The sequence below is a fragment of the Balaenoptera acutorostrata genome, chromosome 3 (genome assembly GCF_949987535.1).
Source record: "Balaenoptera acutorostrata chromosome 3, mBalAcu1.1, whole genome shotgun sequence".
NCBI lineage: Eukaryota > Metazoa > Chordata > Mammalia > Artiodactyla > Balaenopteridae > Balaenoptera > Balaenoptera acutorostrata.
The window spans coordinates 60,133,883-60,422,240 of NC_080066.1; the positions used below are offsets into that span (position 1 = coordinate 60,133,883).

General features: G+C 41.6%; 6 protein-coding genes and 2 non-coding genes across 15 annotated transcripts; 4 read left to right on the forward strand and 4 right to left on the reverse strand.

Annotated features, from left to right (window-relative positions):
* The first annotated feature begins 5,430 nt into the window (after positions 1–5,430).
* On the forward strand, positions 5,431–61,271 carry IREB2 (iron responsive element binding protein 2). The gene is made up of 22 exons (XM_007173438.3): positions 5,431–5,578; positions 7,126–7,215; positions 30,665–30,830; positions 32,248–32,385; positions 33,587–33,805; positions 36,162–36,231; positions 36,730–36,913; positions 37,747–37,886; positions 40,362–40,533; positions 42,470–42,570; positions 44,612–44,728; positions 45,803–45,962; positions 46,753–46,888; positions 48,076–48,160; positions 48,531–48,687; positions 49,000–49,124; positions 50,777–50,881; positions 50,978–51,120; positions 54,091–54,238; positions 54,324–54,446; positions 57,233–57,418; positions 58,137–61,271. The coding sequence occupies exons 1-22, from the start codon at positions 5,560–5,562 to the stop codon at positions 58,245–58,247; spliced, it is 2,895 nt and encodes a 964-aa protein (XP_007173500.1). The 5' UTR covers positions 5,431–5,559; the 3' UTR covers positions 58,248–61,271.
* A 3,013-nt stretch (positions 61,272–64,284) lies between these two features.
* On the forward strand, positions 64,285–89,121 carry HYKK (hydroxylysine kinase). 3 transcript variants are annotated; one of them, XM_007173436.2, is made up of 5 exons: positions 64,285–64,533; positions 68,638–68,988; positions 69,842–69,981; positions 79,028–79,211; positions 87,136–89,121. In XM_007173436.2, the coding sequence occupies exons 2-5, from the start codon at positions 68,643–68,645 to the stop codon at positions 87,594–87,596; spliced, it is 1,131 nt and encodes a 376-aa protein (XP_007173498.1). In that variant the 5' UTR covers positions 64,285–64,533; positions 68,638–68,642; the 3' UTR covers positions 87,597–89,121. The 3 variants fall into 3 exon arrangements, with proteins under 3 accessions (XP_007173498.1, XP_057400220.1, XP_007173499.1); XM_057544237.1 differs by lacking the exon at positions 87,136–89,121 and adding an exon at positions 84,269–84,468; XM_007173437.3 differs by lacking the exon at positions 87,136–89,121 and adding an exon at positions 82,276–83,913.
* Positions 89,122–93,642: 4,521 nt separating this feature from the next.
* On the forward strand, positions 93,643–100,443 carry PSMA4 (proteasome 20S subunit alpha 4). The gene is made up of 9 exons (XM_007173435.3): positions 93,643–93,784; positions 95,206–95,232; positions 95,458–95,500; positions 95,786–95,948; positions 97,225–97,302; positions 97,628–97,716; positions 98,180–98,310; positions 98,798–98,921; positions 100,032–100,443. The coding sequence occupies exons 2-9, from the start codon at positions 95,230–95,232 to the stop codon at positions 100,184–100,186; spliced, it is 786 nt and encodes a 261-aa protein (XP_007173497.1). The 5' UTR covers positions 93,643–93,784; positions 95,206–95,229; the 3' UTR covers positions 100,187–100,443.
* Positions 100,444–115,873: 15,430 nt separating this feature from the next.
* CHRNA5 (cholinergic receptor nicotinic alpha 5 subunit) lies at positions 115,874–178,220 on the forward strand. 4 transcript variants are annotated; one of them, XM_057543747.1, is made up of 7 exons: positions 115,874–116,186; positions 164,829–164,980; positions 169,718–169,762; positions 171,108–171,217; positions 172,887–173,180; positions 173,517–173,718; positions 176,273–178,219. In XM_057543747.1, exons 1-7 carry the CDS (start codon positions 116,060–116,062, stop codon positions 176,432–176,434), a joined length of 1,092 nt encoding a protein of 363 aa, XP_057399730.1. In that variant the 5' UTR covers positions 115,874–116,059; the 3' UTR covers positions 176,435–178,219. The 4 variants fall into 4 exon arrangements, with proteins under 4 accessions (XP_057399730.1, XP_007173494.2, XP_007173495.1 ...); XM_007173433.3 differs by adding an exon at positions 164,497–164,533 and having other exon boundaries at positions 115,939–116,186; positions 172,887–173,718; XM_007173432.2 differs by having other exon boundaries at positions 172,887–173,718; positions 176,273–178,218.
* On the reverse strand, positions 140,388–140,480 carry LOC114236637 (small nucleolar RNA SNORD116). The gene has a single exon (XR_003622533.1). It is a non-coding gene; the product is annotated as a small nucleolar RNA SNORD116 (small nucleolar RNA).
* Positions 178,221–178,327: 107 nt separating the features above from the next.
* Positions 178,328–198,516, reverse strand: CHRNA3 (cholinergic receptor nicotinic alpha 3 subunit). Of its 3 annotated transcripts, XM_057543745.1 has the most exons (7): positions 198,135–198,516; positions 196,314–196,453; positions 196,156–196,200; positions 194,865–194,974; positions 187,238–188,249; positions 185,409–185,507; positions 183,398–183,683 (listed from the first exon to the last, which is right to left on the reverse strand). In XM_057543745.1, exons 1-6 carry the CDS (start codon positions 198,223–198,225, stop codon positions 185,454–185,456), a joined length of 1,452 nt encoding a protein of 483 aa, XP_057399728.1. In that variant the 5' UTR covers positions 198,226–198,516; the 3' UTR covers positions 183,398–183,683; positions 185,409–185,453. The 3 variants fall into 3 exon arrangements, with proteins under 3 accessions (XP_057399727.1, XP_057399728.1, XP_057399729.1); XM_057543744.1 differs by lacking the exons at positions 183,398–183,683; positions 185,409–185,507 and adding an exon at positions 178,328–180,522; XM_057543746.1 differs by lacking the exon at positions 183,398–183,683 and having other exon boundaries at positions 185,253–185,507.
* A 2,332-nt stretch (positions 198,517–200,848) lies between these two features.
* On the reverse strand, positions 200,849–200,921 carry TRNAW-CCA (transfer RNA tryptophan (anticodon CCA)). The gene has a single exon. It is a non-coding gene; the product is annotated as a tRNA-Trp (tRNA).
* A 950-nt stretch (positions 200,922–201,871) lies between these two features.
* On the reverse strand, positions 201,872–219,988 carry CHRNB4 (cholinergic receptor nicotinic beta 4 subunit). The gene is made up of 6 exons (XM_028164327.2): positions 219,841–219,988; positions 215,392–215,540; positions 208,063–208,107; positions 207,850–207,959; positions 206,100–207,087; positions 201,872–202,720 (listed from the first exon to the last, which is right to left on the reverse strand). Exons 1-6 carry the CDS (start codon positions 219,893–219,895, stop codon positions 202,580–202,582), a joined length of 1,488 nt encoding a protein of 495 aa, XP_028020128.2. The 5' UTR covers positions 219,896–219,988; the 3' UTR covers positions 201,872–202,579.
* Positions 219,989–288,358: the final 68,370 nt, after the last annotated feature.

Sequence of the window (288,358 nt, forward strand, 5' to 3'; positions counted from 1 at the left end):
GAAAACTTCTCTTTGGAGAATACGAATGTGATTGGGAAAAAATGCTTATACAACAACTCACTTGTGGTCGAGAGATGAAGTTCCTAAGGGCAAAGCGAAGGATCCATGGACAGTTACTGTCATTTTTGGATTTTTAGGGAAGGTCCTCCTTCTCTACCGCTCCCCTGTGAAGTTCTCAGTCTCTCTTCTAAATAAAAATGAATTACATATTTTTTTTAATGTTTAAAAGAGAACCAAATTACCAGCCTCTCTTTTTAAGCTGGTTCTGCCAGTTGTACAACCTTGAACAAGTCACTTCATCCATTCAACAAACGTTTATTTAGTACCCACTCTGTGCCAGGTACTGTTTAGATGTTGGAGACTTGGCATTGAATAACATAGATATGGCACCTGCCCTCATGGAGTTTACAGAGCAGTGATATGTGACAGATACTAGGAGTTGCCAACATTACAGGAATTTCCTTTTCTTCCTTGCTAATAAAACTCCAATTTTGCAGAAAGCAATGTGTGAGGGGGAAAGCCATGTGTGCTACAGATTGGGAGAAAATACTTGCAAACCACATATCTGATGAAGGACTAGTATCTAGAATGTATAAGGAACTCTCAAAAGTAATGAAAGGAAGGAAGGAAGGAAGGAAGAAAGAAAGAAAGAAAGAAAGAAAGGAAGGAAGGGAGGAAGAAAGGAAGGAAGAAAGAAAGAAAGGAAGGGAGAAAGAAAGAAAGAAATCACTCCAATTAGAAAATGGGCAAAAACATAACACACATTTTACCAAAGTGGATATAGAGATGGCAAATAACCACACGAAAAGGTGTTCAATCGCATTAGTCATTAGCAAACTGGAAATTAAAACCACAATGAGATATCACTTCATCCTTATCAGAATGGCTAACATAAAAATAGTGACATCACCAAATGCTGGTAAGGATGTGGAAAAACTGGATCAATGGACCACTCATATCTTGCTAGTGGGAATGTAAAATGGCGCAGTCACTTTGGAACAGTTTGGTAGGTTCTTTAAGCACTAAATAGGCAACTACCATACAACTCAACACCTGCACTCTTGGGCATTTATTACAGAGAAGTAAACATTTATGTTTATGCAAAAACTTGTACATGAATGTTCAAAGCAGCTTTATTCATAATAGCCCCAAACTTAACTCAACCCAAATGTTTTTCAGTGGTAGTTGAACAAACCGTGGTACAACCACATCATGGAATACATCCAGCAATAAAAATGAACCACCTAGTGATACAACAACCTGGATAGATCCCCAGGGAATGATGCTGTGTGAAAAAAAAGCCAATCCCAAAACGTTATATACAGTGTGATTCCATTTGTATAACATTCTTGAAATGACAAATTATAGAAATGGAGAACAGATCGGTGGTTACCATGGGTTAGGGGGACGATGGATTATAGCCTAGAAGAAATGTGGATGTGGTTATAAAAGGGCAACATGTGGGATCTTTGGAAATGTTCTGTATCTTCACTGTGGTGGTGATCACACAAATCTACACATGTGATAAAATCACATAGAATTAAATACACACATGTTCCCAACAAAAGAGTGCTTGTAAAACTGCTGAAATCTGTTTAAGAACTGGGGAAGACTGGGTGAAGTGTTGTATGGAATCTCCATTACTCCTTTTTTTTTTTAATTTATTTTTATTTTATTTATTTTTGGCTGCGTTGGGTTTTTGTTGCTGCGCGCGGGCTTTCTCTAGTTGTGGCGAGCGGGGGCTACTCTAGGTTGCTGTGCGCAGGCTTCTCATTGTGGTGGCTTCTCTTGTTGCAGAGCACAGGCTCTAGAGTGCAGGCTCAGTAGTTGTGGCACATGGGCTCAGTAGTTGTGGCGCACGGGCTTAGTTGCTCCGCAGCAGGTGGGATCTTCCAGGACCAGGGCTCAAGCCCGAGTCCCCTGCACTGGCAGGCGGATTCTTAACCACTGCGCCACCAGGGAAGCCCTCCATTACTTCTTATAACTGCGTGTAAATCTACAATTATCACAAAATAAAAAGTGTTTTATATGGGTGACTTAAATCTCAGTAAAGCTGTTAAAAAACACACATACACACACACCAGAAAATGGGAGGGTGTTTTTGATTGTCGCCATGGGAGGGAAGCACTTTTAGAATTTAATGGATGTGAGATTCCCATATTCCATAGGACAGAATTTTACAACAAAGAATCAACCTCCCCCATGGAACATGCTGCCAGATATTCAGGTAGATAACACACACACAAACAGAAGAACAGTAACAACATATATGTTTATACTTATCTGAACCTAGAACTTAATCCCATTTACAAATAAATGTAAAAGTAATCTGTGTATTATTTTAATACACTCTGAATTTTCCAGGAATGCTAATATCGTGTAAAAAGAGGAAAAGTTGTTATTTTGTTTTGCTTGGAACTTTGCCAAGAATTGTTCCTCATTCCAGAAAATCAACAATGACAATGCTTCCAATAATATTTGAGTCACCAATACATTTCATTAGCCTCCATTTAAGCTGGTCATTCATGATATATATACACATATGTAATTTATTATATAAATGCATTTATTATATACATGCATTCATTATATATATGTATATAAATATATATATATATATATATATATATTTTTTTTTGCCACATGGCATGCAGGATCTTAGTTCCCTGACCAGAGATCAAACCCGTGCCCCCTGCAGTGGAAGTGCAGAGTTGTAACCACTGAACCACCAGGGTAGTCCCATGATATATATTTTTGAATGATATATGTATTTAGTCCTTATTTTGAAATGTCAAATATAAAGTGTTGACTATATTTGGTTAAATATTATCTTATGTTCTGTAAAATCATTATAAGTAGATGCAAGCATCTGATTGCATCATGTTGTGTAATGTAGATGTGCCTGTGTACCTCCATATTGTAATACACATTATTTTCTAATAAATTACTTTTAATACTTTTAAAATACTATTAAAATACTTTTAATACTTTCTAATAAGTTTCTAAAAAATTACTTTTATTTCTCCTTTATATTACAGTTAGGGCATTGTATAGATTATTTGTAATATGTGTAATATTACACATTACATTACACATATTTGTAATATATGTAAGTTACATTATCTATGAGTTTCATGCCAGGATGAGTAAAGGAGACATTACAAAATATGTGTCTTGAAAAGAGGGTGTTGAGTTTGATAGAGTGGAAAACTACTAGTCTAATTTCTGGTCAATGAGAGGTCTGTGGAGGATCTTCAGGAAAATATTTTATTCTCCGATAAAAAAAAGAGAGGGGCTCTGCACCACTTTCCCTCCCTCTTTTGGAAGTTCTAGGACAACATAATGCTTCTGTATGATGCAGTCATCTTGCAACCAGGAGGCAACAAGTCTGAGAAACAAAAATTAAAATGCTGAGAAGTGTGGGGCCAAAAAACAAGAAGCATGGAACGAGCCTGGGTATTTGATGGTGTCACTGATCTGTTGCACTAATCCTAGAACTGCCGGCTGTGGATAATTATAGGTCTGCATTGTTTAACCCACTGTTAGTCAGGTATTCTCTTGCACGCAGCTAAAAATATCTAACCAAGATATGGAGAATACAGTAAATGGGCAATTACAATCAAGTATAATAAAGTGCTCTAATTGAAATAGAGGAAGATAGGGAAGCATTTCTTCACATTCCCAACCCAAACTGGGGGTTGGGGGGTTGTCAGTGAATATTTCCTGTAGGAAATACCTGGTCTAAGGCCTGAAGAATGAGTAGGGGGTTAGCAGGACAGGGCACAGGAGAGTGTTCCATATAGAGAGAACAGCAAGTGAAATACTACAGAGTGACAGAGCAATGATTCTGCCAGAAAGGAGGTTTCCTGAAAAAGGTATAAACAATAGGTATGAGATACCAGATCAAATCCTGACTCAGTCACTTGGTAACTGTAAGTTACTTAGCCTCTCTGAGTTCCAGTTTCATCATCATGAAAATGACAGTTATGGTAGTTCTCATGTCCTAGGGTCTTTTTTGAGGAGAAGACTGTCACAATCATCTAGACAGGATATGTTCAAATCTAGACCTGGGTGGTTATAAAGGTGCATAAATAGAGGAAACATACTGGGGTTTGCTTCGACAAGGCTTGTTGAGTCAGTGTTTAAAGGGAGAGGGTACAGGATGAAGGATGATGTGTTGGTTTCTGGCATGGGTAACTGAGTGGTTGATGTACCATTCACTGTTCCAGGCAATACAAAAGGAGTAGCGGATTTTCAGGGGGAAATTACGGGGTTCCGTTTTGCAGATTTTGAGTCTGGGGTGCCTGTGGGATGTGGAGGCATCCAATAGGTACTAGAATATACACCTCTGAGCTTAGGAGATGTGTTTGGGTTGCGGGTACACAGGGAAGCAACAGCATGTAACTAATAACTGAAACCAAAGGAGAAGGTGGGATGTGCCAGGACCAATGGTGAGAGGTGGTGTAAGGCCAGAGCCCTGAGGTATATGTAATACCCAGGACATTTAATGGCTGGGCAGAGGAAGAGGGGCCTGCGGAGGAAACTGAGACGGAGCACCCTTAAGGATAGGAAGAAAAAACAAGAAGTAGCGTCTGAGATCACGAAAGCTGATAGAAGAATATTTCTCAACAAGGGGAGAGATCAAGTAGAGTAAGGGTTGAGAAACGTGAGATTAACAAGTGGAGTTATGGCTGACCTTGACCAGAGGCGTTTCTAGGGGGTGGAAGGCAGATTGGAGAGAGATAAGGAGTGGGAGGGGAAGGACGAACACAAGCAGCTCTTTCTGCAAAGTTGGCTGCCAACGGGAGGTAAGACGGCAGAGAAGAACGTAGGGACTTGAGGAGCGGAGGTGGAGGAGGGATGGAGGCTTAAGCATGATTAACTGCCACTGGGAAGGAGCCAGTAGAAAGGGAGAGACTGAAGCTACAGGAATGTAAGGAAAATTCATTCAACAATTAGTTGAGCGCTTCCTACGTGCCAGATCAGTTCTCCCATCCTCTCCAGAGAATACGCGTGTAGGCTACACATATGACAGGTTTAACCTAAGGCTTTATCTTCAAGGGAAAGAGGGTCTCAAGCTGTTTTTCGTAGGAGTTCCAATTCTGCCCCTCTGCCCCTCCCCCCACCCTACCCCCCACATCACCGGATACCCCGAAGGAGCCCCAACACCGCTGGATCTCACAACCTCAATTGGACACTTGAAGCCACAACTAACGGGTCTCTAAGAGGGCCAAACTAGTGACGCCAACGCCACAGCCTCCCCGACGTTTCGCCCCAGCTCGCGAGAACAGAAGCGATTACGCAAGGAATCGCCTTCTGGCTGGCTCCGCCCCTTTCCTTTCTTTGTTTCCAAGCCCGAGGATCTCGCGAGAGTTGGGCGGCAAATCCCGCGAGCTGAGACCTGGGGCCGGTTCTGCGGCTCTCGCGGTGTTTGCGCGAGACTGCTCCTTTCCTGCTTCCCTTGCCGGTCCGCCTGCTTTCCTCCCCCTCTTCCCCGCCCGACCTCCCCCTCCTTCCCCCGCGGGCCCCCTCCCCGCAGGGATAATATGGTCTCCGGCGATGGACGCCCCAAGTGCAGGTTAGTTTCAGTTCACCGACTGGATCTGGCAGCTGGAGACGCGCGCTGCCCCGGCCCCGAGTTCTTTGCTTCTCTCTCCTGGAGTTGCTCGGCCGGCGCCGGGGCCCTCCGGGCTCAGGTTGTGCTCCCTTGGGGCCTGCCTGCTGGGCCGCACTCTCTGCGCCCAGGCCTCGAGGGCCCGGCCTCGCCGCCCTCGCCCCTCAGCGTGACCCCACCAAGGGCCGTCCGCTCCGCCGCTGGCCTTGACCCGTGCCGGCCTCGGCCCGTTGGCCACTGCTGGCTGCCAGCGGCTTCTCGGTACTCCTCAGTAGCACTAGGGTCGAGGAAAGGCCCACCATCTTCTCCCCGCCCCCCATTTGTAAGAGATGAGGGTGGGGGCTAGTGTCTCCTTGGTGGCGTCTCACGTAGCTAGTTGTTTATTCCGCTGTCCAGCCTCGAGCCCCTCCCTCTCTCTTTGCCTCTAGAAGCAGAGGTGGGGGGTGGTCAAGGCCGAACACTGGTCAGCCAGTTCTCGGACCATTTATTGCAGCGCTGGATCTCCTCCCCCCATCCACCTCCCTCGCTTAACCCTCAATAAAAAAGGGAAAACATTATATAGTCTCAAAAAGTGAACAGTGCTTATCGCTTCTCATTTCGGACCAAGGTCCTAGCAGTGTTGGGGGTCCTGCTCACCTACTGCAGTGAATCTGCACAAAAGATCTGAAGGTTCTTTAACCTCAAGGCTGCCTCCCCGCCACTTCCCCCAAGAACCTTAGGAGCTGGGGCACATTCAAATAAGTCCCCTGGGTCTTTGACTTTGTAGTTAAGCTTCAATTCGTACAAAACCAGAAAGACGTGTCTTTTAGGGAGAATCTGCTAATTTACCCAGATATTTTGTTGTTCACCTTTACCTTTAGTCTTAAGGGCTGTCAAGGTCTTACCTGATAAGTTGTTTGTTTTGGTTTGGTTTTGATTTTATTCCTGTTGTTGAATGCTGTGTAAAAGTCCATCTTTTGGTTATTTTTTTAAAAATCAGTTCTTCTAACATAATTGTGGCATTGTCCTGTCTGTATTTATGCAATTTTCAGGACATGTCTTCACAAAACATGCCTATTCATCCTTTAAATCATTCTTATTGTCCCTTTCTAGGTATTCTTTATTATCACATTTTCAGGAGTTAATTATTTTACTTTCTAGGTATTCTTGTCCCTTTCTAGGTATTCTTTATTATCACATTTTCAGGAGTTAATTATTTTACCAGTTTTTATTTGACAAGGGTCATGGCTTAGAGTGTTACTATCCAATACAGTGGACACCAGCCACATGTGACTATTTAAATTTAAATTAATTAAATAAAATTAAAAACTCTGTTCCTCAGTCGCTGTAACCACATTTCAAGTGCTCAATGGCCACGGCTACCTATAGAAAATATAGGTAATATAGCGCAAATATAGAAAATTTGCGCCATTACAGAAAATTCTTTTGGACAAAGCCGGTTTCTAGGTATTTTCACTTTGAATAAGGTAATTTGTAGCAGTGTTTAATGAAAGTATAATTTTTTTTTTCAGGATATGCCTTTGAGTACCTTATTGAAACATTAAATGACAGTTCACATAAGAAGTTCTTCAATGTACCTAGACTTGGAGGCACCAAGTATGGTAATGTTGCTTAAATTTTCTTGGATTTGTTTAGTTTCTAATAATAAAAATGCATTTGTTGAGCTGAGTTGAAGAAATTTTAAATTTATTCCGACCATGTCGTAGCAGGTACACCTACACATACGTCTAACATTTTAAAAGCTTCTTGGGCTAGCTTTTGTTTGAGGAGGATGTAAGCCCATACCATAGCTTCTCATTTTAAAATCTAAGTTAGTTTAGTAATGATTTTTACCCCCAAGAAATTACTAGTACAATTTTAAAAACAACAGAAACCTGCCGGATGATATTCTAGAGCTATTAAATGTATATTTTAATTTTCCAAGTGAACAGTGCCACTATCCTTTGAATAGGAATCATCAGCAGGGCCCGCTGATTTGAGTTGTTGACCAGGGCATGGTTTGCCCTGGCTTGTGCCCTGACACTCTTGGCAGACCTTTGCAGGCGCCTGACCAGGATCAAACCTTTCACTGAGGTTTCAGAAGACTGAACTTGGCGGAACCTCAGAGTATTGGATGGAAGTCTTTACTTTATTGACCACTGAGCAATTTTCTCAACCAGGCTGGTGAGGGGAAGACCTGTTTGGAAGAGTGATTTAGATTATTCTTTTCTGACTTTTCAGTGAAAAGAAAAATTAAATGCCAAATCTGTTGCAGTTTTGGAGGGAGCTTTTCCTTAACCTTGGTTATGTTTTTGTTTTTGTTTTTTCCTTCTTCTTGTGTTACTTAAGAAGATTGCTTTTGTGATTTTTCTGTAGATTTTGGTGGGTTTAAATGTTCTAGACTAGCAGTATTTTCTTGTACATTCTGAGAAGATTTGGATATTTTAGAGTATATTTTGGAGAAGATCCCTATCCTAGAATTAGGTTGCCATTTAAAAATAAACAGTTCACCAAAATCCTTTACCTTGCATGTTTAGTTGCTGTGATTTGTATTGAGAGGTTGGTCTTTTCTTAGTGCCATGTGTCTTTCATTCACATTTATTTTATTTCTTCACTGAAGATGAGTTTGTATTAATTTTGAAAAGGGAACAGCTAAGTTGATTATATACAAGAAAGATCTTTTATTTCCCTTCTCTCAAATATCTAGTGATTCTGGCCTGGAAGTTTCTTAACCCACATTTTATAGTTTAGTAAAGTAAAAGAACGTATATGAGGATGTTTTTTAATTTGAGTATAAGTTCTTTCTATGGATAATTCGTGGAAATGTGCCTACTTGAAGATAGCCTGTATTTCCCAAATGCAGGAAATCAGTGGGAAACTATCAAAACAACTGTAAAATGCATTGAAAGAGTGATTAATAAAGTAAGAGCTATATTATCTCTGGAAAATAAGCTGTCACAGGCATCTGTACATAACTGAGTTCCAGTTATGATATGATTTATGATAAATTAATAAGAGAATGCCTGTAAATACAAATGCCTTTAAAACAGAAATTTGGTTTTTATTTCTGTGGGGTTAAAACATTGTTTTTAATAGAATGGTTTTATGAGAGGTTTATTAAGTAATTACCTAAATAATTTCTTAGTAATTACTTAGTAGGGAATAAAATTTGAAAGAAGAATTGACTTTGAAAGAAAGGAGCAACTTGAGTAGAAAAACAAAAAAATCCTTGCTGCATTTTTGGAGGGACCAGATTGAATGGCCTCCCAGACATGTGCTTAGGAGACATTGCTTTGGTGATCGCCAGGGTTCTGGACCACTGCCCTCTCTGCTTCCCACATTCGGATGCCTACCAGGCTGAGAATCACAGTTGTAGTGAGTAACTTAATGAAGGGCAAGTGTTCTAGCTCTCTTATATGTTGGTGAGGAAAGATAGTTGAGAGCACTCTTCTAAGCTCCCTGCTAACTGTATCAGGAATGCCTGCAGCTGCAAGGAACCGAAAACCTACTGTACAGTGACTCTAACAAATAGGGGTTTATTTTTCTCACCTAACAAGAAGTCTGGATGTGGACATACTGGGACTGTATAGCACCAACATCAGCAAGGACCTAGGCTTCTCACTTTTTTCTGTTTTGCTTTCATTTTTTGGGTTGCAAATAGCTGATGTACCTGCATTAGGTCCATGTTCTAGGCAGCTGGAAGAGCAAAACAGAAAGAAAAGCCCACCCCAGGAGCTTTTGCCTGTATCTCCTTGGCCAAAATGTCATCTCCACTCTCGGCTTTAAAGGCTGAAAGATGGTGTATTTAGCTTTCTGGATTTTGCAGTAGAGAAAGACAAGGGAGAAGTGGTTGAAGTGGTTGGGAGTGGGTAGTGAGTGAACTAGCCTTGACTATCTGCCTCACTAACAGTACCTTCCCTTATTAAGTCTGTCTTTAGATAGAATACAACACAAATTACTTGATTTCTCCTTTTTTATTGCCATTTTATGTTTTTGCTTCCCAAGTTTATACTCAAGGTATTTTTTTTTTTTTTAATTAGTTAATGCCAGCTGTTTCCTTAGTCAGTAGTTCTCAAACTTCAGTGTGCATCAGGATCAGCTGGAGGCTTGCTGGGCCCCATCTCCGGAGTTCTGATCTGGGGTAGAGACTGAAAATTTGGATTTCTAACAAGTTGCCAGGTGATACTGATGCTGCTGGCTTGGGGCCATATTTTGAGAGCCACTTAGTCTTTTTTTTTTGGCTGCGTTGGGTCTTCGTGGCTGCGCAGGGGCTACTCTTTGTTGTGGCGCATGGGCTTCTCATTGCAGTGGCTTCTCTTGCTGCAGAACACGGTCTCTAGGCGCTCGGGCTTCAGTAGTTGTGGCTTGCGGGCTCTAGAACGCAGGCTCAGTAGTTGTGGCGCACGGGCTTAGTTGCTCCGTGACATGTGGGATCTTCCCAGACCAGGGCTCAAACCCATGTCCCCTGCATTGGCAGGTGGATTCTTAACCACTGCGCCACCAAGGAAGTCCTATACTCAAAGTATCTTTATGGAAGTGGGCATATTGTACACGTTGACCACATTTTAAACTTTCATAATTTCACTAGTGGCAAAATGTCTTTTTAATGATCTGGAGCTGCCTGTCTGGCACTCCAGTGCATTGACTACAACCTTAGAGATTTTGAGTGACTCTCTTAAGTAGATCTCTGAATTTGAAAATATACCTGGTTCCAAGGAAGAGAGAAATCACTGTTGCCTGGAATAGTCAGAGACTGCTTGCTGAAGGAAGGAGGACTTGAATTGATGTTAAACAGAGGGATCACAGAGGCCAGTCAGCACTTGGGGAATTAGAATGACCAGCAAGCATAATGGAAAATGAGTAAGGGGGAAGACAGTGAAGAGACTGGCCTGGCTCTAGTGAAACATATTTTAGAGAGTAGCTGTTATTGGGCAAGAGGGCCTTCAGCCTGGTGTAAAGCCTCAGGCCCCTTTCTTTATCTCAGGTTATCTCATTCATCTTTCCTTTTTCCTTCCTAACTGCTTGCTTTTTAACCATGGTACTGCTTAGTCCTGTAGTAGAGCCAAGACTTGGTTTTCCAAATCCTACCTTGTAATCTCTGAAAGAAAATCTGTATTTAATTTTTTAGGAGAGTTTTTATTTTAAGAAATTAGGTTGGGATTGGTAATCAAAGACAAAAACATTATAGGTAGTGTAGAAACAGTTTCATTTTTACGTGCATATACAAATATATGTAAATGTGCTACTTAACAAAAAATACAGTATATATTGTTTTGTAACCTTTTTAAATTTAGTATATCATGAACATCTTTCCATGTCATTGAATACAAGTATCCCTTGCTATCTGAATCTGTTCGGTTTCTGAGTCAGGGATTATGAGTTTGAGTAGAAGGGGATACCTGTACTTTTCTACAGCTTCTACTGTACTGGCTGCACGGTATTACCTATATGAATGCATCATGGTTTAGTTAGCAGATCTTTGAATATTGAGGTTACCAACTTTTCCCTATTTATAAATAAAGCCGCTGTGTGTGTGTAGTAGTTAAATTTGCATGCAACCTTATTATATAGTTACCGGTTGAAAGTATTGTTTCCTCCACCCGCATCACTTTTCTTTTTCACTTTTACTGTATATGTACTGTCTTTTCGAGTCTTTGTCCTTGAATACAAGGAACAGAAACTCACTTAACTCAGCACTCAAGAAAGAAGATGCTGTTACAGTTTCCAAACATCCAAAGGCAAAGGAAGAAAGCACAGTCAGGCCTCATGGGAACTAGAATTTCTAAGCCAGAGGCTGTTCTTTCTGTCACCTGTTTCTTTTTGAAGATCTACTCTCCAGTCTTCTGTCTCCACAGCCCACTTTACTTATTGGTATTGTGTAATACCCAGTATAGCCACTACCAGCCATTCTTTGTGTGTTATGATTAGCTTACCAGCCAGTTAAGACTGTATCTCTAGATGACTTTTTCTCCTATTGTTTTAACCTATAGTTAACCTGTGGTTTGGCTGGGCAAGTCAGGTGTCTGTTGCTGGTCAGTTATCTTGCTGGTAGGAACACAAGTCCATATTTTCTAATCTTGCCTCTTCCATGGACTCTGGAAAGGGCTGTAAGTTCGGTAAGCAATGAAATAGTTTGCTTGTAATGTTTACACACAATACATAACTTTCTAAGGATTACCTTTACCTAATGTGATTCTATTCCATCTACAATCATGCACTCACCAACCCTCCACATTTTGTCCAACGGTCTGTTGGTTTTAACTGTGCTTTTGTAGACAATTTCTATTCTAGATTAGGTCCTTTTGGTAGCAGAGAACAGACACCCACTAGCTCAAGTGAAGAAAGATTTATTGTAATGATACAGAGCTCCCGGGCAAATGAAAGGTGGCTGTATCTCAAGAAAATGGGCAATGAGCCAGAAGTGAGGGACCTCTTTATTTTTTCTTTCAGGGCTTCAGATTCCTGGCCCTCCTCCACTCTTCTGCTCCCTCTACTTCACTGCAGACAAGCTGCCTCTGCCTACTAACTTTTTACATGGCCACAAATGGCAACCTCTGTCTCTAGCTTAGCTCTTAACAACTTTCTGGTTCAGCCTGTGTTCTGATTGCAAATTCCTGAGAGAGGAATCTATATTTTTTCCACCAGGCTGTTGGTCCTTCACCTGCCAAGGGGTTGGCTCTTGCTTCAGCACTGTAGCCAGGGAGGTAATGGGGCACTGAGCACTGTCCATTTCATGGATGGCGGTTTGGACAAGCACCATGAAGTATGCCTGTTATGTCAGCAGATAGTGCTAGATGACATGCTTACCAGGAGCAAATGAGAAGAGTGAGTGTGTCTGTACCTTTATCAATAATAGATATTATTTTTCTGGTTTTCTCTACCTTTGTCAGTGTGTGGAAAAAAAAAATCTTAAAGAAGCAGGAATCTGTTTTCTCTTTCTGCCTTCTTGGACTCTCCATGGCGATATTAAAAAACAAAACAAAACAAAAAAACAAAGGTCAGAGTTCTTTATTGGAAATCAGTTCCATTCCAGCCTGGTACCGGTTAGAGATATAAACAGTACCTTGACTAGTGAGACATGGGTGTGAGTTAATCCTGTTGCAAAGTCTGGGGTTACAGGGCCTTCTAGAACAGTTTCTTAATCTTTTCTCCAGGCTCCTGGCCTTGAACAGGGTTTTTAGGTTTACCCTAAAGCTACTCTACCAGTCTCCTTGCTTTCTTAGCCTGGACTCCAAAGATAGCCTCCTTGAGGCTTTAGGCAGGCCTAGAGTGTATGAGTGTTTCCCCCTTTCCATCAGTCTTCAGTGTATTTCTCTTTCATATTTAGTTTATCTAAAGCCTGTTGTTAATATTGATATTTCCTATGGGTAATTTCTCCATCTACTGTTTAAACCTGGAATTAATCACTTTTGAGAAATAACAAAACCCTTTTACATTATCTGTCTTCACCACATTGCGTTATGTTAGGCAGGGAGGATAGTTTTATGCACATGAGGAAAATGAGGCTAAAAATCTCAGTAATATGCCTAAGGTCACATATCTTCTAAGTGAGGAGATCTGGTCTTAGACTCATATCTTCTGACTTCAGACCAACACTTTTCCCCCCTTAATACCATTCTGTTTCCCAGCTTAATAAGGGCAGTAATAAAGTGCTAGTGTTTATTGATTATTTACTATATCCATTCTATAAGTTCTGTTATTACCCACTTGGCCAGGGTCCCGCTACTAAGTACCATTACCTAATAAATGATAGAGGAGAAACTTGATCAAAAATCTGAGATTCCGAAGTCTATGCTTGTAAAACTGCTACACTGGGGGTTGTATGCTCATGCTTATAAGGACCATAGAGGCACCATAAACAAGTGAAATGGCCCTGGCTGGAATTGTGGCAAGTAGGAGAGCAAATGCCCTATATAAAAGAGTAGGTGCTACTCAGTTCCAGCAGAAATGTGAGGTTGGTGTTGTAAAACTTTCTATTTATCTTAAGCCAGAAATTTGGATATTCATGTAAAAAAATGTCTGGTTTTTCAGTGTTGGCAATTAAACTTTAAAATGTTAAAACTGTATAGAACAAATGAAACACATCTGCAGGCCAACAGTTTGCGACCTCTGCACTGAGAGATAAATTATATTGCCTAATCATAGTAGCAGCCACTTAGCCTTGAGTGGAAAGATCTACTGTCCTGGAAACCTGGATATGCCTTTCATCAGCTGCCTCCCATGTAAAATAGCAGACCTCGGCATCTTTTTTTAAAGCCTGAACCACCTCTTGGATCTTACACTGAGTAATTGATCAAAAGGATATCTGTTGTTAGCAATTCATTTCAGAAGTATGACAACACACATTGTCGTACTTTTCAGTTTAAGTCACAGGCTTGTTCTGGTTCCCCACATGTCTTTTTGATTACCTATCTTTAGAGGATTAGCTTTCCAGATTCATAGGATTCTGGAAATTCCTGGTTACAAGAGGTGGTATTAATCCAGCCCAGTTTTCTATTGATACTTGGTGCATGCATCTCTCAACAATGCTGTTTAATTCATTCAGCTAAGATTGAGTACTCACATGTTTCTGGCGAGTGAAAGATGGCTAAGATAGCATCTTTGTGCTAAAGAAAGAACACAGTTTAGTAATGGAAAATGTAAGTACAGTGCCTTAGTATGTTGTAGCAGTCTCAGTCCAATCAGGACATAGAATAGGGGAACTTTAATGTAAATAATTATTAACTGTGATAAAAGAGTAATTGTAAGATGTAAGGAAATTCTTTATGGTACCTGTAGGGCTGACAGAGAATACCCAAGGAAGGAAAAATTGGAAGGGGGTCAGGTACCATTGGAGAAGGTGTGGTTCAGCTCATTAGATCGCAGAGAAGTTTGCTGGTTTGGTCAGACTGGAGCTGGTCTGGAGTTGCTGGGCAGGCAGTAGGCCGTCATCTTGAGTACATGCAGGGGAGTAGGCAACCAGCAACTGGTACTGAACGTGTATTGAGAGAACAGATGCTGGCAGGGGCAAGAGCCCTTCATGATGCATGGAACACATGGGGGCTTGCAGAAGCAGCAGCAGCTCGTTGTGTGACCCTCCAGGCAGCTTGCAAGGGAAGTCCACGCAGTGGCAGGGTAAAGGGTCTTCTGCGTGGAGTGTCTTGGTCCAGGTTCTGGCACAGGCAGGAGGAGTCTTTCAGAGTGCACAGCTTCATAGGAGCTCTGGTTCCCGTGTTGAAAGGGCTACGGTGATAATAACAAATGTGCATGTCTGTATTTTTTATATATTGTATAATAAAATGTGTCCACATTTGGAAGATCTGCATAACTCAGTGAACCTTTATTTCTCAAAGATCTTCAGTGAACACAGTGAGCAGAGAGTGGTGGGACAAGATAATGAGCAGACAGGCTTATTACTTCATTCATTTTTGAGAAAATGTCTGCCAGATATCCATATTTGAATAATCATAGTTGGTCATTTGTTCTTTCAAGTGAAAATGGTGTTCTTTGGAAAAAGTGGCTAATTTAGCTTGTCATTCAGTCATACAAGTGTTTTTCCCTTGAACAACGATTGTACTGTGGTTTTGAGCAGAAATGCTATATACACTTCATTGTTGTCACACAGAATATTGAGACTTGACCTCAGTGGTTGAGATTTAATAAAATTAACACTTTTTCTGCTTTGTCAAGGACATTTTTTTTTTCCTTTTTTTTTTTTTTAATCAGTCATCAATTTTATACACATCACTGTATACATGTCAATCCCAATCGCCCAATTCAGCACACCACCATCCCCACCCCACTGCAGTTTTCCCCCTTGGTGTCCATACGTTTGTTCTCTACATCTGTGTCTCAACTTCTGCCCTGCAAACCGCTTCATCTGTACCATTTTTCTAGGTTCCACATACATGTGTTTATATACGATATTTGTTTTTCTCTTTCTGACTTACTTCACTCTGTGTGACAGTCTCTAGATCCATCCATGTCAGAACAAATGACTCAATTTCGTTTCTTTTTATGGCTGAGTAATATTCCATTGTATATATGTACCACAACTTCTTTATCCATTCGTCTGTCGATGGGCATTTAGGTTGCTTCCATGACCTGGCTATTGTAAATAGTGCTGCAGTGAACATTGGGGTGCATGTGTCTATTTGAATTACAGTTTTCTCTGCGTATATGCCCAGTAGTGGGATTGCTGGGTCATATGGTAATTCTAGTTTTAGTTTTTTAAGGAACCTCCATATTGTTCTCCATAGTGGCTGTATGAATTTACATTCCCACCAACAGTGCAAGAGGGTTCCCTTTTCTCCACACCCTCTCCAGCATTTGTTGTTTGTAGATTTTCTGATGGTGCCCATTCTAACTGGTGTGAGGTGATACCTCATTGTAGTTTTGATTTGCATTTCTCTAATAATTAGTGATGTTGAGCAGCTTTTCATGTGCTTCTTGGCCATCTGTATGTCTCCTTTGGAGAAATGTCTATTTAGGTCTTCTGCCCATTTTTGGATTAGGGTGTTTGTTTCTTTAATATTGAGCTGAATGAGCTGTTTATATATTTTGGAGATTAATCCTTTGTCCGTTGACGCGTTTGCAAATATTTTCTCCCATTCTGAGGGTTGTCTTTTCGTCTTGTTTATGGTTTCCTTTGCTGTGCAAAAGCTTGGAAGTTTCATTAGGTCCCATTTGTTTATTTTTGGTTTTATTTCCATTACTCTAGGAGGTGGATCAAAAAAGACCTTGCTGTGATTTATGTCAAAGAGTGTTCTTCCTATGTTTTCCTCTAAGAGTTTTATAGTGTCCAGTCTTACATTTAGGTCTCTAATCCATTTTGAGTTTATTTTTGTGTATGGTGTTAGGGAGTATTCTGATTTCATTCTTTTACATGTAGCTGTCCAGTTTTCCCAGCACCACTTATTGAAGAGACTGTTTTTTCTCCATTGTATATCTTTGCCTCCTTTGTCATAGATTAGTTGACCATAGGTGCGTGGGTTAATCTCTGGGCTTTCTATCTTGTTCCATTGATCTATGTTTCTGTTTTTGTGCCAGTACCATATTGTCTTGATTACTGTAGCTTTGTAGTATAGTCTGAAGTCAGGGAGTCTGATTCCTCCAGCTCCATTTTTTTCCCTCAAGACTGCCTTGGCTATTCGGGGTCTTTTGCGTCTCCATACAAATTTTAAGATGATTTGTTTTAGTTCCATAAAAAATGCTATTGGTAATTTGATAGGGATTGCATTGAATCTGAAGATTGCTTTGGGCAGTACGGTCATTTTCACAATATTGATTCTTCCAATCCAAGAACATGGTATATCTCTCCATCTGTTAGTATAATCTTTAATTTCTTTCATCAGTGTCTTATAGTTTTCTGCATACAGGTCTTTTGTCTCCCTAGGTAGGTATATTCCTAGGTATTTTATTCTTTTTGTTGCAGTGGTAAATGGGAGTGTTTCCATAATTTCTCTTTCAGATTTTCCATCATTAGTGTATAGGAATGCAAGAGATTTCTGTGCATTAATTTTGTATCCTGCAACTTTATCAAATTCATTGATTAGCTCTAGTAGTTTTCTGGTGGCATTTTTAGGATTCTCTATATATAGTATCATGTCATCTGCAAACAGTGACAGTTTTACTTCTTCTTTTCCAATTTGTATTCCTTTTATTTCTTTTTCTTCTCTGATTGCCGTGGCTAGGACTTCCAAAACTATGTTGAACAATACTGGTGAGAGTGGACATCCTTGTCTCGTTCCTGATCTTAGAGGAAATGCTTTCAGTTTTTCACTGTTGAGAATGATGTTTGCTGTGGGTTTGTCGTGTATGGCCTTTATTATGTTGAGGTAGGTTCCCTCTGTGCCCACTTTCTGGAGAGTTTTTATCATAGATGGGTGTTGAATTTTGTCAAAAGCTTTTTCTGCATCTATTGAGATGATCATATGGTATTTATTCTTCAATTTGTTTTTTTTTTTTTTAATATTGGCTATATTCCCCATGTGGTACAATATATCCTTATAGCTTTTTTTTTTTTTTTTTATGGCTATGTTGGGTCTTCGTTTCTGTGCGAGGACTTTCTCTAGTTATGGCAAGTGGGGGCCACTCTTCATCGTGGTGCGCAGGCCTCTCATTATCGCGGCCTCTTTTGTTGCGGAGCACAGGCTCCAGACGCGCAGGCTCAGCAATTGTGGCTCACGGGCCTAGTTGCTCTGCGGCATGTGGGATCCTCCCAGGCCAGGTCTCGAACCTGTGTCCCCTGCATTGGCAGGCAGACTCCCAACCACTGCGCCACCAGGGAAGCCCTTCAATTCGTTAATATGGTGTATCACATTGATTGATTTCCGTATATTGAAGAATCCTTGCATCCCTGGGATAAATCCCACTTGATCGTGGTGTATGATCCTTTTAATGTGTTGTTGGATTCTGTTTGCTAGTATTTTGTTGAGGATTTTTGCATCTATATTCATCAGTGATATTGGTCTGTAATTTTCTTTTTTTTGTAGTGTCTTTGGTTTTGGTATCAGGGTGATGGTGGCCTCATAGAATGAGTTTGGGAGTGTTCCTTCCTCTGCAGTTTTTTGGAAGAGTTTGAGAAGGATGGGTGTTAGCTCTTCTCTAAATGTTTGATAGAATTCACCTGTGAAGCCATCTGGTCCTGGACTTTTGTTTGTTGCAAGATTTTTAATCCCAGTTTCAATTTCATTACTTGTGATTGGTCTGTTCATATTTTCTATTTCTTCCTGGTTCAGTCTTGGAAGGTTATACCTTTCTAAGAATTTGTCCATTTCTTCCAGGTTGTCCATTTTATTGGCATAGAGTTCCTTGTAGTAGTCTCTTAGAATGCTTTTTATTTCTGTGATGTCTGTTGTAACTTCTCCTTTTTCATTTCTAATTTTATTGATTTGAGTCCTCTCCCTCTTTTTCTTGATGAGTCTAATGGCTTGATGGCTAATGGCTTATCAATTTTGTTTATCTTCTCAAAGAACCAGCTTTTAGTTTTATTGATCTTTACTATTGTTTTCTTTGTTTCTATTTCATTTATCTCCGCTTTGATCTTTATGATTTCTTTCCTTCTGCTAACTTTGGGTTTTGTTTGTTCTTCTTTCTCTAGTTCCTTTAGGTGTAAGGTTAGATTGTTTACTTGAGATGTTTCTTGTTTCTTTAGGTTGGCTTGTATAGCTATAAACTTCCCTCTTAGAACTTCTTTTGCTGCATCCCATAGGTTTTGGATCGTCGTGTTTTCATTGTCATTTGTCTCTAGGTATTTTTTGATTTCCTCTTTGATTTCTTCAGTGATCTCTTGGTTATGTAGTAACATATTGTTTAGCCTCCATGTGTTTGTGTTTTTTACGTTTTTTTCCCTGTAATTCATTTCTAATCTGATAGCATTGTGGTCAGAAAAGATGCTTGATATGATTTCAATTTTCTTAAATTTACTGAGGCTTGATTTGTGACCCAAGATGTGATCTATCCTGGAGAATGTTCCGTGCGCACTTGAGAAGAAAGTGTAATCTGCTGTTTTTGGATGGAATGTCCTATAAATATCAATTAAATCTGTCTGGTCTATTGTGTCATTTAAAGCTTCTGTTTCCTTATTTATTTTCATTTTGGATGATCTGTCCATTGGTGTAAGTAAAGTGTTAAAATCCCCCACTATTATTGTGTTACTGTCGATCTCCTCTTTTATAGCTGTTAGCAGTTGCCTTATGTATTGAGGTGCTCCTGTGTTGGGTGCATATATATTTATAATTGTTATATCTTCTTGGATTGATCCCTTGATCATTATGTAGTGTCCTTTCTTGTCTCTTGTAACATTCTTTATTTTAAGGTCTATTTTATCTGATATGAGTATAGCTACTCCAGCTTTCTTTTGATTTCCATTTGCATGGAATATCTTTTTCCATCCCCTCACTTTCAGTCTGTATGTGTCCCTAGGTCTGAAGTGGGTCTCTTGTAGACAGCATATATATGGGTGTTGTTTTTGTATCCATTCAGCAAGCCTGTGTCTTTTGTTTGTTGCATTTAATCCATTCACGTTTAAGGTAATTATCGATATGTCTGTTCCTATGACCATTTTCTGGATTGTTTTGGGTTTGTTTCTGTAGGTCCTTTTCTTCTCTTGTGTTTCCCACTTAGAGAAGTTCCTTTAGCATTTGTTGTAGAGCTGGTTTGGTGGTGCTGAATTCTCTTAGCTTTTGCTTGTCTGTAAAGCTTTTGATTTCTCCATCGAATCTGAATGAGATCCTTGCCGGGTAGAGTAATGTTGGTTGTAGGTTCTTCCCTTTCATCACTTTAAGTATATCATGCCACTCCCTTCTGGCGTGTAGAGTTTCTGCTGAGAAATCAGCTGTTAACCTTATGGGAGTTCCCTTGTATATTATTTGTCATTTTTCCCTTGCTGCTTTCAATAATTTTTTTTGTCTTTAATTTTTGTCAATTTGATTACTATGTGTCTCAGCGTGTTTCTCCTTGGGTTTATCCTGTATGGGACTCTCTGTGCTTCCTGGACTTGGGTGGCTATTTCCTTTCCCATGTTAGGGAAGTTTTCGACTATAATCTCTTCAGATATTTTCTCTGGTCCTTTCTCTCTCTCTTCTCCTTCTGGGACCCCTATAATGCGAATGTTGTTGCGTTTAATGTTGTCCCAGAGGTCTCTTAGGCTGTCTTCATTTCTTTTCATTCTTTTTTCTTTAGTCTGTTCCGCAGCAGTGAATTCCACCATTCTGTCTTCCAGGTCACTTATCCGTTCTTCTGCCTCAGTTATTCTGCTATTGATTCCTTCTAGTGCAGTTTTCATTTCAGTTATTATATTGTTCATCTCTGTTTGTTTGTTCTTTAATTCTTCTAGGTCTTTGTTAATCATTTCTTGCATCTTCTCAATCTTTGCCTCCATTCTTATTCTGAGGTCCTGGCTCATCTTCACTATCATTATTCTGAATTCTTATTCTGGAAGGTTGCCTATCTCCACTTCATTTAGTTGTTTTTCTGGGGTTATATCTTTTTCCTTCATCTGGTACATAGCCCTCTGCCTTTTCATCTTGTCTATCTTTGTGTGAATGTGGTTTTTGTTCCACGGGCTGCAGGATTGTAGTTTTTCTTGCTTCTGCTGTCTGCCCTCTGGTGGTTGAGGCTATCTAAGAGGCTTGATGGGAGGCTCTGGTGGTGGGTAGAGCTGACTGTTGCTATGGTGGTCAGAGCTCAGTAAAACTTTAATCCACTTGACTGTTGATGGGTGGGGCTGGGTTCCCTCCCTGTTGGTTGTTTTGCCTGAGGCAACCCAACACTGGAGCCTACCTGGGCCCTTTGGTGGGGCTAATGACAGACTCTGGGAGGGCTCACGCCAAGGAGTACTTCCCAGAACTTCTGCTGCCAGTGTCCTTGTCCCCATGGTGAAACAGAGCCACCCCCCCCCCCCCCGCCTCTGCAGGAGACCTTCCAACACTAGCAGGTAGGTCTGGTTCAGTCTCCCCCCGGGGTCACTGCTCCTTCTCTGGGTCCCAATGCACACACTATTTTGTGTGCACCCTCCGAGAGTGGGGTCTCTGTTTCCCCCAGTCCTGTCAAAGTCCTGCAATCAGTTCCCACTAGGCTTCAAAGTCTGATTCTCTATGAATTCCTCCTCCCGTTGCTGGACCCCCAGGTTGGGAAGCCTGACGTGGGGCTCAGAACCTTCACTCCAGTGCGTGGACTTCTGTGGTGTAAGTGTTCGCCAGTCTGTGAGTCACCCACCCACCAGTTATGGGATTTGATTTTACTCTGATTGCGCCCCTCCTACCGTCTCATTGTGGCTTCTCCTTTGTCTTTGGATGTGGGGTATCTTTTTTGGTGAGTTGCAGCGTCTTCCTGTCGATGATTGTCCAGCAGCTAGTTGTGATTCTGGTGTTCTCGCAAGAGGGAGTGAGAGCACGTCCTTCTACTCCGCCATCTTGGTTCCTCCCCCAAGGACATTCTTAAGTGAAACTGGTATTTTGCCTGAAAATGAACGATACAGTGAGTACAAGTACAATTTGGTGCCACTGCTTTGAGTCCTGCTAAGGCATCAGCAGTTTTATCCACTATTGTATTTGAACCTTCAGCACATATGTCAAAATGGTGGGAAAAGCAAATAATGTCTTAGTTGACCTTGCAGATTCCCTGAAAGAGTTTCAGGGCCCCCCAGGAGTCCATGGACCACACTTTGAAAACCACTGGTATGGGGTATGTATGGAGATAGAAAGATGAACTAAAGAATCTGGGTGAGAGATGACATAGTGGTGGCTTGTACTAGTTTTAGTGGTGGTGGTGATAGAAGTAGACAAACTCAAAAGATATATGAGAGAGGTGTCAAGGATGTTGCCTAGATGCTTTGGCCTAAGCATCTGGGTGGAAGGTGATGCCGTTTACTGAGCTAGGGAGCACAGAGGTGGTAGTGATATGGGACAGGGGCAGAGGGGAAATCAGAGTTCAGTTTAGGTACTAGTGAATTTGGGAACATATCAGTATTCAAGTAGAGATGTTTGTGAGGCAATTAGCTGCATGGTTCTGGAGCTCAGAAGACAGATCTGGACTGTAGAAAAATCTTTTGGAGTTATTGGTGTAGAGATAGTCCATTGAAGCCATAGGATCAGTTAAAACTCCTGAGAGGAGACGATATGGAGTGAGAAAAGAAGTAAGCCTAGATATGAACTCTGAGGAACTCCTACATTTAAAGACCAGGTAAAGGAGTAGAGGTCAGCCAGGAAACCGAAACAGTACTGCCAGAAAGTGTTGAGAACTGTAAAAGTGCCAAAATTTCACTCTCCTTGTAAGTTAAACTGACAGTTTCATAGATGCTGGCAGAAGACACAAAACTCTTGGATCAGAGACAATGGACAGTTTATTACCCATAGCAAAGCAGTGTGCTTGGTACCAACATTTGTTGAAGAGGGCCAGGTAAAACCTGCACACAGAGATTGTGTTACAGAAAAGGAAGTCTGACTTAGGGAACCCAAATCTCTTATAATGGACAGTAAGCATGCCTGCCCTTTGCTCCAGAAAGAGACCCTATTTTTATCTTCCAAGGCTATTCACTATATTAACATCTTTTTCAAGATAGTCTGGAACAAAGGCAGTCATTGCTTCTGCTTGCAAGTAAGGCAGAAATGTGAGATTGGAGACATGGAGAATGGTATTGTGAAAGCCAGTAGAAAGAGTGTTTCAAGAAGGAGGAAATTGTTAGCTCCATTTAGTATTGTTGAGAGAATATTGAAACTCTAGTTAGAGCTGTTTCATTGATATTTTAAGAAATCAGATTGGGCTGGGCTGAAGAGTGAATGGAAGTGTAGAAGTATAAAACGAAATGTGTAGAAAAGTGGACATTGGGAATATAGGTGACTCTTTCAAAAAACTTGGTTGAGAGTTTGAAGAAAATAGTACTTGGAAGCTGTGTGTGTGTGTGTGTGTGTGTGTGTGTGTGTGTGTGTGTACACACGTGTGTGTGTGTGAAACTGGGGCTAGAGACTTCAAATGCTGATGGGAAGAATCCAGTTGAGGGATAGATTACAGAAAAAGGAGAGAGAATTGATGACTCATGGGTCCTAAAATGTATCACTGGGAATTGGATGTGGAGCTCCTATAAAAGTTGGCATTTAGGAGGAGGAGGTCCACAGCTGCCTTCTTAACTGGGAAAAGGATAAATCGAGAGGTATCTAGGCTTGTGTGTAAAGTAGGAGGAAGTGAAGATAGGAACTATTAGTTTTTATTTATCTAGGAGATAGGAAGTGGGGCTAGATCCTGTAGGAGGCAAATAGAGATTTGATTTTAAGGAGAGTAGTTGAAAGTATGAATGAATTATTGTGGAGTGTGGGAAAACAAGCAGATCAGAGAAACAAAGTAGAATTTCTGAGTGAATGGTGAGGACCCAACTGAGGTTGTAATCGTGTATTTATATTGGTACGAGTTTCTCTGGTTGATATTTTAGGGATTTGTTTTTTCCTTCCTCCTCCTTTACACATCACCACCAATAAAACCACAGTGAACTACTTCGCAACCACTAGAATGGGTATTATATAAAAAACAGACAATAACAAATGTTGGGAAGGATATGGAGAAATGAAGTCACTTCATACACTGCTGGTGGGAATGTAAAGTGGTGTGGCCACTTTGGAAAATAGTTTGACAGTTTCTTAAAACATTAAACATAAATTTAACATATGACCCAGCAATTCCATTCTTAGGAATCTACCCAAGAGAAATAGAAACATTCTCTACACCAAGATTGGCAAATGAATCATCTCAGCAGCATTATTCATAATAGCTGAAAATTTGAAACAATCTAGATGTCCTTCACTGGGTGAATGGATAGACAAAATTTGGGATAGCCATACAATGGAATACTCTTAAGCAATAAAAAGAAATTAACTATAGATACATGCTACAACATGGACAGACCTCAAAAGCATGCTCAGTGAAATAAGCCAGCCACAGGAGACCTTATTGGATGATTCCATTTGTATGAAATATCCAGAAAAGACAAAGCTATAGAGACAGAGTAGATCAGTAGTTTCCAGGTGTAGGCAAGGAGAGGACAGGGATTAACAGCAGATGGGCATGAGGAATCTAATTAAGTGATGAAGTATTCTAAAACTGATTTATGGTGCTGACTGTACAACTTGGTAAATTTGCCAAAAAAAAATCATTGAATTGTATCCTTGGAAAGGGTGAATTATGTGTAAAATATGCCTCAATGAAGTTCTTTTTAAAAAGAAAGAACAGTTCTTCATAAGTGGGAAAGTGATGTGGGGTTCACCAACTGAAAGGACAAAACAGGTTGGTGTTTTGGTGTTTTGATGGACAGATAGGATAAAAGAACAAAGGGGAAAAAGTGTACAGTTTGGGGAAACGAGAGATTTGACCACATAGAACCTAAACTGCTTATGTGAGGGGAGGTACAGACAAGCAGGTGCTGATGGATAAGGGAGAAAGTAAGTCCTCATGGTGTTGAAGAACAGGTGTGAGAATGGGGATCAGAGAGGTTTGGAGAAGGAACTTTTACGATGGTATAATTGGAACATGAGATAGTATGTGGTGGGGGGCCATAGGGAGAATAGGGAAGAAGAAAGAGATTAAGGGCCTTGGTGAACTTTGTGCCTGATCCAGAGTGGGGATATGGAATTAATATTGCTAAAAACAAACTAGAGCACATGTGTCCATTTTTCCACACCTGCTAGCTTATTCTCTACTGTTAGGGCTCTGGAGTATCTACCTATAGATTTACTTTAAGGATTAAATGAGATAATGTAGGTAAAACACATTGATATTTTCTCCTTAGTAGATCCTAAGTAAATAACTGTAGACGTTACTGTTTAAAAAGTTGAGGAGGAGAATTGTATTAGTTTTCCCTCACTACGTAATACGTTAAACCAAAAGCTTTGTGGTTAAAGCATTAGTAAACATTTATTATCTCACAGTTTCTGTGGGTCAGGAATTGGAAAATGGCTTAGTTGAATAGTTCTGGCTCAGGATCTCTCATGAGGTTACAACAGGGGTTAGTTGGGGCTGCAGTCATCCGAAGGCCTGACTGGAGCTAGAGGATCTGCTTCTAATGCGGCCCATTCACACATGGCTGGCAAGTCAGTGCTTGCTGTTGGCACAGAGGCCTCAGTTTTGCTCCACATGAGCCTCTCATCAGTGCTGCTTGATTGTCCTTGTAACAGGCTGCCAGCTTCTCCCGGAGTGAGCAGTCTGAGAGAGGAAGGCTAATGCTGGAATACTTTTATAACCTAGCCTTAGAAGTCACACACTGTCATGGACCTAGAAATTATCATACTAAGTGAAGTAAGACAGAGAAAGACAAATACAGTATGTTATCACTTATATGTAGAATCTAAAAGAATGATACAAATGAACTTTTTTACAAAACAAATAGACTCACAGACATAGAAAACAAACTTATGGTTACCATTGGGGAAAGGGCAGGCGAGAGGGATAAATTAGGAGTTTGGGATTAGCAGATATGTACTACTATATATAAAATAGATAAACAACAAGCACCTACTGTATAGCACAGGGAGCTAGATTCAATATCTTGTAATAAACCATAATGAGAAATACATCTATATCTATATCTGAGTCACTTTGCTGTATACCGGAAACTCACACAACAGTGTAAATCAACTATACTTCAATGAAAGAAAGAGAGAGAGAGGAAGAAAGTCCTCCACTGTCATTTCTGCCATACTCTTGGTAATACGAACAACTGATCTACAGTGTAGGTTATGTGAGAGCATGAATGCCAGGAGGTGAAGATTACTGGTATCATCTTGGAGGCTGGCTACCACAGAGAGAAATAAGAAATAAATTGTTTTTGTTTGGGGGAGAGGGTGTTTATTTGCATCTTCCCTTGCTGTAGGCCTCTAGTAGTTATTATGAAATTAGACAAATCTGCAAGTTAGTGCTCCTTAGTGACAAAATGTCCAGTTAACATTTGTGGTTCTTTTTTTCTTAGCACACTCTTATCTGATATTGCTTTTTAATTTAATATTAATTTTCAAATGATAGAGTTAAAAAACAGTAAGACCACCGAAATTATAACCAAAAGAGTAACCCTGCCCCAAATTTCTACTCTGCAGAGAATACTTATTTTTAATTCTTTTGACTATTTGTTTTGGTAATGTCCTCCATATTATTAAATAGCCTTGCTTATACAGCTGTTTCTTGATTTTTCCATTTTAGACTTTACTTTTTACTATGGAAAATGAGAATTTGGCGCTTTTCTTCTCCCCTACATATATCCCATGTACCTCTTCCTAGTATAGTTATAATTTTTGGTTAAATCAATGTTCAGTGCTTATATTATGACTGTAAATATTCTCAGCCAATCCATGTAGTAAATGATGATTGCATCTCGTTTCTCTTGCAACTTTGTATTTTTTTTCTGGAATTAATGACTGTCTTTTTTTGTTTGCTTAGTTTTCTATGTCTTTATCAATACTTCATCTCCAAACTCTCCAAAAGAACTAAACTCCTTCTGGTATAATCAGGTAATCTATCAATTAATTTTTTTCCCTTCTCTTAGCAGCATACCATCTGGACTCCATCTTCTATTGCACTGTGGCTTACACGGTGTTGCCCTAGAAGAGTCTCTGCACTTTCCTGTGTCAGAGACTATTTCCTAGATTTCATGATTTTTTATTTTCCACTTACTTCCTTGTTTTATAGAACATATCCCAGTAGCTTCCTAAGAAAGGGTGCCTGAGAAGTAAATTTTTGAGACGTTGCCTGATTAATTGATAGTTTACCTGTTTACAGATTTCTAGGTTGGAAATTATTTTCTCTTGGAATTTTGTAGGTATTGTTACATTGCCTTCTAGTTTCTTACACTCCTCTTAAGAAATTGCAGGCTATCCTGATTCCTAGTCTTTGTTTCTGATTGCCTTTCCCCTATGTAGACATTTAGTTTCAGCTTTCTCTATTCTGCTCAGTCCATTACCAGTCAACCAAGGACTATTTTCCAAAATTTTGTTAGTTTTGCTTCTGTTTCTTTCTTTGTTCTTGTGAGTTTATAATTTTTTAATTTCTTTACTATTATCTTAGTGGGTTGCAGGAGAGAGTGGAGATAATTACTGGTGTTTATTTTACCATATTTTACTAGAAATCTGACAAAATGCTTTTTATGAAGATATTTAAAACAAAAAATATTCTGAGATTGTTTTCCCAGAATAATTAACCAAAGTTAATTTTGTGTTTGCTTCTGGATACTATTTTACTTCTCATCATTTCCAAATGTTCTGTTAAAAAAAAAATGTCCCCCCTGTCATTCCTCTTGGTTTTGGGGGCTTCATTATGTTTTTCATTGAGGTAAGAATGGAAACTAATATTTGTTAAGTACCTACTGTTTGTCATAATATGTTTGTTTGAGGGTTTTACATGTACTAGATAGATGCTGAGGTAAGATATTCTTCACATATATTAGGTAGCTGGCATTCCCAATTTAAATGAGAAAATGCATCAACTTGAGTTGCTTTCCAAAGGTCATACCTATTGTAAATAGCAAATACTGGCTTTGAATCTAGTATTTCTGATTATGTAGTCCTTTATCCTATTTACTTACAACTTCATTAATCTTCAATTTGTGTGTGTTAAAATTTTCAAGCATAAAAGTAGGGAGAGAATAGTATAATAACCCACCATGTATTTGTCAGCTAGTTATCAACATTTTGTCAATCTTTTGTTTCAAATATTCCACCATTTTTAAAATTTGTAAATGTACTCCAGTATACATCTCTGATGTACGAAAGGACTTCTTATAACTAACAAAATTAACAGTAATTCCTTAATATGATCGAAAACCCAGTCCAAGTTCAGATTTCTCTGGTTGTCTCAAAAATACATTTATTCAGTTGGTTTGTTCACACGGTGTCCAGATAGGATCCACATGTAGCATTTGGTCTTTTTGTCTCTTAAATCTCTTTTAATCTATAATATTCATCCTCTCTCCTTTTTCCATGCCATTTTTATTTTGAAGAAATCAGGTTCTTTGTTCTGTAGAATGTACTACATTCTGAATTTGATTGCTTCTTCATGGTTTTATTTTATTGTTGTACTATCCCCCGTATTTCTTGTTATCTAGAAGTTAGAGCTGGATGTTTGATTAGATTCAAGTTTATTTATGTATGTATTTATTTTTGCAAAGAACATCTCCTAGCTTATATTTCCTATTTCATCAGGAGGCAAATAATATCTATAACGTCCTACTTTTGGTGATGCTGAGTTGGGTATAGTTGTTCTCAGCTTGATCCGTCCATTATAAGTTCCCCATTCATATTATCACCTCAGGATTTTAGCATCCACTTATGATCATTGTACAGATCCATTATTTCATTAGGTGCTGCACATTGGTGATTTTTCTAATTATATCACTGCCCTTCTACATTTATTAGCTGTAATTCTGCTATTACAAGGAACTTTCTCCTCTTTACTGTTTTGTCACTTGAAATCAGGAAAGACAAGATTAATGATTGATTTTCCCCCCTTTATTTGTGAGTTTTCAGAGTAACGAGTTTCTGTAGGAAAAGAGTCATTATGAACTAAGGGCTATTTATATATATGATATATTTTAGTGTATTATAGTCATTATTCATTTTGTTGCTCAGATTGATCCATTAGTGTCCCCATTAGTCTTTGATAACTTCTTTGGTTTCTGACACAGGATGTTCCAGGCTCATTTTGTGCATATCCTTCCCCAAATACGGAATTAACCATTTCTCCCAGGAACTCTGTTTTTTTAAAAATGGGAAATAGTATTTAGAAACAGCAGCCTGAGTTGCTAGTGGTTCAGTACTATTGGATTGTCATCATTTTAGGCATTTTCACTGATCAGAGATAGGAAATATGTACATATTTTTTAGAAAGAGAAAAATCATGAGTTTGTACTGATGAAACCTATTGAAATGTAAGGGTTTTTTTTAAACTTAGCTACTCTGATTTTATACTTGTACGTCATTACTCTTAAATCTTGGTTCCCAACCATGGTAACAAAAGTACTTTTTGCTTTCTTCTCATTGTATATATGACAATTTCGAAACTACAATATCAGTACTGATGACTGAACATAATTTGTTTTCTTTGTGGATCTTTTTGCCCTTAGTATATATCCTGCTAGGGAGATACAACCAAAATACTGTATGGCATATATACTAAGTTTTTTATTTTATCCTTTCATTGTTCTTTATTGAGGGGGGGGAGTATATATTATTATATATTTAATATATAGTATTTTAAATTATATATTTAATATATTTAAAATTATAGTTTTTAATTTTATATTTAATATATAATAGTACATATTCTTATACATATTTTTTTTTACTCCCTTTCTTACTGTAAAGGTATATACTATAAATATTGTTTTGCATTGCTTTCTCTGTTAATGGTACAGTCTGGAGATCACTTCTCTTTTATTTTATTTATTTATTTATTTTTTTGGCTGCTCTGGGTCTACGTTGCTGGGCATGGGCTTTCTCTAGTTGCGGCGAGCGGGGGCTACTCTTGGTTGCAGTGCGCGGGCTTCAGCAGTTGTGGCACATGGGCTTAGTTGCTCTGCGGCATGTGGGATCTTCCTGGACCAGGGTTTTGAACCCATGTCCCCTGTGTTGGCAGGCAGGTTCCTAACCACTGCGCCACCAGGGAAGCCCTGGAGATCACTTCTTATCAGCATGCAGAGATCATCATTCCTTTAAACAGCTGCATAGTAATCTATTATGTGGGTTACCATGACTTAGCTAATTTCATACTGATTCAGTCTTCCATTTAAGTCCTAAGGAAATACTTCTTTGTGGCAAAATCCAGTGTGAGAATTTAATAGGATCAAAAAATTTTAAAATATTGAAATCTATTTCTCTCCTTAAACTGGTAATCAAGAGTTAATGACAATTTTCGTGAAATGAATTTTATTCACCTAAGCACCCTGGTTTATTTTTAAACCTTAACTATTTTTGATGGAAATCCTTTAAATTTATTACAAACTTTTACACAATTTAAACATTTTTTGTCATAATTGGGATGTTTTCATTATTGTATTTAATTCTAATTTTCTGTGCTTTTCAGTTTTCCTGTGTTTTCCCGTGTTTTCCCTGAATGTTAAGTACTTGTCAGTCTCATATGCCCAAGTCAGTACAGCTGTTGTGTGAATTTTTTTTTTAATTAATTAATTAATTTTTCATTCTATTAAAGTTTAGGTGAAGGTTTTATCTCTGCTTTTTCAGGACCTCAGCTTAAATACAGGAAAGTCAAATTTATAGAAAGCCTGGTATTAACAAGAATGGTGTTTCACTCCCTGTTTACTAGACTAAAAAATTTTTTTATATTGAAATATAGTTAATTTACAATATTTTGTTTCAGGTGTACGCAAAGTGATTCAGTTATATATATATTTTTCAGATTATATTCCATATAGGTTATTACAAGATATTGAATATAATTCCCTATGCTATACAGCAAATCCTTGTTGCTTATTGACTAGACTAAAATTTTTTTAATTGAGAAAACAAAGCATCTGTGTCTTTATCATTTTGCTATTGTAATTTTTACAATATGTAGTTATGATTATTCCCTTATTAATAGTAATATTTTCTCTTGAATCAGATGTTCTGCCTTACTCAATACGGGTCCTGTTGGAAGCTGCTGTGCGAAATTGTGATGGCTTTTTAATGAAAAGGGAAGATGTTATGAACATTTTAGACTGGAAAACCAAACAAAGCAATGTTGAAGTGCCCTTTTTCCCTGCCCGTGTTCTTCTTCAAGATTTTACGTGAGTGATAGGTTTATTTTTCATGATGAATTTTCAGAGTGTTCGCTTTTTAAAATTCAGACTCCCTGATGGCTCTCTTGTTTTTTAATTGTGAAGATTAGTTTATAAATTTAAAAAGTTGCTTTTTCTAAACTGAAGCCATTTGTTAAAAATTAGGCACTTTTTTTTTGTACCATTTATTTAAAAACTACTTTTATCTAACTGCCTACTTGTCATCTCCACGTAGCCAATAGGCTTCTCAGTCTTAACATATCCAAAACTTCATTGCTCAGCCCCCCTCATGTATTCCTTTCCAAGTTTTTTCTGTCATATTGAATGACGCTGTAGTCTCCTGTTTGTTTAGAGCAAAAATCTAGGAGTTAACCCTGGTTCCTCTCCTTCGTACATAATCCAGTCTATCAGCAGGTTCTGTCAACTTTACCTTTGAAATATACATATCCTGAATCCAACTCCACCACAGTCATCCTGATTGTAGCCCCATTCTTACTTACCTGGACTGTAACTATAGCACTCTGTTAGCTGGTATCCCTGCTTCCATACTTGGAATGTACAGTCTTGTCTTTTCACAGTAGGTGAAGTGACTTGGTGAAAAGATGTTAATCAAGGTCATATCACTCCCCTATTCTCCAATTGGCTTCCATTACACTTAGAATAAAGTCTTTACCATAGCTTGAAAGATTCTGCCTAATCTGTGTGTCCAGGGATTACTTATTGGAAGAATTAACCTTTAGCTGAGTTTTGAAGGAGGTGTAGGACTTAGCTAGGCAAATAAGAACATCCCCTTCACCCACCCACCTAAATCTGGTTTGTAAGCTACTGCTCTGTGTACCCTGTATATGCTGCTACTGTAGTACTTATAATACTATTCTATAATTGCTACTTTATCTTCCCTACAAATTCCTTGAGAACAGTTACTCTCCCTTATTTGGCCTTATACCATTGGTATCTAGCACACTGAAGGCATTTGGTAAATGCTTCTTATATAGTTGGCTGGAGATATATATGTAGATATAGATACATAGATATAGATCCATCTATATATCCATATATTTAGTGGATAACTTTGGAGACAAGAAGGCACTGGGAGTGAAGGGGCTGGAGCTGGGGAAAAGGGAGGGGTATCTCAAAATTTAAGGCAAGAGAAAGAATTCCATAGGCATTTCCCTTGAAGTTCTCTTATGCCTCTAAAAATCATCTGTTGTATTTTTGGCACATCTACCTTTGAGCCCTCAAATTCTCAGATAATATTTAATATTAATTCTCATTAAACCAGGATACATCTAACTTTGGATAACCTGTACATTATCAAACATGAATGCAAATTTAAAAGGGATACTTTTTAAATTTAAAAATGCATATTGATCATTTGAGCATATATAAAAGAAGAATTAGAAGTTGATCATTCTTTATTTTTTAGTGGAATACCGGCAATGGTGGATTTTGCTGCTATGAGGGAGGCAGTGAAAACTCTTGGAGGTGACCCTAAGAAAGTCCATCCTGCCTGTCCAACAGATCTCACGGTTGATCATTCTTTACAAATTGACTTCAACAAATGGTACTTTAATACACATATTTATAAAGACAGCCACGCACGTTGACTGGCAGCCAGTCCACTGGGAGTGTGTGGTATAGAAGAAAGGGAATAGAGATAATTTGTGCCAGAGTAAAGTTTGCTACAGTTAGTATTGACTAATGTACAAAAAGAAAAACTGGTGAAAACTTTTATGTTTTGTTGAATTTTCTTTTTAACTCAGTCTAAATTTAAAGTGATTTTCATGTTTGTATATTTCTGCTGCCATCTTTTATAGATATGTGTGAGCCTAGAACCTGCTTTTTGGCGTGAATATCTGAATTAAGGCTTCATTTCCTTTTTGTTTTTTAACTTCCAGAGAGAATTTAAAGATGTGAGCCTTTAGTGTCTAAATTGGTGATTGAAAACACTGAGCTTACTACAGCTGTATTTTCCTTTCACTGAAATAAATTTCTTATATTTAAAAGGTCCTTTTGACCAAAGTCAAACTAGAGAAGACATGATTCTGTTTTCATGTACCAGCTTTCTTTTTACATTCCCTGGAGTAATGGAATAAGGCTACAATTTATTAAAACCTGTGAGAGCCTTTGCCCTCTAGATTAAACGATGGCTCTGAACTTCTTTTAAGTTGTTAGATGGGAAGAAAAATCGATTTTGCTACTTGCCAAAAGTTACTATATGAAAATGATATTAGTGGCACTTACAATTTTTTTTTAATCTCCATAAATTTATATAAATCAACTTTTTTTTTTTTTTTGGTAATCTGAGATTTGCTTTTTTTTTTTATTTTTTATTTTTTATTTATGGCTGTGTTGGGTCTTCGTTTCTGTGTGAGGGCTTTCTCTAGTTGTGGCGAGCGGGGGCCACTCTTCATCGCAGTGCGCGGGCCTCTCATTATCGCGGCCTCTCTTGTTGCGGAGCACAGGCTCCAGACGCGCAGGCTCAGTAATTGTGGCTCACGGGCCTAGTTGCTCCGCGGCACGTGGGATCTTCCCAGACCAGGGCTCGAACCCGTGTCCCCTGCACTGGCAGGCAGATTCTCAACCACTGCGCCACCAGGGAAGCCCTGAGATTTGCTTTTGAAACCTGAAATAAATGATATATTAACCTTTGAATAACATTCAGTTGTTACTTCCAGATAGCATTGCTGTTGTGTGCTTTTTGAAGAGCTAAATTTCTGTAACTTTTAAATGGTTTTATTTTGTTTCCTTTTTTGGAACGATAGTGCAATACAGAATGCTCCAAATCCTGGCGGTGGTGACCTACAGAAAGCAGGAAAGCTTTCTCCACTTAGAGTGCAGCCTAAGAAGCTTCCCTGCAGAGGCCAGACTACGTGCCGAGGATCGTGTGATTCTGGAGAACTAGGCCGAAACTCAGGAAGATTTTCTTCGCAGATCGAAAATACACCCATTCTATGTCCTTTTCATTTGCAACCAGTGCCTGAGTATGAGATGTTTTTAAAAATATTTATTAGTACCAGATTATTTTTCAGTTAAGGAAATCACGTTTATTCTCCTTCCCCTCCTGATTCCTATTACATTGCCTTCATATTTCACTGTGCTTCCTATTGTACTGAAAGAAGCAAAGTTAATTAAAATGGTAGTCTCTAAATACCATGATTTATTTCTGTTCTTTCGAAGAAAACTTTTCTTAAGAATTTTCTATAAATATATTTAATTTTTGTAACTAATATAGACAGAAAATTATCTTGAACTGTAAATTTTTTATTTTAGTGAATTTATACCATTCACATGCTCATTATTCATTCAGATTTCTTTTATGAAATCTCTATTTATATTTTTAGCTTTATTTTCCTATTAGGAGATTTCTTGTTCTTTCTTATTGCATTGAGACCTCTATGTTAAGAATATTATCATTATCATATGTTATAAACTTAATAAGCCCTTTTAGATAAGCAATTTCCTATATGGTACCGTGGAAAGTAGTAAACCTGCCTGGAAAAGAATCCCGTTCTTAAGAGTTGGTTAAATTTCCTAATAGGTAATTTTCCAAAATAAAAAAAAGAGTTCTATAATTTGAATTTTTATATGCTATAAAGTTTCCAAAGTCTTAGTCTTACTTTAAGAGAGTTATGTTGTTTATCCCATTGTTTACTAGACTGTCAAGTGTTTTAAAGATGAGTTAAAAATGACTTACACTTTTTCAAATTGAAAAAAATTTAACACATTTAAGATTTAGGCTAGCTAAGAATAATATCAACACATGTTTCATCATAAGTACCAAATAATATATTAGTTCATTTGTCCCTAATTTGGATCTTTTAAATTCTGGGTAGTTCTAAATTTTGTGCTCAGTATAGCTGTAAAGCCTCAGGTTATAAGTGAACTCAGGTGCTCTTGCTTTCTAAGAATTCAATATAATCTGTGGGTCCTTTGCCATCAAATCATGACAGTTTTACATTTATGTAAGTACTCCTTATTCCCTACCTGGCTGTCCTGATTGTTAGGGACATGTTGAATTTTGAGATTAACTTCTCTTCTTATTTAGAAATTAATTTCCTGAAAAGGAAGATTTATTGATTCAAAAAATCACTGATTTTCTTGGGTATCTTTTTATAACTGGTATGAAGTGCTAAGATGGTAAGTTTTTATTTCTAAAAATCCAATCTGGTGTAACATTTCCCCTCAATTTTGACTCTAAATTACAAAGTATTAAGATCAGATATGTTATAGTCCCTGGTTGTATGAAAATAGTAACTCTTTCATGTGCTTTAATGCATCAGTGAAGTATTAATTATAGACTCAAACAAGAAATTGAGGGATAGAGAGTTGAGAGCATACATTTGGCACTTGAAATCACTGCCTGATTTGAAGTCAGGTTATGAGCTAATAAATGTTTGTGTGGTACTTTGTAGCTGTATATACTATGAAAAGGTAAGATAATCGGAGTGGCTCTAGAAAGCTATGTTCCCTGAGGTCCTAAGAAAAATCTCATTAAGATGTGCTATGGCTTCAAATGATCACTCAGCAATGAATTATTAATCTTTGTTTTTTTAAAAAAAGTTGACAAACAACTATAATTATCTGGACCCTGGAGGACATGTATAATTTAAGTTATATTGATATTCTAGTCAACACTTAAATCACCAGCTGGCAAGTGAAATAAACAACTTAAAGCTGTTAGAAATAATTTTTGTTTAAATATCCATTAGATAAAAATAACTTCCTAAAAATGGCACTATGTTTACTGCTTGGCAGTGAATTGTTTTTATCTCTTAGTTTACATAATTCATGTAAAATATATTTATAATCCATATAAAGTAAAATACTACTTTATATAAAATAGAACCTTCCATTTTGGGTGAGATGAATATAAAATTTTTACCAAAAGCTCTTTTTAAACTATAAAGTGACGCTGAGTTGTTTGTCATTGCTACATTGTGATAATCAACAAGCATCTCCTAGTTTAACTGGTACAAGAGTTAAGTGGGTGGAGATGTACATGCTTATTTTTCATTAAGCTACAACCCTTCTTTTTCCTTGCGGTGGAAAATCCAACAAAGGTTACCATGCTACTTTTAATATTTTAGCCAAATCTCACAGTGATACATGTTAAGTACAGTTTGGGACACTGGTGTGGACCATGGCTTAAATAATAAAGTCCTTGCAGTAGCTTTCTAGTGTTACTTAAAGCAGAGCTTCCTTGTTGAAAAGAAAATAACTGATTCTGAGAAGTCTGGTAAACTGCTATTCCCAGAATTTTTTAAATATGTAGACTTAGAAACAAGGCAAGTCTTTTCTGTAATACATATATTTAATGCCAGTTCTTCTTCTTTTTAGACCTGAAACAGTATTAAAAAATCAAGAAGTAGAATTTGGCAGAAATCGAGAGAGGCTTCAATTTTTCAAGGTATAAATGATTTGGGGGAAATTTTTTAATAGGAGTTTATGAAATATTGAAAGGTTTGATTTTTATATCTTTAGAAGTTTTTAAACACTAGCAGTAGAACCCTTTTTTACTTTTTTTCCTTCAAATAAAATCTTAATCAGAAACCCTAGTGTATAACAAAATATTAAAAACAGTGGCTCTAATTCAAGTGAGCTTGGAGGGTCTTCTACTTGGGCCTACCCCTTTTCCCATCCCTGAGAATCCTTGGAATGTAGTTGAAAGCTACTGTTTATCTGGACTATTAGAACATTTTTCTTTGACTAAATTTTGTTTTAATAATTTGCAAAATGAATATATTTAGGTTTAGTATCTGTGTATTTGTTTTTATGTACTGTAAACTTTGACCATGATGAACATTGGTAAAATATTTTTAGTGTCAGTATTTATTTATATGTTGATTATGAGGCAAATTCAGATATATGCTAACAGTTGGATTTCTTAAATTTAAATAAAATATAGTGGAGTTCAAGAGTTTTTAAGAATGTGGCTGTAATCCCTCCTGGAACTGGAATGGCTCATCAAGTAAACTTAGAGTATTTGTCGAGAGTGGTTTTTGAAGAAAAGGACCTCCTCTTTCCGGACAGTGTCGTTGGCACAGATTCTCATATAACCATGGTGAATGGTTTGGGGATTCTGGGGTGGGGTAAGTAAATGACTAAATATATTTCATTCTTTTGGGGAGAGGATGTTAGGAAATTTATAAAAGAACATAAATAGCAGGGTCTTTATAGCCTCTATGAGGCTGTTTTTTCACCTATAACAGCAACAACAAAAGTAAATCTTAATTCAAGTGTTTGTGGACAGTGTGGTATAAGAGAGAATTTATGAAAAGAAATGTGGACCGTGCCCAGCACAGCACTACCATTTGTGGAGTGGTTAGTGATGATGATGATGTCTATGAAGGTGATGTGCTTACTCCCTTATTTAAAGTCCTTCAGTGGCTTCTCCTAGCATTCTTTGTAAATCCAAATTTCTTCATGTTTTTTATAGGGCCCTTCACAACCTGTTGCCTCTTTAGCCATTTACCCAAATACATCTTTTATTTCCCTGAGTGGGCTGTGCTATTACACGTCATGGCTTTGCATCAGCTATTCCCTCTGGCAGAGTGCATGTACTCTTTTACAGAGTGCTATAATTGTTGGCTTTTTGTCTTTATCATTAGACTGAGCTTCTTGAGGGTGACAGGGGCTGAGTTCTATTCATACTGTATCTTGAGCATAGCATAGTACCTAGCATAATAGATACTAAATGTTTTCTGAATTTAAAATAAAGGTAAAAATCAGTTTTTTTCAACCATGTGAGTGGAGTCATTCTTTTGAGAAGACTTGAGTTCCATATCTACAGTAATAGCATGATAACAATTCTGTGCAAGGTACTGTGTAAGACAAGCTCGTGAAACACCTAGAGATTTAGATGTTACAAAGATAAATTATCTTTAAATGCGCTATACTCATATACCTATCTTTATTACATTAGGGGTTGGAGGTATTGAAACAGAAGCAGTTATGCTTGGTCTGCCAGCTTCTCTTACTTTACCAGAGGTGGTTGGATGTGAATTAACTGGCTCATCGAATCCTTTTGTTACATCCATAGATGTTGTTCTTGGCATTACAAAGGTAAGTTAAAATTTTGCTAGCTGTATAACTTACTGGATATGATTTTTTTTGTAAGTAGAAGAGCCCCATAAGAGCAGGGATTTGGGTTCATCACCTCATCCTCAGCACTCTGATGTTATTAGCTATTTCATCATAGTTATCATCATAGTAATAATAGCAAAATTTAACCCTTTATACTAGTAAGTACAAAACAGTTTGTTGTGTCGTTGTTCGCTTGACATGTTAACTCATTTATTCCTCATTACAAGCCTATGAGATTGTTACTATTACCATCCTTATTTTAATTCTGTGAAAACTGAGACACAGTAAGGTTTAATGACTTAACCAGAGGGTCATAGGGCTGAATAGTCAGTGTAGAACAAGGTTTCCCACCCAGGCAGTCGGGTTCTTAAGTCCATGCTCTTAACCATTATGCCTTATTGCCTCAGTGAATGTTTGTTGCCTTCGTGAATTAAAAAAAAAAAAAAATCGTATTTAGGAAATGTCTAATTGCATCTCCTTTAACACTTATTTGAATCATTTGTCCCCTGAAAACTATTACTGTATTAGATAGTACTTTAAAAAATACAGGCTGTAAAAATGTGGTAGTGTCAAATTTTTCTATTGGCTATTTTAACATTTTTTAAAAAAATGTCACTCTGCTGTACACCTGAAACTAACACAACATTGTAAATCCACTATACTTCAATTAAAAATAAAAAGAAATGGTAAAAGTATTATATAGAAATTTTTTCTCTGAATTTTTAAAATATTGGCTGCATACATTTAATATATATACTGTAGGGTTTCCTAAAGACAATAATTTGTAACTCTCCATCCTAAATTTCTAGTTTTCACTAACTTTATTGTAATGATTAAGTCCCATTTCGTTAAATGAATGAACCTGGGAAATGTTCCACAAATAATTCCAATTTGGATCCCAGCGTCTCAGCATCTTCGGTTAGATTACTGGTCTGAAGGCTTTCAGAATACTCCGCAGGGAAAGTAAATGGTATTGCCTCCCTCTCACCATTTAGTATTGATCCCTCTTCCCTAATTAGAAAAAAAATTGACGTCTTGCAGAAATGATTGATTCAGTGTGTGGTACCAAAAGATCAAGAAGTTAAATAGAGAATTGAAGGATTATTCCTAAAGGAAAAGGAATATCCCATTATAATTTTAGAAAAATCAATTCTTTTCCTTCACACATCCTGAAAATTAATGGTGCTTTTTAGATTCCTCCAGCTATATTTTTTCTTAACAATGTTCTACCTATACTTTTGACATTTTGGCTTATTGATGCAAAAATTAAATCTATTATGTAGGTGTACCTTTTTGATTATTTTGTCCCATATTTGAGGTCCTGTTTTATTCATGATCTTTGTAGGATTAATCATATATTGTTTTCCAAAATGTATATTGTGGTACCTCATTAATTTGGGGAAAGCAGCATTTGGCTTGCTGTATCTAATCTGTATTGCTCTTATCCTCAAAAATAAAACAGTGAAAATTAGGAAACATCTTTCTTTTAGGGTTGAGTTTCTGCATCTATAAAACGTTTGGATTAAGTGATCCTTAGGACTTATAAAATGTTAGAGCTTAACATTATTCATAGGTTGAATGTTGTTTCATACTTCATCACTGTGCTGAGCAGTCTCTCTATACCATTCTGACACCATTTTACAATTGAGAGAAGGTGGGTAGCTGTTTTGGTTACTTAAAAATGAGTAATAAGAAAAATGATTTTAGAAGGACTTAAGTTTGAGGCCACATGTTAAATCCTATCAAAATGAAATTTACCTAGGGGGACTTCCCTGGTGGTCCAGTGGTTAAGACTTCGCCCTCCAGTGCAGGGGGTGCGGGTTCGATCCCTGGTCAGGGAGCTAAGATCCCACATGCATCGTGGCCAAAAAAACCAAAAACATAAAACAGAAGTAATATTGTAACAAATTCAATAAAGACTTTAAAAATGGTCCCCATCAAAAACAAAAAATCTTTAAAAAAAAATTTACCTATAATTAATGATGCTGTAAATAGTTGGATCAGTAGTTGGAATTCAAAGAATTTTTATAGCAGTATATAATTTTTTGAATTTAAATACACAGTTTTATCAGTATATTAGTATTTCACTAAATCTAAGATGCCATCATTGGTTAGAAGCAGCGCTGTTTTATGTGCTGCTAAGAAAGAAAGAAGACTGCCAGATAATAGACACACCATAGAGTCTAAGGTATACACTGATTTCAGAGACATTAAAATGGGAATCTTAGCCATTTTGAACTTTCAAGCCCTTTTCTACCCTAATAGTAACATTTGACCACTCTTCTAATGACTGTTTACCTTAAAATACCTGGAAAACCAGAATGAGTTGATGTTTCATAAAAATAACAGAGGACCTCTTTCACTGTCAGTAGTAATGGATTAAAAATTAGATTTTATAGTTTTCAGAAAATCCATGCTAATTTTATGTGTGTTTCTATGTATCTCTTTATATAGCACCTCAGGCAAGTAGGAGTGGCTGGAAAGTTTGTTGAGTTTTTTGGAAGTGGAGTTTCACAGTTATCTATAGTAGATCGAACTACAATAGCAAACATGTGTCCAGAATATGGTGCTATCCTCAGCTTTTTCCCTGTTGACAATGTGACATTAAAACATTTAGAACATACAGGTAAGAAGATATAAGATCACTAGGATAAATGTGTTACATTTCCAATGTGTCTATCTGAAATATCGTATAATAAATTACTACCTTGTACATGTTATTTAATGTTCATGAAATTATCTTATTTTAAAACAGCAGCTTTGAAATAAACTGCATTGGATGTGTTTAAAGAGTGTTGTGTCCTCAAACCCTAGTCCACTGCGACCCATTTACAGCAGTTTAGAGGAGTTATTCAAACTGCTGATCTTTGCCTCACTTTTTCCCAGTAATTAATAATGGATACCTCCACCCTGTTAGTGATCAGAGGTTGCAATTTAATGGAAGTCAGGCTTGCGCACATTCACAGCTGTTCTCTTCTACATCCAGGAAGAGAGGAGCCACGAGACAGAGTTTGGGAACCAGTGCTCTATCTAAAGAATAAGCACATAATTTTGTGAAAAGCAGCATAGGGTTACAGCTTCCAGATTCTTATTGTAGCCTGATTAACTAGGAACTTTGACCACTCTTCTGTTGACTAATATAGAAAATACTTGCAAAACCAGAATGTGTTGGTTTTATAAGGCCCCTATTCTTTAAAAAGCAGGGTCTCTTTATTTGATCCACTTCTTTTTTTAAGAGATCATTACTGAACTACTAATCTCATCATAAGTATATTGGGGAGATATATTCTAGTATTCTTCAGTTTGGGGGCAGATTATGATAAGTCAGATGGCAAAATGGATGACTGGTCCTTTGGAACCTTGGAAGGAATGGTCCTCATAGAATACAGAGTTTTCTCTAAAATGGATTTTGGGTGGTAGAATGTTCAAGAGAGAAATGCCTTATTCCTTACATATTGATACGAGTTAATGTCATAATGATCTGTCACTGTGTAATAAATTGTCCTAAAACTTAGTGGCTTAAAACAGCAATAATTATTTATTGCTGCATAGTTTCAGTGGGTCAGTAAGTCAGACAGGTACAGATGGTCTCTGCTTCATGATGTCTGGAGCCTCAACTGCAAGACTTAAAAGCTAGGGCCAGGAATCCTGAAGGTTTTTTCACTTGAATGTCTGGCAGTGAATGCTGGCCGTCAGCTGGGAACTCAGCTGGGACTGTCAGCCAGAACACCTATTTGTGGTTTCTGAATATATAATCTGGGCTTTCTCACATGGTGGCTTTTCAAGGGTTAGTAACCTGAGAGAGCAGGGGTGTGGGGGGTTGGGGAGAGAGAAGGTACATGCCAGTTAGCCAGCTAGCCGGCTAGAAATTACATTGCTCAGGTTTAAGAGGAATGAACAAAGATTCTACCTCTTGATGGATGAATGTCAATGTCACATTGTAAGAGAACATATAACTTGGGATAGATATTGTTGTGGCAATCATTGGCAAATATAATCTGCCACAGTTACTTACTTCTCATCAAGCTTACAGATAACTACCAAAATATTTAATTGGAAACTTTATTGTTAACATCTAAGTTCTTTTAATTTCTGGAAGATCTTGTTAAATCTCTATCCTTCTGCTCTGTAAAACTATTCTTAACTTTCATTTACTTTATTCTTTCATTGTGACTATTAATGTTGCTTATTGTTTAGGGAAAGTAATGAATTTCATCTTTCATGGTGGCTAGTAATTTATTATGTTGAATTTTGTTATTGGTTTTTCTCTTGCAAACAAAATTTTTGTGAATTTTATATAACTGGCTCAGTATTTCTGATCTTGTCTGTGATTGAGTAACTTTTAAAAGGGGGGGGGGTTCTGGTATATATTTTATAAAGAGTTTTCATGAAGGATAAAATGTTTACTATTGGGAATAATATCAATTTGTAAAGAAATCTTTCCTGAGTGCTTAGTAATAAGTAATATTTGTTTCTTGCTCATCACTGAAATTCGGCATCATTACCCCCAAAGATGTAAAAATTTCTGAAAGGATTTTTATTGTTGTTAATCATCTTTTTAGGTTTTGACAAAGCCAAACTCAAGTCAATGGAAACATACCTTAAAGCTGTGAAATTGTTTCGAAATGACCAGGATAATTCAGGAGAACCTGAGTATTCCCAGGTATATACACAATAACCCTCCTAATAGTAGTTAAGACTGTAAATTCTGGAGCCTGACCACCTGGGTCTGAATCCCAGCTCTAAGACTTACCAGCTATACAACCTGGGCACTTTTTTAACCTTTTTGCCTCAGTTTCCTCATCTCTGAAATATGAAGATAATATCTACTTCATAGGATTCTTAAGAGGTTAAGTACAAATTCATTATGACAGTTTCAAGCACATAGTAAGTCCTCAATAAATGATGCTGTTATTATTTAACAAGTTAATGTTATTTGTGACCCAACTCTGACTTTATTCATTAATTTTACATAGATTTATACTACAGTAAATTTTGTGACATTTTATCAAGTCTCAATTTTTAGTACTTAAAATATAAAATTGACTCAATTTATCAGTCTAATTTTTTTCTATTTTAGGATAAGAATACTATAATCTACTCCCCAAATACCAATTTTGATGATGTCTGCACCTGGTTAATGTCTATACTTTGTAAAAAATCCACCGTTTTGAAGGGGATATACAGTTATTTGATCTTAAATGTTAAAGATACTTTTACAGTCTAAGCAAATATTTCTTATCTCTTGGAAATTTATATTGAAGTAGGTAGAATTCACTTTCAGGAAAGTTGTAATAAAATTCACTTTCTAGAAGTGTGTCAGGGATCTAAATCAACTTGATGTTATCATTGGTATGGTTAACTGTTAAGCTCTTTTTTCTTGGGAAATCCATTTTCTCACCCAGCTTTATTTTTCTTCATAGCTTGTATCCCTGCCTGATACCTATCAATTTGTATAATTATTTGCCTGTCTTTCCCTCACTAGAATGAATACAAGTAGGCTCCACGAGGACAGGAACTTCACCTGCTTTGTTTGGCACTCTGTCCCCAGCTCCTAGAAGAGTGCGTGGCACATAGTGGATGCTCAGTAACACGTTAGGTGAATAAGTGAATACATATAGTATATTGAGTGCCATATAGAACCCATAGGAATTGAATTTGTGTGACGTTCTGGGCAAATCTTTCAACTTCTCTGATTATTTTCTGGTCCCTTTCAGTTCCATTTATCAAATCTAGTGCTCTGTCCACACTTTTTTTAAAAAGGGAAAGAATAAGAACAGTTAAATGGAAACATTTTGGTGGTATAATGAAATGGAATAAATGTGCCTATTAAAAACCTGACCAGATAGATGATAAGAAATAAAACTAAAATTCATCAGGATGTTGATTTCAAGAGAAACTCATACATACTTAGACACAGACTAGGATCACGTGGATCCGTGAAATAAAAGTGTAAGAAAAGCAGGTGTTTCAGTTGTGCTCAACCAGAATAAACAGGGCTGTTAAATAATGATGAAAGCCATAGTGAAGAAAAACTTGTTTGAATTGATTATACACAAATAAAATGTACATAGGGAAATGGTAGAAATACCAGAAGAAATTAATAGAAACCTAGCTGGGAGGTGGAATTTTTATAAAATGTTTTTTTTTTAAACCAAGGGATAAAAGCATGGTCTGCAGGGGCCTGGCTAGCTAAACTAGAACCAGGAGTAGAAAAACCCTTTTCTGCTGCGTCCCCCAAGCACCCTCTATTGACCAGACTTAACATCGTACAAGCTGAGAAAGGAGAAGTGTTTACTAAGCCCACCTCTGTTACCACAGAGCAGGCAAAGAAGGATGACTTTGGAGCTCAGAATCAATAAACTTAGCTGGCACAGGCATCTACTTTATCATCAGGCATGTGTGAAGACAGTGTTATCTTTGTGGGAAAAAACCATTTGGGGGGAAAAAAATTTTATATAGACTGTATGGTTGTTGTGCTAGTTTGCATACTGGTCTGCTAGTCTTTTAGCAAATTTTTATATATTTCATAAATTAAATGGCATTGTTTTAAAATATTTCTTGGGAGTGTATATCACCATTAAAACAAATTGCATTCAAACAAATGTGAGTATATTCATTCTGCATCAGAAAGTAGTACTCAAGTTGGAATCTGTACTTAGGAATTCTAATTACTTCTCTCCCTCTTTTCTCTCATTTCCTAGGTGATCCAGATTAATCTGAATTCAATAGTTCCATCTGTCAGTGGTCCAAAAAGACCTCAGGATAGAGTTGCTTTGACAGATATGAAAAGTGATTTCCAAGCTTGCTTAAATGAAAAGGTAGATTACCTTATTTGTCAATACACCTTGTGCTAAGCAGTGAAGAACTAGCAGGATGACCCATGAACTCAATCAACTGCTGTATTTTTATATGTTATTGGCACACACCAGAAGCCCCCTCCTTTGCCTCTGTCCAAAGTGCAAGTCAGACATTTCATGAGCTTGTTCCCAGATCCACTGTGAGGACCAGAGGTTGATTGGGTATATTTAAATAAAAATTTAAAGTTAAAAATTGAGTTTCTTAGTCATGATAGCCTCATTTCAAGTTGAATAGGTACATGTGGCTATGGCTCTTGTATTGGACAGCATCACTATTGAATATTTACATCATCACAGAAAATTCTGTTGGGCAGCACTGCTCTAGACTTTTGTGATTTCTCAGACTAGGACAAAACCACTACACTGTTGTGATTACTCTCTTAAAGTCTGGTAAATTAACTAAATACCAAGTGACCTCTTTGACTTTCAGGGTTTGTACTTCCCGTCTTGAGAATCATGGCTTCAATCCTGTCACTTTTTCTATTCTGAGAACTAGTAGCTGGCTTTCTTTTCAGAGCCTTTCTTTTTATAATTTCTTTTCTCTTTTTTTTTGAGGAAAATGTCAAACTTGTACAGGAATAATAAAATAGTGTAATGAATTCCTGTGTCCCTCACTTCAACAATTACCAACTCATAACCCATCTTGCTTCATCTGTTCTACATACATATAGACACACAGGATCATTTTGAAGCAAATCTTCAAGGCCATTTTTAACAGAAAAAGTTTGTACCATCTCTTGAGAATTACTGTTAAGTAGGAATGAATAAAGAACAGCAAAGCCAAATAAGATCTGGATCCTGAGTAGTTGGCTGGACTCAGCAGATAAAAGCTTAGGAACACCACCAGACTCCTGTCATGATTATTCAAATTCATGCTTCAGCTGAATTATAACTACTGAATGTCATGGACCTTCAGCATCACTCACAAATAGTCAGAACTTATCAAATGTCAAGGATCTGCCATATTTTCTACCATTCTTTTTTTCTATACATATCCACAATATTTAGTTTATATTTATGTGCAAATTTGTATAGGTTGGATTTAAAGGCTTCCAAATTGCAGCTGAAAAGCAAAATGATATCGTCTCTATTCATTATGAAGGAAGTGAATATAAGCTGTCTCATGGATCTGTGGTCATTGCTGCCGTTATCAGTTGTACCAATAATTGCAATCCATCTGTCATGCTCGCTGCAGGTAGGTTGTGGTTTATAGCCATACATTTTCTGTTATGTTCACATTCTGTTTCTTAGATTATGCATGAGTATTGATGCCTGTGTTTGATATTGAGAACCTGAGTTTTTAATTAGGTTTTAAGGAGCCTAAGTTTGATTTATGTTATTAATTTTGTTTTATTACAAAGAAGGTGAATTTTTAAAATTATAACATGTATCTATGAGTTTTAGGTTGTATCTGTTATTTCTATCTACTTAGAAGTATAGTTAATTAGCAGATCTCTTGATCTACTAGACATTTACCATGGCAGTGTACTAGATTCAGTTGAGACACAAAGGAAGTAAAAGATTATTGATAAGGAATATAAATGAAATCAATTATATGTATGTGGAACAATTCATTAATTGTATAAAATCAAGTATAAATGTTAAATTGCTATTAGTTCATTACGATTATAGCATTTAAAATGGTTCATTTAATGATATGTATTATATGTGTACATGATGTTATTATATATCCTTTTCCATTTGTGTGCATGATGCCATGATATCAGATTGTATCTTAATAATTTATAACGTAAAAGCTAGTATATCTACCACAATTTTTTATTTGTTTTAAATGAAACAAATCAGTAGAATAATGTGAACAAAATAATGACAGTAAATGTGTGAATTTTAGACTTTTACCCTAACCTGTATTGGAGGTGACCTGTAAAATAAACCATAAACCCTTTCTTACTTCCTACTTTAATATGAGGGAAAGAGGGAGAGAAACATTGCCATAATAAATTATTGTTTCTTTACTGTTGCAGGTCTTTTGGCTAAAAAAGCTGTTGAAGCTGGTCTGCATGTTAAACCTTATATAAGAACAAGTTTATCTCCAGGCAGTGGGATGGTTACACATTACCTCAGTTCAAGTGGAGTATTACCATATCTTAGTAAGCTCGGGTAAGTGATGGTTACCACTCTTTATATTGACATTGGTATTCAGCAGTGATTGAAACTACTTGTTAGGACCTTTCATATACAAAAAGAAGATAGAAAAAAACGCTTTACTTCTACTTGTTGCCTTGCCATTACCACAAAATCTTTGAGGCCGTATCACTCAGCAGACATTTACTAGGCATATTCAATGAGCAGCAAGGCATTGTGTTGGCTACAAAGAAGTAGGAGATGTGATCTCTAATTTAAAGATGGAAACACAAGACAAACAAGTAAAACCAAGTAACAGTGACAGACAGGTAAGGGATGGTACCAAGTATTGCATAATTTGCATGAGTCATGTAGATCATCAGTTTTCAGAACAGAGTGAGATCTTATAGGTTGCATTATTAACTGAATAAATTGTCTTAATTGAGGTTTTGTGAGATTATTGTATCCATTAAGCATAGGTTAAGTTGTCCCTGAACTTTGGAGAAAATAACTTATATTTCTTATGTACTCAAAAAAATAATTGATGCTAGCTGTGTTTTCACTGTGTATTTTGGAACATAGTGTCTTACGTTAATCGATTCTTTTGCAAAACTGCCAAGTTTTAGGTTTTTTTCTTTGTTTAGACGAGCAGCTGAAAGTAATTTTGAGGATTATACCTGTAATTTTTAAGTTATATCATCTTGGAGTTTTTGTCAGGAGCTTTTCTTGGGTTTATTAGTTGGTTGAGAATTAAAAGATTACTCCTATCAGAGTACCCAATTACAGTGCCTCTTTGGGGGCCTTTGGTCGGATTGTTGCAGCCAGGTCCTCTTGATATTTGACAGTTTAAACCCCTTTGGAGGAAAGTATAATATCGATTTTTTGAATGGTCATGTTATATATTCCTAGCGAGTAGTATCTGAAGAATTTTCTTGCGTAGTGTGATAAGTTTTATGTCAGATTTAGTTAACCAAATTTAACTAGGGAGTGTCCTCTAAGTATCGGGACTCTTCAGAGGTTTGCATTCAGTACAGATAGCGTGCCTGAGGGTCAGACTTGATTGCTCAAAAGCTGTGAAATGAACATGTTGATGAAGGTTCGTGTGTTGTGAATGTTCTCTTCAGCAATCTTAACTACAGTGATGGAAATGAAAGATAAGACTTGTCCTTTCTTTACAAATGTTGTGATTTTCTGTCCAATCACATTTATTTTTTGAAATGCAGATTTGAAATAGTTGGCTATGGATGTTCAACATGTGTGGGAAATACAGCACCCTTATCAGAAGCAGTTTTAAATGCAGTAAAACAGGTAAACTGTGTGGATCAGTAAGACATCCAAATGGTTTTTCTTAACTGTATTTCACTATTATCAAAAATATATATTAATGTATTTATATTTCTGTAGTCCTTGCATCTCTTGGGAAGAGTAACCTATCAATCATAAAATGATTCTTTGAAGCCATTTTTAGAACCTTGAACTAATTCCTTAATAGTGTAAGGAATTATTGTAGTTTATTTACAGTATTGATAGTTCTGTACCTAATAATTAGAAATAATGCTTTTGGTTATCATGCCCTCAGAAGTGTAATATTTGAGATTTCTTATATGTGATTATCCAAATTTGTACCATCTCTTGAATTGAACATATTCATTTGTGCTTTTTGTTTTTTTTTTTTCAGGGTGATTTGGTTACTTGTGGAGTTTTATCTGGAAATAAAAATTTTGAAGGTCGTCTTTGTGATTGTGTTCGTGCCAATTATCTTGCCTCTCCACCCTTAGTGGTAGCTTATGCCATAGCAGGCACAGTGAATATAGATTTCCAGACAGAGCCTTTAGGTATCTTTTCCTTTATATGTATACATATATACCTGGCGCACACTTTTTTCCCCAAAAGTTGTACTTTTGAAATGTTTCCTAGACTGTTCATTTTTTGAATTATTTCAGAAAATCTTATCACGATGCATTATTAATTTTTGATTCATATGAAGAATATATAATGTGCAAGTAATTAGTTCTTTCAGCTGCTTACACCTGAAGCACTCTTGTTGAATAATATACTTGGTTTCTATGATGTGTCTTTGAAAAGATGTGAACATTTTGAGGGAGTTACTTTTTATACTAAATTTCATATGAAAAATTTTTAACCAGGTACTGACCCTACTGGCAGGAATATTTACCTACATGATATTTGGCCTAGTCGAGAAGAAGTTCATCAGATAGAGGAAGAACATGTTGTGTTATCCATGTTTAAAGCATTAAAAGAGAAGACAGAGGTAAGACTCTCATTTGTTTCTTAAAAGGTTTAGTAAAGTGGCAGTGTTTCTTTATTTCACGTATCTTTCTGAATAGAATCAAAATTAAAATTACATTATTTTGAATACACAGTTTTTAATGAGTGACATTTTGTATCTGGAATCTCTAGTATCTAAGAGTATCAGAATTTTATTTATTCACTCATTAGAAATGTATAGCAAAAACATTTATATTTGGCATCCTGAACGTGGACACACTTCATAGAAACTGCCCTTGTTTGTTGTTCCCATTCAAATGGTTCAAAATTCAAAAGAAATAAGAGCAGACATTGATGTCTCCCTCCCACCCATTCCTTAGCCATCTACTTTATCTCCTCAAAGGCAACCAGTTATGTCAGTTTCTTAAGCATCGTTCCAGAGATGTTTTGTGTATCTAGAAGCTAATACATACATTCACACTTTTTAAAAAGAATTTAGAATATAAACATGAGAGCAATAATGATAGTTATTCACTTAACAAATATTTATTGAGCCCCTAGTATGTGCCAGGCACTCTTCTAGCTGTTTGGAATATATCAGTGAAGAAAACACAAAGTTCTCAAGGGGAGAGGCAGATAGTAAACTGTAGACAGAATAATTAGGTAAGTTATACAATATGTTAAAAAGTAATGAGTGCTGTAGAAAATTACAGAACAGGGTAAAGAGAACCAATTGTGTGAAATTTGGGGAGTAGATTGCAGTTTTATATAGGATAGTTGAAAACATGGTATTTGAGCAAAGTTTTGAAGGAGGTGAACAAGTTAGTCATATATCTGAACAAAGAACAGGGCTTACCAGGTAGAGGGACCAGTGTAAAGGCCTTAAGGAGGGAACCATAATGAAGGCAGTGTGACTAGAACATAGGAAGTAAGAAGGATGGTGGTAGGAAATGACGTCCAGATTACATAGGGAATTTTAGGCCATTATTAACATTTAATCTTGTACTCTGAAGTGAGATGGGGAGCCATTGGAAGGTGTGGAACAGGAGTGTCATAATCAAAAAGATTGCACTGTCTTTGAATTGAAACTATATTGGGGCAAGAGGGTTGGGTAATACGAAGGATAGAGTCAGGAGGACCTATTGTATGTAGTAGTCCAAAGTAAAAAATGGTAATAGCATGGAACATTTGGGGTAGCCGTGGAGGCGGTGAGTAATGGTGAGATTTTGAATATAGTTTGAAGGCAGGACTAATAATACAGTGATGTAGGACAAATACGTTGGAAAAAAAAAAGGTTTTCTCCATGATAATATTCTTAAATATTAAAAGTATACCCCAAAACACACTTAATGTTTTGTTTAAGTTAAGCAACATTTTTAGATTTTTCTAACTTCTTTAGCTTTTCTGGGGCTCTGTAAAGTCTTTCACATTCAGTTTGTATTGAAACTTAACTCTTAGGGCATTCCTGAAAATCTGGTGTGCTGGAATTCGATGAGCAAATTTTATCAGTTCAGTCCAAAAATGTCATAATTTTATAGAATGCAGTATCTTAGCTTTCTTTCCAAATGGATGAGGCCTATTTTCTTTTCTTAATTCTAACCTAAGTACTATGTTAATTTCCTCATTTTCATAAACCTCTTTTTCTGACTCCATTTTATCTTTCTTTTGGTTTATCAACCAAAACCATACTCACAGATGGGAAATAAACGGTGGAATTCTTTAGAAGTACCAGATTCAGTTTTGTTTCCATGGGATTTAAAGTCTACTTATGTCAGATGTCCTTCATTTTTTGATAAGCTTGTGAGTACTTTTTTACTATTTGATATTTAAAAAATTGTTTGAAGTTTAAAAAACCTCATGAAGAGTTAAATGCCTTTAACATTTTTTACCTTTTAGACCAAAGAGCCAGTTGCACTCCAGCCTATTGAAAATGCCCATGTCTTATTATATCTGGGAGACTCTGTCACGACAGATCATATATCACCTGCTGGAAGCATTGCTAGGAGTAGTCCTGCTGCTAAGTATTTGACAAACAGAGGGTATGTGTACATGGTTATAGGCTGTTTTTGTTTTATCTTTCTCATTAATTAAGAGGCTTTTACTGGTCATGTTCCTTTATCCAGTAAATTACATGCTATCATGGGTGTCTGATTGTCTATGTACTTGACCTAAGCAATAACTGGGATACCTGTTGTACCTGCTTTTGCTTGTAAACTTCAGAAATTGAAATTGCTATTTTAAATTGAGCCCTTGTCCATTAAATAAACAACTAATTGGAAACAGGAGTTTTCTTTTTCAGTGCTACTTTGTTGAAAAGTCAGATTGGTTTGACCTACCAAACAAAGCCTGATGGTTCTAACCATCTTCCAGTGTTGGACTGCACAATTTAAATGTGTGTATTTTGGGCTATAAAATGTACATGCGTGAGGCTAGGCTTGATCTGTATCAAATCAAAAGACAGTGAATTTCTGCTTCTTGAGTGTAAAATTTCACAAGAATAATAAATGTGAATGTAAAGGAGATAATTTACATAAGATATATAAATCCAAAACTAGAAGGAATTTGTTTCATTTCTGTGTGATTAATAACGTAGAGTTGCTCTGTTATCAAAGAACTGTTTTGACACCAGAGACAAAATTTTGCTAAAGGCAGAATTTGTGGTATTGCTGCCTGATTAGCCTTTTGATGCTTGAGCTATGCAAGTGATAAGACTCTTCATTGAAATATCTTATAAAAATCAGTGCTACATAGCTTGGTTTGACATGTAATACTGCATAGCTCTTACTATAATCTCATTAGTGCTATTGTGAAATCTGTGTTTGAATTTATTTTCTAGTTAATTGTAGTTTGGTAGGAATTAAAACACTTTTTGGTAGAAATTGCTAATAGCAACTCCATTTGGTGTAATTTGATGAAGATAAATCAGTTTGTTTTACATACGGCTTTTGTTCATAGTGGTGAGAAATAAAATAAGTTTTATTTCTCCCAAATATTTTTTAAAAGGTGATTTCCATCTTGGTCGTAATTGTGACAAAGATTCCAACCCCCCCCCCCCAAAAAAAAGCCACCACTTCTCTCAAATACACAATTTTTATATTTATTGTAATTGCTGATATGGATTTCTTATAGCACAGTTAATACCGTAGTTTTCGTCAGTTAAAAATTTTATTTTTAAAGACACTCAAACCCCTCACCATCTCCATCCTGAAGTACGTTTAAATGTACATCCTGAGATAAGATGTTTAAATTAGAAGCATATTTGTTGTCTTTACATAAAAGACCAAATTAGAGACTGATGGAAGTTGGTTGTTGATTGTTGAGCTGCTTATGCTCAGTTTTCTCTTGTCCCTAAAAGGTCATTTATATAGTAACCAATCCTGTAGCAATGAATACCCATAGCACACAGATAATGGTGTCTAAATACCAATTCTTAGGACAAGCAACCAATTCGTCTTAGAGAAATGGTTGATTCCAGGTTTGGCCCTGGAAAATATACAAGATGATTCTAGATGTCTTATACCAAAAGCAAAAGAGCTATAGAGACTACCAACGAGTGTTTTAATTCCCACCAAACTACAATTAACTACCAGGCTTTCTGTCAAAAGGTCTCAGGAGCCAACTTGAATCTGTCACTGCTCAAAGATGGGACATGTTGAGCATCAATAAAGAATAATAACTGGAATGGGTTGAAACATAATATGTTTAAATCCATGAGTTCATAATAATATTAAAAGAGAAAAACTAAAAACTCCAAGTTGCCTTTGGAAGATGATGGGAAACCATCTCATTATTTAACAAGAAAGTCTTTTCTGTATGGAATGTATTTCATTATAACCAAATCATTGATGAAGGAAAGTTTGTCTTCATAGAAGTTTTCCAGCTAAAAAGTGAAGAAGGAATAAGAGAAATAGAGTATCATTTTGCAGTCCCTAATGCAGTCTAGACAATGATGATCAATCACTGGTAGCATTCCAGAAAGAAAACTGGGTATCATGTGCTCCTGATGGAAGTATGACCTATATGCAGCATTGTTGCAAAAATTAAAAACCCAAGTCTTGTCAAGTCACTAGATTTGACATCTGGTTAACAAGAAATACAGGAGGGAGAACAACATATGAAATGATACTGTGAAGATGCAGTGAGCGCAGTCTACATATAGGAAACTACAAATGACCTAATTTCTTTAGATAAAGTATAAGAGGAGACAAAAAAGGAGAGGGAACATATAGATTAAAAAAGACTTGAGGGGGGCTTCCCTGGTGGCGCAGTGGTTGAGAATCTGCCTGCCAATGCGGGGGACATGGGTTCGAGCCCTGGTCTGGGAGGATCCCACATGCCGCGGAGCAACTGGGCCCATGCGCCACAACTACTGAGCCTGCGCGTCTGGAGCCTGTGCTCCGCAACAAGAGAGGCCGCGATGGTGAGAGGCCCGCGCACCGCGATGAAGAGTGGCCCCCGCTTGCCACAACTAGAGAAAGCCCTCGCGCAGAAACGAAGACCCAACACAGCCATAAATTTAAAAATAAATAAACAAAAACACATTAAAAAAAAAAAAGACTTGAGATCAACTGGATGAACTTATAAACCATATTTGGATCTGATTGGAGCAAACCAACAACTAAAAAAGTAGTAGGAAAACCAGGGACATTTGAATATTGACTGGCTAGCTGGTATTAAGAAGTTCGGAGGGTTTTGTTTGTAACAAGGTAGTATTTTTAAGTCCGTATCTTTTAGAGAAACATACTGAAATGTATACAGTTAAAATATGATATCTGAGTTTTCTTCAAAACAGTCTAATGGAGGATGATTATAGGAGAAACAAAGATTCCATGAATTGATTATTGTAGAGTAGTGATAGGCTCCTGGGCATTCACTGTTCTGTTTTCTCTACTTTTGTGCATGCTTGAAATTTTCCATAATAAAAAAGTGTTTATGAGTAAGTTTTACAATTTAATAATGTGATTATTTTCCATCTAAAATAAAAACTAACTTCCATAACTTTGTTGCAGCCTTACCCCTCGTGAATTCAACTCTTATGGAGCCCGAAGAGGTAATGATGCTGTGATGACAAGAGGCACTTTCGCAAATATCAAGCTTTTTAATAAGTTCATTGGAAAACCAGCTCCGAAAACAGTTCATTTTCCATCAGGACAGACGGTAAGGATGTATACAGAGTATTTAGGCAGTTGCTAACTAGATCAAAATTTGTATTAAAATTTCTTATGTTTGTTTTAATCTACAGCTAGATGTATTTGAGGCTGCAGAGCTGTACCAGAAGGAAGGTATCCCACTGATTATTTTAGCAGGGAAGAAATATGGTTCAGGAAATTCAAGAGATTGGGCTGCCAAAGGACCATACTTGCTGGTATTGATTCTTAAATTTTATGTTAAACTTCAAAGAGTTTTAAATATTCCCTTTTGTCAGTAACATCCTGTCAAAGTTCATTTTGTTCATTTAGACTTTTTATGCCTACTTGGATCTCATCTGTGGGTGTTTTTAAGTGACCTTATATAATACGTTGTACTAATCTAGTTGCATTTTAATACTCTGAATTTAATTAAACCTACATCAGTCTTATTTGTGAAAATAAATGTGGTAGAGGGAAAGGATATTCTGTCTTAAATTATTGCTTTATAATAATAATTATTTATACCCATTGGTAGTTTTACTTGCCCCCTTTTCATTTAATTTTCTGATTTGCTCCATCAAAGGTTAACGACTCAGAGATAGTGGGCCACGTTTTACTTTTATCTTTTTCCAAATAGGTGATATTGGTCCCTGGCTGTCTGCTAGGAAGACATTTCTGTTGAGACTGTTTCCTTGTTGAAGAGCAAATAGGGGATCTGTTGGAGAGAATAGTCCTGTGACGTGTGCTCTCTGCCATTTCATACTCATACTGTGCTTCTCTTTACAATTGTAGTTGTTGAAGAGGCTGGTCAAAATACAGCCCTCATAGCTATCATAATCATACAAACGTCATTTGTTTTGAATCTTTAATTCCCCTCCCCCTAAAAATGTAAATACTCTAAGGAGTTGTGGGAATAAGTCTAATTCTTCGTCTTTGTAAGATAATAATTTTAAGTACCAACATACTTCAGAGATACTCCAGTCTCAGTTCTTCACCACTGCAAGAAAGTGATTATCACAATAAAGCGAGCTGCACAAGTTTTTCGGTTTCCCAGTGCATATAAAAAGTTACGTTTACACTGTACTGTAGTCTATTAAGTGTGCAACAGCATATCTAAAAAAAAATTGTACAGGGCGTCCCTGGTGGCGCAGTGGTTGAGAATCTGCCTGCCAATGCAGGGGACACGGGTTCGAGACCTGGCCTGGGAAGATCCCACATGCCACGGAGCAACTAGGCCCGTGAGCCACAATTACTGAGCCTGCGCATCTGGAGCCTGTGCTCCGCAACAAGAGAGGCCGCGATAGTGAGAAGCCCCCACACCGCGATGAAGAGTGGCCCCCGCTTGCCGCAACTAGAGAAAGCCCTCGCACAGAAACTAAGACCCAACACAGCCAAAAATAAATAAATTAATTAATTAATTAATTTTTAAAAAATCGTACATACTTTAATTAAAAAATACTTTACTGCTAAAAAATGCTAACCATCATCTGAGCCTTCAGCAAGTCGTATAGTAACATCAAAGATCACTTGTCACAGATCACCATAACAAATAAAATAATAATGAAAACATTTGAAATATTACAAGAATTACCAAAATGTGACACACACATGAAGTGAGCAAATGCTGTTGGATAAATGGAGCCTGTAGACTTGCTTGACACAGAGTTGCCAAAAAACTTCAATTTGTTAAAAAACATAGTATCTGCAAAGCTCAATAAAAACAAGGTATGTCTATATCGTGAATATTAATTATAGGTATAGGTTCCCTTTTTTTTCCTGAAGTTTTTTTTAGCTTTTGTTGTTGTTGTTGTGGGCTTTCCTCATATAGCTATTGATCCTTGGCTGTCCATTCAGTTGGACATTAAAAAACTGATTAAAAGCTGTAGTTGTGAGCTGCGTTTTGTTAGTCGGCCTTACTAATGATAAGCTACCTTTTTCATTGAGATAGCCCTATATGTTAGTATCTGTAAATATTTTCTCTGGGCCATTCAGTTTCTTCATGGAAGGAGGCCCATTGAAGAAACAGACTTACTCCCCCCATTTCTGATAGTATTCTCACCCAGCTTTCCCGTGAGCCTAGTGTTCCTCCTCAGTCTAGAGCATCCATCCTCTGCAGGGTGCTGGCACTCCCAAGGGGTGGAACAAAATCTTACTCTTTTTATGTATGAAGTATAGATATACATATACATACATAAACAGATACACAGTATATTTGTGACATTAAATTTTGGGGGGGAGGTGATGAGGAGGAAGACGTGATTAGAAGGGAAATGTCTAAACCTCCTTAGGAAGATAATAATGAAAAAAAGTAGAGAAACATGGGTCTTTAGCTGATTTTGTCCGGAGAATAGCCTCCTCTCTTGAGTGGGAACTGAGCTGGAGATCTTACTGCTTTTTATAGACTTCTAACTAGTATCCCAGTGTTCTGAGAACCTCATGCCTCTGAGTCTCAAGCCTTTTCTAGGTTCTTTGTTGCAAATTGACTCAAATCTTACTGGTATCACCCTAGTTTCAGTTTATCAGTTTGTAGTTTCAACATTGTCTGCTAAGTCAGTTACCTGTCTCTGTTTTCTGAATATTTATAGAATTTGCACATCCTATTCCCTTTGTTGCTATGGGTTTACACTTCTTTATTCTTTTATTTTAGTGGCAATTTAAAAGGGAGTGTTGATGAACACATACGTTAGATCTACCATAATTAAACAGAAATCCTCCTGAGCCCTTTTTGAGTTTAAAGCAGCCGCCCCCAGTTATAGAGAGCGCTTACTATATGGTAGGCACTGGCAGTACTTAACCCTGGAGTGGCCGAGGGGCAGTTAGAAGGAGTTAAGGAGCTACTTAGAGAAAAATAACCTATAAAAGACTTCTTTAAATACTTTGATGTAACATTGACCTTTAGTATGGGGTATTGGGTTTAAAGTTTTTACAGAAAAGCCAAAAGTAGAATTTTTTTCCCTTTAAAATGCTCAGTAAAGCAACTTTCAGAGATGAATGGAGGAAATAAAATGCATGTTTGTTACAGGGTGTGAAAGCTGTTTTGGCTGAAAGTTATGAAAAAATTCACAAAGATCATTTGATTGGAATTGGCATAGCTCCACTTCAGTTCCTTCCAGGAGAAAATGCAGATTCTTTGGGCCTCTCTGGCAGAGAAACATTTTCTTTAACATTTCCTGAAGAACTGTCTCCTGGAGTTACATTAAATATAAAGGTATATCTAAAATTCTCAAATATATGATTGTGTACTATATATGTAAATAGATGGTTGTAAATTGAGTGAAAAACAATTACTGTAAATTGCATACTAATGTCAGTTAGTGAACAAATTGTAGTTTAAGAAGGCTCTGTTTTCTCTGTACTTAAACCGATGTTAATATAGTTGATGTTCTCCGAGGAAAAGTAGAAAACACTGTATACTTAGTCCAGAAAGAAGACATGGACTTGGAGTTACACGCGTTAACTTCCTTTTCCTCGTTATCAGCTCTCTCTGTCCTGATCTAATTTTATCCCAGGCACTTACACCACTTAAGGAGAAGCCAAAATTGAGTGTTCAGGGTTAGAGTAACACAGACTTTACAACCAAGAAAAAAGGAAAAAGAGTAGCAATATTATATGCAATGAATATTTAATTTAACATAAAATGAACATGAGTAACAACTTCCCTAATTAGTAAGTCAAAATCTAAATCATTTGATTTAATGTTTTAGGTGATACAATACTTGTTATTTAGAATTAGGGATGAAAATAACATGTTTTTCTACTTAGCTGTGAAGTCTGTGGTTTGGTATATTAGGTGTTTTCAAGCAGGAGAAATGTTTCTCAGACAGAATATGAGTATAGTCACTGAATATGAAGACAGATGGTCTTAACCACTAAGTAAAACTTTGTAGATTTTACCACTCATGTGAGATGTTTTTGTTTGTTTAAAGACAAGCACTGGAAAAGTATTCAGCGTGATTGCTTCCTTTGAAAATGATGTGGAAATAACATTGTTCAAACATGGAGGATTATTAAATTTTGTGGCACGAAAATTCTCATAGTATCTACTCACCATGGATACCTTTCATAACTGGTAACTGCAAACAAAGCCTTTTGTGCTGGACCCAGGAATCCTTACCATGGAGCTGCAGATAGTCCCAGTATGCTCACTTATCTCATCCATGGATGTAAATGATTATGAATCAACGTAGTGACTGAAATGAAATCTTCTTGATTTTAAATAATATACGAATGGTGCTATTAACATTGCTAAAATCAGCGTGTGAAGTGTGTTGTGGAAGAGGCCTGTAAGTATGGGGGGATATTTTATCAGACCATTTTGTAAATAAAGGCAGAATTTGAACTTGTGTTAAAGATTCTTATATGAGTAACCTTCCTGAAGTCTTTCGTTTAGTTTTGCACCTATAAAACTGTATACTACTGTTTGTTGGTTTAAGAGTAGCAGATTGGAATATAACAAGCCAGATAACTTTAAAATTGTGGAAGGTGAAGTCTGATTTATACGTGGATTTTCAGATATATTCGTTCCTTTTCAGAATTGAGTTGCACATAGTTGTCATTCTTAGTTTGCAATATAAGCCAGGGTTATCCTAAGTCTCAGTCTAACTGCAAGGGATAGAACCTGCCCCAGACACAATCATTCTGTCCAATCCAGCCAAGGTTTCCTCCACATCAGAAGGCGGACTGTTAACAGAACACAATTGATTGCGTAGCACCATGTATTGGCAGTGAAAATACGTATCACATATGCAGCCCTTAATTTTTCAGTAATTTGCTACTGTGACCCTGGCAAGCCTCAGATGGCATTATATCAGTTGGATTATTTTGCTCACTCTGTGTGATACTGTAACTTCCTGTAACCTAATATTTTAGGTATTATTAACTAAAATTCCACACTCATTTATGGTTGCTAAAGAGAACTTTATTTAATCATTAAACGCTAACATGATTTCCTCTAGATTTTTAAATTATCCACCCTAAATTATATGGTTGCTCAACCCTAAACATTTTTTAAATGTTGGTTACTTCTTAATTATTTAAATCGATTTCCTGTCATTTTGAATCATTTTACCTGGGATGCATGATACTATTAATTATGTATGCTTTTGCTAACCGTCAGGATAAAACACTTAAGTTATTGCTGTCTGAATACTGTATTTTCTCTATTTGCATGTCTGTTTATCACATCAAATGTTATGTCAACAAGAAGTTTGTCAACTTTTAAGAAAAAGGTTGGATAATTAATTCCAAAAAGTCCTATACCTTTTTTTTTTTTTAATTAAGAAATTAAACTTAGCAGGCAGAAGGTTAATTGTAGTGATTTTTTTTCCCACATGGAGATCATCACATGACCTAGTTAAGTTACTGCAATTCAGAATTAGCTCACATTGCACAGAATAAAGAATTGTTTTAAGCTAAAATGCTGAAATTACCAAACCAGTGGGTAAAGACCACTGAGAACTTTGCACATAATCAAATCATACAATCTTTCAAAAATATTCTGCAAATATGTGTTTAGACAATTAGATGGACTAGAGTTTGGCAAAACGATTTCCCTTTTATTTAAATTTTTTATAAATATTTTCTTTGATACTTTCAAATCACATTGTGTTCTTGATATTTTATAATGCTGTGTATTTGTCAGTGCATATGTTTTTAATTTACATGAAAACATGAATTAGGGATGGAGAATTTACAAGTTGAACATTAAAATATCTGTTACAGGCTTTGAAGAAATGATAATCCAGATTGTTATGTGTGGGGAAAACATCTGTTTTATTTTTAAGCCATACTGTTATATAATATGTAACCTATGGGCAGAGGCCTGGGCATGATCATAAACAGCACATCTAGGAGATGAAGAGAAGATAAAGCTAGCCAGCTATGAATTAAGCATTTATATTTCCAGTCTACCTAGTCCAGTAATAAATAACACAAGAAGATCTTGTATTTCAGGAACAAAATCAAGGTTCTCTTAATCTCTTGCTTACATACAATGAACCAAAAAGCTTGGTAAGCAATGGCTATCAATTTTTGAGGAGAGTCATGGATGTATGTCCCAGAGCATACCTGTATTTCTGCCTCCAGCCAAATTCTGTGTTTGCAAAAATGTGGCCCCTGTTGGTTTTTATTGTTTTACTTATCTCCTTTGTTGAATATATCTGGATAATTTTGTGTTCTAAAAAAAATACACAAATATTGTGGCAGGAAGTATAATAGGCCCCTTAGAGAAGCAAATTAGTGTTGTGAATTTAAAAGTACAATTTCAAAGGTCATTATCAACAGCAGCATTTTTGTTATATTTTAAGAAACATTATGCTACATACCATTGCCATATTTCATGCCTTTGGGTTGCTAATCGCTGAAAATGTCATCCAGTCACTGAATTGCCATTAGTATACCTAAAAAGTTTCCAAGATGACAGTTGTTACTTCCTGTTTTATCTCCAAGCTGACACTTGAATGAGAGGTATTAGACTCCCTTTAGCTAAATTGCTCAGTTTTTCACTGGGAATCAAACTTCAGTGGTACTAAAGGACAAAAAGTACAGCTAAGACCTAAATCAGAATTCTGGTTGTTTGCATATATGGTAACAGTGTTGTGTGCATTCGCCTTCTCAGTGTTGAGTGAGAGGATGAGGAGAAATTATTTGACTGACATTTTTCTGTGGTTGAATTAAAAGACACCTTTCTTTTGCCTTTAGGTTTAGGAGAAAGTGCTAAGATACTGGATGTTGACCCTATCTTAGTTTGATTTGGAGTTATAAAAGAGAGGGGAAGGAGGTGGACTTAGTCTTCTTTAGTGACTTTTCCCCTAAAGTGTGATAGTGCTGATGTTTCTATCAATTTTACACATAGTATGTAATTATGAAACCATATATCTCACTTAAGTAAATATAAATCATTGTCTATTATTTAAAGCCAACAAAACAGTATAACAGTTTTAAGTTCAATAATTTTAAGTATTGTATAGAAATATATTGGAGGCAAAGTTCAGTTGATGACAATTGTGTATATGTTACTGATGCTGTAAATTATTTTTAATAAAGAAAATTGTATTATCACATATTTGACTCTTGTTATAAAATATTTTGTGGTAATCGAAAAATAAAATATGATAACTTAAAAAGAAACAGGATACCATCCAGAAATTTCTCTTCAAACATGTTACTTAAATGTTCAGACATTAGTTATTCCCAATATAACTGCCAAAATGAGAATGAAAACCAAGATAAAGTTTGCAGTAGGAATAGCCTCGAGGAAACAATAAGTAAAGTTGAACTTGATTCAAGGGTTGTTCCAACAGGTACTGAGATTCATGGAATAACATTTTTAGAGTTGGAAAGACTAATATCTCACCCAAAGCAGGATCCCTTGTCTAAATAACATCTAATTGGGCAAACTTTTTTTGAACATTCAAGAGAAGGGAGACTGTGCTAGGCAACCCATTCTGATGAATAAGTTGGACCCTCCACAAGTTGCCCTGAACGTAACCTCCATACTCTAGATCTTTTTTTATGGAGGTAATTTATGTTAAAGTGAACATTTAGGACTGAATTCATCTCATGCTACAAAGTTGTGTATTACAGGAGGAAAGGGCCTTTTCTTGATGGTTGCAGGATGGAGGTGCTATGTTTTCATGAGCCTCTATGCTTTAGGACCAGCTGGTGGTGTTACTTCCTCCTTCCACTGGCTATTCATCAGCACTCTTGAAGCAAGTCATCTGGAGCTGGGAGCCAGGGCCATGAGCCTCTAAAGTAATGTTTTGTAAGTATGGTCATCTGCCCACTGATCTAAAAATATCTGCCCTTTCTCCCACTCTTAATAGCAACCTAAATGAGTAATTGAAATCTACTGAAATTTGGTATTCATAAACTAAAATTAGTACATTATTAGTTTTCTAAGGATTCTAATTCAGTATCCTAAGATTTATTTGCTTTACAATATCAACACAGACACATGGTGATAGTTTGAATATTTGAATATCCAGAGTTTTCAAGGAAGCCTAGTGCAACACCAGTGTTGTGTTTTCTTAGTTTATGGTTTTCACTTGATGCCACTTTTGCTTTTTAATTATAAATTAGTTTAGCTTCAGCTTGTTTTAATTTGATGTGAGTTGTTTGGCTGATAAGTTTTCCAAAATATCAGATTATAAAGCTTGTGTTCAGTATACAAAAACAGAACATTTATTGCAGAAGCAGATGTATATGTAATCCCCACAGAATTTGCTTGTGTAATGACAATTGTGTTGTCTCTGAATTTTGTGTTTACATGATGATGGCACTGAATTTTTAGCATTTTAAACAACCTGCAATATATAGTTGTATCATAAAACTAGTGGGCTATTATGTTTTATAGGATGTTTTATAATATAAAATCATACCTATAATCTCACTCTGCAGATTGTTCATTTTGTTTCACTCCAATTTTTGATCACTAAACTCTTTGAGAGCCAATACCTAAGTGTCCTAGTGGCCAGATGGAGAAGGAAAAAAACTTGTTAATACAACAGTGACATGACATTTCTTGTCTATCAGATTGGTGGAACTTTTTTCATTATCATGGTATCCAATATTGGCATTATTGAGGAAAAACATTATTTGGTAGCATGTATTAAGAGCCTTAGAAATGTTCATTCTCTTAGACCCAGTAATATGACTGAGCAGTGTATCTTAAAGACATTAACCAGATCAATAGAGGTGGAATAGTGAGAGGGTGGAGAGAATTCAGGACCTGCCTGAGGGAAGAGAATGCAGAGGGGCCTAACAAGGCCATTGGGAGTCAGATTCTGGTTACAGATAATCCAAATCAAAGTTTGTCTTTGACACCCTAAAGGAATGAGACATCAAGAATACCGCCCTAGGGCTGTAAAAAAGCCCTGCTACTTGGAAATTAGAAGTGAAGCAGATAAGAACCATATCTAAAGGGAGAAAAGAGGCGATCTCTCAATAGGTGGTTGATAGCGTTTTGGGAAACCACCAAGTCAATCAATCAAGGTCACTCTAACCAGAGTGTGCTGTATCCTGGGCGGGGGCACAGGGGGAGAGGGAGGTGTGTATGGACAAAAACAGACCAAGTTGCAGACATGAGTTATGTCTAGAACTCTCCAGTAGAGAGAGTGCTCTGTACTACCAGGTTCTGCTTGGTTGCAGACGTATATCAAACTGGCTATCAGAGCCAGGTGCCTTTGACAATTAAGGTCACCCAGCCAGCCTGGCTGTTATGCCATGATTCCCAAGGCAGCCTCCTGATAATCATGTGGTTCTGCACTTCCCTGCAGAGGGAGAATCCACTGATTGAACTACCTAAATAAGGATTCTGATCCAATTACCAGTTCTATTTCTCAGTGTAAATGAATTACTTATCACACCAGACCTGAACTGTGGTCACCTCAGCCCCCGGGGTGACCTGTTAGGGCGGCCTTCACGCTTCCTTTACATCTTGAGAATAGAAAACTCTGCACTGTGCAAGAGCTTAAACTAGAAGTTGGGTGACCAGGTCTGGTTGAGGCTCTGTGCCCTCTAGACTTCAGTTTCCCCATCAATACAAGGAACGTGTGGACATAACTGATAAATTACACAGTTTCACGTTCTAACATTCCAGTATCCCGGGAGAGCCAGGTCCTGTGCAGAACGCTGCCAGGCCAAACTCCCAGGTCCTCTGAGCGGAACTCTTGCTGTTTTGGGGGACACGATGGGTTTGAGGCCACCTCGGCCACGCTTGCGAAGCCTCTGGGATACGTGTTTCCAGCAGGAGGGAAGGGAGGGCGAGGAAAGAAAAACGAGGAAGCGAATTCTACCCAGACAACTAGAATCCTGAGATAAGGCCAAGAAGCCTCCGCAGCTACGTGGACTGGGAGGAACTGCAAGGTGCCACTCAAGAGCTGAAAGCCTGCTAAATGGCTACTCACCAAAGGGAGGGGCGGGGCGGAATCTGGAAGAGCCAATCATAAACAAGAAATCCAGTTTTGTAGTGAGGTAGCCGAGTTCTGACTGGGGTGACCACCGAGAGAAGGCGGGGCAGGATTGCAGAAAGACCATCCGAAACCCAATCTCGGAATTTCTGTTCGCAGCCTCTTAGGCAGGCCGGGGACGGGGCTGAAATAGCCCAGGTCGGCCTGGACGGGCCTCGCCTTCCAAGAGTCTGCGCTGATTGGCGGCGGTGGGATCTCGAGGAGCCAATCAGAAGTCAGGACTCTCGGTCCCGGACGAGGGGCGGACCCAGGAGCTGTGAGTCAGGCGAGACCTCCGATGTAGAGCGCAGGACTGCGGCTAGAGTCCCTGGCTGCTGGAGAGCGGGAGTCACCTCAGGACCTCGGGTCGTTGCGGGTGAGCTGGGTGGGGAAAGCAGAGACGAACCCCAGAACCCTCTGGGAGGCTGGCCCAGAGAGCAGGGAGGCTTGCTGCAAGTCGGGCCAGGAGTCATGAGCCTCGGGCTTCTCCCGTCCTTGATCCACGTCAGACTCGCTGCGTAGGTGATGCGCAAGTCACCTTCCTCCCTGGATCGCACCTGTAACCCAGAAGGGCTGGGTTGAGATCCCAGAATTGGGGCGAGGGACCCGAGAAGCCATCTGGTCCAACCCTGCCAGACCTGTGTGGAGACCCTGACAGAGGGGAGGTACGGCGCCTGGCACTCACGGCCAGGTGTCTGGTGGGAACAATTTCTAGGGCTCGACTGGACCTCACTAACGTAATAACGCTCTGAACTTGTGCGTCCTCCTCCTCCCTTATTTTCCTGACTCTTCTGCAGCCCGCTCGCCCACCACTCTTTCCCTCTCACCCAGAAGGAAGACACTCACAGCACCCGTTGTTGTTGTCTGAAAGACTACAGATTCTAGTTTCCCTGCCTTTCTGTTTCCTGATCCCCTTTGAGGGTAAACGGCCCCATAAGCCTACTGAGTAAAGGCAACCCTCCTTTCGTTAGTTCCTCTGATATTTAATAAGACTCTGGGCTAGAGTCTGGGCTGGGGATACAGAGATTTACTGGGTATAATCCTTGCTCTCCAACCTTGGAAGGACATAGAAAGAATTGCAGGTCAAGAAGGGCAATTTGGAAGACATGCTAAGGTAGAATTTACTAGACTTGGTAACACTTTGAGAGTGAGGGAGGGGAATCAAGAATGACTCCTGTTTCTTTTCTGGCATACTTTACACAAAGTGCAGAGTTTAAGGTCCAGCTCCCCTGGTTGTAGGACAAAGGTTTCGAGATTCTGGCATAAGCCCTGGAGTTGGAAAACATTTGCTTGCTGAGTGCTTTCTCAGAAGCCAAGTGAAACACTGTTGGCAGGAAATACAGATCAACTACCTACAGGATTTGAGGTCCCTTCTTTGCCCCCTCCACCCATACAAAAGACATTTGGTTAAGACAGACATCTCTTAACATATTTCTCTGTATTTACTTACTTACAGCAGCTGACTTGATCTGTGTCATTAGTTCCATAATTTGGAGTCTTTGTAGACAAAGAAAAAAAGGCAAATTTAAGCTCAAAAAGAAAGAACTTTAGAAAGAGAATGTTAGCACTAGAAGGGATTTTTAGGGATGACCTAGTCCAACTCCCTTTTAGAGGAGATGTGAATAGTCCAAAATTTCAGAGGCTAGGTATAAAATATGTTTTATTTCTCCCAGCAGAGCAACTCTTTTCTTCATTTAAAAAAAAATTGTGGTAAAATACACTTAACCAGCACAACTTTTTCTTACACCAGGCTGTCTTTTGATGGCTAGAGCTGCCAACATTGCTTTACATTGCTTTAGAAAACAAGGGCGCTTCATGTAGAGGCTTAACAAACCCCATTCAAGAATGTTATAGAAACATTTTCTAGACTGCCTAACTAACTGCCTCTAAGGGTCCTTCCAACTTTAAGTATTTATAATTCATATCAAATTCAGAATTATCCTGACAACTTTAATGCTTTAGGATTTGAAAAATTACTTCAGGATTTCATCTTGAATTTAAAGCTTTAGTTCATATTACATTCTGAATATGGGCCTTACACCTGTTTGTAAATCTCCAGAAGGAATGTTAAAATCCCATGTGAAGTCTTAAGCCCATATATGATGTGACGGGATATATTGGTTCCCAGAAGTTTCAGGTGCAAAGATGATTTCAAACCCCATTTAGACTTTGTCACATGTATTTAGTAAACAAAATCTGAACGACTTAATTTGCTTCTGAAAGCAAATGCACTGGTCAGAAAGCAGACATGAGAAGCAATTGGCAAGAATGCAATAACTATAACAGGTGGTGGAAACCTACAGTGGCACAAGGGGCTATGCAAGTTTAGAGGCAGGAGGAATCACTTAGGTTAGGAGGATCAGGCAAGGAGGGATGGGGAGGGGACTGGCATTTGGGGTTTATACTCGTATCACTTGAGTCATCAGGCTATAGTCTTGGGGCTGAGTCAGGGAGGGGGTCATATAGGAGAGCCCTAGTGTACCTCCCTGAATTTTATCCCTTTCCCTTCACTGGAATAAGTTGGACTTTGGCTGTCATAGATCTGAAGTGATTAGACATTAACAGGCATATGCTGTGATTTGGGGAGCTCTGAGAAAGTCCTAAGACCCACCCCACCACCTGTCCTAGCCAGCCTCTCACAAAGCCTTTTTTTTTTTTTTAAGGTAAAATTTATATACAGTGACATTCACAGATCTTACTCTGACCTAAGTTTTAAGCTAAGTTTTGACAAATGTTTACACCCATGTAACCAAAGCCTAGTCAAGATACAGAACATTTGCCTCCCAGAAAGTTGTTCCCTCATGCCACCTTCTTGCCAGAAGCAACAGCTGTTCTGATTTCTATCAACAAGAGCTGTTTATGAGATTCTTTTTTTTTTTTTTTTTAACTTTTGGGTTTATTTATTTATTTATTTATGGCTGTGTTGGGTCTTCGTCTCTGTGCGAGTTGCGGCAAGTGGGGGCCACTCTTCATCGCGGTGCGCGGGCCTCTCACCATCGCGGCCTCTCCCGCTGCGGAGCACAGGCTCCAGACGCGCAGGCTCAGTAATTGTGGCTCACAGGCCCAGCCGCTCCGCGGCATGTGGGATCCTCCCAGACCAGGGCTCGAACCCGTGTCCCCCGCATTGGCAGGCAGACTCTCAACCACTGCGCCACCAGGGAAGCCCCCGAGATTCTTTTTATATAACATTACATCCTTTGAACAGCAATCTAAATTGCACCCTAAAATGCAACCCATCCCCAAGATGTTATTAATTATTTACAATTTACTATGAAGGAAGGATTGGAATAAAACTATTTTGGGAAAAGGGGGAAGCGAGATTGCAAGGATCTTAAATATTTGGGTCCTAAAGGATATACAGAAGCCTTACATTGCCTTCTATATATATATATATATATGCTCAGGAAATATGCCAAGTATGTGCAGCAGAGGGTGGCATTATCAAGGAGAAGAAAACAGTCTCCCCCATCCTATATATCCAACTCATATTTACTAACTCAATTCAAATCCATCTTCTCAAGAATATCCTTAGGCTGTAGTAATTTCTGTCTCCCCTGAATTTCTACCACAGTTTTTGTAGATATTAATTTCATAGGTCATAAACTCAGAAGCACCTTTACTTTTTGTAAGCGACCTTAATTTTTATTTTAAGCCCCTATTCTGCTTAACAGTAGAAATTTTATTCTTTACAATTTAAGGTAAACTCAGTCACTTCAGTGATAATTCAGTCATTTCAGGTTTATACTCAATTCAGTGTTTTCTTTGGCATTCTATCAGTTTATCACTTAACTGCCTTATAACTTGTTTTGAACAGCTTTTATGTTTTTTTATTATTTGGGATATCTGTGACTCTGAGTTGACTTTTCAGAGCCCTCTAAGTGCATTTCCTGTCTCCCACAGCACTTCACGTGATGCTTTGCACATCAGTACACCCTTCAAAGTATGTGCAATAAGCTAGATGATGACCTTTATAATTTAACACAGAAAAGTAAAATCACTGTATTTGAATTTATATTTTAAACCAAAACTGATGGTAATATAGTCCAAAGTACATAATTATGGATTAGGAGTCTAGAGTGCTGAGTTCTCACTGTAACTTTATATATAACTTTGGGCCAGACACTTAACCTCTCAGGACCGAACTTCCCCCTTTAAATAAAGTTCATGGTACTGGGAGGGGTGGAGGAATTGGTGATATCAAGGTGCTTTCCTGGTCTTCATTCTGTCCCTGGAAACATACCTTTTGCTTGCGAGGTGAGTTTAGAAATCATTTATGGTACAAGGATTTTTATTCACTGCTTTTTTATCTCATACACTCATTTGATTTTTTTAACTTTATGAGTGAAAATTCATAATCAAGAGAAGTACAGAATCAGTACTGGGAAACATTATTGGTCTGTCTAAGAAAAATATTTTAAATAAGTATATTCATTATATGTCCCCTTTCTAGTTTATTTGTTTGGGTTTTTTTTTTCCTTAGAAATAATGTCAAGTGGAGATGGTCAGCAATCACAGGCTCTTACCAAACCCACTTTCAGTGAGGTACAAGCCTCTGCATTAGTGGAATCGGTATTTGGATTAAAAGTTTCCAAGATCCAGCCACTTCCTAGCTATGATGACCAAAACTTTCATGTATGCATTTCAAGAACCAAAGACACTACAGATGGCCCAAACGAGTATGTCCTCAAAATAAGCAACAGCGAGTCAAGCAAAACTCCAGACCTGATTGAAGTGCAGAGTCACATCATCATATTTCTGAGAGCGGCTGGATTTCCAACAGCCTCTGTGTGTCGTACTAAAGGAGACAACATAACCTCTCTCATGTCAGTAGGTACGAGACTACCACTGGTCATCACCTGTCCATGTGCGTTACTGCATTTTGGCTACAAGTAGAAATATCAAGAACAGGTACATCATTCCAAGTGTAGACAGGGTTACTTTTTCAGCAGTTGGGAGAAGCCACAGCATCACCCAAGTAGAGACGGGCGGATCTGATGGATGAACAACTAAGGGGACATGTGGAAACTAAGGGAACTTTTATTTTTAATCAGGAAAATAATTAAATATTTTTATTCATCAGATCAGCTGTATATTTCAGTGCTGTGATCTTGTAGAAAGAACACAGAATCAGGAATTTTAGATCCCAGCTCTGTAATTACTGTACATGTGACCTTGGGTGCACAACTTAAATTCTTAAGGAACCCTCATCTGTGAAACTTGGTTCCTCTCAATTCTAAATGCTAAGATGTATCTTTTTTTTTTTTAAGCTGTATCTAATAGAGTTCTCCAAGCAGCAGTTTGTCCCTAAAGAAGCCTGTGATTCTGAAACACTCATTTCTTTATCATACCTTCCTCGATTTTAAATTTATAAAAAATGTTTTTTAGGCCTTCACTTACCAGAGCTGGTGATTTATGTTTAGAGCTAAGGCCAGCAGACTTGGAGCCACAGTTATGTTAGTATGTAAATGGCTGGTCCCAATGTTCTAATGTCTGTCTCTTGTACCTGCTTGCTTGATCCATTCGGCCCTGCTTCACAGAATCCTACTGACTTGTCCTAGGTTAGCGTGTTTTTTCTCTTGTTCTGTATTATTCTTTGCAATAGTAATTGGAAAGGAAGAATAGCTTCTACTCTTTTTTTATTTTTTCAAGAATAATTGACAGGATATATACTTCCATCCATCTAGATAGCGGCTCTGAAATCAAAAGCTACTTGGTGAGGCTGCTGACTTATCTCCCAGGAAGACCTATAGCCGAGATTCCCATCAGCCCCCAGCTATTATATGAAATTGGAAGGGTAGCTGCCAAATTGGATAAAACACTGGAGGTAAGATTTGAGGTTTTATTTTGCTTATAAGAATTCTTTATTTGTTGGTTTTGATTTATTTTATTTTAAATACACCTAGGGTCAGACTCTCTTTTTTTTTTTTTTTTTTTTTAATTTTATTTATTTATTTATTCATTTATGGCTGTGTTGGGTCTTCGTTGCTGTGTGAGGGCTTTCTCTAGTTGTGGCAAGTGGGGGCCACTCTTCATCATGGTGCACGGGCCTCTCATTATCGCGGCCTCTCTTGTTGAGGAGCACAGGCTTCAGACGCGCAGGCTCAGTAATTGTGGCTCACGGGCCCGGTCGCTCCGCGGCATGTGGGATCTTCCCAGACCAGGGCTCGAACCCGTGTCCCCTGCATTGGCAGGCAGACTCTCAACCACTGCGCCACCAGGGAAGCCCCAGACTCTCTTTTTATATGGCGCCTCTTAACATGTGTTAGGAAGGAAATAGTGTAGTAGATGCATACATTTTATGACAGTAAAAGATTTCTTTCTGCCCAGGTCTGTACTTTACTAGTGTATTAGCAAGATTACCTACATCTTTAGAAATCCATGGTATTCTTTATGCTGCTCACTAAAAACAGTCTGCATTCACAAATTAAATCCTGAAGTTTTCATCCAGATAAGACGTAGCCAGACCTCTATATGAAGCAATAGCTGTGTTACAAATGGATTGAAATGACTTGTGTTAAGGATGTTGTGGTCCTATAGAAATGGTACCTTGTCTGACAAATATTTTTCCAGACCTACCGAAACATCTTCATTTAATCAACAAATGTTCACTAAGTACCTCTTCTATGGCAGGCACTGCGGGAAAGGTAAAGACTCTCCTGTCCTAGAGGAGTGTGCTCCAGGGGGACAGATAGACACTTTCTTGAAAAAGCAAACCACAGTTTGTATGAGTAAAACACTTCCAATTACTCACTAAATCCTAGCCAGTCTACCTCTCAAATGTCTCTACAGTCCATCTTCTTCTTTCCATTCCTGCCTTGACTATCCCTCCCTGCATTCAGGTGTTTTTCTCCTTCAATGTATTCTTTATACCAGTTCAGAGTTACTTTTTAAAATTACAGATCTGACTATGTCAGTTCTATAGTTAAAACCTTTCGGTGGCCTCTCACTGACTTCAAAGTAAAGGCCAAGGTCCTCCGCGTTCCTTTCAGACGAGGCACTGTGTGGCCTCATCCCTGCCTCTTCCCTGCTCAGTCTCATTGTCCGTCTCCCCTTTCATGCTTCTCTTACCACCAGAATAGAACTTCCCGTCATTCCCTGAATGTGCCTTTCTGTTTCATGCATCTGCGCCTTTGCATATGCCATCTTCTCAACCAGTAATACATTTTCCCCTGCTCTGCAAAATTCCTACTTATCCTTCAACACACAGCTCAGGCACCACCTCCTCTGTGAAATCTTCCCTGGACCCTTCTTTCTCTTCCCAGGCTGTACGAAGAGGATCACTTCCTTCTCTTTGCTTCATCGGAACTTGTACATCTTGTCAACCCATATGATTCTGTGGGTTGACTGGCCTCTCTGCTCTTCTTGGTGTTAATTGGGGTCACTCATGCAGCTATATTCACCTGGGAGTTCAGCTGCGGTGCTTCAGATCCTCTCCATGTGTCCCCTTCTCTTCACCTGGTGTCTCATCCTCCAGGATGGCCTTGAGCATCCTTACAACACAGCTGCTGGCTTCCAAGAGAGAGTGCCAAGAGGACAAGCCCCAGTGTACAAATGCTTATCAAGCCTCTGCTTGAATCATGCTAGCTCATATTCCATTGGCCAAAACAAGTGACATGTCTAATCCCAAAGTCACCCGGGAGAAGCTGCACAAGGGCATGCACACCAGGAGGCATTGTTCATAGGGAGCCATGAGGGTAACAGTCTATCATGTATGATGTTGTAATTTTGTTGCTTGTGCTTCCTGTTACATATGCTACATAAGAAGAAATGACCTTCTTAAGAAATTGGTCTACATCTTAATTAGTCGTCTTTTATCCTTCATGTCTAGCAATGTCAAACACATAGTAGGTATTCAAGAAGGGCTTCATAAAAAAAAATTTTTAACTAAAAAAAAAACTTTTGAGCTAGTTCTTAAAAGTTTCAAATCCATCAGTCAGTCAGAGAAAAGGAGGAAGGGTGCTCAGTGAAAGGAAAGAGCATGAAAAAATCATGGCAGTACAATGACTATGTTCTAGAACCTCTGAATAATTCACTGTGGCTGGAGTGTAGGGGTTAAACCTGAGAGAGACAGGGGATAAAGTTGGAAACATAAGGTGGAGTCAGATTATAAAATATGTTATCATATATGACACTAAGGAGTTTGAATTTTGTCTTATTTGCTTGCTCAGCAGGGAGACTTGGAGGGTTTTTAAACAGGAAAAAAAAAATTCTAATTTATAGCCCTCTGAGGGCCAATATGATAGGTAGATTGGCAGAAAGCCAGAATGGAGGCAGGGAATGCATCTAGGAAGCTAATGCAGTAATCAGGAAAAAGCTGATTGAGGGCTTGAACCAAGAAAAGGTTCAAGATATATTTAAGAGACAGAGCCAACCAAATTTGGTGACTGATTTAATGTTAAGGGTGTGAGAGAGGAAAGGACTGAGCAGGACATGGACTGTAGCCTGGGTCTGCTGGGACACAACTCCATTCTAAAGTAGGCAGGGCTCTCCTCTGGTAGCAATCAAGTGGTTGCCTCCACAGCCTGGAACAAAGGACCAGAGGGAGGGGAAGGGGGAAAATATCAGAGATGGGGTCTAGAAAGTGTTGAGATCTGTGGAAGCTAAGGCTTCCTGCCGTACAGGAAAGCAGATCAGCCTCTACGCATTTCACATGTGCTCCATTAGTACCCGGTGGGATCAGCCTGCCTGCTCCCACTCCCTGATTCTGTCCACAATTTTTTTTCCTATCTGGTTGGTGCTTTAGAGAAAAGAGTAAGGTAGAGCCTTAAGGAGAGTTAAGTGAGAAATGAGACAGGGCTGAGAACACTTTAACAATAAGCTTTAGGACATTTTTAAAATTCTCTCTACCTTCATAGACTTGATATTTATAGTCTTCTGGGAACGAGGGAAAAATTCTTTGCTACTTTATAGTAGAAGTGTATTTCTTGTAGGCAGCATATACATGACTCTTGCTTTTTTATCCAATCTGATAATCTGTGACCTCCAGTTGGGATGTTTAGACCATTTACATTTAATATGATTTTTTATATGGTTAGGTTTAAGCCTATCATCTTGTTATTTGTTTTCTATTTGTCACATCTATTCTTTATTCTCGAATTTGCTTTTTTTTCTACCTTCTTTTGGTTCGTGTATTTTTTGTGATTTCATTTAATCTCCTTTGTTGGCTTATAGCTATAACTCTGTTTATTTTAGTGGTTACTTTAGGGTTTATAGAATACATCTTTAACATCACAGTCTATCTTCAAGTTATATCACTTCATGTATGGTATATGCACCTGACATAGTGTACTTCTGTTTCTTCCTTCCTGTCCTTATTCTATTGTTGTCATACCTTTTACTTATACATTGTTATTATTTTTGTTTAAACTTTCAATTATCTTCTAAAGAGATTTAATTAGGAAAAAATGATATATTTGCCTATATGGTTACCTTTTCCAGTGCTCTTCATACTTTTTGTAGATCCATATCATTTCCTTCTACCTAAAGGACTTCCTTTAATATTTCTTGCAGTGTGGGGCTGCTGGTAATGAATTTTTTCAGCTTTCTTATGTCTTTGTTTCACCTTCATTTTTGAAAGATGTTTTCATTGGACATAAACTTCTAGGTTGACTGTCTTTTCCAACGTGCTTTAAACACATTGCACTACTTTCTTCTCCTGCATTGTTTCTGACAAGAAATCTGCTGTCAGATGGTTCCTCTGAACGTAATATGTCCTCTGTGTGTGTGTGTGTGTGTGTGTGTGTGTGTGTGTGTGTCCTTAAGATTTTCTCTATCTCTACTTTTGAGCAATTTGATAATGATGTGTCTTGGTATAGTTTTGGTCATGTTTCTTGTGCTTGGTGTTCATTGAGCTTCCTTGAGTGGATGCAGTTGAAGCAGTTTGGTGCTTTTGTGTCTTGCTTTCAATACTTGCTGGGTGGGACCAGGGCTGGGTTTAGTCTAGGGACAATTATTTCCCGCTATTAATGCAAGACCCTTCTGAGTTCTCTACCCAATGTCCCGTGAACTATGAGTATGATTGGTGGGAACAGGTGCTATTTCTGACCCTGTGTATCCAAGTACTATTCCCTCTAATCCTTTCAGGTGGTTCTTTCCCCAGCATTGAGTAGCTTCCTCATACTCATACACTGATCTGCCAGATTCTCAAAGGGAACATTCTGCAGATCTCTAGAGTGCTCTCTCTCTCTCTGTAGCAACCTGTTTTCTGGTCATCTATCCTGCAAACTCTAGCAGCTTTGGTCTTCCTAGATGCTCTGCCTCCTCAACTCAGAGAGTTCCCTGGGCTCTGCCTGGGTCTTCCCTCCCTGCACTTCCACCTCTATCAAGGCCAAAATCCGAAACAAACTCACCTCATTTGTTCTCCATCTCTCAGGGATCCCTGTCCTTCATTGCCTGATGTCTAGTAACTTTAAAACTATTGTTTTATATATTTTGTCCAGTGTTGTAACTATTTCAACCAGGAGGGTAAACCCTGTTACTCCCTCTTGGCCAGAAACTGAAATCTATATTACACTCAAAATATTTAGTATTTATTTACCTTTTTATCCCCAAATAGAAATAACTCTCTTTTCTGATTAAAAGCCCTTTCAGTGATTCATTAAAGAAAGTCAGATAAACATACAAAAAAAAATTAAAGTTAATAGTAATCCCATCACCCCAAAATGAGTCACTAACCTATACATTCTGTGAGTCTGAGACCACACTATCCCATAGTTAGTGCTCAGTAAATGTTTGTCAATTGAAAGACTTTTCTCTATGTTGACAATAATTACCATTTCACCTTGCACTCTATTTGTTTATTCAATAGATATTTACTGAGGGTTTGGTTAGTAAATGTTTAAGCATTTCTGTCGTAATAGTTTTCAATTAATTTGGGGCAAATCCATTTGTGGACATCCATTAAAAACATCAATTTCTGAACATTAATATAATTTGGATTGGGGTAGGCTCTCCTAATTAAGTGTACATTTAGGAAATTTTCTTCATATATTACTTTTATTTAGAAAGACCTTTGAATGGATTGGAAGGCTCAGGAAAGTCTCTCTACCATCCTCAGAATCCAATCTACAAAATGAGCTGTTGAGATGAGTGTCTGTTACAGAGGACTTCTTTATTACTGATCTTTCCTTCTACACTACCTGTGGCCTTTATTAATATGCCCGTTGCCATTGAGGTTTCAACTTTTGCTTCTAAATTCTGAAATGGAAAATACAGTTCTCAGGAGGAGATAGCACCACATTATTGCTGACAGTGAGTTCTGCTGTGTAGTTAACCATCTGCCGCTCTGCTGTGCAACTTATCTTAAGTTGTCTCGCAGGGGACAGGGGAGTTATAGAGGAAACCAAGAGAAGCATTCCTCACTAGGTATTATAATGCATTTTATCATGCTTTATTCCCATTGTTCATCCCCTCACCTAACCTCCCCCCATGCCTTTGCAGGTGGTAAGTTTTTAATTTCTGTATAAGCACTAGGAACCACGGAGTCTGCACAAGATACCACACAGGTGCAGAATTTTAATCCCAGGGGTGTGGCAGAGGCTGTGACTGCTCTGCTGGGGATGTGGCTGGGCCATTGAAGCTTCCAGTGGCGGGCAGGCCTGGGGGACCCAGAGTACAAGGAGCCCAGAGTCCAACGCAGTTCTGGTTGTTGCCAGAATTGAGTGTTCACAAGTGAAGGGACCAACTGATCTGTACTGGAATTTGGTTGCTGCTTGGTTCACAAATGGGCTGGAGGTCAATCTTAGGAGATTCATTTAAGTATAAGAAAGAAGAAAATATAGGGTGGGCTTATGAGTATGAGTGTGGTCAGAGCTTCATAGCAGAGAAAACAAGGTGCTTGAGAAATGGGAATTGGTGTGAGAGGTAGAGTGAGGAAGCTGAAAAGAGGTAGGCTTAGATAGGCTAATAAAGGGTAATGATTAACGTATCAGAAACTCAGGTTGGTGTGCTAAGGAGCCAAAGGATGGAAAGGCCAGAGAAGCCAGGCACATAAGCTGCAAGATTCACATTCAATAAACATTTATTTAGAACCTATTATGTATGAAATCTTTATTTCATGTCTTAGTTTATCAACAGATGACTATGAGGTTGGTATTTTTTAAATTTTATTTTTTTGAAGTATAGTTGATTTACAATGTTGTATTAATTTCTGCTGTATAATAAAGTGATTCAGTTATACTTGTGTATATATATATATTCTTTTTCATATTCTTTTCCATTATGGTTTATTACAGGATATTGAATATAGTTCCCTGTGCTACACAGTGGGACCTTGCTGTTTATCTGTCCTGTATATAATAGTTTGCATCTGCTAATCCCAAACTCCCAGTCCTTCCCTCCCCCACCCCCCCTTCGCCTTGGCAACCACAAGTCTGTCCTCTCTATCTGTGAGTCTGTTAATGTTTCATAGATAAGTTCACTTGTGTCATATTTTAGATTCACATGTTAGTAATACCGTATGGTATTTGTCTTTCTCTTTCTGACTTACTTCACTTAATATGATAATATCTAGGTCCATTCATGTTGCTGCAAATGGCATTATTTCATTCTTTTTATGGCTGAGTAATATTCCATTGTATACATGTATCACATCTTCTTTATCCATTCATCTGTTGATGGACATTTAAGTTACTTCCTAGGTTGGCTTTAGGTTGCATTTAGGTTGGCTATTATAAATAGTGCTGCTATGAACAAAGGGGTGTATGTATCTTTTCAAATTATAGTTTTATCTGGGTATATGACCCGGAGTGGGATTGCTAGATCATATGGCAACTCTAGTTTTTTGAGGAACCTCCATGCTGTTTTCCATAGTGGCTACACCAATTTACATTCCCTGTGAGGTTTGTATTGATACCTGATCTTACTGTTAAGGAAACTAAGATCTGAGATATTAAGTGATAAAGCCAGTTGAAATCCAGATCTGTCTGATTCCAAGTCCAGATCCCAAGTATTCTTCCCACTACTCCATACCAGAGTGGGATGCACGGGGTAACAGTGCTACCATTTTAGAAACTGACTCGGAGCCTTCCCTGAATGGACAGTTGCTCCATTGCAAACCCAACAAGAGTGTTATATTTTTCCTTCTTTAAAAATAAAAGTAATATATGCACATGGTAAAAATATCAGTACTGAAGCAGTACTGAAAGGTGTAAAATGAACCTTTTTTCTCTCTACCATCATTTTCATTGTTAGTTCCTTTCCAGTCCTACTCCCCAGAAGTCACAACTCCTAACTATTTTCAGTGCTTTCTATGTAGAGTATTTTTGTGATCCACAGTGACATTTAACACAGCAGATGGTCAGGAGATTCAAAACCATGTCATGTGAGGAACAACTGAAGGAACTAGAAAGGTTTACTCTACAGAAGAGACTGAGGGGCAGAAGTGCTGTCTTCAGATATCAGGAGGACAGTCATGTGGGAGAGAACTAATCCTGTTCCCGTGGCCCCAGAGGTCACAGTTGGAACCCATTGCATAGACACTATGGGAGAGGCAGATTTTAGCTCTGCAAAAGAGAGAACACAGAGCCATCTCAATAAGGGTAAAAAGTACCTCCTGCAGGAAGTATTCAAACAGAGGCTACATGACCACTTAGCAAGGACATGATAATGGTAACAGGAGCATCAGGGGGAGGTTTTCAAACTCCAGGTCATGAGAGTGGGTGTTAAAATCAATTTAGAGGAACATTTTTAAAGAAATAGAATAAAGTGAAAAATCTCAGAATACAGCACATGTAAGGTTGTAAGTATTGTTAACAGAAACATTTTTCCCCTAGGTGTGTGTTACCTGTATACCAGGTTGCAATGTAAAACATATTTCTTACTGCAAGTCATGGTCAAAAAAATTTGAAAGCTACTCCACTGGGTGGACACCAAGACCCCTTCAGGCACTCACTGTGTGAAAGAGGTCTGGACTGGAGTCTGCAGACCCGGGTCCTTCCTCAGCCCCATAGTGGCAACTCATCATCCTTCTCTGAACTTTTCTTCATTTGTGCAATGATGGTCAAAGTCATTTAGAACTTTAGATAGAGTGGTCAACATCTAAAGGCCTTTCCAATTCTAGAATTTTCTATGCTAAAAACATTCATTTATTCAACAGATATTGCTTGAGCAGTGCCTTCTTTGTGCCAGGCACTGTTCTAGATGTGGGGATACAGTAGTGAACAAAACAGGCCCAAAACAAGCTCCTGACCCTCATGGAGCTTACGTTCTAGCAAGGATAGCAAGGTAAGTAAGGAAATCATGGTGACTGTTAGACAGCATTTTGTGCCAAGTGCTTACAAAGAAAAAATAAGCAGAGAGGAGGGATATGAAATATTGGAGAGAGGGTTGACATTTTAGATGGAGTGGTCAAGGAGTCCTCCCCCAGAAGTTGATGTTTGAGTAAAGACCTGGTAGAAACGAGGACATTAGCCATACGGATTCCTGGGGTCCCCAGGAGGAGGAAACAGCAAACGTAAAAGGGTGGGAACGTGCCTGGCATGTTCCTTGAACAGCAGGGAGGCCAGTGTCGTGTGGTTAGAGGAGAGTGAAAAAAAGTTGTTGAAGATGAAGTCAGAGAGGGAGCAGGGGGCCCAGTGCAGAGTTCTTTAGAGCTGCCTCCATTCCTTTGGTAGGCCACAGATAGTGACACCTGTCTTTGCCCAGTTGTGAGGATCGGGGAAGATGGGAATGTGTTCTCAAAACTATGAGATCCTCTAGAAATATGATGTTATTACCACTTTGTGGATTAAGGTAAATGGAGCAAGTCAGTGACCATGAGAGAATGCCAGCTCTTTCCCTAAGGCACACCCAGCCCACCCTTTGGAGGGTGCAGACCTCTCCATAGTGGTTGTGCTGTTAAGAGTCTAAGAGGTTCTTTGCTTTTGATTTAGAAATTCCATCACCCAAAGTTAAGTAGTCTTCATCGGGAGAACTTCATCTGGAATCTGAAAAATGTTCCTCTTTTGGAGAAATACCTGTATGCCTTGGGCCAGAATCGGAATCGAGAGATGGTTGAACAGGTTGTTCAGCTGTTCAAGGATGAAGTAATGACCAAATTAAGTCATTTTCGAGAATGTGAGTATTCCCCCATTCAAATCAGTATTTTTCTTGATTTTTAAATTGTCAAATTTCAAACCATCAGCAAAATATGGAGGTACAACTTAGCTTTATCAAATCTTAAAACTTTGTCAGATTTGCTCCTGTTGCTTTTAAAGGATAATACTTTCACTTCCCTTAAAATTGCTATATTTGAAGCCCCCGCTAATCCCTTAAAATTGCTACATTTGAAGCCCCCTCTAAACTTTACATGATTCTACCTCTCCTCTCCCTACTAAATTTGCATACATGTTTAATATTACTACATATGTAGTAATTCATAAATTATATTTATGAATTCATAAATTATATGTATTCATAAATTACCTACAGTAGTATTTTGCGTGCTTTCAAACTTTAGATAAATGGCATCACACTGTATATTATCATTCTACAACCTGCTTTTTTATTCAACATTGTTTTTCAGATTGATCCATTTAATATGTGTAGTTCTAGTTCATTTAGTTGGTTAGCTTTAAACTGCTGAATAATATTCCATAGTGTGTGTGTGTGTGTGTGTGTGTGTGTGTTCCATAATTTATTTTAATGTAATATTTTTGGGTCTATCCTCTTGTTAATGGAATTTTAGTTGGTTCCTTTTTTTTTCTGTATAAATGATGCTGCAATGAGCATGCTAGGGCATAACTCCTTATGCACATGCACAACAATTTTTTTTTTTTTAACTTTTTGGGTTTATTTATTTATTTATTTATTTATTTATTTATGGCTGTGTTGGGTCTTCGTTTCTGTGCGAGGGCTTTCTCTAGTTGCGGCAAGTGGGGGCCACTCTTCATCGCGGTGCGCGGGCCTCTCACCATCGCGGCCTCTCTTGTTGCGGAGCACAGGCTCCAGACGCGCAGGCTCAGTAATTGTGCCTCACGGGCCTAGTTGCTCCGTGGCATGTGGGATCTTCCCAGACCAGGGCTCGAACCCGTGTCCCCTGCATTGGCAGGCAGATTCTCAACCACTGCGCCGACAGGGAAGCCCAACAATTTCTTTAGTGTGTAACAAACCTTCTGACCCAGAATGAAGTACTGGTCAAAAGGCAAGAAACTGAGGAGGCATTTCTAGCAAAGCCAAGGATAGGCTTTGCACATCCTTTTTGTCCTCTGCTTTCTGTAATAGTCAGCTTAGGCTGCCATTAAAAAAACACAAACGACTGGGTGGCTTAAACAACAGAAATGTGTTTCTCATAGCTCTGGAGACTAGACGTCTGAGATCAGGGTGCCAGCACGGTCAGGTTCTAGTAAGGACTCTCTTCTCTCTGTGTCCTCCTCACATGGTGGAGAGAGAGCCAGCAAGCTCTCCAGTATCTCTTCTCATGAAGATACTAATCCCATCATGAAGGCCCCACCCTCAGGACCTCCCCTAAACCTAATTATTTCCCAAAGGCTTCATCTCTCAATACCATTGCACTGAGGGTTAGGGCTTCAACATATGATTTGCAGGAAACTCGGTGTGGGGGTGTGAGCGGGCACAGTTCAGTCCAATAGCACTTACTTTGTGTAAACACAATATGGTTAAAAAAAAAAAAAAAAAAAGGAGTTGATTTTTTTCCCCCTCAAACCTGTTTCCCCCTCCCAGTCATCTTCATCCCGTTAAAATAGTACCCACCATTCGCTTAGTTTATCTGACCAAAAACTTACAAGTCATCAGCTTGACTTTGTTCTTTCTCCCACACTTCACATCCAGTCAAATTCTATCAGTTCTGACTTCAAAGAATACCCTACTTCTAACCCTGTTCCCCACATTTACTACTACCACTTGGTCCAAAATACCATCATTTCTCAAATGGATTATTGCTGTAGCCTCCTAACTGGTCTCCCTGTCCCATCTGCCTCCCTGCAGTATATATTCACTCGTGTCTTCCCTTTTTTTTTTTTTTTTTCTTAATATTACTTCTGTAAGATTATCCACGTTGTTGCATGTGGCTATAGCTTATTTTAACTTTTATTACTGTAGAGTATGCGATTCATAAATATACCACACTTTAGCTATTCTACTCTTCAAAGATATTTGAGTTCTTTCCAGTTTTGGTCTGTTAAGAACAGTGCTCTGTGAATATTCTTGTGTCTCTTGGTATACATGTTCATGAGTTCTTTGGGTATATGACTTCATGAGCTCAGGGGTAGGATTGCTAAGTCATAGTTCATGTCCATTTTCAGCTTCAGAGATAATGCCAAACAAGGTGGCATTATTAATGCCAAGGTGGTTGTATGACTTTGTACCACTACTAGCAGAGAATAAAATTTATATTCCTCTACAACCTTGGTACTATCAGACTTTAATTTTTGCCAATCTGATGTGTGTGTAATGGTTGCTTATTGTGGTTTTAATATACATTTCCCAATTATTAGCCATTTGGATATATTCTTTTGTGAAGTGCCTTTTCAAGTCTTTTGCTTGTTTTTCTATTGGGATTTTTTTCTCATTGATTTTAGAAGTTCAAAATATTTTCTGGATACAAGCCCCTGGTTGGTTATATGTGTTACAGATATTTTGTTCCATTCTGTGGCTTGTCTTTTCACTCTCTTCATGATATGTTTTGATGAATAATCCTTAATTTATTGGTTTCAAATATACCAATCTCTTACCTCAAGGTTAGTGTTTTCTGAAAAAAATTTTCCCTACCTGTGGTCATGAGATATTACCCTATATTATCTTCCTAAAGTTTTAGTTTTTTGCCTTTCATAATAGGCCTATAATCCATCTGGAATTTATTTTTATATATGGTGTGAATTTTTCTTATGGCTGATAAATTTTCTCACCAACATTTATTGAAAAGCCATGTTTTTCCTTTTGTTTTCCAGTACTACCTCTGTTGTAAATCAAATATGTCTTTGGACTCTATTTTACTCTATTGGTCTATTTGTCAGTCTCTGCACCCATACCACACTGTGTATCAGCTAGGCTAGGTCATGCTGCAGTAACAAATAACCCCCAAATTCTTGTGGACTATAATAACAAAGGTTTAGTTCCAACTCAAGCTGCAGGTCTATCATGGATTGACTAGGGCTCTGTGTTTTCTCACTTTGGGATTTAGACTGATGGAACTTTCACCAACTGGAATGTCGCTATGGGGAAAGAAAATGTAGTAAATTGTACACTGGATCTTAAAGCTTCTGCCCTGAAGTGATATCATTTCTGTTCATATGTAAGTGACCAAAAAAAGCTGCACGGCTGCATACAGCTTTTGGGGAAGCAGGGAATTGCAACCCAGCATGTTCCTAGAAGGAAGATAACTGGAATATTTTTGAGCATCCCTAAAGATTACCGTAGTATCTTAATTTCTTTAACTTTTAAAGTCTTCATATCTGGTAGAACATGTCCTCCCACCTTCTTGTTCTTCTATAAGAGGGTCTTGAGTATTTTTGGTCCTTTACATTTCCATATCAATTTTGGAATCAGCATGTCATGTTTAAAGACAAATTTTGTTGAGATTTTGGCTAGATTTTGGCTAGAATTGAATCTATATACACATTTGGAGAAAATGGGTATATATATTTATATTATAAGATTGAGTAAGATAATCCGTGAACATTGGTCTACCTCTCCATTGACATAGATCAATAAAAGATATATATGATGAAATTTTTGATTATCCTTTTACTGTTGACTTCTACTGTAATTGCATTATGGTCAGAGAACATATTTTGTATCAGTGCTGTCGAGTAGAATTTTCTTCAATGATGGAAATGTTCTGTATTTGTGATGTTTAACACACTAGCTTTTGTGTGGCTACTGAGCACTTGAATGACTAGTGCAACTAAGGAATTGGATTTTTTATTTTATTTAATCTTAATGAATTTAAATGGTAACTTATGGCAAGTGGCTATTATGTGGGACAGAGCAGCTCTATATGAGTTCATTACTCTGAAATTTGTTAAGATTTACTTTATAATGAAGCATTTGGTAATTTTTTAAAAATGTTCCCTGTGTGCTAAAAAGAATTTATTCAGTAGATGCTGGGTACAGAGTTATGTATATGTCCAGTAGGTCAAATTTGTTAATCATGTTGTTTAAGTTTTCTATACTATTGAGTTATCTTTTTGTCTGCTTGTTCTAATAATTATTAAGAAAAGTATATTTAAAATCTCCCAGTCTGATTGTGGATTGTCTATTTTTATTTGTATTTCTGTCAAATTTTGCTTTATATATTTCAAGGCAACATGCATATAAAATTTGAATTGTTGTCTTACTAGGAAATTGTATCTTTTATCAATATAAAGTAGCCTTCTTTATCTCTGCCATTGTTGTCTGCCTTAATGTCTACTCCATCTGACATTATATAGCTATCCCATCATATTTTGTTCTCTTGATTTTTTCTCTTTTCCATTTTTTCTTTTCCTTTTCCCCCTTCTTTTGAGTGAATTGTTTTTGTGCTAATTATTTTTGTCTTTTTTTTTTCTCTCTCTCCAGCAGTTTGAAAATTATATACTCTCTATTCTTTGAATGATTACCTTAGGAATTCTAACATGCGACTTTAACTTATCAAAGTCTGATATTATTCAAGACAATACAAGGACCTTAAAATACTTTCATTCCATTTATGTCTTTCCTGACTCATATGCTGCTGTTTTAGTAAACTTTAATTCTATATTTTTACCACAAAAGACATTATTATTTTTGTTTTAGAGTCTAGTTTATTTAGATTTACTTATATGTTCCCTTTTAATCTTCCAGCACCCCAAACCTTCTGTCTGGAGTTATTTTATTCCTGCCTGAAATACAACCTACTGAATTTCCTTTAATGCAGTTCTCTAATGGTGAACTCTCTCTGATTTTGTCTGAAAATGTTTTTTATTTTGTCTTCGTTCCTGAAGGAGATTTTCACAGCCTATAGAATTTTAGATTTCATGGGTTTAGAATTTTAGAATTCCACTGTCTTCTAGCTTCCATTGCTGCTGAGAGGCCAGCTGTCAGTCTGTTGCTTTTGTCTTTTTCTCCTTTGGGATGCTTTTCAGATATTTTCTTAAAATAATTTTCTGGGGGCTTCCCTGGTGGCGCAGTGGTTAAGAATCTGCCTGCCAATGCAGGGGACACGGGTTCGAGCCCTGGTCTGGGAAGATCCCACATGAGCGGAGCAACTGAGCCCATGAGCCACAACTACTGAGCCTGTGTGTCTGGAGCCTGTGCTCCGCAACAAGAGAGGCTGTGACAGTGAGAGGCCCGCGCACCACGATGAAGAGTGGCCCTCGCTCGCCGCAACTGGAGAAAGCCCTCACACAGAAACGAAGACCCAACACAGCCAAAACTAAATAAATAAATAAATTTATTTAAAAAAAAAAAATAATAATAATAATAATTTTCTTTCTTGATCTACTCAGGTTTCTCAAATCTGTGTGTGGACATGGTCTTTCATCATTTATGGAAAATTCTTGCCTCTGCACCTTTCTCTCTTTCTTCTCCTTTTGAGACTCCAATTAAGCTCATGTTAGACCTTCTCACTGCATCCTCTATGTATATTACCTTCTCGTGTGTGTGTGTGTGTGTGTGTGTGTGTGTGTTAATCTTTTTCTCTGCCCGTGCTGCATTTTCGACAATTTTCTAGTTTATCGATTCTCTCTTTAGCTATGTCTAAACTCTTAAACCCAACCATTGTGTTTTTAATTTTTTCATTGTGTTTTTCAGTTTTAGAAGTTCTTCTTGATTATTTTTCTAGAGTAACTGCCTTGTGGCCAGAGAACATACTCTATATCAGCACACAGGGAAATAAGGTACCATGAGCAAGAACAAGAAACTGACTATAGACACTGAACCAAAGACTTCAGTAACTACAATGATCAGGCACAGAATATAGTCACACAGCAGCCTGGTTTGGCATTTGGTTTCAAGGCTATATTTTGTCCTTCTGCCTCTTTGGACCTGCAGTAGTCTAAACAGTGGGTTGTAGCAGATTTTCTCATCCTTTTAAGAGTTGGGAAGCCCTCATCACTGCCTCCAGCTTCATGTAGTGAGTCTGATTCCCAACCAGCAGGTAGCATTTTAAGTTCCTTCTCCCAAAGGGGGAAAGCACACTGCTGATCTGGAACACAATAGACAAACCTGTGGCTTTATTCCTGCTCACTGCCCTGCTTGTGCTTGGCATTTCTATTCTGTTTTTAGTGTATAAATCTATCTTTGTTTTGAGGCTGGCTGTATATTTATTGTTTTCTCTTTTTACTTTTATCATTGCTATGTATATTGGGGTTATCAAAGAATGAATTCACTCTGCCATCTGGATCAGAACTCTTTCTTTTCTTTTGTTAATTCTCAAATTCAACAAATTTCGTCATTTTATTCCAAGCATTAAGTCGCTGTATCATTTCTTAATAGGCCATTGGACATGTGAAGAGAAGCAACAAAATGAGAGAGGTTCTTGCATGTACAGATTGCATTAGTGAAGTAACATTTCATTGATTCTAAAACGCCATTTGACTGTACAAGATATCCAATTACTTTATGAACCTCTAGGAAGAAAAAATATTGCCAGTGAAACTATGACATGGCATCAATTGTATGATGAACCCCAATATCAGAAGCATGTAGTTTACAGTAATATTCATTGCTTTTACAGGCCACCAACTGTGCCATATCATTTAACATGAATTACACAATACTAACTCATATAGAAGAAATCAGCATTATATTTAGAAGCTAATATTGTGGACTTTATATCATGTACTTATTATGAAGTACATGACTCACTGCTTCAGTAGGCATGGACATCCCCATCTCCTCCTAATCCTCACTCAGAGGTTTATTTATTTATTTATTTATTTATTAAATACATTTATTTATTTTTTTATTTTTGGCTGCGTTGGGTATTTGTTGCTGCACGCAGGCTTTCTCTAGTTGCGGCGAGCAGGGGCTACTCTTCATTGCAGTGTGTGGGCTTCTCATTGCGGTGGCTTCTCTTGTTGTGGAGCACGAGCTCTAGGCGTGCAGGCTTCAGTAGTTGTGGCACAGGCTCAGTAGTTGTGGCGCACGGACTTAGTTGCTCCGTGGCATGTGGGATCTTCCTGGACCAGGGCTCGAACCCGTGTCCCCTGCATTGGCAGGCGGATTCTTAACCACTGCACCACCAGGGAAGTCCCCTCACTCAGTCGTTTAAATCAGTGCTTCTCAAACTATCCATGGTAAAAGTTTGGGTTTTTCTCCCAACCCACTGCAGCCTGATACATGGCCCTACTGTTCAAGATTAGTTCACGGCTCACACCACATATGACTTACCATGCACATTTGACAACACCCAAACTGGCCTATACTGTTAATGAGATAAGGCCCCTGTCATACTCTTTGATGAAAAATCACTATGAAATTATCTAAACAGTCTCAATTTCTGTTTTTATTTCATGCAGACTAATAACAGTTTGTGGGCCAGCACTAGCCACAGGCCCCCCACTTCCAGTGGTACTGACTTAAAATAACATCACCTTTTCCAGTAATCAAAAGACTGGGGACATTCGGAATTACCTTGTCATCAGAAATTTCTTTTAGAAATCCTAGGTTAAAATAAAGGCACATCTGGTTCATTCCAGGACTCTTTGCTTCTTATAATAATATGAATACACACACACACACACACACACACACACACGTAGGTGTGTGTGTATGTGTGTGTATACAGTTATTTTCCCTTTACTTGGCTTATAGCCAAAATCAGGTGTTCACAATGACTACAGTCTCCATCTTCTGGCCTTGTATTGATGAGAAGCAAAAGCAAAAAACAACCACCAAAATTAACTGCTTTTATCCTTTTCAGAGGAAATTATTTTATTTCAAGAAAAAGAGGGATTAGCTCTTTATCTCTGACTGCTTATCAAATTATCTGAATGTCCATACCTGAGGAAGAGAAAAGGAAAGAGAATGAACTAGGGTATTGAACAACTGTTTTTACTAGGCTTGATTTTTCTCCTTTCAGGTATCAATCATGGAGATCTTAACGACCATAACATTTTAATAGAGTCCAGCAAGTCAGCCTTTGGAGATGCTGTATATCAAGTGTCTGGGATTTTAGATTTTGATGACATGAGCTATGGCTACTATGTGTTTGAAGTGGCAATCACCATCATGTACATGATGATTGAAAGCAAGACTCCTATACAAGTAGGAGGTCATGTCCTTGCAGGGTTTGAAAGTGTAGTCCCACTGACACCTGTGGAGAGGGGTGCTTTGTTTCTACTTGTATGCAGTCGTTTTTGTCAGTCACTTGTCTTAGCTGCACACTCTTGCCAGCTATACCCAGAGAACGAAGAGTATCTCATGATTACTGCAAAAACTGGGTGGAAGCACTTGCAGCAAATGTTTGACATGGGCCAGAAAGCTGTAGAAGAAATCTGGTTTGAAACTGCCAAGTCCTATGAATCTGGGAACTCCATGTGACCAGATAAAAATTCACACTAACTTGGGTAATTAAAAACCAATAGGACCAAATCTAATTCCATAAAGGGTTTCCCTGCATAGTTAAAGATGAATTGATGAAACATTGCAATGCACATGAAACCACTAAGGTCTTCTAGCAATTTCATGACCATTTTTTAAACCTAAGAAAGTACTACATGAACAAGCATGTCTTTCTATGGGTCTCACTTGCCTTGTGTATCAAATGTGTAGAGTGATATTCTGAATCAGATAATCTCTCAAGGTCTGTTGTAGCCCTGAGATCAATGATTTTTTTAAACTTTGAAAGGAATATATATGTATAGACATATTCACATATTTTAAATAAGTGGATGTAACACGCAGACCTAGTTAACATATCACCAACTCTATGAAGCCTTCTCCCATCTCTTTGTTGTCCAGAATCCCATTGTACCCCGTCTTCTGTATGGCATATCACTTGGTATCATGGATGATGGCTGTGTAGTCATCTAGCCTAAGAGCTATTTGAGGGCAAAAACCATGTAAAACTTTTTTTGTCTTTCATCCCTTCTTACACCCGGTATAGTGCCTTTCCCATGGTCTTTAAAAATATTTACAAAATTAATGTATCCTAGAAGAAAGGCTGGAGAAAATAAGGCACACATAATGCCTTCGGAGGAAACACAGATGGTATTCATAAGAGAAAGCTTTAACTTGTTTGAGAGAGCAGTTGAAACTGTAACTCCACAGATAGATGCCAGAACTCACTGGAACTGCAAGGAAGCAAATAACACACCCAGGCAAGGCCACTAACTCCTGAAGTACTGAAATAGTTTTCATATCGATACTAAGAAAGACCCTAAGCGGATATTTTTAAATTCTCTACAATTTATGTTTCTTTTCGTATGAATATGTAATATTGAAGAACATAGCTCACATGTACTTGACTTTAATCATACCACTGTATTTCCTTCACTGATTTCTCTTCATGTCCCCCTTAGTATGATATAGTAAATAGCTGTTTACTTCTTGTCATTTTAACCCTCCATTCTCTACAGATGACTCAAGTCTAGAACCCTGGCCATTCAAACACCTTCTCAGTAGTTATCTCTTTCAATATAAATGAGAACACATTGATTCTGTATCTCTCCATCTAATGACCTACCTATAGAGCTATCTATACTCCCCAAACTAGGTCTCTGAATTTTCTTGTATCATTCTTATATTCACCTTTAACTTCTCTGCACCTCAATTTCCTTATCTGTAAAGGTGAAGTAGTACCTATCTTATAGTGCCTGTAGTACCTCACAGAGTTAGTTGTGAGGATTTCTTAGAAATTAATGCAAAGTTCTTAGCACAGGGCTTGGCACATAGAAAAGACTTAATAAATACTTACTAAATGAATGAACCAGGTTACCCAAACCCAAAATATTGGAGAAGTTTTCTTTTTGCCTCTCTCATATCCAATCAGTGATCTGATTCTTAGGAATCAGAATTTTAGATCAGTAAACGATGATCAAATCCCTGTCCTTCCTGCCTTACTGTTTAACAATATATAATAAAAACAAATATTTATTGAGCACTACGTATTTAAAAGAAAACTCTCTCTACTCTCACAACACTTCTGACGCTAAACATGTGGAGTTTTCCTTCGCATTAAACAATCCTGACACTAACTGTTTGGAGCTAGAGCAGACCCCCAGGTTAAGGGCTCAGTCCCACAAAACTGCCTCCACTTCAGATGCCAGCCTCAAGTCCTAGGTTGTACTTCTGACCAACTGGCTGTAAGTTGGGGCTTCCCATGATCCCCTCCTCAGGTTCTATAATTTGCAAATACAGCCCAAAGAACTCAGGGAAATGCTTACTTATGTTTATTAGTTTATTTTAAGGGTATGATAATAAATGAACAGACAGAGGAAGAAATACATAAGGTGAGATCCAGAAGGGTCCTGAGCACAGAAGCTTCTGTCTCTGTGGAGTTGGGGGTGCACCATGCTCCTGGCATGTAGATCTGCTCACCAAGCCAGAAGCTCTTGAACCTCTTTGGTTAGGGCTTTTATGCTGGCTTCGGTTAATCAGATCATTGACCCCTGGTTGATCAAATCATCTCCCCTCCCCAGAAGGTGGGGGGTGAGGCTGAAGTTCCAGCCCTCTAGTCACTTGGTTGGTTCCTCTAATAATCAGCACCCATCCTCCAAGACTCACTTCATTAGCATAAATTCATGTGTAGCTGAAAGGGTCTTATTATGAATAAAAAAGATGCTCCTCTCTCCCCTACTGCTCAGGAAATTACAAGAGTTTTAGAAGCTTTGTGCCAGAACCGGGGACAAAGACCAAACATATATTTCATATTATATCACAGGACTTTACATGCATTATCTCATTTAATCTCCACAAAAAAACCCGTGAGAAAAGTACTGTTATGATTTTTTAATAGATCTTTATTGGAGTATAATTGCTTCACAATACTGTGTTAGTTTCTGTTGTACACCAAAGTGAATCATATGTCCCCATATCCCCTCCCTCTTGAGCCTCCCTCCCATCCTCCCTATCCCACCCTTCTAGGTCATGCAAAGCACCAAGCTGACCTCCCTGTGCTATGCTGCTGCTTCCCACTAGCTAACTATTTTACATTCGGTAGTGTATATATGGGACTTAAGTAAACTTAAAAGCTTTTGCACAGCAAAGGAAACCATAAACAAACCAAAAAGACAACCCTCAGAATGGGAGAAAATATTTGTGAATGAAACAACAGACAAAGGATTAATCTCCAAAATATACAAACAGCTCACCGAGCTCAATATCAAAAAAACAAAAAATCCAATTAAAAAATGGGCGGAAGGCCTAAACAGACATTTCACCAAGGAAGACATACAGATGGCCAAGAGGCACGTGAAAAGATGCTTAACGTCACTAATTATCAGAGAAATGCAAATCAAAACTACAATGAGGTTATCACCTCACACCGGTGAGAATGACCATTATCAAAAAATCTAGAAACAATAAATGCTGGAAAGGGTGTGGTGAAAAGGGATCCCTCCTGCACTGTTGGTGGGAGTGTAAATAGTACTGTTGTGATTAATCCCCATTTTCAGATGAGGAAATAGATGCTTAAAAAGTTGAAGCAATTTGCTCCAAGAGAGCCAGCGACCCATACCACTTCCTCCTCTCCTCCTTTCTCCCCTCCCCTCCTCTCCTCCCTATGGGCTCACATACACACCTGTGTTAGGAGGATCAAATGAGATCATTCACAGGAAATCACTTATGCTTCTCAAATTTAAGGGGTTGTGATTTTTATCTGGCTTGACCATTCAGGAAACTGGGGACTAGAAAAATGAACTAAAACTTGCATTTCACTCCCAGACCAGTGTTCATTTTCTTATACCATGAAACTCTACAGATTTCCTGCTTGCTTGCTCCTTCTGCTAACATGGATTCTCTTCCACTGAATTATCTTAATGCAAATATTGCTGACCAACTCTTTAGATATTTGAATACGGGCTGCCTTGCATTGATATTTTACTATTTGGTGTTTGCCCTAGCTTATCTCCAATCAATCAGGTCAATGTAGTTTATAAACTCTTTGGTGGCATAAATTGAATAATATTTATTTCATTATCTTCAGAACCTAGCTTGGTGCCAGGCCCCTAGCACAGCCTTAATAGAGAACCGTCTGATGAACTGTTAGAATGAACGCATGTCTGCAAGTGCTGGTCTTTGGTTCTTTCCACCAATGAGGAGGAAAACCAGTTCTAGATTTGGGAATCAATACCATACCTCCAGCAAAGACTCTACTCTTGCAAGTATCTTTTTCTGTCCGGGTTTTTTTTTTTTTTTTTTTTTTTTAAAGTTTTTTTTTTTTTTTTTTTTTTTTTACTTGATTTTATTTATTTATTTATTTATTTTTGGCCGTGTTGGGTCCTCGGTTCGTGCGAGGGCTTTCTCCAGTTGCGGCAAGCGGGGGCCACTCTTCATCGCGGTGCGGGGACCGCTCTTCATCGCGGTGCGCGGGCCCCTCTCCATCGCGGCCCCTCCCGTCGCGGGGCACAGGCTCCAGACGCGCAGGCTCAGCAATTGTGGCTCACGGGCCCAGCTGCTCCGCGGCATGTGGGATCCTCCCAGACCAGGGCTCGAACCCGTGTCCCCTGCACTAGCAGGCAGACTCTCAACCACTGCGCCACCAGGGAAGCCCTCTGTCCGGGTTTTTAATCCCCTCTCGACTGCAACAGAACTTTACTTTCTGGCGTTATTATCCTTCATCTCTCCACCTTACAGCCTTCATATTAGGGCCAGATAAAAACTCTCATTACAGTACATTGCTGTGTGACAATTTAACCAAAAACATAGTAGATTAAAAGCTCAGTTTTTTATATCTTATGGATTCTTCAGGTCACGAATTCAGACAGGCCCTGGGACAGCTTGTCTCCGCTCCACAATGCCTGGGGCCTCAGCTGGGAAGACCTCAGTGCTGGGGGAGATTCAATGATGGGGGACTAAAATCGTCTGGGGGAATCCTCACTCACAAATCTGGCCAGTCATGCTGGAAGCTCAGCCGGGCTGTTGGTGGGATCTCTCTCCATTTGGTCTCTGCTCGCTCATGGCACGGTGCCAGGGTTCCAAGAAACACCTTCCCAAGAGAACAAGACAAATTTATTTTTTATGACCTGCGCTTGGAAGTCATATGATGTTACTTCCGTTGCAGTCACAGGCCCACCCAGATTCAGGGGAAGGGGACACAAAACCTCTCAATGGGAAGCATCCATGCCACGTTGTAGGAGGAACATGTGGGATGGGAGATCATGAGGCTTCATCATCCTAAAACATCACTTTAATCCTCTTTTCCCACTACCTACAGAGAAAAAATTCTGGCATTGAAGGCATTCTACAGTTTGGCCTAAAATGCCTTTCCTCCTTTCCTCCCTTTATTGACGTCTTCACTCTAGCCAGACTGAGCTACTCTGTCACCCAAACTTGTCAAACTCATTTTTACTTCTGCTCTTTTATCTCAACTGATCCCTCTTCTTTTGACCTAATAAATTCTACCTCTCATTTAAAACTCTTAATGCTCAATTCGTCAGAATGAACTAAGGTGGCAGGGATCCTCAGAGAGATTCCATAAGTTACACTGCCACCTAAGGATGCTTTCAGAACACTACCTGTCTGGGTGTGGCCCTTGCCATTTTGCCTTGGCTCACCTCCCTTTGTGCCTGGGAAGCAGAAATGAAAGGAGAGACCTCAAACCACAACTCATTCCCAGGTTACCTCCTTTTCAAAGCTCAGATCCCTCAATAATAATTTTTTGCCCAACATGAAGAGGACGAAGTCCCTACCCTGTGGACCTCTTCTTGGAGGAGACTATGAGCAAATGACTACACATCAATTCAGACCTAGTCAAGCGTCTAGCTCGAAGAAACTTAAAACATGAATAGTAGATAGTTTGAGTAGAGACTGAAGCCAGATGAAAAAAAGAGTGGAAAGGAGAGATGGATAATGAACACATAAATAAACATGACAATTTCTGTATAGAAGATAACGGTGTGTGTACGGTGATGGTAGGGTATTGCTTTAACTAGGTTGGTCAGGGGAATCCTTTCTAACGAGGTGAAAGACAGAGGAGGAAACTAAGGTGAAAGTTCTCCCAAAGGTGTAAACCCCATCATAATATGCTTTATATGCCCCAAAAGGCATGTATCAGCGATAAAAGTGCAAGACAGATTCAAGAAGGGAGATGATGAGAGGCAGAGTGAAGGGTAACGTCTGACGTGCTTGGGTCCGTTTTGAGAACAGGGCAGGAAAGGCAAGCAATTAACAGGCGGTCCCACACCAGTGCTCTCCTGGGCCTATGGCTTAGTGCTGAATAGAAAGCGAAAGTGAAAATAAAGCGCAAACAGTGGAAAAGGGACATTAGCTATAATTCCACTTCCTCCTTGGCCAGGGTCTTCCTGCCCCGCTCCCCGTGTTCTAGTGCCCCCTCATTGGGCTGAGGATCCCTGCCAGTGCCTCCGAACCTCAATTCCCCAGCTCCCACGAGGACAACCGACGCTCGCTCCGCCCCCCAGAAGGAGTTCCGCGTCCTCGGCTGCCCCGCCCCCCCCTGGTGGCTCTGCGCACGCGCGGGGGCCATATTAGCAGCGGATACTCACGCAGTGGTGGTGGATTTTCTCTCGCGGAGAAAGAGCTCCGTGTAGGCTCTTCAGCGTCTCCCCTCGGTGAGCCTTTGCCCCTTGCGCACTCGCGGAAGCTTGGCCGCTCTCTCCGCGGGCGGGGATCCTGAGCGTCGCGGCAGAGCTGGTCCCGGCCTGCAGCGGCCGCCGAGGAACCGTGGACATGATGACTCTGCACCGGCTCCTTGGTGATGGACCGGCCGCGGGACTGACTCCGGACGGCCGCCGTCGGGCTTCTCTGCACTGAGCAGGCACCACGGGGCTGGGGACGCTCGAGCGGCGGGGCGGGCGTGGGGCCGGTGGGCAGGACAGAGTTGTAGGGCTGCCTCCGTCACTGTAAGAGTCCGTAGTGAAAGTAAACCTGCGGGAAAGGAGGTGCAGGTGAACTCGCCTCGGGCCGTTGTCCTGCGTCAGGCGTGGAGATGAGAAAGTTGTGTTCTCTCGCGAATCAGAAGCCCCGGCCGTCTCCTCTCTGTGCTCTCCTGGCTCTCTGCTCAGGGCTAGCCTTACCTTTCACCTGCGTGTTGCAGCAGCCTCATGACTGGTTACCCTGCCCCAGTCTTCACCAGCCAGAGCGATCTTTCTAAAATGCCTGTCAGCTCCTGTGGCTTTTTGGCCCAGCATCATTCTTTGGAGCCCCATTGCTTAAGAGATAGAATTCATAGTTTTTACCTGGGCACGCGGGCCTTCGGGACCTGATCCCTACTTATCTTTACATTTTTAATTGCCGATATTCTAGAATTTGGGAAAATTGGCTCTGGAGGCCGAAGTTTGGCTTTTCCACCAAATCACGCTGAGCCCTAGTGTTGTCTTTTGCAGTAATAGTAATGATGCCAAAGATTACCATCCCGCTCCTCCCCTTCATAGTTCAGGACCCCGTATCAGTCTCTGGAGAAAGCCTAAGCCTCTTAGCTTGGCATTCAAAGCTCTACATGGTCTGGATACTTGCTTAATTCTTTGGTTTTTTCATATTTTTTTTAACTTCAGCAATTTCTCTCGCCCATTAAGCTATCCTGCCTCAGTGCCTTTTGCTCAAGCTTTCTCCTCTGCCTGATGCCTTTCCCTTCTTTCTTCCCCTGTTCTTCCTCTTAGACCTAAATGTTTTCAGCCTTATTTCTGCCTCTCCCGTCTCTAATTTGGGCTCATTTTCTGTATGTGTTTCTCAAAAAATACTTTCTTGATTTTCTCCAAACCTCTTCCCACTCTATTCTTAGTGCCGCTGTTTCCACATTGCTTTATAATTGTCCTTCTGTGTCTTCCTCCCTCACCTGGCCACCAGACTGTACGCTCTTTAGGAAAGGGATTGCTCTTACCCATGCTGGCATTCCAGCATTTAGCATAGTGCCTGGTGCACCGTAAATGCTGGCTGAATGAAGAGAGTGAAGAAAACATTTTTTTCTCAAGTCAAGAAATGCTTTTTAAATTTTAAGTTTCGTTTTAATAATCATCCTATTTTCTTTTTACAGGAATTATCATAAAGTTCAGAAAACATGGTGAGTTAATACACATGCCAGTAAGCTGTTGCCTGATAAATTGTATTGCTTGTACTCAGCTTACAGACTTGCATGAGAAGATTGAAATGGAATGATGTCTTACCAGTTTCCTCCCACTCTCTGAATTTTGTATACCAGGATGTGTTCTGTAAAATGATTTGTGGGTTTACAGGAGTTGGCTTACTAAAAGTGGGTAGGAATCACTTGTATGTTTTTCCTTTGCAGTCTCGAAGATATGACTCCAGGACCACTATATTTTCTCCAGAAGGTAAAATATAAATTGTTTGATCTGTCTCAAATAAAAAAAAATTTTTTTTAAGTGTTTGAATTTTAGGGGTGGGTGGGGAATCTACAAACTTTTTTTAATACTGAGTTGTTCATCCTTTCTGTAGTTTGAAGTGATGATCACCAGGTTGATTATGTACATCATAGGACTATGAGTAAAAGTGGGACTCTTGTTTGTAGCCCTCCAGTGTTGTTGCTGATTTCTCTTGAACCACTGGTGCAAGAACAAGGAGGAGAGTCTTGGTTTCTCACTGCTTTTGTCTTGTAGGTCGCTTGTACCAAGTTGAATATGCCATGGAAGCTATAGGGCATGCAGGCACCTGTTTGGGAATTTTAGCAAATGATGGTGTTCTGCTTGCAGCAGAGAGACGTAACATCCACAAGCTTCTTGATGAAGTCTTTTTTTCTGAAAAAATTTATAAACTGAATGAGTAAGTGAAATCTTAGGGAAAACATCTCATCATATTTTGGGAGGGCTATTCCATGTGACATGATAGAATTGAACAGTTTGTTCTGTTTTTACTTCTGAAATTTTTTCCTTTTAACTTATTTGCTTGAAACTTCCTTGAGGCCCAGGACCATATGTTATTCTTTTTAAGTGCGGGGTCAAGTACTTAGTGGAGAAACAGCGTTGTATAGTGATAAGAGTACAAGCTTGGTAGTCACACAGCTTTGGGTTAAATATGGGCTCCACCAATGCAAGCTGTGACTTCACACCCATTGTTCAACTTCTCTGGGCTTCAGAGCCTACTAGAGTGGTTGTGGCAGTTTAATGAAATAAAATAAAATGAATGAGATAAATTAGCACAGTGTTTGGCATATGGGAGGCCCTCAAGGTATTGTTTATAATAATGGTTACTCAGGAATTATTTTGAATTATACTGAATCTTACCAAAGAACAGGCCTCCTGAAGGTCTGGGAAAAGTTTAGACAAGCCCTGTACACTTAGTGAAGTTTCTGTTACAGTTGGGTATTCAGGGCTTTGCAGCTAGCAGAGAGCTGGATTTGCTCATTGCAGACTTTCCCTTCAGTGGTGAGCCAGGTGAATTCTGGTTATAGGGCCTTTTTGATACACTCACCCAAGAAAGTGTCATTCCTCCACAGAGTCACTGTTGGGCCCCTCAGCAGCTTGCAGGCTTGATTAGGCACAGTGCCAGAGGGTGTCGAGGCTGTAGGAGAGCCAGGGCAGCTTTCAGGGAACGGGGGGTAGAGAAAAGAAATGCATACTCCCTGTAAGCCTAGCCCTGAGCTTCCTAGGCAGGCTCATAAAATATCCTGCCCTTCGGGTCCCCTCACCCTCACCCCCATCAAGTTAGGCCTTAGGAGGTGAGAGTACTTACTACCCAAGAGCATGGGGTAGTCTGTCTTCCTGTCTGGCAAAACCTTTTTCTTCCTTGTGGTTGAATCTTCTTGGGATTTACCCTAGCTTCCTAGTGTTTATTCTCTTGCCCTGTTCACAGGGTGGTGATGGTAAATACATCTGTTATGAAGAACTTAAGTGTGCATTTGCTTATCTTATGTGTTGAATGACATTAAGTTGAAAGTTTCCTATAAAGATAAAACACACATAGGTTTTATCTGAAGGGTATAGCAGCTGAGAGGAAGCATGGTGACTTTCTAATAGAGCTTAGTACTTTCTAAAACTTGTAAAATACCCCTGGTAAACATCTTCCCTGCTTACAGATAAATGTCTTTCTTTTCCTCAAGGGATATGGCCTGCAGTGTGGCAGGCATAACTTCTGATGCTAACGTTCTGACTAATGAACTGAGGCTCATTGCTCAAAGGTATGGTCATAAATAGTATAATTGATGATATGTAAAATTAGTTTCGATGTTTCTAAGAACTCATTTTTTGTAAAGATTAAAGTCATTAAAAACCTATTAATTGCAAATTACAGTGTTTTTTTCTTTAACCAAACTTGTAAAATATTAGTTACTGTATGATTATTAAGATGTTGCCATGCCCTCTACTCTCCCCCTTTAGATTATTTATAAGTGACTATTATGTTGACCCCATGGCAGAGATTTCTTTTCAGAGGGTATTTTGCTTAGAGTGTGTATATAGAGTGTTTTAGAGAAAACTATTCATATGCCAGTTTCTTTATCCTAGGTATTTATTGCAGTATCAGGAGCCAATTCCTTGTGAGCAGTTGGTCACAGCACTGTGTGATATCAAACAAGCTTATACACAGTTTGGAGGTACTGAAACTTTTGGAAATTTTATTCCCAAAAGATAAAACGTTTCATGAGTAATAACCTTTTTGAGATGGTAAAATGAAATTGAAAATGAAATAAGTAGACGCTTTTCATACATTCTCACTTCATGAACTAACTGGCTTCCACTATGTGGACTATCAAACATTTTATTAATAGACTATTGAAAGGCCAAAATAACCTTTTCAAATGAGGAAACAAATTGCTTTTTACATAATGATGAAATTTAGCACTGGTCCTCTTTGTCTTTATTCCCTCTCCTGGCTGCATCCAAATCCTAGAAACAAAAGTGGAATTTTTGATGGAGCTTATCTATGGTGGCCAGAACACAGAACAGTTTATGAATGCTTAACTTCACAGAAAAGGGGTTAGCCACTGAGCTCAAGTAACCATAGTGATACTAAATTTAGATTGTTGGTATGTTTGGCTTTTTTTTTCTCTGTTAAAGGAAAACGTCCCTTTGGTGTTTCATTGCTTTACATTGGCTGGGATAAGCACTATGGCTTTCAGCTCTATCAGAGTGACCCTAGCGGAAATTATGGAGGATGGAAAGCTACATGCATTGGAAATAATAGCGCTGTGAGTATTTTTGTGTTGCTATAGAATGTAGCGAAGGGTCTAGTAACTGCCATAGTTTTAAAGTAGTGATGAGTGTAAACAACATTTTAAGGTAGCTGCAACAGCCTTAATGTGATATGAAAATATCTGTGATTTCTATTGGTGATGAAGTCACAGGTACTACTAATACTACTAGGGTTTATTGCCTACAGTAATAATGAAAGGAAGTGCTAATTTTCAGTTAGAAGTTGTGAAAATAAGATCTAGTTCCCCAGTCTCCCACATACTAGTTCACAGACCCCCTGAATTCAATCATGGATACCTGGGATTCATTCATAGATCATCAACATCCCTCCTTTGCACCCCTATCCCATGTCAACCCTCCCTGCCATCAAAATTGTTTATGTTGGTTATAATGCCAATAATTATTCAGGCATTATTCATGTTCCTAAAAAACGCAAAAATTTAAAGGAAATTCTCTATGTTGATTCTTCCTTATGTTTTATAGGCAGCTGTGTCGATGTTAAAACAAGATTACAAAGAAGGAGAAATGACTTTGAAGTCAGCTCTTGCTTTAGCTATCAAAGTCCTAAATAAGACCATGGATGTTAGTAAGCTCTCTGCTGAAAAAGGTAATTTATGTCCACTCCTCTAATTTGTTTGCTTAGTGAGGGAATTGATTGAGTAGGCCTTTAACATGTTATCATAGTGCACTGAAACAGCAGCCCTATAAGTTAGGTGACCTTACAGCTATTTCCTAAGACTTGACCAAGGTCAACACTGACGAGTTCTGGAGCCACCATCCCACACTACATAACAAGCTTAAGGACTTGAGCCTGAATGTTCTCAATATTCATAGTTAAATCTGATCCATGCTATTTTATCTTATCGACTTCTTGACAATGATATCTATGCTCACGTGTACATATAATAAAGAATATGAAAGTAATTATATGGTTATATATGTTTGGGGTACTTTATCAGAGGTATAACATTTGCATGAGTTGTACCCTCTGTTCTTCTGAATCTACTGATCTCTTATGTTAAGCCCATGTTTGCAATTGTAAATGCTTTATTTAGCTAAAGTTATATGACCATATAAAAAACAATATTTGTAAATAATGTTTTTCAAAAATTGTAGTAAATTAACGTATTGATTTAGTTTAGGATAACTTAGCTCCTGGTGTTGCTTTAAAAAATGCCATTTACTTGCAGATTGTCCTCTTGTCTACTTCTACCTAATTTCAAGGAGGCACTACTCAATTTTCCCTTCTCAAAATTTCTCCTCCTTTTGGCATTAGTCTGCTTTTCTCATCCATAGTCATGGGAGCTGCTTTTCATGCCTTTGTTTTGAAAAGTTCATGAAAAATAAGTGTAAGTACTGGTTAAAGATTTTGGCTGAGCCTTCAGAAGTTCTAACAAGGAAACTGGTTCCTTCTGGTCAGGCCAGCTAGAGCAATTGGCTGGTTGTACTTTTTCCAAAAAAGTAACAGAACAGCAGCTCAGAAAGTTAGTATGGGTGAAGATAAAGATGATATTAAAGTAAAAATATTCATAAAAACATTACAATATTGAAGGTATTTTGTTTCCATGAAAGTATCCATGAATTATATTAAGCAGAAAACTTGGAAAAGTGGTGTACTAAGGCTCAAATGGTATGAAGAGATTAAACTGTGGTTGCTTATTAAGTGTGTTGGCTAAGTATGGCTGCCTGTATTACAAGTGTGTGTGTTTGCTTCTAGTGGAAATTGCCACACTAACAAGAGAGAATGGAAAGACAGTCATCAGAGTTCTCAAACAAAAGGAAGTGGAACAGTTGATCAAAAAACATGAGGAAGAAGAAGCAAAAGCTGAGCGTGAGAAGAAAGAAAAAGAACAGAAAGAAAAGGATAAATAGAAGACAAAATCAGGGATTTTATAACTCATTTGGGGCACCATTTCAGTGTAAAAGCTGTCCTATTCTTCCACATTGAGAAAGCTTTGCCTTTTTTTTTTAACTTGTCTAGTGGGAAAATAGGATGGTACCAACTGAATTGGGTCCTTGTTATTGCTGTCCAGGTGAATATTGTAATGATGATTACTCTTTATGGACATCTTAATCACCCTCCCCCTCTTTTTTTTTTTTTTTTTGAATAAAACTTGGAAAGAATGGAAGTGGTGAAGGAAAAAATTCTCTAGCAATAACTGTTAAAGATACCAGGATTAATAGGGCTGTGGTCTTTTCACGCTTTATGCATACTGTGGCTACTCTTGCAGTTACTTTTTTTTTGGCTGCGTTGCGTCTTCATTGCTGCGTGTGGGCTTTCTCTCGTTGCCGCCGAGCCGGGGCTACTTTTCATTGCGGTGCATGGGCTTCTCACTGCGGTGGCTTCTCTTGTTGCAGAGCACGGGCTCTAGGCACAGGCTTCAGTAGTTGTGACCCATGGGCTCAGTAGTTGTGGCTCGTGGCTCTAGAGCACAGGCTCAGTAGTTGTGGCACACGGACTTAGTTGCTCTGCGGCATGTGGGATCTTCCCGGACCAGGGATCGAACCCGTGTCCGCTGCATTGGCAGGCGGATTCTTAACCACTGCGCCACCAGGGAAGTCCCAGTTACTTTTAAATAAGATGTTAAAATGGACAGAAATGTAAACATCATAAAAAGAGAAAGATGGGAACTGTGCAGTGAAGATTTTCTATTCGTTGTTCCCCTACCATGTTGGAGAACCTGTAGCCCAGTTTGAGCAAAACGGAGAGCTGTCCTTCTTTTAGGTCTCATCTGATACTACCCTATCAGAAGTCTATCTAGTGAAATAAGAGTCGTTTGCCAGCCTTTGGTATTGATGGATGTTCATACTGGACTTAAAAGTTGTGTGTGTGTGTATGTACATACATATGTGCAAACATAGTAAAACGTGAAAGGTAGAATTAAAATGAAAGCCCTGTGTATCCACTACCCAGCTTCAGAAACAAATTAATCAGTACTTTTGAAGCCCCCTGTGTGTCCCTTTGAGGTCTCATTCTTCTCTGTTTCCCTCTACCCCTGAGAGGTGACCACTGCCTTGAGCTCATCATTCCTGTAAGCCACGGGTTTTCCACTCTGGTTTTCTGCCCCTCTTCTCCAGGTGGTCCTGGTAGGTCTGTCAATCAGATAATCCCACTCCTTTCACAAAGGTGAGCACATCACTCAGTCTGGCCAGATTACCATGTCTGTCTCCAGGGATGGGTTTGAGAATGAACATGTGGGCTGAGCCAAGCCAGACTTGATGTGTGGATGTGAGGAAAGAATACTGAGGATCTTGCATTAGGACCAGCTCCTCCCAGTCGGCAGCCCAAGCCACGTGGAAGGTTATGCAAGAGAAACTAAGGCCACAGGGGAAAAGGAACCAAAAGATGAGAATAGTTCAGTTTGGCCAAAGGGAGCTCCATCGCTGAGCTTTGCTTAGGATGCTGTCACTTAGAATAGAACCCTCTGATGGAAGTGCTGTAGGGCAGTGCTACTTAAAAGTGTGGTCTGTGGAGTGTCACCTGGGTGTTTGCTAGAAATGCAAATTCTAGCGTCCCATCCCAGGCCTCCTGAATAAAAATCTTGGCATAGAGCCCAGCAATCTGTTTTACCAAGCTCTGCATGTGTTTCTAATTCATGCTGAAGTTTGAGAAGTGCTTTGCGGCATATTGGAATCATCTGAAAAGCTTTTAAATTTCTTTGTACCCAGGCTATACCCCATACCAATTAAAGCAACCTCTGCAGTGGACCCTGGCATTACCATTGCTGGAAATCTCCCCGGGTGATCTAATGGACAGCCAGGGATGAGAACCAGTGCATTGAGCCTTAGCAGTGTTGTCAATCAGATACGGGGTCCCAGCCTAATCCCTCATTAAGTGCTCTTAAGGAATAGCAGTGCCTTGGAGTTTTCTGCACGTGGTGATGTTCAAGCTATTTCCAAGCCCCTTTGACATAGTGCTTTTTGAATCTTCTAAATTCCTCTTTATACAGTTGATTCTTGTTCGTGGTAGCCATGTTCTGTAAAGTCAGCATGAACGCTGAATTAGCAAATCCTGAGCCATTGCTCTTAGTGAAATGACAGGTTAGGTTCCTTTGTGCCTCTGGTTACAACACTTTTCATCAACAGATCAATACATAACCTTGTTTTATGTGTGTTTCTGTTTAGAGACACTTAATGTACGTTGGTACTTCCTTAATATTGAACTCATGGCCAACAGCACTTGAACTCATACCTAAATGAAGCTTATCTAACGCATATATTTTCTATGTAAGGCACGTCACAGCCGCCTTGTGTTTAGGAACACTAGCGAGCACTATACTGAAGGGACATTTTAAAAAGTGAAATCACCGACAAAAAGCACAAAAATTCAAAAAGCATAGCACAAAAATGACCAAAAGAACACTTGTTTACAGTATGAGCTGAAGCAAGAAGGCAGAGTGGCCCCTTGTTTGACTTCAGCTGGGAAAATGGACATCAGGCAACAAATATGTCCATGGCTCTGTGCGTGTCCACAGTGACCAGGAGAGCACTGTGAGTATTGGTTTTGGGGTTAAAGGCAAACTTGCAAATGCAGAATCTGTACATAATGAGGGTTGACTGTATGTCGTAGAATGACCTTTCAGTCTCGCTATGCACGGAAGTAGAGGTAGATGGAGAAGTGAACTGATAAATCCTGTTGGCTTTATCTCCAGAATGTATCTGGAATCCAACCATTTACCACTGCAGGTACACTGATTCATGCCACCATTCTCTCTCACTTGGACTATTGCTACAGCCTCCATCTGCTTCCTTCCCTTCAGCCAATTCTCAACACAGCAGCCTTTCGAAATGTAAGATTGTGCTACTGGTTTGGTCGAAACTCTCCAATGGCTTCCCTTCTTGCTCAGTAAAAGCCAGATTCTTTACACTGGTTTACAAGGTGCCCCATACTCTGGCCCCTCTGCTACCTTCCCTTCCACCTTGTGCTCCCTTCCTCACTCTGTGTTCATCAGATGAGCCCCCTTGTTCCTTGAAATACCAAGCCCTCTTCCATCCCAGGGTCTTTGCACTTGCCATTCCCTCTGACTTGGGAATACTCTTCCCCTGGGAACATCAGTATGGCCCACTCATCTCGTGCAGGTCTCTTTCAATGTCACCTTATTTGGCTACTTCCTACAGAAGAGCAGTCTATTCCCCACACACTCACGTTCTCCTTCTCCCTGCTGAGTTTCCTCCATAGCACTCAACACCATCTGGCCTGTTTACTGTCCGTCTACCCCACTGGAATATAAGCTTCCAGAGCAAGGACTTTGTTTCATTCAACAGCTATGTTCCAGTACCTAGAACAGAAACTGGTACCTATTAGGCAACAAATAAATATTGATGAAGGAATGAATAGTGGCTCTTGATATGGTGGAGTGAAATCCTAAAATACACCTCTTTTCCATCCAGGTCAGTAGAACTGGTGGGTTTTCCATATTCTGATCACCCCTTCAACACATGCTTAAAGTTGTGACAACTTCAAAGACTGTAATGGGTAAGACAGCTTAGCATATTTTACCACCACATTAGAAGCAAGTCTTCAGAACTTCACCCAAAAGATGGGCAAATTTTGACATATTCACCCTTTTGTTGAAATAATTTCATACTGTGGGGGAAAAGTAGAAGGTGGGGTTGCAGCAGGGGCTTTTCTATAACTGGGTTTTTTCCTGCTCTCGGGCTGACTGCTAGCCTAGATTCTCACCCAGCTTCTTTTTCCTCTGTTCTGTGGTGTATTTTTAGCCCTAGATTGCAGACCCCTCTGGTTCCTGATGACGCATCCCAAATGTAAGCTTAGCAATCCTCATCTGAACAGGGGCACTCCTCCACCTACAGCAGGCATTTCATCCTCTCACCTGGGCAAAACTTGTGGGTTCTCACAGGGGCACTACGGGTACAAGAGCACCTTAACAGAAAAAAATAGGAAACCAAAAGGCTAAAAGTTTCAAATATTGAGTCAAACTTTAAAATCAAAATCTTGAATTGATTTCATTTTGGTGAGTTACAAATCACGTTTTTAAAAATAAATCGTGGAAAAAAATCATGTTCCTGCATATAATTTTATTGCTGGTGTTTTTCTTAATCAGAAAATAAGACTATGGAATTTCTACAGTCCAGCACTTTGAAAGTTCCATGAAAGTATTTGTTTTAGCAGTGAAAAAATATTCTACATTCTGGAAAAAAATCAGAAAGTGGATTCATTTCTTTATTTCTTTATATTTACCATGTTCCTGGTAATTTTAGGTGATGTGGATTCATGGATGAGTAAGACATGTCCTCAGTTCTTTTTTTTTTTAAATTGAAGTACGGTTGATTTATAATGATTCAGGTGTACAGCAAAGTGATTCAGTTACATATATACATATATTCTATTTCAGATTCTTTTCCATTATAGGTTATTACAAGGCATTGAATATAATTCCCTGTGCTATACACTAGGTCCTTGACGTTTATCAATTTTATATATAGTAGTGTGTTTATGTTAATCTCAAATACCCAATTTACCCCTCCCCTCATCCTCAGTTCTTAATGTTCAGTCTTGCAGGAAAGGCAGGGCTGTCATCAACTACTTAACAATGTGGAGGATGTGCTAGACTCCAGGTGGCTGTACACTGAGGTTAGGGAGTAAAGGCAGAAGGAACTGCTTGTGTAAAGGCCTGGCAGTGGGAAAGCTTCACATTTTTATGGAAAATCTGTCGCTGAGCAGAGCTAGAGCATAGCTCGTTAGGGGAAGAAGAGGAACAAGAGATGAGGTTGGACACGTATGCTAAGGAGAGAAGACAGCTTCACAGATCTTGGAGTTTGTGCTCGATACAATGCAGAGGCTGCTGAGATTCTTAAGTAAATGAGAGAAACAATTAACACTCTAACTCTTGGAGTCCAGAAGATGGATTAAGTAGGAAGAGACATAAGGCAGGGAAACCAGATAGGAGGCTACCGAAATAGTCAGGCAAGGAAGGATGAGGGTCTAAGAACAGAGAGGAGGGAGGCTCCCACGCAGTGAGGGATGAGAGAGAGGGAGTAGAGGATGACTAGGGTCTCTAACTCAGATAAGTAGTTACAATCTAATTTAAAAAGACATTAAGTGAATATGATGAACTACTCTTAAAATTTCCTAACGTCTTTTTTCTTATTGCTGTTTTGGCTTAAAACCAATATCCCTGGGAGGGAAGAATTCTGCAAACAATATTGCACATTACACAGTGAGTAAAACCATGTCAAATGCTTTCTTTTTCTTTTTCTTCCAGATATTGTTCATTTGTATTCTTTTGTGCACTGTCCATCTCCTTTGCTCAGTTTTCTATCAGAGCATTTAACTTCTAAAAAATTCATTTTTTAAAAAAATTTTATTTATTTATTTTATTTATGGCTGTGTTGGGTCTTCGTTTCTGTGCGAGGGCTTTCTCTAGTTGTGGCAAGCGGGGGCCTCTCACTATCGCGGCCTCTCTTGTTGCGGAGCACAGGCTCCAGACGCGCAGGCTCAGTAGTTGTGGCTCACGGGCTTAGTTGCTCCGCGGCATGTGGGATCTTCCCAGACCAGGGCTCGAACCCGTGTCCCCTGCATTGGCAGGCAGATTCTCAACCACTGCACCACCAGGGAAGCCCCTAAAAACTTCATTTTTGATGCAGGTATACTGAAGGCTTTTTGTGTTTATGCAGGCAAAACTATCATTTATAGTTCTTGTTGTTAGTAACGTGCATATAAAGATATTCCCCATGGCAAAGTCTATAACATACTTCTAGTAAATTTGTGGTTTTATCACTTCTATCATGCACAATTTTATTTATTTATTGTTTGAATTTAATTTATTTTATTTTATTTTTGGCCACATTGGGTCTTTGTTGCTGCACGCGGGCTTTCTCTAGTTGCAGTGAGCGGGGGCTACTCTTCGTTGCGGTGTGCAGTCTTCTCATTGTGGTGACTTTTCTTGTTGTGGAGCATGGGCTCTAGGCACTTGGGCTTCAGTAGTTGTGGCGTGTGGGCTCAGTAGTTGTGGCTTGCAGGCTCTAGAGTGCAGGCTCGGTAGTTGTGGTGCATGGGCATAGTTGCTCCATGGCATGTGGGAACTTCCCAGACCAGGGCTCGAACCCGTGTCCCCTGCATTGGCCGGCAGATTCTTAACCACTGTGCCACCAGGGAAGCCCCTATCATGCTCACTTTTAAATATATAATTGGTATCTATTTTTAAAAGACACTATTTAAGTTAATCATGCAACTTTAATTCCATTGTTCAGGCTAATTGGGAATTGTCCATTCTTTTTTTTTTGGCTAGATATTGTTTTAATGAGAATTATAAAAGACCAAAACCATTTTTTGGCAAACTGCCCTTTTTTTAAACAAATGATTTGCTTTTAATTACAAATACTGTGTAAGACGATGCCTTCTTTTGCAAAACCAATAAATACAAGAATAAATTTTAAACAGATGTGATTTGTCCAAGATATTTGGGGGGAGGAAGAAAGCCTGATTTTTTTTCCAGTATTAAAAAAAAATGAGTCTTCCCTAAACTTTCAAAGAAAAAGTTTGAAGGTATGACTCAACTGGAGAAAAAAAAGAGAGAAAGACCATCTTATAGCTGCTTTAAATAGCTTCTGATAATTCTTCCGATGTTACCTGTCCTTTCCAGAACTCATATCTTCACAAAATAGTTGAATTTAAAATATTTCTAATGAACTGATTAATGGGGGAAAAAGAAAATGAATGAATTCAGAATGACATGAAATAAGATAGTTATTTGCCTTTCTTGGTTTATTTACTTATTAATTTTTTGGTAACAGCTTTATTGAGATATAATTCATAGACCATACAATTCACTCATTTAAAGGGTACACGTCAATGACTTTTAGTATAGTCACAGAGTCGTACAACTATCACTACAATCTTAGAACATTTTCATCATCTGGGAAAGAAATCTTGTACCAATTTGCCATCACCCCCAGGTCCCTCCTCAGCCCTACACAACCACTAATCTACTTTCTGTCTATACAGAGTTGCCTATTCTGGGAATTTCATATAAATGGCATCATATACTATGTGGTCCTCTGTGACTGGCCTCTTTCACTTAGTGTAATGTTTTCAAGGTTCATCCACGTTGTAGTGTGTATTGGTATTTCATTTCTTTGTTTACTAAATGAGAGAAATAATAGCATGAATTCATCTCCTTTTATTACTGAATAATATTCCATTGTGTGATTATACCACATTTTATCTATTCATTAGTTTGGGGACATTAGGGTTGTTTCTGATTTTTGGTTATTATGAGTATTGCTGCTTTGAATACTCATGTATATGTTTCTGTGTGGACATGTGTTTTAATTTCTCTTTCTCTATATACCTAGTAGTGGAATTGATGGGTCATATCTTGGTTAATTTTTAATCCATCTTTATAGTATACATTCATATTAACAATTCAGATTTTAAAAGGAGTACTTTCCCCTATTTTCTCCTGTAAGAGCCCAATAAAAATGGGAACTGGATTGACCCCTTGAGTAAATGTACATATATGAATTCATTTGTTATCCTTGAAGTGGGTCTCACAGTTGGAGAGGATTTTGGCCTCCTTTCATCCTGGCAGGAAGAATGTCTTCTCTAAGTTCCTTTATGCCTAACAATAGGAAAGGCCACGTCTTTGATTCTGTACCCAACAGCCTTATATAATAAGAGTCTCTGAAAAAGTCAGACCGAATTACTTTGAGAGAATACAGAACGAGAGAATCCGGGGTAAATTGTCTTCTGAGTCCTAAACAATCTAACAACTTGCTTTTCCCGATCACAAAAGCAGTACATGCTCACTTTGGAAAATACACAAACAATTAAATAATAATTGCCCTTACTATCTTGCCCAGAGTTAGCCACTGTTAACTTATTTCACTGGCCCAGTTTAGCTGCAGAATAAGTGTACTGGTAGACTCTGGCAAATTACAGAAAAGCTATTTTATTTATTTATTTATTTTAGGTTTAATGTGAGGTTTATTTATTTATTTTTAAATTAATTTTTATTGGAGTATAGTTGCTTTACAATGTTGTGTTAGTTTATACTGTAAAGCAAAGTGAATCAGCTATATGTATACATATATCCCCTCTTTTTTGGATTTCCTTCTCAGTTTGGTCACCACAGAGCACTGAGTAGAGTTCCCTGAGGTATACAGTAGGTAGAAAAGCTATTTTAAAATAGTCTTAAAGGAGAATTTAAAATACGTTTTTTCCTTTTCATTGCTCTTCTAAAGCATTTTGCAGCCTTAGAACACCCTGTTTCTCAATACAACAGAATAGAAGCTATCATTTGTTGAGTACACAAATGTGTCAGTTACTGTATATTTATCAGTGCTAATTCTCACCATAACCTTGTAAAACATTTAGTATAATTGTAGCACTGAGGGCCTACAATGTGCCCAGTGATTTAGAGGCAAACTTTCTATTTATGTAGCTGAGAAAACCAAAGCTCAGAAGAGGTGAGTCACTTGTGCCAAGTCACACAACTCCAGTGCCACCACTGCAGTGCAAGCCATTGCTGTCATCCCTGGCCTGGGCTTCTATGGGAGCCTCCCACACTTGTCCCTCTCCAGCCCTTTACCCCTTAACTTCTAGAGTGTTCTCAACTTGTTGAAAACTAAAGAATACTTGAAGTCACCTGTAAGGAAAAGGATATATTTGATCCTTGGTTACATCAGATCTTCTCAGTCACTGGTGAAGCAGAGTTGAAATTGCTTGTTGTGCTTTTTTTTTTTTTTTTAAACAAAGCAGTTTTTTGTGTTTTTTTTCAATTTTATTTATTTATTTTTGGCTGTGTTGGGTCTTCGTTTCTGTGCGAGGGCTTTCTCTATTTGGGGCGAGCGGGGGCCACTCTTCATCGCGGTGTGCGGGCCTCTCACTATCGCGGCCTCCCTTGTTGCCGAGCACAGGCTCCAGACGCGCAGGCTCAGTAGTTGTGCCTCACGGGCCTAGTTGCTCCGTGGCATGTGGGATCTTCCCGGACCAGGGCTCGAACCTGTGTCCCCTGCATTGGCAGGCAGATTCTCAACCACCGTGCCACCAGGGAAGCCCGCTTGTGCTTTTGATGCCCATTTGATCTCTCCAACACTCTGTGAGATAGTAGATTGGGAAATACAGAATGTTCTTGACATATTGGGGAGTGCAGTCTTTGGTCTTTGATGTCAGATAAACACCAGTGTGAATCCTTGCTCTGTCACCTCCTAGCTATTCATTCAACAATTATTTGAGAATCAGCTATTTGTCAAGTTCTCAGGATGATACAGTGAACAAGATAGGTAATGTCTCTGCTTTCACGGAACTTACTGTCTAGGGGAGGAAAGCAGAAAATAAATAAGATTATTAATCAGGCGTGTTATAGAAGAGCAAGGAGAGATTGTGTCTCGTGTGAGACAGCTGTGGAACTGGAAATTACCAAATGATTTCCAATTTGAGAGACTTGGATCAGGTGGCTTAGAATTAGGTTAAAGAAAATCGATTCTCTGGAACAATCAGTGCCATACATTAACTTTCAGAGGGAGTTTTTTGTATTGTTAAAAGGTTGCTCATCTGGTCTTGCTTCTTATGCATATAGAAAACTTGACATCAATTAGTAATCACTAGCTAGATGAGAAAGTGAACCTTGCTAAATAAATTAGAGGAGCAGATAATTAGAGCAAAGTCCCAAACATAGTAGAGAAACAGCTCCATTTTGGTTTTAATTTATCCTCACATCCCTAAACGCATTACATGGCAGCTTACAAACTACAAATGGAAGAGAAATATATTTAATTTTGAATTTTTTGAGTGCTTTTGAGGATCATAATTTCTTAATATCCCTTGATTGAGGTGGGAATAGTCTAGGGACAATTAAATTGGCAATCAATGAATAAATTCTAAGAGGAAAATTCTCCTGGTGCATAGCTACAAATTTCTGGAGCATTTGTGGTCTATACCTGCAGTATAATTTGTCCTTTGGATTTATTTTTGGTATATGTGGCAGTGTCTATAAATGCCTCTCATTTCTAGAATAGAAAGAGAGTGAGATATAGGCTGTATATTTGATAAGAATATTTAAATTCTACCTTTTGCACAGAGTCAAACATTTGCAATTGTGTTTTGTGGTCATTAAGTAAGGGCATAAGTTTCTTTTTAAAACTTATAATAGTATGTCACCTATGAAGAACATTTCATTTAATGCAATCAATATTTACATATTTCTAATAAATTGTGTTGATCTTATACACAAATATTGAGCTTTTGCATAGTAATTGCAAATCTGCTGAAGGAATTTATCTACAGAAATCCATATTTGTGGTTTTTTTACTGTAGAAATTATATTTTAGCAGCTTTATGGAGCTGTCATTGATGTATACAAATTTGATGTTTAATATACATATACATTGTGAAATGATCACCACAATCAAGCTAATTAACATATCCATTACCTCTACATGGTTACCATTTTGTTTGTGTGTGTGGAGAAGATTTAAGATCTATCCTTTTGCAAGCTACAAGTACACAATAGAGTATTGTTCATATTTGTCTTTAAAAAAATTCTTCCATGATATGATTCATCACTTCCAGATATAAAAGTTTTCAACATTTAGAGGGCATGGGATATTACAGTGTACTATCTTAAGGTGGAAAACAGTATCTTCATTTATAACAAGAGCTGGTATTTGTTCAGGACACATTATAATTTATTTTGTTTTGTAATGAACTGCCATTTCTTTGTTCTCTTGTGTTTTTCTATTGGTAATTGGGTCTGTGACATTGTGGTGTATATATATATACGCATATATGCTATTATTAAATTCTATTGAGACAGCTCAGTTTTATACATGGTTTATACTTTTTGTGATATTTGATTTTATGTGCTATTTAGCTATTACAATCTAATAAAAATGTGGCCAATTAATTTTCTTTTAAAGCTCTCTGCATTAAAATATGTCTGCTCTTTTACATTTTGATCACAGCCATTGAAATAGCCCCTGAAAGGGGCCTTTTATTTTTATATCATTTCTTTTGAAGAATTGGATTTTAATATCCTATCAATACTTGCTTTTTTTCCTTTAATCTGTGAAAATGCATTTAACTTCAACAGTAAAATTGACAGCATCCATTTTTATCTTTAATTACCTTTTCAGTTTGGCTCGCCAAGGCTCACAGCAGAATTTATCACCAAGCCATAATGGAAATGTTGAATGGAAGATTCAGAGAATCTGCCTAGCTCTGAATTTAGCTCAGTTGACCCCATTATAAAAAAGAAAAGTCAACAACAACATTGATATAAAAGACAACTCATTAGGTCATACCACTTGCAAACGACAATGTTTATTTTTGATTCCTCTTATTTATTTGGCCCCCTAATTCCCTTCTCATGTGCTCTTTTTTAACTCCAAAGCACCAACTCCCCTTTGCTTAAGGGTTTCGTAAGTGCAAAAGCACATCAGAGAATAACTGCCACACAAATAATAATAGCTGCCAGCTATTGAACACTTGGGCCCTGCAGCTGAGTGCTTGCTTTACCAGCTTTATGTCCTGCAAGGCAGCTTTTAAGGCTCTGGTTTAAAGATTAGGGATGGGGTCTACAGAGAGAGATTCAGTTTAGTTTGAAGTCAGGCCACCTGGGTTTGAATCCCTGCTCACCATTTTCTACCTCGCTAGCTCAGAGATCTTGGGCAAACTACTTAACATTCATTTATTCATCCAACAAACATTTTGAGCATCAACTGTGTGCTCCATATACTGGGCACCCACCGGTGGATAACAGACACAGCTGTTGCCCATCTGGAGCTAATTTTCTATAGGGAAAATCAGGCACACTAAAATTATGTCATTAAAAATTGTGACAAATGTGGTGAGGGGAGGGGACAGGGCACAGTGATACAGAGTAATAGGCAGAGGGAGTGGAAGACCCAGCTTAGGTTGGTTTGTCTCTCAAGAGGTGACAAATAAGCTCAGTCCTGAAGGAGGAGTAGGAATTAGGCAAAGCAGGGGAGGAGGAGGGCTGGGGAGAGAATAGGGCAGGCAGAGGGAGCAGTTCATGTCAAGGCAGGACCATGCTGGCTGGTTCCAGAGATTGAAAGGGGCCAGTGACCCAGGAACACGGGGTGTGTGTGTGTGTCGGGGGGATGTCAATGCAGGCAGCAGGGGCCACTCTAACGGGTGGCAAGGACTTGGGATTTTGCTTCTGTTTTAAGACGATCACTCAGGCTTCCCTCAGAATGTGCTGGAGAGTGCACATGGAGTCTAAGCTAGAGATAAGCATGGACTTGACTATAGTAGTAGGAGAGGAGGATTAAGATATGGATTCCAGATAGATTCAAGGTAAACAGCACTTAAGGTTGAATTAGACTTGGTGGGTGAAGCAGAGGGTAGAACCAATGATGACCTCCAGGTTTTTCGCTTGAATAATTAGTTGGATGGTGGTACCATGGATTGAGATGGGGAGACTAAGAGGACAAAATGTTTTGGGACATAATTAACTGACATGTCCAAGTGACGATGATGTCACATACACAGAGACACAGAGTTGAGATTAGCACCTGAGTGTGAATCTGGTCATTGCCAGTATGTGGAAGGTATTTAAAGCCAGGGAAATGGATAAGATCACAGAAGTGGGGGGAGTAGGGTGGAGGCAGGGGCAGAGTGTACAGAGAAAGAGATAGGTCCCAGATTTCAGCCTGTGGAATTCCCAACATGCGGAGTCTGGGTGAAAGAAGAGGAACCTGCCAAGAGCAGTGAGAAGGAGAGGTCAAAGCAAAACAAGGGTAATAAAAGTACCACACTTCTAATACTGCTGGAGTTTAAATGTGCTAGTATATTAAAAAGTGCTTAGATCATTATATTCTCCCACTACCTAGCAAGGTTAATATGATAATTGTTATATTCCACTTTCTATGGCAAGGCACTGACTGGCTAATGGGTATTACAAAGATGAATAAGACATAGACTCTAAGTCTAGGACCTCATTATCTAGTAGAGGACATAATATGTATAGAGAAATGGACCAAAAGATGGAACGTGGTAAGTGCTGTGAGAGAAATAAAAGTGTTCTGGAAGTTCAGAGAAGGGAGAGGCTGTGTCTGGTGGGGGAACCAGGCTAGGCTTCAAGGGGCAAGCGGCATTTGAAATGGGTCTTGAAGAAAGGGTGGGTTTGGATATTCAGGGAAAGGGAGGAGTAGGATGGGTGAAGGCAGGAAAGTTTAACAAAAATTCCATAATCTTCAGAGGAAGTGTGGTGTCTGGGATATGGGTGCACTGTAGACTGTATGACAGTCCCTTTGGTCAAATCTCAGAAAGTTGGTAGACAGATGCTACTTTAGGGAACCTTTGTAGGTGGTGGCCACAGCAACAGCACCAGTTTCCATTGTCATTTGATCAGCCAGCGTTTCCTAGCAGTGTGAAAACGCCTGTTATCAGAGTCAGGTGCTGCCACCATATCCAGCAACCAAGAGTAATTGGTGTATCATTCTAGAAAAAACCATCCAAGATGCATACATTATATTCTATAATTATTTGCTTGGATTTTAAAGTGCCCAACAAATTACACAGTTTGCCTTTCACTTAAGAACAGTAACAACAAGTATTTTTTTTCACAGATTATGTAAATAACTGTTGTTCTCGTGGTTATTTTTTTAAATAATTTTACCCCTTTAATCATTTTTAAAAAATTATTTATTTGTTTATTTTTGGCTACATTGGGTCTTCGTTGCTGTGCGCAGGCTTTCTCTAGTTGCGGTGCGTGGGCTTTCTCTAGTTGCGGTGCGCGGGCTTTCTATAGTTGCAGTGAGCAGGGGCTACTACTCTTCGTTGCAGTGGGTGGGCTTCTTATTGCAGTGGCTTCTCCTGTTGCGGAGCACGGGCTCTAGGCATGCGGGCTCAGTAGTTGTGGCACACGGGCTTAGTTGCTCCATGGCATATGGGATCTTCCTGGACCACGGCTCGAACCCATGTCCCCTGCATTGGCAGGCGGATTCCTAACCACTGCACCACCAGGGAAGTCCGTTCTCATGGTTATTGATATAACACTCTGGGGAGACCTAGGAGTTCCAATTATGCTTGCCATGGCTCAGCTAACAGCCATTTAATTCTATTTTTTCCACTGACAGGTGCTGTGACCTTCAACAGTTATTCAACCAGTCAGTTTCAAATCCCCTAGCTGTAGAAGCAGAATAACACTTTACTTTCTCCAAATACTGTTAGGGTGAATTGCATAAGTGTCTACATGCCCCGTAAATTCTTCAGAGCAAAATAGAAATAAGGGACAATAAGTACTGTCTTTCCTTCCTATGTAGAAGTGTAATTAGTGACAACCTGGTTATCATTTTCTGTGGCCCCTTTCTTTCCCTAAGTCCAGCTTAAGCAGACTAGTTTCAATGGATATTGTTTCCATTTTCCTGGTGGTACTTAGTTGGGGAAAAAAAGTCTTAACTAATTTTCACCCTTTGGATTCTTTGCAACCAGGTTTAGTTTTTAAACAGATTCAGAGTCTGGAGCTTGGAGTGATATTTCTGCTTACAAGGAGTCTTAGAGGTGTCAAATCCATAAAGCTTTCTGTGAAGAATCAGAGAAACGCACTGCCATTGAAGTTCAAAAATGATTTGCCTGAATCTCTTCAGCCAAATGAAGCTTTCTAATCAGTTATGAATAGAAAGGATGAAATGTATGATCTAGTGAGATTTGAGATGGAATTCATTATCAATCACCATCGGAGTTGCTAGTGTCTGTGGCAGATGGAGTCACTAATATTTACTAACGTTAACTGATGGCAGCATGGATGGCGTTGTCCACATTTGAGACACCTGCAAATCATTTCTGTGGATGGCTTGAATGAGTGTCAGAGCTGGACCTTCAAAGTCCTCTAGCTTATCCTCCTCCTTTTAAGGATGAAGAAACAGGCCCAGAGAGGGAGGATGACTTGCCCAGTGTCGCCTCGCTGGTCTCCTGTTGGGGATCACTTGGCTCTCATAACAGCCTTTTGAGGCAGGCAAGCTGCGACTGGTATTTATCTCGCAAGGAAGAATTTAGTGGGCAGCAGGGTTGAGTGGAGAGAGCTTCAGCGGGGAGCCTAGGAGTAAGTCCCCTTCCACTATGTTTCAGCCTCCTGCCTGTTTCCTTTGCATCTCTCATCACAACTCAATAACTTTATTTATGTTTACTGGTTTTCTGTCTGCTGAGAGCAGTCTGTCTGTCTGGTTCTCCTCTTGGTGCTGGGCACGGAGCAGACATTAATTAATGGTAGTTATCATAGGTATGCAGCGGCTTGCCCAAGGTCACTCTGTGGTTAGACTAAGGACCCGCCTGTGATGCCATCCTCTGGCCTTGCCTTTCCTGGGACTCTGAGCTCCAACATCTCACCCGCCAGGTGTCGGGCCTGGAGGCGGGGCCAGAGTGGTGAGGAGGGGCCAGGTGTGAAAAAGGCGGAGCTAGAATGGATAGTGTGGGGCCCAAACCCGGGCCTGGGGAATGACGGGGCGGAACGGAGGCGGGGCTATGAGTAGGCGGGGCGGGGCCAGAGAGGACGAGGCGGGGCTGGGCGGAACAAGAGGTGAGCGGGGGCGGGGTTTGGGCGGGGTTAGGCTTCCCGAGCCTTTTCTCGCGCCCAGAGCCAGCGCAAATCCGGCGGGCAGTGGAGGCTACCCCGGCCCCAGCTGAGGAGCCGGTCAGCCCTCCGCAGCCGCTGCTAGCCCTTGGCTCCAACCCACACTCCCCGCTCGGTCCCTCGAGTCCGCGTTCCTCACTCGGCCGTCGCGAGGCGGCTCCCTGCGTTCCCGCGCGGGTCCCGGGCGATGGCTGCGCGGGGGTCGGAGTGCACGGTCCTCTGCCTCGGGCCCCGCCCGCTCCACTTCCTCCTCGTTTTTCAGCTGGTCGCCGGGCGCTGGGGTCCGGAGGGCGCGGGAGGCGGCGTGCCCGGAGGTGAGCCTGGGCGGCGGAGGGCGGTCCGTGGGTTCGCCCTCGGAGCGGGCGGCGGGGCTCAGGGCCGCCGGGGTGCGCCGGGCGGGGACCGCGGGGATGCCGCGGCAGCTCCACGCCGGTGCCCGGAGAGCCGCGAGGCTGCGGCCCGCACCGAAAATCTTGTTACGGAGGGCGGTTATATTTTTCTCCTGGGGGCTTGGCGTGAGGTTTCAGTTTAAATGCTCAGATGTGTTCATTTAAATGTAGAGAAAAGGCCTCTTTGAATTTTGTTCCATGACCCGCATCACTGGAGACTGCTGGGTGACTTAGTGTGTACTTCGGTACAACTTTTTCAATAAAAGATGCCGTCGTTATCCAGAAGGGCTTTCCTTTCTTGGTTTCAGCTGGGCTTCCCACGTAGTTACTTTATTCACAGGCAACTATGAAGGCTCCTTGGACTTAATACTAGGGATTAGGATTTGATCTTCTACCCCTTGGCCCCGTCCTCCTCCCCAACTCGCCCCTTAGCATTTGAAATCTTCCCTTTTGCCCGAAGATGAAACATGGTTAGCTGTAGAAGGCTGGGCAACGGGCTAACCATTTGCATCCTAAATTCCTCCTTAGCATCTTGGAATAGAGCTTTTTCCCAGCCTTCTCTATTTCAAAATGTTTTGGACAGGAATAGAAACAACAAAAGAAAATGCTTAGTACTTTTTTAAATTCAAAGCTTCAGAAAGTTTGAGTCTGGCCTCTCAACACCTTGAAGAAAAATACTACTACTTACGGAGCACCTATGGTGTGATCTAAACATAGAAAAAGTAAGACTCCTTTAAGCAAGAGGTAAAAGCTGAAGTTCACTACACCAGTATTTCAATTTTTATGAGTGAGGAAACTTTATTTGGGTATAAGCAGAACCTTTTCTTGTCTTTCCTTCCTTAAGGTTTTTAAACTCTGATTCCTGATTCTAGGAAGTGATAATCTTGAAGGCTAGAATTATTTATTGCAGGTGTATTGCTTAACGAAGACTGTAGAGAAAGAACGTGGAGGATGATTTAAACAAATAAATCCTGTGCAGAGAGATTCATAGTTTAACAGAAAGAAAGGAATGTGATTTTGGAGCCAGGCAAACCTGGGTTCAAATTATGACTCTGGTGTATCTTGACTTGGACAAGCTTGTCTCAGCGGTCCTCCTTCTTTGAAAAATGGGGATAATACTGCTTACCTCTGAGTCATTTTCAGGATTAAATAATACGTGTGAAATGCCGGGCACTCTGCCTGACACTCTAGAAAACAGTAGTCTCTACTCCTTTTGGTGAAAGTGGAACTTTTTTCATCTGTTTTAATATAAAACATTGCAGCCAAGATTAAATGGTGTAAATAGCTATCTGTTCATGCTTGGTGTACAGTGTTATATCCAAACAATCAGAGCTGATTAATTCCTTCCTGCCCCCACTCTTCTTAGTGAATACCTCTCTTATAATAACCATCTTGTTGGATTACATTTATATATTTTTTTCTCTTGGTCCCACATGAGCTCCTTAAGAACTGTGATCTTATCCTGTGTATCTTTGTATCTCTAAAACCTAGCTTATTGCAGCAGTCCAGTAAATGTTTGTGGATGAATGAATGGAACAGCAAGATCTCCCTGGATATCAGTTTCCTCATCTGTAAGAGGAGGGATCATGAAAGGCTTCCCTCTCAGACTCTAAAATTCCAAGATTCTGATGCTCTTAGTAAGTGATCATTTGAAGAACAAAGTGATGTTGAAAGAATGATGAATTGCACACTTGCTCCTAATTGTTAATATGCTTTTGTGTAAAACTGCTGAAGTACTGTCTGGAACTGGGAGACCTGCCATTAATTTGCTGTGTTTCCTTGGGCATATTGCTTGACCTTGCTGAACCTTTATTTTTCCATTTTTAAAATTAGAAGGTGGTAGTAGATGGATTTCAGGTCCTTCCAACTATAATTAATTTTATATTTACATTTTATTGTTTTCATATTCATCTCAGGATCTTAATAACTCTTCCTTATGGTTTTCTGTGAGCCAATCTCTAGGAAAAGAAAATGTCTAGTCTGCCAGCAGCCATACTTATTTGGCTGGTGGAAGGTTACAGAGCTGTGAAAGATACTCAGGAGGCAATTTTGTCTGTATTAAAGTATAGATAATTAACCTAGTATATTAAGATAATACGAGCCTTTTAAACTGACCTGACCATGATTAGGAGAGTGATTTTAGATGGAAATTAGATGGTCATTAGTCAGTTATATTTCTTAGCTGTGTAGTTGTGTGACATTTTCAATGGTTGAAACTTTATTATTAGTATATGTAGTGGCTGAGTTCTGTTTCATTCAAAGGAAAATAAAATAATTATTTCATAGAAAATGAGAGCTATGAAAGATTCTTTTTCTTCTCACCTTTAGTCATTTTCATTAACGTCTTAAGAAGCTAATAGAAATACACATATAGCGACTGTCCTCTCTACTTTTGTTATGATTATATCCAAAAGAGTATCTGGATGCCTTACGTAAGGATATAAACTTTTCATGCAGTTTAATTTGAAATTAAAAATTATTTTTGTTTCCTTGCAAATACTAAGTATGCTCTATAAGCTAGACTAAGCACCTGGAAGATACGGTTTTATTTGTGTATCTCCTGATACGTTTCAGACAAGTTTGTAAATGTAGCCTATGGATGGAACTTCAAAAAGGTTTTCAGTCATTTCTCAGAATAGGGTTTTTTTAACCTATAATCTACAAATTAGATCTAGTAAGTAGTTTTTATAATTAGGATATGAGTTTTTAGTACAGTAATTTAAGTACAAAACATTTTCCTTCTAATAGCATTATTTTTCTCCCCTAAGAATTGCAATTAAATTCTTTCAGATGTAATTTTAAGTTTAATATTAAATAAGCATGTCTTGACAATGAGAGTTGGTAAATACTGGAATAGTTTTGGAAAAAAGTTTACAATTTGTTTCTTTAGAAAACTGCTCTCCAGAACAGCATAGGTATCGTTTTATAATGACAATATAAAATTAGTCTGCTCTGTGACTAAAATTTTAATTTAAATGTTCTGTTTCCATTTTGGGGAAGGATGATATTATTTCTCCTGTGTTTAATTCAGTGACCTCATGTTCTTTTCTTCTAAAGAAGAATTATAAAATATAGCCTTTTACCAATAAAAATAGGAATTAAATATGAATATTTGAATTCTGGCAAAAAAGGACAATATGAACTTTTGATATTATATTTCTTTTTATTTTACGATCAACAGTGTATATATGGAGTTGGGCAAAACTGCTTTTCCTCTCAGTCAGTGCTTCTCAACCTCTGACATTTGGGGCTGGATATTTCTTTGTTATGGGAGATTGTCCTTTGCCTTGTAGGTTGTTTGGCAGGAAGTTTGGCCTCTATCCATGAGATGCCAGTAGCAGCCACCAAAAAATACCTCCAGATATTGTCAAATGGGCCTTTGGGGACAAAATTGTCTCCCTCTTCCCCCACCCTTGAGAATCACTGCTCTAAGTCTTGTAGACCAGGGCTCCTCAAACTTTAATGTGCACAGGAATCCTCTGGGGATGTTGTTATAATGCAGGCACTGGTTCAGAGGTGGGACCTGAGGTTCTGCATTTCTCACAAGGACCCGAGTGGTATGGATGCTGCTGGTCAGAGTACCACACTTTGAGTAGCAAGGTTGTAGACAGTTTCCCATTCATATGAATTGGATGGATTTTTAAGAGGATCCAGTGATAGTAACTATGGAAACAGAATTCACAATGAACTATAGCCCAAACAGGATAAGGCCAATAGAAACTAAGCACTATCCCACCACCCTAACAAATAGAGCTGTCTTCCCATTTCCGTGTTTCCTTCCAGTCCCCACTATTCATTCATATTTGGACAATCCTAAGGAGGAAATTTGCAAGAGTCTTTTTTTTTTTTTTTTAAAGTTTATTTATTTCATCGTATTTATTTTTGGCTGTGTTAGGTCTTCGTTGCTGTGCGTGGGCTTTCTCTAGTTGCTGCCAGCGAGGGCTACTCTTCGTTGCGGTGCGCGGGCTTCTCAGTGTGGTGGCTTCTCTTGTTGTGGAGCACGGGCTCTAGGCGCACGGGCTTCAGTAGTTGTGGCGCACGGGCTTCGTTGCTCCGCGGCATGTGGGATCTTCCTGGACCAGGGCTCGAACCCGTGTCCCCTGCATTGGCAGGCGGATTCTTAACCACTGTGCCACCAGGGAAGCCCTGCAAGAGTCTTAATCAAGGTCACACAGGCTATAGTGAACTGAGGCAACTTCATGTTCCATCGGGTGTTTTAGTTCATGACACTGTAAATATACTAGCTCATAATACATATTTATTGCCTGTTGAGAGGTGTCAAATTACGATAGTGAACTCTGCATTTATTCAATCTGATGATGCTTAAACTTTTAAAGTGTGCAAGTTGTCTCTTCTTGAAAACTATTGACTGGACCTAAATTTAACACTGCCTAAGGTCATTTTCTTACTGCAAGTGTTCTGAGAGCACAAGATGTTAAATTAGGTTTACTAAAGCATATCAGTTACAGAGACACTTTATCCGATAATTCTGTGATAAAAATCAATAGAAAATATAATGAAAATCCTAGAGTGAAAAAAAAATCCCTCTGCATTTCATCTGTAACACTTACAATAATGACTTGTAAGCATACCTATTTGCAACATTGAAAATGTTGGATATAGTATGCATTTCTTTTCATTTACAAAATGGTTGGTTATATTCACTTTTTTTATCTTGCTATTGCTTAAAATAGCCCTCCTAGCACTGCTGCAGAGAGGATCTTTAAAAAAGGTATACAAGACACTTTTTGTTAACTTAAAAAACATACAAGCAGACTTGTAGGGAAAGATTACTCCAGGACTGCCTTAATTATGAATTGAGTATATACAATATATATCACTGTTACAAAGCTTTTAGGTACATTATCTTATTTCTTCCTATGGTGACCTGTAAAGGAGAAAGGGAAGGCTATTGGCAGTGACCAGCAAAATTTAAAACATGTATACCTTGACTCAGCAATTCTACTCCTGAGAGTCGGTGTCATAGAAGTCCTTGTACAAGGATGTTAACTACAGCATTTTTCCACTGTAGCATGGTTAGAAATAACCAAAAACTAAAGACTGTATAAATGCCTACCAGTGATGAAAGCTTACATAAATTATGATACACCCATAACCCAGACCGCTTTGCGGCTTATGAAGAAAGAGTGAGATGGATGGAGGTACATTGACCTAGAGAATTGAATGACAAAAGCAAGTGGCAGAAGTTAAAAAGAAAACATTTGTTCTTCCTCTGTGTGTGTGTGTGTGTGTGTGTGTGTGTATTTTAAGATGTGTACACAACAGACTTAACAGTGGTTAGCCTTGGAGGAAGGGAGATAAGGAGGAGGAGAGGGAGATTTCCTACTCTTAATGAATGTGCTTTTGGTTGGAATCTTGATAATGATCATACATTACTTTTGTAATTAAAGTATTATTTTTTTAAAGATTTTTTAAAATGTGGACCATTTTAAAAGTCTTTACTGAATTGGTTACAACACTGCTTCTGTTTTTTATGTTTTGGCTTTTTGGCCACGAGGCAAGTGGGATCTTAGCTCCCCGACCAGGGATTGAACCCGCACTCCCTGCATTGGAAGGCGAAGTCTTAACCACTGGACGGCCAGGGAAGTCCCTGCAGTATTATTCTGAGAACAGAAACAAATCTGGGTCCTAGTTCTACATCTGCTGCTTACTAGCTACTGTTAGACCAGTGACTCTCAACCAGGGGTAGTTTTGTGCATCCCTCCCTCCCCCCCCACCAGGTGGTATTTGGCAGTGTTTGGCCATGTTTTGGGTTGTCACATTGAAGAGGTGGTATATGCAGTGGATGGAAGCCAGGGATGCTGCCAAACATCCTGTAGTGCATGGGGCAGCCCCCTGTAACAAAGAACTATCTAGCCCAAACTCAATAGTGTTGAGTTGAGAAATTCTTTGTTAGACTTCAGGGCTGCAGCCATGTTCACATATGCAGGGGGTGCCCTTTGCATTGTGGGGTGTTCTCTGCATAGCCATACAGTTTATAATTATGATATGATGAAAGTAAATAAATATGCAAACTTGTCCCCAGGAAGGCAGGCACCAGAGTTTTCTGCTTTACCTCTAGCACCTAACAGAGGCTGGCATGGGAAGCAGGCACTCAACAATTGCTGAATGAATGAATGAGCTAAACTAGGTATTACATGTTAGGCTCTAATATACTCAGGTTGTAGCAGATGCTAAAGATTTAAGAAGAATTTATGGAAGAAACTTAAAATTATAGCAGGTGTTGTCTGTTAATTTATCTTTATCTAAAGATTGGCAAAGGACTACTATTATTCATATTTAGCTGCAGAACACCTTGGCTGACTTTTTTCAATACTTTTTGGTAAGAAAATCATGATTCTTCATGGAAGAATGCCAACAGAGGACACTATTGTGTCTTATCTTCCTAGAATTGGTTTTTAAAATCCTTATCTATTTAGCTACCTCCGAATTTAGTGGAACAAACTTTAAAAAGAGTTTTAAACTACCTTAGACACTACCTGACATAGTGAGATAATGTACTTTTTCATTTTTTCCGCATAACAGTGAGGCAGCAAAGCAGAAGTTATCTTTTTTATTAACGTTTTATAGTGGAAAAACTCAAACATACACAAAAATCCTCAAGTATAACAAACTCAAGAGTTCTTGCCTTACATGTTTAACAGTTTTCAACACTTTGCCAACAGATACCCTTATTTCTGTAAATTAGAAAATGGGGGGACTTCCCTGGTGGCGCAGTGGTTAAAACTTTGCGCTCCAAATACAAGGGGCCCAGGTTCGATCCCTGGTTGGGGAACTAGATCCCACATGCATGCCACAACTAAGAGTTTGCATGCCACAACTAAGGAGCCCACTGGCCGCAACTAAGACCCAGTACAACCAAATAAATAAATAAGTAAATATTAAAGAAAAAGAAAAGAAAATGGGGACATATGGAATTTAACACCTATTTAGTGGTGCCGAGTGTCCAAATCATGGTTTTCAGCTTTGCGGTTCTGTGCCCTTTCTTTTTTTAATAATTTTTATTTTTATTTATTTATGGCTGTGTTGGGTCTTCGTTTCTGTGCGAGGGCTTTCTCTAGTTGTGGCAAGCGGGGGCCACTCTTCATCGCGGTGCGCGGGCCTCTCACTATCGCGGCCTCTCATGTTGCGGAGCACAGGCTCCAGACGCGCAGGCTCAGTAATTGCGGCTCACGGGCCCAGTTGCTCTGCGGTATGTGGGATCTTCCCAGACCAGGGCACGAACCCGCGTCTCCTGCATTGGCAGGCAGACTCTCAACCACTGCGCCACCAGGGAAGCCCCTCTGTGCCCTTTCTTAATCACCATACTAAAATTAAGGATCGAGGTTACATTTCTTTGAAAATAATATGTGGTTTCAGTAAGTGACTTAAAAGTGAAATTTATTCAGTAAGTCATTCTTTTAATTCCTCAAACTTGAGACAATACCAGAGTAATGATACTTGGAGTTACAAATGGATTTGTAAAACCCAAATTTAAATTTCTCAGAGAGTTAATGACAGTATATATATTTGCACCTTTTACATATTCAATTTAGTTTTTCTCTTGTATTTTTAGCTACTTCGGAAGAATTGCCCATTAATTATTTTTGTTGTTGTTCTTGTCCTATTTTCAATGTGCTTCACAGCTTGGTTCTTTTTGTTTTTCTGAGATATGTGATTTATGTGCTATTAGTAGGTTGGTATTCTAATTATTATTATTAGCTATAAAGGATATAGACTTGAGGAGAGCTTTTCACTGAACTGTCATTGCACTGTGTTGAGAGTGCCCGATGCCACAGACATGTTCTTCCTTCTCTTTTTTTGCAAGGTCCTGTTGTCTAGAGTAATCTGTAGGGAGATGATCTTTCTTGGGCTATTGTGGAAGTTTTAGGTAGAAATCAGTAGCTCTGCAGGCAGTGATTGCTTTTGTGGTAGTATTTTTGTGTGTTTGCCTTTTGAGGTCTATCAGTTATCATTACTTTAGCAATCATTTATGGACTAATAAGAATGACCCTGTGGTGGCATTTATAGGAACAATTTTATTTAATCCTCACAATAACCTTATTAGGTAGGTATTGTTTTAGACCAGTTTTACTGATGAAAAAACCAATATGCCGAGAAGTTAGGTAACTTGCCTTCAGGTCAGACAGTAAGTATTAGAGGCTAGATAGAACCCAACCTGTGGACTTAAAATCCTGAGTTCTTAGCCAGTATGTTATATTACCTCTCTTCATATTCAAATCTGAGTAAGACAAGGTCTCTCTAACTTCAAGAAGCTGTCTAGTGACTCGTAATCCTTAACAGCAAAATGTGACTCGTAATCCTTAACAACAAAATTGTGTATCTCTTGTAACAGTTGCTTTCACAACCAATGATGAAATTCTGAATTATTAGAGATCAATGGGAATCATCAGATGGTACTGACTCCTTTACCCATTCATATATTCATTCAACAAATGGAGCATCTACTATGTGCCAGTATGTTGTTAGGTGATAGGGTTATGATGGTGAATAAAACACAGTACCTGCTGCCATTAGTTTCCACCACAGTGGGGAAGACAGACTTTAATCAAATACATCCAAGATTGTATAATTACACCCCAGATAAGGAACATGGTTCTCTGCAGAGGAACCTAATGGAGACTTTGGGGGCAGGACAGAGTCCTGAAGAAGTTGAGATCTGAAGGATGAGTAGGAGTTAGCTAGGTGAAGGGGAGGGAGGACATCTCAGAAGGGAAGAAGAGCACTCCTTACAGGAGGGAATAGTGTGGTGTGTTTGAGAAGCTGAACTGGCCGTGTAGCTGGAGAGAACAAAGGGGATAGGCTACAGGGGACAGATCGGGCAACGTTTGGCCTTAAGGATTTTGGTCTATCTTAATGGAATGCTACAGAAGGATTTTAAGCCAGGGCGTAATATCAGATTTGTGTTTTGAAAAGATCACTTGTGTATCAGTGCAGAGAACCAATTGGAGGGGGCTAAGAAACTGTGTGGACACCCCTTAGGGTAGTAGGCTTGTCCTCGTCCTGATGAGAGATGCAGATAGCATGTGCTAGGACGGTGGCCATGAGGCTGTTAAGAAATGGATGGATTTGAGAAATATTTAGGAGGTAAAATCAATAGTTTCCTTGTGGATTGGCAATGCAGGTGGTATGAAAGATGACTCCTAGGTTTTTAAGTTGTGGAACTAGGCAGATGCTGGGACCACTCACTGTGATGGGGAATACCATCAGGGGACCACTTTGGGGAAGGTCATGAATTTGGTTTTGCGCATGTTGATTTCATATAGATTAGAGAACTGTGACATGGAGGTTAACAGGTAACTAGTGGTGCTGAGTATTCAAATTAAAGCTTTCAGCTTTGTGGTTCTATGTCCCTTCCTCTTCACCATACTAAAATTAATGAGCGAGATTACATTTTTTTGAAACTATGTGTGGTTTCACTAAATGACTTGAGATTTTTTGGGGAAATGGGTATTCAGGTGTGGACCGAGAGGAGAGGTCTGTATAGGAGATACAGATTCCATGAAAGCAATCTCTCTTTTTCCTTAAGCTTATTTTAGTTGTTGTACCCTTCGAAATGACCTTTTGGGATTCTCTGTTGTAAATAAATGGAGAACTAGAGTAGAATTTCTAGAATCTACATTGTTGAGTGCAATTTTATAAGCCTCCTGAAAAATTACTAAAAGTAATTGTTGGGTACCCTAAAAAAATTCCCTGCCAAAGTAAGGATTAGGTGTGCTTAAGCCAGTAGTTTCTGAAAGACTGTTTGACTGGTGTTTCTGAAAGTGTGTCCTGAAAACGCAAAGCATCCCTGAGGTCTGTCAGGTGGTCAGCACTGGAATAATATTTTTTGCATACATTTTACATACTTGCAATGTAAGATTAATTGTGCTTTTTTAAAGATGTGTGTGCCATTGTGTTCTTAATGTTTGCATTTTTAAAGAATGTATATGTAACAAATTGTCCTTGCTAACATGTTAACGTTGTGGAGTTTTACCAGGCTTTATGTAATTTAAGGGTAGTTATTGACATTAGCTATTGCATTATATTCCATTTTTTAAATGGATCAGTGGCTCGAAAATAGTGATAATGAATAGTAATGTACGATTCAGAATTCTGCTATAATGTAGTGCGTGTACAGAGTATAAATCTATACGTGTTGGGGCAAATGTATCCGCAGATATGGTGATTTCACATGTACTCCCCCCAAAGGAAAGCAAAACAATGATTAGCTGGCAATCAGATTTCACCCTATCAGTAATCCACTCCCCAGTACCCAGGGGTTATTTTATTGTGAAACTTTGTCAAATAATGGCAGCCCGGAAAGCATTTGTGACATTTTCAAAGGATAGCAGCCCCTCTGGTGAACCAGTTATTTTCTTGAATAAATATAAAATAACTTGGCAGTACAAAATTGATGAATTTTGTTGCTGAAGGGAAGAGACCAAGATCCCAGAGACGACATTCGGAGTAGAATGAGTTCCATGCGCCCAAAAGGGCTTTAAGGCCTGCTAGTGGTAAGCAGCTTGTGAATCCAGGCACAAGTTATTCTGCTAGAAGAGAAAGCAGAGTGACTATTCCTAAAGTCCCTTTATGAAATGACAGTGCTAGGGACTTCCCTGGTGGCACAGTGGTTGGAAATCCACCTGCCAGTGCAGGGGACACGGGTTCGAGCCCTGGTCTGGGAAGATCCCACATGCTGCAAAGCAGCTAGGCCCGTGTGCCACAAGTACTGAGCCTGGGCTCTAGAGGCTGCAAGCCACAACCACTGAAGCCCAGGCACCTAGAGCCCGTGCTCTGCAACAAGAGAAGCCACCACAATGAGAAGTCCGCACACCGCGACAAATAGTAACCCCCGCTCACCGCAACTAGAGAAAGCCCGCACACAGTAACAAAGACCCAGTGCAGCAAAATAAATAAATAAATTTATTATAAATAAATAAATTAATTAATAAATGACAGTGCTAGATGTCGCATGGTATTAATAGCATGCCAAGTGGAAGAGCTATTACTATCACTTGTGTGCTTTCTGGTATTTTGCTTTTTGGTTAGACAAAACCACTAAATGCAGAGCACGCATCACCCTCTGGTTTATGCCTGGTACGTATGAGGGAGGTGTGCCGGGTGGCATTTTATTTTTATCCCCGGGGACTCAGGTTACAGAAGAAGAGATTTTAAATTTCTTTTGGATCCTTTTGTTATCTCTGATGTAGACTGGAAAAGTGTGTTGAGAACAGCTCTGACAGCACCAACTCTGGGGGCAGCAGGGAAGGGTGTAGCTCTGCAAGTAAGCGGTGTTGCACGGCGTGGCCGGGTCCTGCACTTTCATTCACAGAGAGCAGCTGGTGGGGATAGCATGCTTCCTGCTCTCGGTTCAGTGTTGAAGCAGATATTAAACAGTTGTGAATAAGAGCAGATCACAGGCACCAGGCGTGTCTTTCAGCCTGGTGCATGAAGAAATGGGCACTCTGTGTAAGCCTCTGCTTTTCTGTATTGCACTGTCCTGGTTCTCAAGGGGAAAAGTGCACACATGAGTTCTTAAACTTGTGGGATTTGAGAGAAACATTTTTTTCATGACATTAGTAATGCCATTTTTTCTGATTTCAGATGTTCTCAAGTAGCATAGCTCCTTGGTACAGTCATACCTTGAATAGTTAGAACTGATCCATCAAATTTAGTTTTGAGGATGTCAATGTGACAAGATAATATTTTTGAAATATTAATGCCCTCTTTATGTTGTTCCTGGTTTTTCCTTTTACCTCTCGACTCTTCCCCCTACCTGCTCAAGCTAGCTAATTCTGCGCTCATACTTCAGAGAAGGAATGTGAAGTGCCAGCAGACAGTGGGTCTAGGAGTTCATTTTTGCCTTTTTCAGTTTCAAAAACGTGGACCATAGAGGACAACTTAGCATAGGCTACATAATGTTAGAGCACAGCTTGTCCTTGATAGGAGGAAATAATTCCCTGGGCTTGTGGAGGAGGAAAAGACAGAAGAGATGGACAAGAGAAAGAGTCAGTAGGACTCAGGGTGAAGGGACTGGGCTTGAAGGACACTTGAATAGAAGCCCGTATAAAGCCCATCTGATGCAGCACTCAAGGTCTTTTTTCACTTCCCTGTTTTTTGTTTTTTTAATATTTATTTATTTATTTGGCTGCGCCTTGTCTTAGTTGCGGCACGCAGGGTCTTCGTTGCCGTGCGCAAGACCTTCATTGCAACATGCAGGATCTTTTAGTTGTGGCATGTGGGGTCTAGTTCCCTGACCAGGGGTTGAACCTGGGCCCCCTGCATTGGGAGCGTAAAGTCTTAACCACTGGACCACCAGGGAAGTCCCCAGGTCCCTGTTTAAGTTGAATTTCCGGATCTACCAATGCTTGCTGCCATTCCTGAGAGATAGGATTTTCTTAACTAGTAGAAATGAAAAATAAGAAATCAGTTAACCAAGGGGCCTGACCTATGGCTCAAGCACCAATCATAAAGCTAGATGGTGAAAGATGATAGCACCATCCACCTTACTACTAAGGTCCAGTTCTTATGTAAAAATTTTTTTTCACTTTTATTCCAATAACTAAGTAATTTCAAAACTTTACCTAATGTGAGCAGTCTTCCTGTGTGCTGAACACACACTGAGATGTGGGAAAGTTTAAGAAACTTGTAGCCTATCTGAGGAGTGTGACTACTTGAGAATTATTTTTTTCATTGAGTTTGGTATTTTCCCCCTTTCCTTTTTTGTACTCTCCCTTTCCCATCTCCCTCCTTCCCTAACCCACATCAATATCCTCCCATATAACCCTTGTTAATTACCCTTGTTGATTTAGTATGCAAAATGCCATAATTTTCCTCAGGCGTATATAATTATATAGGTAGATGGATATAGACAGATTTTAATAATTGATTATTTTACAAAAGTAGGATTACATTATAGTCTCTTTTCTATCCCTTTTTTCCCTTTAACAATACCTCATGAAAATCCTGAAGCCTTTTGCTGTGTTTTGTTCAGTTCAAGTTTTTATTTGATGCAACTTATTACAAACTCCTTGTTTTGTTGTTGAAATTTCAGATGCCATCTCTCTGGGTGATAGTTTCAATTGTAGTTTTTTTTTAATAATTAAAAACTTTAATGGTGGTTTAAAAAATACATAGCATAAAATTTACCACCTTAACCATTTTTAAGTTCAGTAGTATTAAGTATATTCACATTGTTGTGCAACAGATCACCAGAACTTTTTCATCTTGCAGAGCTGAAGCTCTATGCCCATTGAACAACCTTCCATTTCCTTCTTCCCCCAGGCCTGGGAAACCACATTCTACTTTCTGTTTCTGTGAGTTTGACTACTTTATATACCTAATGTAAGTGGAATCATGCAGTATTTGTCTTTTTGTGACCAGCCTATTTCACTCAGCATAATGTCCTCAAGGTTCACCCATGTTGTAGCCTGTATCAGAATTTCCTTCCTTTTTAAGGCTCAATAATATTCCATTCTGTGTATATATCACATTTTGTTTATCCATTCATCTATAGATGGACATTTGTGTTGCTTATACCTCTTGTAAATAAAGCTGCTATGTACATGGGTATGCTAATATATCCTTTAAAATCCTGACTTCAGGGGCTTCCCTGGTGGCGCAGTGGTTGAGAATCTGCCTGCCACTGCAGGGGACACAGGTTCGAGCCCTGGTCTGGGAAGATCCCACATGCCGCAGAGCAACTAGGCCCGTGAGCCACAACTACTGAGCCTGCGCGTCTGGAGCCTGTGCTCCGCAACAAGAGAGGCCGCGATAGCGAGAGGCCCGTGCACCGCGATGAAGAGTGGCCCCCACTCGCCGCAACTAGAGAAAGCCCTCGCACAGAAATGAAGACCCAACACAGCCAAAAATAAATTAATTAATTAAATAAAAAAAAAATCCTGATTTCAGTTCTTTGGGAAATATACTCAGAATTGGAATTTGTGGATCATATGTAATTCTATTTTTAATTTTTTGAGGAACTGCCATATTGTTTTCCACAGCAGCTGTACCATTTTATATTCCTACCAATGCTGTACAAGGGTTCTAACTTCTCTACATCCTTGCCAGCACTTGCTATTTTCTATTTCTTTAATAGTAGCCATCTTACTGGGTTTTAGGTGATATCTTGTGATTTTTCTTTTAAAGATGGTGTAGCTATCTTTTTTTTTTTTTTTTTTGGCTGTGTTGGGTCTTCATTGCTGCACACGGGCTTTCTCTAGTTGCGGCGAGCAGGGGCCACTCTTCGTTGCAGTGCACAGGCTTCTCATTGCGGTGTCTTCTCTTGTTGCAGAGCATGGGCTTTAGGCGCGTGGGCTTCAGTAGTTGCAGCATGCAGGCTCAGTAGTTACAGCACACGGACCCTAGAGTCCGCAGGCTTCAGTAGTTGTGGCACATGGGCTTAGTTGCTCCATGGCATGTTGGATCTTCCCGGACCAGGGATCAAACCCGTGTCCCCTGCATTGGCAGGCAGATTCTTAACCACTGCGCCACCAGGGAAGTCCCCATTTTGTGATTTTTGATTTACGTTTCTTTAATGATTAGTGATGTTGAACATCTTTTCATATGCTTGTAAGTCATTTTAATGTCATCTTTGGAGAAATGTGTATTCAAGTCCTTGGCCAATTGTTTAATTGGGTTATTTGGCGGTTTTGTTCTTGTTGAGTTGTAGGAGTTCTTTATGTATTCTGGATATTATCTCCTTATCAGATATATGATTTGCAAATATTTTGTCCCTTTCCAAAGGTTGATTGCAAAGAGACCGTTTCGTATTATTATTATTTTTAACATCTTTATTGGAGTATAATTGCTTTACAATGGTGTGTTAGTTTCTGCTTTATAACAAAGTGAATCAGCTATACATATACATACATCCCCATATCTCCTCCCTCTTGCGTCTCCCTCCCACCTTCCTCCCTATCCCACCCCTCTAGGTGGTCACAAAGCACTGAGCTGATCTCCCTGTGCTATGTGGCTGCTTCCCACTAGCTAGCTATTTTACATTCGGTAGTGTATATATGCACATGCCACTCTCTCACTTCGTCCCAGCTTACCCTTCCCCTTCCCTGTGTCCTCAAGTCCATTCTCTATGTCTGCGTCTTTATTCCTGTCCTGCCCCTAGGTTCTTCAGAACCATTTTCTTTTCCTTTTTTTTTTTTTAGATTCCATATATATGTGTTAGCATACATTATTTGTTTTTCTCTTTCTGACTTACTTCACTCTGTATGACAGACTCTAGGTCCACCCACCTCACTACAAATAACCCAGTTTCGTTTCTTTTTATGGCTGAGTAATATTCCATTGTATATATGTGCCACATCGTCTTTATCCATTCATATGTCAATGGACAGTTAGGTTGCTTCCATGTCCTGGCTACTGTAAATAGAGCTGCAATGAACACTGTGGTATATGACTCTTTTTGAATTATGGTTTTCTCATGGTATATGCCCAGTAGTGGGATTGCTGGGTTGTATGGTAGTTCTATTTTTAGTTTTTTAAGGAACCTCCATACTGTTCTCCATAGTGGCTGTATCAATTTACTTCCCACCAACAGTGCAAGAGGGTTCCCTTTTCTCCACACCCTCTCCAGCATTTATTGTTTGTAGATTTTTTGATGATGGCCATTCTGACTGGTATGAGGTGATACCTCATTGTAGTTTTGATTTGCATTTCTCTCATGATTAGTGATGTTGAGCATCCTTTCATGTGTTTGTTGGCAATCTGTATATCTTCTTTGGAGAAATGTCTATTTAGGTCTTCTGTCCATTTTTGGATTGAGTTGTTTGTTTGTTTGTTTTTAATTTTATTTATTTATTTATTTATGGCTGTGTTGGGTCTTCGTTTCTGTGCGAGGGCCTTCTCCAGTTGCGGCAAGTGGGGGCCGCTCTTCATCGCAGTGCGCTGGCCTCTCACTATCGCGGCCTCTCTTGTTGCGGAGCACAGGCTCCAGACGCGCAGGCTCAGTAATTGTGGCTCACGGGCCCAGCTGCTCCGCGGCATGCGGGATCCTCCCAGACCAGGGCTCGAACCCGTGTGCCCTGCATTGGCCGGCATATTCTCAGCCACTGTGCCACCAGGGAAGCCCGAGTTGTTTGTTTTATTGATATTGAGCTGCATGAGCTGCTTGTAAATTTTGGAGATAAATCCTTTGTCAGTTGCTTCATTTACAAATATTTTCTCCCATTCTGAGGGTTGTCTTTCTGTCTTGTTTATGGTTTCCCTTGCTGTGCAAAAGCTTTGAAGTTTCATTAGGTTGCATTTGTTTATTTTTGTTTTATTTCTGTCTCTCTAGGAGGTAGGTCAAAAAGGATCTTGCTGTGATTTATGTCATAGAATGTTCTGCCTATTTTTTCCTCTAAGAGTTTTATACTGTCTGGCCTTACATTTAGGTCTTTAATCCATTTTAAGTTTATTTTTGTGTGTGGTGTTAGGGAGTGTTCTTATTTCATTCTTTTACATGTAGTTGTCCAGTTTTCCTAGCACCACTTATTGAAGAGGCTGTCTTTTCTCCACTGTATATTCTTGCCTCCTTTATCAAAAATAAGGTTACCATATGTGCGTGGGTTTATCTCTGGGCTTTCTATCCTGTTCCATTGATCTATATTTCTGTTTTTGTGCCAGTATCATACTGTCTTGATTACTGTAGCTTTGTAGTATAGTCTGAAGTCCAGGAGCCTGATTCCTCCAGCTCCATTTTTCTTTCTCAAGATTGCTTTGGCTATTCGGGGTCTTTTGTGTTTCCATACAAATTGTGAAATTTTTTGTTCTAGTTCTGTGAAAAATGCCAGTGGTAGTTTGATAGGGATTGCATTGACTCTGTAGATTGCTTTGGGTAGTATAGTCATTTTCACATTATTGATTCTTCCAATCCAAGAACATGGTATATCTCTCCATCTGTTGGTATCATTTTTAATTTCTTTCATTAGTGTCTTATAGTTTTCTGCATACAGGTCTTTTGTCTCCTTAGGTAGGTTTATTCCTAGGTATTTTATTCTTTTTGTTGCAGTGGTAAATGGGACTGTTTCCTTAATTTCTCTTCCAGATTTTTCATTATTATTGTATAGGAATGCAAGAGATTTCTGTGCATTAATTTTGTATCCTGCTACTTTACCAAATTCATTGATTAGCTCTAGTAGTTTTCTGGTGCCATCTTTAGGATTCTCTATGTATAGTATCATGTCATCTGCAAACAGTGACAGCTTTACTTCTTTTCCGATTTGGATTCCTTTTATTTCTCTTTCTTCTCTGATTGCTGTGGCTAAAACTTCCAAAACTATGTAGAATAATAGTGGTGAGAGTGGCAACCTTGTCTTGTTCCTGATCTTAGTGGAAATGGTTTCAGTTTTTCACCCTTGAGAACGATGTTGGCTGTGGGTTTGTCATATATGGCCTTTATTATGTTGAGGTAAGTTCCCTCTATGCCAACTTTCTTTTTTTTTCTTTTTTTTTTTTTAATTTATTGACCATTTATTAATATTATGTGCCAGGCACTGGCCTAGGTGATGGGGATATGTAGGGGAATAAAACAGAATATGGTCTCTGCCTTTTTGGAGCCTTTAGTTGGTAGAGGATAATTTATAGCAAAATAAACAGAAGCTTTGGTAAGTGGCTATCCTTTTCAATACGGTAGCCACTAACCACATGTGGCTATTTAAAATAAAATTTTGGGGAGCTCCCTGGTGGTCCAGTGGCTAGGACTCTGTGCTTTCACTGCTGAGGGCACGGGTTCAATCCCTGGGTATGGAACTAAGATCCTGCAAGCCGTGTGGCGAGGCCAAAAAATAATAAAATAAAATAAAATTTTAAATTCAGTTCCTCAATCACACTAGTCACATTTTAAGGCTCAATAGCTACATGTGGCTAGAGGCTACCGCATTAGTGCAGATATGAAACATTTCCATCGTCACAGAAAGTTCTGTTGGACAGTACTGTGATCGTGATAAAATAGGGATAGAGGTAAAATGAGGCAGAGGTGGTCAGAAGTCTTAGATCCTCCTTGCCCTTGCAGTCTCCCACCAGGACCTGGCCCTTGCCTAACTGGACCGCACTTTCCTTCCCTCTGTAGCCATCTGGCAATTCAGGTCCACCCTCCAAGGCCCACCTCAGCTACCACCTACTCAGTGATGATTTTTATGCCAACTTTCTAGAAGGTTTTTATCATAAACAGGTGTTGAATTTTGCCAAAAGATGTTTCTGCATCTATTGAGATGATATCGTTTTTCTCCTTCAATTTGTTAATATGGTGTATCACATTGATTGATTTCCGTATATTGAAGAATCCTTGCATTCCTTGGATAAACCCCACTTGATCATGGTGTATGATCCTTTTACTGTGCTGTTGGATTCTGTTTGCTAGTATTTTGTTGAGGATTTTTGCATCCGTGTTCATCAGTGATATTGGCCTATAGTTTTCTTTCTTTGTGACATCTTTGTCTGGTTTTGGTATCTGGTTTTGGTAGCCTCGTAGTACGAGATTGGGAGTGTTCCTCCCTCTGCTATATTTTGGAAGAGTTTCAGAAGGATAGGTGTTAGCTATTCTATAAATGTTTGATAGAATTCGCCTGTGAAGCCATCTGGTCCTAGGCTTTGGTTTGTTGGAAGATTTTTAATCACAGTCTCAATTTCAGTGCTTGTGATTGGTCTGTTTATATCTTGTATTTTTTCCTGGTTCAGTCTCGGAAGGTTGTGCTTTTCTAAGAATTTGTCCATTTCTTCCTGGTTGTCCATTTTATTGGCATATAGTTGCTTGTAGTAATCTCTCATGATCCTTTGTATTTCTGCGGTGTCTGTTGTTACTTATCCTTTTTCATTTCTAAATCTATTGATTTGAGTCTTCTCCCCTTTTTTCTTGATGAGGCTGGCTAATGGTTTATCAAATTTGTTTATCTTCTCAAAGAACCAGCTTTTATCTTTATTGATCTTTGCTATTGTTTCCTTCATTTCTTTTTCATTTATTTCTGATCTGATCTTTATGATTTCTTTCCTTCTGCTAGCTTTGGGTTTTTTTTGTTCTTCTTTCTCTAATTGCTTTAGGTGTAAGGTTAGGTTGTTTATTTGAGATGTTTCTTGTTTCTTGAGGTAGGATTGTATTGCTATAAACTTCCCTCTTAGAACTGCTTTTGCTGCATTCCCTAGGTTTTGGGTCGTTGTGTTTTTGTTTGTTTGTTTGTTTGTTTAACATCTTTATTGGAGTATAATTGCTTTACAACGGTGTGTTAGTTTCTGCTTTATAACAAAGTGAATCAGTTATACATATACATATGTTCCCATATCTCTTCCCTCTTGCATCTCCCTCCCTCCCACCCTCCCTATCCCACCCCAGGGTCGTTGTGTTTTAATTGTCATTTGTTTCTAGTATTTATTGATTTCCTCTTTGATTTCCCCAGTGATCTCTTGGTTATTTAGTAGTGTATTGTTTAGCCTCCATGTGTTTGTATTTTTTACAGATTTTTTCCTGTAATTGATATCTAGTCTCATAGCATTGTGGTCAGAAAAGATACTTGATACAATTTCAATTTTCTTAAATTTACCAAGGCTTGATTTGTGACCCAAGATATGATCTATCCTGGAGAATGTTCCATGAGCACTTAAGAAGCAAGTGTATTCTGTTGTTCTTGGACAGAATGTCCTATAAATATCAATTCAGTCCATCTTGTTTAATGTATCATTTAAAAAGGTTGTGTTTCCTTATTTATTTTCATTTTGGATGATCTGTCCATTGCTGAAAGTGGGGTGTTAAAGTCCCCTACTATGATTGTGCTACTGTTGATTTCCCCTTTTATGGCTGTTAGCATCTGCCTTATGTATTGAGGTGCTCCTGTGTTGGGTGCATAAATATTTACAATTGTTATATCTTCTTCTTGGATTGATCCCATGATCACTATGTACTGTCCTTCTTTGTCTCTTATAATAGTCTTTATTTTAAAGTCTACTTTGTCTGATATGAGAATTGCTACTCCAGCTTTCTTTTGATTTCCATCTGCATGGAATATCTTTTTCCGTCCCCTCACTTTCAGTCTGTATGTGTCCCTAGGTCTGAAGTGGGTCTCTTGTAGAGAACATATATATGGGTGTTGTTTTGTATCCATTCAGCAAGCCTGTGTCTTTTGGTTGGAGCATTTAATCCATTTACATTTAAGGTAGTTATCGATATGTATGTTCCTATTACCATTTTCTTAACTGTTTTGGGTTTGTCATTGTAGATCTTCTCCTTCTCTTGTGTTTCCTGCCTAGAGAAGTTCCTTTGGCATTTGTTGTAAAGCTGGTTTGGTGGTGCTGAATTCTCTCAGCTTTTGCTTGTCTGTAAAGGTTTTAATTTCTCCATTGAATCTGAATGAGATCCTTGCTGGGTAGAGTAATCTTGGTTGTAGGTTTTTCTCCTTCATCACTTTAAATATGTCCTGCCACTCCCTTCTGGCTTGCAGAGTTTCTGCTGAAAGATCAGCTGTTAACCTTATGGGGATTCCCTTGTATGTATTTGTTGTTTTTCCCTTGCTACTTTTAATATTTTTTCTTTGTATTTAATTTTTGATAGTTTGATTAATATGTGTCTTGGCATGTTTGTCCTTGGATTTATCCTGTATGGGACTCTCTGGGCTTCCTGGACTTGACTGACTCTTTCCCTTCCCATATTAGGGAAGTTTTCAACTATAATCTCTTCAAATATTTTCTCAGTCCCTTTCTTTTTCTCTTCTTCTTCTGGGACCCCTATAATTTAAATGTTGGTGCATTTAATGTTGTCCCAGAGGTCTCTGAGACTGTCCTCAATTCTTTTCATTCTTTTTTCTTTATTCTGCTCTGTGGTAGTTATTTCCACTATTTTATCTTCCAGGTCCCTTATCCATTCCTCTGACTCAGTTATTCTGCTATTGATTCCTTCTAGAGAATTTTAAATTTCATTTATTGTGTTGTTCATCATTGTTTGTTTGCTCTTTAGTTCTTCTAGGTCCTTGTTAAACGTTTCTTGTATTTTCTCCATTCTATTTCCAAGATTTTGGATCATCTTTACTATCATTACTCTGAATTCTTTTTCAGGTAGACTGCCTATTTCCTCTTCATTTGTTTGGTCTGGTGGGTTTTTACCTTGCTCCTCCATCTGCTGTGTGTTTCTCTGTCTTCTCATTTTGCTTAACTTAACTGTGTTTGGAGTCTCCTTTCTGCAAGCTGCAGGTTCATAGTTCCCGTTGTTTTTGGTGTCTGCCCGCAGTGGCTAAGGTTGGTTCAGTGGGTTGTGTAGGCTTCCTGGTGGAGGGGACTGGTGCCTGTGTTCTGGTGGATGAGGCTGGATCTTGTCTTTCTCGTGGGCAGGACCACGTCCCTTGGTGTGTTTTGGGGTGTCTGTGACCTTATTATGGTTTTAGGCAGCCTCTCTGCTAATGGGTGGGGTTGTGTTCCTGTCTTGCTAGTTGTTTGGCTTGAGGTGTCCAGCACTGTAGCTTGCTGGTTGTTGAGTGGAGCTGGGTCTTAGCCTTGAGATGGAGATCTCCGGGAGAGCATTTGCTGTTTGATATTACGTGGAGCCAGGAGGTCTCTGGTCAACCAGTGTCCTGAACTCAGCTCTCCCACCTCAGAGGCACAGGCCTGACACCCCACCGGAGCACCAAGATTCTGTCAGCCAGATGGCTCAGAAGAAAAGGGAGAAAAAAAGAAAGAAAGAAAAAATAAAGTTATTAAAATAAAATTTTTTTAAAATATTAAAAAAATTAAAAAATAATAAAAAAATAAAGAAGAGAGCAACCAAACCAAAAAACAAATCCACCAACGATAACAAGTGCTAAAAAATATACTAAAAAAAGACAAAAAAAACCCCCAAAGCAGACAGAACCCTAGGACAAATGATAAAAGCAAAGCTATACAGACAAAATCACACAAAGAAGCATACACATACACACTCACAAAAAGAGAAAAAGGAAAAAAATATATATATTAAAAAAAGGAAGCAAGTAACCAAATCAATAAACAAATCTACCAATGATAATAAACTCTAAATATTAAACTATGATAAACATATAACCAGAAACAAATTAGATGCAGAAAGCAAACGCCAAGTCTACAGTTGCTCCCAACATCCACCACCTCAATTTTGGGATGATTCGTTGTCTATTCAGGTATTCCACAGATGCAGGGTACATCAGGTTGATTGTGGAGATTTAATCTGCTGCTCCTGAGGCTGCTGGGAGAAATTTCCCTTTCTCTTCTTTGTTTTCACAGGTCCTGGGGTTCAGCTTTGGATTTCGCCCTGCCTCTGCATTTAGGTCAACTGAGGTCATCTATTCTTCACTCAGACAGGACGGGGTTAAAGTAGCAGCTGATTAGGGGGCTGTGGCTCGCTCAGGCCAGGGGAAGAGAGGGGTACAGAATGCGGGGCGAGCCTGCGGCGGTAGAGGCCGGCGTAACGTTGCAACAGCCTGAGGTGCGCTGTGTGTTCTCCTGGGGAAGTTGTCCCTGGATCATGGGACCCTGGCAGTGGTGGGCTGCACAGGCTCCTGGGATGGGAGGTGTGGATAGTGACCTGTGCTTGCACACAGGCTTCTTGGTAGCTGCAGCAGCAGACTTAGCACTTCATGCCCGTCTCGTGTCTGCGCTGATAGACGTGGCTCGCGCCTGTCTCTGGAGCTCATTTAGGCGGTGCTCTGAATCTCTTCTCCTCGTGCACCCCGAAACAATGGTCTCTTGCCTCTTAGGCAGTTCCAGACTTTTTCCTGGACTCCCGCCTGGCTAGCTGTGGTGCACTAGCCCCCTTCAGGCTGTGTTCACGCAGCCAACCCCAGTCCTCTCCCTGGGATCTGAACTCCAAAGCCGGAGCCTCAGCTCCCAGCCCCCACCTGCTCCGGTGGGTGAGCAGACAAGGCTCTCAGGCTGGTGAGTGCTGGTTGGCATCGATCCTCTGTGCGGGAATCTCTCCACATTGCCCTCCGCACCCCTGTTGCCGTGCTCTCCTCCGTGGCTCCGAAGCTTCCTCCCCCGCCCACCCACCATCCCCGCCCGCGAAGGGGCTTCCTAGTGTGTAGAAACCTTTCCTCCTTCACAGCTCCCTCCCAGATGTGCAGGTCCTGTCCCTATTCTTTTGCCTCTGCTTTTTCTTTTTCCTTTTGCCCTACCCAGGTACGTGGGGAGTTTCTTGCTTTTGGGGAAGTCTGAGGTCTTCTGCCAGCATTCAGTAGGTGTTCTGTAGGAGTTGTTCCACATGTAGATGTATTTCTGATGTATTTGTGGGGAGGAACGTGATCTCCATGTCTTAGCCCTCTGCCATCTTGAAGGTCTCCTCGTATTATTTTTGCTAACACCCTTTTGAAACTAAAAAGCAACTATATGAATCCTGTGAATTAATTTATAAGTAGAGATGTTGAACAGTTTTGGAAATATATGCATCTTATAAATCAAAGCCTATTTAGCAAGTAGGTTAATTTTTTTTAACATCTTTATTGGAGTATGATTGCTTTACATTGTTGTGTTTGTTTCTGTTGTATAACAGTGTGAATCAGCTATACATATACATACATCCCCATATCCCCTCCCTCCCACCCTCCCTATCCCACCCCTCTAGGTGGTCACAAAGCACTGAGCTGATCTCTCTGTGCTATGTGGCTGCTTCCCACTAGCTATCTATTTTACATTTGGTAGTGTATATATGTCCATGCCACCTTCTCACTTCGTCCCAGCTTACCCTTCCCCCTCCCCCTGTCCTCAAGTCCATTCTCTGTGTCTGTGTCTTTATTCCTGTCCTGCCCCTAGGTTCTTCAGAACCATTTTCTTAGATTCCATATATATGTGTTAGCATATGATATTTGTTTTTCTCTTTCTGACTTACTTCACTGTGTATGACAGACTCTAGGGCCATCCCCATCACTACAAATAACTCAGTTTCGATTCTTTTTATGGCTGAGTAATATTCCATTGTATATATGTGCCACATCTTTATCCATTCCTCTGTCGATGGACACTTAGGTTGCTTCCATGTCCTGGCTGTTGTAAATAGTGCTGCAAAGAACATTGTGTTACATGACAAGCAGGTTAATATTGTATTAGATAAATTGTTGTTTTATGGCAGGTATTAACGCATTCACAGTGTTTCAGTTCAACTGTGAATTGTTGTTTTTATTATTTTTTTTATTTTTATTTTTTGGACCTCAGTTTCGATGAGGAGACGGTAGAGCGTTCTCACTCATTTTGTTCAGATTTTCCAAGGAATGCATACAAGGGAGTCATCATCGATCCGAGCACGTGCTGGGACGCTGCAGAACCCGACAGGGCAGGCCACGTGGTTCCGCGGAGGAGCCAGTGACTCCAGAGTACTCCAAGAGCCTGGGGAATCCACAGCCCCCAGGCCACTCAGCAAGAGGAACAGTCAATCCACTCTTGCAGCCACTGGGCCCGTCCGAGGAAACCCTAATATCCAATGGCACATCTTGGGGTGGCTGAAGGCCTACTGTCCTGTGGTATCCACAGCCACGCTCGGCACCCTGGGCCCGCCTCACTTCTTCCAGGTCTCCCTACCACCTCCAGTCCTCAGACCACGTGAAGGTCTTCTTGTCTTTGCCGATGGCCAGCCTTGCCCAGCAAGTGCACCTGAGAAGTGGACAGAAATCACGCAGGCTTCAGAGTTGGACCCGGGTCCTCAGAGGACACGATTCATGCAAACATTTACCTGGGCGTGAGCCCTGCACCTGCTTCCCAAGTACCTCTATCACTTAGGAGAACTGAATGCATGTCTGACAGCACAACTGCAGGAAGGTAGGCACGTAGGTGGGCCCGCGTGTGAGGGGGTGTATGTGTGTGCGCATGTGTGCGTGTGTCTGTGATTGCGCGCAAGGACGTGCTTGCGGGTTTCTGTGTGTGCCTCTGTATCTGGGTCTGGGTCTCTGTGTGTCCCTTTGCTCCTCTGCAGAGCTTCGAACAGTAAAAGCCACACCTTATACGCAGAGCCCTGGCCTCGCACCCTCTCACTAAATGGAGAAAGACCCCAGCCGCCTTCAAGAGGCCGCATGCGAACTTTGACCCCAATGGGCTGTTGAAATAGGCCACAGGCTCCCACTCTCCAGCAGCCCTGCCTTCTGACCAAAGCACATAGACTTGAGGAACCGGCCTCCCAGCCGTGGGTGTAACATCTATGTGAACCTGGAGACCCTGCCAGCTACTAGCACATCTGATGTGCACTTGGGGCCACTCTCAGCGTTTCCGGGAACAAGGGAACCTCCCATGGGCAGGCTGACTCCACCCTGCAGCTGGCTACAGGCAAGATGCAGCCTGTCTTCCTCTCAAGGGGCCAAAGGAATTCAGCCCAGGTGCCACTTCAGACCAACTAGGCCAGATCACCTTCCGGGGACCCGCAGGGACGCCGACCACGGGAAGCAGTGGTCTTCAGCAACCATGACCCAGGGTCAAACCCCATGGCGGAAACTAGGCCACCTTCCCGGTCACGTTCCGGCCAGCTCCCCAGCCGGCAAGATTTGCGGCCCTGACCCCCGAGGAAACGCTCAAACGCTCAACAGCCTTGTCCCACGTGCCCTCCTCCTGCCCGCCGGGCGACTCGACCCGACTGAAAGCCACAGACGCCATGCGAACACGTGGACACTGAGCACCAGGGAAGACAGACAGCAAGCATGTCCGCTTTGATGACGGCGACCCCACCCCATGCATCCTGGCACCTCTCCTCCGACACAGCGACACTACTGAGGACCTCACAGAGATCCAAGGCGCTGTCCCCGAGGACCACAGACAGACTTCAAATGGAAGACCTCTGCCACGCGAGGGGACCTGGAACCCTGAAAGGGAGCAAGTGGCTGACCACGGCAGCCGTGAATTGTTGTTTTTACATGGCACAGTATTGTTTTTCAAACCTAGCTCAGTTTCTATGCATAGCTTCCCTGAACTGTACAAAGACTTCATTCAGTGACCTGTGGAGAACAAAAATATTTATTTTTGTCCCAATGAATTGAGACTGCTTGTACACTTTTGGAGAAATATGTTAATTTATAAAGATTTTGTATATACTTGTTTAGAAAATTGATTACATCCTTTGATGCACAGAAGTTTTTAAGTTAGATATAGTCTCATTTGTCTATTTTTGTTTGTATTGCTTGTGCTTTTGGTGTCATTTCCAAGAAATCATTGCCAAATCCAGTATCATGAAGCTTTTCCCCTATGTTTTCTTCTTGGAGTTTTATGGTTTTGGGTCTTAAATTTAGGTCTTTAATCCATTTTTAGCTGATTTTTGTATATGGTGTTTTGTAAGCATCCAACTTAATTCTTTTGCATGTGGCTAATCAGTTTTCCCAACACTATTTGTTGAAGAAACTGTCCTTTCCCACATTGAGTGGTCCTGGCACCTTTGTCCTGTAAGCCTTTTAATGACTTCATAATATGTCATGTAATGGATATGTTATACTCTCATTGTTTGTTTTGTTTCCAGATTTTTGCTACAGTGTTTACTGTGGTAAACATTCTTGTGCATATGTCCTTATGTACTGGTGCTTTTATTGCTGTGGGAGTTAGGTGTGGGGTTGCTGAATCAAGGGAATATATACTTTTATTTTTTTGATAAATTTTGCAAGATTAAAATATTACAAGATTACTTTTCCAAAAGGCAGTAACACTTTACATTTCTATCACCAGTGTTTGAGAGCAGCAGGATTCTTCTTCTATCCTAGGACCATTAGTATCAGGAAGGCCTCTCCCAGGGGAGGGATCACATATATGACTAAGAAAAATAAAGATGTTTCTCTATATGGTTATATATGTTAGTGCTTAACATTTAAATGCATGAAGAGTCCCCTATTCTCATTTTCCATAACCTCAAGAAGCCTACTGAGTAAGAGGAAAGAGGATTGATCTGGGTTGCAATTAGAGTTCTGTGATTAACTGGCACTTAACCTATAAAGGTGGAATCACTTGATGTGGAAAAACCATGGACTTGGGTGACAAACCTGGCTTCAAAGCCTTGTGACAAGTCAGCTTCCCAGCCTTTTGCTTTATGATCCTGGGCAAATGACAACCTCTCAGAACTTTAGTCTCTTCACTTATAAAGGATGTTTGCACATTTGCTGTTGACACTTTAAAAATGTGCTGTTGACACTTTAAAAATGTGCTGTTGAGGTTTACAAAGAAAAAAAATGTGCAGTTGATATTTGTATTACTCAAATGCTGGCTTAGTCCATTTGGGCTGCTATAGCAAAATGCCACACACTGAGTAGCTTATACGCAACAGGAATTTATTTCTCACACTTCTGGGGGCTGGAAGTCTGAGATCAGTGTGGTTGGATGAGGGCCCTCTTCCAGGTCTCAGACTTCTTGTTGTGTCCTTTTATGGCAGAATGTGCTAGGGAGCTCTCTGGAGCCTTTTTATAAGGCCCTAGCCCTGTTCATGAGGATTCCACCCTCATGACTTAAGCACCTCCCAAAGGCCCTACCTACCAATACCATAACCTTTGGAGGTTAGGATTTCAACATGAATTTTGGGAAGAAACAAACATTCAGACCATTCAAGTACCATAATCTATTATTAAAATAGTTATCAAAATAGACTATTAAAGGCAAAACCATGGAGACAGTAAAAAATTCAGTGATTGCCGGGGGTTGAAGGGGGAGAGATGAATAGGCAGAGCACAGAGAATTTTTAGGGCAGTGAAAATACTGTAGGATGCCGTAATGATGGGTTCATGCCATCATACATTTGTCCAAACCCATAGAATATATAACATCAAGAGGCAATTGTAATGTAAACTATAGATTTTGGTGATAATGATGTATCAGTGTGGGTTCATCAGTTGCAAGGAATGTTCTGCTCTGGTGGGGATGTTGATAATGGGGGAGGCTATGCATGTGGAGGGGGCAGTGCATATAAAAATCTCTGTACCTTCCCCTCAGATTTGCTATGAACCTCAAACTGCTCTAAAAGGTATTATTTTTTTTTAATTGTTTATGATCACCATAGTAAGTCTGGTTAACATCCGCCACCATACACAGTTACAAATTTTTTTTTGTGATGAGAACTTTCAAGCTTCACTCTCTTAGCAACTTTCAAATATGTAACATGGTTTTATTAACTACAGTCACCATGCTGTACATTACGTCCCCATGACTTATTTTATAACGGGAATTTTTTACGTTTTGAGCCCCTTCACCCATTTCTCACACCCCCCACTCCCTGTTCCTCTGTATCTATGGACTGGGTTTTTTTTTGTTTTTCCTTTTTTTTTTTTTTAAAGATTCCACATATAAGTGAGATCATATAGTATTTGTCTTTCTCTGTCTGACTTATTTCACTTAGCATAATGCCCTCAAGGTCCATCCATGTTGTCGCAAATGGCAGGATTTCCTTCTTTTTGATGGTTGAATAACATTCCATTGTGTGTGTGTGTGTGTGTGTGTGTGTGTGTGTATATCACATTTTCTTTATTCATCCATTGGTGGACACTGAGGTTGTTTCCATATCTTGGCTATTGTAAGTAATGCTGCAATGAACATGGGTTACATATATCTTTTTGAGTTAGTGTTTTTGTTTTCTTTGGGGTAAAGCCCCTGAAGTAGAATTGCTGGATCATATGATAGTTATATTTTTGATTTTTTGAGGAACCTCCATACTGTTTTCCATAGTGGCTGCACTGATTTACATTCCCACCAATAGTGCACAAGGGTTCCCTTTTCTCTACATCCTCACCAGTGCTTCTCAGTACATTTTCATGTACTTGTTGGCCAGCTGTATGTCTTCTTTGTAAAAGTGTCTATTCAGATCCTCTGCCCATTTTTTAATTGGATTGTTTGAGGGGTTTTTTTGCCATTGAATTGTATGTGTTCTTTATATATTTTGGATATTAACCCCTTCTCAGGTGTATGATTTGCAAATAATTTCTCCCATTCTGTAGGTTGCCTTTTCATTTTGTTGGTAGTTTTCTTTGCTTTGTAGAAGCTTTTTAGTTTGATGTAGTTCCACTTGTTTATTTTCGCTTTTGTTGGCTTTGCTCTTGGTGTCAAATCCAAAGAATCATCACCAAGACCAATGTCAAGGAGCTTACTGACTATGTTTTCCTCTAGTTTTATGGTTTCAGGTCTTATGTTCAAGTCTAATCCATTTTGGGTTAATTTTTGTGTATGGTGTAAGACAGTGGTCCAGTTTCTTTCTTTTGCATGTGTCTGTCCAGTTTCCCCAGGACCATTTGTTGAAGAGGCTGTCCTTTCCCCATTGTGTATATCTATCTATCTATATACATTTTTAAAATTGAAGTATAGTTGACTTACAATATTATATTAGTTTCAGGTGTACAATGTACTGATTCAATATTTTTATAGATTACACACCATATAAAGGTATTGACTATGTTCCCTGTGCAGCATATTACATCCCTGTGACTTATTCATTTTATAACCCATTGTATATTCTTGGCTCCTTTATCATAAATCAGTTGACCATATATGTGTAGGTTTATTTATGGGATCTCTAGTCTGTTCCATTGATCTATGTGTCTGTTTGTATGACAATACCATACTGTTTGATTGTTATAGCTTTGTAATGTAGTTTGAAACCAGGGACCGTGATCCCATCAGCTTTGTTCTTTCTCAAGATTGTTTTGGCTATTTGGAGTCTTTGGTGTTTCCATACAAATTTTAGGATTGTGTATTCTATTTCTGTGAAAAATGCCATTGGAATTTTGATAGAGATTGTATTGAATCTGTACATTGCTTTGGGCAGTGTGGACATTTTAACAATACTAATTCTTCTAATCCATGAGCATAGTATATCTCTCCCTTTATTTGTGTCTTCTTCAATTTCTTTCATCAGTGTCTTACAGCTTTCATTCTACAGGTTTGTCACCTCCTTGGTTAAATTTATTCCTAGGTATCTTTTTCTTTTTGATGCAACTGCAAATGGGATTGTTTTCTTAACTTCTCTTTCTGATAGTTTGTTATTAGTGTATACAAAAGCAACAGATTTTTGTATATTCATTTTGTATCCTGCAACTTTAAACTGAATTCCTTTATTCTAAAAGTTATTTGATGGAGTCTTTAGGGTTTTCTCTCTGTATAATATCATGTCATCTGCAAACAGTGACAGTTTTACTTCTTCCTCTGCTATTTGGATGCCTTTTATCTCTTTTTCTTGCTTAATTGCTCTTGCTAGGATTTCCAATACTATGTTGAATAAAAGTGGTGAGAATGGGCATCCTTGTCTTGTTCCTGATCTTAGAAGAAAAGCTTTCAGCTTTTCAACATTGAGTATGATGTTAGCTATGGACTTGTTGTATATGGCCTTTATTATGTTGAGGTATGTACCCTCTATATCTGCTTTGTTGAGAGTTTTTAATCACAAATGGATGCCGAATTTTGTCAAATGCTTTTCTGCATCTATTGAGATGACCATATGATTTTTTTAATATAAATCTGATTCTTTTTTTAAAATTAATTAATTAAATAATTAATTTTTGGCTGTGTTGGGTGTCCGTTTCTGTGCACAGGCTTTCTCTAGTTGCGGCGAGCGGGGGCCACTCTTCATCGTGGTGCGCAGGCCTCTCACTGTCACGGCCTCTCTTGTTGCAGAGCACAGGCTCCAGACGTGCAGGCTCAGTAGTTGTGGCTCACGGGCTTTGTTGCTCCACAGCATGTGGGATCTTCCCAGACCAGGGCTCAAACCCGTGTCCCCTGCATTGGCAAGCAGACTCTCAACCACTGCGCCACCAGGGAAGCCCGACCATATGATTTTTGTGAATTTAATTTAATTTGACTTTTTTATTCAGCAGGTTCTTATTAGTTATCTATTTTATACATATTAGTGTATATATGTCAATCCCAATCTCCCAGTTCATCCCACCAGCACCCCCCAACACCCTGCTTTCCCCTCTTGGTGTCCATACGTTTGTTCTCTCCATCTGTGTCAACCATATGATTTTTTTTTTTTTTAATGCTATTCTTGTCTGCTTACATTCTTTTTTTTTTATGTATGTATGTATGTATGTATGTATGGCTGTGTTGGGTCTTCGTTTCTGTGCGAGGGCTTCCTCTAGTTGTGGCAAGCGGGGGCCACTCTTCATCGCGGTGCGCGGGCCTCTCACCATCGCGGCCTCTCTTGTTGTGGAGCACGGGCTCCAGACGCGCAGGCTCAGTAATTGTGGCTCACGGGCCCAGTTGCTCCGCGGCATGTGGGATCTTCCCAGACCAAGGCTCGAACCCGTGTCCCCTGCATTGGCAGGCAGATTCTCAACCACTGCGCCACCAGGGAAGCCCAACCATATGATTTTTATCCTTCATTTTGTTAATGTGTATCACACTGATTGACTTCTGGTTATTGAATCATCCTTGCATCCCTTGAATAAATCCCGCTTGACCATAGTGTATGATTGTTTAAATGTATTGTTAAATTTGGTTTGCTAATATCTTGTTGAGGATTTTTGCATCTATGTTCATCAGGGATATTAGTCTGTTATTTTCTTGTGGTATCCTTGTCTGATTTTGGTATCAGGGTAGTGTTTGCCTTGTAAAATGAGTTTGGAAATGTTCCTTCCTATTTTTTGGAAGCGTTTGAGAAGGACTGGTATTAATTCTTCTTTAAATGTTTGGTAGAATTCACCAGTGAAGTGCTTGTTTTGTCCTGGACTTTTGTTTGTTGGGAGGAACAAAGTCTTAATTTTTAAAAAATAGGCTATTCCTGGGAAAGTTATAAAACATCAAAAAGAAATAAGGAAAATAAATGCAGTGGCATTGCACATTAAGTTTTATGTTTATTAAGAAAACTTATGGGGTAATTGTTCAAATAGGTTTTCTGAAGGTTATACCTATACTGTTTGTTATATTTTCTCAATTCTGATTTACTATTATATTTGTACATCTATTTCTCAGTCATTAGTCATAAAGAGGTTCTCTTTTAATAACAGCTTTATTGAGATACAATTCACATACCATATAATTCATCTATTTAAAGTGTATAATTCAGTGGATTTTACTATATTCAGATGCAGCCGTCACCACAGTTGATTTTAGAACATTTTCATATCCCCCGCAAAGCACCCTCTCTCTAGGCAATCAAAAATCTGCTTTCTGTTTCTATAGATTTGCCTATTCTGGATATTTCATGTAAATGGAATCATATAATATGTGGTCTTTTGTGACTGGCTTCTTTTATTAGCATAATGTTTTCAAGGTTCATCTAGGTTCTAGCATGCATCAGTAATTCATTCATTTTTATGTCCAAATAATATTCCATTAGAAATACTATGTTTTATCCATTTATCATTTGCTGGGCATTTGCGTTGTTTCTACTTTTTGGCTATTATGAATAATGCTGCTATGAACATTCATATACAAGTTTTTGTATGGACGTCGGTTTTCATTTCTCATGAGTATATACCTAGGAGTGGAATTGCTAGGTCTATGGTCACCCTTTAACTTTTTAGGAACTGCCAGACTGTTTTCCAAAGCAACAGTACCATTTTACATCCCCACTAGCAGTGTATGAGGGTCCCAATTTCTCCATATTTTTACCAACACTCGTTATTATCTGTTATTTATTATAGCCATCTTAGTGGGTTTGATGTGGTATATCATGGTTTTGATTTGCATCTTCCTGATGGCTAAAGGTTTTGAACATTTTTTCATGTACTTGTTGGCCTTTCTTCTTTTAGATAACTTACCTATTTTTAAATTGGGTTGATTAGGTTGTTGGGGCTTTTATTATACAAGTCCCTTGTCAGATGTATGATTTGCAAAAACTTTCTCCTGGTTCCCTCTTTTTTTTTTTAATTTAGTTTTATTTATTTATTTATACAGCAAGTTCTTATTAGTTATCCATTTTATGCATATTAGTGTATATATGTCAATCCCAATTTCCCAATTCATCACACCACCACCCACCCCCACCACTTTCCCCCCTTGGTGTCCATACGTTTGTTCACTACATCTGTGTCTCAATTTCTGCCGTGCAAACTGGTTCATCTGTACCATTTTTCTAGATTCCACATACATGTGTTAGTATACAATATTTGTTTTTCTCTTTCTGACTTACTTCACTCTGTATGACAGTCTCTAGATCCATCCACGGCTCTACAAATGACTCAATTTCGTTCCTTTTTATGGCTGAGTAATATTCCATTGTATATATGTACCACCTCTTCTTTAACCGTTCATCTGTTGATGGGCATTTAGGTTACTTCCATGTCCTGGCTATTGTAAATAGTGCTGCAATGAACATTGGGGTGCATGTGTCTTTTTGAATTATGGTTTTCTCTGGGTATATGCCCAGTAGTGGGATTGCTGGGTCATATGGTAATTCTATTTTTAGTTTTTTAAGGAACCTCCATACTGTTCTCCATAGTGGCTGTATGAATTTACATTCCCACCAACAGTGAAAGAGGGTTCCCTTTTCTCCACACCCTCTCCAGCATTTGTTGTTTGTAGATTTTCTGATGATGCACATTCTAACTGGTGTGAGATGATACCTCATTGTAGTTTTGATTTGCATTTCTCTAATAATTAGTGATGTTGAGCAGCTTTTCATGTGCTTCTTGGCCATCTGTATGTCTTCTTTGGAGAAATGTCTATTTAGGTCTTCTGCCCATTTTTGGATTGGGTTGTTCGTTTTTTTAATATAGAGCTGCATGAGCTGTTTATATATTTTGGAGATTAATTGTTTGTCCGTTGATTCGTTTGCAAATATTTTCTCCCATTCTGAGGGTTGTCTTTTCATCTTGTTTGCAGTTCCCTTTGCTGTGCAAAAGCTTTTAAGTTTCATTAGATCCCACTTGTTTATTTTTGGTTTTATTTCCATTACTCTAGGAGGTGGATCAAAAAAGATCTTGCTGTGATTTATGCCAAAGAGTGTTCTTCCTATGTTTTCCTCTAAGAGTTTTATAGTGTCCGGTCTTACATTTAGGTCTCAAATCCATTTTGAGTTTATTTTTGTGTATGGTGTTAGGGAGTGTTCTAATTTCATTCTTTTACATGTAGCTGTCCAGTTTTCCCAGCACCACTTATTGAAGAGACTTTCTTTTCTCCATTGTATATCCTTGCCTCCTTTGTCATAGATTAGTTGACCATGGGTGCGTGGGTTTATCTCTGGGCTTTCTTTCCTGTTCTATTGATCTATATTTCTGTTTTTGTGCCAGTACCATATTGTCTTGATTACTGTAGCATTGTAGTATAGTCTGAAGTCCAGGAGCCTGATTCCTCCAGCTCCATTTTTCTTTCTCAAGATTGCTTTGGCTATGCGGGATCTTTTGTGTTTCCATACAAATTGTGAAATTTTTTGTTCTAGTTCTGTGAAAAATGCCACTGGTCGTTTGATAGGGATTGCATTGACTCTGTAGATTGCTTTGGGTAGTATAGTCATTTTCACATTATTGATTCTTCCAATCCAAGAACATGGTATATCTCTCCATCTGTTTGTATCATTTTTAATTTCTTTCATCAGTGTCTTATAGTTTTCTGCATACAGGTCTTTTGTCTCCCTAGGTAGGTTTATTCCTAGGTATTTTATTCTTTTTGTTGCAGTGGTAAATGGGAGTGTTTCCTTAATTTCTCTTTCAGATTTCTCATCATTAGTGTATAGGAATGCAAGAGGATTTCTGTGCATTAATTTTGTATCTTGCAACTTTACCAAATTCATTGATTAGCTCTAGTAGTTTTCTGGTGGCATATTTTTTTTTTTTTTTTTTTTTACTATGTCATAATATTGACATTCAGTCCAGTAATCCTCCACTGTAACAGCTCCTTTACTTTGCAGTGAAAATTGATTTGTATATTCTTTTCCTCTGAGTCCTTGTGGGATTTTTTTTTTTAATTCAGACAGAAAGTCACAAAAATTATACTCATCCTCATCAGTTCACTCAGTCCCATGTAATTAATTTCTTTTTTTTCATCTTGATCTTTTGTTAGCAGTTTTATGAGTTCATCAGTTTTTCATTAGAGTTCTGAAAATGCTTATTCATTCAGTTCAGCAGTACAGTCAGTTACCAGAAACCTGTACTTGTCAGAGTCTTTTCCATGAATTTCTTGAAGATGAAACTCTTTTATAGGAACATATTTGCAAAATCATCAGAGTACACCCAGAACTGTCTGTAAATGACAAAAGACTTAAAAATGACCATGGTTAAAGATTTGATGAAAGTTCATAATAATGCAGTTGACAAGAAAATTAGTTATTTCTGAGATATACATTTTAAAGTAATAACTAGGATTATTACTTATAACATTATACCAGAACATATAAGATTTTTAGAAGTTTCCTGTAATGTCTGAAACATTTATATTAACATATTTCCATACATATTTCCATACAAATACAAATATAAGATTTTTAGAAATTTCATGTAATGTCTGAAACATTTATATTAACATATTTTCATACATATTTCCATACAAATACAAGATTTTTAGAAATTTCATGTAATGTCTGAAACATTTATATTAACATATTTCCATACATATTTCCATACAAATACAAATATAAGATTTTTAGAAATTTCATGTAATGTCTGAAACATTTATATTAACATATTTCCATAAAAATAACCCAATGAAAGTTTAGTATTAGTTGTTTTGTTTGTTTTTTTATACTGCAGGTTCTTATTAGGCATCAGTTTTATACACATCAGTGTATACATGTCAATCCCAATCGCCCAATTCAGCACATCACCATCCCCACCTCATCGCAGTTTTCCCCCCTTGGTGTCCATATGTCCATTCTCTACATCTGTGTCTCAACTTCTGCCCTGCAAACTGGCTCATCTGTACCATTTTTCTACGTTCCACATACATGCATTAACATACGATATTTGTTTTTCTCTTTCTGACTTACTTCACTCTGTATGACAGTCTCTAGATCCATCCACTTCTCAACAAATGACTCAATTTCGTTCCTTTTTATGGCTGAATAATATTCCATCGTATATATGTACCACAACTTCTTTATCCATTCGTCTGTTGATGGGCATTTAGGTTGCTTCCATGACCTGGCTATTGTAAATAGTGCTGCAATGAACATTCGGGTGCACGTGTCTTTTTGAATTACGGTTTTCTCTGGGTATATGCCCAGTAGTGGGATTGCTGGGTCATATGGTAATTCTATTTTTAGTTTTTTAAGGAACCTCCATATTGTTCTCCATAGTGGCTGTATCAATTTACATTCCCACCAACAGTGCAAGAGGGTTCCCTTTTCTCCACACCCTCTCCAGCATTTGTTGTTTGTAGATTTTCTGATGATGCCCATTCTAACAGGAGTGAGGTGATACCTCATTGTAGTTTTGATTTGCATTTCTCTAATAATTAGTGATGTTGAGCATCTTTTCATGTGCTTCGTGGCCGTCTGTATGTCTTCTTTGGAGAAATGTCTATTTAGGTCTTCTGCCCATTTTTGGATTGGGGTGTTTGTTTCTTTGATATTGAGCTGAATGAGCTGTTTATATATTTTGGAGATTAATCCTTTGTCCGTTGATTCATTTGCAAATATTTTCTCCCATTCTGAGGGTTGTCTTTTCGTCTTGTTTATGGTTTCCTTTGCTGTGCAAAAGCTTTGAAGTTTCATTAGGTCCCACTTGTTTATTTTTGTTTTTATTTCCATTACTCTAGGAGGTGGATCGAAAAAGATCTTGCTGTGATTTATGTCAAAGAGTGTTCTTCCTATGTTTTCCTCTAAGAGTTTTATAGTGTCCAGTCTTATATTTAGGTCTCTAATCCATTTTGAGTTTATTTTTGTGTATGGTGTTAGGGAGTATTCTAATTTCATTCTTTTACATGTGGCTGTCCAGTTTTCCCAGCACCACTTATTGAAGAGACTGTCTTTTCTCCATTGTATATCTTTGCCTCCTTTGTCATAGATTAGTTGACCATAGGTGCGTGGGTTAATCTCTGGGCTTTCTATCTTGTTCCATTGATCTATGTTTCTGTTTTTGTGCCAGTACCATATTGTCTTGATTACTGTAGCTTTGTAGTATAGTCTGAAGTCAGGGAGTCTGATTCCTCCAGCTCCATTTTTTTGCCTCAAGACTGCTTTGGCTATTCGGGGTCTTTTGTGTCTCCATACAAATTTTAAGATGATTTGTTCTAGCTCCGTAAAAAATGCCATTGGTAATTTGATAGGGATTGCATTGAATCTGTAGATTGCTTTGGGTAGTATACTCATTTTCACAATGTTGATTCTTCCAATCCAAGAACATGGTATATCTCTCCATCTGTTGGTATCATCTTTAATTTCTTTCATCAGTGTCTTATAGTTTTCTGCATACAGGTCTTTTGCCTCCCTAGGTAGGTTTATTCCTAGGTATTTTATTCTTTTTGTTGCAATGGTAAATGGGAGTGTTTCCATAATTTCTCTTTCAGATTTTTCATCATTAGTGTATAGGAATGCAAGAGATTTCTGTGCATTAATTTTGTAACCTGCAACTTTACCATATTCATTAATTAGCTCTAGCAGTTTTCTGGTGGCAGTTTTAGGATTCTCTATGTATAGTATCATGTCATCCGCAAACAGTGACAGTTTTACTTCTTCTTTTCCAATTTGTATTCCTTTTATTTCTTTTTCTTCTCTGATTGCCGTGGCTAGGACTTCCAGAACTATGTTGAATAATAGTGGTGAGAGTGGACATCCTTGTCTCGTTCCTGATCTTAGAGGAAATGCTTTCAGTTTTTCACCATTGAGAATGATGTTTGCTGTGGGTTTGTCATATATGGCCTTTATTATGTTGAGGTAGGTTCCCTCTATGCCCACTTTCTGGAGAGTTTTTATCATAAATGGGTGTTGAATTTTGTCAAAAGCTTTTTCTGCATCTATTGAGATGATCATATGGTTTTTATTCTTCAATTTGTTAATACGGTGTATCACATTGATTGATTTGCGTATATTGAAGAATCCTTGCATCCCTGGGATAAATCCCACTTGATCGTGGTGTATGATCCTTTTAATGTGTTGTTGGATTCTGTTTGCTAGTATTTTGTTGAGGATTTTTGCATCTATATTCATCAGTGATATTGGTCTGTAATTTTCTTTTTTTTGTAGTGTCTTTGTCTGGTTTTGGTATCAGGGTGATGGTGGCCTCATAGAATGAGTTTGGGAGAGTTCCTTCCTCTGCAATTTTTTGGAAGAGTTTGAGAAGGATGGGTGTTAGCTCTTCTCTAAATGTTTGATAGAATTCACCTGTGAAGCCATCTGGTCCTGGACTTTTGTTTGTTGGAAGATTTTTAATCACAGTTTCAATTTCATTACTTGTGATTGGTCTGTTGATATTTTCTGTTTCTTCCTGATTCAGTCTTGGAAGGTTATACCTTTCTAAGAATTTGTCCATTTCTTCCAGGTTGTCCATTTTATTGGCATAAAGTTGCTTGTAGTAGTCTCTTAGGATGTTTTGTATTTCTGCAGTGTCTGTTGTAACTTCTCCTTTTTCATTTCTGATTTTATTGATTTGAGTCCTCTCCCTCTTTTTCTTGATGAGTCTGGCTAATGGCTTATCAATTTTGTTTATCTTCTCAAAGAACCAACTTTTAGTTTTATTGATCTTTGCTATTGTTTTCTTTGTTTCTATTTCATTTATTTCTGCTCTGATCTTTATGATTTCTTTCCTTCTGCTAACTTTGGGTTTTGTTTGTTCTTCTTTCTCTAGTTTCTTTAGGTGTAAAGTTAGATTGTTTACTTGAGATTTTTCTTGTTTCTTTAGGTAGGCTTGTATAGCTATAAACTTCCCTCTTAGAACCGCTTTTGCTGCATCCCATAGGTTTTGGGTCATCGTGTTTTCATTGTCATTTGTCTCTAGGTATTTTTTTATTTCCTGTTTGATTCCTTCAGTGATCTCTTGGTTATTTAGTAACGTATTGTTTAGCCTCCATGTGTTTGTCTTTTTTACGTTTTTTTCCCTGTGATTCATTTCTAATCTCATAGCGTTGTGGTCAGAAAAGATGCTTGATATGATTTCAATTTTCTTAAATTTACTGAGGCTTGATTTGTGACCCAAGATGTGATCTATCCTGGAGAATGTTCCGTGTGCACTTGAGAAGAACGTGTAATCTGCCGTTTTTGGATGGAATGTCCTATATATATCAATTAAATCTATCTGGTCTATTGTGTCATTTAAAGCTTCTGTTTCCTTATTTATTTTCATTTTGGATGATCTGTCCATTGGTGTAAGTGAGGTGTTAAAGTCCCCCACTATTATTGTGTTACTGTCGATTTCCTCTTTTATAGCTGTTAGCAGTTGCCTTATGTATTGAGGTGCTCCTATGTTGGGTGCATATATATTTATAATTGTTATATCTTCTTCTTGGATTGATCCCTGGATCATTATGTAGTGTCCTTCCTTGTCTCTTGTAACATTCTTTATTTTAAAGTCTATTTTATCTGATATGAGTATAGCTACTCCAGCTTTCTTTTTTTTTTTTTTTTTTTTTTAATTTTATAGCTACTTTATTTATTTATTTATTTATTTTTGGCTGTGTTGGGTCTTCGGTTCGTGCGAGGGCTTTCTCTAGTTGCGGCAAGTGGGGGCCACTCTTCATCGCGGTGCGGGGACCGCTCTTCATCGCGGTGCGCGGGCCTTTCACTATTGCGACCCCTCCCGTTGCGGGGCACAGGCTCCAGATGCGCAGGCTCAGTAGTTGTGGCTCACGGGCCCAGCTGCTCCGTGGCATGTGGGATCTTCCCAGACCAGGGCTCGAACCCGTGTCCCCTGCATTAGCAGGCAGATTCTCAACCACTGCGCCACCAGGGAAGCCCCAGCTTTCTTTTGATTTCCATTTGCATGGAATATCTTTTTCCATCCCCTCACTTTCAGTCTGTATGTGTCCCTAGGTCTGAAGTGGGTCTCTTGTAGACAGCATATATATGGGTCTTGTTTTTGTATCCATTCAGCCAGTCTATGTCTTTTGGTTGGGGCATTTAATCCATTCACGTTTAAGGTAATTATCGATATGTATGTTCCTATGACCATTTTCTTAATTGTTTTGGGTTTGTTTTTGTAGGTCCTTTTCTTCTCTTGTGTTTCCCACTTAGAGAAGTTCCTTTAGCATTTGTTGTAGAGCTGGTTTGGTGGTGCTGAATTCTCTTAGCTTTTGCTTGTCTGTAAAGCTTTTGATTTCTCCATCAAATCTAAATGAGATCCTTGCTGGGTAGAGTAATCTTGGTTGTAGGTTCTTCCCTTTCATCACTTTAAGTATTTCATGCCACTCCCTTCTGGCTTGCAGAGTTTCTGCTGAGAAATCAGCTGTTAACCTTATGGGGGTTCCCTTGTATGTTATTTGTCGTTTTTCCCTTGCTGCTTTCAATAATTTTTCTTTGTCTTTAATTTTTGCCACTTTGATTACTATGTGTCTCGGCGTGTTTCTCCTTGGGTTTATTCTGTATGGGACTCTCTGTGCTTCCTGGACTTGGGTGGCTATTTCCTTTCCCATGTTAGGGAAGTTTTCGATTATAATCTCTTCAAATATTTTCTCTGGTCCTTTCTCTCTCTCTTCTCCTTCTGGGACCCCTATAATGCGAATGTTGTTGCGTTTAATGTTGTCCCAGAGGTCTCTTAGGCTGTCTTCATTTCTTTTTAGTCTTTTTTCTTTAGTCTGTTCCGCAGCAGTGAATTCCACCATTCTGTCTTCCAGGTCACTTATCCGTTCTTCTGCCTCAGTTATTCTGCTATTGATTCCTTCTAGTGTAGTTTTCATTTCAGTTATTGTATTGGTCATCTCTGTTTGTTTGTTCTTTAATTCTTCTAGGTCTTTGTTAATCATTTCTTGCATCTTCTCAATCTTTGCCTCCATTCTTATTCCGAGGTCCTGGATCATCTTCACCATCATTATTCTGAATTCTTTTTCTGGAAGGTTGCCTATCTCCACTTCATTTAGTTGTTTTTCTGGGGTTTTTTCTTGTTCCTTCATCTGGTACATAGCCCTCTGCCTTTTCATCTTCTCTGTCTTTCTGTAACTGTGGTTTTTGGTCCACAGGCTGCAGGATTGTAGTTTTTCTTGCTTCTGTTGTCTGCCCTCTGGTGGTTGAGGCTATCTAAGAGGCTTGATGGGAGGCTCTGGTGGTGGGTAGAGCTGACTGTTGCTGTGGTGGTCAGAGCTCAGTAAAACCTTAATCCACTTGACTGTTGATGGGTGGGGCTGGGTTCCCTCCCTGTTGCTGTGGCGATCAGAGCCCAGTGAAACCTTAATCCACTTGACTTTTGATGGGTGGGGCTGGGTTCCCTCCCTGTTGGTTGTTTTGCCTGAGGCAACCCAACACTGGAGCCTACCCGTGCTCTTTGGTGGGGTTAATGGCAGACTCTGGGAGGGCTCACGCCAAGGAGAACTTCCCAGGACCTCTGCTGCCAGTGTCCTTATCCCCACGGTGAAACAGAGCCACCACTCGCCTCTGCAGGAGACCCCCCAACACCAGCAGGTACGTCTGGTTCAGTCTCCCCCAGGGTCACTGCTCCTTCCCCTGGGTCCCGATGCACACATTACTTTGTGTGTGCCCTCCAAGAGTGGGGTCTCTGTTTCCCCCAGTCCTGTCACAGTCCTGCAATCAATTCCCACTAGACTTCAAAGTCTGATTCTCTAGGAATTCCTCCTCCCTTTGCCGGACCCCCAGGTTGGGAAGCCTGAGGTGGGGCTCAGAACCTTCACTCCAGTGGGTGGACTTCTGTGGTATAAGTGTTCGCCAGTCTGTGAGTCACCCACCCAGCAGTTATGGGATTTGATTTTACTCTGATTGCGCCCCTCCTACCGTCTCACTGTGGCTTCTCCTCTTTCCTTGGACGTGGGGTGTCCTCCTTGGTGAAGTCCAGGGTCTTCCTGTCAATGATTGTCCAGCAGCCAGTTGTGATTCTGGTGCTCTCGCAAGAGGGAGTGAGAGCACGTCCTTCTACTCCACCATCTTGGTTAATCTCTCTGGTGGCATCTTTAGGATTCTCTGTGTATAGTATCATGTCATCTGCAAACAGTGACAGTTTTACTTCTTCTTTTCCAATTTGTATTCCTTTTATTTCTTATTCTTCTCTGATTGCCATGACTAGGACTTCCAAAACTATGTTGAATAATAGTGGTGAGAGTGGACATCCTTGTCTCGTTCCTGATCTTAGAGGAAATGCTTTCAGTTTTTCACCATTGAGAATGATGTTTGCTGTGGGTTTGCAATATATGGCCTTTATTATGTTGAGGTAGGTTCCCTCTATGCCCACTTTCTGGAGAGTTTTTATCATAAATGGGTGTTGAATTTTGTCAAAAGCTTTTTCTGCATCTCTTGAGATGATCGTATGGTTTTTATTCTTCAATTTGTTAATATGGTGTATCACATTGATTGATTTGCATATACTGAAGAATCCTTACATCCCTGGGATAAATCCCACTTGATCATGGTATATGAACCTTTTAATATGTTGTTGAATTCTGTTTGCTAGTATTTTGTTGAAGATTTTTGCATCTATATTCATCAGTGATATTGGTCTGTAATTTTCTTTTTTTGTAGTGTCTTTGTCTGGTTTTGGTATCAGGGTGATGGTGGCCTCATAGAATGAGTTTGGGAGTATTCCTTCCTCTGCAATTTTTTGGAAGAGTTTGAGAAGGATGGGTGTTAGCTCTTCTCTAAATGTTTGATAGAATTCACCTGTGAAGCCATCTGGTCCTGGACTTTTGTTTGTTGGAAGATTTTTAATCACAGTTTCAATTTCATTACTTGTGATTGGTCTGTTGATATTTTCTGTTTCTTCCTGATTCAGTCTTGGAAGGTTATACCTTTCTAAGAATTTGTCCATTTCTTCCAGGTTGTCCATTTTATTGGCATAGAGTTGCTTGTAGTAGTCTCTTAGGATGTTTTGTATTTCTGCGGTGTCTGTTGTAACTTCTCCTTTTTCATTTCTGATTTTATTGATTTGAGTCCTCTCCCTCTTTTTCTTGATGAGTCTGGCTAATGGCTTATCAATTTTGTTTATCTTCTCAAAGAACCAGCTTTTAGTTTTATTGATCTTTGCTATTGTTTTCTTTGTTTCTATTTCATTTATTTCTGCTCTGATCTTTATGGTTTCTTTCCTTCTACTAACTTTAGGTTTTGTTTGTTCTTCTTTCTCTAGTTCCTTTAGGTGTAAGGTTAGATGGTTTATTTGAGATGTTTGTTGTTTCTTGAGGTAGGATTGTACTGCTATAAACTTCCCTCTTAGAACTGCTTTTGCTGCATCCCATAGGTTTTGGATCGTCGTGTTTTCATTGTCATTTGTCTCTAGGTATTTTTTTTATTTCCTCTTTGATTTCTTCAGTGATCTCTTGGTTATTTAGTAACGTATTGTTTAGCCTCCATGTGTTTGTGTTTTTTACGTTTTTTTCCCTGTAATTGATTTCTAATCTCATAGCATTGTGGTCAGAAAAGTTGCTTGATATGATTTCAATTTTCTTAAATTCACTAAGGCTTGATTTGTGACCCAAGATGTGATCTATCCTGGAGAATGTTCGACGCGCACTTGAGAAGAAAGTGTAATCTACTGTTTTTGGATGGAATGTCCTATAAATATCAATTAAATCTGTCTGGTCTATTGTGTCATTTAAAGCTTGTTTTTCCTTATTAATTTTCTGTTTGGATGATCTGTCCATTGGTGTAAGTGAGGTGTTAAAGTCCTCCACTATTATTGTGTTACTGTTGATTTCCTCTTTTATAGCTGTTAGCAGTTGCCTTATGTATTGAGGTTCTCCTATGGTGGGTGCATATATATTTATAATTGTTATATCTTCTTCTTGGAGTGATCCCTTGATCATTATGTAGTGTCCTTCCTTGTCTCTTGTAACATTCTTTATTTTAAAGTCTATTTTATCTGATATGAGTATTGCTACTCCAGCTTTCTTTTGATTTCCATTTGCATGGAATATCTTTCTCCATCCCCTCACTTTCATTCTGTATGTGTCCCTAGGTCTGAAGTGGGTCTCTTGTAGAGAACATATATATGGGTGTTGTTTTTGTATCCATTCAGCAAGCCTGTGTCTTTTGGTTGGAGCATTTAATCCATTCACTTTCAAGGTAATTATCGATATGTATGTTCCTATGACCATTTTCTGGATTGTTTTGGGTTTGTTTTTGTAGGTCCTTTTCTTCTCTTGTGTTTCCCACTTAGAGAAGCTCCTTTAGCATTTGTTGTAGAGCTTTGGTGGTGCTGATTTCTCTTAGCTTTTGGTGGTGCTGAATTCTCTTAGCTTTTGCTTGTCTGTAAAGCTTTTGATTTGTGCATCGAATCTGAATGAGATCCTTGCCTGGTAGAGTAATCTTGGTTGTAGTTTCTTCCCTTTCATCACTTTAAGTATACCATGCCACTTCCTTCTGGCTTGTAGAGTTTCTGCTGAGAAATCAGCTGTTAACCTTATGGGAGTTCCCTTGTGTGTTATTTGTCGTTTTTCCCTTGCTGCTTTCAGTAATTTTTCTTTGTCTGTAACTTTTGCCAATTTGATTACTATGTGTCTCGGCGTGTTTCTCCTTGGGTTTATCCTGTATGGGACTCTCTGCACTTCCTGGACTTGGGTGGCTATTTCCTTCCCCATGTTAGGGAAATTTTCGACTTTAATCTCTTCAAATATTTTCTCGGGTCCTTTCTCTCTCTCTTCTCCTTCTGAGATCACTATAATGCGAATGTTGTTGCGTTTAATGTTGTCCCAGAGGTCTCTTAGGCTGTCCTCATTTCTTTTCATTCTTTTTTCTTTATTCTTTTCCACAGCAGTGAATTCCACCATTCTGTCTTCCAGTTCACTTATCCATTCTTCTGCCTCAGTTATTCTGCTATTGATTCCTTCTAGTGTAGTTTTCATTTCAGTTATTGTATTGTTCATCTCTGTTTGTTTGTTCTTTAATTCTTCTAGGTCTTTGTTAAACATTTCTTGCATCTTCTCGATCTTTGCCTCCATTCTATTTCCCAGGTCCTGGATCATCTTCACTATCATTATTCTGAATTCTTTTTCTGGAAGGTTGCCTATCTCCACTTCATTTAGTTGTTTTTCTGGGGTTTTGTCTTGTTCCTTAATCTGGTACATGGCCGTCTGCGTTTTCATCTTGTCTATTTTTCTGTGAATGTGGTTTTTTTTCACAGTCTGCAGGATTGTAGTTGTTTTTGCTTTTGCTGTCTGCCCTCTGGTGGATGAAGCTATCTAAGAGGCTTGTGCAAATTTTCTGATGGGAGGGACTGGTGGTGGGTAGAGCTGGCTGTTGCTCTGGTGGGCAGAGCTCAGTAAAACTTTAATCTGCTTGTCTGCTGATGGGTGGGGCTGGGTTCCCTCCCTGTTGGTTGTTTGGCCTGAGGCGACCCAACACTGGAGCCTACCCAGGCTCTTTGGTGGGGCTAATGGCAGACTCTGGGAGGGCTCACGCCAAGGAGTATTTCCCAGAACTTCTGCTGCCAGTGTCCTTGTCTTCACGGTGAGCCACAGCCACCCCCACCCCCCCACCGCGGGAGACCCTCTAACACCAGCAGGTAGGTCTGGTTCAGTGTCCTATGGGGTCACTGCTCCTTCTCCTGGGTCCCGATGTGCACACTCCTTTGTGTGTGCCCTCCAAGAGTGGAGTCTCTGTTTCCCCCTGTCCTGTTGAAGTCCTGCCATCAAATCCTGCTAGCCTTCAAAGTCTGATTCTCTAGGAATTCCTCCTCCCATTGCTGGACCTCCAGGTTGGGAAGCCTGACATGGGGCTCAGAACCTTCACTCCAGTGGGTGGACTTCTGTGGTGTAAGTGTTCTCTATTTTGTGAGTCACCCACCCAGCAGTTATGGGATTTGATTTTATTGTGATTGCACCCCTCCTACCATCTCGTTGTGGCTTCTCCTTTGTCTTTGGACGTGGGTTATCTTTTTTGGTGAGTTCTGTCTTCCTGTTGATGATTGTTCAGCAGTTAGTTGTGATTCCGGTGCTCTCGCAGGAGGGAGTGAGAGCACGTCCTTCTACTCCGCCATCTTGAACCAGTCTCCCCTGCTTCCCTCTTTAAGTAGTGAGGGAAGAAAAACTACTCTTAAGTAACTACTGTGATCAATACTAAGTATTATACTTTAGGAATGCCAAACTAAAGAAATGATTCCTACGTTCCAGGACATTGGTTTCTTTGGTGACCCAAGACTTATGTGACATAATTGAAAAATAATGCAGAACAGTATGATATAAATGAGAACAGTATAGTATAAATTCCCCTGGATTCCAAGGAACCTAGGTTGAAAGTGATTGATTTAAAGTATTTATTTTGAGTAGGATGAGCACACGTTAACTATTCAGAACTTTTTTTTATATATATAAATTTATTTATTTTTGGCTGCATTGGGTCTTCACTGCTGTGTGTGGGCTTTCTCTAGTTGCGGCGAGCAGGGGCTACTCTTCCTTGTGGTGTGCGGGCTTCTTATTGTAGTGGCTTCTCTTGTCGCGGAGCACGGGCTCCAGGCGTGTGCGCTTCAGTAGTTGTGGCATGCGAGCTCAGTAGTTGTGGGCTCTAGAGTGGACTCTAGAGTGCAGGCTCAGTAGTTGTGGCACACAGGCTTAGTTGCTCCATGGCATGTGGGATCTTCTTGGACCAGGGCCTGAACCTTTGTCCCCTGAATTGTCAGGCGGATTCTTAACCACTGCACCACCAGAGAAGTCCTCACAACAACTTTTAAAAAATAATTTTTTAGTTTGATTCAGTTTCTATAGAATTTAGTTTATATACAGTATCACATTTTCGGAGCCAGTCCTTACTACTGGGCTGTAAATGTGGATGCTGTCTTTGATTACCAGTGTATTTCCAGCATTTGGCATGGTGCCTGATACAAGGCACATTCTGTTAAATATTTGTTGAATGAATGAATGAACAAACACTGGTGTGGGCTTGAGGTCTCGGCATGTGATATTAAGCTCTTTTAGAAAATTGTCACAAGGTGGAAGATTTTAGGGTGGAAAGAGCAAAAGGTAGAGGGGAGGCCTTCAGAGCTCTGCCACTGATGAGCTCTGTAGCACTGGCCTTTCTGGTCATATATCCTCATTTGTGAAGTGAGGGAATGTATTGGATCATCTCCCTTTTAATATTTTGAGGTTTATGAGCAGTATAAACTTAAAACATTTAGAGCCAGCTAAAGAAACATGACCTCTAAGTAGAATTTGAGTGCACCATTAAGGTTTTGTGCTAAAATGCCACTGACCTTTGCACCTGGCTTTTCTGTAAAGTTGTGCTAAGAAAATGGTATTTCTAATATTGGATGTACTAAGAAGGTATCCACAAGGCAGTATCTTAAGCGTTCTCGTTAAGTAGAATGTTAAGATAAATTTATCATTTTATTTATTTATACCCTATCTACTTTCTTTCAAACAAAATTTGAGGTGGCAATTCAAGTTAGTATTTTTTTTCCTAAGGCAAAGTTGCCTTAGATTCTGTTAAAAAAACATTTTGTTATCTCTGTCTTTTAAACAACCTTAAACTTTTGTTGTTTCCATTTTAAAATAGGATCAGAATAGGAGAAATGGTTCAATAATGCTATTTTAACTTGAACCTCTGAAATGAACAGCTTTTGAACATTAAAAAGAATGCTTCTCTAGTATATAATATTCTAATTGAATTGAAATATCTCCAGTGCTGCACATTTCAGCATAAGGAGGCTTTTACAGAGGCATGGCACAAACTCTATGATATTTATAGATTAAATCAAATATCTTAAATTGCCCAGGGAAGCAAGACATAAACTCTGAGAAATAAGCTGCTCTATTAATGAAGAAATAAGCAGTGAAAGAAAATCAGGGAATAGCTCCAAATAGAAAACATGGTCTATCACAACAAAAAGAGAAGATTTTGTGAAAGTGCTAATTTTCTGTTAAATCATTTCTTTTAGGTTAGAGAAAGGCCAACACTAGCTACTCTAAATCCCTATGTATATACTTCATGATAAATAAGCCAGTGACATTTTGTTTTAAATAAATGTTTTTTCTTTGTAAAATCATGAGTCTTGAGTAAATGTCATCCTTGAATTTCACACATTCCACATTTCCTTAAGAGACTCCAGTGTCCATAAAACACTGAAAACTCATTTCTTTAAAGAGGCTTACTTAAGCTTATTAGAAGTGTAAACATAACTGTGATCCATAAATCTAACCAGTCTTTGGCTTATGGCATCTAAAACTTTTTAAATTTTATCTTTTTCTTTTTTAGTCTTAGGCCCTAAGGTAATTGTATACAAATGTATAGCAAACAAAGGTATGACAAATCTGAATAATTTGTTCAATATTTATATATTTGTATATTAAAAGCATGTAAATTAAAGCATGTTTATTTTATATTTATAGTTGATCAATAAACTTTAATGTATCTGTTTTCTAGGTTTGGAATTTTATGACAAGCAACCCCCCTAGCCCTGGTAATTTAAAAGCTTTTGTTACTTAGATTTTAAATTACTATGTATTAAGTACTGAGTGCTTCTTACGGAATTCAGCATATTTCCATGTGAATAATCTGATTTAACTAAGAAGTATATCTGAACCAGAGTGTCCCTTATTGATCACAAACATTTTAAAATCTCCTTCATTTTAAAATCGCCTTTGACAATAGCCTAAATAATACTTTGGTTCATTAGTAATGCCAAACTTTTTTAAAGTAGAGGTATTTGGTGGGAGAGAAGCCAATCCACTAACTTTTAAAAATTTGTTATACAGGATTAGCTGAACCATCCTTTGTTGCCAAACATGAAGATAGTTTGTTTAAGGATTTATTTCAAGACTACGAGAGATGGGTTCGTCCAGTGGAACACCTGAATGACAAAATAAAAATAAAGTTTGGCCTTGCAATATCTCAATTAGTGGATGTGGTAGGTGTGCATATCATTCCATATTCAATTTCACACAGGTCTATGGAGAGCATATTGTGTGCCCAGGCACCGTGCTCGGCTGCAAAGATTACAAAGGTGAATGAACATAGTGCTTTTCCTCCAGGAACTCACCAGGGAAAAACAATTATTACACCACAGACATAGGAATACTGTATGTTTATATAATCTTATATAGTTTAGAAATCATTTTATCTCATTTGGTAATTAAAATAGGTCTGTTTTTTAATAAATTCAAAGATATTAAACCTTTTATATGGAAGTTGCTTCTTAAATGTGTTAAAAAATATGACCAAAAGGTCAAAAATTTTAAAAGAAAAAACCCAAGAGTTAGAGTTGTAGATTTTTAGAACCGAAAAGGGATCTCAACAGATCATTGCCTCAGTATCACACTTAAAACATTTCTTAGGTTTTTCCATGTGACATTTACCAGGTAGTAAATTCCCCATCGTAACTTGTTCTTATTGTCAAGAGATTATTTCTGTTTTAAACTAAAAGGTTCACGCTAATTTTTAAACTAGTTTCTTCTTTTTCTGATCATGTCAATCAATAATTGTTTCCCTGTTGTGTTCCCAGAATAGTCAGGTATGTGTGTGTGTATGTATGTATGTATGTATGTATGGATATAGATAACATTTATAGGTGTGCCTTTATTTTCTGATTAGAGAAGCAATGCATGATTTTTGGAAAGAGTTTAGAAAGTTCAAAAAAATACAAATAAGAAAATAAAATAAAACTTGACTGTAATTCTACCACCCAGAAATGACCATTGATAACATTTTGTTGTGTTTCTTGCCAGTTTTTTCTTTGTGAATATGTTACAAAATTAAAATATTATTTTAGATATAATTTTGATTACTGCTTTTTCCCCTGTTGTTACATGATGAACATTTTCTTATGTTATTACATAATCTTCAAATGTAATTTTTAATGGCTATATTTCATTTATAATTTATTTAAACATTCTCCTTTTGTTGGCAGAAGCTTGTTCCCAATTTTTCCTATTATAAAGGACAATGATGAATATTTGTACATAAATGTTTGAACTTCTGCTTTCCTTAAGAAAGGTGATGAATCAAAGGATATACATTTTTGAAGTCTGTTGACTGATAAATGTAACCTAATTGCTTCCAGCAAGATCAATGAATATGGACTCTGTGCTTGATCCTTTGCTAGGCAATACAGGAAGATTTTAAGTATAAATTAAACATAGGGAAGTAGGAAGTAAGTTAGTAGGGCTTGCTTTCAACTTCTTTCTAGCTGGGACTGTTAGCATGTAAATGGAGTAAGTGTAGAATGCTGCAGTACTAAATCGTGATGTCACAGAGATCTGGGATTTCAGATCTTGATGATTGAGATTATCAAAGAAGCCTAGGTAGAAGAAGTGGCACTTGAGCTGGCCTTGTGCTAAGTGTAGGGTCTGGCATGCAGAGAGGAAAGAACTTTAATAACAAGGAACAGTATAATCACAGGTACATAAGCGATACTGAGCCTTTTTGTTCGGCTGTTTAGATCGATGGTCTGACTGGATGGTAGAGGAGGTGAGGAGTGATGCCTGTGTGCCACTGTGCCTTTGCTCCTGCCATTGCTTCTGTTTGGAGAACTTTCCTTCTCAGCACAAGCCATTTATCCTTCAAGGCCAAATTCATCTGTCAGACTCTGAAATCCAAACTTCCTAAGACAGTCTCTCTTCTGTTCCGGTTACACTGACTGGCACTCATGAGCTGGCAGGGCCGCCTCAAAGCAGAGTGAGCTTTAGTCCTTGTGTCTGTCCCAGAGCCTAGCATGGTGTCTGGCACATAGTAAATGCTGAGTGAATGAGAGATCTGATGGGTAACAGACATGGTAAAAGCAGTACTTTAAGAGGATCCATAAGATAGTTAAATACGTGGCTTCAAAGAGTGAAAGATTAGAAGCTTGAGAGGCAAGTTAGACCAAATATAAGAAGGAACAGGACTCGACCACTGAATATGGAGGGAGGCATCTTATTTTGAAGCCTAGGAGGTTAGGAGGGTAACCAATTTGAAAGAGAAAATTGGTTGTTATGGGGGCAGGGCAGAGAAGACGATGGGTTTGCTTTTGGTATGAGGTCATTATGGTACATTCAAAAGAAAATGTTCACTGAGGCCCTTGGAAGGTCAAGACTGGCTCCGAGGTGAGAGGTGAGGCTGAGGATGTCAGTTTGGAATTGCTGGCCTGGGGGTGATTGTTGAAAACTTTGAATTGATGCAGTTATAAAGCAGAGAGAGCAGGAGCCTGATCCTTGAAGAACATTCATATAAAGTGGTAGAAGCAAGGGTTAGCCAAGCAGAGACCTTGAGGAAGGGTTGCTTCTTGAGAGAAGGGCCCAGAAAATATACGGTCAGTGACAATGAGAGGGGAGGAGGACTGGAGTCAAGGAAGATGAGGGTCAAGGGCCCTGGACATTGATAGAAACTTCACTGAATTGCTTCTCAGTGGGTTTATGTTCCTTTTAATCGCTAAGGTCTTTGCCCCGCAACCTTGTGATCATGTTTAGTGGCTCTTCCTTGAAGTTTCCTCAGATTCCTATCTTATTTCCTATGTGTTCTCGCTCTGTCTTTTTAAAATATCAGTGTTGGCTTGTTTGTTTTGATTTTATTTTTATGGTCAGGTTAAAAAAAACCCTATTACCCCTAAAACTTTTCTGGTATGCTTATGAGTAGTTAACATTTCTTTATCTGTGGTTTCCTCCTGAGTGTCATCCTACATTTGTCTTCACTCAGTTTGGGTTTTTTTTTTTAAATTAATCTATTTATTTATTTATTTATTTTTGGCTGCGTTGGGTCTTTGTTGCTGCACTCAGGCTTTTTCTAGTTGCGGCGAGCGGGGGCTACTCTTCATTGTGGTGCGCGGGCTTCTCATTGTAGTGGCTTCTCTTGTTGCGGAGTGCAGGCTTCAGTAGTTGTGGCTCACGGGCTCTAGAGTGCAGGCTCAGTGGTTGTGGCGCACGGGCTTAGTTGCTCTGCGGCATGTGGGATCTTCCCGGACCAGGGCTCGAACCTGTGTCCCCTGCATTGGTAGGTGGATTCTTAACCACTGCGCCACCAGGGAAGTCCCTCAGTTTGGTTTTTGTTGCATCCTCCACTGTGTTGAACACGTGATAGATGCTGAAGAGATACTTGTGGTTAAAAGAGGCTGTATCCCCTAAGGCAATGGCTAACCCACATCTTTGGGGCCAGTTGTGAACTTATGGGTTTTTCTTTTATCTATGTTACTATTAAAGATACTAAGTATGGACTAGGTCCTAGCTCACAGAGCAAAATCTATGTGTGTTCACATTTTTCTGGTGAAAAGGTCTATAATTTTCATTAGATTCTCAAAGACGACCTACTGCCATGCAGCATCACAGGTAATATGTTTACCAGAACTTTCCTAATTTTTAATGCCTCTGGTTAGAACTTTTGTCTGAAAGGCATATTCTAATACAGGGCTCAGCAGTTATTCTGGATGGTGTGTGGCTTTGGGGTGGACGGTAGAGCTGGTGGCGTAGCATTTAAATTTAGGAGTTTTGAGTTCTAGAATCGGTTTTACCACTAATTGGTGGTGTGATTTTAAGCAAGTTGCCTCACTGGGCCAGTTTTCATATTTGCAAAATGAAGGGATTACAGTAGATAAAATCTCTAGGTCCTTTCCAGCTCTAGTGTTTTAATCAAGGAAAATTGCTCTTTGGAAGACACAGTGTAAGAGGGATGGCCATGCTGTATTTCCTAGGACCCATTCTTTCCACGTAGGGACCTAACAGCTGTCTTTGTACCTAGGGATGTGCTTCCTTCTGGCCTCCTCCTTTCCCCTAGGTCATTCACCTGTTGTTCGGATGGGATAGGGAATGGAAACACTCCAGTCACCTAAACTATTTATATCCCATCCTCTCTACCCAAATGTAGGGATTGCCTCGTGCTTCTTTGTGTCTGTGTGCCCTGAGCATTTTATCCTACACAAGGTCTGTTTGTGGTTGATGATCACGATGATCTTTTACTGGTTCAGTTGGCTCCATGATATTTCAGTAAAACTTAATGAAAGAGTTATCACTTTAATTAGGCCTTGAAAATTCAGTGAAGGACTGGCGTAAGTGAAGGTAAGACAGCAGGAAGGTGTAAGTAGCAAGGACCCCTGGTTCTCTAGAAATGTAGGATGTAAAAGCTTTATGAAGTTGCCATTCAAGGCTCTGACCTCCATATTTTTTTCTACGTAACAGCTCCATGGAGAGATTCAAATATGTGCCTCAGCAGAAGCAAATAACAAATTATAGTCCCTCAAGAATGCACACGTTGTATCTCACCGATTGTAAGATGCACATTTTAGCACTTCTGAAGTCAAGACGTCTTATAATTAATGACAACTTACAATTCATTATCAGCCTTTTTCTTTCTTAGTGCTAAGTACATAAAATAATGTTGTGATTCTTAGATTGCATCTTAGATTTGAGGAAATGTAGTAGCTGAGACTATTAATATTAAATCTAAAAATGCCAGTGGTGTCCTTTCGGGCAGCTTATCTGAAATACAGAGTATGTTGGAAGGAATAATGTGAAATTAGGCTGGAAAAAAGATCCTGCTTTTCTAGAGAACCGGATTGATGAACAGAACGTAGGTGCTATATAGAGAGGAGTGTTTATATAAAACTGAGAAAATTCTTATTGAAAGAATTATTGTTTCTGTAATTGAAATAATCAGCCTTATTTAAATTTTTATTTCATAGGATGAGAAAAATCAGTTAATGACAACCAATGTCTGGTTGAAGCAGGTATGTATAAAATTCAGAGGGCCACCCAACTGTTGACTGATGCCACTGTTATCACAGGGTTTGTAGCATGAGTATCTGGTCTTGGTGGACTGGCAGGAGGCAGAAGGATGAGGTAGATGGAGTCTTGTATTCATTCAGTTAATATTATTTGAGTGCCCGCTCTATGCCAGGCACTGTTCTGGGCACTGGGGAAACAGCAGTGAACAAAACAGACAAAAGTCTAGGCCCTCAAGGAACTTCATTCCAATGGGGGGAATAAATAGGAAGTTGTATAGTACCTTTCAAGCTGATAAGCTTGGAGAAAAATACACTGGGAAAGTGGATAGGGAGTGTCGGGGACTGTACTTTTAAATAGGATGGGCAGGGGAAGTACCACTGAGAAGGTAATATTTGCACAAAGACTTGAAAGAGGGGGAGAAGCAAGCTATGTGAGTATCTAGGGGAGGACTGTTCCAGGCAGAGGGACACAAACGTGCAAAGGTCCTGAGGCTGGAGGGTGCCTGGCGTGTTCAGGGAGCAGCAAAGAAGCCAGCTGGCTGGAGGTGAGTGGCCATGGGACAGGTGTAGGAGATGAGGTCAGTGAAGCAACAGGAGGCCGACGGGTGTTCCTAGCATAGGTTATGAGTAGTGGCTTCTAGGCCACTGTAGGATTTTGGCTTTTATTCTAAGTGAGATGGGAACAGGCAAGAATGTAATGATTTATTTTTATGTTCATAGTCCCTCTTATATAAAGGACTTCTTTTCTTTCTGGACCAGATGTCCCCAACTGCTGCTGAGTGCTTCCCTTTGTTTGTTCTTTATTATTCCTGATTTTTAGTACCTACTGCCAGTTTCCTAACCCCAAATTCCTGAAAGACATGTGTGCTTTCCTTGGGGTGCAAGTCTTGACGTGATCACAGAATTGTTACTGTGTGGAGGTGGGACAAGGTGTTTAACTATGTGGAATGTGTAATAAATCCAAGTGCTCTTTGCATGACCAGTCCAGCCAGTCATTGACAAGACAGCTAGAAAAGAGAATGTTTCCCTTGAACCTGGACCTTAGGTGCCCATGGCTGCCGCTCCTGGGCATGGTCAGCTGGTGGGAGAAGAGGTGTTAAGCAGATCCATGAACGTACCCAGCTCTGGTCCTCGCCTGTGTCTCCTGAGGACCATGGCTAGAGCCACCACATGAGGGGACAGGGCTATATCCTCCAGTGCCCATAAGAAGGACGTGGAGGTGAGTTTTCTTTATTGGGAGTAGAGGTGACTTCGTGTCTAAAATGTCTGGATTTGGCAAAGAGTATAGTTTTCACTGTTTTTGACTGTTAATTGTATTGAAATTGAGTCAGGTTTCTTTGTTTTAAAGGAATGGATAGATGTAAAATTGAGATGGAACCCTGATGACTACAGTGGAATAAAAGTTATACGAGTCCCTTCAGACTCTCTCTGGACTCCAGACATTGTTTTGTTTGATAAGTAAGTTATATCCAGAATACTATTTTCTGTTTTCAAAAGAAAACAATTGTATTACTATTAGGCACTAGTAATTTTTTCTTCCTTTTGAAAATTGTTTAGCTATGAAGTCACAGGACTTAGTCTTGTGTTCTCTCATTTCATGAACCTACAAATAGGTTCTGTGGATCCTCTCCCTTTTTTGGTATATTGTTTTCTGATCATAAAAGTGTTCTTGGATTTCAAAAATTTGTAAAGCATTTGGGAAGTCCAAAAAGGTATAAGGAAGTTGGGGGGAATATAATCAATCCCATTATCCCATCACTTGGTGGCAACCACTGTTATAAACTTACACGTATGGTGGACTTACTCTGTGCCTGGCATTGTGCTCGGTGCCTTATCTTTATTCATTCAGTTCTCAAGATAACCTTATGAACTAGGTACGATCACATCTATTTGACAGATGAGAAAATGGAGGCCAAAGATAGTTATACTTGTCCAGGATCACACAGCTCACACGTGGTGCGTGGGGAGTAGCCTGACATCCCCATTTACACTCTTATTTTCTAGACTACATATTTGGCAGACTGCCTTCCAGATTTTTTGGTAATGGTTAAAAATAGTTAAGGTCATACTTTATGTTTAAATGTGCATCCTTCTAATTTTGCTTTAAATACTGTATAATAATTTTCCCACAATGAGGAACGTTGTATTAATTATTAACTCATATTTATAGGTATTCTACCTAAGTATGTTTTGAGGATGGTTTTTAACTTAGGGGAGAGGATACTTCTGGATGCCAGTTTCATTTTTTTCTAGGACCAACCACTCCAGGACGTTTCTGGGAATTTGTGCTTATCCTAATGCACTTTGTCTTGTTTGCAAGAAGGCATTGACATGAGGACAGAGCAAATGCTAAGCAAAAAATATCTTTCACTTTTCAAACCTTTACCTCCATGCTTCTCAACATGGAAGGAGTGAACAAAGCTGCATGCAAGGAGTGAACAAAGCAAGATGCAGCTTCCTGGAGCATCATTTTACTCTAAGTCATTGCAAACATTTTTATATTTAACAGGGATATATTACATAGGAGTGTGCAAAAGTCACATGAATTTTAAGATAGAGAACAATATTTCGAAGATAGCTCACGTTGGTGGTGATGTTTCCTGCTAGACTTCTCCAGTGCGTGAGTTCACATGATGGCAGAGTTAGAGAGGGACAGCTGTTTTCCAGGGCTGTGCCCAGCTTGGGGCTATTGTTCTTTCCCTGTCAGAGTAGGAAGCATCCAGTATCTGTCATGGAGGGAGAAGAGCACTGAGGGGAGAGGGGGGCGTCTAGGAATGTGGATTCAGGTTCTGGCTCTGTGCACATCCATTGTTATAAATAGCCTAATTACATTTTGTGTGTAATCAAAGTGAAATCATTTCAGCCACTTGAATCTCAGGATTCTGTGAATATAGACCTGTCAGTCCTGGAGTAGATATGGAAATAGGGGTTTAGTTTCAATAGAGTTAGATATTTAAGGGCAGTGTCCTTAAACTAGAATCCTCTACGTGGAGCAGGTATATCTCAAGTGTAATAATTTTAAAAGTATTTCATGCTATGGTATAGGTTTTCTTTCATATTAGGCTTGTAAAACGCACGCCCGGGTTGTTTAATCTCTGCATTGTTACTGTGCATGTGTGTATTTCAGTGCAGATGGACGTTTTGAAGGGGCCAGTACGAAAACTGTCGTCAGGTACGACGGCACTGTTACCTGGACTCCACCGGCAAACTACAAAAGTTCCTGTACCATTGATGTCACATTTTTCCCATTTGATCTCCAAAACTGTTCCATGAAATTTGGTTCTTGGACTTACGATGGATCACAGGTTGATATAATTTTGGAGGACCAAGATGTTGACAAGAGAGATTTTTTTGATAATGGAGAATGGGAAATTGTGAGCGCAACAGGAAGCAAAGGAAACAGAACCGACAGCTGTTGCTGGTATCCTTACATCACTTACTCATTTGTAATTAAGCGTCTGCCTCTCTTTTATACCTTGTTCCTTATTATACCCTGTATTGGGCTCTCGTTTTTAACCATACTTGTCTTCTATCTTCCTTCAAATGAAGGTGAAAAGATTTGTCTCTGCACTTCAGTACTTGTGTCTCTGACTGTCTTCCTTCTTGTTATTGAAGAGATCATACCCTCATCTTCCAAAGTCATACCTCTGATTGGAGAGTACCTGGTGTTTACCATGATTTTTGTGACACTATCCATCATGGTCACTGTCTTTGCTATCAACATCCATCACCGTTCTTCCTCAACACATAACGCTATGGCTCCGTGGGTCCGCAAGATATTTCTTCAGAAGCTTCCGACACTGCTTTGCATGCGAAGTCATGTAGATAGGTGCTTCAGTCAGAAGGAGGAAACTGAGAGCAGCCGTGGACCAAAATCTTCTAGAAACACACTGGAAGCTGCACTTGATTCCATTCGCTACATCACAAGACACGTCATGAAGGAGAATGATGTCCGTGAGGTCTGTGACCGCGTATATTCACAAATGCAGATCTGTTTTGATTCTAAGTCGGGCAAACAGCATGACCCTTTAGACTAAGCATAGACTGAGGGCCAGAGATGTTGACACACTGTTCTGTAAAAGATCTTTACTAACATTTCAGTTAAAACATCTGCAAAATGTGGCATGTACACAAATCTCACGTCTCCTTTTCCCCCATCAGCATCTTGGATGACTTTTGAAAACACTTTGTGTTATGCTGACTGTTCTGTTATTCTAAGGCATAGTAATCCTGCTGTTTGGTTTTTGGCTCTGACATGATTAACTTTTAATTTGATCTTCAGTAACTTTGTTTCTGGATTCTATAGTAATCTGCAGGCACAACTGCATTATAGTTTATCAAAAGTGATTTCATTTTTTAAAGATGAGTCTAATGGAGCCTTCATAAATACAGCCAAGATATTTTTCTAGAATAAATCTTCTTGTTCACTTATAAGAATGTTAGCGAAATCAAAAGCATTAAGGTATTCTCAGGTGTTATATATTATACATCAACGTGTACAAGTGAAGCTTAGTGTAGTACTTAATATGCTTCATTTGCTTAAAAACAAAAATTTGCTTAAAACTTTATTATAGAAAAATAACTCACTGGCTCCTTATTTAAGGTTAATATTTAAAATGCAAGAATTGAACTATGAATACATCTTATTAATGTGATCATATTGAAGTGGAGTTTTCTTTCAAAACATGTAATATTTCAGTCTTGTCACTATTCTTTATTTCTATTGTATAATATTTTTAAAGCTATGACTATAGTACTATTTTCATAATTGAATTTACTTTGAATAGTCACATTAAAATTATATGAATTCTCTCACAGATATAGAGAACAAACTAGTGGTTACCAGTGGTGAAAGGAAAGAGGGGGGAAAGGTAGGGGCAGGGGACTAAGAGGTACAAACTACTATATATAAAAAAGCTATCAAGATATATTGTACAGCACAGGGAATATAGCCAATATTTTATAATAACTTAAATGGAGTATAATCTATAAAAATTTAGAATCACTATGTTGTACACCTGAAACTAATATAATAAAAAAATAATAAAATAGTACCTAGAATAAAAAATGTATATGAATTCTAATCTCTAAAGATTTTTTAAATGGAAAAATTTCTAGCAGGCGTGGTAGTAAGCAGGTGGAATGAATCCGGTAAAATAACAGCCCTCCCCCGAAAGGGACATTTGACATATGTTTCTAATAAACTTTTAAAAAATTTTTATTGAAGTATATATAGTTGATTTACAATGTTGTTTTAATCTAAGAAACTTTTAATGCTTGTGGATCATAAAGTTTCTATTTGGTGTAAGTATAATTAGTTTATAAGGTGAAGCTATCAACAGAGTCTTAAAAAATACAGATATTAGGGGCTTCCCTGGTGGCGCAGTGGTTAAGAATCCGCCTGCCAATGCAGGGGACACAGGTTCGAGCCCTGGTCCGGGAAGATCCCACATGCCGCAGAGCAGTTAATCCCGTGCGCCACGACTACTGAGCCTGTGCTCTAGAGCCCACGAGCCACAACTACTGAGACTGTGTGCTGCAACTACTGAAGCCTGCATGCCTAGAGCCCATGCTCCACAACAAGAGAAGCCACCACAATGAGAAGCCCGTGCACCACAACAAAGAGTAGCCCCCGCTCGCCGCAATTAGAGAAAGCCCGTGCACAGCAACGAAGACACAACACAGCCAAAAATAAATAAATTTTTAAAAATACAGATATTAGATAATGATATGGATTGAGATGGGATTTAATGAATGTCTGCGAAGTGTTGTGCAAAAGGATCCGGGGTCCTTCCAAGAGGGCCAGTAAATGGGGTTTATTTTCAGGGGAAAAACTTATAAGTAGAGAAGCAGTAGGGTGTTTATAATCCTCTAAATTCTGCATTATCCTGAAACGTGAGGCACAGTTCCTGTAGAAGACCCGGTGCTTCATAGAGAACAGGGGCTAGGGAAACTTGTGGTCAAGGAAGTGGCCTGGTGGGAGGGAGCCTATGGTGCTCGGGGCCTGGTCTCAGCCTGCCCTTTCCTTGAGGTCACTCACACCTGCTGAGCCAGCTCCCTGCTTGCGCTGCGAAAACAGGGAGGGAATGAGCTCACCAGAAGCTCTGAACTCATGAGCTTAGGTTAAAATGGTCCCTAGGAAATACTAGGAAAATAAAGCAGGTGAGGTGAGGAAGATTAACAGCTGTTGAATATATATTATTCTGAACTAACTTTTTTTTTTTTTTGAACCAACTTTTAATTTGTCATGAAATTAACTTCAGGCTGGATTATCTTTAAAAATTAAAATAAGTAAACACTACTGGGCCAAACAAGTAATAAAGATAATGGTATATAGTAAGAATTAAAAAGATGTTTTAAAGTTTATTATAAAATATCTAAGTACTATAGTTTATTAAAATTCTATCAAAAGAACCCACTTATATTACAGGTGGACGTGTAAATTTACGGATTTTGTGTCTTAATTATTTAACATGGTTTTTTTTGTTTTGTTTTGTTTTGTTTTTGATACAGGTTGTTGAAGATTGGAAATTCATAGCCCAGGTTCTTGATCGGATGTTTCTGTGGACTTTTCTTCTGGTTTCAATTGTTGGATCTCTTGGGCTTTTTGTTCCAGTTATCTATAAATGGGCAAATATAACAGTACCAATTCATATTGGAAACACAAATAAGTGACACTTCCCTAGGGGCTGTAGTAGGAATTTAGTTAAAAGGCACATATCTCTTATGGCGCCCATAAAATTATGAAAATGTAAATTTTGTTTAAAATTTGATGCAAGCTTCAACAGATTAACAGACACTAACATCAGTTTATCGTAATAGCTTGCCCATTAGAACATCTACCTGCATGACTGAAGTAATAACTGGCTGAATAACATTTGATCTTTTAAAAATAGCAGCACAAAATATTATCTAAACTGTACTAGTAAAAATCTAATGTTTATATCCTGTCAAATAATTCTGCTTTGTAATCAACAGTTAAGTTCATCTTTTGACTGTGCTGGAAAATTCCTGTTGTATTTGAAGACTGATTTCATTTGGTAAAGGTACACATTTAAAAATTCTCTCCTGTATTCATTGGGTAAGAGCTAATCTTAAGTATAATATATTGCTGTATTAAATAAGCTGACTACTTGGTATGATAATGATTGAATGTGATGCTGCTTTTCTATAACCAACATTTTTAAAAAATGAAAAATGGGAATTGGGAACTCCTTTAAGGCTTACTTTGTTTTGTAGATGCGTAAACTGAATAATTATTAACTATTTTTACAGCCTACCTTCCATCATGAAATCATACAATAGATAACTCGTGTCGACATGCAGTAGCATATCCTTAACATTCATTTCAATCCTTTTGTCCACTTTTCCCCACAATTAATAGAACCACCTTCTATATAAATTCTGGTAGCATCTTTTTATCTTTGATCTTAGAAGTGTCCATGACAACTAAGTGAATCCCATTTTAAGAACACGTCTGTGGATACTACTAAATTGTTCTGTGAGAAAACCATCTTCTAAGATTAAAGGTGGTATTGTAATTATGTATAAGTACATTGTTACATACCTGTGATGTTTCAATTTTATCTCTTTCATTCCAACAATTACAGTACTAGAATATTAGTGTTGCAAGGGCCTTTAGACGTAATCTGGTCTTGGCCTATTACTACTTACTTATTCAATACAGTATCATGTATCACAGGTAGACAAGTTAAAATTTCATCTCTACTGTCATACAGAGTGAAGTAAGTCAGAAAGAGAAAAACAAATGTCGCATATTAATGCATATATGTGGAACCTAGAAAAATGGTACAGATGAATTGGTTTGCAGGGCAGAAATTGAGACACAGATGTAGAGAACAAACGTATGGACACCAAGTGGGGAAAGCAGTGGCAGGTGGGGGTGGTGGTGTGATGAATTGGGCGATTGGGATTGACATGTATACACTGATGTGTATAAAATTGATGATTAATAAGAACCTGCTGTATAAAAAAATAAATAAAATTCAAAAAACTAAAAAAATAAAAAAACAAAAACAGAAAAAAAAAAATTTCATCTCTAATGTCCCTGACTCAGCTATGACCAGGAAGAAAATACTGACAGAAATCTTATATTCGATTTCAAACTCTTAGCTCTTGAGAGAACAGATGCCTTATTTATTTATAGTAAGTAACAGGTCTAAGTTCAATTCAACACTCTTTGGAAGGCAGAAGGGATCCTGTCTAATTTGCCTTTTATTTTAGGCAGGTGTTTAATGCTATTTAGTGAGTGAAAGTCTCCTCGTTCGATGAGTTTAAATTGCCAGTTGGCTGTCATAGCATGTATATATCCCCGATCCCTCTTATTATATCTCCACTACTATTACTTTAAAATTTTACATGTAAATACATTTTATAGAAATCTTCTTTTGGCTTATTGAAACATGAGTCACAGTAGGCTGCAATTTTGTCAGTTTTATTTTTGCATAGGAAAAACATCATAATGACTAATGAGAAGATTAAAATGGTCTCTGTGAATCATCATCTCTTGCCAGTGGTTATTCAGATTCAGAAATGGAGTATGGGATACTCTCTCCTTAATAATTTGTCTAAAGCAATGGTTCTCAACCAGGGGCAATTTTGCCCCTGAGGGGATATTTTTGGTCATCACACCTGGCAAGGGATGGGGGTATGTTACTGGCATCTAGTGGGTAGGGGCCAGGGTGCTGCTAAAGATCCTACAACGTACAGGACAGACCCCACCCCACCCCCAACACGGAATTATCTGGCCCACAATGTTACTAGTGCTAAGGTTGAGAAACCCCATTCTAAAGGTTGATTAACAATGACTGTGTGACTAGGCATAATTTCTCAATAGTATAATAATTTAGAATTATGCAAGATAAATAACTGAGGCCATCTACAATGAGGGCATGGTCCTTAGACTCTTGAAAAACAGTAAAAAAAAAAAAGGTGCATGGTAAGAAATGATAGTAGTGAGATCTTACTGAAATAGTATAAACTGCAAGGAGATTGTAAGCTAAATAGGAAAACCATTGGGAAATCTGCTGTGATACTGAACAAAACAATTTTTCGCATTTCTGAACAGTAAGGTTTTTTTTTTTTAATCCAGTTACATCTTGACCACTAAAAAAAAAAAAACAGTTTTCATATTTAGTCCATTTTTACATGGTCCATAGCACAGCATGCTACTTATCACTGTAGAAGCATTATATTCTGACATTACCTTACCCAAAAGGCTGGTTAAATATTCATTTAGCCATAATTCTCTTGACATTTTTCTTGCATGAATCTTTTTTTTTTTTAAACAAAAGTCAAGACAACTGGATAATAAGTAAACCTTGAAATGTCAAAAGCAAAGCCAGTAGCTTGATGATAGGAAGTGATGATTGGTATGAAGCTCTATTAAGAAAAAGCTTAAATGTAAGACCTAAAACAATAAAACTTTTAGAAGAAAACAGGACAAATGCTTTATGACATTGGATTTGGCAGTGATTTCTTGGATATGACACAAAAAGCACAGGTAATGAAAGAAAAAGTAGACAGATTGGACTTCATGAAAATTTAAAAATTTTGTGCATCAAAAGACACTATCGACAGTAAAAAGGCAACCCACAGAATGGAAGAAAATATTTGCAAATCATATATCGGATAAAGGATTAATATCTAGAATACATAGTGACCTCCTAAAACTTAACAATGAAAAAAAAGCACAATTCAAAAGTGGACAAAGATCTTGAATAGACATTTCTCCAGAGAAGATATACAAATGGCCAATAAGCACATGAAAAAATGCTCAAAATCACTAATCATTAGAGAAATGAAATCAAAACTACAATGAGATACTGACTCACAACCAATAGGTTTGCTATTATCAAAAAAACAAAACAACAAGTATGATGAGGATGTGGAGAAACTGGAACCCTTGTGCATTGTTGGTGGGAATATAAAATGGTATAGCCGTGGTGGAAAACAGTATGGCAGTTCCTCAAAAAATAAAAATAGAATTGCCATATGATCGAGCAATTCCACTTCTGGGTATATCCCCAAAGGAACTGAAAGCAAGATATCGGAGAGGGTACACCCATGTTCATAGCAGCATTATCCACAACAGCTAAAACACGGGAGCAACCCAAGTGTCCATCAACAGATAAATGGATAAGCAAAATGTATATACTTAAAATTGACTATTATTCAGCCTTAAAAAGTAAGGAAGTTCTGCAATATGCTACAACATGGATGAACCTTAGGGACATTCTGTGAAGTGAAATAGGCCAGTCACAAAAAGACAAATACTGTATGATTCCACTTATATGAGGTACTTAGAGTAGTCGAAGTCATAAAGACAAAGTGTAATGATGGTTGCTGGTGGGAGGGGAGAATGGGGAGTTATTGTTTAACTGGTCTGTAGTTTTACTTTTACAAGATGAAGAGTTATAGGGATGGATGGTGGTGATGGTTACACAACAATGTGAATATATTTAATACCACTGAACTGTGCACTTAAACATGGTTAAGATGATAAATTTTATGCTAAGTATATTTTACCACACAAAAAATAAAATTAAAAAAACAGTGAGCCCCCCTCCCCCAATACACATAAGTAACCTCGTAAGTAACACACAGTTTAGTGCTTATGCATCATCCCTGGCCATCAAAGGTTGCAGAAACAATCCTGCTGTCCCTAAAATGCACACCAGAATGAAAACCCACAGAAATATACGATCAATCACCATGGCAACATACTTCCAGTCGTCTTGAATCTGAAAGACAAAAACAAAAATCATGAAAGAGGAAAAAATAAAGCAGGAAGGAAAAGGCAAAGTGAACACATTTTCAATATTGAATATTTAATAAATGTGTTTCAGTAGAAGAAGCCATTCTGCTTGCCAAAATGCAAGAAACCTTTTTTTTCTAACTGATGTAGTCTGAGGAAATCTACCATTCTCAAGTTTCTCTTTATGCACTAGAGAAACAGGAATAAAATATCTGTCATATTAAATCTGTTTTAAATCAGAAATTTCTTAACATCTACGTAACCCTTTTTTTCCCCCCAAATTGAATTCCAATTTATAAAGTTAGTTAAAACCAGTTACTTGATTTACACCTCTGCAGGAGGATTCTGGGCCTTTGTTAGAATAGCTAATACAATCCAACATAATTCAAGTACTAGCTCTTATCCAGTTTTAGATACTAATTTCCTTTTAACGTCTGTTTCAAAAATGAAATAATCACATCAGGGCAAGCCCATCATCACTCTTCCTCTCCCACCACCCCCTCTCCACAATGCCCAACTAGCCAAATATCATCTTCAATTAGAAGGCCAAAGTATCATGGAATTCTGTACAGTTACAGAACAGGTTCAAAATCAGAAATAAATGCTGACCATAAAGTAAAAGATGGACAAAAGAGCAAGACTAATTGTATATAAGACAGCTTCAATTTAGGCTTGAAACAGGAAGGAGAACCACACATTAATTATACTCCTAGACAACTCAGAAAGGAAACCATAATTGGATTGAGAAAAAGAGAACCCATGAATCAACTGATTTTGAAGAAATAATCACATAATAAAGAGGCAGCATGTGATTTAGTAATTTAATTAAGTGCACTGAAATGGGACTGGGAGACAAGGATTTTATTTCACCATTATGAGCTTGAGTGAATGTGTCCCCCCCCATGACACTGAGAAGTCAGTGGATTAGAGCTGTAGTGCCCTATTTGCCACCGGTTACTTTATTTGAATTCCTAAGACTTTGGGTGTAAGAGATTCCAATATACAATAGACCCTGTGATTCCTGCCGACCCCCTACTGGCTAAACCTCCTAGGGCCTAGGAGGCAGTGTGGTGGGAAAACCAAGACTTGTTATAATCCCAGCTCTGCTCCTTTCTAGGCGTGAGAATCTGGGTAAATTATGTGACCTCTCTCAGCCTCAATTTCCTCATTGGTAAATCGGGGATAAGAACAGTACCTACTTCAGAGAGTTGTTATGAGGATTAAATGAAATATGTGCCTGGCACAGGGTCCTTAATGAATAATACCTACTGATATTAATGCTGATTTTAAAAATGACCATTAACCAAGTATAAATCTCCCTCTGAGAGCACTTCACATGGTTTAGCCTGGTGAAGAAAGAGGGGACTTGGGTTTTACACATGAATACAAACAGTGCTGCAAATAGAGCTGGGTGAAACTTAATTTTATGTCTAACTCTGAGTCTTTAAGGCACAATGATACTGGTCATTCTCTGGAAACTTTGGCACTAATGATGCGTGAACAGGTAGATGAGTGTTAGGCAGAATGGTGAACTAGCCCAAGCCCCTGGCTCTGTCTCCCAGCCCAACCCTGGAGATGTCCCAGAAACAAGAGGAGACTGTGCCTTAAAGACCGTCAGAAACCTGGGCAGGTGTGGCCTGCTGAGTGTGAGCGTGGGGTTGGAAGAGGAGGGTCTCGGTGGAGGGAAGGACTGGGGAAGGTTTGGTTGTGCTCTTCTCTCCCCCAACCCTGTGCCTCTTTCCAGCCTGCCACTCCCAGCCCAGAGATGCAGGCAGGGCCACTTGTCAGCAAAGTAGGGCCTGGCTGAAGGGAAGAGCAGGGCAGAGAAGGTGCCCACTGACTGGTGGGGCCTGAGGCTTCCCTCCTCGCTCCCCACATCAAAGATGAACAACTGCAGTTGAGTGAAAGGGACGTGGAGGAGATCCTCAGGGACAAGGTCACCTGGAGGGGAGGAAACGCCCCTGAAGGGGGGGTCTAGCCCAGTTTGTGGCCATGTGGGTCCTCTGCCTTGGGAAGCCTGGGTTTGGGCCCCTCAAACACAGTTCGGTAAGGATGGCTGACACCCCCAGAAAAGGTGAGTTTACAGGCCCCCAATACACAAACTTAGGTATTTGAAAGAAAATTCATGGAACAGGTAGGTTAAGGATTTAAACTAAACAAGATAGATAGTCTTTTGAGACTATCCAGATAGTCACTGGATAGGAGAGAACATTGGAAACACGAAGTTAGGAACAAGCAGTGTTATAGAAGAATCAAGTGGAAATACAAGTGTGAACAACAGGCAAGTCGCAGTAAAGAACTCAAGAGCTGGGATGAATGGCAAGGGTAAATACAGCCCCGGAAAGAAACAGGGAGGAGAGTAAGGACCTCACCTGGGGCAGCGATGTAAAAGAAAAGCTAGGAGATGGAGAAGCTGGGAGCAGAGGTATCCCATCTGTACAACAACAGTTCAGGGAAAGAGAAAAGAAGGGTGAACAGGAGATCTTTACAGAAATAACATTGACTTCCCCAGAGTTAAAGCGAGATGAAAAACCTTGGAATTAAATGGCTCACAGGAATGCCAAACAGACTAGGAGAGACCCACACCAACAACATTGTGTTTGGTGTCATTCGATTTCTCTACAAACAGAAAATTCTAATAGCTTCTAGATAGAATAGATTACTTGCAAAGGAACAACATTCAGATTAACTTAAAACTTTTTCAGAAACGACACTGAGGCAAAAAGGCCATGGAGTGTTATTTAAGTATTTAAGGAAAAGAACTTCAACCCTAGAATTTCGTATCCAGCTAAACTCGCACTTAAAAGGGAGGGCACAATACAGTTTTTTAAAAAATTTTATTTATTTTTGGCTGTGTTGGATCTTCCTTGCTGCATGTGGGCTTTCTCTAGTTGCGGTGAGCGGGGTCTACTCTAGTTGCGGTGAGCGGGGTCTACTCTTCGTTGCGGTGCACGGGCTTCTCATTGCGGTGGCTTCTCTTGTTGCAGAGCACGGGCTCTAGGTGCGTGGGCTCAGTAGTTGTGGCACGTGGGCTCAGTAGTTGTGGCTCGTGGGCTCTGCAGCACAGGCTCAGTAGTTGTGGCGCAAGGGCTTAGTTGCTCCGCAGCGTGTGGGATCTTCCTGGACGAAGGCTCGAACCCATGTCCCCTGCATTGGCAGGCAGATTCTTAACCACTGAGCCACCAGGGAAGCCCCACAATACATTTTTAAGCCTACAGGCCCCAAAAGGTTTATCCATAAACACTCTTGAGAAGGCATGCCAACACAAAGAAATAAATCCAGGAGGACACCATAAGATAGATGTGAGGGGTGACTACAGACTAAAAAAAAAAAAAGGAAGGTCAAAAACCAAAACATACATTCATGAAAAACCAGAACTAAAGCTCTAGTAACACCCAGGTAACCAAAGCAGTGAGGAAGATCAGAGGGGAAGGACAGTGGGGTGGGGGCAAAATACAGATATTTAAAAATGTAAGAGACCGATTGATATGGAAAACAGAACTTGAGCATGGGTTTAAATCAGTTAGGAAGAGCTAGTAGAAGAATAAAAATAAAACACATGACTTTCAACCAGCAAAAAATATTCAAACTTTCTAGTAAACAGCAAGAACTGAGGCAAAAAAAAAGTAAATGGAAAACATGAAATAAGATGGCCAAAATGTAACCCTAGAAAACAGTAATTACAACACATGTAAATAAATCATTGATCAGAAGTCCGACTCTAGTTGGAATGAATGAACTAACAGATATACATACATATAGATATATAGATGTATCTCTGTATCTATATCTGAACCAAACAAAACAAGTTGTATCAGGGTTATTAGCTCAGAAGATCATGGCTCTGATCTATGCACACCTCCAAGACCTCAATAACTCACACAGTGGAACCAAATGATCAGCCGTCAAAACCGTAAAACGGAGAGTATTAACATGAGACCACAAGCTCCCTAACTAGTTTTCTAACTTGTAACCCACTCCTAGCCCTAACTCTGAATTTAGAGTATTAAACACCTCACAAGTGTGAGGGGTGACCAACACAAACAACTTGAAAAGAGAACAGCCAAGGCAGGTGACACGATGACACTCCTGTCCCTTTGCGACCTGGCGTGTCCAGGGACAGTCATTCACAGGCTCTCAGCACCCTCAGGAGATGGCTCTGGGAGAACTAAGCCTGTTCATTCCAAGTTCCTAGGAGCCCAGGACAGTTAAAACCAACCAAGTTGGAGCCAGGGAATTAGGAAATTAAAATACCTCTAGAAAACTCTATGTAAACAGCAGCATGTCCGTCACACGGTAAGAGAGAAAGGAGGCATCCTTCAGACAGCCCGACTCTCCTCAGAGCACTGAGTAGGCATCTTTATTCTAACGCTTGCCACCCTTTCATAAACAGGCTGCAACCCACTGGACGGTGGTCCAGATTTCTGCTTTCTCTGGAAAAACAATGGGACCACATTCACCTGTGGTAACATGACCAGAGGTGAGCAGTGGCTGCCCCTTGAGATGAACCGTGTCCCTCTAGCTGGCCACAGTCAGGCTACTTCACTAATTTACCTTCCTGGCATTTCAGCTGTGACTTCCCTTTCAGTAACATTTTTTTTTTACTGTCTGCCTCCATCACACGTCTTGTGGAAACTCTAACACTAACTAAAACCCTCGTGAAACTCTAACACCTTGTATGGTTCCTAGTAAATAATTTTTGGAATAAAGGTAGTTTCTAATAGCCTGACAAAGACGATGGGTACTTAGATCTCAATCTTTAGTAAATTATCACTCAAAAGAAGCGATTATTTTAAAAGTGGATAAAGAAAGGGTAGAGAATATCTGCAAAAGTGATTAGCGTTAGACAAATGAGATTCTCTAATCATGTACTTAATGTCCAACAACTGCTTCAGGGACTTCCTGGTGGTCCAGTGGTTAAGACTTCACCTTCCAATGCAGGGGGTGCAGGTTCGATCCCTGGTCCCGGAGCTAAGATCCCACGTGCCATAGGGCCAAAAAACCAAAACATAAAACAGAAGCAATGTTGTAACAAATTCAATAAAGACTTGGAAAAAAAAACAACCAACTGCTTCACCTGAATTTAAAGGAGGGCCTGACTTTTTGGCTAAATTTCTGGCATCAGTGGGAGGTTTTGCATTGTTACAGTCACAAGACGGGCTCAGAGTTGCTCAGATGGGTGGGGTGAGGACACAGGGCCACTGTTGCTATCTCCCTCCTGTCTCATCTACTTTAATATGCCATTCACAGCTGAATAAAAGAGGCTCCAGACATTCCCTACCAACATTAATTACCTACATACAGTGCATCAGGAGCTGAAATTATCTGGTAATTAGCTCTTTGCTAATAATCAACTTAAAGCAGAACCAGTTAATTTTAAAGCAGAGCTTCTTAAAAAATTATTGAACATGATTCTGGTAACCTTGGGGGTAAACAGAGTGGGAGCAGCCAAACACATAAGTGTAAAGCTTCCCCATTACTAACACCTATCACTAGTTCTAGCATAAGATTTTTGAAGGAAATAGACGTTCACCCAATTAAAAAAAGATGGGCAAGAGTGTGAATAGATATTTCACAAAAGAAGATATCCAAATGGCCAATAAGCATATGAAAAAGAGCCCTAATCATTACTCCACAGGGACAAGAAAGGCCACTTCACCCGTTTGGCGGCGAGCATGGGCAGCAGCTGGGACTCTCAAACATTGCCAGGGGGCGTGTCAATCGGCTCAACCCTTTGGAAACCTGACAGTGTCCACTAAAGTGAAAAACACACCTCTCCAATGATCCAGCAATTCCACCCCTAGGAATGTAGCCAGGAGAAACGAGTGTATATATTCACCAAAAGATATGTATAAATTTATAGCAGCTTTATTCATATCGCCCCCAAACTGGAAATAACCAAATGTCCAACAACTGTAGAATGAATAAACAGAAGGCGGTGTTGTCATACTGTAGAATCTTACGAACAAATAATAAACCAAAAGGATAAACCTCAGACATCTTTGTACACTTTGCTGAATGAAAGAAGTCAGATATGAAAGTTTATACTATGCGATTCCACTTATATGAAGTTCAAGAATAGGTAAAATTAATTAACATAAAAGAGGTCGGGATCAGTGGTTACTGAGGAGGGAGGGAGGGGGTTACTGACTGGGGAGGGGCACAAGGGAACTGTCTGGGGCACTGGAAATGTTCTGTATCTTTACCTAGATCATGGTTACATGGGTGTACACATAATGTAAAAATTCACTGAGATGTAGACTTAAGAGGTGTGTACTTTATGTAAATTACTCTTAAAGGGGAGTAGGGAGACACAATTAGTAAAGTTTAAAATGTCAGCTCAGCACATCAATACTAATTGGAGATCATCTGGCCTCATGCCCTCTTCCAGCCTACCTCCTAATCCACTCACTCAGCATCAGGTGTTCCAATGGCCCAAACTGCTGGCAGCCCAGCAGCTAAATGCAGGGCACCACATACTCACAACCTTTATCATCCCATTTTACAGATGAAAAGACAGGCTCACAGAGGTGAGGCGGTGTATCCAAGGATAAATAACTGGTAAATGAGGAGCTGGTCTGAACACAAGCCACTGATGCCAGTCTAATTCCTTAACCCCACCCTAAGCCTTGCCCACAAGGAACCAATAAAATGTTTGTTGAATGAATGAATGACCAATGTAATAGCAGACCTATCCTTACCTCTTTGGCTTCATTTTGTGCTTTCATATTTTCAGCAATATACTTGACACTTTGGATAGCTTCTTTGATTTCCGGTGACAGAGCAGAGAGGGAGAGCACGGCATTGACAGATTCAGAACTGGAACTTCTCGTGAGATTGGCACTGAAATTTGGGATTTTTACCATGCGGTGGTGGCAGTAGTCACATAGCCCATCCTGGCAGGGGTAGCCTTCTTTGCAGCTCTTGGACTCTATGTGGCTGAAGCAATTCAGGTTTGAGAGCTCAGCGCTATTGAAGGGTCTTGGCCTCCGAGTGTTACCCTCGTTGCTTGCCGGCCTGGTCATGAACATGACCCTGGGAAGAAAGTTCAAGAATATGGTCTTCACCCACATGGGCATCGTGTGCGTGGTGGGGGTCCTGTAGTGCACGTTGAGCACGAAGACGGTGATGACGATGGACAAGGTTACAAAAATCATGGTGAACAGGAGGTACTCGCCGATCAGGGGAATCACCAGAGAGGTGGACGGGATGGTCTCAGTGATCACCAGGAGAAACACAGTCAAGGAGAGGAGGACCGAGATGCAGAGGGTCACCTTCTCGCCACAGTCGGAGGGCAGGTAGAAGACAAGCACAGTCAGGAAGGAGATGAGCAGGCAGGGGATGATGAGGTTGATGGTGTAGAAGAGGGGCAGGCGCCGGATGTACAGCGAGTACGTGATGTCCGGGTAGATCTCCTCGCAGCAGTTGTACTTGATGTCATGTTTGTAGCCGGGGGCTTTGATGATGGCCCACTCGCCACTCTCCCAGTAGTCCTTGAGGTTCATGGAGGAGCCGATCAGGACCAGGTCGATTTTTGCCTTGTCGTAGGACCAGGAACCAAACTTCATGGTGCAGTTCTGGTAATCGAATGGGAAGTAGGTCACATCGATTTTGCACGAGCTCTTAAAGATGGCCGGGGGGATCCAAGTCACTTCCCCCGTGTACTTGAGCAAAGCTTTGGTCTTGTCGTCCACCTGGAAATCCCCGACAGCACTGCGGAGACAAAGAGGAGGTGTGCGGTACACAGGTCATCACCACGTGGTCACCTAGTCCAGCTTCTCACGCCGCCAGCAGGTGAACGGCAAGTCACGATTTGTAAAACTGCAGAATATGAGCTCAAAGTGCTGTAAAAGGTCTCACAGTTCACCATCCCATTTACCAATGGGGATACTGAGGCCCAGGACCCCCCCAGCCCCCAACAATCTGACACGCTCATCACCCCCTGCCCTGGGGCATGTCATGGGTTCATTCCACACCATACAACTCCCAACTTGATATTTATGGAGACACTCCCAAATGCCAGAGATTTTTTTTCTCCTTTAATTGAAGAAATAAAAGAAATTAATGAAAGTGGTCATCAGGAGGCAGGTGTTTAGGTGACCTTCGGGGATATTTGCCACTCGCTGTCCTTATGGTTTGGCCCTGGTAATGCCTCCTCATTCTGTCTGCATTGGGAGCCCAAAGTGTGTACACACATGGATGTCAAACCGGACCGAGGACCTGGAAGGGGCTGCAGAGACCACCATAGGAGCCCACTGCCATTAAACTGAGCCTGTTAGATGGGTCTATTACCAGGCCCTATCTCCGGACCCTGGTTCTACCGTTCACCAAACTCCCCAGTCCTCCCTGCACTGTTTTAGAATGAATAATCATGTTTTCTGATTCCTTGTCTTTCAAACCCAGCATGACAGGTTCCTTTGCCTTCTGTGTCCCTATCCTTCCCCATTTTCTCCCCATGTTCCTTCTCCCTTCTGTTTAACTATGTGCACCCTTTCTATGCAGAGATATACATTATTCCTAGAATTGGCTTGTTGGCATTTATCAGCTGGTTTGTGCAGTGGAAGATTTGCTGACGACCAGCTCAACACGCTGTCCAGTCTCGCATCTGAGCATGAAGCCAGCTGGTCCTCATGACAATGGCCTTGCCCAGTGAAAGCTCTTGACATTTCCGTGGGTCAGCCCTGTTGATTTCTTAGAGTTCTGCATTTGAAGGCATGTATGTCCTTCTAAAGGGAGCAACCACTATACCCATTTGCCTGAAGAGCTGGGGAAAAAAAAAAAAAAAAGACCTGAACATTTAGGGATATCCTGTCTGGTTGTTACTGGATAGCACTGTGTGAAGACAGGAGGGGGTGTGTCCGGGGCCTGTCTCCTTGCTGGTCTCTGCCCCTCCCACCCTCATGTGTGTCTGTCGAGCAGGACAGTCGTTACACGTAAAGACTTGATGTCAAATCCACTACCCGCCTTTACTCCAGCCAGCTGGGTTGTCCCAAAGGTGCCCTGCTGTGTTTATATGTTCTTAGCCCCACTTTACCCTACTGTGCCCTCAATTCCCCGCAAGATGATTCCCAGCTCCAGGAGGAAAGGAGGGGTATGAGAAGTGGGGAGGGGGTGGGGACCCTCACAGCCCCAAGTGGACTTGACCATGTTGGGCACCAAGGAGTCCTGGGAGGCTGGCCTACACTTCGCAGAGGGCCGAGAGGACCCCTGGGAAGGCAGAGGCCTCCAGAACAACTCTCCTTAGGGCATCCTGAAGCAACAAAATGGACCTTCAGAGCCCAGGGACTAGTCCAGGGCAAAGTATGGCCCACTGGCCTGCCCCCTATTTCTGTACATAAATTTTTATTGGAGCACACAGCCATACCCATTCCTGGTCTATTGTCTTCAGCTACTTTTAAGCTACAAGGGCAGGACTGAGTAGCTGTGACAGAGACTCTAAGGCCCACAAAGCCTAAAATACTTAACTCCCTGGCCCTTCACAGAAAAGCTTAATGATCCCTGCTTTAGTCCGATCCCCTCATTTTACTGACGAGGAAACTGAAGGTCAGAGAGCAGGACTCGCTTGCTCAGGGTCCCACAGAGAGTTTGTGGCAGAGCCTTGACCAGTCGGAACTTGAGTCCTCAAGTCTTTGTGTCCAGAAGGCCAAACACTGGAGATCAGCTTACCTTGGTTGCTGGTGCACATGTCTGCTATTTTCCAGGGCTCCTGGTCACTGTGGCGGCTGCCTACAGACCCCCGCAGCTGTGTCTGCCCAGACCAGGAGGCCTGCTTGCTGACGGTGTCAGCGGCCTAGCTCTGCCACCAGGAGACCGAAGATGAAGACCTCGCTGGGTACCAGGGTCTGGCAGAGCCCCAGCCACAGAGAGCATGCTCGGTAAGTACTAGCTGACTGAACGGATGACCAAAAAAATAAATGAAGCTCTCACCCCCCTGGCTGCCCAAGAGATGGCTGGCAGCAAAGGTCAGCAGAGGGAGGAAAGGTCTCACTCAGCCAGTGTGTTGCTGAACCATGTGAGTTGATTAAAAAAAGAAAAGGCAGGGTGGGTGCAAATGATTAGCTGAGGTATCACTTTAATAGAAGGAAAGAGTAAGAGCTGAAGTGGGGCGAGGGTGGTGAGTGGTATGAGAAAGATCACGATGGCATCCGTTTCTTTAACCTTTCCAAACTTCCTCAGAAAAACAGGGCAACAAGATAGCAAAAGAAAAACGCCACTGCCCACGTGGTCAACAAAGTTAGGTTACGTGGAACTCCAAGAACCTCAGGTGTGAGAGAGTGGGGTCGAACCACCACCACCAGCGGGACCTGCGTGGGATTCGGGTGGGGTTAGCTGCTGTGGAGGTGGCTGAGGGAAGAGGAAGGGGAGTTCTCCTGTCCCGAGAGCCCCAGACAGAAATCACCAAGAGGTATCTGCCCCTCAAAAAAGAGGACCCCACTCTGCACTGCATCCTCAGCAAGGGGAACGGTGAGACAGAGAGGGGGCCACTGGTTCCAGTTTGTGGGAGAGGACAAAAAGATGGGGAGCCACCAAGGTCTGCAGAGGAGGCTGGGCTGGGCTCGATCTCAGAAATACCTCCCACCCCAACTGCCTTCCAGAAGGACAGAGACCCACCCAGAAAAAAGCTGCATAGGGTAGGCTCCAAATTGAACAGCGTGAGAAACCGAGGGTAAGAAAAAGAAGATGGTTGAGAAACTAGAGAAGCGGGTGTCTAGAAGTGGCAGCTCTCAGACTGTGGAGGTGGCTACACAGAGTATTTAAATGCTTCAAGGGAACCACTTGAGGAGGGAACTCCCAAGCAGGTGACACAAGAGACCCACCCTTACCCACTCCCATCCCCTCTGGGAACCTGTCCTAAAAGTACAGTAAAGGCCATCTATTTAAACAAGACAGAAAAGGATTAGACTGAACCCCATGTTAACATATTGTAAGAAAACTATGAAAAGTAATTGAATAACAATTACAAGCAGACAAGTGTACACCGCAAAAATATAACCTCAGAGCAGATGAAACTGATAATCCGACATTACAAATTAAGCTAACAGAAAGAACGATCTTTAGAAACTTTGAAAGAGCAGCATAAATTAGAAATAGAAAAGTTAAGAATCTGGGTAAGCAACAGGAGGATGAATAAAGAACTGACAGAACTTAGGAAAGAACGGGCAAAAAGAAATTTTAAAAATCATTTTAGAAATAAAGACTAAACTAAAACGTTAACGACAAGCAGACACCATGGAAAGTATCGTGATGAAAATAAAAAACAGAAAGGAGAAAAAAAATTATTTTAAATCAGAGACGAAGAAAAAGAATTTGAGAGAAAATAATATGGAGAGAATATAGGTAAAGCAGTTCAAATATATGTGAAAATGGAGTTCCTGGAGAGAGAAAGCAATAGAACAGATCTTAAAAACTCTAATTCACAAAAAATTTACTGGAATAAAATAAAAATATTATGTATATGGTACAGAGTAAAACAACTAGATTTTAAAGATAAAGGATAAAATATCTTTGGGTTACCCAAGAAAAAGAACAACCCCCTTGTAAACAAGCTGACTATGCATCCCAATTCGTCCAGGACAGTCCTGGTTTACATCTGTAGTCCTGGCGCACTTATTAATAGAGTCCCTTTTCTCTCCCCAAAGTCACCAGATTTTACAAGAAAAAAAGAAAATTAGATTGGCGATTGTTTTTGACAGCAACACTTCATACCAGAACATGAGTCAGCATTTTTAAGATTTTCATGGAAGGAAAATATGAGCCAAGGATTTTATATCAGCAAGATGACCTAAAAGTATTACCTAAAAAGGCTACAATGAGTTATGAACTTGTAAGAACTTAGGGTATATTGTGTCCACGAACACTTTCTGAGGATTCTACTAGAGAACGAACTTCAAAGAACAAAATCATGGCAGGAGAAACTGGCATAAGAAGGTAAAAAGTGTTTCTAGTGTGTTGAAATGAAAAGATACTCTCACCACAGGTTTAGAGAAACTGAAGTTTTGGTTAGGAGAGAGGAATTGAAGGATATTCTCTAAATCTTATTTTCAGCTTCAGATTCCAAGGAAATTCCTTATGATATTTGCTCCTCTCCGTACCTGATTTGAAGCTTTTCACTATGTCTCTCAGTATTGTTAAAAGCACACATCCCTAAAGTACCCCAGCTGTTCACCGAAGATTGCCAGCAAGAAAACAGCTATGAAATTCAAATCATAAGATTAAGATCTGTGCCCACTTTCTTAATTCTAGCTTAGCAAAAATTCTCACCACCCTGCTCAGCTCCTTAAGAACCTCTGGGCCAGGAGATTTCTAGGATGGCTCACATTCTGCAAACCAGTTAATTTATCTCCTGTCCCAGTTCTTTAAGGACCAATTTACAAGTTGCATGAAAGAAACATATTATGAATGCTGTCTCTTCTTGGGAAAGCAGTAAACAAAACACAGACCTCTAAGAGTTCTACAGTGTCTGGCCTTCCATTTAGGTCTTTAATCCATTTTGAGTTTATTTTTGTGAATGGTGTTAGGGAGTGTTCTAATTTCATTCTTTTACATGTAGCTGTCCAGTTTTCCCAGCACCACTTGCTGAAGAGGCTGTCTTTTCTGCATTGTATATTCTTGCCTCCTTTATCAAAGATAAGGTGACCATATGTGCGTGGGTTTATCTCTGGGCTTTCTATCCTGTTCCATTGATCTATATTTCTGTTTTTGTGCCAGGACCATACTGTCTTGATTACTGTAGCTTAAACCATAATTCAAAAAGTCATGTACCACAATGTTCATTGCAGCTCTATTTACAATAGCCAGGACATGGAAGCAACCTAAGTGTCCAGCGACAGATGAATGGATAAAAAAGATGTGGCACATATATACAATGGAATATTACTCAGCCATAAAAAGAAATGAAACTGAGTTATTTGTAGTGAGGTGGATAGACCTAAGGTCTGTCATACAGAGTGAAGTAAGTCAGAAAGAGAAAAACAAATACCGTATGCTAACACATATATATGGAATCTAAAAAAAAAAAATGGCTATGAAGAACCTAGGGGCAGGACGGGAATAAAGACGCAGACCTACTAGAGAATGGACTTGAGGACATGGGGAGAGGGAAGGGTAAGCTGGGAAGTGAGAAGAGTGGCATGGACATATATACACTACCAAATGTAAAATCGATGGCTAGTGGGAAGCAGCTGCATAGCACAGGGAGATCAGCTCAGTGCTTTGTGACCACCTAGAGGGGTGGCATAGGGAGGATGGGAGGGAGGCAGACGCAAGAGGGAAGAGATATGGGGATATATGTATATGTATAGCTGATTCACTTTGTTATAAAGCAGAAACTAACACACCATTGTAAAGCAATTATACTCCAATAAAGATGTTAAAAAAAATTTTAAAAATAAAAACACGGACCATCTTTGGAGTGGTTAAAGAACGCTTTTCTTTTAACTCGTGACTAGAAAGTGGGATTCAGCCAAAAACGTAGCTTCTCTAGTCCCAATACGAACAGTAAAACATATTGATTTGTACTAATACGGCATCCAAACCTAAACACAGAATGCTTTAAAATCAGATTAGACTAATTATATATGAAGTGTTTTGCTGAAAAATGCTCAGTGGTTTTTTAAGACATTAGAACTCCAGAGATAAAGCACAGTTACAAAATTGAAGTCTGTCAATACCTGGAGAACAAACTAGTACATACTGTAAAATATCAATTAAAGTTATGTTTGTCTAATAACAGAGGTTAAATGTGGAAGGTGTCAGGTTTGTATGGGCTTAGGAAAGAGAGGCAGGTTTTGGAGGTGCCACAATGGGCAGATTCAGAAAGGCAGAGGAAGAACCTTTGAAAGAGAGAAAAAGGCACAGCTTCCTGCAGCTGGTGGGCAGATGCGCATGTGCAGCGTGAGGCAGGGGCAGGGAGCATTCGTTGGGTGAGTAAAAGAATGAAGCTTTCCTGTGGTCTAGCCATGGGGCGCGGCTACAGCCTGACTTACAGGGAAGATCAGGTCCTGCCTTGGTGACAGAAGCCCACCCCCATGTATTTCCTTCCTTGCCCTTCCTCCAGTCTGTAATTGCATATTTGGATACTGTAACTCATTCCTGTCTTCCCTGGTGTGTCTGATAAACTCCTAGAGGCAAGGGGGAGGGTATCTATCTTGTGCCACAGTATCTCTAGGACCTGGCATATAGTAGATCAATAAATACCTGTGGAATGAACCAAATGAATGGAGCTCTCTTGGAAAAGACCCCAGGAAGACCAGGCTGTAAAGCACAGCAGGCCAAGGACCCAGGTCCAGGCTGACAGCCCTGAGAGGTGGGGGCCACCCAGCACCTTACTTGTTATACAGCACAATGTCTGGCTTCCAGATCTTCTGTGCAGGGACACGCATGAACTCTGCTCCATTGTAGTCGGAGGGGTCCCACTTCAGCTTGTAGTCATTCCAGATCTGGGGGGAGAAAGCAAGGAGGGAGAGGGAGGCAGTGGAAGGACAAGCATGGTTTTACTTCTTTTGACATCACTCATCTTGGTGACCTCCCCACCTCGGCTGCACGTCAGAGCCGCCTCTGCAATGCAGACCACACTGGCCCATTCCTCATGTGGGTGCTAGTGGGGGGACAGCACTGGGCTGGCTGTGCAGGCTGCCTCCTAGCTGCCCCCATGAGTGGGGCAAGCCCAGCCCCCATCAATCAATCAGGACCACTAGGGCTTTCTCCAGTCATTTCCAGTGCCAGGGCCAGGTCCCTGCCTTAAGCTCCTGCTGTTTACATTCCTGAAATGGCTTGGACATGCCATTAAGCCCCAATAACGGCACTAATGACACACAGAACCCTCTTCCACCTCTGGGTTGGGCAGGGTTGGCCTCTGAAGGGTCTGGGGAAAGAGCCATGATCCCACCAGGGCCCAGGAAGTGTTTGGGTGCAGAGGCTGGGAGATGTGAGTCCTGAGCACCTGAGGGGAGAGAGGTGAGGCTGTGGCTGGAGGGAACGTGTGCCACAGGGCGCTGAGTGGGCACCGTGCCCATCTGGCTTGCCAGACTCCTAGGAAGGAAGGCTGCAAGGCTCCTAGGAAGGAAGGCCACTTCCTCCTAGGAAGTGGCCAGTTGGCTGAGCTGGTGGAAGGATCACCCTTAGGCCAGGGAGTTATCTGTCCATGTCTGCACAAAGCCTCCCTGGGGAGAACACGTGGAAGCCCATTTCTTTGGTCCCAATCTGAACAGGAAAATCCAGAACCCCGGCTCCCACCCTCCCAACAACAACAACGGCATATGATTCTGACTTAAGGATGAGTTTTTAGCAAGAGGAAGGGGAAGAGGTGCCTCAGGCGCCACCCTAGAGTCAGGGCCAGGGCTCCAGGCCCGGGTCAGCCCCATTTTGTCTGAGCATGGAGGTCTCTCTTTACAGGACGCAGTCTATCGTCTGTGACTTGAGGGGCTGGGCCCTGCAGTCCTTCCACAGGGGTGTAGAGCAATGCATATGACCCCAAGCCCAGGTAGAGACAGACCAGCCAGTCAGTGGACCTCAATCTGGGTCCACAGGAGTGAAGTAGGGGTTTTGGCCCTTGGTTCACAGACAGCAAATAAAGCAGTCACCACCAGGGGGCAGCCGTGCCCAGGGTCTGGTCACTTACTTGCTTGAGCCACAGGTTGGTCTCCATGATCTGGTTTACTTCATCCTAGAAGGAGAGATTAAAGTAGATGGTGAATTACAAAAACAAGGCTGGTTCTGGGAAAGGCTATTCCAGAAGCTCCATACCCCACGGCCACGGCTTGTGGCTCTGGCACTCACCACCTTCACCAGCTGAGACATGGATACTTCAAACTGGATGATGACTGGGTCAGACACGTTGGCCACTGGCCGGATGATCTCATTGTAATCTTCGAACAGCCGCTCAAACAGACGATGCTCGGCCTCGGAGGCTCTGGCCACTGAGGGAAGTAGCCCTGTCAGATCCTGGGGAAGTCACTTTTCCCCTCACCAGGGACACCATCCACCTACAGCTTCCTCTCCATCTGCTGAGGGTACTCTCTGGAACGCCAGACTTTCAGACTAGTCCTGCTCCTTGAAGTTAAAGACTAGGAAACTGAGGCCCAAGAGAGGAGGGGTTCCATCAGGTCACACACATTCGTTGAGAAGCATAACGGTTACAAGCCTGGGCTCTGAATTTGGATAGATCTGGTGCAAATCCTGACAGACTACTTGTTAGCTGTGTGAGCTTAGGCAAGTGGCTTAACCTCTCTAAACCTCATTTCCTTCATCTGTGAAAGATTATAAATGTATCCACCTCTTAGGGTTGTTATGAGTTACGTGCTTAGCTCCATGCAGGCATGTGGTAAGAGCTCAAGAACCATCCTCACCGTCTTTGTTACTGCACGGCAGCAGTGTGATACAAATGCAATCTGCCTGCGTACAGCCACAATGGAGAGATGACCAGTCCATTCCCAGGGCAGGAGTACCGCAGGGCCGGAGGGAGACTACAACCTAGGACTGGGGCTTTCCTTCTTCCCACCCAGGACCCTGTAGGGGTTTGGCCACCAAACATCTTAGAAGCGGGTGCCTACGTGGTTCCCATGATCTCAGAGTGCGACCCACGGTTCCTGCTGATGTTGTCTTCACATCCTGATCAAAGACCCTTCCCTCTCTGAAACCCTTGGGGACCCTCTTTGTTTATAAGCCACACTCCAGGCATCTTGAGTCAGCTGTCTGTTGCTTTTCACAGATCTGGGGAAAATCCGGGGAGGGGATGAAGGGAATCCTTTAAGTCCAACCCAACTTCTCCAGGGATTTTGACTGTCCCCTCCCCCCCCCCCAAAATAAAGAAGGGGCCACATTCAGGAGCTCCGTGGGGAGTGTTCAGCGCTCTGAGTAGTGGGGGCCTCAGCACCGGCGGGGCAGGAACAGCGCTCTGAGTGCACGGTCACAACGTGGTCTCCCAACAGACTTACCCGCCCAGCTGCAGGGACCGCCTGCAGCCCTGCCAAATCCCTCGTCCCTTGGTATCTACCACCGCTCCCAGGACACTCAGAAGCCTTTCTGTCAGGGCCGGCTTCTCCCTAACAGGCTCCTCTTAGAGACCGGGCAGAAGGCGAAGGCGGGGAGGTACCAGGAGTGCGGAGAGGCGCGGACTAGGAGGAGAGGCTGGCGCCCCTTAACGACTCCCCTCTGCCCCAGGTGGCCTTGATCAAATCTTGAGCCCTCTCTGGCCTCAGCTTCCCCATCTATTCGTAAAACGAGGAGGTGGGCGGGATGCAGACAGTGGAACCCGCGGCCTGGGCGCGTCAGTTCATCACCCGGTGCGCCAAGCAGGACGATGGGCAGGGCCGAGACTCGAATCTGTAACCCTGGGCTGTGGAAGGAAGGGCCCCAGTGCGGGCCCTCCCCGCGCCTCCCGGGGGCGCACAAATGACTCTCAAGGATGGGGCAGCCGAGGGGGAAACACGCACCCCCCACCTACCTCGCCGCCGGGCCGGAGCCAGTCCACGCGGGTTTCGGGTCCCCAGCCACGGCGCCCTTCTCCCCACCTCGCGCTGCGCTCCGGGCCGCCTCCCCTTCGGACCCCGCTCGGGCGGGGCGCCCGTCCCTCCAGTCCCCCTCGCCCCGCGCCCGTACCTGGCAGCAGCAGCAGCAGCAGCAGCAGCGGCGACGGCGCCCAGGGCGGCAAGAGCTTCGCGACGCGGACTCCGCGCGGCTGGGCGCCCATGGCTGGTCTGCCCTCTGGCCAGAGGCTCCGCGCAGACCGGGCGGGCGGCGTGGGGCGGAGGGCAGGCCGAGCAGAGCCGGACGGTCGGGAACCGGCGGGACAGTTGCGGAGACAGACTCGCCTGGCCGGGCTCCAGGCGCTGCCCGTCCACTCGGAGCGGAACCGGGGCGCAGCGCCCGGAGCGCCGGCTGCTCCAGCCCCACCCACAATCCCGGGCGCAGCCCCGCCCGCCGCCGTGGGGTTTCCGAGCCTCTGCTGGGGAGAGAGGTGCGCTCGCGTCCGAGAGCAGGGATGTGCTGGCCCTCTAGTGCGCTGTGCTGGGCGGTCTCATCCCTCCCTCTGTGGTCGGTGCAGCCCACGGACGGCTCCGCGCCGGGCCAATCCGAGCAGGTACTGGCAAACCACGGGAAAGAATAGGGGTAGAATCTCTGTTCCTGGCTTCCCGGGTGAGTGCGAGTCTCCCCTCTCCCCGGGCTTGGGGACCACCGGGCTAGACGGACGGTCGCCGGCCTGCCTGAAAGGTTCTAACGCATCCTTAAGATGAGGACTCAAGATTTTGACACTATTAAGTAATTGTTAAATATTTTAGGAGTGATAATGGTATTTGTGTTTTTAAGAGTCCTTAGGGTTACCATGAGGGGGAGGGTTGGAGTCAGTTGAAACAATATCGGCCATTGAGTTGGTAATTGATGAGGCTAGATGAGAAACACCTGGAGGTTTGTTATCCTAGTCTACTGTCGACTATGTTGCAATGTCTCGATAGAAAGTAAAACAAAAGAAAGAAATAACAAAATTAAAAATAAGTCTTGGAGATGGAGCCATCAGAGGAAGCACTGCCCTTCCGGGCCCCTGGACCCTGCGGAGCCTCCTCTGCCCACCGGCGCATCTGCACCCTGGGTGCACCAGGATGGTTCTGTGATGGAGCAGACCACCTTGGGGCCCCTTGGTCTCTCGGACCACCCACCAGGAGTGGGGTGGGGTACCTGCAGGCTTCCTTGGAGTTCCTCTATCACAGGACAGGTCAGTCACCTTTATTATTTCCAGAATGGGTCACCTACCCACATTAAAACCAAACAAAAGGAGACATTTTGCAGGATTCAGAAAATGTTTGTAAGAATTGGGGCTTACTGTCAGGCCCCCATTTAGAGAATTTTCATTCTCCTGACAAGAAGCCCTTTATCTGGAAAAATATTGCAAATCACATATCCAACCAAGGACTTGTATCCAGAACATATAAAGAACCCTCAAAACTCACAAGGAAGAATAGGGATCTTACTGGGGTGACGTCAAGTGTTCTAAAACTGGGTTATAGTGATAAACTTACTAAACTCATTGAACTGTACACTTAAAATGCGTGAATTTTATGATATGTAAATTATACCTAGTTATTTTTAAGATCTCAGCAGTAAGAAAACTAAAACCCAGTTTTAAAAATGAGCAGAAGAGTTAAACAGACACTTGACCAAAAAAGGCCAAAAGCTCACGAAAAGATGTCCATTTGCTGCTAGTGTTGCAGCAAAAATAGAAATGAGACCTCTGTTTTCTGATAAACAAGGAAAATAAGGCAACAATGAACAGGCTGGGGAAACAACATAAACAGGCCTGAAAGAGTTAAGCAATCGTGGTTATTCTTTAGCTGTTACTTCTAACAAACACTTGTAGCTAGACTTGTCCTTCACAAAGCTGATTACTCTCTGACTCCATATGAATTACCCTTTGCACCTGGCATTTCTTCTCCCCCTACACTCCCTTGTAGCACTCTTCATTTGGGACAGAAGGTCACGGGCGGATAACTTCAGGGGCACCAGACCCAGTTGTTGAGCGACCTGATGACAGCTTTGGCCATGAATTTGCAGAACGAAAGAAATGCAAGACCTTCATTACTTTGAGCTTTATCACCTACCCCAGACCATGAGCCCCAGGCTATATAACCTTTCCCTATTCCCCAGGGAAGGGGGCACAGCTCTTGAGGCACTAGCCTGCTGTGTTACCCCCTTTGCCAGGCAAAGATTAAAGCCATTTTTCTTGTTTCTCCAAAACTCTGTCTCCATATTTCTTTTTGGCATCGGTGCACAGAGAGCCAAGATTTTGGTATCACTAGCCATTAGGGAAAGCAAATTAAAACCAGGGTGATATACCACTTAACAGCCACTGGGATGGCTAAAATAAAAAAGTACCGTCAATACCAAGTGCAGATGAGGAAACAGAGCAACTGGATCTCTCATACTTTGCTGGTGGGAATGCAAAACAGTATGGCTGCTCCAGAAAACAGTTCTACAGTTTCATACTGTATGTTAAAAGTTAAAAGTTTAAACATACTCTCCCCATATAACCCAGCAATCACATTCCTGAGTATTTAACTAGAAAAATGAAAAGTTTTGTTCACACAAAATCCTATATGTGAAATGTTTATAGTAACGCTATTGATAATTGCCCCAAACTGGTAACAACCTAAATGTGCTTCAACAGCCATATGATGGATGCAAAAGAACAAACTATTGTTACACTCTTCAACTTGGATGAATCTCAAAGGCATTATGCTGAGTGAAAGAAGCCCCTCTCCAGTGGTTCCATACTAACGTTGGTGCATGCGGGATCTTTAGTTGTGGCCCGTGGGGTCTAGTTCCCTGACCAGGGATCGAACCTGGGCCCCCTGCATTGGGAACATGGAGTCCTAACCGCTGGACCACCAGGGAAGTCCTCATTAGAGGTTCTTCTTTTTTTTTTTTATAAATTTATTTATTTATTTATTTATATTTGGCTGTGTTGGGTCTTCATTGCTGCACGCGGGCTTTCTCTAGTTGCGGTGAGCGGGGTCTGCTCTTCATTGTGGTGCGCGGGCGTCTCATTGCAGTGGCTTCTCTTGTTGTGGAGCACGGGCTCTAGGCGGGTGGGCTTCAGTAATTGTGGCAAGCGGGCTCAGTAGTTGGGGCTCACGGGCGTCTCATTGCAGTGGCTTCTCGTTGTGGAGCACGGGCTCTAGGCGGGTGGGCTTCAGTAATTGTGGCAAGCGGGCTCAGTAGTTGTGGCTCACGGGCGTAGTTGCTCCGCGGCATGTGGGATCTTCCCAGACCAGGGCTTGAACCCATGTCCCCTGCATTGGCAGGCGGATTCTTAACCACTGCGCCACCAGGGAAGTCCCTAGAGGTTATTCTTGAAGAGACTAAACTATAGTGATGGAGAAAAGCTCAGTGGTTGCGGGGGAGGGGGGGTTAGGGGTGGAGGGACAGGTGACCATAAAGGAGTAGCAGGTGGGAGCTGTTTTGGGTGATGAGTGACTCCTACATCCTGATTACATGAATCTATACATGTGTTAAAATTAATAGAACAGTACCTAAAAAGTCAGTTTTATTGTATAATAATTTTTAAAATAGATTTTTTGAGAAGTCCTCCTCCATCGCATAAATATTTTGAGTGCTTACGATGTGCCAGGCACCGTGCAAAAGACAGCAGAACGTGACCAGGGCCGCGGAGCGTGGAGGAGAGAGCCATTCCTTTCAGGTGGGGAACCAGGGCAAGCCGCTGAGGGGAGCGGGCATCTGAGATTGAAGGAGGAATAGGAGTCATGTCTTCATTCAGCAAACATTTATTGAGCACCTACTATGGGCCGAGATCTGTCCTAGGCCCTGAGGATACCGCAGCGAACACGAAGGGCCAGGTCCCTGCTCTCACGGAGCTCACACTCTAGCGGGTGAGAGCCTCGGGTACCGAGGGCTGCTGGAGGAAGGTGTCGGGGTAACGTGGCTGTGGGGAGAATGCTTTGGAATGAGTGACTGGGGAAGGCCCCTGGGGGAGGTGACATTGGACAAATGATGGATTGGAGCAGAGCCCTGAATGATGCAGCCGTGGGAAGAGCTTACGAGACATCTGGGGAAGAAGGTTTGGGTAGAATGTACAGCAAATGCAGAGGCTCTAAGCTGGGAAGATCTTGAAGCATGTGAGGGACTAAAAGAAGGCCAGCGAACCTACTGGACAAGGAGGAGTGGAGGGAGATGGAGTGAGAGGGAAGCCGGCATGCAGACCAGATGCCTGGCATACTGTGGGTGCCACCGTTACACGCATCTTTACCCCCAGTGCCTGCTGCAGGGAAGGAAGCCAGGCCGGAATTAAGGCGTCCAAAGACCCTCCTGCAGCGGGTTTCCTGGGGTTCCTCCAAGGCCTTCAGAGAGGACGGTCCAGGCCCCCCCATCCTTGCCCCTCCCATGGCCATGGCTGTTTGATGGGGCTGATGGCTGACAGACTCATTTATTTAGGGCCTCATCAGCCGTGACCCAGAAGGAAGCAGCAGACTGTCCGTCTGGCCACTCACATCATCTCACCCCACATCCTGGGGGCCTCAGACACGCGGGGCAGCCTAGGGCCCTTCAGAAGGTGTGTGGGTCTGGAAGAGGGGAGGTAGGAAGAGCCCCACGGTGCCGAGCACACACACAACCACGAACACCCACAGGAACAGCCGGTCCACCACCATGGCCACGTACTTCCAGTCCTCAGTGACCTGTGGGCAGACAGAGGGGCCGGTTACAGGCACCGAGCGCGGAGGTCCTCCCTGCTTTCCCTCCTCCCCCAAGCTGGGGCCTCACTATCTGGCCAGGGACCCCGTAGGCCACTTAGAACATGGAGTGGTAAGTTCTGAGTCTGAGGCTGGTCTTTCAGCTGGGTACCTGTGTGCCTCTCGGGTCCTCAATCCACCCCTACCCGCCCTGCATGGCATCAGGGAGCCACTGGGAACCAGGCTGTTTGGGAAGGTTAGGAATGGAAGGGGTTATTAACGCCACATGTGTGATTCGAAACCAAACTGGATTATAAATAAGGGGAATGAGACCTGAGGATCACAAGGCCCCTGCTCTCATTTTCACCCCAAGCCCCCTGCCTGAGCTGGATTCACCCAAAGGAAGACTTGAGGTGCACCTAGCTGAGAGGGGGTTGGGCAATGGGACCTGCAGGACACCTGGAAATCCTGTTTAATTTGCTCAGTTCCATTAACGGCGTTGTCTGCTAGTTCCTGTAATTAAGACCCAGCCTCCTTCCACATCATCTGGGTTTCTCTCCACCTCCTTCCCCGCCCCCCCATCTTCTCAGGCCCAGGTGTGGGGTATAGGATTGGCAGAAACATGGCTAGCCTCCTGAGGTGCCACCACAGATGTGCCTGCCTCCTCGGCCCGGGGGAGATGCCCCCAGAGAGACCCAGCATTCTGGTCTCCCTTCCCCTCACCCGCTTTTACAGCCCAGCCTGTCTGGATCCTTCTGCATGCGTACTTGCCCTGGTGGAGAGCGGCTGGATCAGCAGAGCTCAGCAGAGGCTCTGGAGCTGGAAATTCGGGCAGCAATGGGCAAGCTGATGTCAGTGACCCAATTTGTCAGAGCCCTGGTCAGTGGTGTGCATCTCCCCTCCAGGGTAATCCCTGCTCAACCAGCCCCACACCCCCAGCCAAACACAGCAGCTGTCTGTTTCCTAGATGCAGCAGGCACCGCCCACTTTCCACAAGGCACTCTTGGGTTTCTTTGTGACAGCCCTAATTGCAAACAACTGTGTGTGTGTGTGTGTGTGTGTGTGTGTCTGTGTGTCTGTGTGTGTGTGTGTCTGTGTGTGTGTGCCTTTTCCCCTCTTTTTATATTTTTGTGCTATTTATAGTGACCAGTTAATCACCAGGGAGGGTGAAAGTGCTGCAGATGAGAAACAGCCCAGGCTGGCATAGGGGCGGGCATGCTCTGGAAGGGAAGAAAGCCTCTTCTCTCCAGCTAGACATGAGAAAGTCGATCAACCAATAAGGCCCCCATGTGTCAGTTCAGGGCAAGGCACTGCGAAGGGCAAGGAATGTTAATGACATCAGAAAGATCTGAGTATGGAGCTTGGCTCTGCTCTGTGCCAGCTGTGTGACCTTGGGCAAGTTAATGAGCCTCTCTGGGCCTAGCTTTTTCTATTGTAGAATCGGGAATTAGTATGTCACGTCCTGGTAGAGTGCCTGATGTGTGGTTGGAGCTCAATGAACATGGGCAAATATAATAACTGTGGGCCCTGCCTGGCTCCTTCCCACAAAATGCTTTTAATTAATTGAGTTAGAAAGAGGCGGAGGCCTGTGAGTGTCTAGGGGGTGGTGAGACCTTTAGAAGAGAGAGCTCAGGATGCGGGTGGCTCAGCCAGGGCTGCAGGAGACCAGTTTCTCAACCTGCATATGCACAGGAACCAGCGGGGATCTGGTGAAAAATGCAGCTCCTGGACCACCTCCCACAGAGATCACAGCTCAGTCAGAACAGGTGGCCCCAAAGCTGTATTTTGAAAAGTTGCCCAAGTGGTTCCTAATTAGCCAGGAGGGCCCCAGTCTGTATATTAATATTTGGGAGTCAATGAATTAGGTGATGCTGAACTACTGAATGGTTCTGAACTAAAGCAAGCATAATTAAATTAATTTTTTAGAAAGTGAAATCTGATAATCCTATAGAGCTGTGCTTCTCAAACTGGACTGAGCCTAGGAATCCCCTGGGGATCTGGTGAACATGTAGCTGCTGAGCCAGCAGGTCTGGGGTGGGGCCTGAGATGCAGCATTTCTAAACAGCTCCCAGGTGAGACCGGTGCTGCTGGTCCAAGGACCACACTCTGAGGACAAGGGTGTAGAAGAACTTGTGTCCTATATTCTGCTTGTTAGCAATTCTTTCTTGTTTTCACAGTGTAATTTTGGAGCTTTTCCACCCTGCTCTTTTCTCTTGGCACTAAATAATGGAATCCCCGTGCCTTCCCTTGAGAATGTGGCTAGTGAAAAGGAATCACAGAAAGGTAAGAACAAGGCTATGCCCTCTTTTTTGCATGCAGCTGCGTGTTGTGGCATAAAAACCTGTTCAAAGAATCTGATCTGATAAAGTGTTAAAATGCGAACATTCCCAAGACTCTGAAACTTGTTCTCCAACCCAGTCTGGAAATGTGTGTGAAAATTTCTAACCGTACCATCACGTTCTGTGTTTAGTTATAAAATTGTCCTTTGAAGCATTAACTTGTTCAGAGGAGTCGGTCAAGACACCTAAACTCTAGAACTCACGGCTTTGTCCTGTGAAAGTAAACTTAACCTCTTTTTAGAAATCTGTAATTGTACTTGATAATTTATTATCCTGGTAGCAATAATATTTAAATGGATGGTTCTATACTCCTAAGAGTTATAAATGTTTGTATGGCTTCTTGGCAAGCCTGACAAGGATGGGAGCATATGCCCTTGGTGCCCTGGCCCACCTGTGTCCCTAAAGGCTGCAGAATCATTTTCCAGCCCACGACAGCCTTCCACTTTCTGCCTGCTTCTCCTCTCTTCTCTGCCCCAGGGCTTTCTCCAGCACCAAAACTGCTTGCTCCACAACCAGCTGGCAAAACCAGGAGGTGCAGGGGAGTTAATGCCCCCAAGGTTACTAGAGCCTTGGGGATGGGAGCTAATGGGCAAATACCCTCCTCCCTCCTGGGGGATGATTCTGAGGCTTGCTTCCATGCTTCCAGCTTCCAAGAGGCTCTCTGACTGGACTAGCCCCCAGAGCCCGTGGCAGTATCCTGCTCACTGATACCGACATTGGCTTTCCTCCTTTCCCTGTCTCACTTTCTCCACTTCCTCACTGTGCTTCCTGGGATCACTTCTCAAAAAAACTCCCTCTGCCCAGGTCCTTATATCAGGCTCTGCTTTTGGGGAACCCACAACAAACAAAAAAGGATCCCTGGTACTTCCTTCCTATCCCTCGATGCACGAAACTAGAATAAAACTCATTTCAGTCTTGGATTCCTTATTCAAACAAAGAGTTTGAGAACCCTTGTCTCATGAATTAACTTCAGGAAATGGGAAACTGACTATTTTATCCCAGCCTCTTCCATTGGGCAGGTGTTGGGAGCTGGGCCAGCAACTTACACTCTGGTCCTGATCGTCACTCTTCATGTGCTGGGCAATGAAGCTGACACCCTCTAAAGCCTCCTGCACATCCTGCTTGAACCTCCCAGAAGACCTCAGCCGGAAATCCCTGGGGATACCCGCTGAGTCAGAGCCAGCTGGAGACTTGGGAGCTGCAGAGGCAGGGTTCACAAAGTACATGGAGTTCCCGTAGAGGTTGGAGGAGCTGGCGGGGCCCATGGCCAAGGCAGTGGTGGTGGCCTTGGACTTGGTCAGGTGAGCCTGGCTGGGCTGGGGGGCCCTGGAGGGGCTGCTGTCAGGGCGCTTCATGAAAAGGAAAGTGGGCAGCTTGTGTAGGAAGCAGCGCTTGACCCAGGGCGCCATGGTGTGCGTGCTGGGTGAGCGGTGGTGCACGTTGAGCACACAGACACTGGTGACGATGGAGAAGGTAACCAGCACCATGGTGAACATGAGGTATTTGCCGATGAGCGGCACGTCGAGGGAGGTGGGCGGCACGATCTTGGAGATGAGCAGCAGGAAGACGGTGAGCGCCAGAAGCACAGAGATGCACAGCGTCATCTTCTCGCCACAGTCGGAGGGCAGGTAGAAGACGAGGATGGCCAGGGAGGTGATGAGCACGCAGGGGATGATGAGGTTGATGGTGTAGAAGAGCGGCTTGCGCTTGATGATGAAGTCGTAAGTCACGTCCACGTAGCTGGGGTCCTGCGGGTTCACCGTCCTTCGCCCAGGGAGGGCAACTATGTCCCATTCACCACTGGGGGTGAAGTCATCCATGCTGGCCGTGGGCGACTTGAGGACCATGTCGATCTCCGTGTGGTCGTAGGTCCAAGAACGGAACTTGAGGGTGCAGTTCTGCTGGTCAAAGGGGAAGTGCTTCACCTCGATCTTGCAGGCACTCTTGTAGATGGCAGGGGGCAGCCACATGATGCTGCCATTGGAGCGGACCACCACATTGGTATAGAGAGACACCTCGTAGGTACCGTCGGCACTGGGGGTGGGGGCAGGGCATGGAGGAGAATATCATGAAATCCGTAGATGACGCCTGGCTGTTCTTAGAACTTGCCAAAGAGCCCTGCAGGATTATTTCTCACTAATCACTCTTCCAAACCCCCATGCCCTCACTGGAAAGGCCTGCTTTACTTGGCAACTGCCTGGCGGCGAGAGCCCTGCCATGAAACAGCTTGAAGGCTTTACATAGATTAGCTCATTTAAGCCTCACAACAGTCCAATGAAGTAGATATTATCATCCCCATTTTACAGATGGGAAAAACAAGGCTCAGAGAAGTTGTCCTCTTCAAGGTCAGAAAACTAGTAAGCAGTACAGCTAAGATTTGAAGTCAGGTCTTTCTGTCCTTAGACCACCTACTCCTAATCATTTCTTGCTTCTGCTGGTACAACTACGACCTGGGAAGTCTCTTTATCCCCGTCCACCTACCTGAGATATTTATGCATATCAAGTCAGTGCTACCAACACCCAACACTGACAAAGCAACCGAAGGTCAGAAAGAGGACAGTATGGAGGACAGAAAGAGCACTGGACTTGGGGTCAGGATGGTGGCCCTGGTCCCAGCTGTGCCTGAGTGAGTCACAAGGCCCTCCCCATCTCTGGCCTCCAATTCCCCATCTGTAACTGAGGGTGCTGGCTCTGCTCATCTCTAATTCCTCTTGCAGCCTGACAGCTTGGAAGTCTGGGTGAAGCACAGGACTGGAGGCCTGGCCCTCACCACCTTGGCCAACCCTGCCACTTAACTTGTTGTAAAGCACGATGTCAGGCAGCCAGATGCGCTTTGCGGGAATCCTCAGGATGTTCACACCCTCATAGCGGGAGCTGTTCCAGGCCAGGCGGTAGTCTGTCCATTCCTGAGCAGACAGGCAAGGCCCCGTCACTTGTAGGTCCCTCGCCGCCAAGGGGCAGCCCTGGAGAAAACGCCTTCTTGGGCTGGGGACCCTGCAGGGCACTTACCTGTTTCAGCCAGACGTTGGTGGTCATGATCTGTTCTCGCTCATTCTGGGGAGGGAAATGAGGTTATCAGTTCACCTGTCAGGAGGTGATAGACCCCACTTTATCAAGCAAAAGTCTCTGAGCTCCAGGGCCACGTGACCAACCACCAACTTAACAGCCTCGGAGGGCTCAGACGTAGTTCACACCCAACGTGCCTGAAACAAACCTCATGATCTTCACCCAGGCCTGGGCCTCCACTGGCATTGCCATCTCAGTGACTGGCACCCCCCAGCCATACAATTCCACAAGCCAGAAACCTGGCAGTTGTCCCTGATCCCTTGCTCTCTGATCCATCAGTAAGTCCTGTAGATTGTACCTCCTACACGAGTCTCAAATTTGTCTGCTTCTCCCCATCTCCTCTGCCACCATCATCTGTTGCCTAGACTATTGCAGTAGCCTCCCAACTGGCCTTCCTGCTCTGCCTTGGCCTGCCTTTAGTCTGTTCTCTATAGAGCAACATGGGTAATCCTTTTAAAATCTCAGCTCCTCAGACTACGTCTCTCTGCTGAAACCCTCCACTCCCATCCCATCTCATCAAAAGTGAAAGTCAAAGTTCTGCCCAGGGCCTACAAGGCCATCCATGATCTGCCCCCCTCCCCCACCTCCATTCCTATTAGCTCTAGTACCTCTTATCTCAACACTTTCCTGTTTGCTCATCCCACTTCAGCTATACGTGTCTCTTTGCTTCTGCCTTTGCACGTTATTCCCTCTTCCTGGAAATCCACACAGCTGACTTCCTCACTTTCTTCAGGTCTTCCCTGACCTTTCTATATAAAATAGCACCCCATTCCCCTCTCTCCCTGCTTCATTTTTCTTCTTTTTAAAAAATAATTAATTAATTAATTAATTGTTTTTTTTGGCTGCGTTGGGTCTTTGTTGCTGTGCACAGGCTTTCTCTAGTTGCGGTGAGCAGGGGCTACTATTCGTTGCAGTGTGTGGACTTCTCATTGCAGTGGCTTCTCTTTGTTGCAGAGCACAGGCTCTAGGCATGCGGCCTGCAGTAGTTGTGGCTCGCGGGCTCTAGAGCGCAGGCTCAGTAGTTGTGGCACACGGACTTAGTCGCTCTGTGGCATGTGGGATCTTCCCGGACCAGGGCTCGAACCCGTGTCCTCTGCATTGGCAGGCGGATTCTTAACCACTGCGTCACCCCTGCTTCATTTTTCTTTATAGCTCTTATCACCACTGGCCACCTCTATTTGTGTATTATATGCCACCTCCTACTAGCATCTAAGTTCCTTGAGGGCAAACAGCACCTAGAAGGGTATCTGGGATGTATGAGATATGCAGTAAATATTTTCTGAAAACTATAAGAATCCTACCACAATAATCCAGGCCACCATAATCCATCTCTCACCTGAACCACTGCAAGACCCTCCCAACTGGTCTATGACCACTCTGCACACATACCCCATACAGACAGACATACATCTATTCTTCCTCTGCAGCCAGAAGAAACTTCCAAATTTCCTGCCATTTCCCCCTTAATCCTATTTTTACTTAGGTCACTTCTGTGGCTTCCTTCACATATAAAATAAAAATCCAACTCCTTCACAGGGTCTGCAAAGTCTTGCCAACTTTCCCAGCTTCATTTCACCTTTATTCTGTGCCCTTCCCCCAACATCTGCCCCGACCCTGGTCTTCTTTAGTTCTCCGAATGTGTCTTGGGCTCTCAGTCTGTACCAATTTCCCTGCCTCCTCTTCACCAAGATAACTTCCAGCATCTTGATATCAGCTTGGGAGTCACTTCCTCTAGGAACCTTTCCTGAATCCTCAACTAGGTAAGCATATCAGTAGAAAAAGGTTCAGTTGCCAGTAACAGAGAGCCAGAGTAACACTGCCTTAAATAAGTTTATTTCTCTCTTGTAACAGTTTGGATGTACAGGCATACCTCGTTTTACTGTGCTTCACAGATACTGCATTTTTTCCAAATCAAAGTTTTGTGGCAACTCTGTGTGGAGCGTCTATTGGCACCATTTTTCCAACAGCACTTGCTTACTTTGTGTCTCTGTGTCACATTTTGGTAATTTTTTCAATATTTTAAACTTTTTCGTTATTACTGTATTTGTTACAGTGATCTATGATCAATATCTTTGATGTTACTACTGCAATTACTGTATTTGTTACAGTGATCTATGATCAATATCTTTGATGATGAGTTGCAAAATATTACAACTCACTGAAGGCTCAGATGATGGTTAGCATTTTTTAGCAATAAAGTACTTTAAAATTAAGTTATGTACATTGTTTTTTAGACATAATGCTATTGCACACTTAATAGACTAGAGCATAGTGTAAACATAACTTTTATATGCACTGGGAAACCAAAAAAATCATGTGACTTGCTTTATGGTGATATTCACTGTGTTGCGGTGGTCTGAAACCAAACCTGCAGTATCTCTGAGGTATACCTGTAATATGGTGGCTTTGCTCTACAAAGTCTTTAGGGACCCAGGTTCCTTCCAGATTTCTTCTCTACCACACCTAGAGTGTGGCTCTCATCTGCATGGTCCACAATGACTGCTGCAGTTCCAGTCATTACACCCACATTCCAGACTGTTGAGGGGTAGATGGGAAGAGGAGAGAGAGGATGCATGCCAATTGTCTCCCCCCGCCACCCCAAATGTCTTGTTTTAATTAGAGTATTTAGGCCATTTACATTCAGTGTAGTTACTGGTAAATTTGGGTTTAAACATACCATCTATCTGTTTTCTGTTTATTCCCTTTCTCTCTTTTCTTGCCTTATTTTGGATTAACGATTTTATTATCCATTTCTCCCAATATTAATGTGACTCTTCTTTAGGTAGTTACTCTGGAGTCTGCAATACACATATACTTGACATTTTAGCATCTAATATAAATTAGTTCTTTTATCACTTCCAGAACAAGGCAAGAACTTTAGAACATTTCAATTTCATCTACCCCCTCCTTACTTTTGGGTTATTGTCATATATCTAATTCTACATATAATTAAAACCTTGCAAGATATTTTTTTTCTGTTTTTTTTATACTGTCAATATCAATTCAGATTCACCCATATATTTACCCTTTCTGTTGTGCTTCATTCTTTCCTACATTTCTATATTTCCATCTGGGATCATTTTCCATATTGGGTCTTCTTGTATTAAATTCTCTCTCTCTCTCCTGAAAACATCTTTATTTCACCTTCTTTTTTTTTTTTTAATAAATTTATTTATTTATTTGTGGCTGTGTTGGGTCTTTGTCGCTGTGCACAGGCTTTCTCTAGTTGCAGTGAGTGGGGGCTACTCTTCATTGTGGTGTGAGGGCTTCTCGTTGTTGTGGCTTCTCTTGTTGCAGAGCACAGGCTCTAGGTGCACAGGCTTCAGTAGTTGTGGCATGTGGGCTCAGTAGTTGTGGCTTGCGGGCTCTAGAGCTCAGGCTCAGTAGTTGTGGCCCACAGGCTTAGTTGCTCCACGGCATGTGGGATCTTCCCGGGCCAGGGCTCAAACCCGTTTCCCTTGCATTGGCAGGCAGATTCTTAACCACTGTGCCACCAGGGAAGCCCTCACCTTCATTTTTAATTATATTTTTACTGGTGGTATATTTCTAGGTTTGCAGTTTTTTCTTGCAGCATTTAAAAAATGTCATTCAATTTTCTGGCTTCCATTTTCAGCTGTTAGTTTTATTGTTGCTTCTAGCTTTTGTTTCCCCTGACTGCTCTTAAGATTTTCTTTGTCTTTGGTTGTCAGGAGTTTGAGTATGATGTACCTGGGTATGATTTTCTTTGTATTTACCCCTCACAGGGTTCATAGAGCCTCTTGCATGTGTAGCTTAATGTCTTTAGTCAGTTTTGGAAAATTCTCAGTCAGTATCACTTCAACCTTTGCTTCTTATTTTTATTCCCATTCTTTCTGGAACTCCAAATACACATTAGACCTGACATTTTTATCCTGTATCACATTATCTTCTTTTCTGTATTTTCCTTTCTTTTTACTATAATTTGTCTAGATATTTTCGATTGACCTCTCTTCCTGTTCATTAACTTTCTCTTCTGCTATGACCAATCTGCTATTAAACCCATCTAATAAATTTTAAATTCTCTGTCATTACAAGTTTCTTGAACATATTAATGCATCGCATTTTCTTTTTAAGAATGTTTATTTATTTTGTTTATTTTTAATAGTGGTAAAATACACATAACATAAATTTTACCATCTTAACGGCAGTTATTTAAAAGTCTGTGTCTGATGATGCCAATATTTGAATCATCTGTGTGTCTGTTTCTCTTATTTTCTCTCTTGGTTTTTTCTTATTTAGTCTTGTCTTATTGCCTGCCTAGTAAGTTTTTATCTGACTTTATCTGCCTCCAGGGACGACTGACTTTGGCTTTATGGCAGGCAGTTAGAGGAGGGACAGATCACCTTCATCTAGTCTGTGACTGAGCTGGTTCAAAGCAGGTTTTAGTTTTTGTGAGGGCTGGTCTGTTCTTGATTCATTTTGACTCTCAGCGATGCTCCTTGCAAGGTCCTCACCAAGGCCCCATCTCCTTAATGGGGCTCCAATTCCAATTTGTGTCATCCTAGCCCTGTGAGAGTGCCAAGCATTCAGCTAGGCTTCCCAGCCTCTTAGCCACCACTTTGTACTCAGCTCCCTAGCCCCTTGGCTCTATACTGTTTACCAATCATCAAACGACAGGAAAAGCACCGGAAGCTATCAGGGTCACCTCCTGGATCCTGGTCCTTCAAGTCCTGGCTCAGCTCTCTAAGACCTTCAAACAGATTTGGGGGAGGACAGGCATTTTTGTCCGCCTTTTCTAATTGTTCTTGTGGAAAAGTTAATCTGCAACAAGATACTCTGTCATTACAGAAAGTTGAAAACCTTCATCTGTCTTAAAAAATAATTTTTTTAAAGTTGAGGTACAATTTACATACAGTGAAGTTGAGGTACAATTTACATACAGTGAAATGCATAGATCTTAAGGGTACAGTTTGATCAGTTTTAACAATGCATTATCCACGTAACCTACCTCCTTTCAAGGTATAGAACATTTCTACCACCCAGAAAGTTCTCTCCTTCTTTAGTCCGGTGCCTCAGTCCCCTTTACTCCCCCAGCAGCTGCCTTCCCAAAGGCAGTCCTGGCCTTCCCAAAGAGCTGCTTCTGAAGGCTTGCTGGCCTTACACAGCACAAACTCCCTGCCTTCTCCCTAGAAACTTCCATCTTTAAACTGGTTATGCCCATAACCCTCCCTCCTTGAAAACCAAACCCTGAAATACAAAAGGAAAAATAACCCCCCAAACCTCATATTTGTTCTGTACACAGCTTTCAGGATTATGACAGCTCACAGTGCTACACTCATAGGCATGGGGCTGGAGGCTGTGTGCCCTCCTCCTTCTGGTAACTTCTGTTATCCCACAGGGACCACAGAGCAGATCTGGCAGGGGCAGCCTTAGCCTGAAAGTGTGGCTAGAGCTGCCTTCCTGTTCCCCCTCACCAGGGCAGCAGCTGCAAGGCCGCAGCTGCAAGGCTGCAGCTGGGCTCACTCCATTAAGCAAAAAGCCTTTGGCTGGACAGTAACACTCAGACACCAGCCTGGGAGCGGCCTGGCCGGAAGCACTTATTCCTTCCAGTTGGCCTGCGGAGGGGAGAGGGACAGAGAGCACAGGCTTTTCACCCCTCCCCCATTCTTGGGCTGTGCTTCGTCCCAGGGGAGGAAGCCAGCCATTAATCTGGCCAAAGCCTTCGTGAGGGCTATAGGTTGGAGGGGCTGGGTTTGTGAGGGCTGAGTGTGCTAGAGAGAGAGGGTGGCAGTAAGAACGCAGCCACCAGACCAGAGGAGGTTCAGCCGCGTTGGTTGGCTCCCCAAGGCTCAGGAGGAGAGGCACGGTGGATTTCCAGTGCCCTGGCAAGGTCTTGGGAAAAGGAGTGGCCAGTCAGTGTGCAGGGCTGGGAGTCAGGCAATTTGGGATCTACTTCTGGCATCGCCAGAACTCCTGGACAAGGTCCTAGGTTGTTCATCTGATCTTTTTCCATATGCATAAATTAAGGAATTTGCCTAAACTTTGAGACCCCTGACTCGACCTCTAAGTCATGATTCTTTCATTCCAAAAATGCTGTCTGTGCCTTTGCACGTGCTCTTCTCTTTGCTAGGGATATCCTGCCCACTTTGTGCACTCTAGTTTCCTAGTTTGGAGTCACCTGCCAATCCATATCCCAGAACCAGTTAAAATGCTTTGGCTTCAAGCATAGCTGGAACACAACAAAACATCCAACTACGAGTGGCTAAAACAATAAGGACATCTGTTATTTCACATAACAAGAGAGCAGGCCAATCATTTCAGTGTTGGTTAATGCAGTAATTCAATGATGTCAGGATTCTAGGTTGTTGACAGTGATGTTAGGACTCTGTGAGTCTCTTGTTTTTCCCCCACAATCATAAGATGGACGCCATGGTTCCAAATATAAAACCTTCACATGACAATGTCTATGGCAGGTAATGGCAAATCTTTTCTTGGGTCCCTTTTTGAGTGTGAGGAAAACTTTCCCAGAGACCCCCGCCCCTACATCCCAATGCCAGGGCTACAGCTCTTGCCTAAGCCTTAACTGATTATTGGCTGGAGGAATAGAATTACCATGGTTAGCTACGACTTAACAATACGTGGCAAGGAGGCCGGAGAAGGGCCCATGAAGTTCATGAGTATTCAATATCAAGTCATAGTTTTATTAACAAAGAAGTTGTGAGGCAGGACTGTCCACTGGGTAGGCAGCCAATGGGCCTGCCATAGACAAGGTGGGCCTCCAACATGGCCATAAGCTTCTCCTCCTTCTACCCTATCATCTCCCCCAGTCTGCTCAACAGATGACCTCACATACCCCCTACCTACTGCGGGGAGATAGGAACTAGGGTACAGAAACCAATGGGTACAGAGGCCCAGGTGTAGGGACAAGACCAGAGGCAGCTGCTGCATTGGTCTAGCCAACTGAAGGTCTGGATAAATGAGGGTGGTCACTGCAGGTATGGAAATGAAGAATGGATTACAGAGTGCAAAAGTAGGGTTGTCAGGGCTTGATGTGTGGATGTGAGGCCTGGTAGGGAGTGCTGAGGAAGGCTGAGGCACTAGGGAGCTCCCCTTCTCCCCTCTGCTATCTCTGAGTTGGGAGTGCCTGAGGGAACCATGGCTCATCGTTAATCTTCTCTGTGGCCCTTTCCACATCCCGACGCACAGGTTTGGAACCCCGCCCCTGGAAGCAGCTCTGAGGGGAGCATTCATATGAGGAGCATGTAGCATACTGTGTCCAGCTGTGGGGAAGGCACAGCTGCCCCCTGTACCTACCACACTGATGAGCTGGGCCAGGGAGAGCTGCAGCTGGATGGAGATGAGCTCTGAGGAACTGGTGGCTGGGCGGATCAGGTTGTTGTAGCGGGTTTTGTTCAGGAGGTCATCCATGAGCTTCTCCTCCGCGTTGGCCACGCGGCAGTCCCCTGGGAAAACACGTAGTCATATCTGCTGGGTCCTCATCCAGCTGATGGCAGTGAAAGGGAGAGCTGCGAGGGCCAGAGAGCACAGGTGCCCTCGGGGCCAGCTGGAGCAGCTAAGGTGCTGGCAGGCCTGCCTCTCCTTGGAGACTTCAAATTAGGTCTATCCAAGACAGAGCTCAGCTCTCTCCTCCCACGCCCTACATCTTCCTCCTCCCGTTCCCTCTAGCAATGAATGGCCCCCCGTGCTCTAGACATCTAGTCCAAAACCTGGGCATATATTTTGACCCCTCCCTTGGTTCATCCAAGTGGCCACCCAGTTCTATTCTACTTTCCAAATCTCTCAGTCTGTCCTCCCCTCTCCATCCCTCCTGGTCCTGGCTCACCACCCTGCCCCAGGCTCTTCCAGTAGCCTCCTTGCTGGTCTCCCCACCCCCACTCTGCCCCTGCCATCATGTCCCATTCAGTGCCAGAGTGGTCTTCCTACAGCTACTGAGCCAGAGCCCATCCCTGCCCGTAACCTCTCAGAGCTGTAGGCAGAGTTCAAATCCAAACGTTTCGGCTTGGCATCCAAAGCCCCTGGCACCAGCATTTCTTCCTCAACCTGATCTCTTCTTACCCCTCCACCTCTACGCCGAGGTACTGTATATTTTGGCCATATATACTGCTTTCCTTTCCCCATGTGGCCTTCATTGTCTCACTTCTAAATCTTCAAGCACACTCCTTCTTCTGCCAGGACGGCCCCCAGGCGACCAGCCATCAAATATCTGAGAGTCTTTCTTGTGCCAGGCACTGTGTTATGCGCTGAGGGTAACAGCCAGCAAAAACCCTGGCTCCTGCCCTCAGAGAGCTTCCCGTGTAGTGGAGGAGAGATATTCTTCAAACGTGGGTTTGTGTGCAGAGCTGGGGAGATGGTGGTGCTTTCACTAAAAGAGAAAAGGCCTGGGCTAGGGGGAGTTTCCTGGGTTCAGTCTCGGCCCTACAGGGTGCAGGGTGCACCTTGAGACACCAAATGGAGGGGTCCAGCTGGCAGTTGGCTCCTGGTCTGGAGCTTAAAGGAGAGGTCTGGGCTCAGAACCATACCTGCGAGCCAGCAAACACAGCCTCCTGCAGGGAGCCTGACCTGGCCGGGAGCCCCACTGAGCTCCCACAGCCCCAGATCTGCCCCTTTTCACAGCCCAGATCTCTTGCCATGTGGTGTTTGGGTCTTTGTCCCATCTGCCTCACATGTCTGGGAGTGAAGGTGAGACTCAAGAACTCCATCTCGTTCACTCTGGTGACTTCAGGTAAGGGCAGTTTGGGGAGGGGCCTGGGAAAGAGGGAGCCTCAGAGGAAGGTCAAGGACACCTGAGCAGGAGACCCCAGGAACAGGGGAAGAGATGCGGGTGTGCAGAGGAAACAGTGTCGGGGCAGGCAAGAAAGTGGGAAAAGGATAAGGGAATACGGGAGGCTGAGGAGGTGGGGTTGGGTCTGCCGGCTCACCAGGCCCAGGACCGGGGTTACATCCTCCGCTGAGGGGCCAGTTCACTCTGTCTTACCAAATCCCACCCTCTGGATGTGGCCACAGGGCCCAGAGTGTGAACTGCCTGACAGAGCAAGTCTGAGGTGGACTCCTGGGTGGGTGCTGGGCTGGACACGAGGCAACGGGGGGCAGCCACCGCCCTGCCTGCTCCCTGCACTTTCCAACTCATTGCCCATCTGGAGCAAATGCAGTATTTAGTGCCTGTGAAAGATGCTCCCAGGGCACCTGCTGCCCACTGTCCCTCCCCCAACCTGCCCCAGGCTGTCCAGAGGGGGTCCTGTGGATGCTTGGCCTACATTCTGAGCCCTGCCTCTCATACCCTGGACCCCCTCCCGGAGGCCAGCTGCTTGAATACCCTGGAAGCCAGTCTGTAGCCCCAGGTTATAGCTGGGTCTCTCCCATAGCCCCTCTTTATTATATATATTTGAGTTGACCCATCATGTCAGCAGGGTATGACTTGCCCAAGTCCATCAGGCATGTCTGGGACAGCTCGGGTCAGAATCTGAGGCTCCTGGCCCCCAGCCCTGCAGTGCTGGGGGAGGCTGGATCCCACATCTCTGCAGCCCCAGGAGGCTGGTGTACCTAGGTACCTGAGAGGCATGGGCTGCTCTGCAGGCTGTGGGGGCTTGTGTTCCAGCTCCAAGCCCACCTGGGATGCTCAGGTTGCTCACCTTTGGGCCTGTCCTGCCTCTCAGTCGTTCAGCTGGCCCCCAGGGACCCTCGCCCATCTTGAGGACCAGCTGTGGGATCCAGAGAAAGAGGTTCCGAAAACCTTAGACCATTTAGCCCACTCTCTATTTCTTATCTGGGGAAACTGAGACCAAAGAGGGTGAGGAACTTACTCAAGGAGTCCCAGCAAGTCAGAGGCAGAGCCAGTTAGAGGCCCTCCCCTAACCCCTGTGCCTTCTTTCGCGCCCTTGCTAACTTCCCCGTAAGGAGCTTGTCCCTGCAGAAGCCATGTTGGTGTCCAGAGCCAAGTGTGTACTCATGCCTGTGCCTGTGTTTGTACTTGTATACATGCATGGGGGGCAGAGGGGTTTCCAAACTATATTTGTTTAGGCTTTTCAATCTGCTGCTTTATGCCTATGAGGCCTGCCGGGTTCAAAAGACAAGGAACAGGCCTCTCACCCCCAGATGACGGGGGTGGCCCAGAATAGGTGGAATCTTCGGGGGCACAGTTGGGGGTCACCTCCCAGCCCTGGGGCCGGCACAGTTACACAAAGAGGCCACCACTAGGGGTCAGTCATGACCCAGTGATTCTGAGAAGGAGTGGGCCCGCCCTGCCTCTGTCCAGGGCCTTGCCTTCCTTGGCCTTCTCTGGAAAAGCTGCTCCCCACCAGTAAGGGGTTAACAGTCTGAGAGGAAGCCATGGCTGGAATTCTAAAACGTGTAAGTGTGTGTACAGTCTGAAAAAGTAGAGCTAATGGTAAAAATCTATATTGGTAAGATGGAAAGGCAATACCTATTGGTTTGGAATACAAACCACAGAAAGTAAAGGGTCAGTGGAATCTTGGCAAGTGGGCGTCTGAAAGGCAGAGTGATTTTCAGTTGGGGATGTTTGTCCTTAACTGAGGAAGGGAACAAGAGATTTGTATTTATTAAAAGGCAGCTATGGATTTTTTTCAAAAAGTTGAGGTTTTTACGTTTTACAAAAAGCTCACAATATATTATCAGTAGCTTCTCCAATCATGTGCAAGAATCACCTGGATGCTTGTATAAAAGCAGATCCCCAGGCTCCATTTCCTGAGATTCTGGTCCTGTGAGCCTAGGATAGGGCCCCGGGGATGTGTAGTGGGTGTTTCTGATGCAGGTGGCCCCAGAACCATACTTAAGAAACACTGCAACTGACTCATATCTGAGTCCCTAAGTATGTAGTCAAGGCATATCATCCCCATAGAACAGATAAGGAAACTGAGGCCCAGAGAGGGTCACTGAGCAAGTGGTGACAGATCCAGGATGCACACATGGAGTGCAGACACCATCTTTGGTGAGATCTCCGCTTCCCTATAGGAACTTCATATGTCCCCCTACCCCTTACCTCCAACACCCCTGGTGGTGTGTCTCTGTCCAAGGAAGATATAGCCCTGGTCCTCTAGGCTGACTAGGGCTTGGAGGACAAGCTTGGGCTGGAGGGTAGGAGCTGAAAGAGTCCTTGGAACTCAGCTGGGGAGACTGAGGCCGGGAGCAGACAATCCTCACCGTATCTGGACTCTGCCTGGGAAGGGCTGACTGGATTTCCCTTCCGGGTGTCTGCAGGTTCCCGAGGGGCAGGCTGCACTTCACCAGCCCCGCACTCAGCCAAGCTGGCTGTCCCGGCCGGCCAACCCCTAGGAGTGGGTGACCAGAGGCAGACGTGCTATAAAAGTGTGTTTTCTAAGAGATCCACCCCCAGACACACTTGGGCTGGCGAGTTGGGTAGCCCCCCCCCCCTCCCCAGGCTAAGTTTCCCTATCTACAGTAGCGCTGGGATTGAGCAGAGCTGCCTGTCGAGCGGGTACCACTCAGCCCCGCTACCCAGCCCAAAGGCGCTCCATATGGAGGGTGGCCCTGGCGGCCGCGCAGAGGACAGGCGGTCCCCACCCCAAACGTCGCAGACCCACTCATCCTGACCCGCCCCTGCTCCCGTGAGTGGGCTTAGCCCCGCCCACGCCCCCATTCGTCCCGGACAATCTCGGGCCACTCCCCTGGGTGCTGGACACCCTCCCTTCCCTCCCACCTGTGGCAAGTCCAGCCGGGCTCTGGCCGACCCAGGCGTCCCTCCCTCCTTCCCCGAAGAGAACTCACCTCGCCCGCAAAGGGCAACCAGGGAGAAAAGGAGCAAGGGGAGCGCGCTTCTCATGACGGGCGGGGGCTGGAGAGGCAACCTAGGCGAGTTCAGCGGTCGGACCACCCGGGCACCGGCGGCCGCGGGCAGGCGAGTGAGAGCCGGTGCCCACGGCCTCGGAGGTTTGAAGTCGTGGACGGCGAGCACTAGGACCCCGCGGAGAGCCCAGCCAAACCCCGCTGGGGGGCAGCAGCTGTGAGCTACGCCCACAAGGGGATGGGGCGGGGCCGGCACCATCCGGGCTGGACCGGCTCTTTTCGGCCAACCGCCTAGGGTCGTCTCCCAGGGGCTGTCCTCTGCGCTTCCCGACCTCGTCTGGCCTCCAACTTTCCTTGAAGGGAGTCCGGCGGGACAGTGCATGCACCCTTTGTACAGTTGGGGAGACTGAGGCAGACGCTGGCTCTGGATCCCTCTACTGTTGGGGAAAGTGGTTGTGCTCCAGCCGGGAGGTCCCTGGGCTTTGCCTGCCGTCAGGACTCAGGAGGTCTTTCAGAAAAAGATCTCAAGTCTATGCTCATGGGCTTTGCTGAAAAAAAGGAGCACTGCAGGGAGTGGGGAGTAAGCCAGCTGGAGTGGGGCGCAGCTATCTGCAGACATTGGGGAAAGGGCGCTTAGGAAAAGTGTGTGGAATTTGGGAGGGTGAAATAGCTCAGGGTCCCCTTACCTAGACTGGGTGACTGGGGAAGGGACAGGATGGAGCCGGAGTGGGCTGGCTGTGTCCTCGCCCTTGAGCCTTACACCCTGTGCTGACCACAGGCAGCTCTGGTGACTCAAGGGAGCAAGCACCCCGTCCTCCAGCCAGGTGGTCCTGGGTAAGTGTTGGAATCAGTATCATTCCCTTGGGAGCTGGGGGACCTCACAGGATAGGCATCAGCGCCAGGGCAGCCCTACTTTTGGACCTGGTCAGTAGTGGTGCCTCAATCCAGGATCCAAAAGAGCCTTTGGCATATTCCTGTAGCCCATGGCACTTCTCCCTCTCACTCCAGCTCCCCACCCACCCCCTCCCCTGTCTGGGTCCCAACAGGCAAACCTAACAACTGGGACTTCCCTGGTGGCACAGTGGTTAAGAATCCACCTGCCAATGCAGGGGACATGGGTTCGAGCCCTGGTTTGGGAAGATCCCACATGCTGCGGAGTAACAAACCCGTGTGCCACAACTGCTGAGCCTGCGCTGTAGAGCCCATGAGCCACAATTACTGAAGCCTGCGTACCCTAGAGCCCACACGCTGCAACTACTGAGCCCGTGTGCTGCAACTACTGATGCCCGCGGGCCTAGAGCCCGTGCTCTGCAACAAGAGAAGCCACCACAATAAGAGGCCCACGCACCGCAATGAAGAGTAGCCCCTACTTGCGGCAACTATAGAAAAGCCAGGCACAGCAGCGAAGACCCAACACAACCAAAAAAAAAAAAAAAGAAACTTAACAACTGGAGGGAGGGTGGGAAGGGCAGGGTCTGGGAGAGTGATTGCCTACAAACGGCGCTTTGCCACCTTCTCTCCAGGACTCTCAGTCTTGCTATCATATTGCTTCCCCCAATGTCTTTTCTGCTATAATCTGACATGTTGACATATTCTTTTAAAAAGAACACTGTTGAAATGGAGCTGACTTTCCCTTTAAGATGGCTTGGAGAATTAAGGTTTGAGTGCATCCTCTCTTCTCCAAACTGCAGCGATAAATAGGTGAAATATATAAAGCAAACCAAAAAAGACATAGCCAGGCTGAAAAAATAAGATCTCCATGAACTAAAATCAAAAAAGAAATGCAAAGTGATGGGGGGCTGAAGCCTGGAGCCTGCTGGGCTCTGGAAGTCAAAGGCAGTGGCAGGTCCTTAGGGATAAAAAGGGACTAAAAGACTCCTGGCTAGAAGCTGGGGGCTTGGATGTACACCAGTCCCTGAAAGGATGCTAGGGTAGGGACGCTGCTGCTGATCTGTTGTCTGAGGCCCTAACTTCATAGGATGTGTATTATTCCCTAACTTCATAGGATGTGTATTATTCTCTCATACCACAGTATGGGAGCTTGAAAATGCCATAAAACTTGGAGGCATCTGTAAAACCTTAAGTTAGGTAAGCAGAGGTGGGAGGGTAGGAAGGGAGAGAGAGAGGGAGAGGGTATGATGTCCATTCAAAACAGCCTAACTTGTGCTGGAACATAAGTGAAGTGCTCAGAGAATGATTGGGAAAGGATTCCACTGACCAGATCTGGGACAATTTTAGCATTAAAATAAATAATGGTGATGATGAATACTCATTGAATAAAATTAGAAACTTTAAGACTATATTGAAGTAAATAAATGATGAAAGTTTGATGAGAAATGAGGAACTTACATAGTTTCAAAGTACCTCCCCACAAAATACTTATTAATTATAAGGGAGAAACGAGTTGACAGAGAAGCTTTGCAGATACCACCTGTGGTAGGCTGAATAATGATCCCCAAAGATGTCCACATCCTAATCTTGGAACCTGTGATGTCACTTTATATGGTGAAAGGAACTTTGCCGATGAGATTAAATTAAAGGTCTTGGGATGGGGAGATTTTCCTGGTGGGACCGATGTAGTCACAGAGGTCCTTCTAAAGGGAGACAGGGGATCAGAGTGAGAGAATGTATGTGAAGATGGAAGCAGAGATTGAAGTGATCTATATATGAGCTAAGGAATGCCAAGGCAGCCTCCAGAACTGGAAGAGGCAAGGAAGAGATTCACCTTTGGAACCTTCAGAAGGAACCAGTCATGCCAGTACGTTGATTTTAGCCCCATAAGACTGATTTTGGACTTCTCACCTTCAGACCTGTAAGAGAAAAAAATTTATGTTGTTTCAAGCCACTACATTTGTGGTAATTTCTTACAGCATCATTAGGAAACCAATATACTACCTTAACCAAGTGATCAAAATTAGTATCATGAATAATGGGGCAAATCAAAATTGTACATTACCTGATAGGATGCAGTACACAGAATTCCTTCTGTGATATTCCTGCCAAAGATGTATGACTGAATCTAATCATGAGGATACATCAGACAAACCCAGATTATGGGACATTCTATAAAATAACTGATCTGTTATCATCAAAAGTGTCAAGGTTGTGAAAGTCAAGGAGAGACTGAAGAACTGTTTCAGATAGAAGGAGACTCAAGTGACACCACAACTAAATACGCTTGATTCTGAAACAGATCCTTTTGCTATATAGGACTTTAAGGGGACAACTGGCAAAATTTGAATGGGGTCTGGGGATCAGATGGTAGTACTATGTCAATGTTAACTTCTTGATATTGATGGCTATATTTTGGCTATATAAGAGATATCTTTGTAGATAATGCACATGAAAGTGTTCAGAAGCTTGTGTGGTAAATGTATTCAAAATGATGCAAGGGGGAAAAGTTCTGTGTATGGTACTTGCAACTTTTCTGTAAATTTGAGAATTTTTTTAAAAAAAGCAAAGTGAGCCTACAAACCAAGATTTGAAAACATAAGCAATCAAAGGCGAAGAAATGTAGCAAACGAAATAAAGAAATCGGCGAATTCACTCCAGATGAAATACATTTTATAGAAGTATGACAAATAATTTTTAGAAAGAAAAGAAAAAGAGGAAAAGCTACCCAAACTTATTTGTTGAGGATAGTATAATTGTCGTACTAAACCAGACAAGGACATACAAGAGAATTATAGACGAATATGATTTATGGGTATTTGTCACAGGGAGATGGCATGGATTAGTGGTTAGTACGTGGCCCCTGGAGCAAGGCAGTCTGGATTTGTATTCTGGTGTCACTGCTAATATTCTCTGTGACCTTGGGGAGGTGACTTGACTTCTCTGTGCCTCAGTTCTCTCATATTTCAGAGGAGGAAATAACCTTCAAAACAATAGGCCTTCTAGGATGAAATGAAATAATTCATGGAAAATGCCTTAATGGTGCCTGAAACATAGCACCTAATAAATGTTAGCTATTATTAGTTTTCATGAATGTAGATTCAAAAATTCTAAATAAAATAATACCAAAGTTGAAAACAGCAGTGTACACACAAAAATAATGCATCATGGTAAAGTAGGGTTTATTCCAAGAATACAAGAGTGAGTCAACATTAGATAAATCACTAATGTACCTTAAGAGATTACTCATGCAATGCAAACTGTTAGCAAACTAGCTTCCTTAACCTAATAAACATGTAGCAATGATCAGACTTAATGGTAAAATTTTAAAAGCAATTTCCATCAAAGTCAGGAATTAGATAAGGATGCCTTCTATCATGGTTTCTATTCAGCACTACACTGGAGGTCCTGGGCCTTCATATGCTAGCTTAAGTTATATGAAATTGCCATTATTTTAGGTCACAGGTTGCCCAACAGCAGCAATTTATATGATTCAACCTATAAAAGAAAGAAAGAAATTTAAGAATTGGAAAGGAAGACTACCTGTATGTGAAGACAATATGATTGTCTATGTAGAAAATCCAAGAGAATATACAGATAAATAATTAAGACTAGTAAGAGAGTAGGTTGCTGAATTCAAGATCAACTTTTAAAAAATTATTAGCATTTTATACATGAGTAATACCAAATTATAACATGTAATAGAAAAAGAGATTCTATTTACAACAGCAACAAAAATCTGAGAATGCATCAAGCAAAAGATACACAAGACCTTTCATGTAGAGTATTATAAAAATTACTCCAGGACTTAAAGGAAGAACTGACTAAATGGAAATATATAACAAATTTATGAATGTAAGGACTCAAATTATAAAATGGAAATACTTATATTTATGAACAGGAGGACCTATATTGCAATTATATCACTTATTACCAAATTAATCTATAAATTTGATGTGATTCCCACACAAATCCCAATAGAATTTTTCATGGAACTTAATGCGTGGATTGCAAAGTCCATGTAGAAATCAAGGGGCCAAGAATAGTGTAGCAGAAACCAATGGTGCCCTGCCCCTATCCCTCAGCATCACCAACCCCATACATGCCAGGGAGTTGATGCCTCCAAGAGCAGCCTTAGTGTATTAATCATGCCTTTTTTTTTTTTAAGATTTATTGATTGATTGATTGATTGCTATGTTGGGTCTTCGTTTCTGTGCTAGGGCTTTCTCTAGTTGCGGCAAGCGGGGGCCACTCTTCATCGCGGTGCACGGGCCTCTCACTATCGCGGCCTCTCTTGTTGCGGAGCACAGGCTCCAGACGTGCAGGCTCAGTAGTTGTGGCTCACGGGCCCAGTTGCTCCGTGGCATGTGGGATCTTCCCAGACCAGGACTCGAACCCACGTCCCCTGCATTAGCAGGCAGACTCTCAACCACTGCACCACCAGGGAAGCCCCAATCATGCCTTTTTATTTTCTGATGTTTTGACATCAGAGGCTTTGCTGATCCTGGAGAGACGCCCCCTCCCAGGGGTTAGCCAATTTCTAGAGATAATAAAGGACTCACCTGGAAGTGCAACTTTCATATGCAAACCAACTGTCCAAAGCCCATAGCCCTCAACCACCTCCTTATCAGGCTCTTATACTCCAGGCCACTATCCATCTGCCCTAATCATCCTAGGGCCAAGTACTAGACAACTGCAGATAGCTGATATGCCCCAGAGGCCACTGAAATTATTCAAACTAATCAATACTAAACCTGCTTACTTTGCCTTGCCTCTCCAGCAGAAATCACAATAAAGACTCATGGTGCGTTTCCTCTCACTCCCTCTGCCTCCTGACTGAACTTGGTGCTTCCCCCTGTGGCCCTACATGACATGCCATGCCTCCTGTTTCTAAAGATCTGTGGGTATGGAAAACTTCTTCCTTTATGACAGTCATTTCTATGTCTGTATGTCTTACCTTACCAGATTAAAACAAAGCCTGGGTACATTTTAAAAATAGCCAATGAGGAATGAGAGTTAGTAGATAAATACTCCAGTTTCTTTGCCCCTCAGTTGGAATAACTCTGAAGTGCCCAGTGAGACTGCACTCAGGGGACCTTCCATCTTGCTCATTAATGCACCTCCATTGACTTTCTTCCTTTCCCTATCTCACTTCCCCACTGTCTTACCTGTTCTTCCTGGGACTGCTTCCTAAAGAAAATTCTTACACCCAAATCCTTGTCTCAGGCTCTGCTTCTAGGGCAACCCAAATGAATACATTTTTAAAGAATAAGAATGGTATATGGGGTGGTGGTAATGGAAATTATTAAGATATTTAGACATATAATAGTGCCACAGAAATTAAGACAGTGAAGTGTTGTCAAGTGGGTGAACAAATAGACCACTGGAAGAGAACAAGAACCCATCAAGAGACCCGTGACACATGGAAATGCGAAATGAGACAGATGTTGCCATGTAGATCAATGAGGAAAGGATGGAATGTTCTATAAATGGTGTTGGGACAATGGATTATCCACATGGAAAGTAAATACAGTTAGATCCCTAGCTCCCATCATACGAAAAATAAATACCAGGTTGATTAACGATCTAGTTGTGAAATGAAAAACTTTAAAAACTTTTAGAAGGAAATATAGGAAGATATCATGATGACTAGGGTAAATGTCTTAGTCAGTTTGGACTGCTATAACAGAAAACTATAGACTGGGTGGCTTAAATAATAAACATTTATTTCTCACAGCTCTGGAGGCTGGAAATCTGAGATCAGATCTGCCACATAGTTGAGTTCTTGGTGAGGGTCCTTTTCCTGGTTCACAGACAGCCACCTTCTCCTTGTATCCTCACATGGCAGGGAGCAGAAAAAGAGAGGAAGCAAGCACTCTCATGTATCTTCTTATAAAGACACTAATCCCATTCATGAGGGCTCAACCCTCATGACCTAATCACCTCCCAAAGGCCCTACCTCCTAACCATCACATTAGGGGTTAGGATCTCAACACAAGAATTTGGGGGTTGGCACAAACATTCAGTGCATAACACATAAAAAGTAACTTCTTAAACAAAATATTAAAAACATAATTCCCAAAGAAAAACGTTGTTAGGTCTGACTTGACTAAACTATTTGAACTTCTCTCCAACCAAACATACCTCAAATTAGGTTTCAAGAGAAACCACAGAGTGAGAGAAGATCCATTGCAATTCATATAGTCAACAATGGATACATTCCAGAATATTTAAGGAATTCCTATAAACATTAATATTTTTAAAAGTTAACCAACCAAAGAGAAAAATAGGCAAATGTCACAAACACATAATTCACAGGAGAGGAAACATAAATGGCCCACAGACATAGGAAAAGATGTGAGGATTTTTGTTGTTGTTTTCTAATTGAAGTATAGTTGATGTACAATGTTGTGTTACTTTCTGGTGTACAGAAAAGTGATTCAGCTCTACATATATAAATATATATTTTTAGATTCTTTCCCATTATAGTTTATTACAAGATATTGAGTATAGTTCTCTGTGTCCTTGTTGTTTATCTATTTTATACATAGTAGTGTATATCTGTTAATCCCAAACTCTTAATTTATCCCTCCCCACCCTTTCCCCTTTGGTAATGATAAGTTTGAATTCTATGTCTGTGAGTCTGCTTCTGTTCTTTGGGTTTTTTTAAACACCTTTATTGGAGTATAATTGCTCTACAATGGTGTGTTAGTTTCTGCTTTATAACAAATTGAATCAGCTATGCATATACATATATCCCCATATCTCTTCCCTCTTGCATCTCCCTCCCATCCTCCCTATCCCACCCCCTAGGGGGTCACAAAGCACCGAGCTGATTTCCCTGTGCTATGCAGTTGCTTCCCACTAGCTATCTATTTTACATTTGGTAGTATATATAAGTCCATGCCACTCTCTCACTTTGTCCCAGCTTACCCTTCCCCCTCCCTGTGTCCTCAAGTCCATTCTCTACGTCTGCGTCTTTATTCTTGTCCTCCCTCTAGGTTTTTCAGAACCTTTTTTTTTTTTTTAGATTCCATATATATGTGTTAGCATATGGTATTTGTTTTTCTCTTTCTGACTTACTTCACTCTGTATGACAGATTCTAGGTCCATCCACCTCACTACAAATAACTTAATTTCGTTTCTTTTTACGGCTGAGTAATATTCCATTGTATATATGTGCCACATCTTCTTTATCCATTCATCTGTTGATGGACACTTAGGTTGCTTCCATGTCCTGGCTATTGTAAATAGAGCTGCAATGAGCATTGTGGTACATGACTCTTTTTGAATTATGGTTTTCTCAGGGTATATGCCCAGTAGTGGGATTGCTGGGTCGTATGGTAGTGCTACTTTTAGTTTTTTAAGGAACCTGTATACTGTTCTCAATAGTGGCTGTATCAGTTTACATTCCCACCAACAGTGCAAGAGGGTTCCCTTTTCTCCACACCCTCTCCAGCATTTACTGTTCATAGACTTTTTGATGATGGCCATTCTGACTGGTGTGAGGTGATACCTCATTGTAGTTTTTTTTTTTTTTAATTTATAGAGAGAATGTTTTTGCTTATCTCTTTTAAATTTTATTTATTTATTTATTTATGGCTGTGTTGGGTCTTCGTTTCTGTGCGAGGGCTTTCTCCAGTTGTGGCAAGTGGGAGCCACTCTTCATCACAGTGCGCGGGCCTCTCACTATTGCGGCCTCTCTTGTTGTGGAGCACAGGCTCCAAACGCGCAGGCTCAGTACTTGTGGCTCACGGGCCCAGCTGCTCCGCGGCATGTGGGATCTTCCAGGACCAGTGCTCGAACCCGTGTCCCCAGCATTGGCAGGTGGATTCTTAACCACTGCGCCACCGGGGAAGCCCCTCATTGTAGTTTTGATTTGCATTTCTCTAACAATTACAGATGTTGAGCATCTTTTCATGTGCCTATTGGCCATCTATATGTCTTCTCTGGAGAAATGTCTATTTAGGTCTTCTGCCCATTTATGGTTTGGGTTGTGTGTTTTTTTGATATTGAGCTACATGAGCTGCTTGTAAATTTTGGAGATTAATCCTTTGTCCGTTGCTTCATTTTCAAATATTTTATCCCATTCTGAGGGTTGTCTTTTCATCGTGTTTATGGTTTCCTTTGCTGTGCAAAAGCTTTTAAGTTTCATTAAGTCCATTTGTTTATTTTTGTTTTTATTTCCATTTCTCTAGGAGGTGGGTCAAAAAGGATCTTGCTGTGATTTATGTCTTAGAGTGTTCTGCTTATGTTTTCCTCTAAGAGTTTTATAGTGTCTGGCCTTACATTTAGATCTGTAATCCATTTTGAGTTTATTTTTGTGTATGGTGTTAGGGAGTGTTCTATTTCATTCTTTTACATGTAGCTGTCCAGTTTTCCCAGCACCACTTATTGAAGAGGCTGTCTTTTCTCCACTGTATATTCTTGCCTCCTTTATCAAAAATAAGGTGGCCATATGTGTGTGGGTTTATCTCTGGGCTTTCTATCCTGTTCCATTGATCTATATTTCTGTTTTTGTGCCAATACCATACTGTCTTGATTACTGTAGCTTTGTAGTATAGTCTTAAGTCAGGGAGCCTGATTCCTCCAGCTCTGTTTTTCTTTCTCAAGATTGCTTTGGCTATCTGGGGGCCTTTTGTGTTTCCATACAAATTGTGAAATTTTTTGTTCTTGTTCTATGAAAAATGCCATTGGTAGATTGATAGGGATTGCAATGAATCTGTAGATTGCTTTGGGTAGTATAGACATTTTCACAATATTGATTCTTCCAATCCAAGAACATGGTATATCTCTCCATCTGTGGGTATCATCTTTAATTTCTTTCATCAGTGTCTTATAGTTTTCTGCATACAGGTCTTTTGTCTCCCTAGGTAGGTTTATTCCTAGGTATTTTATTCTTTTTGTTGCAATGGTAAATGGGAGTGTTTCCATAATTTCTCTTTCAGATTTTTCATCATTAGTGTATAGGAATGCAGGAGATTTCTGTGCATTAATTTTGTATCCTGCAACTTTACCATATTCATTAATTAGCTCTAGCAGTTTTCTGGTGGCAGTTTTAGGATTCTCTATGTATAATATCATGTCATCCACAAACAGTGACAGTTTTACTTCTTCTTTTCCAATTTGGATTCCTTTTATTTCTTTTTCTTCTCTGATTGCTGTGGCTAAAACTTCCAAAACTATGTTGAATAATAGTGGTGAGAGTGGGCAACGTTGTCTTGTTCCTGATCTTAGTGGAAATGGTTTCAGTTTTTCACCCTTGAGAACGATGTTGGCTGTGGGTTTGTCATATATGACCTTTATTATGTTGAGATAAGTTCCCTCTATGCCTACTTTCTGGAGAGTTTTTATCACAAATGGGTGTTGATGTTGTCGAAAGCTTTTTCTGCATCTGTTGAGATTATCATATGGTTTTTATTCTTCAATTTGTTAATAATGGTATATCACATTGATTGATTTGCGTATATTGAAGAATCCTTGCATTCCTGGGGTAAACCCCACTTGATCATGGTGTATGATCCTTTTAATGTGCTGTTGGATTCTGTTTGCTAGTATTTTGTTTAGGATATTTTGCATCTATGTTCATCAGTGATATTGGCCTGTAGTTTTCTTTCTTTGTGACATCTTTGTCTGGTTTTGGTATCAGGGTGATGGTGGCCTCCTAGAATGAGATTGGGAGTGTTCCTCCCTCTGCTATATTCTGGAAGAGTTTGAGAAGGAGAGGTGTTAGCTATTCTCTAAATGTTTGACAGAATTTGCCTGTGAAGCCATCTGGTCCTGGGCTTTTGTTTGTTGGAAGATTTTTAATCACAGTCTCAATTTCAGGGCTTGTGATTGGTCTGTTTATATTTTGTATTTCTTCCTGTTTCAGTCTTGGAAGGTTGAGCTTTTCTACGAGTTTGTCCATTTCTTCCAGGTTGTCCATTTTATTGACATAGAGTTGCTTGTAGTAATCTCTCATGATCATTTGTATTTCTGCAGTGTCAGTTGTTACTTCTCCTTTTTCATTTCTAATTCTATTGATTTGAGTCTTCTCCCGTTTTTTTCTTGATGAGTCTGGATAATGGTTTATCAATTTTGTTTATCTTCTCAAAAAACCAGCTTTTAGTTTATTGATCTTTGCTATTGTTTCCTTCATTTCTTTTTCATTTATTTCTGATCTGACCTTTATGATTTCTTTCCTTCTGCTAACGTTGGGTTTTTTTTTGGTTCTTCTTTCTCTAGTTGCTTTAGGTATAAGGTTAGGTTGTTTATTTGAGATGTTTCTTGTTTCTTGAGGTAGGATTGTATTGCTATAAACTTCCTTCTTAGAACTGCTTTTGCTGCATCCCCTAGGTTTTGGGTCATCGTGTCTTCATTGTCATTTGTTTCTAGGTAGTTTTTTATTTCCTCTTTGATTTCTACAGTGATCTCTTGGTTATTTAGTAGTGTATTGTTTAGCCTCCATGTGTTTGTATTTTTTACAGATTTTTTTCCTGTAATTGATATCTAGTCTCATAGCGATGTGGTCGGAAAAGATACTTGATACGATTTCAATTTTCTTAAATTTATCAGGGCTTGATTTGTGACCCAAGATATGATCTATCCTGGAGAATATTCCATGAGCACTTGAGAAGAAAGTGTATTCTGTTGTTTTTGGATGGAATGTCCTATAAATATCAATTAAGTCCATCTTGTTTAATGTATCATTTAAAGCTTGTGTTTCTTTATTTATTTTCATTTTGGATAATCTGTCCATTGATGAAAGTGGGGTGTTAAAGACCCCTACTATGATTGTGTTACTGTTGATTTCCCCTTTTATGGCTGTTAGTATTTGCCATATGTATTGCGGTGCTCCTATGTTGAGTGCATAAATATTTACAATTGTTATATCTTCTTCTTGGATTGATCCCTTGATCATTATGTAGTGTCCTTCTTTGTCTCTTGTAATAGTCTTTATTTTAAATTCTATTTTGTCTGATATGAGAATTGCTACTCCAGCTTTCTTTTGATTTCCATTTGCATGGAATATCTTTGTCCATCCCCTCACTTTCAGTTTGTATGTGTCCTTACGTCTGAAGTGGTTCTCTTGTAGACAGCATATATATGGGGTTTGTTTTTGTATCCATTCAGCCAGTCTATGTCTTTTGGTTGGAGCATTTAATCCATTTACATTTAAGGTAGTTATCAATATGTATGTTCCTATTACCATTTTCTTAATTTTGGGTTTGTTATTGTAGGTCTTTTCCTTCTCTTGTGTTTCCTGCCTAGAGAAGTTCCTTTAGCATTTGTTGTAAAGCTGGTTTGGTGGCGCTGAATTCTCTTAGCTTTTTCTTGTCTGTAAAGGTTTTAGTTCCTCCATCAAATCTGAATGAGATCCTTGCTGGGTAGAGTAATCTTGGTTGTAGGTTTTTCTCTTTCATCACTTTAAATCTGTCCTGCCACTCCCTTCTGGCTTGCAGAGTTTTTGCTGAAAGATCAGCTGTTAACCTTATGGGGATTCCCTTATATGTTATTTGTTGCTTTTCCCTTGCTGCTTTTAATATTTTTTTCTTTTTATTTAATTTTTGATAGTTTGATTAATATGTGTCTTGGCATGTTTCTCCTTGGATTTATCCTGTATGGGACTCTCTCTGCTTCCTGGACTTGATTAACTATTTCCTTTCCCATATTAGGGAAGTTTTCAACTATAATCTCTTTAAATATTTTCTCAGTCCCTTTCTTTTTCTCTTCTTCTTCTGGGACCCCTATAATTCGAATGTTGGTGCGTTTAATATTGTCCCAGAGGTCTCTGAGCCTGTCCTCAATTATTTTCATTCTTTTTTCTTTATTCTGCTCTGTGGTACTTATTTACACTATTTTATCTTCCAGGTCACTTTTCCGTTCTTCTGCCTCAGTTATTCTGCTATTGGTTCCTTCTAGAGAATTTTTAATTTCATTTATTGTGTTGTTCATCATTGTTTGTTTGCTCTTTAGTTCTTTTAGGTCCTTGTTAAACGTTCCTTGTATTTTGTCCATTCTGTTTCCAAGATTTTGGATCATCTTTACTATCATTACTCTCAATTCTTTTTCAGGTAGACCGCCTATTTCCTCTTCATTTGTTAGGTCTGGTGGGCTTTTACCTCCTCCTTCATCTGCTGTGTGTTTCTCTGTCTTCTCATTTTGCTTAATTTACTGTGTTTGGGGTCTCCTTTTCACAGGCTGCAGGTTCATAATTCCTGTTGTTTTTGGTGTCTGCCCCCAGGGGCTAAGTTTGGTTCAGTGGGTTGTGTAGGATTCCTGGTGGAGGGGACTAGTGCCTGTGTTCTGGTGGATGAGGGTGGATCTTGTCTTTCTGGTGGGCAGGTCTGAGTCTGGTGGCGTGTTTTGGGGTGTCTGTGCCCTTATTATGATTTTTGTCAGCCTCTCTGCTAATGGGTGGGGTTGTGTTCCTGTCTTGCTGGTTGTTTGGCATAGGGTGGCCAGCACTGTAACTTGCTGGTCGTTGAGTGGAGCTGGGTCTTAGCGTTGAGATGGAGATCTCTGGGAGAGGTTTTGCCGTTTGATATTACATGGAACTGGGAGGTCTCTGGTGGACCAATGTCCTGAACTTGGCTCTCCCACCTCAGAGGCACAGGCCTGACACCCGGCCAGAGCACCAAGACCCTGTCAGCCACATGGCTCAGAAGAAAAGGGAGAAAAAAAGAAAGAAAGAAAGAGAAAAAAAAGGAAATAAAATAAAATAGTTATTGAAATAAAAAATAAAAACAATTATTAACAATTAAAAAATTAAAAAGTAATAAAAAAAGAAAAAAAAAGAAAAGAAAGAAGAGAGCAACAAACCAAAAAACAATTCCACCAATGATAACAAGCGCAAAAAAACTATACTAAAAAAAAAAAAAAACCAGACAGACAGAACCCTAGGACAAATGGTAAAAGCAAAGCTATACAGAAAAAGTCACACACAGAAGCATACACATACACACTCATAAAAAGAGAAAAAGGAAAAAAATAAATATATATCGTTGCTCCCAAAGTCCACTGCCTCAATTTTGGGATGATTCGTTGTCTATTCAGGTATTCCACAGATGCAGGGTACATCAAGTTGATTGTAGAGATTTAATCCTCTTCTCCTGAGACTGCAGGGAGAGTTTCCCTTTCTCTTCTTGTTCTCACAGCTCCTGGGGTTCAGCTTTGGATTTGGCCCTGCCTCTGTGTGTAGGTCACCTGAGGACGTCTGTTCTTTGCTCAGACAGGACGGAGTTAAAGCACCTGCTCATTAGGGGGCTCTGGCTCACTCAGGCGAGGGGGAGGGAGGGGTACGGAATGCGAGGTGTGCCTGTGGCGGCAGAGGCTGGTGTGACGTTGCAACAGCCTGAGGCACGCCATGTGTTCTCCCAGGGAAGTTGTCCCTGGATCACGGGACCCTGGCAGTGGCGGGCTGCACAGGCTCCTGGGAGGGGAGGTGTGGATAGTGACCTGTGCTTGCGCACAGGTTTCTTGGTGGCTGCAGCAGCAGCAGCCTTTGCGTTTTATGCCCATTTATGGTGTCCGCGCTGATAGCCGCGGCTTCCGCCCGTCTCTGGAGCTCATTTATGCGGTGCTCTGAATGCCCTCTCCTCGTCCACCCGCACACCCCGAAACAATGGTCTCTTGCCTCTTAGGCAATTCCAGACTTTTTCCCGGACTCCCTCCTGGCTAGCTGTGGCGCACTAGCCCCCTTCAGGCTGTGTTCACCCCGCCAACCCCAGTCCTCTCCCTGCGATCCGACCGAAGCCCGAGCCTCAGCTCCCAGCCCCTGCCCACCCTGGCGGGTGAGCAGACAAGCCTCTTGGGCTGGTGAGTGCTGGTCAGCACCAATCCTCTGTGTGGGAATCTCTCCGCTTTGCCCTCTGCACCCCTGTTGCTGCGCTCTCCTCCGTGACTCTGAAGCTTCCCCCCTGCCCACCCCCCGTCTCCCCCAGTGAAGGGGCTTCGTAGTGTGTGGAGACTTTTCCTCCTTCACAGCTCCCTCTCAGAGGTGCCGGTCCCATCCCTATTCTTTTGTCTCTGTTTTTTCATTTTTCTTTTGCCCTACCCAGGTACGTGGGAGTTTCTTGCCTTTTGGGAGGTCTGAGGTCTTCTGCCAGCATTCAGTAGGTGTTCTGTAGGAGTTGTTCAACATGCAGATGTATTTCTGATGTATTTGTGGGGAGGAAGGTGATATCCATGTCTTACTCTTCCGCCATCCTGAAGGTCTCCTGTTTCTGTTTTGTAAGTTCATTTGTTTCATTTTTTAGATTTCACATATAAGTGATATCATATGATATTTGTCCTTCTCTGTCTGACATACTTCACTTAGTATGTTAATCTCTAGGTCCATCCGTGTTGCTGCAAGTGTCATTATTTCATTCTTTTCTATGGCTGAATAACATTCCACTGTATATATATATATACCACATCTTCTTTATCTATTCATCTCATGATCTATTCCATGTCTTGACTATTGTAAATAATGCAGCTATGAACATTGGAGTACATGTATCTTTTTGAATTAGTTTTCTCTGGATATATGCCCAGGAGTGGGATTGCAGGATCATATAGTAACTCTAATTTTAGTTTTTGAAGGAACCTCCATACTGTTCTCCATAGTGGCTGCACCAGTTTACATTTCCACCAACAGTGTAGGAGAGTTCCCTTTTTTCCAAACCCTCTCCAGCATTTATTATTTGAAGACTTTTTGATGATGGCCATTCTGACTGGTGTGAGGTGATACTGCATTGTAGTTTTGATTTGCATTTCTCTAATAATTAGAGATGTTGAGCATCTTTTCATGTGCCTATTGGCCATCTGTATGTCTTCTTTGGAGAAATGTCTATTTAGGTCTTTGCTCATTTTTGGATTGGGTTGTTCATTTTTTGTATTGAGTTATATGAGCTGTTTGTATATTTTGGAAATTAAGCCCTTGTCAGTTGCATCGCTTACAAATATTTTCTACCAATCTGTTGGCTGTGCTTTCGTTTTGTGTATGGTTTCCTTTGCTGTGCAAAAGCTTAAACATTTGATTTGTTTATTTTTGCTTTTATTTCTACTGCCTTGGTAGACTGAACTCAAAAAACATTGATGTCACAGGATGTTTTGCCTATGGTCTCTTCTAGGAGTTTTATGGTGTCTTGTCTTGTATTTAAGTCTTTAAGCCATTTTGAGTTTATTGTGTGTATGGTGTGAGGGAGTGTTCTAACTTCATTGATTTACATGCAGCTGTCCAGCTTTCCCAACACCACTTGCTGAAGAGACTGTCTTTTCTCCATGGTATATTCTTGCCTCCTTTGTTGAAGATTAATTGACTGTAGGTGTGTGGGTTTATTCCTGGGCTCTCTATTCTGTTCCATTCATCCATATGTCTGTTTTTGTGCCAATACCATGCTGTTTTGATTACTGTAGCTTTGTAGTATTGTCTGAAGTCTGGGATCGTTATGCCTTCAGCTTTGTTCTTTTTCCTCAGAATTGCTTTAGCAATTCTGGGTCTTTTCTGGTTCCATATAAATTTTAGGATTATTTGTTCTAGTTCTGTGGGGAAAAAAAATAGGAAAAAATGTTTATCCTCAATAGGAGTGGGAGGATGCAAATAGAAACAACAATGAGATACTATTTCATATGATTTTGAAAGCCCTATAATAGCAAGTGATAGTAAGGATACAGAACAACTGGAATGCTCATATGCTGCTGCTGGGAATGAAAACTGACACTGATTACAGATAGAAATTGGTGCTGTGTCATGAAGTCAAAGATGCTTATGCCTGAAGCCCAGCCCTTCCACGTCTTGTTGCGTACTCACACATTTACACAATGATGTTCATAGTTGCCCTATGTGTAACAGTGAAAATTTGGAAACCCCTGAAATGTCCAGTAATAGGAACATGGAGAAATGAACTGTGGGATAGTCATACAATAGAATATGACCTAGAACCAAATCTGGCCCATGACCTGTTTGTGTACAGCCGGGGAGCTAAGAAGAATGGTTTTTACATTATTAAAGTGCTGTAAGAAACAAAACAACAGCAACACAAGCAGAACAAAGAATGTGCAACAGAGACCACATGTGGCCTGCAAAGCTAAAATATTTACTATCTGGCTTTTTACAAAAGAAGTTTGCTGACCCCTGACCTAGAGTCATGTTAATTAACATTAAATAAATCTTTAAAAAGTAGGGATAGGGCTTCTCTGGTGTCACAGTGGTTAAGAATCCACCTGCCAATGCAGGGGGCATAGGTTCGAGCCCTGGGCGGGGAAGATCCCATGTGCCGCGGAGCAACTAAGCCCGTGTGCCACAACTACTGAGCCCGCGAGCCACAATTACTGAAGCCTGCACGCCTAGAGCCCATGTTCCACAACAAGAGAAGCCACCGCAATGAGAAGCCCGCGCACCGCAACAAAGAGTAACCCCTGCTTGCCACAACTGGAGAAAGCCCGCGTGCAGCAACGAAGACCCAATGCAGTCAAAAATAAAATAAATAAATTTTTTTAAAAAAGTAGCGTTAAGCAAAAAAGTAAATTTTGAACCATCTTTACAAATCACATATATTATATATGGATATATACATATTCACTAACATTTAAAAATATGTTTAAAGATACCCACATAAGTAGCAGAAGTATAAAAATTACAGGAGTGATAAACTCTAAGTTCAGAAAAGTGGTTACCTCTGAGGACAGGAAGAGGATTAAGCTTGGGGAGAGGTTCTGGGGGTTTCACTTGTATCAAAAATGCTTTTATTTCTTAAAACAAGAAAAGGAGATCTGAAACAAATATGACTAAGTGTTATTAAGTCTGAGAAAGCTGGATGGGGTACACAGTTGTACATAATATGATTTCCTATAGATTTATGTATGTTTGAGATATTTCCTAATTAAGAAAAATTTTTTTATAAAACAGAGTGCCTTTGGTGAGTAGGCCCAGGAGGACGATGACTAAGAAATGAGTAACACCCTCCCTGCTGTGTGCCAGGCCCCTTGGCTGGCCTGGCCCCAGCTGCAGGCTGAGCAGTTCTCCAAGGGCCAGAGAGATAGGCTGATGTCCTGGCTTGGGGCTCTGCCCATGACTGGTGCAGGCTCTTTTTGTAGTTGCCCTGGCAGTGGGTCGGGCCAGCTGGCTCACCAGCTGAGGCCCAGGCTGCAGTGGTTCTGGCCAGAGAGAAAGAGTAGCAGCCTGGGATCTGCCACAAATCTACAGCAGACTCAGAGCCTGGTTTCTCCATCTGTAGTGAGATGGTAGATTGTGTGGTCTCCAAGGATTCACCCAGCTCTATTTTCTTGTGTCCAGGGTTGGTCCTGAGGCCTGTGGCTGATGCCCTGGGCTCCAGCCTCTCTAACCAAGGTAGTAGGGGATGAGCATAGGTCCGCCTCCAATTCCTGGCACTTAATCCCCATCCTGGACTTGCCTTTTCCTGTTAGTGCTTCCCTCTTAAGAAGAAACAAATACTGGACACACACACACACACACAGAGACACATTCTTAGGCATCACCCAGCCACAAGACATGTAACTCTCCCCTTATTCCCGCCTCCAAGGAGCCCAGAACTCTGTGAGGTTGCAGGCCAGCATTGCGTCTGAGGCCTGTGGGCTCAGGGTGAATATAGCCCACATGAGCAGAAGTGTACTGAAGTCTGCCACTTACTTTGAAATGTACAAAAAATAAGATGGAGTGATGGATGGATAGAGGGATGGATTGATAGGTGAGGAAGCAAGTATAGTAAAAGGTTAATTAAAGAATCTAGGTGATGGGTATTTTAGAGATTACTGTTAACTTCTCTTAACTTTTCTTTTTTTCATTTGTTTCAAGCATGTTTGCAATTGCCTGTTGAAACATTTTTATGATGGCTGCTTTTAAATCCTTGTGAGATAATTCCTACATCTGTATCAGCTTGGTATTGGTGTCTGTTGATTGTCTTTTGTCATTCAAGTTGAATTTTTCCTGGTTCTTGGTATGACATGTGATTTTAGGTTGTGTCCTAGACATTTTAGATATGATGTTTTGAGACTCCAGATCTTATTTCAACCTTGTGTTTTAGTGTTCAGTGTGGGTGAAATTGTAGGCTCCCTCCGGTGTCCTTGGTTGACACCAGTGTGGCTGGGAAAGGGAGGGGCCTCCTATTACCATTCCCCAGTGACCCCCACTGACACCCTGGTCGGGAGTTAGGGGCCCCTTGCTACAGCAGGGTAAGAATGGAAATCTTTGCTCATGGGATGTGGCTGGGGCGACAGTCTTTTCAAAGATGTTTGGCTGGAGGAGAACAGTTATTGTCTAGAGTTTTCTATCTTGCTGGGCTGCTGCTTGCCCTGTCCTTTGGTTAGAGAGTAGCCTAGGTTAAGGCTTTTTTTTTTCTTTTTTTTCACTAAGTTGTTTTGTTTTTTTAGTTTTTATTTATTTATTTATTTATTTATTTATTTATTTATGGCTGTGTTGGGTCTTCGTTTCTGTGAGAGAGCTTTCTCTAGTTGCGGCAAGTGGGGGCCACTCTTCATCGCGGTGCGCGGGCCTCTCACTATCGCGGCCTCTCTTGTTGCGGAGCACAGGCTCCAAACGCACAGGCTCAGTAGTTGTGGCTCACGGGCCTAGTTGCTCCACGGCATGTGGGATCTTCCCAGACCAGGGCTCGAACCCGTGTCCCCTGCATTGGCAGGCAGATTCTCAACCACTGCACCACCAGGGAAGCCCCAAGGCATTTTTTTGTCTGTGCCTCTTGGTGTTTTTAGGTTGCTGGCTTCTCTAGCTCCAATTTGGGCATATATTAGGCAAAAAAGAAAACCCAGGAACTACCTGCCCTGTCATTCCTCAGGTCCTGAGGTTCCTGGCCAATCTACCTTCTTCTCTCCACCTTTCAGAGTCCTCTTATCTTTGTTTTTTTTTTTTTTAAGATAATCACCATGTATTTCTTCTTTTTTTAAAAAAAAATTTATTTATTTATGGCTGTGTTGGGTCTTCGTTTCTGTGCGAGGGCTTTCTCTAGTTGCGGCAAGTGGGGGCCCCTCTTCATCGCGGTGCGCGGGCCTCTCACTGTCACGGCCTCTCTTGTTGCGGAGCACAGGCTCCAGACGCGCAGGCTCAGCAGCTGTGGCTCACCGGCCCAGTTGCTCCGCGGCATGTGGGTTCCGAGACCAGGGCTCAAACCCATGTCTCCTGCGTTGGCAGGCAGATTCTCAACCACTGCGCCACCAGGGAAGCCCCCTCTTATCTTTCATTTGTATATAATATACAGGGGGTTTTGGTGAATCAGTGAAAGGGTCAGGAGAAGTGCTTCGATTCCATTTTCTTTTGAAACTGGGAGTTGTTTCAACTTTTGTTTGAAATTGTTCATAATAAAATGTCGGGGAAAAAGTTTTTAAGTACCCGGGACAGATTCAAGAAAGGAAAAACGAACAAACAAAAACACTCCCCAAATCAAACCATATCGTCCTCTGCTGGGAATGTGAAAAGGAAGTGGGCAAGAGCTGTAAAAGATGAGGTCAGAAGTCAACACACTTTTGGAAGACCAAGTAGAGCCTTAAAGCCTTCCCGTGTCTTTGTGACTTCCACACAGTGCCCTGAGCTGGGGGAAGGGGGAAGGTGGGAGTCTAGAGCTGGTCCAGTCTTAGGGGAGGGATGAGGGTGCTGTTTTTAGGGCACAGGAACACCCCCAAAGGCTGCCTTGGTACAAACTGCCTCCCCATAAACACCAGTACTTCCAAATACTGTCCTTCCTGGCATCTCCTGCAATTCTCTGAACAACTCCCAAGTAAGGTTGCCAAATTAAATGAAATAATGTCCCAAATATTTCATGGGACATAGTTAAACTAAAAAATTATTCATTGTTCATTTGAAGTTCACATTTCACCAGTGTTCTGTGTTTTATCTGACAACCCTATCTCAAGGCAGGTACCCCTGATGCTTCTCTAACTGTTTGACAAGTAATCAGATAAATAAGTCAACTCCCTCTCCACCCCACTCTCCTTGCATTCAAAGGGAGAGACTTTGGGCTGAAAATTTAAGTAAGTACTTTTAAGAAGGCCATTTTCAAGTTCCTCTTTGGAAGTACAGAGAAATAGAGGTTCGGGGGTAATGGACCCTTTTAAAAAATTAAAATATGATAAGTACATTTAATGCCACCTGTATTTATCTCTATTTAAAAATATTATATGATTGCTTATAATAATCACTGCTTAATGGGTATGCAGTTTTCTTCTGGAGTGACGAAGGTAGTTTGGAATTAGATAGAGGTGGTAGCTGCACAGCATTGTGACTGTGCTAAATACCACTGAACTGTACACTTAAATGGTTAATTTTGTTACGTGAATTTCACCTCAAAAAAAGGAAAAAATTTTATTATTTTAATTAATTGTGGTTCCTGGCTCTGAGGTCGTCACTGTCTGTTCGAGGTGTTGCAGTGATGTGAGTGCTACAATGTGCAGTCGATGAAAGCATGGAGGACCTGGGAGAACAGAGGAGAGAGAGACTGATTCTGCAGGAGTCAGGGAAGGCTTCCTGGAAGAGGTGATCCTCAAGCTGAGTCTTGAAAGAAAAGGCTGCAGTTGCCAAGTTTGGTGAGGGGATGGGCAGGAAGGGGGCTCCAGGTAGTGGAAGCAAAGTTGACAAGAGGGGGTTTGACTTGGAGGAAACGACACAGTGAGGGAACCCCAAGGAGTTCACTGTGATTTGATATGGAGCATGAGGGGCAATGGTGAGAACTGGAGGCTGAAGAGAGGTAGTTGCAGAGGCACAGTCTGCCGGGATAGGGTAGTTGGCCCTGAAGAAATGGGGAGCCACAGAAGGTCTGGGGGTGATGTAATTATGCTCAGGTTTGCGCTTTGCACTTTTGAAATACAACTCTGGAGACTGCATGGGTTGGAGGTGGAGAGGCCAGGCTAGGGTGTGGGGGTGGGGGAGCTGTGGCAATGATCCAGGGGAGCTGGAAGAGGACTGAGCAGGAGAGGGCTTTGGGGATGGGAAGAGCCCCTTTTCCCAGATGCCTCCCTGAGCTTCTGCATCCAGGCTGCTCCCACCCAAACACTCCAGCGGCCAGGAGCTGGGTTCAGGTGAAGAGTTCTGTTTTGTTTTCTTCCCAAGCATTCAAACCATTTTGGTAAATGTCACCCTTTCACTTTGATACTGGAGCCAGGACTGAGCTCCTGCAGCAGCAGTTCTCCTACCTGCTGCTGGCACTCTGAGGTTTGGAGGGTCCCAAGGCTCAACAGGCTACATTCTGGCTCTTGGGAAGATCTCAGATTTTCAGGCTCCAGACCGTGGCGTCGTGGTTCTAGCCCCTCTGGCTCAGCACTGACTCCTTCCAAGGTTCAAGGTCTGCCTTCCTTAGCAGGCTTAGCCCCCCTACCACCTCCTCACTCTAAACACTACCCAGACATGCCATGAATCTATTCCCTTCTTTATACCACAAACATTTATTGACCATTATAACAGTTCAGTTTGGGTTGATTGTAAAGAGTAAAAACCAAAAGTAACAGTGATGTAAGCACTGCATAGAAATCTACTTCTCTCTTACATAGAAACCTGGGGGTTGGCAATACAGGACTAATATGGTCACTTTATTTCACAAACTTCCTGGGGACACAGGGTCCTTCTAGCTTTCTGCTGTATGATCCTAAGGCAATATTTCTTGTCTGTATGTTTCAAGATGGCTGCTAGAGCTCCAGCCATCACATGTGCACTCTAGGTAGCCAAAGGAGTAAGGAGTCAAGAAGAGAAAGCTAAGAGCATAGGCCAGCTGTCTTTTAAGGAAACTTCTTGGAAAACTGCCACTTAATACTTCTGTTTACATCCCACTGAGCAGATCTTAGTCACACTAGGCTCCAAAGGAGCTTGGGAAATGTAGTCTTTGTTCTGGGTGGCTGTAGTCCAGCAAATAATCAGGGATTCTACCATGGTGGAAGTAGGGGAAGTAGGGCATAGTAGACTATGCCCCAAGCACCTACTTTGTACCAGGATCTGTTCTTGGTGCTGGAAATAAATTGATGGCTAAGCAGAGTCTCTGCCCTCATGGAATTAACAGTCTAGTGGAAGAGACACACATTAAACAAACACATAAAGAAGAGAAGATTGACAAATTATGATGAGGAAAACTACTGAATACTCCAGGAGAGAACAACAGGGTGTGTATATGAATGTGGGTGGAACTAAGGTGGGAACAGCTTGGAGTGTTCATGCCTCTGAGCCTTTGCAAGTGCAGTTCCCTCTGCCTGGATGCCCTTCCTTGTCTTTGCTTCCCACTCATCCTTTGTGGTGGTTTAAACTGTGTTAACTTGGTTAAGCTGGAACTACATTTCCCAGAATCCCCTTCTGTGTTTGGTTTTGGGTTGAGTCAGACAAAAGATGAATTTGTATGAGATTTGGAAGGCAGATGTGAAGAGGCAGCCATTACTGTCTGAAGGCTGCTGTGGTTGTATGTGGTGATAGATGTAGCAGTACCTGTGGGGTCCAGCTCTCTGCCCTGCATCCAGCTCTTCTTCCCGGCTTTTGACCCTGCTGCCCAACACTGGCCCCAGGCCCACCTCTCAACACTGAGCAGCAGACCCGCAGATGTGGGAGCTCTGGGTTGGTACAGCTGCCCAGAGTCCTCTCCAGGAGCGTCCCCTTGGCAGTCCCACTTAGGTGGCCGGACATGACTTCTCAGAATGAACGATTGGTGACCCCTTGTCTGATCCTCCAGCACCTCTACTTCCCCAGCTCCTCCCACAATCAAGTAGGGCCTAATTCCTGTAATAAATCTCTCAGCCCATAACTCATGGTGGTTCTGCTTCTTCCCTGATTGAACCCTGACACTTCCTTCAAGGCAGGCTTGAAGTGGCAAGTGCTCTACCAGGATGCTCCCTCCTCCTCCAGGAAGCCTTCCCTTCTCTCCCTTGGCAGCTCCAGTGAGACTTGCTTCATTCAGCCTCTTAGCAGAATTGTTTGTAAAAAGGGTCTGCCCCATACTAGTCTGAAAGGGCTTCAGGGACAGGGTGGGATCTTTGGTCCTCGTTTCTTGGGGCAGGTGGGAGGAAGACATAATGTGCCAGGCCTCTACAAGGTGTCAGTTACTTCGTAATTAATTTTCTCATTTTGTCATCACAAGAATTGATGGCTCCATTTTATAAATGAAAGGCAAGTCAGTCGGTGGAGTTGGTGTTTGCACTCAGGACTACAAGGCACCAGAGCCCACGGCCCCTCCACTTGCTCACAGCTGGGGCGGGAGGTGGAGCTGCAATTTCCATCCATGTTCAGCCTCTGTTGGATCCCTTGCTCCCTGACCCTGCTGCTCTCTGCCTCTCCACTTCTCCCTCTTTCCTGCAGACAAGCTCCACTCTCCACTCTGCTAATGGCTTCTGGGGCCTGCAGTAGCTGAGGCCACAAAGTCAGCAGCATTGGTGGCTCTGCAGCTGGGCTCAGGGACGCCAGTCAAGCTGACTCAGGGCCGAAACCTTGCAAGTGCAGGCACCCAACCTGAGAGGATGAAGACGAGGAGCAGCTGGTCCCCTCCCCTCTGGCTGGCCCCACCCCAGGCATTTCTGAGGGCTCACCATCTGGGCTGCTGCCATCTCAGTGCCTGCGGCGGCCAACCTAAGTGTTTTCCTGGTCTCAAAGAATCCTCCTCCGTTACACGGCAGGTCGGAGTGAATTTTCTCCATCATCCTTCCAACCCCTAGACTCCATGGCTTTCAAACCTTAGGGCCGTGAAGTCCATAGACGGGGCTCCTATCCTGCTCTGCCACTTGGGAGCTACATGACCTTGGAAAACTTACTTTCTCCTTTTCCTCCGCTATTGGGCTGTCCTGATGATTAAATGACATAATGTGGGCAAAGCATGCAGCCCAGCCATGGAGTACTGGGAGGTGATGGCCACACCAGGGGAAGCTGTGGCACTGGGGGAGATGCAAGACACAGAGTATTACCAGCCCCCCAGTGCCCCTTTCCAGTCACTACCCTCCCTAAATGTAGCCACTATGCTGGCTTCTAATGGTGTAGTTTCACATGTTTAAAAAAAATTCCAAATTTATGGAGGTTTAATTGAAGAACAATAACCTGCAAATATTTAAAATGTGCAATTTGGTCAGTTTTGATATTTATATATACATACTCATAAAAGCAACATTCAGAGGGCAAACATTTCCATAACCCCCAAAAGTTTCTTGTGCCCCTTGGTAATCCATCACTCCCTCCACTCCTGCCCCAGGCAACCACTGATCTGCTTTCTGTTCCATAGATTTGTTTGTACTTTCTAGAATTTTATGTAAATGGAATTACACAGTATGTATGCTTTTGGCGGGTGGAGAGAGGAGTCTGGTTTCTTTGCCTCTGCATAGTGATTTTGAGGTTCTTCCATTTTGTCAAATGTGTCAGCAGTTTGTTTCCTTTTTTATTCCATTGTATGGCTATACCACAGTTCAGCTATTTGCTTGTTGATGGAGATTTGAATTATTTATATTCTTTTACTACTACATATAAAGCTGTGAACTTCCTTGAACAAGTGTCTGTGTGGAAACTTGTTTCCACACAGTAAGTATCTGTGAATGGAATGGATGGATCATGTGGTAGGTGTAAGTTTCATTTTTTAAGCGACTATCCAATGGTTTTCTAAAGTGATTGTACAATTTTACATTCCCACCAATAGTGTTTGAAAGTTTCAATTGCTCCACGTCCTCACCAACACTTGGTGTAGTCAGCTTTTTAAAGTTGAGCCATTCTACTGGATGTGAGGTAGTATCTCATTGTGTTATGATTTGTATTTTCCTGATGACTAATGACGTTGGGATATTTAAAATGTGCTCATTAGCCATCTGTATATCTTCTCCTGTAAAATGTCTCTTCAAATCCTTTGCCCATTTTCTTATTGAGTTGTGTGTCTTATTATTGAGTTGTAAGAGTTCTTTTTTTTTTTTTTTTTCCCACACACACACAGTGTATTTTATTTTTACAAGAGATAAATAGACTGACACCAAGCATTGTACATGGATGACCACAACAAAAGCAACAATGATTGCAATTACCAAACATGAAACACACTTATACTATGTCATAATATTGACATTCAGTCCAGTAATCCTCCACTGTAACAGCTCCTTTACTTTGCAGTGAAAATTGATTTGTATATTCTTTTCCTCTGAGTCCTTGTGGGATTTTTTTTTTTTAATTCAGACAGAAAGTCACAAAAATTATACTCATCCTCATCAGTTCACTCAGTCCCATGTAATTAATTTCTTTTTTTCATCTTGATCTTTTGTTAGCACTTTTATGAGTTCATCAGTTTTTCATTAGAGTTCTGAAAATGCTTATTCATTCAGTTCAGCAGTACAGTCAGTTACCAGAAACCTGTACTTGTCAGAGTCTTTTCCATGAATTTCTTGAAGATGAAACCCTTTTATAGGAACATATTTGCAAAATCATCAGAGTACACCCAGAACTGTCTGTAAATGACAAAAGACTTAAAAATGACCATGGTTAAAGATTTGATGAAAGTTCATAATAACGCAGTTGACAAGAAAATTAGTTATTTCTGAGATATACATTTTAAAGTAATAACTAGGATTATTACTTATAACATTATACCAGAACATATAAGATTTTTAGACGTTTCCTGTAATGTCTGAAACATTTATATTAACATATTTCCATACATATTTCCATACAAATACAAATATAAGATTTTTAGAAATTTCATGTAATGTCTGAAACATTTATATTAACATATTTCCATACATATTTCCATACAAATACAAATATAAGATTTTTAGAAATTTCATGTAATGTCTGAAACATTTATATTAACATATTTCCATACATATTTCCATACAACTACAAATATAAGATTTTTAGAAATTTCATGTAATGTCTGAAACATTTATATTAACATATTTCCATACATATTTCCATACAAATACAAATATAAGATTTTTAGAAATTTCATGTAATGTCTGAAACATTTATATTAACATATTTCCATACATATTTCCATACAAATACAAATATAAGATTTTTAGAAATTTCATGTAATGTCTGAAACATTTATATTAACATATTTCCATACATATTTCCATACACATATAAGATTTTTAGAAATTTCATGTAATGTCTGAAACATTTATATTAACATATTTCCATAAAAATAACCCAATGAAAGTTTAGTATTAGTTGTTTTGTTTGTTTTTTTATACTGCAGGTTCTTATTAGGCATCAGTTTTATACACATCAGTGTATACATGTCAATCCCAATCGCCCAAATCAGCACACCACCATCCCCACCTCATCGCAGTTTTCCCCCCTTGGTGTCCATATGTCCATTCTCTACATCTGTGTCTCAACTTCTGCCCTGCAAACTGGCTCATCTGTACCATTTTTCTAGGTTCCACATACATGCATTAATATACGATATTTGTTTTTCTCTTTCTGACTTACTTCACTCTGTATGACAGTCTCTAGATCCATCCACTTCTCAACAAATGACTCAATTTCGTTCCTTTTTATGGCTGAGTAATATTCCATTGTATATATGTACCACAACTTCTTTATCCATTCGTCTGTTGATGGGCATTTAGGTTGCTTCCATGACCTGGCTATTGTAAATAGTGCTGCAATGAACATTCGGGTGCACGTGTCTTTTTGAATTACGGTTTTCTCTGGGTATATGCCCAGTAGTGGGATTGCTGGGTCATATGGTAATTCTATTTTTAGTTTTTTAAGGAACCTCCATATTGTTCTCCATAGTGGCTGTATCAATTTACATTCCCACCAACAGTGCAAGAGGGTTCCCTTTTCTCCACACCCTCTCCAGCATTTGTTGTTTGTAGATTTTCTGATGATGCCCATTCTAACAGGAGTGAGGTGATACCTCATTGTAGTTTTGATTTGCATTTCTCTAATAATTAGTGATGTTGAGCATCTTTTCATGTGCTTCGTGGCCGTCTGTATGTCTTCTTTGGAGAAATGTCTATTTAGGTCTTCTGCCCATTTTTGGATTGGGGTGTTTGTTTCTTTGATATTGAGCTGAATGAGCTGTTTATATATTTTGGAGATTAATCCTTTGTCCGTTGATTCATTTGCAAATATTTTCTCCCATTCTGAGGGTTGTCTTTTCGTCTTGTTTATGATTTCCTTTGCTGTGCAAAAGCTTTGAAGTTTCATTAGGTCCCACTTGTTTATTTTTGTTTTTATTTCCATTACTCTAGGAGGTGGATCGAAAAAGATCTTGCTGTGATTTATGTCAAAGAGTGTTCTTCCTATGTTTTCCTCTAAGAGTTTTATAGTGGCCAGTCTTATATTTAGGTCTCTAATCCATTTTGAGTTTATTTTTGTGTATGGTGTTAGGGAGTATTCTAATTTCATTCTTTTACATGTGGCTGTCCAGTTTTCCCAGCACCACTTATTGAAGAGACTGTCTTTTCTCCATTGTATATCTTTGCCTCCTTTGTCATAGATTAGTTGACCATAGGTGTGTGGGTTAATCTCTGGGCTTTCTATCTTGTTCCATTGATCTATGTTTCTGTTTTTGTGCCAGTACCATATTGTCTTGATTACTGTAGCTTTGTAGTATAGTCTGAAGTCAGGGAGTCTGATTCCTCCAGCTCCATTTTTTTGCCTCAAGACTGCTTTGGCTATTCGGGGTCTTTTGTGTCTCCATACAAATTTTAAGATGATTTGTTCTAGCTCCGTAAAAAATGCCATTGGTAATTTGATAGGGATTGCATTGAATCTGTAGATTGCTTTGGGTAGTATACTCATTTTCACAATGTTGATTCTTCCAATCCAAGAACATGGTATATCTCTCCATCTGTTGGTATCATCTTTAATTTCTTTCATCAGTGTCTTATAGTTTTCTGCATACAGGTCTTTTGTCTCCCTAGGTAGGTTTATTCCTAGGTATTTTATTCTTTTTGTTGCAATGGTAAATGGGAGTGTTTCCATAATTTCTCTTTCAGATTTTTCATCATTAGTGTATAGGAATGCAAGAGATTTCTGTGCATTAATTTTGTAACCTGCAACTTTACCATATTCATTAATCAGCTCTAGCAGTTTTCTGGTGGCAGTTTTAGGATTCTCTATGTATAGTATCATGTCATCCGCAAACAGTGACAGTTTTACTTCTTCTTTTCCAATTTGTATTCCTTTTATTTCTTTTTCTTCTCTGATTGCCGTGGCTAGGACTTCCAGAACTATGTTGAATAATAGTGGTGAGAGTGGACATCCTTGTCTCGTTCCTGATCTTAGAGGAAATGCTTTCAGTTTTTCACCATTGAGAATGATGTTTGCTGTGGGTTTGTCATATATGGCCTTTATTATGTTGAGGTAGGTTCCCTCTATGCCCACTTTCTGGAGAGTTTTTATCAGAAATGGGTGTTGAATTTTGTCAAAAGCTTTTTCTGCATCTATTGAGATGATCATATGGTTTTTCTTCTTCAATTTGTTAATATGGTGTATCACATTGATTGATTTGCGTATATTGAAGAATCCTTGCATCCCTGGGATAAATCCCACTTGATCGTGGTGTATGATCCTTTTAATGTGTTGTTGGATTCTGTTTGCTAGTATTTTGTTGAGGATTTTTGCATCTATATTCATCAGTGATATTGGTCTGTAATTTTCTTTTTTTGTAGTGTCTTTGTCTGGTTTTGGTATCAGGGTGATGGTGGCCTCATAGAATGAGTTTGGGAGAGTTCCTTCCTCTGCAATTTTTTGGAAGAGTTTGAGAAGGATGGGTGTTAGCTCTTCTCTAAATGTTTGATAGACTTCACCTGTGAAGCCATCTGGTCCTGGACTTTTGTTTGTTGGAAGATTTTTAATCACAGTTTCAATTTCATTACTTGTGATTGGTCTGTTGATATTTTCTGTTTCTTCCTGATTCAGTCTTGGAAGGTTATACCTTTCTAAGAATTTGTCCATTTCTTCCAGGTTGTCCAATTTATTGGCATAAAGTTGCTTGTAGTAGTCTCTTAGGATGTTTTGTATTTCTGCGGTGTCTGTTGTAACTTCTCCTTTTTCATTTCTGATTTTATTGATTTGAGTCCTCTCCCTCTTTTTCTTGATGAGTCTGGCTAATGGCTTATCAATTTTGTTTATCTTCTCAAAGAACCAACTTTTAGTTTTATTGATCTTTGCTATTGTTTTCTTTGTTTCTATTTCATTTATTTCTGCTCTGATCTTTATGATTTCTTTCCTTCTGCTAACTTTGGATTTTGTTTGTTCTTCTTTCTCTAGTTTCTTTAGGTGTAAAGTTAGATTGTTTACTTGAGATTTTTCTTGTTTCTTTAGGTAGGCTTGTATAGCTATAAACTTCCCTCTTAGAACCGCTTTTGCTGCATCCCATAGGTTTTGGGTCATCGTGTTTTCATTGTCATTTGTCTCTAGGTATTTTTTTATTTCCTGTTTGATTTCTTCAGTGATCTCTTGGTTATTTAATAACGTATTGTTTAGCCTCCATGTGTTTGTCTTTTTTACGTTTTTTTCCCTGTAATTCATTTCTAATCTCATAGCGTTGTGGTCAGAAAAGATGCTTGATATGATTTCAATTTTCTTAAATTTACTGAGGCTTGATTTGTGACCCAAGATGTGATCTATCCTGGAGAATGTTCCGTGCGCACTTGAGAAGAACGTGTAATCTGCCGTTTTTGGATGGAATGTCCTATATATATCAATTAAATCTATCTGGTCTATTGTGTCATTTAAAGCTTCTGTTTCCTTATTTATTTTCATTTTGGATGATCTGTCCATTGGTGTAAGTGAGGTGTTAAAGTCCCCCACTATTATTGTGTTACTGTCGATTTCCTCTTTTATAGCTGTTAGCAGTTGCCTTATGTATTGAGGTGCTCCTATGTTGGGTGCATATATATTTATAATTGTTATATCTTCTTCTTGGATTGATCCCTGGATCATTATGTAGTGTCCTTCCTTGTCTCTTGTAACATTCTTTATTTTAAAGTCTATTTTATCTGATATGAGTATAGCTACTCCAGCTTTCTTTTGATTTCCATTTGCATGGAATATCTTTTTCCATCCCCTCACTTTCAGTCTGTATGTGTCCCTAGGTCTGAAGTGGGTCTCTTGTAGACAGCATATATATGGGTCTTGTTTTTGTATCCATTCAGCCAGTCTATGTCTTTTGGTTGGGGCATTTAATCCATTCACGTTTAAGGTAATTATCGATATGTATGTTCCTATGACCATTTTCTTAATTGTCTTGGGTTTGTTTTTGTAGGTCCTTTTCTTCTCTTGTGTTTCCCACTTAGAGAAGTTCCTTTAGCATTTGTTGTAGAGCTGGTTTGGTGGTGCTGAATTCTCTTAGCTTTTGCTTGTCTGTAAAGCTTTTGATTTCTCCATCAAATCTAAATGAGATCCTTGCTGGGTAGAGTAATCTTGGTTGTAGGTTCTTCCCTTTCATCACTTTAAGTATTTCATGCCACTCCCTTCTGGCTTGCAGAGTTTCTGCTGAGAAATCAGCTGTTAACCTTATGGGAGTTCCCTTGTATGTTATTTGTCGTTTTTCCCTTGCTGCTTTCAGTAATTTTTCTTTGTCTTTAATTTTTGCCACTTTGATTACTATGTGTCTCGGCGTGTTTCTCCTTGGGTTTATTCTGTATGGGACTCTCTGCGCTTCCTGGACTTGGGTGGCTATTTCCTTTCCCATGTTAGGGAAGTTTTCGACTATAATCTCTTCAAATATTTTCTCTGGTCCTTTCTCTCTCTCTTCTCCTTCTGGGACCCCTATAATGCGAATGTTGTTGCGTTTAATGTTGTCCCAGAGGTCTCTTATGCTGTCTTCATTTCTTTTCATTCTTTTTTCTTTAGTCTGTTCTGCAGCAGTGAATTCCACCATTCTGTCTTCCAGGTCACTTATCCGTTCTTCTGCCTCAGTTATTCTGCTATTGATTCCTTCTAGTGTAGTTTTCATTTCAGTTATTGTATTGGTCATCTCTGTTTGTTTGTTCTTTAATTCTTCTAGGTCTTTGTTAATCATTTCTTGCATCTTCTCAATCTTTGCCTCCATTCTTATTCCGAGGTCCTGGATCATCTTCACTATCATTATTCTGAATTCTTTTTCTGGAAGGTTGCCTATCTCCACTTCATTTAGTTGTTTTTCTGGGGTTTTTTCTTGTTCCTTCATCTGGTACATAGCCCTCTGCCTTTTCATCTTCTCTTTCTTTCTGTAACTGTGGTTTTTGGTCCACAGGCTGCAGGATTGTAGTTTTTCTTGCTTCTGTTGTCTGCCCTCTGGTGGTTGAGGCTATCTAAGAGGCTTGATGGGAGGCTCTGGTGGTGGGTAGAGCTGACTGTTGCTGTGGCGGTCAGAGCTCAGTAAAACCTTAATCCACTTGACTGTTGATGGGTGGGGCTGGGTTCCCTCCCTGTTGCTGTGGCGATCAGAGCTCAGTAAAACCTTAATCCACTTGACTGTTGATGGGTGGGGCTGGGTTCCCTCCCTGTTGGTTGTTTTGCCTGAGGCAACCCAACACTGGAGCCTACCGGTGCTCTTTGGTGGGGTTAATGGCAGACTCTGGGAGGGCTCACGCCAAGGAGAACTTCCCAGGACCTCTGCTGCCAGTGTCCTTATCCCCACGGTGAAACAGAGCCACCACTCGCCTCTGCAGGAGACCCCCCAACACCAGCAAGTACGTCTGGTTCAGTCTCCCCCAGGGTCACTGCTCCTTCCCCTGGGTCCCGATGCACACATTACTTTGTGTGTGCCCTCCAAGAGTGGGGTCTCTGTTTCCCCCAGTTCTGTCACAGTCCTGCAATCAATTCCCACTAGACTTCAAAGTCTGATTCTCTAGGAATTCCTCCTCCCTTTGCCGGACCCCCAGGTTGGGAAGCCTGACGTGGGGCTCAGAAACTTCACTCCAGTGGGTGGACTTCTGTGGTATAAGTGTTCGCCAGTCTGTGAGTCACCCACCCAGCAGTTATGGGATTTGATTTTACTCTGATTGCGCCCCTCCTACCGTCTCACTGTGGCTTCTCCTCTGTCCTTGGACGTGGGGTATCCTCCTTGGTGAAGTCCAGGGTCTTCCTGTCAATGATTGTCCAGCAGCCAGTTGTGATTCTGGTGCTCTCGCAAGAGGGAGTGAGAGCACGTCCTTCTACTCCGCCATCTTGGTTAATCTCTGTAAGAGTTCTTTATACATTCTGGATGTAAGTCTTGTCTGATATATGTTATAAATATTTTTTCCCAGAATATGACTTGCCTTTTTATTTTCTTATAGAGCAACAGTTTTTTATTTTGATGAAGTCCAATATATAATTTTTCTTTTAATCAAAGAAAATGCTTTCTGTATTTTATCTAAGAAATCTTTGCCTATCCCAAGTTTATAAAGATATTCTCCTTTTTTTGGTCTAGAAGTTTATATTTTTAGGTTTTACATGTTAGTCTTTGATTGTACTTTGAGTAAAACTTTGGATATGGTATGTGGTATTATTATTCATTTTTTCCCACTGGATGTCCAGTAATTTCAGCACAATTGTTGGAAAAAACTTTCCTTTTTCAATTGAGTTGCTTAGTATTTCTGTCAAAAATCAATTTGCCGTGTATGTTTGGGTCTGTTTCTGGGCTCTATTCTGTTCCATTTATCTATGTGTCTATCTTTTTACCAGTACCAAATAGTCTTGATTACTGTAGCTTTAAGGAAGTCTTGAAATCAGGTAGGGTAATTTTGTTCTTCTTTTTAAAAGTTGCTTTTGCTGTTCTAGGTCCTATGAATGTACATTTTAAAATCAGACTTTTGAATTCTAAAAAAAAAGTGACTGCTGGAATTTTGATTGGGGTTTCATTGAATTTATAGATAAGTTGGGGGGAAGCTATACTAGGCAATTTGTATCTGTCAATGCAAAAATTGGCATATTTCTCCATGTATTTATATCTTTACTTTCAGCAATGTTTTGTGGTTTTCAGTGTAGAGGTTTGATAAATTTATTCCTAAGTATTTGATAAGTTTTGATGCTATTTTAAATGGGATTTCTAAAATTTCACTTTCAAATTGCTTGCTGCTAAAAACTTTCATGGTGAATTCTCCTTCCTTTCCCAACAGAGATGTTGGGAACATCCGGATATAGGGTGCATTCTTGCAGTGCTCACTGTCAAGTGCAGTAGATAAGATGTCGAAAGTCTGAAAGAAGGAGAGCAGAATGACTGATGGGGGTCCAAAGAAAAGCATGAAAAGCTCCCTCCTCCTGCTTCCCTTGATTATGCTTCTAATTTTTTATTATGGCGTGTGCATTGTTATGGTGATGAGAGTTGGGGAGATCCTGCAGTGGGATCCTGCAGCCCTGGCCCAGGCGCTGATCCTGAGGTCAGGCTTGGCTCAGGAGAGAGGATGCTGGGGTGGATCCTCGTCTCAGGGGTTACTGAGAGCTCCCTCCAGCTCAGGTGAGTCTCAGGATCCTGGCAGCACACCTCCCTTGGTCTCTTAGAGCGGCTCTCAAACTTTAACATGCATGCGAATCACGTGGGGATTCCACTAAACTGAAGATTCTGACTCAGCAGGACCCTAGTGGGTCCAAGATTCTAATTTCTAACAAGCTCCCAGGTGGAGTGGATGCTGCTGGCCCACCTGCTACACTTTATAGAGGGCGGTGGAGGTGGGAGTGGGATGGGGTGGGTGGAGAGGAGAGAAATGGAGGGGCTGAGGTCTGGGTAGCTGTGGTGTGGCGTCTTTGCAGGGAAAGAAGCTCTTCCTCATTCCTGTCTTTCTGTTCTACTCTTGTAAATTGTGGTTAGAAACCTCTCTTCATCTCTCTTTCTCCCCCATCAGTAGTATAAATAGAGGTAGCTGAGCATCAGGACATCTGCATTCTTGTCCTGCCCAGGGGAGTCCACCCCCCAATTAGGACCCCAGGGTGCTGGCAGGTAAGCTCCCTCCCTCTCCCTGCAGCCCTGTGGCTCTAACTCCATGTGCCTGTGCTGGGGTGGGGACCAGGGTGCGGTGACTCTGCAGCTGCTCCCCGACAAGTCCATCACTTAGAGGGAGCGGGCGGGCTGTGGGGATAGCTGAGGAGAGGCCCTTACTACTTCCTAGAACTTCTACCCGGCCCGCAGGGCACAGGAGTTAATGAAGACAGAGGATGGCCTCCTCCTAATGGACCTTTCAAGGCCTGCAGGCAGAGGGTAGGGAGAAGCTGAGCTTCCCAGCAAGACCGGGAGCCTGCTGGATGCACCACCTTTGACCTTGTTCATTGTCAACATGTTCTAATGTGGGGCATCAGAGTCAGACAGAGAACAGTATCTCTGAATGGGAAGTTACCTTCAGGTTAATTTATAAGTTCCAAGCAGGATCCTAAAGGAATTACTTTGGGGGGAGGAGAGTGGTAGTGAACTTAATAAATCCATTCTAAATATCACTGGTAAATGGGAGAAGATAGTCAAATACTGAAAGAAAGAAAAAAAAAGAATATTGTATGGGGCTATGATACTTATAAAAGATATACAAATGTAATATAATAGAAAGCCCAGAAGTCCCAAATATACTTTATTTTTTAAATTAATTTTTATTGGAGTATAGTTGCTTTTATTGGAGTATAGTTGTTAGTTTCTACTGTACAGCAAAGTGAATCAGCTATATGTATACATATATCCCCTCTTTTTTGGATTTCCTTCCCATTTAGGTCACCACAGAGCATTGAGTAGAGTTCCCTGTGTATATTGTAGGTTCTCATTAGTTATCTATCTTATACATAGTATCAGTAGTATATATATGTCAATCCCCATCTCCCAATTCATCCCACCCCCCCTTTCCCCCTTGGTATCCATACATTTGTTCTCTATGTCTGTGTCTCTATTTCTGCTTTGTGAATAAGATCGTCTATACCAATTTTTTCAGATTCCACATATATGTGTTAATATATGATATTTGTTTTTCTCTTTCTGACTTACTTCACTCTGTATGACAGTCTCTAGGTCCATCCATGTCTCTACAAATGACCCAATTTCGTTCCTTTTTATGGCTGAGTAATACTCCATTGTATATATGTACCACATCTTCTTTATCCATTCCTCTGTTGATGGATATTTAGGTTGTTTCCATGTCCTGGCTATTGTAAATAGTGCTTCAATGAACATTGAGGTGCATGTGTCTTTTTTTTTTTTTAACATCTTTATTGGAGTATAATTGCTTTACAATGTTGTGTTAGTTTCTGCTGTATAACAAAGTGAATCAGTTATATGTATACATATATTCCCCATATCCCCTCCTTCTTGCGCCTCCCTCCCACGCTTTGTATCCTACCCCTTTAGGTGGTAGGTGGTCACAAAGCACTGAGCTCTCCCTGTGCTATGCATCTGCTTCTCACTAGCTATCTATTCTACATTTGGTAGTGTATATATGTTAATGCTACTCTATCACTTCGTCCCAGCTTACCCTTCCCCCTCCCCGTGTCCTCAAGTCCATTCTCTACATCTGTGTCTTTATTCCTGTCCTGTCCCTAGGTTCATCAGAACCATTTTTTTTTTCAGGTTCCACATATATGTGTTAATATATGATATTTGTTTTTCTCTTTCTGACTTCCTTCACTCTGTTTGACAGACTCTAGGTCCAACCACCTCACTACAAATAACTCAATTTCGTTTCTTTTTATGGCTGAGTAATATTCTATTGTATATATGTACCACATCTTCTTTATCCATTCATCTGTCAATGAACACTTAGGTTGCTTCCATGTCCTGGCTATTGTAAATAGTGCTGCAATGAACATTGTGGTACATGACTCTTTTTGAATTATGATTTCCTCAGGGTATATGCTCAGTAGTGGGATTGCTGGGTCATGTGGTAGTTCTATGTTTAGTTTTTAAAGGTAACTCCATACTAATCCCCAAATATACTTTAAATATTTAGAATATGACAAATGTGGCATTTCAAAATGCATTGGCAATGAATAAATATGGCTGAGAAAATTAAGGATTTGATTTTTCCTCAAACCACATACTGACATAAATTCCAAATGAGGGCTTCCCTGGTGGCGCAGTGGTTGAGAGTCTGCCTGCTAATGCAGGGGACACGGGTTCGAGCCCTGGTCTGGGAGGATCCCACATGCCGCGGAGCGGCTGGGCCCGTGAGCCACAACTACTGAGCCTGCGCGTCGGGAGCCTGTGCCCCGCAGCGGGAGGGGCCGCGATAGTGAAAGGCCCGCGCACCGCGATGAAGAGCGGTCCCCGCGCCGCGATGAAGAGTGGCCCCCACTTGCCGCAACTGGAGAAAGCCCTCGCACGAACCGAAGACCCAACACAGCCAAAAATAAATAAATAAATAAATAAAGTAGCTATAAAGATGTTAAAAAAAAAAAAAAAAAAATTCCAAATGAGATAAAGAGTTAAACGTAACAGTGATACCAAAAAGATAATAGAATAGAGGAAAATATTTATATAATGTTAGTGTAGAGGAGGCCACCCTAAGCTTAACACTGAAAGCAGAAACCATAAAGGAAAGATGGAAAAATGTGACTGTGAAAAGGTCTCACACATCAAAAATATCAAAACAAAATTAATAAACAAATGATAAATTGGGAGGATTCAATATGTATTTGACAAAGCATTAATATCACTACAAGTTAATAGGAAAAAGACATCAGCCAAACAGGAATGGGCACTGAGCATATCATACATGTGATTTAGAGAGAAGTACAAATGACCAGTAAACATGTGAACCCATCTGCAATGATAATAGTAATAAAAGAAATGCTACTAAAACCATGAGGTACCTCTTTCTGCCTCAGCTGAACTGGCACAGATCAGAAGATATATTTTAAATGACACCCAGACAGGGGAGAGTTTGAACAGACAGACTCCCACATACTGCTGCTGGGGCTGTGCATTGGTACAGTTGTTCTGTCCTTAAAGCTTTCCATGTGTTTGCACCAGAAATTCCATTTCTAGAAATTGATCCTAAGGAAATAATCAGATGCACGAAATGAATGCATTCATGTGTATGCATCTCAGTGGCACTCACGCATGGAAAACAGAAACTGCCTAAATATGCATCCACGAGTCCAAACCCCTCTCCTCCAACTCACTCCAACAGTCACCCGAGTCCTCCTCCAAGCTTTTAGGACAAGAGTGCCTGTGATTTCCTCTAAAGAGCAAACGAGTCCCCAGCCTTTCTCTGGTTTGGGCCTCACAGCGCCCCCTCGTGGCACGTAGGGCAGGGCTGGATTTAGCTCCTTCCGGTGGAGCTGGATGTACCACCAAGGACCAGAGAGGGCCAGGTGGTTGCTGAAGATTTAACTTGTGCTTTGCTTCTTGGTCCTGGTGTCCAGAAGGAATAGAAAGCGTTTCCTGTCTCCCTAGAGACCTGCTTTGTTTCTAAGGCCTGGCTTCTTGCTACTCTTGGGCCCTCAAAGACCCACGTGGTCAGCTCCACCCCTCGCCTCCCACCACCTATGCCCCAAATGCTCCTCCTTCCCTTTCCTGCCTGATTATATCTGACCTCAGATGTCCCTCTCTTAGAAGTTCTTCCCCATTTCCGTAGCTTCTTTATGACGTGTATTCCAGTTGCAGTTTTACATCAATTTATGTAGCTGCTTGGTTTCTGTCTCTCTCTCCCAAGACTTTCAGTGCCATGTGGCAGGACTGTGTCAGTTGTAGCCCCAGGATCCACATGGTACATGACACATAATAGGGCCTCAACATGGCCAACCATGGCTCTGGGAAATTCTTGTTTATTATTTCTCTGATCACCCCTTCCCCCACCCCTTTTTTTTTTCTGTCTTCTTTCCAGAATGCCAATCGGTTGGACGTTGAACTTCTTGAATTTATTTCACTGAGGATTATCTTTCCTCTTGTATATTTTTCTTTTTGACATTTTTTTCCATGTTCTGGAGAGTTCACCAATATGTTTTTCAAACCACCTATTAAAAGTTTTATTATGGCAAGCATTTTTTTAATTTTCAAAAGTTATTTTTTATATTTGTACACCCATGTTCATAACAGCATTATCACTATAGCCCAAAGGCAGAGACAAACCAAGTGTCCATCAGTGGATGTGCTATACACACACAAAATGGAATCTTTTTCAGCCTTAAAAAAGAAGGAAATGCTGACACAGGCTGTCACATGGATAAACTTTGAGGACATTATGTTAAGTGAAATAAGCCATTCACAAAAGTACAAATACTGTATGATTCCACTTATACGTGGTACCTAGAGTAGTCAAATTTATACAGACAGGTAGTAGAATAGTGGGTGCCAGGGGCTGGTAGGAAGGGAGGAGTGGGGACTTAGTGTTTGATAGGTGCAGAGTTGCATTTTGCAAGGTAAAGAAAATTCTGGAGATGGATGGTGGTGATGGTGGTGCAACAATGTGAAAGTACTTAATGGCACTGTACACTTAGATATGGTTAAAATGGTAAATTTTATATTATGTGTATTTTACCACAATTTTTAAAAAGTTATTTCTTTTTCTATAGTTGTTCTTTTTTGGTAACATCTTGTCTTTTTCTTTTAAGATGCAGCATATTCTTGAGTATTCCTTAGGATACTAATTTTCTTTCTTTTTCAAGTTGTCTTTTGTTCTCTGAATTTTCTCTGAGGACTTCCTTTGTTTTTTCACCTTCACTTTGGAAGCTTTTGTCAAAATGTGTGGAACTACCTGGCATCTTTTAGTATTTAAGCAGGCTGACCTGGGGATACACACACATGGGCAGAGCTTAGAGTGAACAAATGCGGAACCAGCTGTTAACCAGGGGACCCTAAATGCTGGAGTAAGGGGGACTTAGGAGTACTGCTGACCACACCAGCAGCACCCACTCTCACCAGGGAACTCATTCAATTGTCTTTAGGGAAGAAACTCTGATTTTCTTCCCTGGGGTAGGTAGGTGCCTGGCTGCATGACCTGGTGGAAGGAGCATGAAGTATTCGCACTGGGAGCTTCACTGGTTCTGCCTCTTCCAGCCCCACTTCTCACTCTTCCCTTTGTGATACCTGCCCTCACACCCGCAGGTGCTCTGAGGTTCCGCTGGCAGATGGGTGAGCCCCCCTGGTTCCAGCCCCTTTGCATATTTTCTGGGCTTCTGCTCCCTCTTCCAAAGGTCTCTTCCTCCTTTCCATCTTCCAGAACCCCCTTCTGTCCTCTTTGCTGCGGTAGGTCTAGACTTTTTGCTCACTGACCCATCACTTGAATGAAGCAGAGGATATAAGGATGCCTTCCCAGTCCCCATCTTGAACTGATCCCTGCTTGTCCTGAGACCTTACCAACCACTTTTCCAGTCATCACGGGGTGGGGGAATCAATGCCAGCCTCGGCTTTGAGCCCCTGAATACCCAATCACCAGGCTACTCCATGAAGACACTCTGCACACCCTGTCACTGTGCGCACACGCACACACGCACACACACACACACACACACACACGCCACATCTGTTGTCAGCTTCTGCAGGGTTCTTTACACCTGGGTGAGGTCCCAGCCTCCTCACACCTGCTCCTCACCTGGGACTCCACCTGCGGAGCTCCTGACCTCTCTCCCCTGTACACCCAGAGCCACTGCCCTAACTCAGCCTCACTGTCCTGTGGGGCTCATCATGGCGCTGCCGCCTGCAGCCTCTCCTCCCCCATCACGTACTGCCACGGCCAGAGCCACCGTCCAAATGCACAGGTCTGAGCGTGACGCCTCCCTGCTTGAACTCTTCAGTTGACCTTTAGAGTCAGCAGGATCAAAACCGCAGTCCGTAGCATGACATTCAAGGCCTTTTTTCAGCTGGACTCTGCCTGTGTCTCCAGCCTCATCTCTCTGTAATGTCTCGGTGAACCACGCTCTCCTGGATGCGTCCAGCCTTGGTCCGTGCTGGCCCCCTTCCTCAAACGCCCTTTCACCCCTTCTGTTCCTAGATGGTTCAAATTCATCTGTTGGGGGAGGGACACTCATGCCCCCTCTTGGTGCTTCCTTCCATGTGGAGGGACATCGGTTAGTGTAACAGCCCCAGACTCCCATCTCCTCACTGTCTACCTCTCCTTGGGAACTCCAGGGTCACCTCATCCAGAAAGCCTTGGTGACTGCCAGGCTGGGTTGGGTCCCTCCTGTGTCCTCTACAATATGCCCTGTACACTGAGCTCCCTCCCAGCTAGACGCCTCATCTGTGCCATTCACCACGGAGGCAGCAATGTGTGTCCCCAGGCGGCTGGCAAGTCCTATATCCTCTTGTCTTTCTCCCTTCCTGCCCCACCCACTCAGGGCCAAGGGAGGCTGGTTAGCAGTGTTCCCACACACCAGCCTCCCCTCTCAGATGGGACTTCGTCCCTAAGGCTCCAGATTCCTGGAGTCATATCACCAGAGGAAGGGTCTCCCTGATCTCCTGTGTCCTAGAAGCCATATGAATTGTTCCACATGAACCCTGAACCTCCATTTGGGTTCCTCTTCCAAGTCCATGTCTTTTTCAGAGAATGGTCTTTATGATCTCCGGAAGTGCACGCATACCTTGTAGAGAGCTGCAGAGCACTCATCTGTGTGGAAACATAAAAAGAAAACACCCTAAAGAACACACCAAGCCGCGTATGGAGCAGATCTGCCTGCGTCGTGGTGATCCGTGTCTGGAATAGGTGAGAAATTAAAAACACATGAAACTCCGCGTGCCAAGTGTGGTACCATGCTGCCCTTCAGTTGGGTGGCCCTACTGCCCGCTCCTGGGAAATGGACGAGGCGTGTGGCCTGAGCGGAGCTGGCCCGGGCGGGAGAGAGAGGAGGAAGAGAGGCCTGGGGCTGCCCCCACCCAGACCCCTGGGAGTGATGCACGAACCAGCCACTTCAGAAGCGTTTCAGGAAGCGTGCTTTGAAGGACACAGTGAGTAAGGGCCCCACTGAAAAATGTTCCCACAGCCAAGTAGGTTTGGAACCCCGCACACCATCCCCCTCTTGGATATTTCCCACATACATTGGCTTATTAAGGGTTCTAACGAGTCCTACGGCAAAGAAACCTGTTTATTTTGAATAACCTAGTGTTTCCCAGATGTCTTTGGCCACAAAATGCTTTTGGGGGGGGAACATTTGCTAACATCCTCTGAAGATATTTACTGTTGTCCTCTTGGGTTTTTCTCCTGCAAGTTTGCTCTGTGGGCCTGCAGAATCAGCATCACCTGGGAGCTCGTTAGAAATGCAGAAGCATAGGCCACACCCCAGACCTACAGATTCAGAATTTGGAGGAGAAGGCCTAGGAATCTACGTATTAATAAGCTCTCCGGGTGATTCTTATGCACGCTGAGGTTTGATAAACAGCACTATAGGGCTGTGGTTATGAAAGTGGGGTCAATGAACCTCCGGTCCCCAAACCCCAAAATCTTCTTAGGAGATGTACAAGGTCCAAATCATTTTCATAATATGCAATGATGTTGCCTTTTGCATTGATAATACAAAAGCAATGGGGGTTGAGATATTGTGCTATAATAAGAAACAGACATGTTGGTCTTCATTCATGGTTCCTGACAAACAGCTCCTGAAACCCTTATAATTTCCTAAGTGATAAGAGGGATAGAGGCTAAAGGAGCATCTTTTGTTATTCACAACAAACCCCTTTCAATCACACCTGAGTTTATATCAATATTAATACGGTGACATTTGGAAAGTTCTTAAAGATGGTGGGCTGGTTGCCAGGAGAATCAATCATGTGATTAAAGGGTTGGCACTTTCATCCCTACCTCCTAACCTCCTGGGAGGGGCGTGGAGTTAATTGCCAATGGCCAATGATTTAATCAATCGTGCCTATATAGTGAAGGCTCCATAAAAATCCGTAAAATATGGGGTTCGGAGAGCTTTGGCTTGGTGAACACATGGAGGTGCTGGGAGGGTGGCACACCTGGAGAGGTTATGGAAGCTCCATGCCCTTTCCCCATACCTTGCTCTATGCATCTCTTCCATCTGGCTGTTCCTAAGTTGTATCCTTTTATAATAAACTGGTGATCTAGTAAGTAAACTGTTTTCCTGAGTTCTGTGGGCTGCTCTAGCAAATTATCGAACCTGCGGAGAGGGTCAACAGAAGCACAGACGACAAGCTGGACTTGTGATGGGTGTCTGAAGTGGGGGCAGTCGTGTGGGACTGAGCCCTTAGCCTGTGGGATCTGACACTACCCCCAGGTAGAAGATGCCAGAACTGAGTTGAAGTAGGACACCCAGCTGCTGTCTGAGAACTGCTTGGTGTGAGAAAACTCCCCGCATATTTTGGTGGCCAGAGGTAGTAAGTGTAGAGAAGGAAAATGGAGAGTTTTTCCTTTCAGGAGTAAAACTGCTGTGCCCTACCAGCACAGTGGCACCGAATTGTCCTGGTGGACATTATATTCTTCATCGTCATGCACTCAAAGCAAATGAAATCCAGTTTCACTTACAATTGTCCTTGCTGAAGAAAAAAAGAGTAATTTTGTTAAGTCCCAGCTCCTGAGTCCACATCTTTTTTAATAATCCATGTGAAGAAATGGGAAGTACACACAAAGCACTTCGGCTTCATTCCAAAATATGATGAATGTCTCGAGAAAAAACATTTGTGCAATCATCTGAGTTGCGAGCTGAACTAGCTGCATTTTTCGTGAAACACCATTTTTGCTTGAAAGAACCGCTGACTGACAAATTCTAGATTCAGACTTGGGTCTGTGGCTGGTATTTTTTTCAAAAACTAAGGAAGTAAGCTTGTAATTTTTTTTTTTGACCGCACCACCTGGTATGCGGGATCCTAGTTTCCCGACCAGGGATCGAACCTGCACCCCCTGCATTGGAAGCACAGAGTCCTAACCACTCGACCACCAGGGAAGTCCCTTTTCATTTCAAGGAAAATGACAGTCCTTGTTGGTAATGATACAATTTGAGCTTTTCAAGTAGAAATGGGAATTTTAGAAAACCTGTATCCATGGCCATAAGCTTAACATCTTTCCGACGCTTGAAGGCTTTTCTGATGAGCTCTGTACTAATATTAACAAATGTGGTTTTTTTAAATATTGTATAATAAAATGTTTCAACGTTTGAAAGACCTCCCCATAACTCAGGGAACCAATGTTTTCCAAATGACCAATGCACAATGTTACAAAATCATGCCCAGTAAAAGATTCATTCAAAGTCCAGATAAACCAATGGATTTTAATGTAACAGAGTACCAAATTTTCAGTGATATGGTTTCAGATTCCATGTTGCAACTAACCTTTAAAAAGCTACAACTTGTTGATTTTTAGTGTAATGTTTAAGAAGAATATCCATAACTATCTGAGAAGAATCTTAAGACATTCCTCTCCTACTACACATCTCTGTGAGGTCATCTTTTCTTCATACACTTTAGCTGAAACACCACATTGCAATAGATTGAACGCAGAAGCAGCTATGAGAACCCAGGTGTCTTCTATTAAAGCCAGACATCAAAGAGGCTTGCAAAGTGGAAACAGTGCAACTCTTCTCACTAAACTTTTTTTTACTTTGGAAAATATGTTTATTTTACATAAAAATATGTTTTCTGTTCATATGTAATGGCTTATTGTTATTTTAAAATAAGTTAAGAAATATTTTAAAACATTTCTCAGTTTTAATTTCTAACATGGTAAATATCAAAAGGTGTAACTCATAGAGACAGAGGCTCCTGGAATCCGTAGTAATTTTTAAAAATGCAAAGGGGCCCCAAGACCAAAGAGTTTGTGAAGTGCTGATCTAGGGGAACCTTTAGGGTTCTGAGGCCCAATATGAACCCCCCTGACCTACATAAGTGCAGTAGAGGACTGAGGCAGTGGGGTGGGGTGGATCCAAGTGGCACTTTCGCCACAGAGGTGCCACAGATAGGGTGCTTGGCTTTGGGTCTGTTGTGCTGGGGTCCACACCCTGGGAAGTGAGATGAGGGGCCAGGGACTCACAGCTACCCGGGCCTGCCTTCCTTCCTGTGGGCAGGACAGGTAGCCCTGGGGCCTCTCAGAGGAGGCTGTCAGGAGACCAGCTATGGGTGGGGAGGATTCTCCAACCAGGCCCACCTGATGCTGATGATCTGAGGCTTCCTGGCCCCTTGTCAAAACCAAGGGCAGCCAGATCCAGTCCTGGCAAGTTCAAACACAGGACAGATTTCATTACAATCCTTCAGCCTCTCACCGGTGCTCACAATGGGAAGAAATCCGGTGACGGCTATGGTAAGAAGAGTCAGCCATCTCCTTCTCCTGTCCTGAGGCTGTTTCCAGGTCCCCACCCAGCTCCTGACAGAGCCCCTTTTCCCTCAGGCTGATTCCCTGAGCCTCCGAAGCCTCCCCACCCCCAGGGTGCAGGGCCCGGGACAGTCATCTGCTCCACTCCCAGCAGGGCAGTTCTGGGGGCTGGAAGGAGGCAGGGGAGCTCTGAGGACCCCCTGGAGGATCCAGATGACCCTGGAACTCGGGCCCTTGTGCTGCAGCCCTAAGGGCATCTCCCTCTCTCCTTGCGGCTTGAGGTCAAGCAGCACTTTGGGAACTCTCTCTCCAACTCCTGATTCAGGGTCCTCGTGTTTGCCATTGTGCCAGGAGCAGGGTGGGCGGTCCTGGTGGGCGGTCCTGGCGGACGGCGAGCACCTGTGTGGAAGTTGCAGCTCTACAGCTGCATGTGGAAGTTCCTTTTAGCTCGTGGATTCATGAATCCAGCCAAGTGCCTGGATATGTGGACTCAGTCTGACACAGTAGCTGTCCCTGCTTGGAGCCCACCTCCCAGAGATTGGTGAGTGAGTGTGCTCAGTGGGGGGCGGGGGCAGGGGTGGGGGGACCCAGCCAGGAGTGTCCATTTCCCCAGTCAGATGGAGAACAGGCCCCCGGACTGAGGTTTATACGACTGTAATGCTGCTCCAGCCTCGGCACTGATTGGCGTGTGACCTTGAACAAGTATCCTCCGGTCTCTGGGTCTCAGTGTTGGACTTAATCATCCCTAAGGACTGATGCTGGTGTCTTTTTGAGTCTGGACAGGGTGCAGCTCTAGACACAGTCTGGACCTAGCACCTCCACGTGTAAGAAAGGTGACTGCCTCCTACTGAGCTGGCCCTCAGCAGGAGGCCGCAGCTATCAGGCCACCATCTCGGTAGAGGTGGCTGTTCTAGCTGAGCTTCCAGGAGGATGGGGGGTGGGCAGTGTGGAGCCAGAGGGGTGATTCTCATCAGAGTCATAAAACCTTGTTGGAGCCCAGACTTTGATTCCACCAGAAGTAGACAGGAGCCAGGGACCGGGACTGTGGGAGACCCAGGTCTGTGGCAGCTTGGCTTTGATGGCATCTCTGAGCGTCTTCTCCAGACTCTGTAAAATGGGACTAAATGCTGGGGGGCACCGTCTGCTCCCTGAACAGTCAGCAGATAAACGCAAGGTGTCTGGGGCGCCCCAAGCGCTCCAGATACTTAGTACTTATCAGCGTCCACCGCAGCTGACGCAAAGCCGCACTTAGCAAGGAGCGTGTGCTGCTCCAGGGAGAAAATGAGGGTAATTGAGATGAACTTGGCTCCTGCCATTTTTTCCTCCTTCTCCTAATCACCAGGAAATCTGCTGCTGGCTGGGCAGGAGGGTCTGAGGGCCAATGCCCCCGGGAGTCCAGGGCTCAATTAAGCTGTGGCAAATTGGATTTCTGGCCGTGAGGCCATGGGGCTGGGGTTGGCATTGAAGCATGAGCTGCCAGGCGGTATTAGGGTAAGGGCTGGCCAGATGGGCCCACAGCTAATTCAATCTGGCTTCCCAGACACAAGACTTGCAAGGCCTGAATTGTGGGCCTGGAGAGCCATGACTCCGGATGGGAGGGCAGGGCCCTGTGTGGGGTGGGCCCTGTGCCGGGCACCTGACCTCTGCCAGGAACTGGGCACCACCAATCCTGACAGCCAGTGATAAGGCGGTGGTTTAGTGTCAGGGAAAAAGCCCAGCTTGGGCATCCAGAGGTCCAGGCCTCTGGTCTCCACATAGGTATCAGCTACTGTAAGAGTGGATTTGAGTGTGTGTATGTGTGTGTGTGTGTGTGTGTGTGCGTGCGTGCACGTGTGTGTGTCTCCAGAACTAACTCGTGACTCTATGGCTGTTATTATCTATTAGGAAGAACAGAAAGAGTCAGGAAACTCAGAATGGGAGAGGGACTGAAACAGAGAAAGGGAGACAATAGGAGATAAAAATACGGTGAGATAGAGAGTGAGGCCAAGAGAGAGAAACAGAGAAAGAGAAAAAGGGATAAAAAGAAACAGCAGAGGGAGAACAGACAGAGAGAGACATTTAGACAGAGCAAGACAGTGAGAAAGAGATACAGGCAGACAGACTTAGAGAGGGAAACTGAAAGAGATAGGAAGAGAAATTGAGAGAAGAGACTGAAGCCAAAATTTCACTACAAAATAGTGTCTGCCCCAAATGAGCATTAAGGGGGAGAGGGGAAACTAAGGCACATATACACAGGAGAGCGACAGAGACAGAGAAAGAGACGAAGAGAGAGAGGGCCCATGAGAGTTAGACACATAGAGCCAGAAGGAGGCAGACAGACAGACCCTCAGAAAGGTGGAGGACTGTCAGAGAGACTAGGGGAGGGCTGACATAGATGGAGAGGATTCTCTGGGGGAGGTGAGATTTAGGTCCAGAAGGATGGGAAGTGGAAAGGTCTAGTATGTTCTTGAGGGGACAAATTGAGGAAAGGCCCTAAGGCAGGAAGACAAGCAGTACCTTTCTTTTTATGTTGGAATTTTATTACCTATTAGTGACAAGCAACATAAGAGCCTTTTTTTTTTTTTTTAATCAAGAAGAGTTCCTAACCTGGGCTTAAAACCCAGTTCTTAAACAGTCAGAGAGGGCCAACATCTCCTAGGTGTTAGGAAAGAGGGAACTGTGGATATTTGTCCCTGCTTCTTCTCGGTTGCTTTCTCCAACGCCAGACATGGAATTCCAGCCTTTGGCTGATCAACCTCCTCTGCAGTCCTGACCCAGTTTCCCCTCAGCAGCCTCTTCCTGGGTGTCAGCGCACCACTCAGCTGCCAGAGCTGTGGTAGACAGGCCAGGGCAAGGCCTCCACGGGCGCCCCTGTGGTCCTGATTGATCAGGTCTCCCCAGAGCTGGTCCTGTTTGGCATTAATCCTTCATCTGTTTCCTGCCAGCCCTTCGTCCCAGAGGTCACACAGTGGCGTCCCTGGATCCTGCCCTGCTCTCTGATACTTCAAACGTGCCAGGCACGAGCCCTTTAGGCCAGCAGTCCCCAGCCTTTTTGGCACCAGGGACCGGTTTCGTGGAAGACAATTTTTCCACGGAGCGGGGTGAGGGGGGGTGGTTCAGGCGGTAATGTGGGAGATGGGGAGCGATGGGGAGCAATGGGGAGAGATGGGGAGCAATGGGGAGCGATGGGGAGCGATGGGGAGTGATGGGGAGCGATGGGGAGCGATGGGGAGAGATGGGGAGCGATGGGGAGGGATGGGGAGTGATGGGGAGCGATGGGGAGCGATGGGGAGAGATGGGGAGCGATGGGGAGAGATGGGGAGCGATGGGGAGCGATGGGGAGCGGCAGATGAAGCTTTGCTCGCTCGCCCACTGCTCACCTCCTGCTGTGCTGCCTGGTTCCTAACAGGCTGTGGACCGGTACCGGTCCGCGGCCCAGGTATTGGGGACCCCTGCTTTAGGCCACTCCTTCCTGAGACTAGGCCCAGAAGGCCTGCAGAGACTGCTCACATCAGGGGTCCGGCAGTGTCCATCCCCCTCCTGAAGGACCCATTTCCTGTTCTCCCCCCACCCCCTCCCTACTGTTGCCCCCAGGTTTCCCTCATCTGTACCCAATCAGGTGAGTCAGCTGGGGGACAGGGAGCCTCAGCTTCCCTCCTGGACTTGGTGAACCAGGGAGAGAAAGGACAGACTGGGGCAGTGGTTCTCAGTCTGGGCTGCACAGTGGAATCACCTGGGGAACTTTAAAAGCCACCCAGGCCTGGATCCTACCCCCAGAGACTCTGCTTTAGTTGACTGGAGTGTGGCCTGGACATCAGGATTTTTAAAAGCTCCCAGGGGACCTTATTGTGCATCCAGGGTTAAGACCAGTGTCCTCGAGCCATGGCTAGCTGAGCCAGGAAGAGTCCACTCCACACCTCACTCGACAGAGGCTCAGAGATGGCCAGGGCCCTGCCTCAGGTAACATGGCTGGAAGGGCAGAGCGGTGCCCACCAGAGCCCCTCCATCACCTCCCTGGGGTCCTCATGCTCTCCAGCCCTGGGGGACAACTACTCTGTCTCTCATGCATTTCTAAGTCTGCTCTGGCCTCAGGGAGTCTGGGGGTTGAGTTCTGTATCAACCTGTTACCAACAATACGCTCCTTTCTGACCCTCAGTCTTCTCATCTGTAATCTGGAGATAACAGGATCCGCCTCAAAGTATTGGAGTGACAATTAAATGAGTTAATACATGTTTAGGGCTTATCGTGGTGCCTGGCACTTAGTAAGTGCCTCTGATGAATGTTATCTATTAGTATTACTGTTGCTTTCATTACCCCCAATAATAAACAACAGGGTCTGATTGGCAGTGTGGGGGAGTGGGGCAACCCAGTGACATATGAAGTGGGTTGAATGGTGGCTCCCAAAAAGATAGGTCCACTTCCTACCTGCCAGAACCTGAGAATGTGACCTTATTTGGAAAAGGGGGGTGGAGTATCTTTGTATAAGTAATTAAGGATCTCTGGATGAGATCATCCTAGATTATCTGGGTGGGCCCTAAATCCAATGTTGAATGTCCTAATAAGAAACAGAAGAGGAGGGACTTCCCTGGTGGTGCAGTGAATAAGACTCTGTGCTCCCAATGCAGGGGGCCCGGGTTCTATCCCTGGCAAGGGAACTAGATCCTACATGCATGCTGCGACTAAGAGTTCGCATGCCACAACTAAGGAGTTCGCATGCCACAACTAAGACCCAGCACAACCAAATAAAAATAAATAAATAAATATATTAAAAACAAAACAGAAGAAGAACAGACACAGAGAAGATGGTGTGAGGAAGAGGCTGAGTTTGGAGAGATGCAGCCACGAGCCAAGGAAGGCCTGGAGCTACCAGAAACTGGAGCCCCTTCGGAGATGTATTAGGAAGGAATTCAGTCTTTCTTCCACCTGTGTCTTTCTTTCCTGTGTGTCTCCTTTACCTTCACACAGAACCCAGGAGAGAGGGAACCAACCTTGTCTGATAGATAAGAAAGCATATTTATTTTCATGCTACAGTATTTAAAAAGAGAATTTAAAAAGCTAAGTGGCCAAAAAAAAAAAAATGAAGAACATTTCTGGTCACCAAATGTGTGGCAGTTTTTCCCACACCAAAGCAATTCTTTGCGACACCAGCTGGGTGTCCTACAGTTTAACTCAGTTCCCATGGCTTAAGGCCTCGGTCCCATGAGATCTCTCCCACCCCACTTCAGGTGCCACTCGCGAACAGTAGGTCCCCAGGTTACCCACAACTACTGTCCAACTTGGCTACAAGTCAGAGGTCTTCGTGACCTCCTCCCCACTGGATTTGATGATTTGCTAGAGTGGCTCACAGAACTCAGGAAGTACTTGAGTACCTTTACCAGTTTATTAAAAGATACGGTAAAGGAAACAGATGAACGGCCACGTGAAGAGATTCACAGCGCGATGTCTGGGTCCTGAGCACAGGAACTTCTGTCCCCGTACAGCTGTGGGCATCCCCCTCCTGGTACATGGGTGCACAGGGCAGGGTATGTGAGAAGGGGCGCAGACCACCCATGCCCTCTCTGGGCGCCACTCTCCCGGCACCTCCATGTGTTCACCAAGCCAGAAGCTCTCCAAACCCCACACGTTGGCGGACGTGTAAGGAGGCTTCATCACATGGGCACGATGAGTCACGAACTCCATTCCCAGCCCTTCTCCTTTCTCAAGAGAATGGGGGGCGGGGGCTGGAATTTCCAAGCTTCTGATTGAGGCTTGTTCTTTCTGGTGATCAGCCCCCATCAGGGAGCCATCCAGGAGCCCACCTAGAGTTGCCTCATTACAACAAAGAGGCTCCTATCACCCAGGAAATTACAAGGGTTTCAGGAGCTCTGTGTCAGGAACCAAGGCCAGAGACCAAATACTGGAATGAAAGATGCCCCTAGTGCACTTATCACTTGAGAAATTACAACAGTTTCAGGAGCTGGAAACAGAGACCAATACATATTTTTTCTATTATCTCATAGGAGGGAACGTGGCCCTGCTGACACCTTGATTTTAGACTCCAGAACTGTGAGTAAATTTCTGTTGTTTTGAGCCACTCGGTGGTAATGTGTTACAGCAGCGACAGGAAACTAATACACCTCCGGAGCTAAGTGTTGCTGGCTGCAGAATCCCTTGACCATGACAGGTGACCCACTAGCTACACTTAGGGAAGTGGAGGGGCAGTGGCTCAGAACTGCCCTGAGGGCCTTCTGGGGCCGGGCACTGGAGGAGATGAGGTGCCCTCTTCACTGTGGAGGACTTGGCCCGTTCCTTCCCCTCTCTGGGCCTCAGACCCCCACTCATCCCACCTCCCTGCTTGGCACTGTATGTATCTCTGAGTCTCTGGGAGAAATATCCGCCTCCCAGAGGCGGGTGGGTGGTCAATTCCTCTGAGTCCAGGCCTTGACGAGGCACATAGCAGCCTCTGGGGTGAAGTGGACCCCTGCCTCCCTGTCCCTGCACTGCCCAGGACTTCAGGGCTCAGACCTCCAGAGCTGATGACTAATGTAACTGGAAGAATTAAACCTCTCACCGTACGTCCTCATCTCCCCAGATGGTGTTGGGGAAAATGAGCTCTAATGGAGTCCTTTCGATGGGGTGTTTGCAGAGCTTCCCTGAGGTCAGCTCTGGAGGTGACCAGAGGCCTCTGTCTGCCCTGGGGACCCCTCCCACCCGCAGGGAGCACCGCCAGCCCCCAGCACCATGGGGTAGAGGGGCAGAGCCCCACACCAGGCTGAGCACCAGCCTCCTGCCAGATGATTGATTGTGCGCAGGACATGGTCTGGGCACCGTGGGGGGTTCAGGGAAGGGATTAAAACGGAAATGCCCCCCCACTCCTTACATATACACACACACACACAGATTTACCATTTAAATGAGAATGTAAACCTGTGGGGAATTCTCTGCTATGTAAACCTTTACAAAAGCAGATAAATGTGTACAAATCTTCATGGCCCTGGTGTTTTCCTAATAAGAGAAGTAAGAAGAATATAGCCAGTGGGCTGGGGGAGGAAGGGGGAGTTGGCTGGAAGCAGTGCTTTCCTGGAGGGCAGGGTGGGAGCTGGTGATGAGGAAGGGGTGTGGCTGGGAAGTACAGTGGTGAGCGGCAGAGTGGGGGGATGGTGGCCTGGGGCCCCCCAGACTGCTCCACAGCTGCCACTGCCCTCAGAGCTGGGAGAAAGCTTCTGCGCTGAGCCAGGAGTGCCCAGGTGAGTAACGGGCCGTCAGGGGCTCACAGGCCCCTCCCCTGGTTTAACCTGTGCTCTCTCCTCTTCCTGGATGCTTTGTCAGGAACAGCTTCTTCTATCATTTTATTATGTTTTGTTTTGTTTCTTAGCATTATCCTTGAATAGATTCTTGGTCTTTCTGTACACGGTGTGGAGGGCTCCCTTAGCTTGGCAAGGCTCCCAGCACACGTCTGGTGAGGGAGGGAAGGAGGAGAGACGAGACGAAGCAAAACAAACTCCTGGCATTTCCTCACGACAGGTTTTACTTATAGAGTCAAGCAGATTTTAAAAAATTGTACAGTCGTCCCTTGGCATCCATGGGGGATTGGTTCCAGTACCCCCTGCAGATACCAAAATCCTCGGATGCTCAAGTCCCTCATATAAAGTGGTGCAGTATTTGCACATAACCTACGCACATCCTTCCGTATACTTGAAATCATCTCTAGATTCCTTAAAATACCTAATACGGTGTAAATGCCATGTAATAGTTGTCAATACAATGTGAATGGTATGTAAATAGTTGCTGGTGTAAATTCAAGTTTTGCTTTTGGGAACTTCCTGGAATTTTTCTTTTCAAATATTTTCAATCTGTGGTTGGTCGAATCTGTGGATTTGGACGGAACCCATGCATACAGAAGACTGATGTAGTAAAATACACATAATATAAAATCAACCACTTCAGCCATTTTAAAGTGTACAATTCAGTGGCATTAAGTACATTCACAGGGTCTTGCAACCATCACCACTACCTAGTTCTCGGACTTTTGGAAACCACACGCCACTGAAAGCATCCCTCCTCATTCCTCACCCTCAGGCACTGGCTACCACTGTCTGCTTTCTGTTGCATAGATTTGCTTTAAGTCAAGAAGATGTTTTGATCTTTGTATCCCACTTAAAATGCAAATAACCACGAGAGGACCCACAATTTGCATTTTTAATTTCATTCACTTCTACAACACTCGCCCTCCACCCCACTCCATAGTTTAGAAATTGTGTTGTGCCGGAAGCACTAATGGGGAAGCCAGGAGACCTCGGTTCTAGCTCCTTCTGTCAGAGCTCTGTGACCTTGAGAGGGTCCCTGACTCTCTCTGGGCCTCAACATCCCCATCTTGAGTCACCAGATTTGGACTCGGCTAATGTTCTCCAGGGCCCTCTGCAGCTCTGAGCTGCTGGTGCAGCAGTGGAAGTCCACTGCTCTGGCTGCGTGAGAGAGAATCTGGGAGCTGGATGCTCAGAGGAAGTCAGGAGGGGGGAAGGGGCACTGCTGAGGGCTCCAGACCAGGCCCGCCTGGCCCACCACTTGGCCCTGAGCCTGCCCTGTGCACATCAGCTTCCTAGCTGGCCCCAAATCCCAGCCGCACTCTGAAGGTTGGACTAACTGGGCCCCGTCTGAAGGGGTGAGTCTCCTGGGGGCCTCAAGCACTGGCCTCCCTGGGCAGGCTGAGGCAGGACAGGACAGGGCAGGGCAGGGTGGCGGGGAGGCTTGAGGGGGCTGGGGGAGCACCCGACGTCAGGGTGGGAGTGGCTAAGGAGTGGGATGGGAGGGTCCTCATCAAAGGCTCCTGGGCCCTGCTTGCTCCAGCGCTCATGGGAGCTGGTCCTGGGATCTTTCCGGTGGGCTGGAAAGATCTTTCCAGTTCCCATGTAAACAGGTATGTCAGGGAAGAAAATTACAACAAAGGACTTGTAGTCACCTCTCCTGCCCTTTCTCTAAAGGAAGTATTCCTTGTTCGTGGGCTCTTGGCTTCCCGGAAGTTATTGTGTCTCTTATGTTGTGAAGGGAGAAAGGTTGAGGTGCAGAGTGGGACAAGGTAAGAGAGGCCAGATTGATCCATCTGAGGAAAGATGGAGAAGCCCCTGGAGGGGAGGGGAGGAGGCTCTGGGAAATCTGGGAAATCTGGGTAACCCTCCAGGAAGGGGAGGGCAGGGTAAAGGAAGACAGGGCATAGCTTCAGTTTGGGGTGAGCAGGAGAAAAGAGGAACAGAGGTTTGGGGAACAACTGGAAGGACCAGGCTTGTGGTGAGAAGTGTTTAGAGATTTGGGGTTCTTTTGTCTTGTGATGTGTCGCATAAACCCCTCCTCCGTGTCCCCATGAAACCACGACTAACGATTTGTGTTACACTTCAGCACTTTGGCAGTCAGATTCATGTCTTTTCTTTTTTTAAAATAATGCATTGGCCTAGCTCCATTTGAATTACTCAGGGCTAGACATCTTCAGCAGGTTTTGTCAGTGTTCCATTAGCTAAATGTTGGTTTTCCTGCTTTGTGGGTTGCCTTGAACACCTGGTAAGCCCTTCTGCAGAGGGAGGTGCCTCAGAAACCACTTCTTTGGACTGCAGCTCTGTCTCCCCAGCCCTGGGGTCTCCTGAATGGGTGGCCCCATTCAGAGGATAATATTCGAAGTTGGGTCGTGACCTGTCAGCTGAGGCAGTTGGCCATGATCAGAGGCCCTTCTCTCACCCCTCCCCAGCCCTCATTCTCCCCTGGGCTCCCCACTGGCTAGGCTCCTGCATCCTCTCCCAGTCTCCCTCACGCCCTGTGGGAAGTGGACATCATCATCTTAGGCCACTGGGACAATCACAGCATTCCAGCCACGGAAAGTGCTACCAGACCCAGTGGGGTAGAAGCACTTGGTAGAAAAGTCCCTCCATAGGGAAGGTTCTTGCAATTCTGCAGTGACCCTGGGAGGGTCTATGACTCCGCGTCCATTCCTCTAGCTCTCCCTTAGGCCTGTGGCAGCCTCTTGGAGAGCCCAGCCCTCAGAGGGAGGGAGACGTGGATCCTTGACCTGGTTCCCAGCCCAGTCTCAAACTCTAGGTACCTGCTTCTCCTTCTTCCCCATGGCCTCCCTGTGGCCTCTGACCCATCTGTCACTTGGGGGCTGCTGGGGAGGCTAGAGAGAATGGATGCAAAGTGCTTAACACAGGACCCCAACCCTAGTATGCACTCCCTCCGTAGGACGTTGCATCCCAATCCAGAACTCAGGTGCACAAGAAGTATCACTGGCCTTTATCTTCTTAAATGCAACATTTGATTTTCTAAAACTCAACATTCCCTTTCTTGGGCAGTCAGCTGTGCCTCTGTCCTGTGGTCTTATATAAAGTCAGGGGGTTTGGGATGTGGGGAGACATCTCGTCCTCAGTCATCCTTCCACCCAGATCACTGCTGAGATGTCCATCTTTTCTGTCCATCATTTCTGTTCTGTGGCCCAGGATGGTCCTAGACCCACCAGGGAGCGGTTCCCTCTGCTGATGGTGGTGGCAGGAAATGCTGTGCAAGAGGGCTGGGCATCCTCCCTCTGTCCTTCCCTTCCTCCCTCCACCCTACCATATCCTCCCCCGACAGGCAGTGGGGTCCAGAGCTGGCTCCCAGCTAGGATGAGGGGGAAGGACAGGAAAGAGAGAAAAGCTTGGGTTAGTGTTTCCAAACTTGCTCCTGTCACAAGTATCCATGTGTCTGAATATAAATGTTTCACTGAGCCATCCTTCTGCCTCACCAAGGCGGCCTAGGCCATGGGAGGGAGAGAGGGAAGACATTTAGAAAGAGCTGAGTTCCCGATGGGGAGGGAGCAATGAGGAAGCTCTCAGGGCCCATCGGGATGGTGTACTTTCCATTCATGCTTTGAAGCCAATTAGCAGAAAGTGGTAATGGGATTTCACAGTGGGGCTCCTTGGCCATATGGCTCAGAGCCTCCCTGGGTGCACCCAGGATGGCGTTTGGGAAGCTCTGAGAGTGATAGACATGTTTGGTGACATTCAGGAAATTATGCAGACCTGCTCACTCCTGGGCCTGAGACCCTGACTCACGAGGGGCATCAGGAGGGCAGGGACTGGGAGGGAGGGCAAATTTGAATTAGTGATCACAGGCGTGTGTTCTGCCAGCTGGCTTCGGACTCAAGGGCCCTTTAAGTAAAACAGAGAACAGATGTGTTTCTAGAGGGTTCACCCACCCCAGGGCTGCCTTGCACAGGGGAGGTGGAGGAGAATTGGCATCGGATTCGGAGTTAGAAGATGCAGAATGGAACCTGCTCTCACATCCTTGGGCAGATCACATCTCCTTTCTGAGCTGCAGGTTCCTGACTGTGAAATGGGGATGAAACCACCTCCCCTGGCTGTTCAGATTAAATGTAAATTCGCCTGACCAGTGCCTGGTACAAACACAAATGCTTACTATCTGTTGGCCGGCCACTTTCCTCCTCACTGCCCTGGGCAAAATGAAAAACATTTTGAAATAGAGACACCAGCAAAGGGCAGCAGCAAAAGGAGGAAACAATTACCCACTCACTTCCCAGAGAGGTGCCCTGAAGGAGGCAGCATTGAGCCTGGAAAATAGTAGGACTTCGGGGGGGGGAGGGGAAGAGTTAGGGGATGGCAAGCCCGGTGTCCAGAGCAGCCAGGCGAAGGCAGGAAATCATCTGGTTCAGGGAATAGGGCTCCTCATTTATTGTGAATGAGGATAAAATGACAAGTCATGGGCCTCGGCTACCTGGTAAAGAATATGGACTTTATTCTGTAGGCAATGGGGAGCTATTGAAGATTTTTGAGGAGGTGAAGAACAGGCTATGATCTGTGTGCTGGAAGCCCAGATCTGGTGACCCCACCAAGAGAAGACTGAAGGAGGTGAGACTGGAGCCAGAAAGACCAGTTCAGGGAGAGGGGATGGGGAAGCATAGGAGGGAAGAATCAAAAGATGTTGTGATGTTAGAATGAATCGGTCTTGGTAAGCAATGACCTTGACAGATGAGAGCGGAGTGGTGGTGGTCTAGGATGATGCCCAAACAGCTGGCTAGGAAGTTTTGGGGGTGTGGGGAGCTGGATACAGGAGACGGGGAGCAGCAGGCAGGAGCAAGGTGACGAGTCCGTATTTGGACAAGGTAAGTTTGAGGAGGCAGTGGGCCATCCAGGCAATTACCAGCAGGATATGTGGGTCTGAACCCCAGGGATATATTGTAGTTACTTGTTTGGGGTCCCCCCCACCACCAAGTTCAGGGCCCCGTTGAGTGGGCATCCCACTCCTTGATCTTGGCAGTGGAGATACAGGGCAGCCCAGGCTGAATGCTGGGTGACCTGGCTCAACTCCCTCCCGTCTCCTCCCATGCTGGGTGCTCAGCTGGACCCAGGACAGGGGATCTCTGAAGAGCAGGGCCCTGCTGTTCCATCTCTTCTGTCGTACCCCACAGCCTGGGTAATGTGGCTCTGCTCCCCTAAGACACTGTACTCTCTCCCTGCCAGGATCTCTGTGCGAGCAGCGGAGAATGTCCCTTAGGACGGCTGCCTGGGGTTTGGCCCCGACACGTTCTGATAAAAGATTTTTGTAAAAAGCCTTGCCCTTTCAAACCTCAATTTCCTCCTCACTTCCATTAAATAAAATTTTAAAAAGCTACTTAAAGATAAATTTAATATGCTTTATTGGATCCAGTGATTAAAAATGGAATTGGAGTTTTGATTTCCATGCTCTCTGCTGGAGTGAGCTGTGTAAAGATAGCTCAGGAGGCCCTGGCAAGGGGGAGTTATTTAGGCTTTCAATGATGTTACCGGAAGAAGAACGTTGTTCTCTGGGGAAAGGTGAAGGTCAACATTTGTAATTTGGGATTTCATTGAAGAGAGTATCTGGGAAATTACCACAAACTGGGCAGCTGATTCAGAGAAAGATTAGATGTTCTAACCACACACAACCTCTCTCAGATTTTATAATCCTCATTCAACAGTAATCATTCATTCAACAAGCTCTTACATTGTGCCAGGCTTTACAGACACAAATATGAAGAAGCAGGATCCCATGTGGATGATCCCTAGATCTCAGGGTAGCTAAGGGTACTGAGTGTAATCCCATCCCTCTGCCACCTAAGCCTAAGCCAAACAGGGCAAAGCATAGCCCCAGTCACAGTGATTGGTTCAGAAGAGAGTACTTGACCTTAAGTATTATAATCAAAGTGAACAGGACTTTTGTTCAATGGTCAAAGTACAAGGAGCTTTCTTCTTCTGGATGTTGCAGAGGGTAGTTGTGAGACCCAAAACAATGGTAGTCATTTTGTAATCTTGAAGGAAGCTGGACAGAAAAGGAAACAATTACACAGAGGAGAGCAGAGCCTAGGGAATGCAAAGAGACAGAGCTAGGACCCTGATCAAACTCTGCCTGAAGCCTGACCAACTTCCAGACTTTGAAGTTTTGCCAGACTACACATTCCTTCTATGTAAACCAATTTGTAGAAAAAAGAGTTCATGTGCCTACCATTCACACGACTAATCTAATTTAGTCCTCACAGCATCTCTTTAATGTAGAGACTGGCCACCCCATTTTACAGATGAAAATACTGAAGCCAGTGATTAAGTGACTTCATGAGGTCACCCTATTAGTATGTGAGGGAGTTGGGCTTTCAACCCAAGGATTTTGACTCCAAAACCTATTTTCTGCAAAACAAGATTGACTGCTGTGTTGGCAAAACAAATTCTTCTTGTTTTGGGATCCTTCTAGGACTGATTTTCTGGTGTTGTTTTTGGAACAAGAGAATGGGTCAAGTTTCTTGGCTGGTTTGACAAAAGACAAAAGGGAGGCAGAGGAGAGAGGCCATGAGATACAGCCCCCAGACCCTTGGAGATAGCTTGGGGAAAGCTTCAGAAGGTGTGGAATTGCAGAGCTAGAACCACGATTAGCTGCATCTCAAGAGGCCGGGGATCCATCTGGTCTCTGGGTAGAAAAATAGAAATCAGAGCTTTGTAGATAACATGTCTGTTCCTTATCATGCAGACAGGCTTTCTGCAATGACGAACCTCCTCATTTTTGCTTACAGAGCAGGCTTGACATTTATATAGATTAATTCCAACTTGACATTTTGACCAAAGGAACTATTAACCCTTCCTTTCCCCAGGGGAAAAACAGCTTGTGGGGCCTGACCGGTAGGTGACCCCATCAAGCTGTTCCAGCCCCTTCTCTGGCTCAACATCTGGCTGGATACGGATGGCTTCTCCACGGCTCTGAGGAGTTACAGCCAACGGGAAGCACAGTCGTTTTGCTTTCCTGGGCTCATTTTTCACGCTGCCTGGTTTTGCTGCAGATGCAATCAAAGCTAAATCTCAATTTGTTGGGCAGGAGGGGCAGCTAGTGGCAGGCCCGCACCTGGGCTGTTAGATAAACCTCCACACAGCCTGTGGAAGCCAAAATCAAGATTTAAAAAGGAAGAGCTTGATTTTGTTGACAATTGCTTTATGATTCATTTAGTAAAATTCTTTCCCTTTCACTCTGTTGTTCATCAGATCCTCTCTGCAGCCCTGCAAGGGGACAGACATGGGGCATTATCCTCATTTCGCTCAAAGCCCAGAGACGTCAATTCAGTTGCCCCAAGTTGCACAACTGGTCAGTGCTTTCAGCCCCTGAAAACTAAGTGCTCTTTTTACTATACCACACTGCTTCTTTCAGGCAAATTTAGGGGAAAGCTTAAAGGATCCACTGAACTTAAAATTTAACAACTTGAGCTACCTGTCCCTTCTACTCCCGGCAGATCTGAATGCACACCCCCATGCCACGTTGCTGCCCACCCCCTCTCCCTGCCGGTGCTAATCCCTCTGTGTTCTTGGTGAGCCCATCTCTCCATATGACTGTGAGCTGGTCCGGGCTGCATGATGTGGAACGGAGCTCCCCCATGGGGCACCACTGGCATTTGGGATCGGATAATTCTTCATTTTACAGGGCTGTCCTGTAGGACATTCCTGGATCCTGGCCACTAAACTCCAGTAGTGTCTCTCCATTCTTTAACACCCCTCCCCACCAAAACACCCCAGACATTTCCAAATTTCCCAGGGTGGCAGTAGGGACTGGTTGGAGAAGGGGTAGGCAGTATGACCCCTGGTTGAGAACACGGATTTTGGAGTAATATAGCTGAGGATTCAAACCTTCCCTCTGCTCTTCCTAGCAGAGTGAACTTAAGAGTCCTGGCTTCCTGCTCTGGAAATTTACCCCAGAGAGTAATCATGAAGATGAAATGAGATAATGGACCAAATGCACAAAGCTCTCTGCCAACATGAGATGTTTTTATTCAGTAACATAAAAATAACAAAGTGAAGTCCTGTCCCTTTAATACTCAGTCCTACTATGTGCACAGTAGGTGCTAAGTAAAGGTGACCTCCTTCCTCTGTGCGCTCAGCACCTATCTCAACAACCACATCAACAATAATAACTAACATTTATTGTCTGCTTCTTGTGCGTAAGGCAGTGAGCAAAGTACTTGACACATTACTCCATTTAATTCCCACAACAACCCTATGAAGTAGGTACATTATTGTCCCCATCTTACAAATGAGGGGACTGAGTGCCATGGAGCAGAGGTTGGCAAACTACAGCCAGTGGACCAAATCCAATCAGTCTCTGCCTGTTTTTCTGTAACACAGACACTTTCATTCATTTATGTATAGTCAACAGTTGCTGCTTTCACATTGATTAATTGCTTGCAACAGAGACTATATAGCGCCTGCAAAGCCTAAAATATTTACTATCATTAGACAATGAACTTGTAAAATATATATTTTTAAATAGATTGTCATTTTTTTTATTGTGGTAAAGTGTACATAACATAAAATTTACCATCTTAATTATTTTCACGTGTACAGTTCTGTGGCACTAAGTACATTCAGAATGTTGTGCAACTATCACCACCATCCATCTCCAGAACCTTCTCATCTTCCCAGACTGAAACTCTGTACCCATTAAACAACGGCTCTCCATTCCCCCTCCCCTCAGCCCCTGGAAACCACCACTTTATTTTCTGTCTCTATGAATTTACCTCTTCTAGGTACTTCATATAAGTGGAACGTAATATTTGTCCTTTTATGTCTGGCTTCTTTTACTTAGCATAATGTTTTCAAGGCTCAACCATGTTATAGCATGTATTTGTTTGTGACTAGATAATATATGAATAGAATATAAAATTCAAAAGATGCAAAAAGACATAGAGTGAAATGTCTTCTATTCCTGCCCCCTCTGGGCCTCAGATCCCCTCCCAAGAGACAACCAGACAACCGCTATTACTGGATTCCTATGCATCTTTTTGAGTCAATGCATATTCAGCACATACATTTAAATAATATTTGCAAATATATTTTCACACAAGTATTAGGAAACCAAGCACATTGTTCCTGCATCTCACTGGCATTCTTAACAATAGGTCTTGGAGATTGTTTCATATCATTATTAGGGCTGTCTCCTTTTCAACAACTGCATGGAATTCCACTGTGTTAATATATCATTCACTGTTGAATGTATTATTTATCTGGTCCCTGTTAATAGACGTTTAGGTTGTTTTTGATCTTTTTCAGTGTCAGTAGTGCTGCAGTGAATGTCCTTGTCATGTTTTTTTAATGTTTGTTGATTTATTTATGTATTTAGCTGCTCTGGGTCTTAGTTGCAGTACTCAGGATCTTTGTTGTCACGTGCAGGATCTTTGCTGTGGCATGCGGGATTTTTTTTTTTTTTTTTTTTTTTTGCAGTATGCAGGTTCTTAGTTGTAGAATGCAGGATCTAGTTCCCTGACCAGGGATCAAACCCGGGCCCCCTGCATTGGGAGTGTGGAGTCTTAACCACTGGACCACTAGGGAAATCCCCCTTGTAATATTTTCTAAGTGAGTTTTTTTTTGGTTGTTGTTTTTGGTTTTGGGGGGTTTATTTATTTATTTATTCATTTATTTATGGCTGTGTTGGGTCTTCATTTCTGTGCGAGGGCTTTCTCCAGCTGTGGCGAGCAGGGGCCACTCTTCATCGCGGTGCGCGGGCCTCTCACTATCTCGGCCTCTCTTGTTGCGGAGCACAGGCTCCAGTCGTGCAGGCTCAGTAGTTGTGGCTCACGGGCTTAGTTGCTCCGCGGCATGTGGGATCTTCCCAGACCAGGGCTCAAACCCGTGTCCCCTGCATTGGCAGGCAGATTCTTAACCACTGCGCCACCAGGGAAGCCCCTAAGTGAGTTTTTAAATCCAATATACTAGAGGATGGAGGGAAGCATTTTTCCTATCCACCCCATTCTAGCTGTATTGTTAGGGAAAGTTATGCTACCTGGAGAACCATATTTGGCTAAGGGATACAGGAGTGTGTGAATCCTACCGTGTTCTAACTGCTTTCTCACCCCTATATGGACCCATGGGAGATGCAGAAAAAAGGTGAGGACCACTTCATTCTTAGAGGGGCTGAAACCCTAAGGCCATGCTCTCTGGAGGATGCCTAGGAGGGCTCTTGCTGCCACTATCCCAGGGTTTCTCCACCTCAGCACTATTGGCATATTGGACTAGATAGTCCTTTGTTTTAAGAGACTGTCCTGTGCATTGTAGGATACAGTGTAGCAGCATCCCTGACTTCTACCCACTAAATGCCAGTAGCACCCTCCCCAGAGTTGTGACAACCCAAAATATCCAGACATGGCCAAGTGTCCCCTGGTTGAAGCCCACTGCTCTAACCCAACATGAACCTCAGAATTGTACCACCCTCAGCTGGCACATGGGGCAGGAGACCAAGGCACCAGGACAGCTCTGGCCTAGGATAGGAATGGAAGCGAGATGACCAGGCTTGGCCAACCAGGGTCAGCCTGTCCTGTGAAGGGAGCTCCATGGAGGCAGAGGAACCCTCGCATGCCATGTCCAAGTGCAGAACCTTTTCACAGTAATGACCCTGCTCACTGGTAAACATGACTTCACAGTACACTGGAATCCAACCAACCTTAAGAGTGACTTCTTGCAGGAAGGATGGGCTGGGGAGCTGCGGGAGATCTTGAGGCTATATGTACTCTACACATGCATGGAGCAAACTTTGCTGAGTTTATCCAGTATTCTGCTCTATGAGAGTTAGTGAATTTGAAAACCAAATTTTCAAGGTTTTGAACACAGGAGCCCAAAACGCAGAAGGAACCTCTGAGTTTATCTGGTGATATTCCTGTCCTCCCAAGTCTATGAGTTACCTGGAGACTGTGTCTTACTTATCCCTGAGTGGTCACCACCAGGCCACAGTCCACTTGTGGACTGAATGAAGGAAGTTAAGAGGCAGCAAATACTACCCCCCACACCTATCATCTCTCTCCTATCTGGCCTAGTTTGCCCTTCAGGGTCTATAGATCTTTATCCTGGAGCCCCAAGTGTCTTGGCTAAGGATCACTCTTTTTTTTTTTTTTTTTTTTTTAAGGTATACTTGACATATAACATTATATTAGTTTCTGGCATACAACGTAATAATTCAATATTTGTGTATAGTGTGAAATGATCAAATAAGTCTAGTTAACATCTATCACCATACATAGTTACAAAATTTATATGTATATATAATATTTGTTTCTATGTCTATCACATTTTTTATCCACTCATCCATCAGTGAGGATTTAAGTTGTTACCATATCTTGGCTATTGTAAATAATGCTGCAATGAACATGGGGGTGCATATATCTTCTGGAATTAGTGTTTTTATTTTCTTTGGATAAATACCCAGAAGTGGGGTTGCTAGTTCATGTGGTAGTTCTATTTTTAATTTTTTGAGGAACCTCCATATTGTTTTCCATAGCGGCTGCACCAATTTACATTCCCACTAACAGTGCACAAAGGTTCCCTTTTCTCCACATCCTCATCAACACCTGTTTCTTGTCCTTTCAAAAATAGCCATTATAACAGGTGTGAGGTAATACCTCACTGTGGCTCTGATTTGCATTTCCCTGTTGGCCATCTGTAGTCTTTGGGAAAATGTCTGCTCAGATCCTCTGCCCATTTTTTTAAATGGGGCTGTTTGGTTTTTTGCTATTGAGTTGTAAGAGTTTTTTATGTATTTTGGATATTAACCCTTCTCAGGTATATGATTATTTTCTCCCATTCAGTTGGTTGCCTTTTCATTTTGTTGTTGGTTTCCTTTGCTGTGCAGAAACATTTTAGTTTGATGTAATCCCACTTGTTTATTTTTGCTTTTGCTGCCTTTGCTTTTGGTTGTCAAATCAAGAAAATCATCGCCAAAACTGATGTAAAGGAGCTTATTGCCTATGTTTTCTTCTAAGAGTCGTGTGAGTTCAGATCTTATGTTCAAGGCTTTAACCAATTTTGAGTTCATTTTTGTATATGGTGTAAGATAGTGGTCCAGTTTCATTCTTTTGCATGTGGCTGTCCAGTTTCTTAAGGACCATTTATTGAAGAGGCTCTCCTTCTCCCATTGTATATTCTTGCCTTCCTTTTCATAAATTAGTTGACCACATATGTGTGGGTTTATTTCTGGGCTGTTAATTCTGTTCCATTATCTATGTCTCTGTTTTTAAGCCAATACCATACTGTTTTGATCACTATAACTTTTAAATATAGTTTGAAGTCAGAGAGTGTGATGCCCCAACTTTGTTCTTCTTTCTCAAGATAGCTTTGGCTATTCAAGGCCTTTTGTGGTTTCATGCAAATTTTAGGATTGTGTGTTCTATTTCTGTGAAAAATGCCATTGGAATTTTGACAGGGATTGCATTGAATCTGTAGATTGGTTTGAGTAGTATGGATATTTTAACAATGTTAATTCTTCCAATCCAAGAACAGGGAATATTTTTCCATTTACAGGTATCACATGTAAATCTCCTTTTGAAAGTTTGCTTTGTGCTACTTTGCTTTTACCAAAGAACTACGACCTTAGTACCTGTTTTTGCTAACCAAAAGAAATCTGAAGAGGATTTTTGCTTTTATATAAAAAGGTGGAAAGTGAAAATAGCGTTCAATGTTTGTTTTGTAGCAAGCCCTTACAGTGACAGCGAGAGTGGCACCACCAAGCTCCTGCCCTGGGAACTACACTCAGCATCTCAGCATCAAGCTATCGTAGCTTTGAACTGTGTCTGTGAGCATCTGTGCCTTATCTAGATTTATTTTTTACATCGACATAAGATGTAAAAAATGTCCTAAGGTAATTGCTTCTTCTCTTTACATCATTTCAGCTTATGAAAGTTTTTGTAAGAATGCTCTACTTTTGTATAGTGAAAGGAACCTGTATTTGTATCTTCTTCAGTTTCTTTCATTAATGTCTTACAGTTTTCCGTGTATAGGTCTTTCACCTTCTTGGTTAAATTTATTCCTAGGTATTTTATTCTTTTTGATGCAATTGTAAATGGGATTATTTTCTTAATTTCTCATTCTGGGGTCACTCTTAATGAGATGCAGTGGGAAGTGCTCCCGGGCCTAATCCTATATGCCCTGCTATTTGCCATAGTGGGCCCAACACCCCTCAGCATCCTTGGACTCATCCTTGAAAAGAGGGAATATGAAAATAATAAATCACAAAGACTGCAATATGGAGCAGTGTGGTGTTGTGACGGGAAGGAAGGGAGAGAGGGAAGGAGAGAGCCACAGAGTTTTAGCATTGACAGAGCCTGGGAGACCACCTTAGTTCCTGAGACCATATTATATGAGCCAGAAATCTGGACTTGTGGCATTACTAGAGCTTTTGGATCTGTTGCTGTGTGAGAGGCTATCTGGGAGATAATACGTGTTATTATGGGTAATATTAGCTAACTTCTATGTCATAGCCACTGTTCCAAGATCTTTATATACATTATTTCATCTAATCTTTACAATCCCCTTGTGAGAACTAGATACTATTGTTATCTTATTTTAGAGTTGGAGAAATCGAGGCTTAGAGTGGTTAAGTAATTTGCCTCAGGTCACATGGCTAGTAAATAGCAGAGCCAGGATTTGAACCCTGAAAGTCTGAGTCTAGGGCCTTGACCACTATACTCACTCCCTAGCTAACATATTTGAGGATGGAATGTTTGCATGATTTAGATAAGCTTTGATGGATGGTTTCTGTAATCTTAGTCCAACCTCCTACTCAGTGCAAACATTATCTCCACAGTTTGGCCCCAACAGGGCTTTAGCTAAATAGCCTCAGGAATGGAGAATTCACCACCTCATTTTCATAAAGCTCTAAGGTTTTTATTGCTGCATAACAAGACATCCCAAAACTTTGTGGCTAAAACAACTTATTCTTTCTCTCTATTCTATGGGTTGACAGGTTCTTCTCCACGTGGAGTTGGCTGGGGCCACTCACATGACTGAATTTACCTGGGAGCTCGGCTGGAATGTCTTGGTTCTCTCTCCTCCACGTGAACTCTTCCTCATGAAGTGTCTCACCTTCCAGGGCCTCTGTATGTGACTCTCTCTCTCTACCAGGATGGCTTGAAGTTCCTCACAGTGAGGCAGCTGGGTTTCCAGAAGAGCTTGTGGGCTCTGCTTGTATCACACTTGCTAATGTCCCATTGGCCAAGGCAAGTCACGTGGCCAAGCCCAGAGTGGGAGGGGCCACACAAAGCCTGGAACACTGGGAACAGTGGTTTGTAGGGGTCACCAATGGATCTCCCATAGGTGGCTTCTATTGGAATTGGGACAGCAGATGTGGACTCTGCTTCCCTGTCAGGGTCCAAGGACAGGCTGCTAGAGTTGGCATTTCCTTCCTTCCCACACTTCTCCTGGATCAGGCCATATTTGAGTCCTATGTCAGCTTGTATTCCCTTAATTAACCTGAATCAGGTAAATCATCATTTACCCCTGTTTTGCCTTGGATAGTCGGCCTTTACTGTTTTCCTGGTTGACCTGTAGGATTTATGTAATATATTGGTATTCATCTGACCTGTTGATGTTGGACATCATGCTGGAGGAACTGGCGCTCAAACATCAAGGTGAATGTCGTAGGACCCCACAAGCTCACAAATTGAGGCCCGTGAGGGTTGGGGGCTCCCAGGAGAGGCATCACCCAATAAATGTTGGGTGGAGGTCACGATGTCATGCTGAGGCCTTCTAGTAAAAACCCTGGTTGTCATAGTGGTGGGAGAGAGGAGGATTGAAATCAAGACTGTGAAGTGCAACTGAAATGTCCCCTGCAGCTCCAGGCGAGGGAGGTCCACATCCTGAGATGGCAATAAAATCTCCTAAGATCCCACAAGCCAAGCTACTTTCTGCCTCCTTGATGTTACCCCATGACCCATAGGGACCACAGCTTTTGAAAGGGGTGGGGTGATAAAGATCATAGAATAAAGAATTAAACAAAAGAACTGACTTGTAGGATTTGAAGCTGTTTCCCCTCCTAGGCAACTGGGCACCTCACCTCTTCTGGGTGGGGGTCCTCTGGGGCAGACTCTGGGTGGGAGTGGTGGAGATGCCTCTTACAACACCAATTTCCAGGGAGTCGGACCATTTTTTGAGGGGAATGAATTTGGACTGGGCATTCACATTTATTTCTGTCTCTCAATGTCTTTCTTCATGGCTAAATCATTTCTTAAAACCAAAGTTATTTCCACTCCTTCCAAAAGGAGCTTTATCATGTATCATGTAAATTGGGCGCCTGCAATTCAATCTCGTGATGACTCAAGTAGTCCTGGGATGGCTCCCACCTTTAACCCTCTTCTCCCTCCCCGCCTGCTGCCAAGAAGGGGTCCCACAGACCTCCTCCCAGGCCTGGAGGTGTTCTCCTCACTGTCATTCTCTTCTATGCCCTCGCCTGCTGGCCCCTGTTGCTTTCTTTTTTTTTTTTTAATTAATTAATTAATTTATTTTTTGGCTGTGTTGGATCTTCGTTTCTGTGCGAGGGCTTTCTCTAGTTGCGGCGAGCGGGGGCCAGTCTTCATCGCGGTGCGCGGGCCTCTCACTGTCGCGGGCTCTCTTGTTGCGGAGCACAAGCTCCAGAAGCCCAGGCTCAGTAGTTGTGGCTCACGGGCCCAGTTGCTCCGCGGCATGTGGGATCTTCCCAGACCAGGGCTCGAACCCGTGTCCCCTGCATTGGCAGGCAGATTCTCAACCACTGTGCCACCAGGGAAGCCCCCCTGTTGCCTTCTGAGTGATGGAGAGGGTTTGGCCCAGCTCTTTCTTGTCCTAACCAGCCAGGAGTTGTTTCCCTAGGCCACACCCTAGGCAAGCCCCTCTTCATTCATTCACTCGTTCATTCATCCAGTTAACACATATTAAGTGCTTCTCGTATGCCAGGCACTTCTCACTGAAACCTCACACAGCTCTAGGAGAAATAACAACAGGTACTATTATTCGTCCCCATTTATGGATGAGGAAATGGAGGCTTGGAAGGGTTAAGTAGCTTGCCCAAGACCACATGGTTATGAGCAGCACTAGGTCATACTTGGACCTAGAGTCGGAATCCAGGCAAGAGACTTCCATGCCAAGCTCACACCATGGGGCTGGCTGGGGTCTGCCCAGTGCGGCTCCCCCAGACCACACTCCGAGCAGAGGAAGCCAGATTACAGTGAACACCAAGGGCTTCCTGGAGGTGATGTGTGGCCTGAGGCCAGGAAGGACCAGGCAGGGAGAGGGCCTCTGGCTGTTTGTCTGTGTACTGGCTTCATATGTTTAACATCACAAGGCAGAACCCCAGTGTGGTGGGCCAG

Excerpts from the sequence above, each read along its gene's own strand:
- PSMA4 (XM_007173435.3), top strand. Across the intron at positions 95,501-95,785 it reads CACTATATTTTCTCCAGAAG|GTCGCTTGTACCAAGTTGAA; the intron begins GTAAAATATAAA and ends TTTGTCTTGTAG. Across the intron at positions 95,949-97,224 it reads AAAATTTATAAACTGAATGA|GGATATGGCCTGCAGTGTGG; the intron begins GTAAGTGAAATC and ends CTTTTCCTCAAG.
- IREB2 (XM_007173438.3), top strand. Across the intron at positions 30,831-32,247 it reads GTTCTTCTTCAAGATTTTAC|TGGAATACCGGCAATGGTGG; the intron begins GTGAGTGATAGG and ends TTTATTTTTTAG. Across the intron at positions 32,386-33,586 it reads CAAATTGACTTCAACAAATG|TGCAATACAGAATGCTCCAA; the intron begins GTACTTTAATAC and ends TTGGAACGATAG.
- HYKK (XM_007173436.2), top strand. The coding sequence starts at position 68,643 with ATGTCAAGTGGAGATGGTCAGCAATCACAGGCTCTTACCAAACCCACT. Across the intron at positions 68,989-69,841 it reads AACCTCTCTCATGTCAGTAG|ATAGCGGCTCTGAAATCAAA; the intron begins GTACGAGACTAC and ends CCATCCATCTAG. Across the intron at positions 79,212-87,135 it reads ATTAAGTCATTTTCGAGAAT|GTATCAATCATGGAGATCTT; the intron begins GTGAGTATTCCC and ends TTCTCCTTTCAG.
- CHRNB4 (XM_028164327.2), bottom strand. The coding sequence starts at position 219,895 with ATGAGAAGCGCGCTCCCCTTGCTCCTTTTCTCCCTGGTTGCCCTTTGC. Across the intron at positions 215,541-219,840 it reads GGTTGCCCTTTGCGGGCGAG|GGGACTGCCGCGTGGCCAAC; the intron begins GTGAGTTCTCTT and ends GTGTTTTCCCAG. Across the intron at positions 207,088-207,849 it reads GACATCGTGCTTTACAACAA|TGCCGACGGTACCTACGAGG; the intron begins GTTAAGTGGCAG and ends CCCCACCCCCAG.
- CHRNA3 (XM_057543744.1), bottom strand. The coding sequence starts at position 198,225 with ATGGGCGCCCAGCCGCGCGGAGTCCGCGTCGCGAAGCTCTTGCCGCCC. Across the intron at positions 196,454-198,134 it reads GCTGCTGCTGCTGCTGCCAG|TGGCCAGAGCCTCCGAGGCC; the intron begins GTACGGGCGCGG and ends TACTTCCCTCAG. Across the intron at positions 196,201-196,313 it reads TGTCTCAGCTGGTGAAGGTG|GATGAAGTAAACCAGATCAT; the intron begins GTGAGTGCCAGA and ends CTCTCCTTCTAG.
- CHRNA5 (XM_007173432.2), top strand. The coding sequence starts at position 116,060 with ATGGCTGCGCGGGGGTCGGAGTGCACGGTCCTCTGCCTCGGGCCCCGC. Across the intron at positions 171,218-172,886 it reads GACATTGTTTTGTTTGATAA|TGCAGATGGACGTTTTGAAG; the intron begins GTAAGTTATATC and ends TGTGTATTTCAG. Across the intron at positions 173,719-176,272 it reads AGGAGAATGATGTCCGTGAG|GTTGTTGAAGATTGGAAATT; the intron begins GTCTGTGACCGC and ends TTTTTGATACAG.